This window comes from Ricinus communis, chromosome 5 (genome assembly GCF_019578655.1).
Source record: "Ricinus communis isolate WT05 ecotype wild-type chromosome 5, ASM1957865v1, whole genome shotgun sequence".
Taxonomy (NCBI): Eukaryota; Viridiplantae; Streptophyta; class Magnoliopsida; order Malpighiales; family Euphorbiaceae; genus Ricinus; species Ricinus communis.
In genome coordinates this window covers 27,153,866-27,397,658 of record NC_063260.1, presented here as the reverse complement: position 1 = coordinate 27,397,658, position 243,793 = coordinate 27,153,866, and the positions used below count along the sequence as shown (strand labels likewise).

General features: G+C 34.3%; 42 protein-coding genes, 1 long non-coding RNA gene, 1 other non-coding gene and 2 pseudogenes across 74 annotated transcripts; 24 read left to right on the top strand and 22 right to left on the bottom strand.

Annotated features, from left to right (window-relative positions):
* Nucleotides 1-1,378: 1,378 nt before the first annotated feature.
* On the top strand, nt 1,379-4,357 carry LOC8278503 (plastoglobulin-1, chloroplastic). The gene is made up of 3 exons (XM_002518929.4): nt 1,379-2,105; nt 2,991-3,186; nt 3,642-4,357. Exons 1-3 carry the CDS (start codon nt 1,507-1,509, stop codon nt 3,948-3,950), a joined length of 1,104 nt encoding a protein of 367 aa, XP_002518975.1. The 5' UTR covers nt 1,379-1,506; the 3' UTR covers nt 3,951-4,357.
* A 789-nt stretch (nt 4,358-5,146) lies between these two features.
* LOC8278502 lies at nt 5,147-7,960 on the top strand. The gene is made up of 2 exons (XM_002518928.4): nt 5,147-5,622; nt 7,311-7,960. The coding sequence occupies exons 1-2, from the start codon at nt 5,492-5,494 to the stop codon at nt 7,774-7,776; spliced, it is 597 nt and encodes a 198-aa protein (XP_002518974.1). The 5' UTR covers nt 5,147-5,491; the 3' UTR covers nt 7,777-7,960.
* A 7,451-nt stretch (nt 7,961-15,411) lies between these two features.
* On the top strand, nt 15,412-17,605 carry LOC125370104 (annotated as a pseudogene).
* Nucleotides 17,606-18,450: 845 nt separating this feature from the next.
* LOC8278501 (probable aquaporin NIP5-1) lies at nt 18,451-24,468 on the bottom strand. Its single transcript, XM_002518927.4, has 4 exons — nt 23,483-24,468; nt 19,704-20,123; nt 19,556-19,617; nt 18,451-18,964 (listed from the first exon to the last, which is right to left on the bottom strand). The coding sequence occupies exons 1-4, from the start codon at nt 23,699-23,701 to the stop codon at nt 18,769-18,771; spliced, it is 897 nt and encodes a 298-aa protein (XP_002518973.1). The 5' UTR covers nt 23,702-24,468; the 3' UTR covers nt 18,451-18,768.
* A 5,481-nt stretch (nt 24,469-29,949) lies between these two features.
* LOC8278499 (protein FATTY ACID EXPORT 4, chloroplastic) lies at nt 29,950-31,448 on the bottom strand. The gene is made up of 5 exons (XM_025157289.1): nt 31,187-31,448; nt 31,030-31,094; nt 30,768-30,809; nt 30,542-30,629; nt 29,950-30,059 (listed from the first exon to the last, which is right to left on the bottom strand). The coding sequence occupies exons 1-5, from the start codon at nt 31,446-31,448 to the stop codon at nt 29,950-29,952; spliced, it is 567 nt and encodes a 188-aa protein (XP_025013057.1).
* A 354-nt stretch (nt 31,449-31,802) lies between these two features.
* On the bottom strand, nt 31,803-33,284 carry LOC107261229 (probable receptor-like protein kinase At4g10390). Its single transcript, XM_015719024.3, has 2 exons — nt 32,912-33,284; nt 31,803-32,804 (listed from the first exon to the last, which is right to left on the bottom strand). Exons 1-2 carry the CDS (start codon nt 33,282-33,284, stop codon nt 32,125-32,127), a joined length of 1,053 nt encoding a protein of 350 aa, XP_015574510.1. The 3' UTR covers nt 31,803-32,124.
* Nucleotides 32,973-33,746, top strand: LOC125370117. The gene is made up of 2 exons (XR_007215978.1): nt 32,973-33,111; nt 33,206-33,746. It is a non-coding gene; the product is annotated as an uncharacterized LOC125370117 (long non-coding RNA).
* Nucleotides 33,747-38,369: 4,623 nt separating this feature from the next.
* Nucleotides 38,370-41,346, top strand: LOC8278497. Its single transcript, XM_002518923.4, has 3 exons — nt 38,370-39,991; nt 40,185-40,736; nt 40,876-41,346. Exons 1-3 carry the CDS (start codon nt 39,038-39,040, stop codon nt 40,984-40,986), a joined length of 1,617 nt encoding a protein of 538 aa, XP_002518969.1. The 5' UTR covers nt 38,370-39,037; the 3' UTR covers nt 40,987-41,346.
* A 6,455-nt stretch (nt 41,347-47,801) lies between these two features.
* LOC8278496 (trihelix transcription factor GTL1) lies at nt 47,802-52,115 on the top strand. 2 transcript variants are annotated; one of them, XM_015718976.3, is made up of 3 exons: nt 47,802-48,856; nt 49,251-50,829; nt 50,992-51,169. In XM_015718976.3, the coding sequence occupies exons 1-3, from the start codon at nt 48,510-48,512 to the stop codon at nt 51,001-51,003; spliced, it is 1,938 nt and encodes a 645-aa protein (XP_015574462.1). In that variant the 5' UTR covers nt 47,802-48,509; the 3' UTR covers nt 51,004-51,169. The 2 variants fall into 2 exon arrangements, with proteins under 2 accessions (XP_015574462.1, XP_002518968.1); XM_002518922.4 differs by having other exon boundaries at nt 47,824-48,856; nt 50,988-52,115.
* A 3,491-nt stretch (nt 52,116-55,606) lies between these two features.
* Nucleotides 55,607-59,908, bottom strand: LOC8278495 (transmembrane protein 120 homolog). Its single transcript, XM_002518921.4, has 8 exons — nt 59,250-59,908; nt 59,086-59,164; nt 58,707-58,986; nt 57,256-57,346; nt 57,066-57,173; nt 56,836-56,922; nt 56,019-56,087; nt 55,607-55,886 (listed from the first exon to the last, which is right to left on the bottom strand). Exons 1-8 carry the CDS (start codon nt 59,484-59,486, stop codon nt 55,755-55,757), a joined length of 1,083 nt encoding a protein of 360 aa, XP_002518967.1. The 5' UTR covers nt 59,487-59,908; the 3' UTR covers nt 55,607-55,754.
* An 866-nt stretch (nt 59,909-60,774) lies between these two features.
* On the bottom strand, nt 60,775-64,781 carry LOC8278494 (probable methyltransferase PMT18). The gene is made up of 6 exons (XM_002518920.4): nt 64,128-64,781; nt 62,654-63,360; nt 62,305-62,515; nt 61,903-62,200; nt 61,290-61,757; nt 60,775-61,209 (listed from the first exon to the last, which is right to left on the bottom strand). The coding sequence occupies exons 2-6, from the start codon at nt 63,338-63,340 to the stop codon at nt 60,981-60,983; spliced, it is 1,893 nt and encodes a 630-aa protein (XP_002518966.1). The 5' UTR covers nt 63,341-63,360; nt 64,128-64,781; the 3' UTR covers nt 60,775-60,980.
* A 2,522-nt stretch (nt 64,782-67,303) lies between these two features.
* Nucleotides 67,304-78,708, bottom strand: LOC8278493 (HEAT repeat-containing protein 6). Of its 4 annotated transcripts, XM_015719019.3 has the most exons (28): nt 78,105-78,689; nt 77,923-78,018; nt 77,692-77,843; nt 77,330-77,600; nt 77,182-77,249; nt 76,979-77,048; nt 76,497-76,862; nt 76,095-76,174; nt 75,931-75,982; nt 75,464-75,617; nt 75,249-75,336; nt 74,463-74,565; nt 74,251-74,341; nt 73,807-73,904; nt 72,679-72,861; nt 71,786-72,034; nt 71,334-71,429; nt 71,116-71,210; nt 70,946-71,009; nt 70,765-70,852; nt 70,597-70,670; nt 69,827-69,896; nt 69,642-69,709; nt 69,453-69,526; nt 68,898-69,004; nt 68,561-68,679; nt 68,199-68,276; nt 67,304-67,997 (listed from the first exon to the last, which is right to left on the bottom strand). In XM_015719019.3, the coding sequence occupies exons 1-28, from the start codon at nt 78,303-78,305 to the stop codon at nt 67,797-67,799; spliced, it is 3,456 nt and encodes a 1,151-aa protein (XP_015574505.1). In that variant the 5' UTR covers nt 78,306-78,689; the 3' UTR covers nt 67,304-67,796. The 4 variants fall into 4 exon arrangements, 2 of the variants coding, with proteins under 2 accessions (XP_015574505.1, XP_048230064.1); XM_048374107.1 differs by having other exon boundaries at nt 69,642-69,896; nt 78,105-78,695; XR_007215875.1 differs by lacking the exons at nt 67,304-67,997; nt 68,199-68,276 and having other exon boundaries at nt 68,652-68,679; nt 69,448-69,526; nt 78,105-78,708.
* Nucleotides 78,709-78,993: 285 nt separating this feature from the next.
* On the bottom strand, nt 78,994-84,411 carry LOC112534819 (annotated as a pseudogene).
* LOC8278492 (RING-H2 finger protein ATL79) lies at nt 80,332-81,035 on the top strand. The gene has a single exon (XM_002518918.4). The coding sequence runs from the start codon at nt 80,332-80,334 to the stop codon at nt 80,965-80,967; it is 636 nt and encodes a 211-aa protein (XP_002518964.2). The 3' UTR covers nt 80,968-81,035.
* Nucleotides 84,401-85,981, top strand: LOC8278490. Its single transcript, XM_002518916.3, has 2 exons — nt 84,401-84,732; nt 85,315-85,981. The coding sequence occupies exons 1-2, from the start codon at nt 84,526-84,528 to the stop codon at nt 85,534-85,536; spliced, it is 429 nt and encodes a 142-aa protein (XP_002518962.1). The 5' UTR covers nt 84,401-84,525; the 3' UTR covers nt 85,537-85,981.
* A 3,400-nt stretch (nt 85,982-89,381) lies between these two features.
* Nucleotides 89,382-89,488, bottom strand: LOC112534820. Its single transcript, XR_003079071.1, has one exon. It is a non-coding gene; the product is annotated as a small nucleolar RNA R71 (small nucleolar RNA).
* Nucleotides 89,489-97,193: 7,705 nt separating this feature from the next.
* On the top strand, nt 97,194-100,928 carry LOC8278489 (probable cinnamyl alcohol dehydrogenase 1). Its single transcript, XM_002518915.4, has 7 exons — nt 97,194-97,699; nt 98,201-98,302; nt 98,982-99,095; nt 99,171-99,401; nt 99,684-99,969; nt 100,072-100,222; nt 100,331-100,928. Exons 2-7 carry the CDS (start codon nt 98,214-98,216, stop codon nt 100,534-100,536), a joined length of 1,077 nt encoding a protein of 358 aa, XP_002518961.1. The 5' UTR covers nt 97,194-97,699; nt 98,201-98,213; the 3' UTR covers nt 100,537-100,928.
* Nucleotides 100,929-101,372: 444 nt separating this feature from the next.
* Nucleotides 101,373-102,930, bottom strand: LOC8278488 (60S ribosomal protein L9). Its single transcript, XM_002518914.4, has 3 exons — nt 102,555-102,930; nt 101,757-101,879; nt 101,373-101,608 (listed from the first exon to the last, which is right to left on the bottom strand). Exons 1-3 carry the CDS (start codon nt 102,927-102,929, stop codon nt 101,522-101,524), a joined length of 585 nt encoding a protein of 194 aa, XP_002518960.1. The 5' UTR covers nt 102,930; the 3' UTR covers nt 101,373-101,521.
* On the bottom strand, nt 102,877-106,083 carry LOC8278487 (WAT1-related protein At1g43650). 4 transcript variants are annotated; one of them, XR_007215896.1, is made up of 7 exons: nt 105,160-106,083; nt 104,807-104,986; nt 104,464-104,719; nt 104,218-104,376; nt 103,915-104,066; nt 103,559-103,821; nt 102,877-103,059 (listed from the first exon to the last, which is right to left on the bottom strand). XR_007215896.1 is itself a non-coding variant. In XM_002518913.4 (6 exons), the coding sequence occupies exons 1-6, from the start codon at nt 105,330-105,332 to the stop codon at nt 103,623-103,625; spliced, it is 1,119 nt and encodes a 372-aa protein (XP_002518959.1). In that variant the 5' UTR covers nt 105,333-106,083; the 3' UTR covers nt 103,411-103,622. The 4 variants fall into 4 exon arrangements, 3 of the variants coding, with proteins under 3 accessions (XP_002518959.1, XP_015574461.1, XP_048230083.1); XM_002518913.4 differs by lacking the exon at nt 102,877-103,059 and having other exon boundaries at nt 103,411-103,821; XM_015718975.3 differs by lacking the exon at nt 102,877-103,059 and having other exon boundaries at nt 103,411-103,821; nt 103,915-104,030.
* Nucleotides 106,084-106,240: 157 nt separating this feature from the next.
* LOC8278486 (60S ribosomal protein L9-1) lies at nt 106,241-107,536 on the bottom strand. Its single transcript, XM_002518912.4, has 3 exons — nt 107,048-107,536; nt 106,663-106,785; nt 106,241-106,512 (listed from the first exon to the last, which is right to left on the bottom strand). Exons 1-3 carry the CDS (start codon nt 107,420-107,422, stop codon nt 106,426-106,428), a joined length of 585 nt encoding a protein of 194 aa, XP_002518958.1. The 5' UTR covers nt 107,423-107,536; the 3' UTR covers nt 106,241-106,425.
* A 616-nt stretch (nt 107,537-108,152) lies between these two features.
* On the bottom strand, nt 108,153-115,514 carry LOC8278485 (nuclear pore complex protein NUP98A). 3 transcript variants are annotated; one of them, XM_015718991.3, is made up of 13 exons: nt 115,272-115,514; nt 114,790-114,840; nt 114,003-114,350; nt 112,553-113,185; nt 112,193-112,414; nt 111,497-112,086; nt 111,099-111,183; nt 110,943-111,003; nt 110,534-110,672; nt 110,103-110,219; nt 109,791-109,968; nt 109,648-109,704; nt 108,153-108,998 (listed from the first exon to the last, which is right to left on the bottom strand). In XM_015718991.3, the coding sequence occupies exons 2-13, from the start codon at nt 114,803-114,805 to the stop codon at nt 108,292-108,294; spliced, it is 3,153 nt and encodes a 1,050-aa protein (XP_015574477.1). In that variant the 5' UTR covers nt 114,806-114,840; nt 115,272-115,514; the 3' UTR covers nt 108,153-108,291. The 3 variants fall into 3 exon arrangements, with proteins under 3 accessions (XP_015574477.1, XP_015574478.1, XP_015574479.1); XM_015718992.3 differs by having other exon boundaries at nt 111,099-111,174; nt 115,272-115,504; XM_015718993.3 differs by having other exon boundaries at nt 111,099-111,141; nt 115,272-115,504.
* Nucleotides 115,515-121,099: 5,585 nt separating this feature from the next.
* LOC8278484 lies at nt 121,100-122,528 on the top strand. Its single transcript, XM_002518910.4, has one exon. The coding sequence runs from the start codon at nt 121,191-121,193 to the stop codon at nt 122,280-122,282; it is 1,092 nt and encodes a 363-aa protein (XP_002518956.3). The 5' UTR covers nt 121,100-121,190; the 3' UTR covers nt 122,283-122,528.
* Nucleotides 122,529-124,023: 1,495 nt separating this feature from the next.
* On the top strand, nt 124,024-127,199 carry LOC8278483 (WAT1-related protein At3g30340). Its single transcript, XM_002518909.4, has 6 exons — nt 124,024-125,433; nt 125,674-125,736; nt 125,864-125,980; nt 126,073-126,487; nt 126,567-126,718; nt 126,819-127,199. The coding sequence occupies exons 1-6, from the start codon at nt 125,240-125,242 to the stop codon at nt 126,985-126,987; spliced, it is 1,110 nt and encodes a 369-aa protein (XP_002518955.1). The 5' UTR covers nt 124,024-125,239; the 3' UTR covers nt 126,988-127,199.
* Nucleotides 127,200-128,736: 1,537 nt separating this feature from the next.
* LOC8278482 lies at nt 128,737-129,605 on the bottom strand. The gene has a single exon (XM_002518908.4). The coding sequence runs from the start codon at nt 129,489-129,491 to the stop codon at nt 128,994-128,996; it is 498 nt and encodes a 165-aa protein (XP_002518954.1). The 5' UTR covers nt 129,492-129,605; the 3' UTR covers nt 128,737-128,993.
* A 918-nt stretch (nt 129,606-130,523) lies between these two features.
* Nucleotides 130,524-136,666, top strand: LOC8278481. Of its 7 annotated transcripts, none has more exons than XR_007215856.1 (10): nt 130,524-130,833; nt 130,943-131,205; nt 131,699-131,833; nt 131,918-131,960; nt 132,437-132,493; nt 132,597-132,711; nt 133,570-133,700; nt 134,005-134,074; nt 134,178-134,255; nt 134,438-135,017. XR_007215856.1 is itself a non-coding variant. In XM_048374010.1 (8 exons), the coding sequence occupies exons 2-7, from the start codon at nt 130,943-130,945 to the stop codon at nt 133,698-133,700; spliced, it is 744 nt and encodes a 247-aa protein (XP_048229967.1). In that variant the 5' UTR covers nt 130,524-130,833; the 3' UTR covers nt 136,442-136,666. The 7 variants fall into 7 exon arrangements, 4 of the variants coding, with proteins under 4 accessions (XP_048229967.1, XP_015574538.1, XP_002518953.1 ...); XR_003079069.2 differs by having other exon boundaries at nt 134,404-135,017; XR_007215857.1 differs by lacking the exon at nt 134,005-134,074 and having other exon boundaries at nt 134,404-135,017.
* Nucleotides 135,623-139,520, top strand: LOC8278480 (protein NTM1-like 9). Its single transcript, XM_048374007.1, has 6 exons — nt 135,623-136,085; nt 136,442-136,734; nt 137,338-137,646; nt 137,770-138,153; nt 138,424-138,831; nt 138,923-139,520. Exons 1-6 carry the CDS (start codon nt 135,920-135,922, stop codon nt 139,232-139,234), a joined length of 1,872 nt encoding a protein of 623 aa, XP_048229964.1. The 5' UTR covers nt 135,623-135,919; the 3' UTR covers nt 139,235-139,520.
* Nucleotides 139,521-140,279: 759 nt separating this feature from the next.
* Nucleotides 140,280-140,796, top strand: LOC107261227. The gene has a single exon (XM_015718974.3). It carries the CDS (start codon nt 140,453-140,455, stop codon nt 140,627-140,629), a length of 177 nt encoding a protein of 58 aa, XP_015574460.1. The 5' UTR covers nt 140,280-140,452; the 3' UTR covers nt 140,630-140,796.
* Nucleotides 140,797-144,579: 3,783 nt separating this feature from the next.
* On the top strand, nt 144,580-146,369 carry LOC8288883 (heavy metal-associated isoprenylated plant protein 30). Its single transcript, XM_002518904.4, has 3 exons — nt 144,580-144,930; nt 145,718-145,793; nt 145,923-146,369. Exons 1-3 carry the CDS (start codon nt 144,793-144,795, stop codon nt 146,243-146,245), a joined length of 537 nt encoding a protein of 178 aa, XP_002518950.1. The 5' UTR covers nt 144,580-144,792; the 3' UTR covers nt 146,246-146,369.
* Nucleotides 146,370-146,509: 140 nt separating this feature from the next.
* On the top strand, nt 146,510-151,073 carry LOC8288882. 6 transcript variants are annotated; one of them, XM_015719008.3, is made up of 4 exons: nt 146,510-147,615; nt 148,580-149,110; nt 149,204-150,087; nt 150,517-151,073. In XM_015719008.3, exons 1-4 carry the CDS (start codon nt 147,429-147,431, stop codon nt 150,637-150,639), a joined length of 1,725 nt encoding a protein of 574 aa, XP_015574494.1. In that variant the 5' UTR covers nt 146,510-147,428; the 3' UTR covers nt 150,640-151,073. The 6 variants fall into 6 exon arrangements, with proteins under 6 accessions (XP_015574494.1, XP_015574500.1, XP_015574493.1 ...); XM_048374008.1 differs by having other exon boundaries at nt 147,486-147,615; nt 148,561-148,769; nt 148,859-150,087; XM_015719014.3 differs by having other exon boundaries at nt 148,886-150,087.
* An 8,400-nt stretch (nt 151,074-159,473) lies between these two features.
* LOC8288881 (B3 domain-containing transcription factor NGA1) lies at nt 159,474-163,729 on the bottom strand. Of its 5 annotated transcripts, XR_007216086.1 has the most exons (5): nt 162,058-163,728; nt 161,167-161,239; nt 160,855-161,018; nt 160,251-160,299; nt 159,474-159,953 (listed from the first exon to the last, which is right to left on the bottom strand). XR_007216086.1 is itself a non-coding variant. In XM_025157300.2 (3 exons), the coding sequence occupies exons 1-2, from the start codon at nt 163,241-163,243 to the stop codon at nt 161,169-161,171; spliced, it is 1,257 nt and encodes a 418-aa protein (XP_025013068.1). In that variant the 5' UTR covers nt 163,244-163,728; the 3' UTR covers nt 160,756-161,018; nt 161,167-161,168. The 5 variants fall into 5 exon arrangements, 2 of the variants coding, with proteins under 2 accessions (XP_025013068.1, XP_002518948.1); XR_007216087.1 differs by lacking the exon at nt 160,251-160,299 and having other exon boundaries at nt 160,855-161,083; nt 162,058-163,729; XR_003079070.2 differs by lacking the exon at nt 160,251-160,299.
* Nucleotides 163,730-171,374: 7,645 nt separating this feature from the next.
* On the top strand, nt 171,375-172,532 carry LOC8288880 (mitochondrial import inner membrane translocase subunit Tim13). Its single transcript, XM_002518901.4, has 2 exons — nt 171,375-171,611; nt 172,193-172,532. The coding sequence occupies exons 1-2, from the start codon at nt 171,495-171,497 to the stop codon at nt 172,340-172,342; spliced, it is 267 nt and encodes an 88-aa protein (XP_002518947.1). The 5' UTR covers nt 171,375-171,494; the 3' UTR covers nt 172,343-172,532.
* Nucleotides 172,533-172,820: 288 nt separating this feature from the next.
* Nucleotides 172,821-173,945, bottom strand: LOC8288879 (probable F-box protein At2g36090). Its single transcript, XM_002518900.2, has one exon. It carries the CDS (start codon nt 173,943-173,945, stop codon nt 172,821-172,823), a length of 1,125 nt encoding a protein of 374 aa, XP_002518946.2.
* Nucleotides 173,946-177,141: 3,196 nt separating this feature from the next.
* LOC8288878 (protein DMR6-LIKE OXYGENASE 2) lies at nt 177,142-178,789 on the top strand. Its single transcript, XM_002518899.4, has 3 exons — nt 177,142-177,446; nt 177,554-177,801; nt 177,887-178,789. The coding sequence occupies exons 1-3, from the start codon at nt 177,228-177,230 to the stop codon at nt 178,458-178,460; spliced, it is 1,041 nt and encodes a 346-aa protein (XP_002518945.1). The 5' UTR covers nt 177,142-177,227; the 3' UTR covers nt 178,461-178,789.
* Nucleotides 178,790-179,102: 313 nt separating this feature from the next.
* LOC8288877 (caffeic acid 3-O-methyltransferase 1) lies at nt 179,103-180,954 on the top strand. The gene is given in 5 exon segments (XM_015718970.3): nt 179,103-179,554; nt 179,557-179,686; nt 179,780-180,090; nt 180,301-180,365; nt 180,444-180,954. Coding segments are annotated over 5 exon segments (1,083 nt in total). The 5' UTR covers nt 179,103-179,280; the 3' UTR covers nt 180,747-180,954.
* A 293-nt stretch (nt 180,955-181,247) lies between these two features.
* On the bottom strand, nt 181,248-183,812 carry LOC8288876 (metal tolerance protein 1). Its single transcript, XM_048374185.1, has 2 exons — nt 183,624-183,812; nt 181,248-182,640 (listed from the first exon to the last, which is right to left on the bottom strand). Exon 2 carries the CDS (start codon nt 182,638-182,640, stop codon nt 181,408-181,410), a length of 1,233 nt encoding a protein of 410 aa, XP_048230142.1. The 5' UTR covers nt 183,624-183,812; the 3' UTR covers nt 181,248-181,407.
* Nucleotides 183,813-185,169: 1,357 nt separating this feature from the next.
* Nucleotides 185,170-188,131, bottom strand: LOC8288875 (50S ribosomal protein L11, chloroplastic). Its single transcript, XM_002518896.4, has 4 exons — nt 187,842-188,131; nt 187,592-187,764; nt 187,444-187,507; nt 185,170-185,563 (listed from the first exon to the last, which is right to left on the bottom strand). Exons 1-4 carry the CDS (start codon nt 188,059-188,061, stop codon nt 185,355-185,357), a joined length of 666 nt encoding a protein of 221 aa, XP_002518942.1. The 5' UTR covers nt 188,062-188,131; the 3' UTR covers nt 185,170-185,354.
* A 6,985-nt stretch (nt 188,132-195,116) lies between these two features.
* On the top strand, nt 195,117-195,964 carry LOC8288874 (RING-H2 finger protein ATL54). The gene is made up of 2 exons (XM_048374869.1): nt 195,117-195,720; nt 195,841-195,964. Exons 1-2 carry the CDS (start codon nt 195,201-195,203, stop codon nt 195,867-195,869), a joined length of 549 nt encoding a protein of 182 aa, XP_048230826.1. The 5' UTR covers nt 195,117-195,200; the 3' UTR covers nt 195,870-195,964.
* Nucleotides 195,965-198,510: 2,546 nt separating this feature from the next.
* Nucleotides 198,511-199,161, bottom strand: LOC8288873 (histone H4). The gene has a single exon (XM_002518894.4). It carries the CDS (start codon nt 199,107-199,109, stop codon nt 198,798-198,800), a length of 312 nt encoding a protein of 103 aa, XP_002518940.1. The 5' UTR covers nt 199,110-199,161; the 3' UTR covers nt 198,511-198,797.
* Nucleotides 199,162-201,350: 2,189 nt separating this feature from the next.
* Nucleotides 201,351-202,156, top strand: LOC125370039. Its single transcript, XM_048373616.1, has 2 exons — nt 201,351-201,862; nt 202,144-202,156. The coding sequence occupies exons 1-2, from the start codon at nt 201,351-201,353 to the stop codon at nt 202,154-202,156; spliced, it is 525 nt and encodes a 174-aa protein (XP_048229573.1).
* Nucleotides 202,157-202,564: 408 nt separating this feature from the next.
* On the bottom strand, nt 202,565-208,111 carry LOC8288872 (subtilisin-like protease SBT3.8). 3 transcript variants are annotated; one of them, XM_048374138.1, is made up of 13 exons: nt 207,959-208,111; nt 207,613-207,850; nt 207,415-207,520; nt 207,004-207,318; nt 205,672-205,763; nt 205,483-205,580; nt 205,244-205,399; nt 204,503-205,173; nt 204,334-204,425; nt 203,986-204,228; nt 203,770-203,884; nt 203,324-203,516; nt 202,565-203,227 (listed from the first exon to the last, which is right to left on the bottom strand). In XM_048374138.1, the coding sequence occupies exons 5-13, from the start codon at nt 205,746-205,748 to the stop codon at nt 202,653-202,655; spliced, it is 2,220 nt and encodes a 739-aa protein (XP_048230095.1). In that variant the 5' UTR covers nt 205,749-205,763; nt 207,004-207,318; nt 207,415-207,520; nt 207,613-207,850; nt 207,959-208,111; the 3' UTR covers nt 202,565-202,652. The 3 variants fall into 3 exon arrangements, with proteins under 3 accessions (XP_048230095.1, XP_048230094.1, XP_002518939.2); XM_048374137.1 differs by having other exon boundaries at nt 207,004-207,850; XM_002518893.4 differs by lacking the exons at nt 207,004-207,318; nt 207,415-207,520; nt 207,613-207,850; nt 207,959-208,111 and adding an exon at nt 205,836-206,121.
* Nucleotides 207,211-208,528, bottom strand: LOC8288871 (subtilisin-like protease SBT3.5). The gene is made up of 4 exons (XM_015718968.1): nt 208,405-208,528; nt 207,613-207,814; nt 207,415-207,520; nt 207,211-207,318 (listed from the first exon to the last, which is right to left on the bottom strand). The coding sequence occupies exons 1-4, from the start codon at nt 208,526-208,528 to the stop codon at nt 207,211-207,213; spliced, it is 540 nt and encodes a 179-aa protein (XP_015574454.1).
* A 660-nt stretch (nt 208,529-209,188) lies between these two features.
* On the bottom strand, nt 209,189-213,065 carry LOC8288870 (subtilisin-like protease SBT3.5). The gene is made up of 11 exons (XM_002518891.4): nt 212,739-213,065; nt 212,324-212,448; nt 212,123-212,214; nt 211,933-212,030; nt 211,682-211,837; nt 210,920-211,593; nt 210,716-210,801; nt 210,387-210,632; nt 210,179-210,293; nt 209,892-210,084; nt 209,189-209,786 (listed from the first exon to the last, which is right to left on the bottom strand). The coding sequence occupies exons 2-11, from the start codon at nt 212,426-212,428 to the stop codon at nt 209,215-209,217; spliced, it is 2,337 nt and encodes a 778-aa protein (XP_002518937.1). The 5' UTR covers nt 212,429-212,448; nt 212,739-213,065; the 3' UTR covers nt 209,189-209,214.
* Nucleotides 213,066-214,698: 1,633 nt separating this feature from the next.
* Nucleotides 214,699-219,014, bottom strand: LOC8288869 (ankyrin repeat and KH domain-containing protein 1). Of its 5 annotated transcripts, none has more exons than XM_015718988.3 (5): nt 218,726-219,014; nt 217,822-218,147; nt 216,933-217,208; nt 216,712-216,849; nt 214,699-216,510 (listed from the first exon to the last, which is right to left on the bottom strand). In XM_015718988.3, exons 2-5 carry the CDS (start codon nt 218,131-218,133, stop codon nt 214,966-214,968), a joined length of 2,271 nt encoding a protein of 756 aa, XP_015574474.1. In that variant the 5' UTR covers nt 218,134-218,147; nt 218,726-219,014; the 3' UTR covers nt 214,699-214,965. The 5 variants fall into 5 exon arrangements, with proteins under 5 accessions (XP_015574474.1, XP_015574475.1, XP_048230097.1 ...); XM_015718989.3 differs by lacking the exon at nt 218,726-219,014 and adding an exon at nt 218,519-218,666; XM_048374140.1 differs by lacking the exon at nt 217,822-218,147.
* Nucleotides 219,015-221,532: 2,518 nt separating this feature from the next.
* Nucleotides 221,533-226,507, top strand: LOC8288868 (beta-1,6-galactosyltransferase GALT31A). The gene is made up of 11 exons (XM_002518889.4): nt 221,533-221,963; nt 223,733-223,835; nt 223,920-223,981; nt 224,126-224,337; nt 224,418-224,481; nt 224,568-224,640; nt 225,059-225,179; nt 225,271-225,358; nt 225,456-225,581; nt 225,658-225,767; nt 226,121-226,507. The coding sequence occupies exons 1-11, from the start codon at nt 221,860-221,862 to the stop codon at nt 226,267-226,269; spliced, it is 1,212 nt and encodes a 403-aa protein (XP_002518935.1). The 5' UTR covers nt 221,533-221,859; the 3' UTR covers nt 226,270-226,507.
* A 4,186-nt stretch (nt 226,508-230,693) lies between these two features.
* LOC8288867 lies at nt 230,694-233,571 on the top strand. The gene is made up of 6 exons (XM_002518888.3): nt 230,694-231,448; nt 231,662-231,824; nt 231,931-232,107; nt 232,197-232,280; nt 232,648-232,729; nt 232,844-233,571. Exons 1-6 carry the CDS (start codon nt 231,108-231,110, stop codon nt 233,281-233,283), a joined length of 1,287 nt encoding a protein of 428 aa, XP_002518934.1. The 5' UTR covers nt 230,694-231,107; the 3' UTR covers nt 233,284-233,571.
* Nucleotides 233,572-240,131: 6,560 nt separating this feature from the next.
* On the top strand, nt 240,132-240,990 carry LOC8288865. Its single transcript, XM_002518886.4, has 2 exons — nt 240,132-240,366; nt 240,616-240,990. The coding sequence occupies exons 1-2, from the start codon at nt 240,265-240,267 to the stop codon at nt 240,745-240,747; spliced, it is 234 nt and encodes a 77-aa protein (XP_002518932.1). The 5' UTR covers nt 240,132-240,264; the 3' UTR covers nt 240,748-240,990.
* The last annotated feature ends 2,803 nt before the right edge of the window (nt 240,991-243,793 follow it).

Genomic DNA, 243,793 nt, shown 5'->3' with positions numbered 1-243,793 from the left:
TTATGTTAAATTTCAAATTGCTCAAAGTTAACAAAATTGAGTAATAAGTAATGTATTTTATAATTTACATATTACTTAAGATAATAAGTGGATAGGTGGCTCAATGCTATCTCTACCCATAGTCAAATTATTTATTTTATCTATATATATGAATTTCTGAAATTTAAAATTTTTTTAACACGTTAATTTTAAATTCTTTTAACACGTTGAATTTTTATTTTGATATGTGTACTATTTTTGACATATATGATAATTTTATAGTTTTTTTTATTAATTTATTGATTAATAAGTTACATATCTAATTAAAACACATATTATAATCCTAAAAGATAATATATTTATTATATTTAAATATTATGTTAACTAATAAATAGTTTCAAATCAGATAATGATACTAATCATATTCTAAAAAATAGTATATTAATTATATTTTAATATTATATTAACTAATAAATTAAATTTAATTAGATAATAATTCTAATTTTAAAAAGTAATATTTCTCATAATAAATTAAATTTTCAATCCTAAAAATACTAATATTAATTATATTATTAAGTTATATAATATTAAAATTAATTAATAAATATTTTTAAAAATAAATTATATATTATTACAGTAATAAAATTTTAAATTTTTTAAAAATAAAGATATTTGAAAATAATTAATTCTTTATTATTTAAAATATATAAATTAATATTTTTATTAAATTGTATTTATTAATTTAATTTTATAATTAAAATAATAATAATAGTAAACTGCTAATTCTATATTAGTTGTTGGATGGAAAAGTGAAATTTCATTAAGCAAAAGCAATGTCGTTAATTACAGAAGGGTGAATGAACATATAGTGGAACAGCAGGATGCTCTAAAAGGAGAGAGCCCATTTTGCAATGGAATGAGCCACTCGATTAGCTACTCGAACGAGCCCATCCTGCAAGAGAGAGCCCAAATTCAGACGACCTCATATATAATATTGATTCTGTTTACAAAATGGCCATGATAATGCATTTGCTGGCAATCTAAAGCCAATCGGAATCTTTATAATTTCTTGTTCAAACTGCAACAAAATTTGATTTTAATTGACGCCTAGGAAGTAGGGGGTTAGCATTTTGATGTTTTAGAGGTAAATAGTAGTTTCGTATTATATTTATCTATAAATTTAAGAATATATGATGTGTGGAGGGAGTGAATATTATTATAATATTTTATGTTAATAAGCCAAAGCACTTTTTAAGGAAGAAATGAGACCAGTAAATACTTGTTTGTATTACTTGTGGTTGTGGAGTCTTAATAGTAACATAATTCTTAAAATGTGAGATTAGTTTGTGATAATTTGTGTTGGCAAAGCCATAAAATCCCAAAATGCAGGGAGCTGCACTTGCGACACTTATTTTCTAGTTTTCTTTTGTTTTATTCTTTTCGATTTTTCTTAAATTTCCACGAGTATAAAAGATCTTTCAAAGTTGGAAAGAACACAAGAGGGAAACTGGTGCACTAGTTTACAGGATGGCCCTCCTCCTCTCGTCATACTCAAACTCATCTCTCTTCTCCGAAAAGCTCACCAGCCCACCTTCTCTTCTCCCCTCTTCTAATATCCCAACATCTGTCTCCTTCTTCTTCAACAAACCTTCTAGAACTCTTCTTCTCGCTTCCACGAATCTGAATTTTCAAAGTCCCACATTCCCCTCCTTAATCCCATGCTCTTCCCTTTCAGAACCCACACCCGAACCCGAACCCGATCCTAACCCCAACCCACCTCCACTCACCATAACTGACGAATGGGGAGAACAAGTAGAACCCGAAACCCAACCCGAGTACCCGAAAGGTACGGACGAGGATCCTCCAAAGGACGACGACGAGTGGGGGGCGGAGTATGAGTCGGGTGGAAATGGTAGCGCTGGAGGTTTGGTAGTGGAAAAAGATGATAGAATAGAGGATTTAAAGAGGTGTTTGGTGGATACGGTTTATGGAACTAAATTCGGGTTTCAGGCCAGCCCCGAAATTAGGGGAGAGGTTTTGGAGTTAGTTAATCAGTTGGAGGCTCTGAACCCAACTCCAGCACCCGTGGATTCTTCTCAGATACTGGATGGAACCTGGATTCTGCTGTAAGTTCATTGGGCACATTATTATTGTTGTTATTATTACTATTGTACAGAATATTATGTGTTTATGGTAACGCCCAAGCAAAGCGAAACTTTAATTACGAAATAAAGAGTTTGTTTGTGTGATAGTTGTGGCAATTAGAAGTTAGAAGTTCCAATTGTTGTCGCAATTCAGTTGATATTGCCTTTGGATAGCCAATGGAATGAAAAGAGGGTAACAAAGGCTTCTACTTTTGAAAAAGTAACGAAGGATCTATGGTAATTGTTAAGTCTTGATTCAACTGAAGTAGTTGACATAGTTTCTATTGAAAATGGCTTTTGACCATTTCTATATGATTTCAGTTTTATCTCATCTCTATTCAAGTTGCGTGGATGGATGCTGTTGGACGATAACCCAATGTGGAGTGCCTATTTCATAATGCATACAGTCAAATGTTTAAATCCTTGCTTCCCCCTCTCCTCTCTCAAAGTTGTGTTGGTTGATAGTGTTTAGACAGCATCGTTCACTTTACATCTCCAACAAGTATTCTGTATTAACAGTTTATTCATGCAACTAGGAATTAGGGCCAGTAATGGAACCAATTGGAGGGATGAACTGTATGACCAATTGCAGTATAAGGAAATATCAGTATAAGGATCATCTTTGTTTCTCTATTGTTGGTGCATATTACATCAAATCTACAGGAGTAGGAATTGCTAAACTATATTGTTCTAGACAATATTGTGGACAAACATATAATTTTTTGCTGTGAATTTTATTTTATCTATAGATGGTTGGAGAACAAAATGGCAATCACAATTGACAAAAGCTGTGTTATATTTATCAATGGTGTTGAAATAGAGCTTGATCATAATTCCACTATTGTTGTTTGTGTTTATAACTGATAGGTACACTGCATTTTCTGAGTTATTGCCACTACTGGCAGTGGGTTCAGTACCTTTGCTGAAAGTTGAAAAGATATCCCAAGAAGTTGATACCAGCAACCTCTCCATTGTGAACTCTACTACATTGTCCAGCCCTTTTGCCACTTTCTCTTTTAGTGCGTCTGCCTCATTTGAAGTTCGAAGTTCTTCAAGAATACAGGTACTCCTTAGAAGTATGGTAACAAGGTGATCTCTGGTGTTGAAAAACATGGAGAAAACCAGCAACAGAAAATAAGGATAAAAGGAACTCTAAATCTGAGCAGACTGATGTATGTCTTAATAAACTTTATCGTTTGACCTTTGAGGTGCTACCATTTTCTTAAAATATAAGTAGTTGATAAACATAGTAGTACTAGTAGTTTCCTGAAAGATATGGAAGAACAATCATATAATGACGAAGTTTATTTTGGTTGAGCTTTCATCCCCTACTGTCAGCATTGGTTTTTGAAAATTTTCATGCCTATGAGAATTCTAAGTTCATGAAAAAGTCTTCTCTCTTTGAAACTTCATTTGAAACATTTACTGCAACTCTGGAAATAACTCTTTGGCTATATTTACTCTACCATTGGATGATTGAATTCGTGAACCTTACTGCTTTACCTTCAATTTTTCCAGGTCGAATTTAGGGAAGGCAGCCTGCAACCTCCAGAGATAAATTCCAAAATTGATCTCCCAGTAAATGTAGATGTTTTTGGTCAGAATATCAATTTGTCGCCTTTGCAGCAGTCTCTCAATCCTCTGCAGGAGTTGGTGGCAAATATTTCAAGAACCATATCTGGTCAGCCACCACTTAAGGTTCCTATTCCAGGTGATCGATCAAGGTCCTGGCTTCTAATAACGTACCTTGATGAGGATCTACGAATCTCTAGAGGAGATGGCGGTCTTTTTGTTCTAGTTAAAGAAGGAAGTCCACTTCTAGATTAGTAAGCCAGGTACAATCTGCAGGGGACTGTTCTATTTGTAAAGCACATAAAAGGTATTCTTGCCATTTTACCTCTTATAGAACACAAAATAGTTTAAAAGGTAAAGAAGATGCCTCTATTTCTGCTTGTTGGGAAGCTGGTTAAAAGATCACAAACTTGAACTGAAACAATTACAATCTAGTAAAAATATTTGTGTGTTCTGCCTTGTTGGAAGGTTCAGGCTAACGTCATATCTGTTAAAGGAAAGGAACTTCCTTGAACTGTTTGAAGATTTTGTTTGGACTGAATTCTCTTTCTGAGCCCTGTGATAAATCCTGCAATAAATTGTAGTATCAGTTCTTAACAATGTATAAGTATACTACTAATCTATATATATATATTAATTTTTGAAATTTAAATTTTTTTTGACATGTGTGTTTAATTTTTGATACATAAATTTTTTATTTTGACATGTGTACTATTTTTGACATGTAGGATTTAAGCTTATATAAATTTTTTAGTTTTTTTTATTAATTTATTGATTAATTAATTACATTTCTAATTAAACATCGATTCTAATTCTAAAAATTAAAATTTAAAAAAAATTTAGGGACATTTAAACATAATTAGTTTGTTATTATTTTTTAAAATATTATAGGTTAATATTAAATACTAAAAAATATTAAGTTGTATTTATCAATTTAATTTTGTAATTGAAATAATAGTAGTACACGCACAATGTACAAATATACTGCTAGTTATATATTAAGGTGTAAGACATATATTATACTTAATTTTATTATTTTATATTGTGTAACTATTAGTTTGAAAAGCTAAGCAATCCTAGTTTTAATTTGCGCAAGTTGTAGACATGTTAACAGATTTGAGCACCCGTCTGATTCAAATAAAATAAATCAGATTTAAATAAAGATGGTTCGATTTTGGTCCAAATATATAATTTATACATATAATATGGTTTTATTTACCAAACATATATTTTTATTTAAAAAAATATTAATTTTGGTATTTCAATATATATTTTAAATATATATGTTTAATAGTGATGGGTCGAATCCTTTTGGTTCAATTGACTCGACCCTAAATCCTCAAGGCCCGACCACCGATTGTCGTTTAGGAAAGGCACCTATTATTCTCTATTTAAAGATGTTGGTCAATATCTGATGTCTCTTTTTCCTTTCTAAAAAAACACCTTGTATTCCTTTTGTTCTCATGGAAGGAAAATTTTAATCCCCAATATTAAAGATTTTTTTTTTTTTTTTTTATAGGTTATGGATGTTGAACATTTCAACGAGGCCCAAGGCCCAAATACAGAATAAGGCTAAGAAAGTAAGTCCCGGCTGAATTCTCTAACAAAAGGATCGAGAATCAAGACCGAAACAAGTGTTAAAGACACGAAATCAAACGGTGGGCGATGGTGAGAAATTTCTGGCGGCTCCATAACAAAGAATTAATTTCTTGCCTGGGACGAAATATTTATTTTATTTTAAATTCGACATCCAATTGAATACTGAAAACAATCAAACGAAAGACAGAAAGTGAAAGATGGTGCTATGGGAGATCACGTTGGGAACTGCCTATTTCTTAGGCCTCAAACGCACTTACAGACTCGCCTTGAGGATTCAACGTAGGCTTGTTTCTCCTAATCGCCCTAAGGTCCGCAACTTTCTTCAGAGGTACTATCTCTTTGTTTTCTTTACATTGCCATTGATGGTCCGATCACTGATTTTTGCCATTTCTTGAATCTGTTTCAGATAAGAGGGTTTTTTTCTTAATGCTCTCTTATCTGAGATCCAATTTTGTTTCCAATTATTCATGCAAAATGGTCGTAATTGTTTTTATCCTTGATGTAATTGCAATACATGCCATTTCAAGTCACTATATTATTTACCAAAATTCTATTTGTATTTGGTGAATTAAGCTTGTAAAGTGTGGTGCCTTCGTTCCTTTTAAGGTCTTATCTGCATCATTGTAGCTGCTTAATGAAATTCACAATTTTTTTAGTACTGTTCCAACTATGTTAGGTTGCTATACCCTTTATGTTGGTAGTCAATGGTAACATTTAGATTAGGCATTTAGCAACTTTGAGGACAGGACATAATAGACTTATCCAACACCTTGTTTTTTCCCCATTCATTGGGAGGCTAACTGCCCCATGAGCCGAGCGCTGCAGAATATACTGGTGGACGGCGATAGGATACCAACCAGACTAGGCCTGATTGGCCAATAGCCCCTTTTATCATACTACTGAGGACACCACAAATGTATAACAGAATAATTTGAAGCTCCAAATTAGCTACATGAAGCCCCTGAACCAAGCATGGGTTCCTTGTTAATTGAGAGGAGAACTGCAGAAGCTAGCTGTTAACCTTTAAGCTATGAGCACACCCTGACTTAATGAAATTCCTTATAATTATAAAATTTTAAAGTATAACAGCCTTCTTTTTTACTTGCGTGATTTACCTTGCCTTGAATTTAAGGATGCATCTGGAAGCATATCTAAACTTATGGTCATACTGATTTCTCTTCAGATAGAAGGATTAAAATATTATTTCATAATCTTCTGGGGCATTTCTTATGATTTTCCTTTTCATTTTATCATTGGCATTGTATATTGGTTATCTTAACACAATACTAGAGACAATTTATCTTTTCCTAATTCAGAATTTGGATCCAAAGTGTTTGGCTACTTCAAAACGCTTGATATGCTAAAATCAGGATATTTGAGGAATTTCTGGAAAATAGTTAGACTAACAGGCTTCATTGTCTCTTGTAGTCCAGAAAATTATTTGGTAGTGCAAAGATATCCATGCATGTGTAGAGGAGCTCCTTTCCATTATCTGAGGAGAATTCTGTGGAAGTTCCTTTAGTATTTGTAGTCTTTTATCTGACAAAAGCTTAATTTTCATGGATAATATCTTAAACGTGGCAGGCCATACAGTAGCTAGACTCTAGACAACTAACACTGAACACTGGAGAGCTATATGATTATTTGATGTCCTAGAAACTGTTTGGATGACTTCACAACTTTAAAGATTTGTTGCACAAATTTTATGCTAATTAAAACATATTTGTATGTATAAGTGGTTTGTGAAGCTCTCTTGGTTACCTGAAGGCCAGGGTAATCCCAAATTTCCAATTATTGTTACTTCTTGAGCTTCCTTGCTTGCCACAGTCTAGTGCAGTCCTGTGGTAAATTATCAGCTAGCATCACCATTCACCATTACTTTTGTGGGTTATTTGGGGCTGGCAGTGTGGGCTATTAATGCTCTAGATACTGTGTTTCATTATGCTTACTGTATGAGATGTACTTTAGTTGCTGCAGTCAAGGCTTAACATCTTTTTCTTCTTTCCAACATTATAGACGAACACGTGCTGCTTTTGATGTAGCACTCAGGGTTCATCAGAATATACAACAGAGAGACTTAGAGGTTGGTAGGAATCTTGGCAACTGGATCCTACGTTGGCTGGACCGGATGAAACCTTCTGCTCAGATCCGTGGTACCTCGCCACTGAAACCACCAAGCTCAAATGTGAAAATGACAAAGCAGACAAGCAGCTCTTCCCAACTGAAAACTCCTGGGAGCATCCAGTCCAGGAACCAGGATTCTGGCAGGCATCTGTTCACTGGATCAAGAAATACGTGGTCTAAGCCTTTTCCTACAATTGCAATGATCATGCGGCCACCAAGACCTGCTGGGACAATTACCCAATACAGACACTTGTTCATCAGGGGACCTGAAATGGCAAGTACAAGCTACATTGGTGGAGCAAGGGGGTTTGAGGGAGTTATTAGGAAAGACATAATGCAGTACATGCTGCAACACTGACAAGCAAATATTTCTGTTTTGGCTTTCATGTGGAGGGTGTTCGAGTTTTGAGATCAATCCTTGCAAGAAATTGGCTGAGGTGTTATTTCGAGAGGAGATACGTTTTGCCAAGACCATTGGCTAAAACCTTCTTTTGTTTCTTCATCGAATTTTGATAATAATCTCTCTTTCTGGTTTTTGTAAATTCTATTCTCTCACGCACACGCCCTTTCACTCTCTCATTTGCAATAACTTGAGAAAATAATTAATTTTGATCTTAATAAGAAATGTCTTTCTTTTTTGAAATGGACCGGTTAATTTAACCAGTAGAATTGGAAGGAGAGAATTAAAAACGTTTCGGTAGAAATTCAACATTTGTCTATATTAACCATTTGCAATTTAGTAAAATTAATTAGCATGTGATTATATAAGGAGGATTGTCAGACAGAAGGGTCCTAAAAAGACAACTGATGCTGAGAGTTCTGTCTCCAAGCAGAATGAGGCTTTAGGTGGGAATAATGTTGTGGAGTGTTAAACACTGTAGAGGTTTATTGTAAGGGTAGTATAGTCTTTTCCATGATTAGAGTATAAATAGTCATTAGAATAGTCATTTAGGTTAAGCTTTCTTTGCAATGAACATTATGTAATTACTTCATTTTGTATCATGGTATCAGAGCCTAAATTGATTGAGTCTTACTGCGGAGTCTTGCTGGGTCTTAATCGTTGCTAAGTCTGCTGGTGCGTCTTCTTGCTGCCAGTCGTGATCGTGTGTTGCGTCGATTGCGCTATGCGGTTGCGTCGTCTGTTGTGAAATGAGCTGCGTCTTCTTCCGCATTTCTTAAGTCTCTGGTCTGCTTGGTGCGTCTTCTTCTTTGTTGTGTGTCATTGCTGCGTCGATCGCTACGTCTCTTCTGGTCTGCTGGTTCTTTGTGTGCGTCTGTTGTAGAGCGTGAGTCTTCTTCTTCTTGATGCGTGTGTTGCTGTGTGCGTTGCACACCACCTGCTCGACAAAATTCTTTAAGTTTCTGGTCTGAATCTGCGTGAGTTATTTACTCCACTTTGCTTTGCTGTTTGCTTTCCTCCTGTTGATTTTCTTGCTGTTTGCTTTGTACGAGCCATTGCACTAAAAGAAAATTGGTGGAAAATTATGCATTGTGGTTTTATATTGATAAATGGTTATGGCACATAAGCCCCTTCTTTAGAGTAATTGATTGTTGTTGATTTCTGTTGAGTTTTCCCTTCGTTTGTCTGTTCCGTATGGCTGAAGCTAGAGATGATTCGCTTCAAGCAGTTAGTGTTCAGTTGGATGGTAAGAATTATGCATATTGGAGCTACGTTATGAAAAATTTCTTGAAAGGGAAACAAAAGTGGGGATATATTTCGGGTGCTTATATTAACCCTCAAGATGATGTGGCATTATTGGATAAATGGGAAGTTGATAATTCAAAAATTATTACTTGGATCAATAATTCTGTTAAGCATTCGATAGGCACCCAATTAGCAAAATATGAGACGGCTAAGGAGGTTTGGGATCACTAGCTCGGTACATACGGTCTAATTTTGCAAAGCAATACCGGTTGGAGTCCGACATTCGTGCTCTTGACAGGAAAAGTATGAGTATTCAAGAATTCTACGATGCTATAATGATTTGTGGGATCAGTTGGCTCTCACATAACTTTCTTTGAATTCACGAGCCTTTGGGCCTTATATTGTCACGAAGAGAGGAGCGAGAGATTGGTACAGTTTTAATGGCCCTTCGTGATGAGTTTGAGGGACTTCGTGGGTCTATTCTGCATCGTCATCCACTGCCTTCTGTTGATTCTATTGTTAGTGAACTTTTGGCTGAAGAAATTCGTTTGAAGTCCTCGGCTGTAAAAGAGGTTTCTCCAGCTTCTACTCCATCTGTTTTTGCCATGCCTCCTCGATCAAATTCTAAATCTCAGTTCAGGCTATATGGATCTGTTGCTCGTGATGAATGCGGGTTTTGCAAGCAAAATGGTCATTGAAAATCTCAGTGTCCGAAATTGGGCAGAGGAAAACAGCAACAGTTTCATCAAAGAATGACAGGCTCACCAATGGTCGACGACGATGGACCTCCTCTTCTACCTCGTCCTCACAATGCCTTGTCAACCTCCTCCTTAGACCCATCACTGATTGAGCAGTTTCAGCAGTTCCTTGCTTCTCAGCCTCATGCCATGTCTGCTTCCTCTCAAGTAGGTCTGTCATCTAGTCCTTGGTATATCCCCTTCCTCCTGGATTTTAGATTCGGTGCTTCCAAACCATATGTCACCTAATTTATCATCATTTACTTCTAACCCCAAGTTTCGGTTCACATGAGTGCTAGTGGTACACCTATGCCATTGCAAGGTGTTGGTTGATTATTCGCCTTCTCTATCTTTATCTAATGTCTATCACATTCCTAGTCTTGCTTTGAATCTTGCCTTACATTGGTCGGGATTTGTGATACTGGATGCTCAGTCTCATTTTCTTCTTTCGCTTGTTTTGTTCAGGATCCACAGTCTCAGAAAGTGATTGGGATCGGCCATAGAGAAGGAGGACTTTATGTATTGGATCAACTCAAAACCCTTCACAAATTTTGTTGTTCTGGTGTGAATTTGTCATCCTTTCGTTTGAATCCCTCTTCATCTATGTTTTATTTGTGGCACTCTCGCCTTGGTCATGTCTCTGTGTCTCATTTAAAATTTTTAGTTTCTATAGGATCTTTAGGAAATTTGAAAACTCATGATATTTCTGATTGTAGTGGTTGTAAACTAGCCAAGTTTAATGCATTGCCTTTTCCTAAAAGCACTACTATATCTGTCTCTCCTTTTGATCTTATTCATTCCGATGTATGGGGACCCTCTCACATTTCTACAAAGGGGTTCTCGCTATTATGTATCTTTTATTGATGATTGCACTCGTTATTGTTGGGTTTATCTTATGAAACGTCGTTCAGACTTTTTTGGCATATATAATGAGTTCCGATCTCTTGTAAAAACCCAACATTCAGCTGTTATCAAATGCTTTAGATGTGATTTGGGGGGAGAGTATATTTCTCATACTTTTAAGGATCTACTTACTTTAGATGGTATAATTTACTAAACTTCTTGCACTGATACTCCTGAAAAAAATGGAGTTGCTGTGAGAAAACATAGACACATTCTAGAGACTGCATGATCACTCTTGTTGTCCGCTAGTGTTCCTAGTGAATTTTTGGGGGAAGGAGTTCTTACTTCTATTCATTTAATTAACAGAATTCCTATTTCTTATAATTCTGGCTTGTCTCCCTATGAAAGATTGTATGGTCGTCCGCCAGATTATACTTCTCTTCGTGTTTTTGGTTCTACATGTTTTGTTCTTCTTCCTCATGTTGAACGCAGTAAGCTATCATTTCGATCTACTATATGTGTCTTTCTTGGTTATGGTGCAGGTCAAAAAGGGTATCGTTGTTTCGATCCAGTCAATCATAAATTATATGTTTCTCGTCATGTTATTTTTCTTGAAATATTCCTTATTTTACAATTCTTGACCGTCCTCACCATATATCTATATCTGATCTTATCCATATTGACCCTTTTACTACTGATGTTGATGAGCTATCCTCTGCTGACATTCCTGACACCTCTATTGTCTCCTCTACTACACTCACTTCCAATCATCTTTCGGGCCGCGGATACTATCGTACCTCGCTATCCTGTATGCAATCGTAAGTCCACTAAACAACCTGACTTTGATTATTCTTGTTATTTGAGTTCATTTGTTTTCTTTCTCGCTTCTATTCATCGTCTTTCTGAACCTTCATCTTTCAAAGAAGCCATTCTTGATCCTCTTTGGCAGCGTGCCATGGCTGAGGAGTTAACTGCTCTTCACCAAACCCATACTTGGGATTTAGTTTTCCTTCCTGCAGGTAAACGTGCTATTGGTTCTCGTTGGGTCTACAAGATTAAAACTAAGTCTGATGGTTCTATTGAAAGGTATAAAGCTCGTTTAGTGGCTAAAGGTTATTCTCAAGAATATGGTATGGATTATGAAGAGACTTTTTCTCCCGTTGCTAAAATGACTACAGTTCGAACTCTTATTGTTGTTGCTTCCGTTCGCCGTTGGGATATAACTCAAATGGATGTCAAAAATGCCTTTTTGAATGGCGATCTTCATGAAGAAGTTTATATGGTCCCTCCTCTTGGTCTTGATCATCATCCTGGTGAAGTCTGCAGACTTAGGAAGGCTCTTTATGGTCTCAAACAGGCTCCTCGCGCTTGGTTTGAGAAGTTCTCTGCTGTAATTACTTCACTTGGTTTTCATCCTAGCCATCATGACTCTGCATTGTTTATCAAATGTACTTCGGCTGGTCGAATTTTGCTCTCTCTATATGTTGATGATATGATTATTACAGGTGATGATGTTGTCGGAATTAGTCTGTTAAAGTCCGAACTGACTCGTTGTTTTGCTATGAAGGACTTGGGTTCCCTTCGTTACTTCTTGGGTATTGAAGTTGCTTCTTCTCCAAAAGGGTATCTTCTTTCTCAATCTAAGTACATTTCTGATATTTTTGAGCGTGCTCGCCTTTCTGACAATAAGACTGTTGCTACTCCAATTGAGCTCAACGCTCGTTACTCTGCTTCTGATGGTTCTCTACTGCCGGATCCGAGTTTATATCGGACTGTTGTTGGAAGTTTAGTTTATCTTACTATCACTCGCCCTGATATTGCATATGTTGTTCATATAGTCAGTCAGTTTGTTACTTCTCCTACTACAGTTCATTGGGCTGCTGTTCTTCGCATTTTGAGATACCTCCGCGGGACTCAGTTTCAGACTCTTCTATTTTCATCTGCTTCATCTTTAGAGTTATGTGCTTACTCTGATGCTGATTGGGCTGGTGATCCCACTGACCGCAAATCAACTATTGGATTTTGTATCTTTTTAGGTGATTCCCTTATCTCTTGGAAAAGTAAGAAGCAGGACGTCATTTCTCGATCCTCAACGGAGGCTGAATATCGCGCTATGGCTTCTACTACTTGTGAAATAGTTTGGTTGCGATGGTTGCTTGCTGATATGGGTGTCTTTCTGCGGCAACCAACTCCTTTACATTGTGATAATAAGAGCGCTATTCAGATTGCACACAATTCAGTCTTTCACGAACGGACCAAGCATATCGAAATCGATTGTTATATTACCCGTTATCATCTTCAGAATGGCACCTTGACTTTGCCTTTTGTTTTTTCTTCCTTACAGCTTGCGGACTTATTTACAAAATGTCTAACTGCTTCACGTTTTCATTTTTTATCTGACAAACTCTCGATGCTTGTTGCTATCGCATCGTGAGCTTGAGGGGGAATGTTAAACACTGTAAAGGTTTATTGTAAGGGTAGTATAGTCTTTTCCATTATTAGAGTATAAATAGTTATTAGAATAGTCATTTAGGTTAAGCTTTCTTTGCAATGAACATTATGTAATTACCTCATTTTGTATCAATGAAAGATCTGAGATTTCTAGCGAGCTGAATGAATCTTGTGCTGATCCTTCTAGATTTAAAACTTTTGTGAGGAAGAAAGTTATGAAAAAAGGTTCCAGTGGGAAAAATTACTCAAAATAAGGATAAGGAATTGCAGCTTGAGCTGAGGTTAAAGCAGCGATCTCCACTGAACAGGCAGATAATATGGCACAAAATCTGGAGAAAGAAAGAACAAATGGAGAAAACCAGGCGAGTGAGGTGTAGAAAAATTAGAATGTGATTATTACAAAATTAGTGATAACTTTTATGAATTCCTTTATATGGAAACCAGAGGCCGAGGGTCCATTCCTTTGACTCGTACTGATGAGAATTTGACTACACGAGAGATTGAGCAAAAGGTAGCGGAATTGGCCTATTTTTTGCGTGTACCAATTGAAATATTTTTAAATGAGCTGAAGAATGAACATTTTCTTAACAAGAGCGAAAAATCCAAGAGTCTTTTTTTTTTTTATATAGTTATAGCATAATTTAACTGAAATTTCACAATACAATATTGATGAACCAAAGAAGACACGGATATATATGAAACAATTCTAAAATAAAATTACATTTTTTTATGCGTATCAAAATTCAATTTCAATATTCAATAAATTTAGTAACAAAACAAGTAATAAATGAAATAATAGACCCATTTCATAGTTCAAAATAAAGCATTTCGGAATAAAATATAGAATAAAGAAATTCTCTTTTAATTTTAAATTTTCATATTTGAATCAATATTTAAAATTGATACATTAGATATGGATAGATTGTATCTTGTAAATTATCTTTCCTTTCTCGACGTTTCTTGTTATCTTTCTTTTTGTCCTCCTTAATGAACAAAGGGCTGGACCATCTAGAATGATAACTTTTCTGTCTTATTTTGCTTTTGCCACTCATTTTTTATTATCACATCACAATATTCTTCAGAAATCTTTCTAAATTATTCCTGTGGAATATGGATAAGTTGGCCATTTTTTTTTCGAAATATTTGTTTTGTTGATAGAACGGAATTCTTTCATCTAGAAATCTGAATTTGAGTAATTAAGATACTTATAAATAATTTTTTTTTTGTATTCTTTCAAAATTTAAAGACTAACCGCTGACTCATAATAGAAATAAATTCATAAGTTCAAAGCCTCATAATAGAACTTATGCTTAGTAAAAATATTAGATCATATGGAGGTGGGTTCATTAAAAATTCATAGACGAAAAAATGAAAAAAAAAATATTCATTCCCCTTCTATATCTTACAGCTATAGTTTTTTTGGCCTGGTGGATCTCTTTTTTATTTAATAAAAGTTTGGAATCTTGGGTTATTAATTGGTGTAATACTAGTAAATCCGAAACTTTTGTAAATGATATTCAAGAAAAAATTATTCTAGAAAAGTTCATAAAATTAGAGGAACTCGTTCGCTTGGACGAAATGATAAAGGAATATCCGGAAACACATCTACAAAAGTTTCGTATCGGAATTCACAAAGAAACAATCCAATTGATCAAGATGCACAATGAAGATTATATCCATACGATTTTGCACTTCTCGACAAATATAATCTGTTTCGTTATTTTAAGTGGTTATTCTATTTTAAGTAATGAAGAACTTATTATTCTTAATTCTTGGGTTCAAGAATTTCTATATAATTTAAGCGACACAATAAAAGCTTTTTTCATTCTTTTATTAACCGATTTATGTATAGGATTCTATTCACCCCATGGTTGGGAACTAATGATTGGCTTGGTCTACAAATATTTTGGGTTTGGTCATAATGATCAAATTATATCTGGCCTTGTTTCCACTTTTCCAGTCATCCTCGATACAATTTTTAAATATTGGATTTTCCGTTATTTAAATCGCGTATTTCCGTCACTTGTAGTGATTTATCATTCAATGAATGATTGAAAAATGATCCATGAATCCAATTAGAATGTTTGTTATTTTGTACAAAATACAAAAGCAAAACATTCAAAATCTTACTATCAAACAAAATCTTACTCTATTTAATATATATATATTTCTCTTTTCTATACATCCAAGGGATTCTCTTCCTATATTTTCTATTTTAGTAAAAAAAATTCAGTAAATAGCAGTATCGTGGATAAGGAACTATACTAGCGACCTATCTAATTTTATTGTAGAAATTTTTAGGACCAATGATTAGACCATGCAAACTAGAAAGACCTTTTCTTGGATAAAGCAAGAGATTACTCGTTCCATTTCCGTATCGCTCATGATATATATATAATAACTTGGGCATCCATTTCAAATGCATATCCCATTTTTGCACAACAGGGTTATGAAAATCCACGCGAAGCAACTGGCCGTATTGTATGTTCCAATTGTCATTTAGCTAATAAACCCGTGGATATTGAAGTTCCATAAGCGGTACTTCCTGATACTGTATTTGAAGCAGTCGTTCGAATTCCTTATGATATGCAACTGAAACAAGTTCTTGCTAATGGTAAAAAAAAGGGCTTTGAATGTGGGGGTTGTTCTTATTTTACCTGAGGGGTTTGAATTAGCCCCTCCTAATCGTATTTCGCCAGAAATATAGTGAAATTACCTTTCCTGTTTCTGGTCAGAAATATAGTGAAATTACCTTTCCTATCCTTTCTTTGGACCACGCCACTAATAAAGATGTTCACTTTTTAAAATATCCCATATATGTAGGCGGAAACAAGGAAAGGGGTTAGATTTATCCCGACGGGAGTAAGAGTAACAATACGGTTTATAATGCTACAGTAGCAGGTATAGTAAGCAAAATCATACGAAAAGAAAAGGGGGGATACGAAATAACCATAACGGATGCGTCAGAGGAACGTCAAGTGATTGATATTATACCTCTAGGACCAGAACTTCTTATTTCGGAAGGTGAATCCATCAAACTTGATCAACCATTAACGAGTACTCCTAATGTGGGTGGATTTGGTCAGGGGGATTTAGAAATAGTACTTCAAGACTCATTACGTGCCCAAGGCCTTTTGTTCTTCTTGGCGTCGGTTATTTTGGCACAAATCTTTTTGGTTCTTAAAAAGAAACAGTTTGAGAAGGTTCAATTGTCCGAAATGAATTTCTAGATCTGTAAATTTATCAACATCAAGTTCGTAAAACGAATAACAGTTGGTAATTATATATGATAAAAAAAAATTAAAAGCTCTTTGCTTTTTAAAAATTTTAAATTTTTTTATACCAGATTTTTTGAATTATTTGTATCGCATTTCTAGTCATAATATGTATATTGGTAAGAAGACTATTTGACTTTATCCCCTTTTTTGTATTTTTTTAATCTAATTTTTTGAATCTAAATAAAACGGAAGCGGTGTGATTATCTTATTATTGTCAGATTTAACTGTCATAGCGTGCATCAATAGCTTTTTTCTATTCTAATAGAATCCCATTTGACTAGATACTAAGCATAAGATAAGTAAGTGGAAAAGTAAAGGCTAAATGAGGGAGAACAAAGGATTCTAGGAAGTATTATTTATTTATTTTTATTTTTCTTCCTAGTCTTCGACACAAGAAAAGGAATTTTCCACATCCCTTTCTTGTGTCAAAATAATAACGATTTTTGATCCCATTCCTCAAAGATTACTATTCTTAGCTTCTGTTTTTTCTAGGTTTATCATAACTTCCTTTTCCATTTTATACATATAAATTCGATTTTTTACGTAAAAAACAAGTAGCGGACAAACAAGAAAAGAAAGGGGAATTTTTTGAGCAAATAGAACTTCTTTGATGAACTTAAAAAAAAAAAAAGAAAACAATTTCAACTTTTTGAGATACTCAAATAAATAGAATAAGGTTCTATTAATATAGAAAAATTGGTATGATATGGGATCGACAAAAATATAGAAAATATATATTATGCCGTCTAGAAAAAAGAAATCTAAAAATTCCTCGTATAACTTTGAAAGTATCGATAGATACTATCGAGGAACAAATGTTCTAAACCAATTAATGGAGTTACTTTTTCAAAAACACGATAAAAAAAAGTGTAATAGAATTTTTTGAAATATTTGAAATATAAGAAAAAAAAAAAAGGCAATCTATTTTGTCACTTATACAAATAAAGTAATATGATTATTATGGACCCCCTCGGCCTCGAATCAGACAGAGAAAGGAGGGGGTCCATTGAGTTCTTACGCTTTCATGTCTACAAATCAGTTCACCCGATTACTTACTACTTATAAGGATGAACCCAATCCGGAATATGAACCATAAAAGAAAATGCTTATTAAACCGATCACAAGAATACCAGTTACAGTACCTATTATCCAAAGGGGAATTCTTCCAGTAGTATCGGCCATTTATCCCACTTCCCTCCACATTTAATTAAGTGGTCGTGCTAGAGACATAAACAGTCATAGATAATTATTAGATGATATCCTTCCAATGGAATAAGAGAATTCCTATTCTTATTTATTATTCTGCTATTTTATTTTCTTCTATTAATTGAAGAAATAATTATAAAATAAAACAGCAAGTACAAAAATGAGTAATAACCCCAGTAGAAACTGGTACGATTCAATTCAACATTTTGTTCGTTCGGATTTGATTGTGTCATATTTTTATAATTAATTGGAATTAGATTTATCGTTGGATGAACTGTATTGCTGATATTGACCTCAAAAAAAAAAAAAAATAGTAGGTACAGCTAGTCCGTGAATAGTCAACCATCGTACTGTAAAAATTGGATAGGTTCGATCTATGGTCATTGGGTCTCATAAAAAGATTTATTAAATTCATCGAGTTGTTCCAAAGGATCAAAACGGCCAGTTATTAATGGAATTTCCTGTCGGCTCTTTGTAAAATATTCATTTGGATGAGGGCTCCCAAATACATCATAAGCTAAACTCATGCTAACGAATAACCAACCCGCAATGAATAGGGAAGGTATAGTAATGCTATGAATGACCCAATATCGAATACTAGTAATAATATCAACAATTTCTCTTATGCTAGCATGTAATTTGTTATAAATTTTTTTAAAATTTTCATAATGCAATATTTATCAATAAATTATTTAATTAAACTTAGCTATTGTAATTATAATGGAGTATAAAATAAAATAACAATAATAATAATTTACTAGTAGTATGTAATATAATAAAGATAAGATAATGTCGGTAAATTTAATAACATGTCAGAGGCAAATCCATCATATTATGTCATCCAATAACATGTTAAAGGCAAATGCATCATATTAAACTAAATATAAGCCACAATTTATTGAATGTTATCAAAGTACTTCACACAAACGAGAAAACAACAGCACCACCAACAACGACAAAGTAAACCAAAAAGGTTCATAATGTAACATCACAATCAGGAAAGATGCATTGACCGGAGAGAAGACGAGCATCACTCCTTTTGCAGCATTATTTCAAACACACTGTAGGCGTGGACTTACAGTCACATCGGCAATTTTATTTCAACACCTTTAGAAGATAGATATCATCATGTCCTGTCCTTCCCCATGACATGGATACATGTGTTTCTTATTTGTAATATATATGTTGCTCTAGCGACGGAAGCTTCTGACTGGGCGAGGTGGATCCACTTCCTCCTCTCGGAGCTTCACAGCCGAGTACGTACCTGCACCAGCTATGGCCCCAAGTGTGGGTGCCACCAAATATATCCACAGCGCTCGATAATTCCCTGCAGCTACTGCGGGTCCTAGTGTCCTCACAGGATTCATTGAACCCCCACTTGATGGCCTGCAGCCTCCAAATTAAATTCAAACTTTATGATAATTAAAATCTTCCTTCCTTTATAAAATAATTAAATCTTCAAATTGTCATACAAGAATATTTCTGGCTTAAACCATAATGTCGTCTTAGTTATACAGCTAATACATGCAGAGTTTAGGTATTGCATTATTCATGTACAATACTAGAATCATTATCATTTTTGTTTTCTTTTAATTATGTAAGGTGTAATTTTGAGCTTATAGATGCTCTAATATCGTACTAAAAATAGGTATTCTAATATTAATGATAATGGACGGATATATACATTAAAATAAATATATCTATGCATATGCCCTTCCTAATCAGGTTCCTCTGAGCCAATTATTGTGAAATCAAGCTATATTTATTATTTTAATAGAATTAATAATATATATATATATATGTACGTATGTACCAGCCAAACAGAATATTTTTGTTATATATCAGTATTTGCATTATCTTTCTAGTCACAATTCATGCTATAACCATCAACGGGTTTCCTTGAGATACTTCTTTATGAGGGGAGAATTATATATGTTTGAAATAATAATTATGAAAGAGAAAGTATTTATGGCTCACCCAGCAACAAGAATGTTGAGCATAACAGTAGCTCCAACTGCTATTCCCGCCAGCTCTCCTACCTGTGTGGGAGAAGAATAAAGTAAGGATTCCTGCTCGTGCGATACATATATAAAACTTGACTTGTTAAAACGAAGAAGAGGCTTACAGCACGGGTATCAGTGGCAACAGCAGTGACAACAAACAGGAGATTGAAAGTGATGAGAAACTCGAGCGCGAAAGCTTGGCCGGTGCTTACAGATGGAACAGTGACACCTCCGGACATAAAAGGATGGAACACTCCCTTGAGAGCAAAAGATGCGCAAATGGAGGCTGATACTTGGGCAGCTATGTAGGCGGGGACTTGCACCCAGGGAAAGTGACGGAGGGCTGCAAAGGCAATAGTCAGGGATGGGTTCAGGTGAGCTCCAGATATATGTCCCGTTGATAGAATTATAATCATCACTGCTAGCCCGGCACATGCTGCGTTCCCTATCAGTGTCTCCACCCCATTGTACTTCTGATTCACAATGGGTCCTGCTGTTGCTGCAAATATCAAGATGAATGTTCCCACGAATTCTGCTCCAAGCTTCATCCCACAACAAAGTTTATTATTTAACGATCAATCTTAAAAATCTAGTAAATAGTATGTTTGCTCTCATGACCTTATTAAAGCTTATGTCTCAAGTTTACTCGAGTTAGTTTTGAGTTTAAAAAATAAATTTATTTATCTTTTATTCTTTAACATTTGGACTCTTTAATTATTACATTTATTTTAGCTAAATAATCCTCTAATTGCATTATACATATGATTAGTAATAATTATAAAATTTCCAAATATCTATCATTTACATGATAGAAAATAATTAATTTATAAAATATAAACAGAATCTAAAATTTAACTCGTAATTGAAAGTTTCAGTTACATATAACAGGATTAGATTATTATATATATATATATATATACATATCTATTTTTAACCTATTGGATAATGCATAACTCAAGCTCGATTCCATTAATCTCGAATATTTTATTAGCTGATTCCTTAGATTTCCATTCTTACGCAGAGAGAGAAATAGAAAGAGAGGGTGCCGGAAACAGAAATATTATCTTCTAACAGAAATACAAAATGTCGTAAGCCTAACAAATTGATGAATAGGTTAGATATAGTGTTTGTTTTTTTTCTTTTGAAAATAAACTGTTTATTCTTTTCTGTACACTTTTTTCCTCATATTTTAATGTTTGCTTTTCAATTTACTTAAATAGCCTTTACCGGGATGACGATTCAGTTTTCTTTTTATATAATACTTTATCCTTATACCTTATATATATATATATATATATGTTAATTTCTAAATTTTATTTTTTTAATATATTTGATTAATTTTTAACATATAGAATTATCATGTTGACATGTATACTTTTAACACATGGAGTTCAAGTTTATGTATAATTTTATATTTTTTATTAATTTATTTATTAATAAAATACATTTCTAATTAAACAGAAATTCAAATCTTAAAAGATATATTAATTAATAAATGATTCTCTAATTAGATAATAATATTAATTCTATTCTAAAAAATAATAGCACATTATTATATTTTAGTATTATATTAACTAATAAATATTTTTCTATTCAGATAATTATATTAAATCTATTTTAAAAGATAGTATATTAATTATATTTTAATATTATATTGACTAGTAAATGAGTTTTGTAATTAGATAATAATTCAAATATAGAAAATAACATTTTAAATTATATTTCTAAATATTATATTTAATAATAAATTATATTTTTAATTATATAAATTTTTAACTAAAAAATAATGTTATTAATTATACTGATATGTTAATTTATAATATTAAAATTAAAATAAATAATTTTTATATTATTATATTAATAAAATTTTAAATTTTTAAAAATAAGAGAATTTAAAAATAACTAGTTTGTTATTATTTTTTAAAATTTTATAAAATAATGGTAAATACTAAAATTTTTATTATATTGTATCCATCAACTTAATTTTATAATCAAGATAATAATAACAGTTATACAATTCATGGGTAAACAACTAGTTATTTTTAAAAGCACAATAATTGAACTCTTGCTCATATCAAAAAGACTATTCAAAATTATGTGAGATCTAATTTAAACCATCAAAGTATTTATTTAAAAGAAATAAAGGCTTTCAATTTAAATCTTTATTTCTTTGTGAATTATTATTTTTATGATGAGTGTAAAGAATGTCTAGTCTCTGTTATATAGCTCAATTGAGTCTTCTATATAAAAAAAAAAAAAAAAAGAGAAATTTCACAAAAATATCTGAAAATAAAAAATTATTTTTATTGTATAAACTTTATTTTTTTTATAGTTTTTTTATCCAAAAACAACCAAAAGAAAATAAATAATTTTGAGAAAAAAGAGTTAAATAACCGTGTTTTTAATAGCTTGACACAATAAAAATGAAAAATATATAAAAAAAAAAGTATCTTAAATTTGATAAAAAGACATAAATATTTATAATATTTTTTCTTAAAAATTGAACAGGTAATTAGAATTATCTTAAAAATAGGAAAAAGGTTTTAAGTTGAAGCTAAAGATGAACAATTTAAGAAAAGAATGGCATGTCTATTTATGAAACTCACTTCTCATAGCCAATGCCAAGAAAACAAAAGATAAATAAGCTCTAAGCTATCCTTACACTTCAGCAGCTCAAATATCAGTTCAATGACTAACTCATTTTGCCATTTTCAAATCTTTTATATATGTATGTTTCACAAAATGAGTTGCGATTACAACACAAACTAGAAATATAAATTCATAAATATTGTTTTATTAGTTTTCCAACTGAAGGTCCAATGTAGTTTTTCAAAGTAGACGAACAATATATTGTAAATGACGCAAAATCTGGAAATTCTATCAACCAACCGCTTCTCTCTAATTGATCAATACTTTCTCTTAAAGTTTGATTTCATCATGTGGCTTTCAATTAATATAAATTTTTCTTTAAAGAGGATTTCTGCCTGTTATATTATATAGTCGACAATTACATTTTTCTTTTATAATAATGAAAAGGCCAAAAGAATTAAAATAAGCTAATCGAATGAAGTTTAATCATGGGGCTCCACATTTCAGTCATAGACATCATGATGCATGTATGCAAAACAAATTTAAAGTAAGAAAATAAAGATTCTCCAATATCTCAACTCAATTATTTTGTTTTCTTCTATTAAAGAAACTGGGTAGCTCAAAGGAAGAACAGTTCCACATATTCCATTTTGTCTAGTTAACTAGTGGGGCAGTTCAACGGAAGAAGAAGTGTTCCATAAAAAGAAAAAAGAGATTTTCCTTATAGTCAACCATTAAATGTGAGTGGTAATGAAATCTCCAATGTTTTTACTTTTAATGACTTTAGAATTGCTTTGTCTGTGATTATTTTTCTTTTTGATTTGTTTGTAAAGTATCTACCATTTGATATCACGCAAAGTCCAAATTTGGGGGGGCTACTGTGTACAACAAGTCAAACCAATTTAGTACATCTTTCAGAAATCATAGCTGTAATTTCATAAATAAAGTTTAATTAGATATTCAAATGTATAGCTAGAAACTACTTGTTAGATGTCTTAAATTGAGTAGAGCATTATTTCAAGTACGGTTGCTCAACTGGAATGAATGGTTCATTATATAATTTCTCAATTAATCATATTTGGGAATAATTACATAAAAAATAAAAAGAACCTTTAATGTTGAAGGGATTGAAACCTATAAAATAACTAGTTAATGAATTTATAAGATGAATTAAGTAAAATTTATTATACATATGATGTATATATTTTATAATTAAATTATTAGTATAGAAGTTATGTCATCTAATATATGTATCGCCTGAATTTGTGTAAAAGAAAATAAGAAATGGAATGCGGAAGGGAGAGAGGGATACCTTGCGGGTAAGAGAGATGTCGGGTGCGGGGAAGTCAGTAAAGCACGTGTGGGGTGGACCGAAGGTTGGTGCATTTACGGGAAAGCACTTGCATCTTGGCATCGACTTGCGATCATAGGACAACGAGTCTATCCTCAGCGCTGAAAACAGTGGCCCCCCCGGCGTCCCTGGCGTATTCGGCGCTGACACTGTTGGTGTCCCCGCCTCCGACTCCGGCATTCTTCTTCTTCTTCTTCACAAAAGATGAAGCAAACTTTTTTTTTTCGTTTTTTTTTTTTTTCTAATTAGAAGATACAGCTAGAAATGGGCAGTATTACATGATCTGACGGTTTTTTTGATAGTCTATTTACACGATGATCTTGTTCTTCTCCAGACCGCTAAGGCTTTAGGACTACAGTAGACCTCTAAGAACACATAATTGAATTCTGTTTTTTTTTTTTTTTTTTTTTGAGATTTGGTCTGCGAATCAGATGAAAATAAAAGGACAAAGTTACATGCTTTCTAGACTTTTATAAAAGTGGTTCTAAGGAACAGAAGAAACGAAACAAGCCAGTTTATTCACTCCTAAAGCAAGGAAGATCCAACTCTTTGCATAGAAAATGGACAGTCTCTTTTTTTTTTTTTTTCTTTTGGGGGATAGAGGAAAAGATTGAAGATGGGAGAATTACATAATTGAAATTTTTTTTTAGTGGTGTGATTAAGGAAGATTGATAACGGACTGATCCAGCGTTAAGAAAACCAAACAAATACCCTAAGCGACAGTAGACAGATGCATCTGAGTGGGATTTGAAAGCGGAAAAGGAGAAAAAAGTACTGAATTGAATCTAGTTGAAGAACGAAGCAAAGGAAGAAGAAGAAGCAGAAGAGATGGAAGTTGAGAAGGGAGGGAGTGAAAGAAGAGAAGTGGTTACTAGGGAAGAGAGTTGATTTACTACGAGGAAAGGCAGGTGAGCAAATGCATGATGCATCGAACGGTGTTTATATACATAAAAACGAGGTCCTTAACTTCATTATCATGTCATCTTCTCAGAAAAGAAAGTCAATGCCCATCCCATCATCTAAAGAGGAATAACCCCTTTTTTTTTGAAGTTGTGAAATATGAGGTTGATAGAGTTACCTTGCACCTGCCTCAAGGCGGCCTATCTGCCGTGTGATCTCAGCATGAGCACATGATCCCTCAACAAAAGGTAAGTAACAGCCCTGTCACGCCATCTTATTAAGTCTTACTTGTAAAATAAATGAATTCCCAGAGAGGGCAGGCCCAATCATGTATTAAAATTTAATAGAAAAGCATCCTCTTCCTCAATAATGAATCATAAAAATACGAAAGTAGCATTATTTAAATGAACTTTAGGAAGGCAGCATCTGGTTATTATAATGTATTATTACATATGAAGGGATGTTGCGATGTGCCCTCGGCCTTGACCTTGGGCCTTGTGCTCCTCCACTTTTTTTACTTTCTCAGCCACGAGCCCTGAACCACAAACTCATCAATTTCTTCGACATTTTGCAATTTTATTATATTATAAAGCAAAGTACTTTTAACCATTTTGTTTAATCTCAGTTGAAGAATCTCTTTTGTGTTTGCAGCAACCTTAGAACCCTTTCCAACACTTCCAGGACATGTTTGATTAGATGTTGGTAGTCTAGTCGTCGCTGCAGCTTTCTCCAATTATTATTATTTATTTTTTTTCTATATGCACAATGATTTTCCTTTTCTCCAAATATATTCTGGTTAATTTAAGAAAATTGGCCCACCATGCCAACTAAACCTACAATATCAGAAGCTCGCTTAATATATGTATATCAACTTTTGAATGACTTATTAGCTATACAAGGGCAATTTTGAATATGATTGCACAGTGGGCCTTCAACACATTGTCCAATACGTACACCAATTAAGCTTATTTTGAAGACTCCAATATAATGCACATAAAAACGTTTCGATTTTTCTGATTTTTCTGGTGACCCCAAATTGCAATAGAACGTTCTATTTTTTAATATTTGGTTATCCCTAAGTTGACTTCCACTATGATTTAACCTCTGCCTTTCTTCTTTCTCTATCATGGCCTTCATTTGTCCTGTGATTATTGTTTGATATATTATTTCACTCCAAATTTACGAGACTTTTCACACTCTTCTTTAGTCTGCTGCAACCATTTAAGTGTACCCTGATACATAAGATACTTGAGTTATTTCTTCTTGCTATTAAATGGATTGGTGTTAGTTATACTGTGGGGTTTAATCAAAATATCTAATTGACAAGAAATTTAATGAATTTGGAAGCCGTAATAAGACAGCTCCAATTTGGCACTTTTCCTGTTACATCCAGTTTTCGCACGTTAGCAAAGGTTAGATTGTAACAAAAAAAGAAGAAAGAAACTGGGTTAATTAGCAAAAAGTTTTCAAAAGTGCAGCTTATTGCATTTATGTACATGTGATTCGGGGGAAAGAAAAGCCATGAATATGTACAAAGATTCAATTTCATGTTATCTTTTTCATTTGCTTTTTTCTTTTACAGCTATATAAGTCTTTTTTAAAAATTAAAATAAAAATATAGATTTTCACAACAATCCAAATTAACTCAAATATATTTGAAATTTGTTGGTTGATTTATTATTATTAAAATTTATTCAGTATAAATATAATAATTAATAAATAACAATAAATATTAATTTATAATTGATTTGATTAACAGATTTGGATCATCCTAATGGTATTTTTAATTTTAAAGAGTATAATTTTTATAATAAGGAGCATCTTAAAAAATATTTAAATATAAAGAGTAAATTTTTTTTATTCGTTTAAAGATTTTTCTTTTCGGTGGCAAAGGCATTTGAGCCGAGGCTTGCCCCTGGGAACGAGTGACCCGCGAAGGCAAATCCTCAAGTCCAATAAACTCTTTATACTTTATTTTTTTATCTTACTTTTATTTTCATAATATTAATAGTTTTAATTTTTTTTTAAATTTTTACCAATAAAAAAATAAAAATAATAAATATTAATTAAGTCAAATGTATAAAAATTTGTAATGCATTTATTAAATATAAAATAGAGAATGAAGTTTAGCTCTCCATGCGTAGAAATGCTCTTAATGCAATGATAATGTGTGTGCCAAGATAGCAAGAGTAGTGATTAAGGTTTGCAGATTTTGCGATGAGCGAGGGATATGTTCATTATGTGAAGCACAAACTTGGTACCGAGTGATCCATCATGTGCGGTAAACTTCCGTCCACATCCAAGACTGCAGATACTACACTACAGCACGAAGACAAAAAAAGGAGAAAGATTTGTATTAATTAAATATTATGCTTTACAAAGCGCTAATTTCTTTTTAAGAATGATTAGATGGCATCAACAAGGCATCGCTTTCTCATGAGATCTCAGTGGAGTTAGTGACGCACTTTTAATGTGTTACCTACAGTTCTGTATCACTCCAAAGATTCCCCTACACCGTTCAAGATGTACTGTTCTATTTTACCTTTGGCACAATTAATCACAGAATACTTGGCCGCCAAGTTCACAGGCACATTCTCAGATTTCTTGATTATTGAGCCTTGCTGACTTGAACATATCAAGCAAGGGTCTCCTCCGTGTCTATACCTTCATTTGTCAGACAAAAAAAAAAAGGGTAGGATAATCGATATTATCACTAGACTGACGATGGTGGTTCACTAACCCTGAAAGAGCTGTTTACACCATTAACACTAGTAAATCTCTAAGAGGTCTGTAACATGATCCCAAGTGGATGTCTCATTACACATGGCTTGTGGACGACAAAATATTAGTGGGAATGCTTTTCGGGAAGCTCCAATGATGAAAGTTGAAAATCAATGAAGTCCCAGCATCTCCTTTTCCATCGTGATTTGTTGTTTAGTCATAGTTTGAAATGGTGCCGTATTTATTACAAGAAACAGACAAAACTAGACTTCCCCTCCCTCCCATTACAATATTAATAAAGGGTCAATGAGAAAAAGCATTTTCGCATAATCCTCCACATTCTCTCTTAATACTCCAAACTTATTACCTTTTTCTTTATTTGACATCCTTGAGATCGGGAATGGCCAAGCCCGAAATTTCCTGTATGTTCTACTTTGATGATTGCATGTGGGAACTCAAGAGTGCTTGGCCATCGAGTACTCAATTCTTTCAAGCAAGCTTTAATGGAATTTTCTGTGGCAGGAATTTTAGGACTGTGATTTGAGTGGAAGATACGCATCATCATTCTCTGTAAGAAGGGTCCGCTCTTCTTTTCCATTCCCTTTTTCTCTTACTTTCTGAGGAGGCAGTGGACACTGCCCTATCAACTTTATATGCAATGCCAACTATAATCATGAACCAAGCAATAACAACAGTACGTGACTAGAAGATTCTTGTCTACTTCATTCCAACGGATATAACTTTCACAAAGACATTATCACAGCCTTTGAAAGAGACCTGTTTTCCTGCTTGCTTGTTCTCATACCTTAGCATACTCGAGCCTTTAACCATTTCTTTTAAGGACAAGTTTACAGTAACTTTATTTTTCACAAATTATAACCACACAGTTGAAAGATTGAGTGAACTTTCTTATAACCACCACTAGGATATGGAGTACAGTTTCATCATATAGAGATAAAAAAGAAAGTGAAAACAAAGTATAACAAACATGAAATAACCATAAAAAGACACCTTGTTTTGTAATAACCAAAAAATGCCTACCAGTTAATGACAACATATATTTCTTTCCATGTTTTTTTATCACTAAGCCATCGGCAATCTGTCGCTAGTTATTAAAAAATAATTTTTTTATTCCGTCGCTGATTCATCACTATTCTATAACAAAGAATAGAAAAAGATTCAATCCATCACTATTTAGTTATTTTTTTTACTAATCAATACTCTCTCCATTCCATTATAATTGTCCTTTTTTAGTAATTTCACTCGGATTAACAAAACATTTAATAGGTACATTACACTAATTCACTCTTCTATAAATACTTCAAAATTTATCACACATATTTCAACATAAGGATAAAATAGAAAAGAAAAAATTAATATTGTATTGAATATATAAAAGTGTTAGAAAATTAAAAAAATCTTGATTTGAAAAACCAATTATAATGGAATGAAGAAAGTACATAATAATAATTAAAATGTTGGGTCGCCAAATTCACTCTCTAGAGTATACAATTTTTTTCTTTTCCTTTTTTTTTTTTCTTAAAAAAAAAAAGTCAAATTAAACCTATTCAAAAAGTTAAAAAAACTAAATTGTTGCTAGAACTTATTACTTACTTTGTAAATACCTATATATAAATATAGAATTACCACCATAATAAAGTCGATTGTTAGGCCTGGATTATTGTTCTCTTTTGAATTAAAATAAATAAAAATAAAAACGTGTACACGGATGCACTGAAACAATTGAGCTCCGAAATCGTCCGTATTATATCGAGAGGTTTTGTGCTTAATCGCAAGAACAAAATAAGAAGCAAAATTCTCCGAAAACAAAAAGAATAATTCATCAAAAGAATTAGCATGTCTCCCGACTGAGCTAATGCGCGTCTGTGTGGAAAGGAAGAGGAAGAAAGACGGGCAAGAGTTGATATGCAGTGCCAAAACTCATTATTAACTATCTCAATTTTTCAGTATTATTCTATTTTATTGTATTGAACTCTTATACTTTTATATTTAGTTTTATTAATTTGTTCTATTAAGCCATTGCATTTTTTCTTTTTTTACTTTAATTAAAGGCTATTAGGTTCTCAAGAACACTAAAAACAAAAATACAAATAGGTTCTCAATAAGACTAAAATTAAAAATAAAAAGGCTTAATAGAATAAAATAAAAATTAAAAAATTCAATGAAATAAAACTAGAAAATTTAAGAGCTTAAAAATATATTTTTTGTCAAATTCTTTTTGAAGATGGGTAGCGACTGATCATGGAGGCCCGAAATATTGGATTACGTGTATCGCTGACTCAATTTTTTTGCTTTTGAAGGATAAGGAATTGAAGGACTCACCACGCAATTTGATGAATATAGTATTTCAGGAACAAGGAATTACATGGGTTGACTCGATCGCTTTTGAAATTAGAGCCCATTTAGTTTTATCCCACAGCCGACTCCAATGAATATGTTGAAGCACAGGCTGATGCGACAAGCTTTACAAAAATAATATTTCGAAAGAATCTGGGATTTTAAGTTTATGAAGATCAATTAAGTTTTTACAAAATTTGAAATATTTTAGGTTTATTTATTGTCATTACAATGCCCTTGATTTTTATCAGGAGGGCTTGCGAATCCGTCACTTGAAGATTCAAAAACACTGAGGTGAAAAATATCCCTTAGGATAGTGTTCCTCAAGCTATTGTTTTTCTTAACTATTTTTTGTTTTGCAAGTCACAAGGATATACTAACAATTAATCCACACAACAGAGCAAGTATCAAATAATACTATGGAGTAGTCAGATTGACAAGATTAACAGTCAGAGACTATCTTGAAAGTAGGACGACATAAACACAGCCAAGGCACAGATAGATAAACCTAACAAAGGACCTGCAGGAATCAGCTTTCGACTACCCACCAATCGTATACCTAACAAAATTTTAGCAAGCAAAAAAAAAATATGAGAAGCATGGTGTATACCATCAGACAAACAGGGATTCATCGCAAGGCATAGCTATCCAATAGAAAGAGATTTTGTTTCCTGCATAAATTCTTCTATTATGCTCTTCTTCCCTGCACTATATACTCTAGAAGACTTAAACCCTCTGCATCATCCATCTGAATTGTACTTGCCAACCAACCATGAAAACGAGCTCATTGTTTTACTCCATTCAAGTGTTTTTCTTTGCAAAATTGGAATTCACTTTACTGCTCTTTTAGGTCTTTTCCATTTACAATTATTGCTGAAGTTTATGAATCTCCTTTATTTACAGATCCTTTTAAGGTCATTTTAGAAAAATCTATGGGTAGTAGGCATTGGAACTTCAAAGTGAATATGTAAAAGCCATGTAAATTATCTTTTGTAATACTATCTTGCTCATACATACAAAACAAGTATGAGAAAAACATACCAAATACAGAAGAGAAGAGGAAAGCGGATCCAAAGCCAAGGGCATCACCAACAGCTTTTGTTTCTTCTCGTTGCATCAAAAAGTAAGCCTGCATGTGGAGAAACATATTTGTCAATATATTGAGCTGGAAGAAAACAAGTTTAGTTTCAGACTGAAAAGAAAGATTTATTTTAAGAAAAGAGCCAAACATTCAGATTATTGTTTAAGGCTGCAGAAAAAAGCCTACCTGCATTTGAAAACCATTACCACCAACACAAAGAAAAACAGACTGCAGCACCATTTGATGAAAAACAAACAAGTACAAATAATTCACGATATAAGATAGTTTATCTTAATCCCAACAATTTATTTCACCAAAGAATAAAAAAAAACAAACACTTTCCAACTACTTCAGTTTGACTTCGAGTTTGAGCCTTCTTTCTGTTCTGTTTTTGAAGACGGATAAAATGCTTTAATACTTAATAATACAATTTATTAAGAAATGTTACCGCAGCCATAAGTGTAGCTCCTGTCAATCCCCCAAACAGCGAGCCCTTGCTTCTTGACTTGTTAACTGCCGGGGGCACAAAATTGCAAATTAAATTAGCAGTTGGACTTTGTATGACAATAGACAAAGCCGAAAGCGATGAGTGAAAAATATATTACAGGCGAAGAGACCGCCGGCGAGGAGCAGGGCCCCGTAGGTAGCAGAGGTTGCAGGGGCGAGATCTATCAGCTGACATTTGCAGGAACCACTTGGTGACTGGGTTTTTATATTGGATCTATTTCCATTCCTTTCCCTTGGAAAAGGATATCTTCCGCCGTACAAACTTACATCCTTCCTTCTTCTGACCAGCTCATACTCGTTCACTGCCGTCAATTTTGCTCCTGGAAATGGAATCACCAACAAACAACATGCCGTGGCCATCCTCAAGCTCAGTCTCACTACCAGCCCCCCCACTGCAGTGACTCGGTGAGCATTGCCTACTGGGCTACTACATATAAATACCCACTGGGTATTTGTAATTGGATATGGATTAAACCCAAGTTTGGGTCATTTTATTTTGGACTCTGCCTCCCACTCGGAATAATTTTCATTTTAAATGGGCCAATCAGCACACCCTCTCTGAGGCAGAAAGCCCGATTGCCAATCCGTGACAAAAAAGAAAATTATTTTTAATTTTATAAACTACTGTTACTATATATTTATCCAACTACTATTGTGTGTGTAATTTTATTTTATGCTAGCAGCATATACATTACATGACATGTCTCTCATCCATCAATAAATAAGGATATATGCTTATATTAGGTAAAAAAATCTTTTTACACTTGGAGTAGCTAAAAAGATTCTATTCTCTTCCTTTTTAGATAAATTCTCATTACAATGTGGATGGATATCAAATGTAAATTCTTTTAATGGCAATTTCTGACTCCTGCGCTTAAGGTGCACGTAACATAGGCACATGAATGAAATTTATGGTACTTGCAGAAATGTATGTGTTCTTTTTAGTAAAAAAAAGGTGTATGCAATTTAATTACAGTTTTACACAATAATTATTGCCTAGAAAACAACACAAGTTCTGGTAATCTGGTTGCTTGAATTAATTCTGAAATTCCGAAGGAGGAAAACATGGAAGTCGTACATTCTGCCTAATTTCTTGTAAGATTTGGGCAGCTGAAGGCCTTAGAACTGGGGACTGCCCAAGGCAAAGCGCGGAGAGGGAAAGCATGGCCCTCGCTTCCTTTAGGTCAAAGTCACCTGCTAATCTTGGATCCACCATTTCTGCCATCTTCGTCGCTTCACAGTCACGGGCATTCCTTAGCATGGGTCCCATCATGGATGTCAATAGCTGGCCCCTCTCTTCACAGAATGCCTCCATTCCCGTCACCAGTTCCAAAATGATGACTCCGTAGCTGTAAATATCGTTCTTCTTTGATGCCATTCCTGTCCTCAGATAGTGGGGATCAGTGTAACCAGGAGAACCCATCATCACTTGCTTCGTTCTCGAGGAAGGCATTACCATAGAAGAAAATCCCATCTTTGCAGAACCAAAATCGCAAAGCTTACAGTTGAGATGCTCGTCCAGTAAGATGTTGGAAGCTTTAATGTCTCCATGTACTATTTGCAGGGTGCATTTGTCATGTAGATACTCTAGAGCCTGGGCAAGCTGAAAGGCTATGGCCATCCGCCTCTTCCATGAAAGAATTTCAGTTGCTGCACCATGGAGCTTATCCTGCAAACTTCCGTTGGGAACATACTCCAACACGAGGGCGCCTCTGTCTGAAAGTTTTAAGATAATAAACATTAGTTTCGACTTTCGGGGTTATATATCATATAGGTTTAGAAAGAACTAAATAAACCAAAATTTAATTGTAACCATCACACACCTTGATCGTCGCAGTGGCCTAGAAGCTTCACAATGTTGTCATGGCGAAGTTGGAGTAGGATGTCTAGTTCCTGCTTAAAGAGTCGATTGAGATGGTCGCTATTTCCGTGGATCTTGACTGCTCCGAGAGTCAAACTGGGCAAGCGAGCCAAAAACACTGTGCTAAACCCTCCTGATCCGACCACCCGAGCGAAATTCATGGTCAGTCTCTCTATATCGTTCCAGCTGTATTTCTTTTCACAACAATCATCATCAAAATCCTTTTCCTTTACATGAAATCCAATATCATCTCTAGCGGCAACGACGACACCAACTTGGCTGATGGGTCTACGCGTGATCGGTTTGAGTCTGAAGAACCTGGGTAGGCAGCCCATGACAAGCAGCAGAGCGATGGGATGAATTGATAAATTCTACTGTCAAAATGGGAATAAATCGGATATTTAAAGGAGCATGTTTGGGTGGATTGTTGTTAGGTTCTTCAGTAGCAGTACTAGTAGTACTAGAGGGGATGTAAATGGTGGGTGTGGGCTGCAGGGAAGGCACAGAGAAGGTGAGTTGAGAAGATCGAGAGAATAAGAAAATGGAAGGAATGGGCCAACATCACCTACACCAGCAGACAAATAAGCCGGTGGTTGGACCTAGTCTGAGACTCAGACACAGAAAACATACATATATCCCGCTTCCTGCAGAAGGCATAAATCCGACAGCCTACGGATCCAATCCCACCGAAATCTTTATGAATATGAATCTGAAATAATAAGGTGATCAATTTATGTCTTTTTTGTTTTCTGTATATGTCAATCGATACACCAACAATGGAAAGCACAGTTTTCTCATTTTCCTCATTTATTAATAGTGAAGCATAAACATGAGAAGAGAAACTTTTTAGATGGTGGCGTGCTAACAGCAACACGGAACTATTCTCATTATATTTTCACCTTTATTATTCAAATTGGAAAAGAAAATTAATTAATTAAATTCTTTATAGCTGCCGGAATCTATTATAAAATCTGCAAGTCAAATTTCGATTGCTCACTGCTTTTTTCGCTTTCACTTAACGCGTCTATCCTATGACCCACTCCACTTATCAATCAAAACCAGTTGCCATTTACGTTTAGACCTTTTTCCACAGTATGGCTATCAGGAACCAAACCTAATTCCGCTTCAATATTTATATCAAAGTAATAGGCTTATGCTCCGATTTGGACCCTAAATTATTTTTCCTTTTTTCTTTTCTTTTTCTCCTTATATGAAATTTGGGTATAATTTAGGGTTCAAATTAGGCCATAAACCATATGAAAATAAGTAAAACTATAGATTATAGTATCAATAATTACTTTATACTTTTTAATTATTTCTATACATTTGAGTAATTCAATTAAATTTTAAAATTTGATAAATGAAGTATAATTAACTAAAAAATCTAAAGTAGTTTTATTGAATATTTCATTATAACTATTAAATTATAAATATAAATATTTAAATGGACGAAATAGCCAAAATCATATTTCAAGCTTTGGTTCTGAACTCACATTTTTACTCTTTCCATCGGATCGAAATGGATCATAAATGAAACTCCTTCTATTGTACCTAAGTGGATACTTGGCATAACAGTTAAAATAGCTGGTAACTTTTTAATTCCTAATAATCACTGTGTTTATTTTATAGTGATTATTTACACCAATTGTTTTATTTTATTTATAAATAGGCTACTTTATCCTTTAATATTTATCCTTTTAAGTATAATCAACCTCATTAATAAGAGTCCTAAAAAAAACTAAAGCAAATTAAATACAAATAACTTAGTGAAGAAACTTTCAGTACAAATGAAGTTAAAAATTATAACCATTTTTACAATAACAACATAGTTTAATAACGCATAAATAATATCTTATTAGCTCTCGCATTTTTAAGATGTAATTGATCTTCTCTTTCTTTAATATATATATATATATTGTTTTAAATTAAGAAGATTTAGAAAATAGCTAAAAAGAAATTTTAATTCAGAGTAATATAAAAAAATGTATGTATATTACTAAATCGAGATAAGAATAAAGTGAAACGCATTAAAGACATTAATTTATTAACCAACATTTGTCGCTCAATATATTAAAACTAAATAATTAAACACTTGAAAATAGTAATCTACAATTACCAAACGAGGTTTTAATTTAATTAAAACAATTGTTCTATTCTTATCCATTTTGCATGCCTCTCACAATGGCATCTTAAATTTTGATAAATATTTTTATATTGAGACTTCCTTTTACTTAAATTTGTATTCTTTTTATTTTCCTAGATAACGATTCTTCAAAAATTCACAGGAACCACAGTCAAAACACTGGAGAAGGCAAGGGCAGCCGCTTCAATTGTTTAGTTAGTAGCAGACGCAGTTGATAGAAAAAAGAATAGGCTCAACCCATATTATAGGTTGTATTTAGTCCCTGTTCATTTATTGCGTCCTAATTAATCCCTGTATTTTTAACTTTATATTCAATTAGCCCCTGCATTAAGAGACATGACGTGCATCGTTATTAGCATATACAATCACTTCGCAATTTACCAATAAATACTGAATAGAATATATATATATATAATGTTAGAAGATAAAACACTATATAATTTTTAAAATAAGAAGAGCATCTCGTTTTAATAAGCTTAATTTGGCTCCAACCCTCAATTGATTTCTCAGCTTTTATTTTTTTGTCACTTTATTCTTTTAGCGGCATTTAAATATAATAATAAGAAGAGAAAAGAAAAAGAAGAAGAGTTTGAAAGTGAAACAGGGGTAAGAATGTAGTTATGCTCTTTCATTTCTCGCTAATAAAGGTTTTATTGCCTACAATCAGTCTCCTCAGATCCTGAGTTGATAAGACAACTAACCGTTGGATGCTTCTTTTTTTTTTTCTGAACGATTTAGGTGTCTCTTATCTGATCTCACTCTTGTAATTTTATATCGTGTGGTTCGATTACAACATTTAATATTAATTTGGGGGGTTTCTTAAGCAAAGCCAGGTTCGGATGGGGTCGCAGTCTTAGACTTTATCCAGTCCTTAGCCTGTATTAGACTTTAAACCGTACCTTTTGAGACACGTGGTTGACTATTAGACTGAAATGCGGTTAGCTTCTACATCAAATATTTAATTAATTAGTTATTTGTGTAACACTTTACGACGTAATTGAGTTTTCTGTGGTAAGTTTCATATTGGGGCTCGGAAATGCAAGGTTTTTGTCTTATTCCCCATTTTAGCGCTGTTAATTTTATCTTGATATTTTTGCTATATAAATTAAAGTGTAATTTCGCATTGGAGGAAAGGCAAATATGATCATAGTAATGCTGATAGCATAGGTATTACCGTTTAGAATTAATTGGTACTAGTTATTTATCCGCATAACAATATTAATAGGTTAATATAACATTAATTAAAATCTGAGGTGGATAAAATAGATATTTATTAATTATAATTTATATATATATTATTTTCTAAGATTTAATTTTTTTATATATATACTTAATTCTAAAAACATTAAATTTTTTATTTTGACAAGTGTATTTACTTTTAATACATAAATTTTAAATTTATATATAATTTTATAATTTTTTATTAATTTATAAAACAATTTCTAATTAAACACTAATTTTAATAGTAAAAAATAGTATATTAATTAATAAATAATTTTATAATTAAATAAAATAGTACTTCTATCATAAAAATAGTACATTAATTATATTTTAATATTATATTAATTAATAAATTAATTTAATAATAATTTTAATTTAAAAAAATAATATTCTAAATTATATTTTGATCATTATATTAAATAATAAATTAATTTTTTAAATATATAATAAAATTTTAATTTTTTAAAAATATTAATTTTAATTATATTGGTAATATTAATATATATAATATTAATGTATTAATAATTTTAAAAGGATTAAAAATATTTAAAAATAATTAATTTACTGTCATTTTTAAAATATTATAAATTAATATTAAAATTTTAAAATTTTATTAAATTATATCTATCAATTTAATTTTATAATTAAAATAATAATAACTAGTGATATATAATTGAGTAAGAATTTATTTAGAGAAAAATTTATATACCTATGTAGATGTTTAGTTGATAAAATAAAAAAAAAATATTTATTTATAAGGATGCATAATTGGTGTCAAAAAGAGCAATAATGGAGGGAAAAATGAAAGGGGAAAGAGAAAAGGAAAAGTTATTTTTTATGTTACTAGTAGAAAGTGAAATGCTATATTTGCAGGGAAAATATAAAATATATTAAATTAATGAGATAACCCGTGAGAATTTAATGATGCGGCACCAACTTAGATATGCTAAGTTACCACATCAAATGCATGACATTGCTTGCATTTTCTTTTAAACAAAGTCCGCAAACAGTCGAGCACACCTCATCTTCTTAACCAAATGAAAACGGACAGTATTCAAATTGAATTATGGATCTTATAAAAAATGAATCAATACATAAGTTTTCCAAGACCCTCATGAACGTATATGGTTATTGTCCAAATAAAAAATAATTCGATTTAAGCCAATTGATTTGACATAACTCAATAAATTATGATATTTAAAAAATTATTCCAAAAGTTAAATTAGTATTTGAGATAAGTAAAATGATATAATTGTATTATCTTTTATTTATTATGTATTACTTAGTTAAAAAGAATAGTATTTTAGTTATGGTATATTTCCTTTTTTTTTACAGGAGATAAAGTTTATCATATGCGTCCTTAACAGAGCCAATAGCAATAGTGAGAGGTTCAACTCCATAAGAGATAGTAAGCCATGTCCTACAAAACGTCTATCACTAAAAGGTCTCAACTCATCATACCGAAACTAGGCGAGCTCATATCACTTGATCAGGGAGTAATTTATATAGAATATAAAATGATTTTAGCTGTTTAAATTATTCAGATTCAACTTATTCTTTAATTTATTTAAATTTTTTCAGAAAAATATAATAATTTAAATTTAACTTAATTTTTGAATTTATTAAAGATTTGAATCAAATATGATATAATATTTTTTTTTCTTTTAATATTGCTATGCATATACTTAATTTGGTATATTTATAAATTTTTAAATTCATTATTTTTAATAATGAGGTAGTATGTATTTATATATAAATTCTACTTATTAGTAATAAAAATAAAAATAAATAATTTTTTTATTTTTAATATTCAAATATAAAAACACTTATTCTGATTTTCAATAGAGTAAAATATTTTTATTTAGTTATTATAGAAAATTTTTATTCTGTATTTTTCATAATTAGTTTAATATTAATAAAAGCTATTTATCTTTTATATTTATTATGTTTGTATAATAAAAGTAACTAAAAGAATTAATTTTAATATCCTAGATGATTAGAGCTTCATTTATTCAAGCTCGTTAAACCGTGTCAGTCATGATATAATTTCATTAAGCACAGACTGAGCCGTACTGTTCGGATAGAGTGGCTTAGCTTTCACGCTTACATCTACACAAATCCAACTTTATAATCTAAATCTTAAAATCGAAACCTAAAATATGCTGACTAGTATTATTAAGTAATTGAGGTAACAAAAGCCGGCCGAACGGCGAAGAAGGAAATCAAACAAACATATATGTTTGAGAGAGAAATGTTGGAAATCCAGTTGACGGGCTCGGAGACAACAACCAACAGACAGCGGAAAGAGCTGCACATCCGGTTTAAAGAAGCCCATAAAATCGTAACGTCTATCTTCGATTGGTTGGGATTTTATTTTTTTTTAAAACGATTTTATATTTGATTTTCAAAACAGACGGTCACTTTCAAAAGCAAAACAAAATCATTAGAATTTTAAAAGAAAAGGTTGAAAAGAAAAGAAAAAATAAAAAAATTTGAAAATCAAATTGCGCTAAAACCAAAGAGTGGGGAGTGCTTTGTGGTTTGCAGAGTTAGAAAGTGAATGGTAGAGTCTGGATTGTCTTATTGGTTAAACATAATAATAGAGGAAATTTATAAGTCAATTAGAGTGATCTGTTTTGTTTGGATCTATTCTGTTATAAAAAAAATTAAAATTTTCCGTCTTCTTCACGGAAATGATTAAGGCTATTGGGGGTGACTGTTTTGATGGTGATCATGGACTCCTCCCCGAAGAATTCATGCCGATCGCCCCTTTCACTTTCTCGAACCCGCAGCCGTAGATGGCGCCACAGTCGCACCGGCACTGCTGTCGTTGTAGTGGCAGCACTGCTCGTTTCTACCACCGCCTGGCTATCTCTCATATTTTCCGGAACTACAGCCCGTTGTTGGCACCGGTTTCGAAAATGGGAAGGCAGCCCAAGCACCCTCTCCTGGCATTCCGATCATCATCTATCTGCGGTGCTGCCGCTGCCGCCGCCGCCGCCGCCGCCCCCTCGTCCTTCTTCACTCCAATTGAGCCGCAATCGCAGCCTCTCGGAGGAAAATTATAAGGGAAGTAGTGAACTGACACTGAAACATATCATGTTTGGCATAGCGGGATCCTCGCAGCTCTGGAAACAGCGCAGAGAGTTCGTGCGGCTGTGGTGGCGGCCTAACAATATGAGAGGGCACGTGTGGCTTGAAGAAGAGGTGTCTAAAGAGGATTGGGACGATTCCTTGCCCCAAATAATGATCTCCGAGGATACCTCCCGCTTCCGCTACACTAATCCCACGGGGCACCCTTCGGGACTCCGGATCTCCCGCATTGTCTTGGAGAGTTTTCGGCTTGGACTGCCTGATGTCAGGTGGTTCGTTCTCGGAGACGATGACACCATTTTCAATGCGGACAATCTGGTTGGTGTTCTAAGCAAGTACGATTCCTCTGAGATGGTCTACGTAGGTGCTCCTTCTGAAAGCCACTCTGCCAACACCTATTTCAGTCATTCTATGGCCTACGGAGGTGGTGGAATTGCCATAAGTTATCCCCTCGCCGAGGCTCTTTCCAACATTTTAGACGATTGTCTTGAGCGGTATCATAAACTTTATGGAAGTGATGATCGCCTCCACGCCTGCATTTCTGAGCTTGGTATTCCTTTGACCAGAGAACAAGGCTTCCACCAGGTCTGCTTTATTATAATTATTATTATTTTTTATCACCAATTTTTTTAATATATTTTATAGCTATATATGATTGACTATAGAGTGGAGCGAATTTCTGCTTATGCACTGCTTAGATTTAATGTCATCCCTATATAACATAGGAAAAAAGAAAAGAGCACAAGTTTTTTAATTGCTGGCTGGTTTCTTCTGGCAGTGGGATGTTAGAGGTAATGCGCATGGTCTTCTATCCTCGCACCCTATTGCACCCTTTGTATCCATTCATCACATCGAGGCTGTTGATCCTTTCTACCCTGGCTTAAGCTCTTTGGATAGCCTGAAGCTCTTCACTAGAGCTATGACTGCTGACCCCTTGAGCTTTTTGCAGAGGTCAATCTGTTACGACCATGCACACCACCTTTCTTTTTCTATCTCACTGGGCTATGTCATTCAAGTCTTCCCAAACATTGTGCTTCCCCGCATACTTGAGCGCTCAGAAAGTACTTACTCTGCTTGGAACAAGATCAGGGATCGTAGCGAATTTGATTTGGATACCAGAGATCCTCATAAATCTATTTGTAAAAGGCCCATCCTCTTTTTTTTGAAAGACATAGCAAGACAAGGAAACGCTACACTTGGTTCATATTCGCGGGCTAGAATGAAAGATGATTTTAGACGAAAAGTTTTCTGTTTCCCACGTTCTCCTCCTCTGCCTTACGTGGAGAATATTCAGGTGCTTGGGTTCTCTGCGTCAAAGAAGTGGCACTGGGTGAGTTCCTTGCTCACAATTCTTTCCAGCACTATATAATGCTACCATCTATTGTGTGATTTTAATTCATTTTCTGTACTTGTTTTTTTTTTTTTTTTGGGGGTTGAATGCTGTTTCCAATAATTGGGATTTTGAACAGGTACCACGTCGTCAATGTTGCAAACTGAATAGAACAAGTGATGAACTGCTTACAATATCAGTTGGGCAGTGCGAGAAGGGATCTTCTGGTTCTTTTATGGATTCTGTTTGAGTGAGGGTGGCCAGCGCATCTCATTTTACTTACTATTATTTTGTTGGAGGAATATGCGCTTGAAGAAAGGCCGTCACAGGTCTTCAGTTTTGTATCATTTGGCATCATTGACTCACAGCTGGTTATTGACTGACATCCAGCATTTTGGATACTATGCTAACAAATTGCAGATATGAGTCCTTTCTTGTACACAATTTAAGATCAGCTTGCAAACCTCTCTCCTCGTAGCTTACATTCTTTGCCTTCCTTTTTTATCAGAAGGTAAATTATTATAAACCGTATCAAATTTTGGAAATTGCCAACATACTGTGAGAATGTTTTAGTTAGTTTACTTGTGAAATGCTAAAATCATTTTTCTTACATTTCGGTGTATATTATTGTTACATATTTCTGGTCATTATCCTCTTTTGCACTTATTGTTTGTGAAAAGTTTCTTCATAAAGCATGTTTTGCCAGTAGATTAGAAGTTCGGATTATATTTCTCAACTCTTATTCAACTTCCCAGTTCCACATATCTGCTAGAAAGAGGAAGTGATTAGAGGAGGTGCCACGGGTGTCCTTGGTGTGCCTTATCTAATAGTTAAGACAATAGCTGATAGAGAAAAATGGACAGTAAATAGGAGAGAAAATGTCTTTTTCACAAGGCGTCTGAAATTTAAAAGGAAACCCTTCTAGAAAATGGCACATATCAACAAAGGAAAATGTTTCTGGAATGAGTGAGAATATCAGAATAAGCATGCAAATAAGTAAAAATGTAAAGGAATTATACACTGGCATTCTGTGGATCAATATATTATCAATACATTTAGTAATAAAAGCTGATAGCATATAATAAATTGATGAAAAAGAAAATGATCCCTGAGATTTCTCTTGCCAGCACTGGAAACTTATAAATCTTGATAAACTTATCATTAATGATAATAACAACAGTGCACCTGCTTGTTTAGGAACCTCAAATTGGTTAAACTAGAAGACGAGCTAAATTTTCTTTTAATTAATTTTCTTCCTTTTTTTTTTTTTTCCTTTAATTGCATGAATATGCTCTCTGGATAAATAAATAAGCCCTTGGATTCAAGGATGTTTAAGGTTTAGACAAGATCTAGCCTTGTTACCGTGTTCCGTCCTGTGTCAGTTGGTATTAGAACAGGTCTTTTCTGGTTATGATGGGATACTGTGAAATCCCAAGAGTCTCCTTTATTAGTAAAGACAGCAAAAGGAAAACTCTTTCAAAAGTATTATTTTATTTCAGATATGGAAGAAACTGTGCTAGATTGCTTGCTTGTATCAATTTATGATGTCTATTCATTTATACTATTTTGCAACTTGGCAAACTCCCCGATTAAGTCAATTCTTACTTCTCAGATTTTCATGAGATTGAACTTTGAGGAGCCTTTTCTCTTCTCATGTATGGTCGTCATGTGAATGTCTGACCTTTTACATCGTGCAAATCTTTTATGCTGTGAGCTTCAATGTGTAGAAACGGTTGTTTTATGCCTCACGCTTGAATTTAGTTTATTTACGATTTTGCATCATTTACCTATTGTTGAGATGTGCATGGCTATTTAGTTGGTTTCCTGGCTGTGTTGTACATTTTATGGGCGAGAACTGTGATTTTCTGGAGAGGCCCTTTTCTTTCTTTTACTGTTACTATCTTGGTCCTGAAAGGAAATGGTTATGTAAAGATAGCCACACTGGATTTACCATTTGGATTTCTATTGTCCTTTCCTGAAAGCCTCGATGATTGTTAATTCTTTGGGTTTTGTTTTAGTTCACATTCATGTACAAAAACAATTGCTTTAGGAGCATCAAGCCTTCAAAATTTTGCATTTAGTGAGGTTGGTTGCCGTATCCTATTATATAATTATGAGATACTCTAGTGGGGAGGTCAATCAGGTTACCTGATATAAATAGTTGCAGATTGGGTATTATGGAATTTTCTTTTTTGGTCGATGTATTGTGGAATTTCTACGCCAGCAGCCAAACATTTTAACCAGGATGCATTTACTAGGCTCATAGCCTTGAATCCTTGAACAACTAGTTTATAGTCAGGTTATTAATTGCATTTTATTTTTTATTTTTTTTCAAAAGAACACTGAAGGTCATTGACTAATCAACACAAGCAAACCGAGAATCATACAACCCAGATTCAGAATAGCTGGAAACAAAACAGGATTGCACAAGGACTTTGCTTGCCAATTCTTGGGCAGCCCAATTAAGAGACCCACTAACATAAACAAAAGACAAGCTACTAAAACTGTGTACATATGCATTTGCAAGTTTTATTGATTTATTTATTTTTTTGGCAAAAGATAGGATTGCTTGGTTTGTTAGTTAGAAAACATGGAGTCATTACAATTTGCCCGCCACAAAAGTTGGGCCTGGCCATTAGCAGGTAACTGCTCATCATAGAGGGCTTGACTTGGGAACACATGGGCAGGCCCTCTCTGGATACACACATAAAGAAAAGATCTTTGCTAGTTCTAAACAGTCATCCACTGCGGTCTGGACATCAGAATCAGAAGGTGCTGTGCCTCTGACCGAGGCCGCCCCAGTTATCCCCCTGGCGTCACCTTCTATAATGACATTATGCTTTGAGAGTGCTAAGATTGCATGAGGCTAAGATGCAGCTTCATGGATGATAAGCTTTTGGAAGGCATTCCAGTAACGGAGTGTCAGGACTCAGAAGGGCTATACTCTTTTTGGCATTTCAGTCCTCTTATGATCACTCAGTTTCTTGATTCCTTAACTTTTATATTCTATTTCTTTCAGCAACAATCAGACATAGATGGTTGAGGTGATAATGTAGTAAGAACGCCGAGATCTTTGAAATAATCAATTGATTTTAGAAAATCTGAAGCAGAAAGATACAGAAAAAAAGATCTGAAGTAGGAAATCAATGATATCTAATTATAGGGATTTGAATTTGATTTTTTAGGTTTTCACGGTTTATTTATATTATTACTTTCTTGTTTGGTTAGCGGTGGGAGTTATTTCTTTGTAGCCGGTACTCATATAATGTGCCAGGAGATGGCAGCTTGGGCAGCTCCTGAATATTTTGATATGATGGTGTGGATCGATTTGTTCCTCGTTTGATGCTACATGCTGAAATTAAAATCTATTAAAGTGCCAATCTAGAAATTTATGATTTTCTTCTCTCTGCGAATCTTTCTGACCTGATTTTTCAGATGCGTCTGCTGAGTTCTTAACAAGAGTCCTCGGTGCACCCCGTTTCAAGAGTTGGCGCCTGGCAGTTGTAAAACTTTTGGGCTTCTACTTGATTTTGTTATAAAGCCCTCTATTAGATTTATTTTTGTTTGCGAGTCTAAGGGAAGAAAAATGTAATTTTTTAAAAATATACTGAAATTAATAATTTGTTGTATAATTTTTTTAAAAAATAATTAATACAACTCGACATAAAAAGATCGTCCCACTAGCCTATATCAACTAATCCCTCTGAATCTTATATTAAAATAGCCGAATCTCCATAGCACACTTGGTCGTGCCCACGATTGCCACTTCCTCGTTGAATATAGGAGCTCATTCTCTCTATCATCGGAGCACCACCATCAGGTGATAAAACTCTCTGCATTCCACCTTATAAATATGAGAGGAAAGGCGTGAGCAAGATATGACAATTTGAACCCTTTAAACATCTTTCTATAAACCTTCAGCTAAATACTAACTTGATCGTTAGAGTAGTTTTCCGAGTTGACATGCTTGTGACTCTTCACCTGGCTATTATTCTGTAGGTTCCATACCGTGATCAGTTCACCCATTTGAAGATCGGTGTATAGATCGAAATTTCTAGTTTTAATTTCAGTTATTTTTATTGTTTTTAATTTTTTTAAATTTTTCTTCAATTATTTGTAGTTATTTTCAGTTTTTATTTTATATTTTTATCTAAAAACAATTAAAAAAACTTAAAACCATAAATTTAAAAAGAAAAGCTTAACAAATTGTATTTTTTATATCTTAATACTGTTAAGAAATAAACAATATAAATTTAATAAAAATAAAAGAAATAAATATTTCTGATTTTTTTTTAAAAGAGAATAAAGTGCATAAAATTATAACTATCACAAAACCTTCAATAACTAAATATTCGTATTTTAATTCTGATTTGTATAATGTAAAAGATTCTTGCTTAGAAACTAAAAGATATAGTTGGTGTCTTTTAGATCAGATAGAAGTCCGTTACTTCTACTATTTTTCAATAAAGGGGGCGACGGTTCATGGTTCCACCTTAAAAATTAATGGTTCGCGGCTCAATCTTTGGAACCATATAAGTCTTTGAACGGGTCTGAAACCGACAGGTGGCTACCCTTACTTTGAAGAGTATAGCTGCTTCAATTTGTAAGCATGGTGCACCCACCTATCGCTAATGTGGGAATAGGTCTTTTCAGTTTTTACACGGTTAAACTCTGTATATATACATAGCATATTATATCAATTTTAAATTATTTTTCAAAATATTAAAAATTTTATAAATATTATATTACAATTTTAACATTTTAATTATAGTATATTTATTTCTTTGATCTTTTTATAACTTTTACTTTATATAATTTTTAAAAATATTTTATTGTAATATAAAATAATTTAATTATAAATCTTAACTATTTATAATATTTTTCTTAAATTATTTTTTATAATTTTAATTTTTGATTATTTTTTAAACTTTAATTTTTATAATATAATAATTATTTTATTAATTAAAAAATTATTTTTTACTCGTCGTATTTGTACCCTTCATTTATTTTTTATTATATTTTATATATACTTTATTGAAATTATTTTGACAGAGTTTAATTTCAAATAAAAAATTTTATTAATAAAATTAATTTTTATATTAATAAATAAAATATTTTTAATGTATTTATCAAACAAAATTTAAATTAAATTTTATATGTAATTTAATAAATCTATATCTATCTATATTTATTAAAATAATATTTTAATATTATTTATTTTCATCCTATATGGTATTATATAATTTATAAACTATTTTTTTTTATTTTAAATATTTTCTACTATTTTAAAAAGTATTATGTTACAACTTCTAATACTTTATATTCTTATACCTTTTTGGATTCTTATTTATAACTTTCACTTTAAGTAATTTTCTTTCTAAATATTGTATTACAATATACAACACCTTAATTATAAATTTTAAATATTTAGTAGTCATTTTTAAAAAAATTTATATTCTTACAATTGAATAAATATTTAATAAATTAAAAAATTATTTTTTAATTATGATATTTATATTTATTTATACCTTTTATCTCTAATTGTATTCTATCTTAAATATATTATAATAAAATTATTTTTTATATAGTTTGAAATTTAGTTAATTAAAAATTAATCTTTAGATTAAATTTAGTAAATTAAGAAAATAAATATAAAATATTTTTATTTATATATTATAAAATAAGAAAATATTACTAAATTATATACTTAAAATATATAAAATACTAAATCAGCAAAAATATTAGAAATAAATAAAATAATTTAATTTGATTTATATTCATAATATATTTATTTTATTTAACTTTATGAGATATCTCTATTTATTTATTTTCATATAAAGAGTAAAAAATTATAGAGTTTAAATTATAGAAAATTATTGAATCATGTAAAAAAGACTTAATAAATGAGTTTGTCATCAAAAGTGATAAGTATTTAAAATAAGTAAAAAGATAAAATGTAATCAAATTTAAAATTAAACAAATGAATGATATTATTTTAATTAGTTATTTCTCTAAAATGCTTTATTAATATTTTTATAAGAAGTTATAATTACGAAATACCAAATATGATGCTAAATTAATAATTAGAAAAGAAAAGTAAAAAGTAAAATAAAAGAATTGACGAAAAAGAAAGAAAGAAAAAAGAGGGTAATATGTGTGGTAATATTAGGGTAATCTAATTAGGTAAGAACGTTGTTAAGAGTGGTTAGAGATAATATGAATATGAATATGAATATGAGAAGGAAGCAAGGGGCATGTGCACCGATATGTGTGGCAGTTGGGAGGGTTTCACAAAACCGGGAGAAACGCCACGCACGTTCTAACACCTCACAAATATGGGGCCCTTTTACAGCTGTTCCAATCTGTTCTGTCCCTCCTTTCCCTTTTTATGCCCCCTTTAATTTTCTTTCTTTTACCTCTTTGAAGATCAAATACGCATTATTTATTATTTTAGATTTATCTTTTTATTAATAAAAAAAATCATAAGATATTATAAATATTTACTACATAGTGTTTCATCTTAATTCACTGAACTCAAAGATTATTATATTATAATATAAGAAAAAAAAAAAGGAAAATATGAAAAAGTGTTAAAAAGAAAATAAATTATTTTTTGAGTGGTTTTAACCAAAGGACCCAATCACATGCAACTTATTAAGTTTTAGTCAGACAACTTTGCTTTAACTAAAGTTATCTCCCCTCTTTGCTATCTTCACTTCAACTATATCTCTATTTTTCCTTATTTACTTGAAATGAAAAAACTAATTTAATTTTTTTAAAGAAATGATTAAACTAAGATATTGCGCAGATCTCCCCGGCCTCTGTTTCCCATCACCTGTGCTGTGAGGCGCCACGTCAGTGCATTATTAAAATTGGTAAAATGGGAATTGGGTGCACTGGATTGTATCTCAGGAATGAGGTGATGTGTGTGTACTTGTGGGTGACTGATTGTGTGCTGATCTCTGAGGTTTCTTTTTTCTCGTTCTTTTCTTATACCTCATTTTATTATAATATACTTTGGCATATTTAAATAAACTACATAAATAAAATCGATAAATAAAGGATTTTTTTTTTTTTTTAACAATTATTAGCTGCAAAGTGAGAGTCGCTGACAACAAAGCATCTACTTTGTTTAATCATTTTACACATCTCTCTCTCTCTATCTCTTAATCATCATCATCATCATCCTCATAATTCGTCATCTCCATTCATTTCTGTCTCTCTCTCTCTCTCTCTCTCTCAGACTTTTGCAGAAGAGCAGTGCAGTTGATGATGCTGATGAATATGATTATGCCGTCCTGCTAATCCTCCTTTTTCTTCTTTACTGCTGTCTTCTTATTCTTGTTATTAAATTTATTTCCTTCTTTTTCTTTGTTCCTCTGGGGGTAAAAAAAGAAAAAAGAAAATCCAATCACAAAAGGGCAGGCTAGCACTAACTCGTAGGAATTCTCTCTTTCTGCCCTTAATCATTTCCAGTTCTCTACTCCCTCTTGCTCTTTTTCCTTCTTTTAACATCCCTCCATCTTTCGCCCAACTTCCCTTGCTCTCTCTCCCTATCTTACATCTACAGCGCATCTATCGTTTCAATTGCTCTCATTCCCCTCCAAAAGTCATAACTAGTGATTGGGTGAGCAAGAAGGAGAGGCAGGAACTGAGGGAGAAAACAGGGCACTTTCATTGTCATATAGATGAAGAAGGAACTTCTCCAACAGACATCGCTGGCTCTGAAAGTCTATATACTTGCTGGACTCTGATTCTAGCCAGGCTAAAACGATGCAGCAAGGAGGAGGGGATCCCACTCAATCCCCATATGGACTCCCATCTGTTACAATGACCACTCACATGCTGGTCTCAGCCGCAGTCGACCAACAGCAGCAGCAGCTAGTAGAAGAGGCCTCACCCATTAGCAGCCGACCTCCCGCGACCACCGGCGGGAATTTGGATGACTTTATGAGGCTATCAGGGAGCGCAGCCGACGAGGATGAATTAGCAGATCGAGCTACAAGCGGTAACAGATGGCCTCGTCAAGAAACAATTGCTCTTCTCCAAATTAGGTCTGATATGGATGCCGCCTTTCGCGATGCCACCGTCAAGGGTCCTCTTTGGGAAGATGTCTCCAGGTTATATATACACTCCTACATTCCGTATGAAATCCCCACTTTCATATATCAACTGCATGAATTCTAGCCAATCCCCTTTTTCCTTTTCTTTTATTCACTTCAACGGGAAAATTGAAAATCCCAAGACCAATAGGAATTGCCGTTTCTTTTTTTTTTTTCCTCGATCGAGTTATTGCATTATTAGATTAGGTTTATTGGAATAGGACACGCACACCACAGACACAAGAAGTGAGTGGGCCTGGAGCTAAGAAAGGCCTCATTCTATTCTTTATTTTCCTTATTCCGGTGGACAAAATTGTACTAATATATTAAGAAGGATAATATTTGTACAGCGGGTAGTTAGGAAAAGGGCCTGAGTATCATCAATTTGCTAAGCAATAATGTTTTATCGCAGGAAGCTAAATGAGCTAGGCTACAAGAGAAGCGCAAAAAAATGTAAGGAAAAATTTGAGAATGTGCACAAATATTACAAACGCACAAAGGAAGGGCGAGGGGGTCGCCAAGATGGGAAAACCTATAGGTTTTTCACCCAGCTAGAGGCTCTCCACAACACTACCGGCGCAACTATCAACATAGTCTCACCCTCTCAGCCAATATCCACTGCCGCCACCACAGCCACAACCACCTTAGATGTCTCTCCTGTTTCTATTGGAATCCCTATGCCTGCAGTCTCCTCCGTTAGAAATTATCCACCTTCAACTGTTGGCATCTCCACAATATTTCCTGCTGTTACTGCACCGCTGCCGCCTCCACCTCCACCTCCACGTGCAGGTATTAGCTTCTCGTCAACTTCAAATGGTTCTTCTTCTTCCCCAAGCTTCCAAGATGATGATGATGATGATGATGATGATGATGAACCATCCAACATTGCTGCTGGTTCCAGCCGCAAACGTAAAAGGCATTCTTCTGAAGGAGGCACCCGCCGGATGATGGACTTTTTTGAGGGGCTTATGAAACATGTTATGCAAAAGCAAGAGGCCATGCAACAGAGGTTCTTGGACGCCATAGAAAAAAGAGAAAATGACCGGGTGGTCAGAGAAGAAGCCTGGAAAAGGCAAGAGATGGCCAGATTGAGCCGCGAGCATGAGCTTATGGCTCAGGAGAGGGCCATTTCTGCTTCCAGAGATGCTGCCATAGTTTCCTTTATACAAAAGATTACTGGCCAAACCATCCAATTGCCTTCTCCTGTAACTATTCCAGCAGTCCTACAGCCACCACCCGCGCCCCAATCGAAACCTGTGCCATTGGCACCCATAGTCACTGTCTCAATCCAACAGCCACCACTCCCGCAACCACCATCAGCTGCAGCTCCACCACCACCTCAACAACAAGACAAGCATCAAGTTCATCGTCATCATGATCGCCAATCATCTATTTCCTCCGAATTGGCAATTGGTGTCGCAGAGGGAATGCCGCAAGAGATTGGCAGTAGTAGGAGCCTTGAACCAAGCTCTTCAAGATGGCCGAAAGCAGAAGTACTAGCACTTATAAAATTGAGGAGTGGGCTTGAGTTCAGATACCAGGAGGCGGGGCCCAAGGGCCCACTTTGGGAAGAAATCTCAGCGGGGATGCAGCGGATGGGCTACAAGAGGAGTGCCAAGAGATGTAAGGAGAAATGGGAAAACATCAACAAGTACTTCAAGAAGGTCAAAGAAAGTAACAAGAAACGTCCTGAAGATGCCAAGACCTGTCCCTATTTTCACGAACTAGATGCGCTTTATAGGAAAAAGGTACTTGTCACAACCGCTGGAGGTGGAACCATTAGCACTAGTGGATTTGCCAACCAAATCACTAGGCCGGAACAGCAGCAGCAGCAGGAGAGTACAAAGCCAGATGATAGGACTGAGGCCTCGGCAACATTACTCCCGGCACAATCTTCTCAATCACAAGCCAAAGGTGGAAGTGGTGCTGATGCTAATACTGGTTTGCCTGGTAATCTCTTTGGAGAAGGAAATGCAGGAGCAGGAAACAAGGTAATATTTTACTTTATTTTTTCCCCAAAACTCTACTCGATAATGATACTAATCATGTAAGAAAAGATACGTATATATTATCTTTGTAGTTTGTACTTTAGGCGGTGAAGCAATATTCACATATTTGATGTGCATTGATTCTTGCTTTCATATTGAAGCCAGAAGACATCGTGAAGGAGCTTATACAACCGCAGGGGCCGCAAAAGCAACAAGAATCACAGTTTACGGTGCATGACTATGAGAAAATGGAGGAAGATGATGACAGTGACATAGATCATGAGAATGATGAAGATGATGTCGAAGAATTGGATCTTGAGGACGACGAAGAAGAAGATGACGATGAAGTACAAGAAGAAGAGAGGAAGATGGCCTACAAAATAGAATATCAGAGGCCGAACACGAGCGCCTCTAATGGGGGAGGGAATGGGGCGCCCTCCATTTTGGCCATGGTCCAGTAACAGTCCGAGTCACATCCTCAAATGTAAAGTATGTACTTACGATGGTTACGGTCAACAACAATGGTAGATCTAATTCTCTAAAGTGTTGAGATCACAACTGGAGAATGTCAGAGAGGCACCACATGCTGTTTTTGGCCACCCTCAACTCTGTTTAGAACTTGGGTTCGAGCCCTTGAGCTAGCACCGGTTGACTTACTGACCATTGATTGAATCTTTCTGATTCGTCATCCATCAGATTAAAAGCTCAAACAAGATATCTAACACTATTCACGATCAAAGCCTAACAATCTCCATTCTTTCACTTTTATTTATTTATTTATTTCTATTTTTTAAACTTATACCTTTTCCTTTCATTTTCTATCATCCTTAAAAAATTCATCGTCATTATTCTTCTGCTATCCCTATTTATTCTACTTCACCAGGGCATATTATTAAGATGGAAAGTCTATCGCATGCATGGCAGTTCACACCTTGTATCACTTGTTCAATTTATTGATTATTTTTTTTGTTGAATAAAAGGACCGTTTCAAGGAAAAACGGGGAGGATTGATTTGATGAAGACCCAATAAGCTTGCCAAGCCGTAGTAAGAAGCCAAGCAGGAAGAGGGTGAATTAAAAATGACTCGTTCAATCTGGTAGCTCTAGCATCTACTCACAATCAGATGTTAGTACGTGTTTGATTATTATGTCTTGCTTGAATAGAAAATAATAGTGCAGAATCTACGTTTCTCTTTATAGAAATTGTAATCAAGCCCTCCATCTTCACATGCATTCTTTCTTTATTACATTTTTTTATATTCATAATGACAATTACGGTTTTTCCTGTTACTGATAAGTTTTCATGTTATGTTATATGCTTCTTCTAAAGGGAGGAATGCAAATGATTTGAAATTGTTAAGGTTTACAATTCATCCGTATATGAATATCATACTTGGACCTTTTCATGCCCGCTCGCTTCATTTCTTAAAGGAAATGGTTAATATTCATAATACAGAAATACTGCTTCAAAATTGTTGATGCAGCTGTATATTCAAGAGCTTAAAAAAAAAGACTTATCAATTTATTTGCATTTGTGAGTTGGATATTCTTATACATTTATAGCTAACCCCAGATAAATTTATTGGTTCTTGACTCTAGAGACAAGGGAAACACATAGTAATTAATCCTAAAACCTCATTTTACTGTTAAGCAAATCAAGATAGTAATTAATTGTTGAAAATGAATCCAAAAAGTGTTCCATTTAGATAAATTGAAAGGATTACCTATTTCAGTCTTTCGATTGACATCTTTATATATAAAAAGATACGATGATCTGAGAAACAAAATTTTAGTTAGTGTTTGAAATAGTCGTTGAAGAGTAGCTTTTCTATCTAGAAATAACTAAGTCAAAGTATTCATTTAGTTAAGCCTTTAAAGTAGTGTTATTTGCAAGGTCTCCAATTTAAGCGTTTTACTAACATCTAAACTTTTATAAATGTTTTTATTGTAACTAAATATAATTATTTATTATAACAAGTGTAATAATAATAAAAATAAGAATATATTTTTTACCTAATTTCTCTGAGTTACACTAAATTGATACTCATACTAGTCATTCAACAATAATGAGTAACAATCTAAGTTGTGTTAGGTTAGCATAGGGGTAAGAGAGGATGGAGGGCAATCTTTTTTAGTTTTGAAAAAGAAGAAGAAAAATAAAAAACTAGAGAAGTGTAGGAGCATCCAGCAATGTAATAATGGGATGTGGATTTTGACAAATAGAAACAATATGGGGAGGCATATACAGATGCTATCCCATAATTCCCACTTATTTTGCCAACTAGCAAACATGGGTTTCTATCTCCCTTTCTTATTTATCCACCACTAACATAAATGTGTCCTACCCATGTGCCTCTTCTCTTTTTTTTCTCCTCTTTGATTCATTACTTTCTTTTATCTTTATCCAGCCCTTTTATCATTCATGTGTACATGTATTTGTCTGTTTGGGTTGTGTATTAATTATCCGGTGATTATTTTATTGTGATCAGGAGCTCCATAACATAATACATACATATATTTAATTGTGCCTTAGATTCTAAATGTATATTTTGATCAGCACATACAGAGGTGTACACACATATAGCTCCCTCCCCTTTTGTCTTGCTGACATGATTTATATATAATTAACGATGCTCCAACCTGGACTCTTTATATTTACATCAAGCAATTTTGCCGTACAACTTAGGGGAACGGGAAAGGAAGAGAATGCGAATTGCTTTGCTTGGGCATGAAAAATACTTTGGACCCAATAATGGCATCCCTAATTTAATTAATAACTGATAAAGGCAGCTATTAGCAGCAAGAGAACAGGCTTTGCTTGTAAGCTGAAAGTCACATAGATATTACAATCTCTATGGAGCTGGCTAATCCCTTTAGCAGATTGCACATTTTCCTTTTACTATAATTTGAATGCGTTCAAATACTAATCAATTTAATAAACTATTCAGGCTCAGTGCAAGACTAATATGTAAATGGATCTGGCTAAAAAAAATAATAATAATTTGATCAACAACCACTCGTTCCCTTGAAAAGAGATGGTTTTGCAGATTTGCAGTGACCCAAGAAAGGATTTTGACGAGATTGAATTGAGATGCTTGCATTTTCAACTTAGACATACTACGTTATGTTTGTAATTTCCACTTCTAATTTTAGTTAAATGCTTAAAATTTTATTGAAAATTTAAAGTTTAAATTGTTATTTACTAACTAATAAATCTCAATCATAAATTTTAAACTTAATCAAACATCCTTAGTTCGATGGTCAATAGACTTCATCTGTGCACTAATGATTTTATTAACTTAATTGATCAAGTCATGTAATTATCTTGGAAATCAATACATTTCTCTCTCTAACACTATGCATGTCAATAAAGAGGAGGGAAGGGGAGAAGAGGAGAAGGTATTTTAAAGGAAAGAAAAGGGCCTTGAAGGAAGAGGAAGAAAAAAATGTTACCTGCTTATATTTGATTACATACAAATATCATTAAAGATAAAAACAAAAATTTATTAAGAGTTGAAACTTTTTATACCCTAACTTCTATAAGGAGAATAGAGGATAATCATCTCTTTTTTTTTAATAATTAAATATGAATAGAGTTAATTCTCCTTTTATTATTTTTCCTTCTTTTTCTGTTAATAACTAAACACGGTTAGAGTTAATTCTTCTTCTATTGTCTTCCCTTCCCTTTCGGTTACCCTCTATACCTATGCATATTGTAACTGTTTTTCTCAGGTACTTCTCTCTCGTCTTATCTATCACTTTCTATTTTGGTGCCTTTAAAAAGACTGTTATGTTTATAACCTAAAATAACTCAAGTGATAACAGATCTAAAGTTTTAGGGTTTAGTGGCCTTTAAGAGGAAAATAGGGGCCTATATGCCCCTTGGAGCAGCAGAAATATGTTTCTTTTCTCCTCAGCAATCCTTTTTGTTCAAAATAGGAAACTCAAAGCTATATGTTGATTGCGAAATCTAATAACAAGAAGAATGCAAAAATTGCTTAAGCATTGGCTGTTCTACTTGCTCTCTTGGAGGAAGGAATGAGTTGCCAATTTGTGAAGCTATCAAGCCATCATTTTTAGCTTCCCAGAAATTGGAAACAGTCTTTGAGCACAACCATCACCTTAGCTTCCCTAATTTATTAAGATTCAGAAACTGAGCGTGTTGATTGTTGAAAACTAAGCGTGCTAACGTCAAACTTCCCAGACAAAACAAGTTTCAAGCATCCAACTCTTAAGTTAACAATCTCAAATAACCGACTAACCAACATTCAGAGAGCGACAAACATTAGAATTCCCCTGAAAAATAAAAACAAGTTTATAAAAGAAGGAAACTTTAAAAAAAGAATTGGAGAATAGGAAGCCCGCATGCAAGAAATTTAAGTCATCTTTGCCAGGTTTGAGAAAACACTGCAGACATAAAAACAAGAATCAATCCCATCACTATCTCGGGACTGAATCCATATGTAATTACCAACAAGAATATATTTCTCGACTGATTTTGAAAATAAAAAGTCACACAGCATGAATCTGTCTCCACTTTTAGAAAGCCAAAGCATTTTGTATGACAGAATTGACAAGGCTGCTAATGACTGACACGATTTAATCCAGTTGAAATAAGTGTCTTTGCCTCAAATCATGCCTGAACATATCAGAATATTAACACAAGGGACAAGTAACGTCCACAAGTGGAGTCTACTGAACCCACATAGCATTTTTTGCGTCCAAGTCTGTGCTTTGCCAAGCAACAACATTGTCAGACCATGAGGATGGGACGTGAGAAATGAAAATCATAATGATCAATTTTTTTTCATTGCATCAAATTTCAACAAAACATGTTTCAGACCCAACAAAATTTTATAAAATAAATCCAAAATTGCGATCCTATAGAGCTACAGGAAGAGTGTGTGATCCTAAACAATAGGAATTGCCTCAATCTAATTCCTGCTTGCTCTTGCTTCTTTTCATTTTTGCCTTAAACCTTGACTTTACCATGAGTGTTTGAACTGTGTTGAAGAAGTTCCCAACCGCCATGAAAACCAAAAGCATCCCACAGAATATTACCTGCCAGAATAGATTTACTCATAAATTGCATTCTGCTAGATAGTACCTAATTACCTATATTTCAATCAAAGTATACGGGGAAAAAAGATGGAAAACAAATTTCTGAAACACACAAGAAATACAGTGTATTACCTGCCATTCAGAGACAACTCTTACAAATGCAGTCCTGAGCAACTGTAGTCCAACATATGCCTCAAAACCCTAGTAAAAAGTGAAGAAGGGTGCCAAAAATAATCAGGGTTAGAATTGTGCCAGCGTCACTAAAACCAGAAAGTAATCAACCTCCAGAACTTTGCAAGATCAACTCCAAAACAAGACATCATTAATTAGCCCGCGCATGTTTAATTCGAAAAAAGAAACTCATTTTCTTGGATACCTTCTGCAGTTTAACTGCAGCAATAAATCTGCTGGAAACTAACATCTGTTTTTGGGCTTTTCATTTTCAAATATAAACAATGGAAGAACGTGGTGCTCAATTACAACCTATGGCGGCAAGTACTGGCTGAAGAAGTACATATGTCGTGCGGATCTCTTGTGGATTCCTTTACCTTTAATTATTTTATAGAGAATCCTGCGAAGTGCCTTCATGTTATGAAACAAAACTTTTATAAAATGGTATAGATTTCCTCTTTGGCCAAGAAAATATTATTGACCAATTTTCACTTATGCCCCAAATACAGAAAAGCATGAAAACCAAGTAGCCTATTCTCAAACCAGTTTTCACATGAATCCACTATTGTAATCAGATTAAAAAAATTGATGTCATAAAGCATTTGCTTCTTCATTATTCAAAGTTTGAATGGTGGCATGTCATACAACGTGGCAAATTATTGTAGAAAAGAAATGTCATTGAAATCAATCTGCATATTTAGGCTTAATAAAATCATGCAAACAGCAAGGCAGTTTTCATCTATTAATCTTAGCAGCAGTAAGTGAAAATATGAATCACCTGCAAAATGAAGAGAATAGGGCACAAAAGCCACAATTGGCCATCCACACCAGCTGTTTCACCCCAGACAACATCCATCCTCTTTGCCTATGATAACAATACAATAAAGATTAGACGAGGCATTTCCGCTATACCAGATAAAATGGGTCAAAAAGAACAAAAAATTAAACAAATCAAATCCTAAGTAGAGCATCCAATGGAAATAAAAATACGATAGTCCAAAATGAAACCTTTCCCAAGGCGATACGAGTATAAAGTCTTTGGCGTTGATATCTGTTCTGTAGAAGCATGGCTACACCTTGCATCATAGCCCATTGCAAGAAAAGTTGAACCCCTCTCTACACAGCTTTTAAGTTGTCAGTAATCATATAAAGAGGCATATGCCAAATAACGTTAGCAGACAGAGGAAAAGAAAGTAACCTGTTTCTGGGCACAATTTGGTTGTCCTTTAATCTCCCACGTAAGACTAACAAGGGCCATAACCATAGCACAATAATGATGGTATATCCACCTGCAGAATCATACTGTATCTTAATACTGATAAAAAGAAAAAATCAAAGTACAGAAATGCCTATGCTTTTCTGATGGAAACATCATATTTTTGTTAATCAGGCTTCATTGAGCAAATTAGACTAATAATGGAAACAGGACTGACAACCCCACCAAACCCAAAAAGATAAAATAAAATAAAACAAAGTAAAAGAAAGGAGAGATAGGCATATGGATAAAGAGTTAACCACACTAGGCTACATCTCACTAAAGCCAGACATGTACACAGTTAGAACGTTGAGCTGTATTAAGAAAAACCCATTTCCATATCAAGAAAACCCACTGAATGAAAAAATCTGAATTTCCTCCAACACTTCTTCTGCACTACGTATATACATGCATGCCTGGGCACCTACTGAAACACATAAAATGACAAGAAAAGAGATTCCAATACTTAAAATCATGTTTTTATACCAAAATCATAAATGGAATTGTTTAGCATTGTAAGTAGTATCCCCATTTATATCAGGCAGTGAATAACCAGTAAAGCAACTGGATTGAATGAAGAGCGACAGTGAAGGGAAAGAAAAACTTTAAAGGAAAAAAAAAGAAGAGGAAGCTAGACCCTGCTCATGGTAGATCAGAACTTTAAGAATTTCCCCATTGGAAATAGAAAAAATGCATTCTCTTCCAAACCTTGAGAAAACTACAAGAATTTGTAGTAGAAATTCCTCAAATAACTATTTCCAAATGTGTACTTATAGAAGTCAACAGTGAGGATATCACTAATCATATTTTATGATAGTAATACACACCACTCGTATAGAAACTGAATTCATAGAAACTGAATTAAGTTTTGAATCCGTTGTGAATATGAATGTCTCCAATTCTCTCTTAAGTAAAGGGTGCTACATTGTTGCGAGCAATTTTCTAACTAATAGAACAGTACTGTTGTGATAACTAATTAACCTCAAAGAAAACATGTAATGACATGCTTAAGGTCTTGGTTGCTCCAAAAAAGCTAAACAGCAGGGAAGACATTTTTAAAATTTCCTGTTAGTTATACTGACCACTGTTCTACATATTTGGCATAGGAAAATGTTACCCTTATATAATCATAACAGACTGCTAATACTGTAATATCAATAAATTCTAGTATCTCCTGTCAAATAAAATTTTCCACAGGAAGAATGATTATTTTCCTAGTAGTAATAGTAGTAGTAGTAGTGAAGTAGCAACAGCAGCTATGTTTTCTGAATTGATTATTACAGTATGTGGACAAATAGAAAGGCAGTAGTTGAAAGGAGTGACGGAGAGTTACTTTAAACGTTCCATGTAATCACGGTTAGATAGAAGAGGGGTAAAAGGGGAGAGAGAATTACCAAGGACGAATATCACTTCCATTGGATCTGAGAATATTTTCACGCAAAGCCAAGCCTGTATAGAGGAACAAAAGCCAAGCCTGGTAGAGTTGAACAGGAAAAGCGGGCAAACATCCATCCCAGAGCCAAGATCTTAGAATCAGAAGAAGTGATGGAAAAAGAAGAAAGAGAAGGGCAGTTCTATCCCTATAACTGTTGTACTCCTCTTTAACCTTCAATTGAACGTCTTTGCGAGAGGCACGGACATTAATTGGTCCCAGGAACATTTTAAGAAACCCGCCTGTATCATGCATATATACATATATTACAAGGATTAATCTACGGATCAGAATTTCTTTTTTTTTTCAAAAAGAAAAAGAGAAAAGGATAGATATAAAACCCTGAGCTTTGGAAGGAAGAAAAGCAGCGGCATCACCATCAACCATCATACATCTGGCTCTTTGTAAATCTTCATCCAGCTGCATCAGAATTCAATTTTAATTTGCAATTGACATTGAATCGAATCATGCAAAAGAAAAATGAAAAATGAAAAAAAAAAATTGCCTTATCAGCAAGCTTGGGATGGATGAGGTTGCGGGAGAGGAGAGAGTCGAAAAGGGAACGGCAACGGCGAATGGAAGATTCGAGCGAAAGAGCACGCTGGCGGAGGGACTGCTCATCGTTAGTAGACCTTGATATAAGAGACGCCGCTGCTTCTTGTACTTGTTTTGCCTGCTCCACCACTCTTTCCACCTCTTCCTCTATCTTGTTAGCTGAATCCTCCAACGTCGATGACTCCATAACTCCACTTCACTCAATCACTGACTCTGATGATCGATTTGATACGAATAGGATAATCTCTCTCTTTTTGTTTTTAATTTTGGTTTGATCTAAATGGAAGATCCTCTAAACAATTGGGAACCAAAGCAATCAGCCACCTCAAGCTATCTCGTCGGTCATGCTCTCTCTCTCTCTTCCTGTTTTTTTTACATAATATATAAATATGTAATTAATAAGTTTGGGAGCTATCCATTCGTATGCAGGTTCTGTATGTGTCTTTAATCTCACAACAGCGCTTTCCTTGTTTTTTCGATAACACAGCCTCTCTCTCTCCCTCTGCGGCGGACGCACTATTTTATGTGGACTCTAATCTCTTTTTCATTTTTTCTATTTATTTTTTCGTTGATTTAAATAATTACTATTTTTCTTTTCATAAATTTCATTTCTTTTTTCTTTTATACAGTTGCTATGAAAAATCCCATTTATACAAATATTGGTATTTATTCCCCCAACGGAATGAGATATTGAGAAACAAGAAAAAAAAAAGAAAAAAAGATTTTGTTCCTTGTTTATTTGAATTTTTTTAAGCAATAATCAGATTCCATTTTCAAGAATTGAGAAGGAAGTCTTCTTTATTTTGGTGGGTTACCTTTTTATTCCAATAAATAATAGTCTTGAAAAGTAAAATATTAGAGTTGCTTCTGGATCATCTTTTTACAACGACTTTCAGTCTAAACTATTAGTGGGCGCTATCTAAACCACACGACTATATGTTCCTCGTTGGAGAAAGCAAATAAGTAAAGGACGATTGATTTGCATTACCAACTATAGTCATTACTCTTGTTTGTTTCTTGTATTTGTCAAGGTTTTCTCTAGCTTCATTACTCATATTATCTTATTTTACTTTACACCTTATCTTGTTAGATGAGAGTGCATTTGGATTTCTATTCCGGATAGCTTCATTACTCTCTCGTCTCTTCTTTCCTTTCTTTTCTTTTTCTTTGGTTAAAAGAACATTATACCGTCTAGTTTACTGAAATTTAAGTGTGTATTAAATTTTTTGGAGTTTGGGTTGGTTTTCCCAATTCTGATTAGGTGAGCTGCAATAGAAATTGCTGAAATACCCAGTTACTGGAGGATTTTTTTATTTATTTTTTTTAAATAAAGACAGAGGGGAGCATACACTAGTTCAAGTTTCTGACCTACCCTTTCAAGTCCACCGCTTGCTCTTAAACTGTCTAGTACCATGACATGAAGATAATTTAACGTTGTATGCATAGAAAATCAGTGCATACAGCTGCTACCAAGGTGACCATCGATCGATGAATTACGAACAAATAGAGGACATACATTTTTGCTTGGCTCATTCCGGTGTATATGCCATTTCAATGTAAGTAAATGAGTTTTAGCAAACCTATTCTTTTGCCCTTCTCAATAGGAAAATTACATATTCTCGAACAAAATCTGATTGAACCAAATGATTCCCAGAAAAGAAAAAATTACACTAACCCTCTACTAGTGTTCTTTCTGAGAAGCTTGACCAGTCCAATAAGTTTTGACGGCAACAAGGATTTTCTCTGGATTAAATGGTCCACTTTCATGGTCCATAATCTGACTCTTCCATCTCATCCCATTTGTTATGCTCTGTATCTTAACGAGGACCTCTACTGTGTCCCTGAAAATAACCGTCCCTTCTGGCCTCAGAATTCTATCCATCTCTAGCAGGATGTACGTGATGTCACACCTTGAATTTACAATCACAAATCACACGTTCAACAATGTCATTATGCAAAATATAAACTTTCCAACAATTCTAGGTCTTACCTGTCCTGATATATACTGAACACTCCACCGGCATGGATGAGGTCATATGTTCTTGGGTATGTCGAGAATGCCTCGCACCAATCCTGATATGCCCCGATAAACCCTCGTTCAAAGATCACACCAAGTGTGTCGTGGTCTGAATTGGCAGGCACCACATTCATAACCCACACTGGATACTTCAACAGGGCAGCAGCAAATCCACCAAGGTAGGCATTCATGTCCATCACATTCCGATATCGCCCTTGCGTCAGGGGGCTAATTATGTGCTTATAATGTGATACTCTGTCCTTCCACAGTTCGGTATCCTCCTTGAATTTCTTAGCATTGATGCCTGGTATTGAACCACTAAGAACTCTGGGAGGAATCGCAAATGCACGCTCTGGCCATTTCTCCACTGCACCACCAGCAACTTCATCTGAGCTGCTTACCTCTGGCAATGGGGTTATGCAAGCTTCCATGTCTTTGTACCTTTTGTTTTTATTTTTTTTATATGCAATGCCAAAAGGTATTAAATGTTAAAGCAAGGATTTTTTTTTTTTTTTTTGAGAAAAAAGAATTCCAAATTAGGATCACGACGGTGTGTATTGTGAGAAAGAGAGAGTGAGTACCATACCATGAAGCATCTGGGTTGTCTGACTTGCAAATGTGTGGAGTTTTATAGATCTTCCTGCTTCTAACACATTCCATGTGGTTGATAGGCTTTTGCCAAACGGAAAGATCATTCTTTTCAACCACTTTCTTCCAGCACAGGCGCTTGGCTACATCCTCAATCGAGTCCTGCTCTTGCTTCAAATCTTCTTGGGTTCTTTCCCAACCTCTCCAGTATTTTTTCCAATTAATAGGAGGACCAGAGAGAATCCAATAACCACCAGGCCTCAAGACTCTGTCCACTTCAATTAGATATAGACCATCTGTAAAATGTTGAGACCAGAGGAAACCACATAGTTATTCTTTCCCAACCACATAGTTTGTTTTTGTTTCTGAAAAATGTAAGTCAAATTAAGACCTTAATTACCATAGTTATTCCAAGGTATCAAGCAACGGGAACAATGAGCCATGTCAAAAGCCCTGGCTGGATAAGGAAGTCTTTGCGAAGCCATGATGCCAATCATAGCAGGAACTCCCCTCTCCAATGCAAACTGGACCTGTGCTTCATGTGTGTCCCGTGGTGCAAAAGACATGGCTAGGATATCCCGCTTCAATAGATAGGCACCCCAACTTGCAACCTTGATTCCCACATCAATGAAATGAGAACAGAGCACATGTTAGTCTCGGAATGTCTTACATTCTTTTTGGGAACACAGGTAGCTTGAGGAATTAAAACATTAAGGCCAAAATATACCAGACTATTTTGATCTACTTACTCCGCAGCCTGTGTCAATTGCAGTTCTGATGGCTCCGCCAGTAAGAGGTACAAGCTCATTTATATCATCTATGTAAGCGTCAGCTCCACGAGGGAACATGGTGCCTCCCCCAGGGAATCTGAAACGATCACCCTCTAATTGAATCCAGTTCTGCACAGCCTTCTCAATGCTGAGTTCTCTGTGAGGAATATTGTCATACCAGGCATAATCACGGCTCTGAGGCCATTTGAAAGGGGTTTTATATTTTGGAGGGGCAGGTATTAGGCAAAGGAGCAATTCTTCCTTTGTTGGGCAATGCCTTTCTCTGTATTTCAACATGTTCCTATCAAATTTCCTTCCTCTCTCTGGATGTTGGCAAGGAGTATACTCACTGTAGGACATATCACATGGTGGAAACTCGGCAACTGCATCAGTAGTGTTGATTTCAATCTGATGATGGCTATTGAAGTCCAGGAGTGCCGATGATGATGATGATGATGGATTAGCATTGGCTGCTGTAGGGGTTGCAACGTCACAACCAACTTTATTGTAGACCTCAGCGCGATTGGTGGGAGGACTGGTACTCTGCCAAGCTCCCAAAACGTAAAACAATATGCAAAGGCCACTGACCCCAAAGATCCAAGTTAAACGCTTCCTTTTGGATTCAAGCTGATGATGTTTGGGTGATCCACTGTACTCCTTTGCCATTCTCGTCTGTGACTGAACTTCTGCAAATATATGAACACAAAAGAAATAGTCATATAAGAGAACATATTCATCATTTTCTAAAAGCTAGCTGTCAACGTGCTCAAAACAAGCATCAAACCCAAAGGTTACAACTTCTATACTACCATTCATTCTTTGTCAAAAAGGGAAAGAAATTGCTGTCAATCTGACAGAGAAGGATGCCCACAAAGTCGTTGAGAGACTAACCGATGCATGATCTCAATTACCAACAGACATTATGAAGAACACATTCCAAATTAGTGATTCCCTTCTTTATGAAGCAATTTTACTTGTCTTACCAAATATAGGAAAGGAAGCAGAGACAGTACAGTACAATAATTAAAGTCTATCCAAATTTCGACTGAAAGATAAGAAATTGAACAAGTGTAAATAAACAAAAAGGAAAAAAAGATTTAATTAGAATTTGCACATGACCAAACTCAGATAGAATGCTCAAGAACAAGCTGCACTAGCTGGAAAGTTAAATCAAACACAAAACAGAAGATAGCAGAAACTAAAGTAAAGAAGGAGAGAAGAAGTAACTTTTTTTAAAACATTGCTTCACATAAACAGAGTTATTTTTGTCATTTAGACAACGGAATAGAAACCCCAGACAAAAACAAATTACTTTCCGGCTCCTGAGGAAATATGAATCTAGCGAACGAGTACTAGCAAATTTAACATGTGTTCAAGCATAAACAAACTTCTTTTTTCTTTTTTTGCTGTTAAGAAGGAAAAAGTAAAAAAAGAAAAAAGAAAAGTGGCGTACCTGAAGAAGGTGACTCTGAGCTAAGACCAGCCCTTCACTCTCCCAAGAGAACGATCATGTAAAGCTACAAGCGAAGTGATTATACTTATACTACTAGTTACTAGAATGAGTACATAATAAAGAAAAATGGAAAAGAAAAATGAAAGAAGAAGAAGAAGAAGAAGAGCTAAAAAAGGGACATGGAAGCAAATGGAAAGAAGGTTCAAGGATATAAAAATGGGTAAAAAGAAAAAGGAACGTGGAAGGTCTCCGCCATTACAGGAAGAACAGGGTGGTGGTGAATATGAAATATATGTTAATAAATAAAAATGAAAGAGAAGAGGAGAGGTTGTGGTTGGGTTGGGTTGCAATGGATATTTTTAATTATTTTTTGGGTGGTTCAATTCCAAAAATGGAGGGGGAGTGTGGATTGATTTGGTCTTAATAAAAAAGGACAAGGTGGTGGCAGTTTCTGAGAATATGCAGCATACTGACCAGCCTCAATTCACTCTCCTCCATCTCTGTTTTCCTATTTTAATTTTACTCTCTGCTTTTCAACATTTTCCTGCTTTTTAGGTTCCTTTTTTCTGTTTTCTTTTGCTTTCTTCTTCGGTTGCTACTTTATTTTTGCTTTCTTTTTCCTAAATCCTAATCCAACATCATCGTCATAATAACAATCTCAAAGCTTATGCTTTTGTTTTTCGATCCCTTATAACGTGACTATATAATTTATAAAAGTAATATTATTTTAATTTCAATAAATAATATAATTAAATATTTATAAATATTTTATAAAAAATATTATTATTTTACCTTTAATAAATTATTAATATAATTAAATGTTTACAACTTTATTAAAAATATTTTATTATTATTTTGATTAATAATTTATTAATTTAATTTAATATTAAATTGATCAATTATATATATTACTTATTGATTAATTAATTAAATGTTATTATTTTTATTTATTTTTTAAATTTAATTAACTTTACAATTTATCTATATAATAATTTAATATTTATATAAATATTAATTTCAAAAATTTATCGTATATAATAATCATAAATTAAATATTACTAATTTAAATTAATAATTAAATATTATTGTTGATATCAATAGTAGATAAATTTGGTTTTCATTATATATCAAACACAAAACATATATAAAATATAATTGCTTCTATTATCATAATTTCCCATCCTCACTCATATTTTTATTTTTGACCTTAAATTAAAAGGATTTAAAAAATTAAAATTAATAATATAATAATAATATCTATAATAAAAAAAATAACTAACTAACATATATGTTCTTAAGTGCAAAATAATTTGATAAATTCAACATAAAAATAAATTTTTTAATAATATAAGTTTTATTTTCTTTTAGTAAAAAGGAAAATAAAAAAAATTATACTCTTCTAAAATCTAATATCTGTAAAACAAAAAAGTTGGAAAAATGTTGAGTGCTAGGTGGGACCACAATAAGTATCACAATATTTGCAAATCACTCTTTTTGTACTTCTTTATTGCTAATAGTCATTTTATAAAATAAACTTTTAATATTTTTTATTTTTTTTTGAATACAAAAGTAAAAATTGGATTGATTTTTCATATTTAAAAAGTGAAATTTAATTTTAATTTTAATTTTAATAAATGCATGAAAAGCTTTATACACTTTATTAATAGATATTTGTAATTTTATTTTTTATTAATAAGAAAAGGAAAAAGGCTAAAATTACTAACATTGAAGAAAATGTACAATATAATAAGTTTATTGGACTTAAAAGTAAAACATTGACACCTTATATTTAATATTTATTTAAATACTTTTCATTGCTCTTTAAGGAGATGCTTGCATAAGCATCTTCAATGCATTATATATTATAAAGAATATCATATAAAATAACATGCTAGTGTGTTGTTTATTCTATGGAAATATATAATAAAGAGTTGGTTTGTTTTCTATATTTTACTCTTTGTTTAGATTTAAATTTGTAGACATTTTACGAATTGATATTGTTAAGTTGATTTAATCTATTTGCAAGAGTTAAAAAAGAAAAAATAAAATAAAACTTTTATACTTATAAGAATTAACATAAAAGATATCCTTGGAAATGCTTTTTGAAATAAAAATTACCATTAAAGATCAACAGTGACAACTCCACTTACTTGAGCAATTGTCCGGGATCCTATGCCAAAGCTCAAACATGCCTTCCTCTCTATCTCTCTTTCAATAACTCGTCAATTATACAATGCAATTCTATTTTATAAAGGTAAATTCTACTCATAATAATAAAATGATGTATTTGAAATAAAATCTAAAGTGATATACTTTAATTAAATTCTATACTTGAAAATAAATGAAACTATTTTATTTTATTCTTAATTTTTGTATCATCTTCATTTGGAGTTGGCAAGTGAAGTGAATGACATTATCGTTTTAATTGAAATTTAGAGAAATCATATTGCTATTGATACAAGTTTGGCAATCGTAAAGATGAGAAATAGCCCATATTGAATTAGATTTTCCAACCACAGGGCAATAGATAACTAACCATGGCTGCGCAGTGTTGTACCAATAAAGATGTACTTTTTGTATCTAACCATAACCATATACGGGTTGAGGACAAGGCCCCTTCTTGCTCGGCAGCTCCAGTAAAAACAGAGGAAGAAGTAAGAAGCAAGCCCTAGCATTACCACTAGCATTATGAACCCATTTATTTGTACATTAATTGGAAGTTGGAAGTTGGTGGTCTCGCCTTTAGTTAAAAAAGATTTGCATTTTTGTCCTTATTCATTCAACTCATCAATTGTCAGGTCTCAGTATTTGTACATTAATGATTATTATGTACGAACCAATGGTATGCGTGAATATATTCATTATTTTATTAGCTACTGCCCACTGGACCTTCATCATGAGTAACCCTTAGGACTTCATTATAAGGAAAAAGGAAAACCTTTGACTTGAAAGAATAATCCGTGTCTCTCAACCGTGCAATTTAAGTGGTAAGAAGCACTGTTCCCTTATAAGTAGTAACAAAAGAAGCTTTGTTGTTGTAATGGCAACGTCATCCAAAGGCCCAGATTGCGTTATTCCCTTTTCAACTTCAACCGCTACTGGATATGATATACCAACACTCCCTAGCATTTTGCACATTCCACAAATGTCCATTCAAATATAATGAAAACTATAAATTAAAGAACATTGGTTCTTTCTTTTTATGATAATATCAAATCTTGTTATGTACAAATCAGCAATCCACCACGTTTTTCGTCATTAGGTGATTATAAAAAAATGACTCTCAACTCGTTCACAACTCAAATTCCAGTCGAATTTTGCATGAAAATACCATGTCACCTACAAACTTATGAGGTAAGTGGTAGAGGGCGGGACTTTGATTATGGCATGCTCCAATCCCAATGGAATTTCATGTGCGGGGGACGTTAGAGAAATTGAAATGGATACTCACCTGTAAAAACTTGGAACCTTTTCAGTTGAGTGATTGCTCCACAGTATTCACTCTCCTCCATCTCCATTAGAGGAATCATGTACCTTACAAGGACTGACTTTCTACTTGCACTATAGAACGATATTGGGAGTAAAACACCAGTTCCATATATGCAGCCAAATCATTTAATCCAACAATGTCAGAACATGCACAAACCAAGTGATTAATGATTTTCTCATTCACTGTATGCTCTCCTCCAGTTTCTCAAATTTCTGTGCAATTGCATGATGATTCTTGCTCTCAAACACTTTTATGAGAGAATTTATTGCCTCGGATATCACCTGTTTCTTTGCAATAGAATTTCCAACCTCGGGCTTCCCACTTGTCTCCCCAAGTGAGAAGCAGAGAACCTTTAACCACTCCTCCAGAAATGGCGCTTTCTGTAAGGGACACAGGAAGATGACTATGAGCTTGAGCTGGATCTTAAAAAATTTCACTAAGGAGAAAAGTACTGCAGTAGAGAATAGTAAATGCACTATCCCCACCCTTCCTTTCTAATTATGGGCAGAAAGCATGATTTCCCAGAAAGGATAAATTTTTATAGCATTTTTCCCCAGTAATTGCATAAATAAAACGCTTACCTTCACAAGAAAATCTTTCAGGAGTTGGTTATCAGAGCTAGAAGCAAGGCTAACAACATGCAACAGGGTTGATGTTACCTGCGACAAAGTAAAACACGTGGAAAGAGAAGTATGAAGTCAGGTGATGTGGAAGAGACTTGATCTACAACTCAGGAATAAAGGGATATACATTAGGACTATGCATCAGACTATCCATCATCAGTTCAATGCATTAAGCAAGAAAGAAAACCAAAGCATTTTCTGACAGAACAAAAAACTACAAAAATTAAACACCACCAGAATCTCTTAAGTAGTCAATATCTTTTACATTCTAGAGAACAGATGATTCAGAATGCTGTAAGAAGAAATAATAGGAGCTTGACCTGCTTATCAAGCGCAACCCTGTATTTGAAACTTGATGGTGTTGATATCTTGTCTGAACCTAGATTTTCAGCTACATGCTCCAGGCCTTGAACAATATCCGAAAAGGATTCGCCATAGTCTGCATTAAATAAACAGCATATAGTCACCTAATAAATTATTACAGCATCTTTAAGAAGCATCATCGCATCAAATGCTATAAATAATTATGATAATTGGGTCACTGGGAAGTTCTACCAGCAGTGAAAGCTCAAAAAGGAATCTTTATGTGCTAAAGTAAACAAAATCATATTCATCTTGATCATAACAGTAGAACAACGTATAAGGTTGACTACCCACCAAGCACTGAGGCTGGCACAGCCAAAGCAGCTGCAGCTTGTATCCTGATCTTGAAGTTTGAAGAATCACGTAGTAATAGTAGAAGAATACTAAACACAGAGGGAGCCCTGCCACATACATGTGTGAAAAATATTATATTTAGAATTTAAGATTACAAATGCAATTAACATAAGGAGAATGATTTCCAAAAGGCACGCATGTATTTTAAAAACACACCATCTTCCTCTCTTTCTTTTGGTACATTGTAAAAATAAAACACCAGCTCTCTGCTGAGTAGATAAACTATATGAGAACTATTTGACTAAAAATATCATTAAGAGATCTAGAATTTGTTCCAGCATATTAGAGAGGTAAAGAGATACAATTTGCATCATCAATTCATCCATAAATGAAATAGCACAAGAGAACAAAACAAAGGAGCATTTCCAGTCAAAATTAGTTCACGCAATTACACACGAAGAGAGGAAAAATTAATGAAGATAACATGCACTAGATTTTTCTATTGAACTATGCGGACCCAGGAATTTGGAAGTAAAGTGCAAAATATCACCTTACCAATCCATATCTTGCAGTCTTAATGTTTCATTTAAAAATAGGTTGCTCAGTGCATGACAAACATTCCACTGGACCTGTTACATTAATGCTTCATTAAGAGACCACTATGTAACTGGAAATACAATGTCTGTTCTGCCAAAGTCCAGTTAAATATTATTTCCAATAAAGGGAACGATGAGTAACTAATACCTTGACATTCCCAGTTGTAACACAAGAAAGGAATGCCTGAACCATTCTCTCTAGAAGACGTGGATCTCCTGATGAAGTTTGATAATTAAAATTTGATATATCCTTTACCACATTGCAGATTACTGCCTGCTGGCTGATGCATTTTTTTTTTTTTTTGTATAAATTTAGAGAATTTACAGGCTTACCGTGTTTACCAGAAGTGTATCTGATTAATCTTGATAGATTCCCAAGAGCCCTTACAGCATTTGATTTGACCTAATGATAAGGAAAAGGTGAAACTAAAAATTAAAACAAATATAAATCTATGAGAATTGATGAAAGAATTCGAAACCCTTATGACAAAAATGAGCCACAAGGAAAACACCAGATTGAACTTCAAAATTTTAAGGTAAAGATGATAGGGCAAGGAATTGCTGTAAAAGCAATCATATAGTGAATGTTTCTGAGTGATGAATATCATGAAAACATCATGGTAATCTCTCAAAAGAAATTTGCATCAGACATGAAAGCTAATGTATATTTAATCTATCGCATAAGAAAGCTAATGAAATTTACCATCCACAATTTCACAGATGCTTTCACATGCACAGACAAAAGGTATAATCCTAGCTCACTACTGAGAATAGAATTAACTAAGATGGCTATGATTAGTCTATTTTTATTAGTTACTCCATGTTCTGTATCAGCTCAGGTCCATAAGTGATGGACATCTTGCACCACCCTCTTCATCCATTTATATTATATTTGCAATTGAAAAGGAAAAGAAAAAGAAAAAGAAATCTCACACATTGTGAAATAATGTATATTGACTATAATGCAAATTGTTACATATCCCTAGCCGATCATAAACATACAAATTCTATGTTACAAATGATTATGATTTATACCATCATTATTGAATGCAAAAAGTGTAAACATGAGAAACTGACACAAATAACCTCATTTTCAATCATACCTTGTCACCATCTTTTGTTAGATGGAAAGCACACTCAGCTAAGAATTCCATTACTTGAGGTTTGGCATTGGTATCTACAGAAGATGCGGGGAAAGAATTGAAAATCAAAACTAATGATATTTGCAATACATAGTACTAATATACCAGTCAGGTACCCCAAAAGCCCACCTGCAGACTTTTCCAAAGGAAAATCATCTAGACAGTGCCGCAGAGATTCACATATATTTGCCAAAGCCCAAGAGGCTGTTATTCGCACCTGCAATTAGTAGTATTCAGCTGAGATTTTTACCTCATTAAGAAATGAAGATTTTAAAATATTAAAGAGGAAATCAAAGGCATGATCAGATACCGAAATCAAAGGATCACGAGTGTTGATCTCAATGACATAGATAAACTTGGCAAGAATCTCTGCACTGAATGATGTAAATTCATGAATTTTCTAACTGCAATCTTACACATGAATGAGCTGGCAAAAGATAATACAAATTTATTTTAATCATTCAAAAACATTTTCATCACCTGTGAGACATTCGTGGAAAACAAGATATTACACCAATAGCTCGACAAGCAGCTGACCTAACTGGAGGAACCTCATTATGTCCACCAGCATTGATCTACAAAGATTCTCAAGGTATAATGCATAATCTTGAATAAGAACTTAATGAGAGCAATCATATCCCATATGCTATCATTAATAGCAAATATGGTTACAAGTAGAATTTGCAGAAAACACTTACCAATGAAGAGACAACAAACTCTTGACTCTCTTTTGTGAGGGAGATAAATACAGTAGAAGTAATGCCCGCAAAACAAGTCACTGATGCAGTTCTCACCTGTCAGAGGCAAAAGGACATGGGAAAAACATTCAAAACACAGTTTAGCTATATATGTTGGGAAATGTCTTAATATCAAGCACATATTCTCAAAGGTGATTTGCTCTTCCGATAGCTAGCATACTTTCACCATATCTAACAAGATTCATGTTCAATCTTCTTCCCCTAAACAAAGCACAAAGATAACTCAACTTTCTAACATAGATGAATCTCAATTGTTTAAAAATATATGTGCAGATAAGTGAAGAACAGAAAGGATTCAGAAAAGAAGAGATTTACGCTCATGACAAGGTACTTAAAATTGCCCATAACAAATATAAGTAAATAAGATCAGAAACAAACTAAATTCAACCAACCATGGAAGAGGTATGCCGTAGCAACGCAGGTATGTGCTTTTCTATTGTCTCAGACCAACACTCACTTCCTAGCTCAAAGACTTTTAGTTCCTGCTCAGTATCTACTGTACTCTCTCGTTCATATGATGGAGCTGATGATACTTTCTTTGTCCTGATGCAATCAGAAGTAAATGGGGTATCTGATAATTTATCATCTGGATCTTCAGTTCCCTTAAATCCAGATGTTGCACGAAGACATTCATCTAAAACCTGCAAAAGAAAAAAAGAAAAAAAGGAGTAAACATCTTCTTGACCATAGAGCATTGGGACCAGGCTAACAAAAGAACATTAAGTAGACCAACAGTTGATTTTTCCTTTAAAGATAAGCAATAGCAGTTGCTCATGAAAAGAGAAAAGCTAATAATTTATCTTGTTCTTTTTCTAATAATTTGATACAAATATGGGTTGTACTATATGAATGCCCATCTGCCTGTGGCCAATTGGAGTATGCACTCATAACAAACTTGTAATAGCCATCAACAGTTAATAGACATTTCATTCTTGTATTGAGTATGGAAACATTTTAGAAGTTGGGAGAAGTAAAGGATCTCTACAGCCTACCCTGGTAACTACTGTTGTGATTTCTCCCATTAAACCCAAGAAATAATATGGTAGTAGTTACTCACTAAAAGAAAGGGAAAAACAGTCTTTAATTTTTCTCTACTAACAAAATCGTTAATAATGTAAGTCTGGGCTTGTAATATAGCTGTATGCATGTCTATCTACTTGTGGCTAATTATAGTACACATCCAAAACGAAACTTACATTAAGCAAGAAAAAGAATAACTAGAAGTATTCAGTCGTATTATGCAGAAGGAAATTGACTGGAATTTGTAATATTAAAGGATGTCTACCTTGATAGCTGCTGTTATGACCTTTTCCCCAGTAAACCCAACATTGTCTCCCATATGTCCTTTCCATGCTCGTATAGGAGTTTCTAAAGTGGCAACCCTCAAAATGTTGGAGAAAATGGATGAAACTCGTCCCCAACATGCAAATGCTATGTTCGGGTAATTATGTATGGCAGCTCTAAGGGCCTGCAACACAAAAACCTGTAATGTAATTGATGGAGAATGATGAAAGACTAGCCAAATATTTAGGATGCGATTCTTTCACTTACCTACATATCAAGATTGTATTCCTTAAATGCGAATATTCAGTGATAATTAAGACTTTGGTAGATATTTGATATCAGTGTTTGGATATTTTGACATAAGAATTTAATTTACCTATTTCTATCTTTTGGTTGGCTATAAGAGCCCTGTGAAATGAACACCCTAATATGTTATCAGGAGAATCGAGAGTTATAACAGTAATGAGTTCTCTCCTACATTTTCTTTCTTGTTCTCTTCAATTCTTGTCTACTATTGGTGTTCTAAATTCTCCTCTTGTTCTTTCTATCCCTGCCTGGTTCTTCACAACCTCTGTTTTCTTCTACGTCAGTAATTACTACTAAAGCAATAATAATACTACTTATGAGTACCTGTTCTCAGATTGCCTTTAGAGTGATTCTGAAGAAAGTTTTAAGTAGATCAAACAATGGCCAATATATCTGCAATGCTATAAGCAAAGCTAATCACATGGAGATGGCAGTGGCACCCCAAGCTTACAGGAGGATTGATTGGCCCAGTCAAGCAGCCACATGGAAAGCTATGTATGCAGCCAGCAATAACAACATCAAAGTCACTCAGAAATAATATCAACTCTTTTCTTCAAATACTGCAGTCATTTTCAATAATATTGATTTTCTAGTCCAGTCTCATGTGAGGTTAAACTTCCTCTTCTTCTCCTATAGACTAAAGAGCATTCACTTACAGTGGAAACTTGATAAAGCATATTTATCTATTACTTGTCTGGAAAATGCAAGCAATTAAAATCAAACAGAGTTCAAATGATCCCTGCTGGTTCACTCACACTACTAATAATTCTTTAATAAATTCATTATTATGTATCAAATGCATCTATCTTAATTACAACATTACCTGGAGAGCTTCAAAACATATTGTTGAATTCATTGGGTGTTCAGAATATTGAAATAGTGTAGAAAGAACACCCGACCTCTTTTCAGCCTCAGTAACACCTGGAAAAAAGCTTCAAATAAATTTCCAAGGTCAAATTAGAAAAAGCACAAAAGCAGTCAACAAATGATTATATGAAATTCTCCAACATTCGCATAAAAAATTCAAGCTTCAAGAAGCATCATTTTTATTTGAATTCAATCATAGCTGGATGCCAACACCATGTTATATTTTCAACTTCCAATGAAGCAACACATAGACAGCATTATATATGATTATAAGGAGCAAAGAAAGAACATTTTTCAGTTCCTTGACGATAGGAAGCAAGGATGACTGCATGATTCTTGACCATGTGATAAAGAGCTCATATTGGTGCAAGACTTAGAAAGCATACCATAATAAACTAACCTGTTGATATCTCATCTAATAGCATTTGTTTGACATGTGGTGATGGAGGTGTTGTAGATAGTGCTGCCGAAAAGCAATTAACAGCAGTAGCCTGCAGAATGGTGTAGGCGTCTCATTGAAGTAAGAACATGCTTGAAGACTACTCCTAGCTTTCTCAAAAGGCAAAAGGAAAACCGAAAAATTTCCTAATATCACATAAAAGCAACACCAACCAGCAAACCAGTTTGATCACTTCTGAAAGGGAACCCCTTTTCATTCCTTGATAATAGAGATGTAATTACAGTGGGCAACAATTCTCCAGGCATTCTTGCATATCTGTATTATGGTCACAGATCACCCCCGTAAAACAACAATAACATAAGGATCTAGACATAGTTTTTCCAAAAAGAAGAATGCAGGAAAAGCTATTAAATGTAGAAATACAAAGTCGGAGTAGACTTGAGCCCAACAGTTCTTGTTAATGAAAATTAATATCATTCAAAAAAATCCATTTAAAACAAAATCCACGTACAAAGTAACAGATCTCAATAATGGCTAGCCTGCATTGGCTACAATGAGTAATATAGGGCATGATGCCCCAACACAAAAATAAAACGAGAAAAACAACAGGGTTAGTAAGACCTTTTGTAGCCTGTATCATAGTTATTTGACTAACCAAAAGAAAAGTTATTTATCAATTTAAAGCTAATTGGATTGACATGGTCCATCATCCCAAACAATATAAATTATGCAAAACAAATAATTGACTATAAGGAAACAGGAACTATTTTCACCAAATATACTAGCAATTTCTTCTAAATATATGTTGGAGAAACATCTGTGCATGCAAAGACTAAAATATATAGATCGGAATTGCAGACAAAAGCCAACATCCCACAAGGTATGTAGGTCAAATAATAGTTTCAGGTATAGCACCATGATTTAATCTGAAAGTTGAGCAACATTAACTGAGCATCAAAACTTTGCAAACCATGAGATAACTCTGAGGAGGAACTTACGGTGTAGATGATAACAAGAGAATGAGAATTTTGAATAATGATGGAAGCATTCTACTGTATGTTTCATGCTGGATCAGGTACAGGATACCTACAGCACAAGGCATAGGAGCACATGCAGTACACCAACTCGTAAATACTAAACCAGAAGCATTATGTAAAGGTCAAGAACAAGCATCAAGATAACTAAAATACATAGCATAATTGCTTTCAAGTACCGGTATGAAGTTGCATTAGTATTCGCCCAAGGGAACTTGAAAGTGCCATAAAAGATCCCCATCTAGTAGTTTCCTTGTACTCTGCTACCTGCAGAAAAACAGACGAAGGCCCATCCAGCATTACTGCCAGAGCAGAGGCAGACGCAATCCGCACCTGGACACCACAAGCAAAATAAATCAGAATCACCAATGAGATAAACAAGTGGAAATATATTCCTAGTGTCAAGAAAAAGGTTGAAATGGAAGAAAAGATTATTGGAAGGCAGTTTCCATCCTAATTGTTAATAATCAAATAGGAAATATAAAGACAGATGAAATCTTAAAGGCCCCAAAGAATTGAAGCATTCTTTCTTATTTCTCCTCACCATTAACTTTCAGACTGGACAGGGTAAAGGACAATTCTTTCTCACCCTTTTCCCAAGAAAAACAAATTAAAAATGTATGAACGAAAAATGTAAAACCAGTACCCTTAAATAAGGATCAAATAGCAAGCATGTCATTAAAGTTGCCTCAGACTTCCTGCAAACAAGAAAATGAGGAAAAATGTGACAATGGATGAGAGAATTTAATAAGAAATAACAAAAGAAACAAAAGAAAGTATCAAAAGCCAAATTGAATAGGTAAGAAATACCTTGGTTGCAGCACATCATTGGTCGGCAAAAGCATTGTCCACTGGGAAGTAAATGATTTGGGATCAGCTTGACAAAGATCCTTATCAACAGAGTGAAAAGATAAAATGATGTCAACATTAGAAATGATCCTTGTACATTATTTATCATTAATACAGATTTGGTACAAGCTACTTAGATATAAGAACATGTTATATTTGTAAACCAAAGGGAGAATTTAGCAAAAGAGGGCAGCTCTCCCAACATATTCACATCAAAATATGGTGAAGTATATGAAGATGCAGATTTTAAAATCTATCTCACTAGTAAAAGAAGAAGCAGTAATTCGGATGTTGAAAGCCAATTCACTAACAGAAAGTGCTCAAAAAGCTCATAATGGTATCAGAATAACTTGGGAAGCTTACCTGTATGCAGACAATTGCAGAGACTCTAACCTTAGAGCTTTGAATACTATCAATTTCTTTTCCTGCTCCATCACTGTCACTACAATCTGAATCTGATGATATGAAATCAGCACTAGAAGATTCATGATCAGAGAAACCCAATGAATCCTGAGCTTTCGGCTGTTTCATATGCATGCTTTCCTTTTTGCGCAGGTGCGGAGGCCTATATGGAGCATGATCTTTTCTTTTAGGTTCTTCTAATGTTAACTTAAGGCACATTGCACTAAATTCCTTTTCCTTGAGATGGTTGGCTGGGATTTTAAATAGTGTTCTACCGGCCAGCCCATAAATAAAGAACATGCGAAGTGTTGCCACAAAACCAGAGACCTGTAAAAGGAAAAGATGTGCATGTAAATAAAGTTAAAAGATCATAAAATGAAAGAAATGGACACATATAGCAATATCTTGTTATTAACATCATAAAACAAATGGAACTAACTTACATGGTCAAGAAGGGAACCTTTAGGATTAGTAAGAACCAAGTGTAGACAATTAAGAAGAGATGCATAAAACCTGCAGGTAAAAGTACTACCAGAATCTAGGGTCAAAGGTTTCTACTAAAAAGAATTCATTAGATTGCATAGATGTTGGTGGCGTGCTTGTGTTTGCATAATTTTAGGGGTTGAGGATGTGAAAATAATGGTACCTGGACATAACAACATCTTCAAAAAGCAAGCTTTTAGATGCCAAGGGATCCATAACTTTTCTAAGTACCTAGTAAGCAATTAGCAAAAAGTAGTTACTTAATCTTGTGGAAACCATCACCTTAAGAAAGGGAAAAATAGTATGCATACCTCAATTATAGATTGCCAAACGTCAGCAGGAAAAGAAGACCCAACCCTGACGAATGCATCGCCTAACATTGTAAAGACAACAGTCTGAACCTCCCATAAAGTAGTATACTTGGATAAGCGCTTTCCAGTTGAGGCAGCAGATTGGTCGGCACTTGTATAAGATGAGTGTACCAACTTTACATACGAGAATTCAGCTACGCGAATGAGAAAGTTCACTAAATGAATATCATCCGAGAGAGAGAATTTGTGGTGAAGCAGGTTGACAAGATGCCTGGAGATGGTTTTAAAGAAAAAAAAAAGGATATTAAAAAAAAGAGCGAAGATTGTATAATATGGATATCAGTAAAAAGAAAGAAACTAACCTTACGGTGTATATGGATTCCATGGCGGGTTTAAGGGTAGCAGCATTGCAGAGAAAGAAATGGAGAATGGTGGAGAAGGAGTTGAGAAAAAGATGCCAAGAAGAAGAAGTGATTTGAAGAGAAACACGTTGAGATAGACATATCTCGTGCATCTGGTGGACATATAGTGAAAATGAAATAAATAAGCAAGAAAGATGGGAGAGAGAGAGAGAGAGAGAGAGATGGCAGTACCAATAGAGAAATGTTAGTAAAAACAGAGTCCAAATCTTGATGTTGAAGAGAAGAATTAGCAGCTAAGTCCAACAGGAACAACAAATCGGAGGTAACCTTGAAAAAAGCAAAAAACAAAATGCTGTAGTAATAAGTAGAAAGCATAACAAAGAAAGAAGTAGCTAGGAAGTGAAGTGGAGTACCTCGTGAGGAGGAAGTTGAGGAGCAGCAGAGATTAGAGAGTGGGATTGAGAAAAGATGAGATTGTGGAGAAGTTCTGCTACCGACTTTTTTGATTCTGATTTTGGGCTGCTCGTTAGGGTTTCGTCCCTCAGCGTCAGAAATGCCGTCCTCCATGGCCTGATTATTATCATTGATGATGATGATGATGATGATACCGCCATTTCACCATTCAAAACTCAAAACAAATAAGAAATAACCAAGGATTCAAGCTTTACAATTTAGAAAATTCTCCAATCCATTACGCTTGCACAAGCTGGCACTTAACTCGCTTACTGCTCAGACAAGTATTACGATTGCACTCTCAAAATCAAATATTAATGTTCAGCATTATTGGCATTGCCAAGAGAAGAGCAGCTATGGAAGTCCTAAGATGTGTAATAGCAGAAGCCTGAAAGGACTGTTGGTTTAGAGCCAGAGGCCTAGTCTGAGAGCCCACCCAGGGTCCGTTTGGCTGAGCTGGGCTTTTCTCCAATTGAAAGCTCTAAACATTGTTAGTCATTTTCTTTTTTCTTGTAAATCTAATTTGATGCACCGGCCAAGCTACGTTTTTTAATCAGATTTGCTCCCTCGTTAGACTTAGCCCCTCTTCAATCATGTCATGCAATTGAAATTTACTGGTCCGCATTAATTATTTGCACACGAATCTAAATCATACTTTTGATTATACCAGGTGTGCATATATACCAATGATTTAGAAGATCTTCTTATATTCTAATTTTGAGTAATTTTCGACCTGATAAGAAATCATCCTGCTCAAATGCTTTTTAACGAATCCATGCCTGGTTGCTCAAGTTGCAGTCACGAATGCACATGTTCTAGCTGAAAACGTGGCAGTTTCATGCGCAATCATTGGATAAAAACGATAACCCATTCATTATTCAACTAAAATTATACATCCAGGCAAATTAATTTAAGCAGCCAACACCCAACACATTAGTTACAGTATGGGCACGGAGTGGTCCTCAACACAACCAATTGTCTTTTACTCCACCACGGTACTGTATATAAGATTATAGAATGACATACAGAATTACACTTTGGATGCACTGTTCACTTGCCTGTATCGCAAGGCACTTTCAAATTCTACTCTTCTTCTTATTCTTCTTCTTCTCTTCCCAATTAAATTGCTTAGGTGAAGAAACTTCTAGTACTCTTATTGGGTGGGGCAGCACTCACAAGATCTTCGAGTGGCTGATGTTCCACCGAGTCATTTCAGTAGGGACGACCCTCTGCACTGCACTATCCATTTACTTACGTGGACCTATATAATTTCGAATTCTCCTTTGCTATAGAAAGATGGACGATTAGACATCATTAGATTAGAGATGGGGCCTGTAGGAAGTGTCCACATCCATCTCAAATCTCTTTTCTCTTCCGATACGTCCAACAAAACCCCAATCAGCAAATTCTTGTATGCGTTAAGCTGTAACGTGTTCAGAGCCCTTTTAACAGCCTCTCCTTATCCACACCACACACACCCTTTTTACTTTACTTTTTGAAACGACAAAATGTCTTGCCCACCTGGGTACAAATCATCACAACTATTACCAGTTGTTAAAATCTGAATTGATGTCTAGATTGATAGATAAGATACAATCATCCCAATTCACCACATGCAACAGAACCATAAGCAAAAGGAGTATTCAAGAAGCTATATAGAATTTCTTTCTACGGAGGCTGTGTCGTTTCCCTTATCACGAGGACTCATTGATAAATTAGTACCCACAGTACAGCTTCATTCAACACCTTGTAATTATTATAGCGAGTAGTGACATTTTGTTTGGAAGCGGCTTCAATTGTTTCCGGTAATGTAAACTTTCACATTCTGCAGAATTTTTATGAACAGTTAATGATTCGTTTATTTTGGAATGAGGAACAAACAAAAACAATTGAAGGTAAAGCCGGAGAGACCCCACATAAATAGAACCATTTATTTTGCCTTAATATCGGGTAAAGTAATTGTAAGACCTCCGGCTGCACGTATGCATTGCTTAATTGCTTCCTGATACCTATAAAATCATCCATGCCTGCACTAGCACGCAATCTTCTCTCTCTCTCAGCTAATTAACTATCTCATCTTACGAACACCGAAAAGCTACAAGAAGGAAAAGGCATCCCCTTAAATTTGGCAGGAAATAAGAAGCCCAGCCAAATATTGATCGAGACTTGAAGAGCATAGCCAACCAAATGCGGCCACTACCAGAAATGGCAGCAGCGTCTGCAAACTTGATCCATCTTTCTCCACCACCCCCCCACGCAGCAACCTCATGTAATCCTCACGCTCATGGATGCAGGTGGTGGCCTTACTCCAAGTCTAATGATTTTGGAGCCAACACGGCTATGATCCTCATTATCCTACTCTGTGCACTCATATGCGCTCTTGTTCTCAACACAGCCATTCGCTGCTTCTTACGTAGTGCCGCTCACCCGCCAGACCGCCTTCCGCAAACTCAACGAGAACTTGACGATCACAGGAAACCTAACACTGAGGCAAGCGCGTCACCGTTGGTGGTGGCTCCAACAGTGGTATATTCAGCCGGGATGAAGCTGGGTGGAGCAGAGGCTGACTGTGCCATTTGCTTATCGGAGTTCGTGGAGGGAGAAGGAATTCGGGTTCTGGGGTCTTGTAAGCACGGCTTCCATGTTCACTGTATCGAACAGTGGTTGTCTTGTCATCCCTCTTGTCCCACTTGTCGCCGCAGTTGTCTTGCGCCAGGTACTTCTGTCTGTTGGCCAGAAAATGACCTCAACAACGCTTCCCAACCGCCACCGAACCAGATAGCTCAAGACCATAACACGAATACTTCTACAAGAACCGTGTAACCTGTTACTTGAGCAATGTTCTTCCCTTTCTCTTGTTTAAATCATTAAATGTAGTTCAAGTTCTCTTCCCTGCATCTACCTACAAGCTACAGAGCAGCTATGCCTCTATTTGCAACTTAAATTTGAAGAATTCCATTTGAAGTTTAAATTTGAAGCATTCCAATCCCTACAAATGCAACACCCAGGTAACAGCATTCCAAGAATCTCAAGCACTAGGAATTAACTCCTTGTTTGACACTAGAAAGAAAATGAATTTAATTGATCAAACAATTATTGCTGTGAAATCCAAATCCTTAACTGAAAACAAAAGGTGTATAGCTCATTTCAGCTAATGACATGTGAAAAGATTGGGGCTTCTTTTTTTTCCTTTTCCCCGTTTTTCCACAAAAAGGTGCATAGCGTTGAATTTCTGCTAGAATAGAATTTTTTATATTTCTCAGCATATCTTTCTCCCATAGCTTTGCGTGGCAATTACAATCAGTGTCCTATTCGTATTGAATCTTTGTTTGCGGAGAATATATGCTAGATCTTCATTCCAACTCAAAATTCTTTCTTTTCAATACCGAACTCCTAAGCAGCTATTCCATTCTGTAGCTTGCTTGATCTTGGAAAGCCTTAATCCGTAGTAGTTTTATCCCAATTACATGGCTACCAGTATGCAGCCAGAATGGAAAAATGAAGCCTTGGAGGTTCATTTCACGGGACATGTTTGAATCTCAGAGAAACTTTAATCTGCATTCAAAACTAATTTTAATTATGCATTCTTCGTGCACATTGACATACTAATAACTGTAGGAAATCTCTCCCTCTGTAAGAGGTTCCACATTGTGTTCCAAGGCGCAAGTGGTCAAAGATATTCACCACTGTTTTAATAATTTCGAATAAGTACCTTGCAAACAAATACTGAAAGATTTTTGTGACGGAGCGTCATGCGATAATGAGAAGCAACCTGCAGAAGAAATAAAGGCAATCGATGCATATCGACAAGTGCATATGTCATATAAGTGTATGTGTATACTAAGAGTGAGAGAGGAGAATAAAACCACAGATGAAAACCAGGCCTGCAACCAAAAAATAAAAAAGCATCCACATTTATAGAAGCAACTCCTTTGACAATGGAGGGCCCTGTTGCATCATACTGCCTCCTGGATATCCACATCTGCGTCCAACAAAAACCAATCAGAGAATTACGATATAAAAATGAGATGTGCCCAAATGCGTTTGCTGTTGCTCTTGTTTTCTCTGGGATATAAGAGGACTAATCAATGTAAATTTTTAGAGTAAAGTTCAAGATAAAGGTACTACAGCTATATAACAGCTGAATGTACTTAGGGAAGCTATTACGGATCCTCCACTCGAAAAGCTATTCTTTCAAGAGGTGCAACCACCTTATAAATTACTACGATGCTTGGAGCTACGGCTGTAATCAGCTTGCTCATGGTTTATAGGTTGTTTCATGAATTCCAGGTGCTTCTGTTCTAATAATTTGAAATGGTTAAAATAGGATCTCAGGGCCACGGAAACGCTCTGTTCCAGTAGTGATCACCTGCTCATCAGGTAGCTCATAATTCTTCTCAATTCATGAGCAGCTTTGAGCAGTCTCAAACGCTTGTTCATACTCAAGGGCCACAAAAGCAAGTTGTTCCGCAATATCATGTACACTTTCCATTTCTGCAATTGTGGTCAATCCCTCCCAGATAGATCAAGCCTAAGGAAGGCACGGGGAAGTGCATAACATTCAGATAATGGAACTGCGTGGCTTTCCAAACCTTCATAGATTGGAACTGCATGGCTGACGCCATCGCCAGAATCCAGCACAATGCCTGGGAAGTATACCATCAAAATGAAAGCTATGCACATTGAAGAGCCAAAAGTATCAATTATTTTTTTCCTAATAACTAGACTTAAAGGTGAATTAATAATGAAAGAATATGAAAAAGAAAATGGTTCTAGAAAATGAGGATACCTATACGCCTGTTGTACGACCACCAGAATAGAGCGAGATCACTGCTTGGACTGCAACATGTGTAGTAGGGACATTCGTAAAATGAGGAACACAGTATAAAAATACAGGAACAATGACAATTTCCATCTGATCATAACATGCGAAACATGGGAAATATATGTGAAGCAAAATTAGAAACAGTAACTGACATTGTCAACGTCATTAATGAAAGAAGAGAGCAGGAAAAGAAAGTTGGATGCTTTAATCAAACGATTTTAAATTAAAAAAAAATAAAAGGTAAATAAAAAAGTGAAGGCAGAGGTGGTGGGGAATAGAATTAAAATTAGAAAGAGGTCGAGAAGTGAAATGAAGAGGACCACCTCCACTAACAGTAACACCCACAGCAAAGTTAGAGAGAGCTGTAGAATTTGGAAATGGAGAAAGGTCTCTTCATTTTCTTTCTTCAGCAAGAACAGGTTATACGCGGTGAGCACAAAAAGGAGAGGGGAAAAAAGAGTAAATTATAACATGGATCAGGTTATCTAATGCATATATACACGTGTGTCAGACGTTGACCCTGTTAAATCCTGGCGCAATACGTCTTATATTTTATACGTAAACAATAAATATTACAGTAATAAATATTAATACTAAAGTTGATAAATAATATATAAAATAAAATAAATATTAAATTTATAAATAATAATTTAAATGTAAAGAAAATTAATTATTATGTAATATTATTATCTAATGGAATGGAAAATAAAAATTTTAGTATACGTAAATAAACATATATATATATATATATATATATATATATATGATTTTTATTTTGACACATATATTTATTATTAACACCTAGAATCAAAATTTATATGTAATTTTATAATTTTTTATTAATTTATTAATAATTTTTATATATTATTATATTAATAAAATATTAAATATAAAAAACTAATAAAGACATTAAAAATATTTAATTTGTTATTATTTTTAAATTTATCAAAATCTATTCAATTATATATATAAATTCGATTTATATTATTACTTATAATTAAAATAATTACGGTCGTCGTGACAACAAAGGATAAACGATTAGCTTCTATAAATATATAAAAAATTATTTTAATATAATATTAATTCAAATTCATTTTATCTTAATTTTAAAAAATAAAAATTATATGTGTTAAAAATAAATATATGTATTAAAATAAAATAATTTAAAATAGTAACATTAAAATAATTACAACAGTCGTATAATACACTAATAAATAATTAAATTTTATAAATATATAAAAATTTATTTAATATATAGTCTTTAATATAATATTAATTTTATGAATATATTTTATTATAATTTAAAAAGATAAAGAAAAAAGACCTATTTTACTTTACTTTTGTTTTCCTGTCAATTAATTAGTTGGGCTTACCGCTACACTTGGGCCTGGTCTCAATTTGAAATAATGGTGTGAAAAGACTCTTCTCAGTCCGTAGTCCATGTAATACAAGCTTGGCTCCTGCTTCACTTAGCTGAGTCTCTGCTAGTGAAAGAGAACAGGCTAAAACCCTAATTAATTAGCATTGAGGAAAATTTGATAAATCCGGGCGGGAGGATGAATTGGATTGGCGGTGGTGGTGGAAATGTTGGATTAATAAAGAATTCGATGCTGAGATATTTCTCGCGGCAACGTGCAGTAAATGTGAGGAAGATAAACCCTAAGGTTCCGTTCCCTGAAGCTGCTTTGATTTCCCAATCTCTATACAATATCATCAAGGAGCGTGGCCCTCTGTCCATTGCCAACACCTGGAATTACGCCAAGGTTCTTTCTTTCTCTCTTTTTCTCATTTTGATGTTGCCGTCTACTCTATTTACTTTTCTTTAATGTTTCTGATACGCATATTTTATCGAATTCTTCTTAATAAACCTCGTTTTTCACTTATGACTTGTCTGCACACTTTCTTTTCATATTAGTTGCCTCCGACCTACTGCTCTTCCTTGATCTGATCTGAATTTATAGTGCCTTCGATGTTGCTACTTACTAAAGCTAAGCTTCTCTGCTATCCCTGCATATTCAAACCAATTGTTCTTTTTCTTTGTTTACCTCTGCTCCTATTACCTTACTTGCATTTTGGCTTCCACTGTTTTTAAAACTAAGTAAATGCCTTATTAATCAATTTCAAATTTCTATGATCTATAGGGTTTTTTTTTTAATCCGTTAAAGATAACTTTGTGTCTTGTAAAAATAACGCATAGAAACTGTTTCTCGGGTACGTCTGTGCTTATCTACAGAGGGCTGCCATTTTCTATAAGAAACAGACAAGCAAAAGACACTAATTAAGAAATTGATATTTTTGCTGCTTCTATTTACATCTGATCTTTTTGTTGTTTACTTTAATAACAGGAGGCTAATATTAGTGGATTGAATAGCAAAACCCACATGAAGATAATGCTTAAATGGATGAGAGGGAGGAAGATGCTTAAGTTTTTCTGCAACCATGTTGGTTCCAGCAAGAAGTTTTTGCATAGCACTTTGCCTGAAGAACCACGATCTGACCAATCAAAAGTTTTGTCGGAGCCAAATCTGCAGACTGAGAAGCCTTCAAGAAAGAGGAAACAGAAATAAGATGCACTAGAACCACTGCTGGACTGGGGAACATTTCATAGTCAGTCCTCTCAAATCTCAAGTCTTAATTTAGTGCTTGATTTGATATGCATAGATGTTCAACAATTTCTCTGCTGTCGATGTCCTTGACCATTTTGCGAATGGATTAGATCTCTATGTACTGCATCTTTGTCCTGTTTTGAAGCTTTAGCCATCTCTTAATTTTCTGGAACGTACTAATAAAGAAAAATTTGTGGAGTGCGTCTCTAGTTATACTTTCTTACGGGCGGCATATGTAATGGACATGAAGATGTCATTGTGAAGAAATGTGTTGTGTAAGATCTTATAATGTGAGTGAACAATTCGAGGCACAGTTCTTGGTGCAGTACTTTCTTTTTTTTGACTAATATGCTTGTGAACCAGATGATGAAATAAGCTCAAATGAAATGCATTTGATTAGTGATTAGTTGGTGTCTGTCTTCAGGACTTTTATTTGTTCTATTCTTTTGACAATATGTTTTTCCTTTACTTGGATGTCACCGTCGAGTCTTACTTAAGGTGCATGGCTTGGCTATTAAGTGGACGGGTGCCACCAGGCTTGCTTTTACCTTTCAAGCAATGTTGGTATGATTTGTGTAGGGAACTTAAGATTCTGTTATCAGATGTTTATTGGAGTACACCAGGATCTTTTATATATATATATATATATATATATATATATATATATATATATATATATATATATATATATATGAAAGCAAGGTGGTATGCTTTTTCTCTCTCTTCGTAAGAATTTTTGTATGATTTTTAAGTTATTTATCTAAATTGTTGTGAGTTTAAGAATTTATACGAAAAAAAATTATTTTAAAATAATAATTATATGAGCATTAAAAAAGGACATTAATTATTCTAGAATGATATATATTAATTAGTATTAAAAGTGTTATAATTCTATACTTAACCATTTAATTATTTTAGATTATTTTTCTCACTCTATCATCATAAAAATTATTTTAAAATTTTCTAGTCAACTTCTTAAATTATAAATTTAATTTATTTTTTGGAAAAGGATTTTTATAATTTTTTCTCATTTATTTAATTACTTTGAAAATTTTTTCTTACTTACTTTCATAAAAATTATATTAAAATTTTTAATATATTTTTAATTTAATTTTTATATGTTTTTTGTTCAATTTCATAAAAAGAATTTCTAATTTTATATTTTAATGTAAAGATTTGTATATGTACCTAAATAACTTATGATTAATAAAACAATATAACTATATTAATTTCTAGTTTATATAAATACTTTATGGCTAAATATATAAATGGATTTTTGAACTTGTTCTATTTTTGCAATTGGCCATCCGAACTCAATTCTGATTTAATTGGACTTTTCAACTTTAGGACTTGTTATCTTTAATCCCTATACTTATGGTAGTAATAAAAAATTAATATTCTCACTAATAATGTTACTTATAATAGGTAAAGTAAATGATTGAACTTGTTTTATTTTCATAATTGGTCTCCTAAACTCAATTTTGATTCAATTGAGTTGTTATATTTAAATCCTTCATAGATGGAAGTTAAGCGTTTTGGATTAACCTCTTGTAAAAAATGTGTTCTATTAATTCTAATATATTTTTTATTGTATATTTTTTCTAAAAGACTAAATAAATTGTTTTTAATTTTTTTATCATCAAGTTCTTCTTTTTATTCTCATAGGCTATGCCCACACCAGTAACCACAACAAATGAAATATTTAACAGATATTAAAAAACGACAAGTTTTGTTTGAGAACTAAAACTCATTGTTTTACTTTAAAAAAAAATATTTACTTATTTTATATTTTAAATATTGATAAGTCACAAACAGTTATATTTATCGTGTTAAATTTCCTTGCAATTTGGTTGAATAATGTACTTAATTATGGAAATTATGTTTATTCTGACTTAGGTGATGCAATATCAAGGATGGAGCAAAATCCAGCCTAAAGACATGTTTTAAGTCATAATTTATCAGAAACCAAGTCTTTTGGAGGAAGCGCAGAAATCACTGCCGAAGTGACCATGCCTTGACCCATAAGCTTCGCTGCGAAATCATCGTGGCGTGACCACGCCTTGCACCCCATGCTAAAAGATGCTAAGGAGAGCTTCGAAATTTTCAGAGTTTTCATTGTGGTGGACCTATCCCAAGTTAATCTCCTCTATTTTTGGAAGTGTTGGATTAATAGAACTTTCTTCCATATATTTAGGGTTTTAATTTATTTAGATCACTTTTAATCTTATCCTTTCTTGTAGGGATAAGATTAAATAGGAAGCTTATTTCTTTTTTATAAGGATTCTATTAGGGTTTAGGGTTTTACTTCCTATATAAGGACGACTAGATTCAGATTCAGATTCAGATTGATATTCATATTCTTATTTCTTCTTCTACTCTCTACAATTCTTGTGAATTCTTACTCTACCATGAGTGGCTAAGTTTTTTTAGTTTCTAATTCAAAAGTGAATAAATTCCAATTGTGATTTTGTGAGGCTTTGAGCTTAACAGAATTCTTCTTTAATTTAAATATTCTTTATTTCTTGTTCTTATTATTTATGAATTATTGATATTGATTGAACTGACGACTCAACTTTGATATTGATTTTTCTATTGCTAAACTTTGAGTTTGTGATCCGTAATTGTCATGAACGATTGACACAAGTAGCAAGGAGCTGGCTCATGTGTGTGTGATTACGGCTTATTCGAATTACATAGCTTGCATGATAGGCTCTAGGGAAATAAAGGAACAAGGTTATTTCAATTGCAGTTATCTCAATTAAATTAATGTTGGTTTAGTCATTCTCATTATTCTTAATGCTATCATTAAGTTGATATGGAACGCTATCGTGCCCAGTTGACTAATGGTAAGTTTTGATTTGGATGTTGGGTTCGAGTCAATTATATTAGGAGAATTACACTTGTTGCGGCTTTTTCGAATAAGTAGACTAAGTACTTGAATAGAAGAATTAATATTTTAGCCTATGATCATGATTACAATTGGATGGAATTAGCACTCTTGAATTGGAAATTTGTTAAGATTGATTTTTATTTACTATTCAGCCTTCATTATTTTCTGCTTATTTATAATTTTGATTCAAACATTCAAAAACCCCCCTTTTATTTTACCTTGAGAAGCTATCCACATTGGTTCCCTTGGGATTCGACCTGGTTTCACTATTTCTACAAGTTAGTTTAGGAAAATCAGTAATTTATTTTGAAGGGCTTCGACAACCCGTTCAAATCTGGCGCCGTTGCCGGGGATCCTATTTTAGTTTCTCATTGATTAATTTATTTGTTTATGACTCGTTCTTCTCAAGATATTGATTTGCAGTTTAATCATGAAATTGAGAAGACGGCGCGCCAATTAAGAAAGGAGACTAAGCAAAGAAAAAAATTGGCTCATAGAGGAAATAGATATAGCTATTGGCGACACATCTATTTTTCAAAAAGTTACAGAAAACATGGCGAACAGAACTCTCAAAGAGCTAGCTGCACCGGATTTAAATCAACAACCTTTATGCATTACATTTTCTAATATTGCAGTTGATTTTGAATTAAAATCTGGTTTAATTCACTTACTCCCTTCTTTTCGTGGATGTGCAGGTGAAGATCCTCATAAACACTTGAAAGAATTCCATATTGTATGCTCCGAAATGAAACCACATGGTGTGACCGAAGAGCAAATAAATCTTAGAGCTTTCCCCTTTTCTTTGAAGGATAAAGCAAAGGATTGACTCTATTATCTACCTTCCGGTTCAATAACAACATGGAACGAGATGAAAAGATTGTTCCTCGACAAGTTTTTCCCTGCAACAAGAGCTGCCAACATCAGAAAAGAAATTTGTGGCATAACACAGTTCACTGGAGAAACGTTTTATGAATATTGGGAAAGGTTCAAGCAACTGTGTGCTAAATGCCCACATCATCAAATCTCTCCGCAACTCCTAATCCAATATTTCTATGAAGGATTATTGCCAATGGATAGGAGTATGATTGATGCAGCAAGTGGTGGAGCTTTGGTAGATAAAATGCCTGAAGAAGCCAAGCAATTAATTTCAAACATGGCCGAAAATTCTCAGCAATTTGGTACAAGGGCTGATGGAGCTACAAGGCGAGTTAATGAGGTAAGTACTAAAAATCTTGAAAATCAAATTTCTGATTTAACTGCTTTAGTTCGTCAAATGGCTGTAGGGCAATTGTAAATGGCAAAAGTCTATGGAATATGTTCACTGCAAGGACATCCCACCGATATGTGTCCTATATTGCAACAAGACTCCATACAAGAAGCTAATGCTCTAGGCGGATTTGCTGGTCAACCTCAAAGGAAGTATGACCCCTTTTCCAATCATTACAATCCTGGATGGAGAGATCACCTGTCACGACCCACTTTGGGGGCCCGTGACCGGCACTAGGGAATGGGTAGGCTTAAGGCCACCGAAACCCGTAGTAAGCCTTACCAACCCGCAAATCCATATATACAATTAACCAAATATAAAGTAGTCATAATTGTCTTGCATAATAAATCATCATACTACCAACAGGAGTCAGAATAGTTATATAAATTTTAAAATTTCCTACTGCGGATACTCTAGAGTAAAAATGACAAGTATAGAAGTACAAGATAATTACAAAAGTCCAGAAGAAGAAGAAGTCGATGTCGAATGTGCGATGGTGAAGGTCTTTAACTATCACCTGAAAAATTACAACGACCAGTCTAGAGTGAGTCAAAATCAAATAATCTAAGGACTATTGCAACCTTCACATGATATATTAGTTATTCAGAACAATATACCAATTTCTGAATATAATTGCAATCATAATATATAATCATACACCATAGTAATAAAATGATAAAAGAAGAGAGTGTAAATAAATAAAGACATTTTTACTTTCACGGGACGTGTGGCTAAGTAGAACCCTAACCCCAAATTCTACTTGACCATTTTGGCTCTCTTAATCCAAATAAGACTGGCGCCCGAGAGCAATGCTCGACCAGGGACCTTACCTCCAGTCTGGTCACTTAAGTATCCAAATAAGAAATCTAGTAGCCATTCGGCTCTCTTAATCCAATAAGACTGGCGCCCCGAGAGCAATGCTCGACTAGGGACCTTACCTCCGGTCACTTAAGTATCCAAATAAGCCGGCGCCCCGAGAGCAATGCTCGACCAGGGACCTTACCTCCTGCAATTTACACAAATCAGCCCAGAGAGCCATGCTCGACCAGGGCAAACCCATAAATATCTTATTACATGTCCATGATCATTCTACAAGCCACATTTCCCAATTCGCAATCATCACATATAATAAATATCATTATCTGATGAACTCATCCAACACATATCGAAATAAAGATTAAAAATTTAAGATAAAACAACGTGCAATTTGTGAGGGGAAAAATAATAACGTTTGTCTTATTATAACATACTAATAATAATATTTATATAATTTCAAATATTAATAATCAAGTGAAATCATTTATTTTGCGATACTAATAATCATATTAAAATCAGACTAGCAATAGCGCAAAGATTAAATGACTTTAACTCACAGATTTGATGCGTTCCACAGTCCGCTCCTACGCCTCGGGTGGAGCTGGCGGGAAGGCTGAATTATCTAATAACAAAAGACATACAATTAATAGACGTTCGAAAATTCTTCCTAAACTTAGACCCTAAGGTCGACTGCCTAGAATCTGTAGAAAGTTTGACAGAACCTCCCCTAAATTTCGGATATTTACCCCCCGTAAAACGGGTCCAGGACCTGCCAAAAATATATCAAACATGTTGGAATTTAATAACAGGAGCCGGGCCACAAGAACTGCATTAATATTTTCCCGACTCCAAAACACCACAATCCAAACAATTTAATTTGATTTATTTTTAAACTACCCAACACAAGCAATTAATAGCCACAATAACTTTCTAATATTATAACAAAACTTTCAGAGTCTAAAATAAAATTATACCGAGTTAAAAATTAAAATATTTCACGCGTCCGGAAAACACTGGGATCCGAAAGCCGGTCGAATCCGGGCGCTACGAAGCTCAAGTTGCGACGAGTCCGTGCAAGAGTTTTGACCGGAAAGTGGCCGGAAGGGCGGATCGGGCCGGAAAGTCGCTGCTCACGCGACACTTCCCATGGTCACGGCAAGGATTTTCCGACGAAGGAGGGTGGCTTCCGGGGTTTTCGGGGGTGGGGAGTCCGATCCGGCATCGATCGCCGAAAACAAGCCAAGAGGCCGAACCAAGCGATGCGGTGGCATCTTGGCGGCTCGCAGGCGACGGAAACGTGAGGCAATGGTGGCTGCCGGAGGGAGAAGGAAAAAGAAGAGAAGGAGAGGGGAAGGGAAGGGAAAAGAGAGAGAGGGAGGAGAAAAACGATTTTTGTATATATAAATATTTAGTAAGGGTGTTACATCACCCGAATTTGAGCTATGGGAATCAAGGAGGACAACAGAAATATCCTCCACAGAATTTCAATAGACAACCCGTTCAACCAAATTCAGGTATGTCTTTGGAAGATATTGTTAAAAATTTTGCTAACAATAATCTTTAATTTCAACAGGAAACAAGGTCGAGCATTCAAAATTTAGGCAATCAAATAACTCAATTGGCTACGTCAGTTAGTAAATTGGAAACCCAAAATTCTGGAAAACTACCTTCGCAACCAGAAATAAATCCAAATGAGAACGTTAGTGCAATTTCTCTAAGAAGTGGAAAAGAGATTCCTTCAGGCTCGATTCCACCTAAAGAAAGTGAACTAAGTAAGGAAAATGAAGAAGAAGTTTCCTTTAAAGCATCACGTGGGGTAAAATTCGATCCTCCTCTATCTCTTTCATCTCACACTCCATTACCTCCTTTTCCTAGCAGATTAGCTAAGCCAAAATAAGATGAGCAAGAAAAGGAGATCCTAGATACATTTAGGAAGGTGGAGATAAATATCCCATTATTGGATGTTATCAAGAAAATTTCTAAATATGCAAAGTTCTTGAAGGAATTATGCACAAACAAAAGAAGGATGAAGGAAAAGGAGAAAGTGGTGGTAAGTAAGAATGTGTCAGCCATCTTGCAAAAGAATATGCCTGAAAAATGCAATGATCCAGGTATGTTTTCATTACCTTGTGTTATTGGTGAAATTGCTTTATGTTCCATTAGTTTTCCTTTGGATCACCTCACTTATTTGGATGACTCAAATATTTTATCATTCCGTCGAGCATAACGACGTTAAACAATTGCGCTATTGGGAGGCAACCCAAATACTTGCTTTATTTTTTTTATTATTATTATTTTTTCTTTCACTTAGTTTATTTTGTTTTTAGTTTTTAGTTTTTAATTTCTTTTATAAAAAAAATAAATTTTTCTTTTTTTTTTTTCTGGCAGGAGACTAATTTCTATAAGGCGTGACCACGCCTTCTTCCCAAACATCTCCTGTTCTCTAAAAAAAAAAAAAAAAACATCAAAAATTAGGCTTTACAAGGCGTGACCACGCCTTGTTCCAAGCCTTCGCTTTGTTTTGAAAACTGCACCAAAAATTACGGAAGCTCGCTTCTTATAAGGCGTGACCACGCCTTACTTCAAATCACTCTTTTTTTTTTGTTTTTTTTTATTATTATTATTTTTTTGTTTTTGTTTATTATTATTTTTTTTATTTAATTTATACTTTTTATTACTATTTATAATTTATAATTTTTATTATTATTATTTATTTTTGTGCTAAAAAAAAAAGAGAGAGAGAAAAGAAAAGAGAACGTTTTATTTTGCCATAACCACCAACGTATTATTTTCTTATGCAGCAGCCATCACCAAAACTTTCTATTTTCACTGGGCGGTTCTACCTCCTTTCCCACCATCACCACTCACTATTCAGTCTGAATTGCTCGCAAATCAGGAGAGTTTCATATCTCTTTTCATTTCTTTTGTGAGCCATTTTCTTTTTTATACATTGAGGACAATGTATAGTTTAGGTGTAGGGGAGGAATATGATAATTACATGATTTTCTTTTCTTCTTGAAAATATTTTTTTTTTATGCTTATAATTAGGTATGCTTTAATTCATATATGCTACTTTTTCTTTTGCAACCTTGAGTTTTATTTTGATAACTTGGAATACCATGTAAGTTAGAAATACATTTTTGGTTTGAATTTCAATGCATGAAAAGGGATAAGCATGATTAGTGTTTCTTTAAAACTATCCGAAGGTATCTCATTAGTTTATTGATTGAAAACTGCACAAGACTTGATACAAATGTAAACATTCAAGTGAGCTTTTGAGCCAAAGAGCAGTTCATTATGTTTTGCTCTAATTATTTTTGATATTGAGTGTTATCAAACTAGTATGATTATTCTAGAACTTGCTTCTGAATTCATATTGAGACCACATTTTTTGGATTGATGCTTTAATATGATAAGGGCAATTAGGATTAACCTACTCTTAGACTCTTAAAATACCTACCGTGTTGATTTCCTTTTTAGTTAGCCACCTTGAGCCTATTTTCCATTTTCTTTGTTATTTTTAACACATGTTGTTTAACCCAAGACCTTTCGTTTGCTACCTCTATTTTTCTACCCTTGTCAAGGCAAAAAGGGAAGTGTTGCATGGTACAAATGAAACAACAACAAAAAAAAAAAGAGAGAAAGAAAAGAAAAAAATGGGGGAAGGAAGTTGATATTATTCCTTTCATGAAAGAGGATAATTGGAGAAGTATTCATCAAATGTATTGAATTGAATTATTACATGTTATTTCTCCAAGATTTTTAGTGCTAATATAAAATGTGGGAATAAATCTCAAAGTTTTTGTAATATGTTTCGTGGATGTGGCATAAGTTACCATGCAAGAATCTAATCTTTTTGTCTTAATTATGAAACATCTCAGCTCTTCCTTTATCACACCCTTTCCTAAGCCCTATTACAACCTTTGTAAAGTCCCTTTGATTTTTGCATCTAATTCATGTGTAGTGGTGGAGACTTGATTCATTAGCAAGCTTATGGTAATAACATGCTTTGTTTTGATTCCGAGAGTAAATGCACCCTAAACACTTTGAGAGTATTGAGTGAAACCATGTAAGGGTGTTAAGTCTCGTTGCTTTGATTTTGATGAATTATTGAGATACTTGTTCTTTTTACAAAATTTATCCTATGAATGCTAATCTCTTGATTGTCATTATTATTCAGCTCATTAATGTATGTTTAATTTATTTGGTATTTGAGGAGATTGAAAGAGATGAAAGGAAGGTTAAAAGGAGAATTGGTATGTTGAATTGAGGTATGCTTGAGGACAAGCATAAATTAAGTGTGGGGGAATTTGATAAGTCACAAATAGTTATATTTATCGTGTTAAATTTCCTTGCAATTTGGTTGAATAATGTACTTAATTATGGAAATTATGTTTATTCTGACTTAGGTGATGCAATATCAAGGATGGAGCAAAATCCAGCCTAAAGACATGTTTTAAGTCATAATTTATCAGAAACCAAGTCTTTTGGAGGAAGCGAAATCGCACGGAAGATCAGCGACAAGGCGTGACCACGCCCCATAAGCTCCGCATGCGAAGCAAGGCATGACCACGCCTTGCACCCCATGAGCTAATGATGCTAAGGAGAGCTTCAAATTTCGGAGTTTTCATTGTGGTGGACCTATCCCTAGTTAATCTCCTCTATTTTTGGAAGTGTTGGATTAATAGAACTTTCTTCCATATATTTAGGGTTTTAATTTATTTAGATCACTTTTAATCTTATCCTTTCTTGTAGGGATAAGATTAAATAGGAAGCTTATTTCTTTTTAATAAGGATTCTATTAGGGTTTAGGGTTTTACTTCCTATATAAGGATGGCTAGATTCAGATTCAGATTCAGATTGATATTCATATTCTTATTTCTTCTTCTACTATCTACAATTCTTGTGAATTCTTACTCCACCATGAGTGGCTAAGTTTTTTTAGTTTCTAATTCAAGAGTGAATAAATTCCAATTGTGATTTTGTGAGGCTTTGAGCTTAACAGAATTCTTCTTTAATTTAAATATTCTTTATTTCTTGTTCTTATTATTTATGAATTATTGATATTGATTGAACTGACGACTCAACTTTGATATTGATTTTTCTATTGCTAAACTTTGAGTTTGTGATCCGTAATTGTTATGAACGATTGACACAAGTAGCAAGGAGTTGGCTCATGTATGTGTGATTACGGCTTATTCGAATTACATAGCTTGCATGATAGGCTCTAGGAAAATAAAGGAACAAGGTTATTTCAATTGCAGTTATCTCAATTAAATTAATGTTGGTTTAGTCATTCTCATTATTCTTAATGCTATCATTAAGTTGATATGGAACGCTATCGTGCCCAGTTGACTAATGGTAAGTTTTGATTTGGATGTTGGGTTCGAGTCAATTATATTAGGAGAATTACACTTGTTGCGGCTTTTTCGAATAAGTAGACTAAGTACTTGAATAGAAGAATTAATATTTTAGCCTATGATCATGATTACAATTGGATGGAATTAACACTCTTGAATTGGAAATTTGTTAAGATTGATTTTTATTTACTACTCAGCCTTCATTATTTTCTGCTTATTTATAATTTTGATTCAAACATTCAAAAACCCCCCTTTTATTTTACTTTGAGAAGCTATCCACATTGGTTCCCTTGGGATTCGACCTGGTTTCACTATTTCTACAAGTTAGTTTAGAAAAATCAGTAATTTATTTTGAAGGGCTTCGACAACCCGTTCAAATATATTATTATTTTATTCAAATTTACGTGTTTTTTTAGATAGCGTAAAACACGCACCCTTAATGTTTGTGATTGAAAGTTTTAAAAATATTAATTAGTAAAAGTTGAGAGATTCAATTGAATCAATGTTGAGTTCAAGGGTCAATTGCAAAAATGAGACAAGTTTAGAGAGTTATTTATTTATTTAGCCATTATTTTATTTTAAAAATATTATCTTTTTATTTAAACTTGCACGTATTTAGATGACATAAAATATACGTGCATAATATATATAATCGAAGGGTTTAAAACTAATCAATAAAATTGAGAAGTCTAATTGAATTAAAGTTGAGATCGTGAGACTAATTATAAAAATGAGACAAGTGCATCCATTTATGTATTTAATATATTTATTCATATAAAATGACTCCGGCCCAAAACACAGGTACTAGACTATTTTATTTCTGTAATTAATTTATGAATTACTATTTTTTATTCATGCATTATACTTCCATCTTCAAATATAATTAAAGTACAAGTAATAAAGTTTAAAAAAAATATATTTCTAAAATTGTATTACAAAATTTATAATTTTTAAATAATAAGAGTTATAATTTATAGAATAATTCATTATCATTTATTTATTCCGATTAAAAATTTAATATTTTTTTATATATTAAAAAGTTCAATTTTATATTTTTATATAAATTTATATTTATATTTAAATAATTTATTTTTAATAATACTTAAACGTTCATATTAATTTTATTTCATATAAATATTTTATTGATGTAAATGACTTCTATCCTTTTATTTTAATTTATATAGATATTATATTTATGTAAAATGTTTTCCGTCGAAAGGATGGGTATTTGGGTAGTCATGTCTGAAAACAAGCATCGGGTGATTTTATGGGGTTACTGAGTGTTATTCTCCAAGAAGTGAATTAAGACTTAAAATAGAGGAGCGCTAAAGAAGCAAAACTATAGCCCAAAATCACACAGCAGGATTGGTTGGGCTGCGTAATGTTTCCAACCAAATCGGAGTTGAGGTAAGATGATACGTCAGATATTTTGGGTTGGACCCGCCGGCACAAATGTCTAGGCCAATGCAGAATTGGCAAACGGGAAATCCACAAATCTCAAGAAATTCATTCCAATGAAAGCCACAGGACAATTAGCTGACGTATATCTGGAGCAAAATTTGAGAGTGCTGCCAGCCAAGGCCTTTCTTACATTAAAACAATTGGCTAACGTTAAAGAGTCTTCTATGACAGAAGAAGGCTGAGAAATCCTACTCATATGAAGTCTCCTTCAACAAAATAATTAGCAAGTTTAGCTCCTCCTCCGCTGCTTCTTTCTTGGTTAATTGCGCAAAAACAGAATACTTAAATACTCCAATCCGTTTCAATCAGCATCTCTGCTCACTGTCAGCGGTAAGCACAATAGTCCACTTCTTTTCTTTTGTTTTATTTTTATTTTTTTAAAATCTGTGTCTCCCTGTCCTTGGCTAATCTTAATTTTGGTATTTACTTTTATCTGTTTGGATTTGTCTACATCAGATCTTTTTACTGGCTTTATCTCTTATCTAAGATCTTACTCGCTAGCTCGATTGGCGAATGTGAACATATCACTTTACAAACGTTACTTCCATTCCATAATCCAAATTATAAATTGTAAATTCCATTGTTAGATCAAGTGGAAAAAAAGCCTTCTATGTGTCAAGTGAGCCTACTGTTTTGGTTTAAATTTAGAGCAGGAATTTGATTTCCTTATTCATCTAATTCATACCTATTTCAGTTTTTCATCTAAATGCTGTAGGCCTCAGTTCTTTCTTGTTTTCATATACCAAATAAGACTTTATTAAACTTGTGTGAAGAAGACAAATTTCTTTTGCAAGTCTGAATTTAATTTGTGTATTCTTTATGCTGGAACAGTTGGCACTTAACCATGAGTTCACAGAGTGTAAAAGAGGACTGCCTTGCATGGGCAGCTAGAGATCCATCTGGAGTTTTATCACCTTACAAGTTTAGCCGCAGGTACAGCTTTTGTATCTCTCCTCTTTTTTGAATGCTTATTTACACAATGGGTCTTTTCTTGCTGAGCTGTTTTTTCTCTTTTTTTAATTAAGTCGTGCCTATGCTCTGTTTTACACACGTAGGTTTCAATTCACAAATAACATAATCTAACTTATTTGCATTTTCTTGGCACTTTATGATGCTAAAAAAGAAAAATCTGAATCTTGTTATGTTTTCAATGGCATGTTAGTTTGTGATAGGCGTTATAAGAGCATAGGAGGTTTCGGAAATTTGTTTATGGTCAAAACTGCTGATGATATATAAAGCTTGACAAGTAATGTCCCCAATTGTCTTCACAGAAGAAGACTACTTTTTGTTTTTATCTAAGTGTTCTGATGTAAAACGGGATCAGGTTTATTTATTTAGTTATTTAGTTACTCTATGTATTCCTTATCCATTACCAGCCATAAAAGATGCAAGGAAAGTTAAACTGTTTTTCTTGATCTATCAATACATTCTGAGTTTATGACTCCTATTGAGACTAAGCATCAGGTGTTCAAAACGGCAGCGAATGATATCCAAAAATTCATCAACTGCATAGGATTTATTAGAGATTGTGCCAGAGTTATTTCTCAAATTTCGCTCGCCTTACATATTTTACATGGATGCATTATCAACTTATCTGGGGAAGTCTTTTCAGGGCTGTCGGCGAAGATGATATTTCACTAAAGATTACACATTGTGGAATCTGCTATGCAGACTTTATTTGGACTAGGAATAAGCATGGAGATTCAAAGTATCCCTTAGTGCCAGGGTATGTGGCCTATTTTATAATTTCATTAATTTGATCATTTCCTTTAACTAATGAAATATGATTGGCTGCATGCAGACATGAGATTGTCGGAGTTGTAAAAGAGGTTGGTTCCAGCGTTACCCGCTTCAAGGCTGGTGACCGTGTTGGTGTTGGCACTTATGTTAACTCATGCAAGGATTGTGATTATTGTAATGACAGGCAAGAAGTTTATTGTGTAAAAGGGTCAGTTTTAACTTTTAATGCCATTGATATGGATGGTACAGTTACAAAAGGAGGATATTCTAGTCACCTTGTTGTCCATGAAAGGTAAACACTCCAGGATCTATCCTTTCCTTTTTCTTCTCTTGAAAAGCTTTTAAGTCCTCTACAATGCTTCTTCTGCAATTAGATTATTTTCCACACTAGGATGTGTAATTGCTCTAGATAGTTTACGCGAGGCCTTACACATGCACATATTGGATTTATAGGATGATTTTATTTCAGTGCATATGTGATCAGGGAGTTAACAAAGTGACTAAAATGCAATTGCACAACGAGTAAAACAGCCTCTACGCTACTAAAATGTTAGTTTTGGTGTTAAATCTGCAGGTACTGCTTTAGGATACCCAATGATTATCCTTCAGCTTTAGCAGCACCTTTGCTTTGTGCTGGAATCACTGTATACAATCCCATGATGCGGCATGGGATGAACCAACCGGGTAAAGCTCTAGGAGTAATTGGTCTAGGTGGCCTTGGTCACATGGCAGTGAAGTTTGGGAAGGCGTTTGGACTGAAAGTTACAGTTTTTAGCACAAGCATATCCAAGAAAGAAGAAGCCTTGAGTGTGCTTGACGCAGACAATTTTGTTGTCTCATCTGACCAAGAACAGATGAAGGTAAAATCACATGTGCTTCTTAAGACCATATTTGTTCTCAATGGCTGGCAAGAAAAGCTATAATCCAGTCTCTACTGAAGATAACTGAGATCTTTTCTGCAGGCCTTCTCTAATTCACTAGATTTTATAGTGGACACGGCATCTGGTGATCACCCATTTGATCCATACATGTCCCTCTTGAAGACTGCTGGGGTTCTTGTCCTTGTGGGATTCCCAAGTGAAGTGAAATTCAGTCCTGCGAGTCTCAATCTCGGTAACTCTTTAACAATTTGCAGAGATCTTGTTTATCCTTGTTAGTGCTGGTTGCTTTGCTGGTCAAATAACTTGCAAGAACTAAAATGCTTACGGTAAATCTTTGCAGGTATGAAAACTGTATCTGGCAGCATTACAGGCGGTACCCAAGTGACACAGGAAATGCTGGACTTCTGTGCTGCTCATAAAATCTACCCCAAGATAGAATTAGTTCCTATTGACTATGCAAATGCTGCTCTTGAAAGGTTAGTAAAGAGAGATGTGAAGTACAGGTTTGTGATAGACATAGAGAACTCCTTGAGTGATACTGTATAAGCAGAACGGAGGATCTCTGCTATAGCGTAGAAGGGCAATTGGTTGGAAATACTTCACAGATCTGAAGAAAGGATTTTAGTATTGGTCCTGCATCTCATATAACAACTGAACGATGAATGAACTTGATCAAGATGAGCGTCAAATCCCACTATTTCTCAAATAGTAGGCAACTGAATAAATTTCAAAAGATCTGATGGACTTTTGGATGCCATGTATTCTTGTCTGTTGATAGACTTCTGTATCTGTACCTTAGAACAATATAGAGTTTGACTCTCAAATTACCTTTTTCATCTAGTTTCTAACCCAGTTGGAAAATCTTGCTGTTGAATCTGAAACTCTCTCCTGTTCTTATCTTAGTTGTCATCAATATTTTCAGGTGCTACATCTCTTAATTCGGATTTTTTTTATGCCATTTAAGCTTATTTCTGTGCATTTGTATTTTCACTTGAATGGCGCCGGTCTTGGCTGTTTAATGCACCTTACTCTTCAATGGTTAACTGAAGCAACAATACCAACCCAAGCCTTTACTCATTTTCCAAAGGATGTGCAACCCCTATTCAGTGGCAGGAAAAAGAAATAATTTTATATAGCCAATCATAATCAACTCAGGGTTGAACGTTAGCTGAGTTGAGTTTGAACAGATTGAAGTTAAATTCATGGATATGATTAATGATTTTAAAAATCAATTAAAAGGAAACCTAATCAACTACTGTACAAAGCTAATTTGATGGACTGTTATTAGTGGTAACATTTAAACATGCACAGGAATATTAATATGCATGTCTTTCAAGAGGATTTCGCAGAGGTTTTATTTTAGTTTATACTGTGCTAGAATATGCAAAAGAAATGTCAATTTAATTCAATTGAGCTCAGCCAAGCCATATAGAAGATATCCAAAACTTTATAATCGAAATTTTTTCTAAAACAACAAGACATCCTCATAACCAGGGTAACAAAGCCAAGAAAATATAATGCGACTAGAATATCACTCTTGTTCGGCAACAGTGCCTTTCTCGCTGACATAGATACCATCAAGGAATTTCCTGATATCTTTGTTCTTAACATGGCATTTCTGTCCAAAAGAAAAGTAGAGCAGTTAAAACATGAAAGCAAATGGTGTGCAAATGGGATGCCCCATATACATAAAAACAAGGAGCTAATGTGCTTGTGAGTGTTCACAATATACATAAAGACAGAAAGGATTAAGCAAGCGAATAGACCTGATTGATCAGGGCAGCTGACCGTGACACCAATTCAATGTCATTGCCATCCAGTACAAGCTCATCTTTAACTTTTTCAGATCGAACAACAGTTACACCTTCCAACATATCAACTTTCCTGACCTGAAGCAACCAAGCATAGTAAATATCCAAGCACTCGTGCCAAAAAAATTTCCAGTAGTATTGCTGAGTTTAAAGGCCACATTATCTGAACCCTGCTAAATTGCTTGTGCATCAAAGTAATATTGAATGTTGAGTTAAAATTGCATATTTAAGAAACTGAAAATATAATATGCAAATTCCTATTAGTTAATATATGGTAATTGAAAAAGAAGAGCCTTGGATTTTAAAACATTTAATATAAAATTATTTTAAGACTTGAATGGTAACTTGGAATTCAATTGACTACGAAGATACACAGCATAGATAGAAACATATAGAATACTAATATTCTAAAAAGCAGCATGACATAGAAAAATGAAATGACATTAGGTGAAATGTGAACGTACTATGAGATTAGCTGTATGTGTATAACAACATCTCAGTGTACAAGACCAAAAGTACCAAATAATTTTCCTAACATGAAGCAAGCAAACAAAAACAGCATACCTCAAACCATATACAAAACAACAACTGTAAAGACAGCATTATTTTAATTAAATTAAATGGCTAAAAGATCTAAACCCCTATCTGATATATCAAGTAAGGCTTCTTTAGCTATAAGAAACTGGGGCCTGCAATGTTGATAGTAATGGAAATAAAAAGAAAAAGAAAAAAGGAAACAGACTGGCATGGTACCTTCTTCTCGCCAAGAAAGTTGCGGATTTCAATGGCAGAGTTGGAGTTGGTGATGGAGGCATTGATAGGAAAGTGAGCATACACAAATCGCATCTTGTAGCGATATCCCTTTGTGACACCTGTTATCAAATTCTCGACGTGGCTGAGGGCGGTGCGGATGGCAGCGCTGGTCTTCCTGGAACCGAACCACGCTTCTATTTTGAGTTTGCGCTTGCCAGTCTCCTCGTCCTTAATCAGCTGGAAATCGAGATTCAGGTGCTTGAAGTTGCGGGTGAGCTTCCCTCGAGGTCCCTCAACCTCAATAATCTTGGCGTTTACTTTGATTTTAACCCCATCGGGTATGTCCATCGTCTCCGATGACAATATTGTCTTCATTTTCCTTCTTCCTTCTCAAACACGCTGCGTCGTGCTGTGCTCTGAATATGCTCAAAAAACCCTAATCTCCCGTTCTTGCATCTTCATAATATACGCCCGCTTCCCCCTTTTCCCTAAACCCTTAAAAGGCCTAAACTTTATTCAGTCAGGCCCATTTAACTACTTTCAATGGGTATTTCAATGACGCTTTTGCTTGGACTCTTTATATTCTAATTTAGTGTGCATATGCAAACTATGCAAGTGAAGATGTTTGAGTTATGTCAGCCACACAAAGACCTGTCTGCTTTTCCCAAAAATAAAAATTGAATAAAAAGAACATTTAAAAATAATTAACTCGTTATTTTTTCTAAATATTATAAATTAATATTAAATATTAAAATTTTTATTAATTGACTAGTTATATAATATCATATATCAATTCAGTAAAAAGGACGATACTTGGAGAAATTATTATCAGTTGCTTCTTACGCTACAACCATCATCAACTAAACTTGTGCTGCTTTTTCTCTTAAAAGGATTTCGTTTGTTCTTCCAATAAATGAATATAATAAAACTGGTGCCCCTTTCCTTGGTGGCCACAATGCTAAAACCTTCCAAAAGAAATCCTAGTTTATTAACCTAGGCACAACCTTGCCTGAATTAAAAGTTGTGTCTTCAGCCTTTTTGGATGGATTGCTCTTCATCAGCCACTCCTTATGGATTTTCAGTTTCATTTCCTTTGTGAGCTTGTTTAGCACTTGTTAATGCATTATGATTTATGGGAATCTCTACGGGGTTTCCATCACCAACACTGCCTTTTCCTTCCTCTGGCGATTCGGCAGTACTGTCCTCTTGCCTTTTGCCCCACAGCACGCAGTATAGGCCCAATATTATGAGAACTGCTCCTGTCAAACTAGGAAATGCCAAAATACATGCACCATATGACCTTAAGCTTTCAAACAAACAATCTGTTGCTTAATTTAGAAAGAAGAACAGAGAGATTCACCTGCCGACGTGGAGTCTCTCCGCGAAAGCGATGGCTGAGAATATTCCCACAATAATCAGAAGCAGTGGACTAAACATGGCTGCAAAAACAGGCCCCTTCTTGCTAATACACCATGTCTGTAGGTAATATACTAACGCTGAAATCACAACTCCCTATGTAATAATTAACTTATTATCAGACGTGAGTGCCAAATTTCTTGCAGCAACAGTCTTGTAAGATATATATTCAAAGAATGCATGAATAGTATTGATCGAATTCAGATTCAGTGGCAACCACAGATATGTCAATGAGGAATTGACTCACACAGTAAATGATGGTCAGCAGCTGCACATTCCAATCCAGCTTCCAGAGTGTAGGATTTCTTCCGAAAAACAAGGCAAGCACAGAAGATTGAATTGATGCGAAAAAGCATATCAAAGTGGTCAGTGATAAGCGAGCCGGGTACACTTTGTAAACCACAGCCTGAATGAATATGCCCAGAATTATCATATAATACAGTAAGCATTCTTTTACTTGGATAACTTGAATTTTAAAATAAATAGAAGCTACCTGCAGAATTAGCCAAGCGCTCCATGCGATGTGGCTGGTCAGAATAAGAGCAGAACCTTTGATCCAGTTCTCCTTAGCATGCCTCAACTCATTATGTCCTCTGCTGCTATAAATGCTTATGAGCGGCCTCTCCTCAAGGCTTTTATAAAGATATCCTCCTTTCCAAAAGGTGAAGACGAGAGACCCACCTATGCAAATGACGGTGCCAAATACCTTAGCCCATCCTCTAGCACTTGAAATCTTCAGCTTCTCCATCCTGTTATCAGTAGAAGTAAAATAAGAAGATTATAAAGAATTTGGTAAACTCGAAGCTAGTGAAGGTAAAGGGGTTTGAACAAAATACCCCAATAGAACTGCCATGACGAACGTCAAACTTGGGATGACATTACTCAATGCACTTGCAACTGTTGCAGAAGTATACGCTAGTCCAGCATAATAAACATTAAGATGGATGGTAGTTCCTAGGGAAGCAAGCACAAAAATCTTCGTTATCACTGGAAGCGAAAGTGGAGGCCTCTGCTTCCTGCTTTGCAAATATACAGAAATGACTACTTTTCTTATTTTCATAATCTTTCCATGTCAATTTTACAGTCACAAATTTTTAAGTAAGATCACTGATCTAGTTTCCTGCTTCAGACTCGAGCACTGGTATACGAAAAACATAAAACATGAACAGTAATCAAAAGGATTCTTTACCTTTCAAGAACATAAGCAAACGGCCCTACCAAAATCATGGCAATCAAATGCCGGTAAACCACAAAGACAAGTTGGTTGAGTCCTTTCTCAAGGGCTATTTTCATGAGGATATTTGATCCTCCATAAGCCAATTGAACGAGTATCATTGCCGCATAAGACGTGCAGGTTGCCATGGGGTACGTATAGAGATGCAATGACAGAGAACTTCACTTAAATAGTAATAAAGGAGAAGTCTTAGCCACATATTAATTTAGTATTTCTTTTCTGTTCTATAAGTAGGCAAGAATAGGATGGCATTCCTTTAACTAGTGGAAATTATCATCTGTGCAGCAGTATGCTACAGAAGTAGGATGCCCCACTTCTTTTCTTTTCAAAGTAACATTATTAATTGAGCACAAGCCAGCCAACTGATTTACTTCTTATTTATCCTAGTCACAGTCACATTTCTTTCGTAATCCTCCGATCGCCTAGTTTTATTTTCCGTCCAATTCAATTCTCTTGTACCTTTTAAAATTTTTCTCTCTTATTCTTTCATGAGGCCACTTTATTCGCCAAGGTACTCACTGGCTGTTGATGATAGCTAGTGTTTGCTTGGAGAAGGCACTGCAACAACCAAACACTGTAGAATCTGTTCGTGCCACGAAGTTCAATGTTAAATGGCTTAAAATGCAAATCAGGCTCCAACTAACCTTTTATCTTTTTGGCCACCAGTTCAAAGCAAACTTCATATTTTTTTTCTGCCACTCCTTAAGAATATAGCGCGAGAGAAGTTCCAATGTTAGTGGTTTAAAATATGCATGTTTACTGTTTGGCACTTACTAGAGACTGCAGTATCAGTTTTGCTTCACTTGGAAGATAATGTCTACAATTTCAAAGATTATTTGCTGCTACACGAGAACTGTGAAAGAGTAATTTACACAACTATAATTCTCAGTTTATTAGTATATTACAATCCAAAGGAGAATGCTCATTAGTCCAAATCAAGTCCTTAATCAAAACCATCAACTTCTCGATGCCCTATTGACTTGGTAACAGTTAAGTTAGGTGCAGGTTCTTATAAACAACAATAAACAATATAATATGATCAGACCGGGCAATTATTTTTTGTGAATGCATACGAAGAAGAAAGCTTTGACAAACCATAAAAGGTGACAAAAGACCCAAAAATTTCGGAGAACTGAAACTACAGATGTTAGACCAGGGTACAAGCACGGAAGTATGAACTCCTTGATAGTAAAAAAAAAAGAAGGTAAAAATAGCGCAATCTCAATCTTCTTCAACTATGGTGCACTTCTCACTGACGTAGATACCATCGAGAAATTTTCTGATATCTTTGTTCTTAACATGGCATTTCTGTTCAAAGGAAAAGAAAGAGATATATTTATTACTCCTACAGAAAGAATAACAAGGGTTTTGTTTCTCAAATGAGAATCATTGAGACAAAAAGATCAAATATTAGACCAATTTTAGAAAAAAAAAAGAAGCATAGGTGGGAAGAGATACCTGGTTAATTAGGGCAGCAGAACGAGAGACGAGTTCAATGTCATTCCCGTCCAAAATCAGCTCATCCTTAACCTTCTCAGACCGGACAACAGTCACACCTTCAAGCATTTCAACTTTCCGAACCTGAATTAGCCAAATACAACAAAGTGAGGATTAAGTAATGTTCAAAAATAATAATTCCACTGATGAAAAATCAAGAAATCACAAGCCAAAATATTCTAATATATGAAATTTTCCAAGACAGTGGCATACATCGATATTGGCCGATATCAATTTTTATAATTGAAATTATCTATTAAAAACAAAAAACATAACAAAAATAGTAGTCATGTTAATAAGAGCATAAAGAGATATAGTGGAGTGAAAGAAAAAAAAGTTTAGGAACCTTCTTCTCGCCAAGGAAATTGCGGATCTCAATGCAAGAGTTAGAGTTGGAAATGGAGGCGTTGATAGGGAAGTGAGCGTAAACGAACCGCATCTTGTACCGATATCCCTTTGTCACACCTGTGATCAAATTCTCAACGTGGCTCAGGGCCGTACGGATGGAAGCGCTGGTCTTTCTAGAACCGAACCATGCTTCTATCTTCAATTTGCGTTCTCCGGTTTCCTCGTCCATAATCAGCTGGAAATCAAGGTTAAGGTGCTTGAAATTGCGGGTGAGCTTGCCACGAGGTCCCTCTACCTCAATGATCTTGGCGTTCACTTTGATCTTAACCCCATCGGGTATGTCCATCGTCTCCGATGACAATATTGTCTTCATGCTGCCGCCGTGTTTATCTAACCTACCTACCTTATAATTTCCTTTCCAATTTCTGCAAGTAGGTCTAGCAGCTAGCAGCAGCACCTCCCTTAAATCTCTTTCTTTCTTCTTATATGTATCATCGCATCTATTTAGGAAGAAGCCCTAAATTTTGCTTTCTCTCAGCCCAACTAACAAAGCCCAACAATTCTTCCTCTTTTTTTCAACCTTATAATATTATTATTATTCACTGTAAATCAAACTCTCATATATAATATATATAAGAATTTTTAGCGAAAAATTTTACAGAATACATAGATTTTATTAAAATTATATGAATAATCTATAAAATTTACCCTTCAGTCGACTCTCAGAAATTCTAAGAATCCATTCCACTCAACTTTCAAAACGATTGATTCTAAAATTCATACAAAGCGATGAGATAGAACGACAAAAAACAGGAAACAGGTTACCAAACGAACCCTTTCAGTTTGACATTCCGAATTAAAGTTTAAGAGCAATATTAATGTGCTTTATATGGTGCTTTATATGGTAGAACTTATGCAATTACTTTCTTTCCAAACAATTTATACTTGAGCGTCGTAAATGGATCCGACGGTAGGCTGAAAAAAGAAATCTCATCTTCCAAAATGTGAAATGAGCAAACTCGAAGCCCCTTTTAGTTCTAAACGCAAAAATCAGAAAACATCATCATAAAATAAATGTTAAAAGAAAGAAAAAGGATAAAGAATGAGAGAGAGAAGTAAAGCTTAGAGAACCAACTACAAAGAACATTTGATACACAGGCACACCATTCAGACTCACGATTTGACAAAATCCTATACAGATCCCCGCATGAAACAAGCCCTCCTCCAAAAACTACATTTTTATTAGCAATCTCTGGCAGATAGCACAATCCAGTCTTCTTCTTCTTCTTCTTCTTCTTCTTCTTCTTCCCCCATACCGTACTTGCTGAAATGGTTGACCCTGAACTTCCATTCTCCTTTTACAGGATCGTACGACACAAATTCGGCACCTTGCTCCTCAGCCTTTCTTTTCAGCATCTCCTTGTATTTCTCAATTTTTGCGCCTTCGGTATACTGCCGCCCAGTCTTTTTGTCAAAGCATTTGATGTTAAGAAGTGTTACCTCTGCAGGTTTGTTGAGACCCTGTCCAACAGGTGGCTTCTTGCTGTCATCTGTGTATACTATCACCTCCCGGTTGTTAAACTGCACAAGGGACTCTAGATCAAGCCGGCGCACATCTGTCTCACCCAAAAACTTAATGCTGCCATAACCATGACGTCCAACCACAAAGTCCTTAACATGGCGGCAGAACCCTGGTTCAGCCCTTTCCTTGGCAGCCAATTCTTGGATTCGCGGCTCTGTGTAGTAGTCAGATCTCCGTAGTTTTGGCATTAGTGCCTCAATGTCAGCCCCATGCTCATAAACAATTGCAGCTTCACCAGCTCTGTGACCGCTAAGCGTCATATACAACTCCTCTTTCTGAACAGAATTATCCTCGTGAACTCCATTAGGTTTCTGGTTGAGTTTCAAATGCACTCGCTCCTTACTAAGGCCATCTTCACTCATATTCTCTGGAAAATTAACAAGTATTATTATGCACATAAATAGAAGAAAATAACAGAAGTTATGAGCACCACAACTTTGCTTTCAGTTAAGAGAATTTGATACTCAAGATTTTGATTTAGGATCTGAATTCAAATAATCGAAATAACAGTTTTGACTCATACAAGACCCGGAAAATATGCTTCAATCAAATCTTATCTGAGTGTAATTTATTTTTTTTTGGATTGAAACCTCAGTATACTTGAAATAACATAAAAATGTACAAGTGTAAAGATCATCAAGTAATTTAAACTATGAAATAGAAGATGAAAGAACCCCAATGGCATAGCGTTCTTCCTTTCTCAATAAACTTTCTTCCAATATAGAACTACAGTGGGATGTAGCCGCTCAAGAAGCTAGGTGGATCAGACAACAGCTTTGTAGAGTTTGAATGATGCTAATTGACCTCCTAAAGTACACAAATTTTTATGACTTCTATTCTCATTCTCAAACAAAAAGAAATTGGTTTAAATATCTAATTTCTCATAAGTAACAAATAGATTCACAATATCATTCTTGTAATTTTTACATCTTTAAAATAACGGCACCGAGTTTCAGCACAAACAGAAGAAGAAAATACATATAAAAGAACCATTACAGCGAGAGATGAAAACTTACTATCTTTAGCACTAGAACCACTTGAAGAAGGAACATCCACAGCTTCTAAAATTTTGCCTAAATAAAATGAAACACAGTAGTATAATTCCTTAGTGGGGAGAAAATTCTATAAGCCTTTAGGCTACATTCATTCAAAAACTTACCATTCTCATACACAGGAGTAGATGCATCCTTCAATGGAGGAGCTTTTTCTGCACTGGATCTCAAGGGCCACTGCTCTGTTGGACGAATGACCAGAGCCCTTGGGTTTTCCCGAGGAATAAATAGAGCATCTGCCTTTGGTCTGCCAGTTGTTTCTTCTTCATCACAGAAAAATGGAACCTGAATGCAATAATCCAGCAATGGAAAAAATGCAAGTTAGATGCAAGCCTAAAAAGCAACTCTATGACTTCAGTTCTAGTGAAAGAAATAGTACTATTGTTGTTCTCAGGGACCATTTCAGCAATTTTACTCACCTTTGGACCATCATGCTTAGGATTATATTTCCTTGCTGGTAACCTGATCCGCCTTTGTGACAAGTGCCTAGAAGTCAACAAGGATGATATTCTAACAGGAGCAGGTTTATCAACAACCTGAAAGACAGCAGTGTAAAAACAAAGCTACATAAGTTATGCAAGCATATTGTAACAGGGATAAGAATCATAATCAACAACATACAAGAATATAGCAACAGCTCTAACATAATGTCTACAACAAACGAATTCCATAAACTTTTGTTCATTTCATTTATGACATTCCTAGATTATCGTGATTACAGTTGTACCATTACTATTCATTTGTTTTTCACATGGTGTATAAACTGATTCCAACCAAAACTGAGATAGTAAATTAGATCAGTACAACAACCTAGAATAAAATAGCAAGATTCAAAATAAAGGATACTTACAGGCAAGCTAGAGATCCCATATTGAACGGAAGGTGTAGTTCCAGCTCGACCAATAGACATTTGAGGCATTGCAGGGAGTGTCCCAAATGGATTTGTAACAGGTGCTGGCTGAACAGCAACAGAACTCTGTGTGGTAGATCTGCAAATAGAAAACATGAATAATAAATTGATGTAGTCAATGCCAAGAAGGAATTCAAATCTAGTTCATTGTTGCTATAGTGACAGACAAAGAAAGCAATTATGAATAATGAAATGAGTAGACATGCTTATACAACCAGGAAGCTGATCAAGATAGAGCATCATAAGGACTGTAGATAACAAACCAGTCAACGCATGCATACAATCAAGACAGAAGTATACATATGACAGCATGAATCTAGACAAGATATTTGCAGAAGAGAGGACTTACAATGGTCCAAACATGGACTGACCATAAATACTTGATGAACCAGCAAAACCACTTGTACCAGCTGTAAACACCGCGTAAGTAAAGTTGCAACATCGAGTAAAAAACTTAAGAATCATATAGTTGGATGAAAATAGGAAAGGATAAAGCGTAAAGCACCTGCTTGTGACTGACCGAAATTGCTGAAGTTAAGAGCACCAGGCTGAGAAGGTTGAGACAATTGAAAAGGCACAGACTGAGACAACTTCAAGTAAAGGGACTATTAGTAATCAAGAAAAGTCAAATTTAAACCACAAAAAAACCCCACCATGCAAAGAATAATAAGATATTAGCGAATTAATAAAGCATGCATCAAAATTCGGCGTAGATTCTCTCCATTTCTGACATTCCATCCATTTCAATTCACATTCCACAGATTCTGCCCAGCATAGACCTTCTAGGAATTGGTAGCGGATGATAACATTGGAAACAAATGGCTTCAGGAGAGATTAAATCCCAGTATCCATATCAAAACATAATGCTTTTTGGGATGCAAAAAGGATAAATTATTTACTTACAGATGGTTGGGGAAACACCCCTTGGTTAGTTGAAGGCATCAGAGATGTAGAGCTTGAGAATCCAAAACCAGTGGAAGGAGTACTGAACATGCTTGACTGGGTAAAAGAAGAGGCAGTACTCGGTGTAAAAGAAGTGGTCACTTGTCCAAATGGAGAACTTGTCTGTGTAAAGGCAGGTGTGGAGGATGGGAATGAGAGAGATGATTGAGTACTTGTAAAATTTCCAAAAGGTGAAGAATTTGTCTGCCCTATGCTAGAATTAAACAAGGATGGTGTTGAAGTAAAAGCAGATGAACTAGTTGTCCCAAAAGGTGATGGGGCTACACTGGATGTAAATGCAGAAGATGATGTCGATGCAAAAGCTGAGGTTGACTGAAAAGGGTTGGATGAAGTGTTAAAAGGTGAAGGAAATGTAGGATTACTTGTAGGTCCAAAAGGCTTTGAAGAAAACGGATTGGAAGAAACTGAAGAAGAAAAGGGACTAGCAGATGTCTGTGCAAATGTGTTTGATGGAGCAAAAGGATTCGACTGTGCAGTAGATGTAGCAAAGTTAATCCCGCTGGAGGATTGACCAGGAGCGACTGGTCCACCTGCAATCGAACATAATGATATAGAATAGTAGTAAACATCACTGTATTAGCAATGAAAATTTGAAAAAAAAAATCAGATTTTGAAAACATATTTACTTAGAACTACCTTTATCTCCGGATTGATAATCTTCCCACCTCAGTTCTTCATGGCTTTTATCTTTGTACACAGACATGGCTGATATAGACTCCAATTTTCCAGGCTGACCACTGCTGCTGTCTGTTTCAGCTGTTGCAGTGTAGGGCACTACTCTACTTCCCCCACGATTCCCTGCAAATGCTGGCTGCCCAAAACCAGTGTTCCCAAATGTTGGTGTTGTAGCTTGGGTTCCTACATACAAGTCGATAAAAGTACATAGCCTGTTTTAGTAACTGCTCAAAAAATAGCTGCAAAATAAAATTTTCAGTTCTTCAAATCCTGGAGCTTTCATAATAGCATCACAGCATATAACTAGTTAAAAGAACTCACCAAATGGAGAACTGGTTCCAAATGGACTATTTGCAAATGCAGAAGTTGATTGGCCAAAAGATGGACTTGATGCGAAGCTAAAGGATGGGGTAGCTGAAGTCCCAAAAGCAGGGGCACTTCCAAAGGAAGGAGTAGTCGTAGACCCAAAGGCAGGAGCACTAGTAGACACACCAAATCCAGGAGCGCTTGAATTAGTACCAAAAGCAGGACTGGAAGCACCAAAACCAGAGGAGCCTGATGTTCCAAAAACAGGTGCGCTTGAAGATCCAAAGCCAGCCCCAGATCCAAATACCGGGCTGCTGGACACTCCAAATGCTGATGCTGTTGAGCCAAATGTCGGGGTACTTGTAAAACCAAAGGACGGAGTGCTGTTAGCACCAAAACCCAAAGTGCTGTTTGCACCAAAGGAAGGAGCACTACTAGCACCAAAAGCAGGGGCACTTGTCGAACCAAATCCAGGATTACTAGCAGCACCAAAAGCAGGCTGACTTGATGTACCAAAAGGTGTTGTAGAACCAAACAAGCCACTACCAAATGCAGGCTGTGATTGCTGACTTGTACTTCCAAATGGACTAGTTTGAGTAGCAGAGCCAAAGGCTCCAAAAGCAGGCTTCTGGCCAAAAACGGAAGAACCTGCAAAAGATAAATAAAGTGAGATACTTGTCATCGTGTGCATTGAACAAAACACTTTCCTATATTTTTATTGAAAAATGTGTTGTGTATGTATCTATTTTTCTGAAATTATAATAAATGGTTAGAAGTCTATCTTACAAATGAATCTGTCATCCTAAAGTTATGAAGAAGAAATAAAAGCAAACGACTAACATGAAAACTAAGGATATTTAGAATTTGAAATTACAACTTATATATCATGACATTAAACTGCTAGTATCCTACATACATATTATGCCAAGAAACGATCTTCAATGCAGTTCCAGAAATTGGATCCCAGCAAAGACATCATCAGAACCTACACAAATTTATTTTACTAAAGAATGTATACTTTTCCTGATAACATATTTGTGCAGATCTGCTTAGTAAGTGACGATGATAAAGTACAAAATACTGGTAGGCATCATACAACAAATACGAACACCAAAAAAGAAAAAGGAAAGAGAGAATAGGATAATTTAAAAAGAAAAGTATTAACAAAATAAAAGAAAACCAACCTTATAACCAATTTCAGTCTAAAACCTATGTTCAGAAAATTTCAATAAGAACCCTCAATTCAAGAAAAATATAAAATCTCAAACCTCTGATTTATATCAATTATGCTATCTACCACAACTTCCAAAAGCATGAGTTACAGAAACATCTAATACAAATGGACAAAACTATGAGAATGTAAAGATATTTCAGTAGCATCAAGCATAATCAACAAACAGGGCAAAGGGTGAGCAAGGAGCAACCAAATAAATGGTATAACATTAAAATCTACAGCCATACTTACCACCAAATGACGATGAACTGCCAAAAGAAGGTGAAGAAGAAGCTCCGAATGCAGGAACTGACCCTCCAAAAGATGGGGAAGACGAAGCACCAAAGGTTGCTCCGGAAGAGAATGGTGAGGAAGTTTGAGGAGCACCAAACATTCCAGTTGAAGTGCCTCCAAAGATGGAACCCCCTGTTTGTGAACCAAAAGGGGTTGTAGTACCAAATGGTTTTGGAGCAAAAGGATTATTGGTTCCATTATTTGTCTGGCCGAAGACCGATTGGGACCCAAAAGCGCTACTAGATGACTGCCCAAAAGGGCTAGTAGAAGACTGCCCAAAAGGGCTACTAGATGACTGCCCAAAAGCTGTTAAGATGAAGTTCAGATTATTATCATGTATATGAAATGGAACAGAGGTACATACATGCACATGCAAATACAATCATAGTACAAACAACTACGACAATAGAATATCCATACTCCCATTCTACTAACATGTTTCAAAGTGTTTAGGGTCACATGCAGGTCCTATATACGCTTAAACAACTTAACCTACTACTGATGTTAACAGAAGAATGCCAGGCAATGAATGATCGCCAAGTCTAAGACATATTGAAATAAAAAAATCAACTAAGGAACTCCGTAAAAACCATGAGAAAGGTAATGGAATTGAGGAATATGCATATAAGAAAGCTTCTAGATGTAATTATATTTAAAGGATTCACCAGGAAGAGATTGGACCAATACAAAGCGACATGCCAAACTGAGAGAAAAAGGAACAACAAAAGTCTATTAGAACACATACGGTTAGAACCGAACATCGCTGCTCCCAAAATCAGGAAACAGTCTCTCTGTCCTGCACAGAGACAACATATACAATGTAATTATTATTCTCAAAGACGCAATCAACAAAAGAGAGAGAGTTAAACGTCAAAAGAAGAAAAAGAAAACTGATTGAATGGCATTAAGCATTATCATTATTACCAAAGATAGGAAAAGAAACTGAAGATAAAGATTGGGATCTTCTACTACATTACTATATAGTGCACAATGCAAGAGAAAAAAAATAACAATAAAAAATCGCCTGAATCAAACTGAAAAATGATGGCTAAGAAAAAAAAAGTCATGATTGAAGTTAAATTCTTCTACTAAACAAAGGAAATCGCGAATCCAATTACGAACAAAAAGCAACTATTGGAAAAGCCTTTCAGGATTAAAAGAAAGAAGAGAACATCAAAAGAAAAAAAAAATACAAATGAGAGGCTTAGGGTTTAATTAATTAAGTACCTGGAACAGGAAATGTGTAAATTAGATGTTTCAGCGAATCAAGGATGGATCTGAATCGTTCCAAGTTCAGAAGGGAGAGTGCAAATGTAATATGTAATGTATGAATTGAATGCAGAGAGTAAACGAGAGAGAAGGGTTCGCCTGCAAGTGCAAGTTGCCTTGCCTCTCTATTGAGTCTTGTCTTTACAAAGGACCCTTTTGTAGGAGCCAAATTCCCTGAGGAGTGAGCCGCGTTGCGTTGTTTTTAAGTCCGTACTGTTGGTATTTTCGTAAATTCACTCTACCCAATAACTAATCAGCTAACCTGGTAGCGTTGCTTTTAAGTCCTTAAACTTGGTTTTTCCGTAATTTCCCTTCTATGACTTTTGTCGCCCTGCCCTCACTCGCACCTCTAGCCGGCTAACTTTAGCCTTTCCTTCTTTTCCCTAATTAATTAATAAATATTTCTAATATAATTTTTATATTATTTGCTAATAAAATCATAAAATATCTTCAAAAAATTAACAGGGATATTTAAAAATAAGTATTAAATATTGAAAAATCTATTAATATTTATCTGTAAACTTGGTTTTGTAATTAAACTAATAATAATAGTCGTACAACGTACGAGTAGACAATTAATAGTTTTTAAAGAGAAAAATTCTTGAGTAAATTTGATGTCTGTACTACAATAAATAAAAAAATGACACATATTTTAAATATTTTATGCTTTGTGGTAGATGAGTGACACTAATTTTTAAATTTAATTAAGTTTATATATATCATTAAATAGAAAATATACATTATAATCAAACAAAAAAATCTCATTTTAGCTAAAATCTAATTGGCATTCTAACTTATAAATTCAAGTCACTTTATAGAAGGATTTTAAAAATTTAAATATAATTGATAACTTGTTAAAGTAGTGATCACATGGAATGCAAATACCTCAATCTATACACTATTTTAAAAATTAAGGAGGTATTTGGAGAAAATAAAATAAAACAAACTAATTTTTGATTGAAATGAGTCGTCGACTCCACTAAAATGAATATCTAAATATATAAAGTGAAAGCAGTATATTTCTTATATCATCTAATTTATAATTAGGCTGTGCAGCTATTTTGAAATAATTATGACTATGATGTGTTTGGTTTCCATACTAAATTTTATGGCATATATTTGCTAGAAGATTGATGAATGTAATAATTCTAGCGGTACATGACTTTACACGTATTAAAATATATTTTTTTTAGAATACATATTAAAGTTGTGTTTGGCATTTTCAAATCTTGATTTCTATTTTATATTATTTAAAAAAAAAATTAAAAATTATTTTTTATAGAATACGAGTTAATGATATTTAAAAAAAAAATTGAAAAGATAATTTATAAAAAATCAAATCTGTTTTTTTAAATGTTCAACAATAATCTCAAGCACACCATAAATCAATAATACATTTACAATAACTGAAACATATATTTTAAGGATCTTTTTTTGTCTATTTTGGCAATCTAAGACGAAAGCGCTATCTTTTTTCAAATTATACATTATGAGAATAAATACAATAAAAAAGTTAAATAAATCTAGAAATATAATATAACACCAGTAATAACGGAAAATCATATACTCGAAAAGGCAAGCATTTGAGCATATTTAAAGTGTCCAAGACCGAATATGAGCTAATTGATTGTCAGATAAATCATATCAAAAGCTCTTGCATCTTTTATAAAATGAACAAGTGTGATTAAATCTTTTTAAATTTATTATCATAAATTAAAGATTATTACTATTAAAAACTTGTAGCAAATGGGTGAGCGGAGCCAAGAGACATATAAATTTAGTTATTGTCACCATTAATGCAGCAGTTGAAATCATTAAAGATAGTGATTAGAAAAAAATATTAAAAAGATCAACCAAAAAGTTTTAAATCAAATATATATTTTAATATTAAATAATTAATACATATTTTATTATTTAAAATTAATAAATATATATATCAATTATTTATAAATTTAGTACATAGGTGATGACATATAGCAAATCTAAATAATATTATTTAAAAAAAAAAAGATCTCTCTTGAACTGGTAACAAACTCATATTTATTTAATACCACATAAAACTCGCTGGTAAAAATAAGGAAAAAGAAGAGCAAAGTAAAAAAATCAATAGATGGAGGATAGTTTCCAACTAAAAATTACTAAAACCATCCCCTACAATGGCCGGTGGAAAGTTACTTTTTATTGGAAAGTAATATTTCAAAAGGTAATAACATCTTTTTTCTTAGAAAAATATGAATATTTTGTTTATGAGAATTAATAAGTACATCTTGATATAAAAATAAACATCAAGTATCAAAAAATATATCTAAATAAATCTACTTATAACAATTATCAATCCTGTTTATGAAGCAGTAAATTACAATTCTACAAGAAGAACGCTCCATTTGATGGCACTAAGCCACATATTGACTTTATAAATGTCTTGAGCCTAATTGTTTAAATGTCGGATTTGATTTCTTTTTTTCTTTTCACTAATTCTATAAATAGAGAACTTAATACTCTTGTAACGGAGGATTATAAAAAATTTATAAAAAGAGCATTAAGAACTCTGATAATGAATGACCATAAAACTCCTTAAAAAGTACTAAAAATTATTGATTAAAACTATTTAATAAAAAAAAAAGAAAAAAATGTGACATCGTCAATTCAAAAGTACCCAGCAATAGGCCGATATAAAAGTATCTGGCGGTGGGCTAAAATAAAAAAGAAAAAAGAGAGATGGTTATGTTTTTTTTTTTAATTTATTGTGATTACTTTTTAAGATAAAGACAATAACATCTCAACATCATTATAAGAGTAAATTCTGAATAATGATTAACAAATTATGAGCTAAAACACCTTTAAAATGTTTTCACTTAATTATAGTTTTGAAATGGAAAACAAAGTAAATAATTTTAAGGCGTTTCAAGAAGGGAAAAAAAAAAGAAACTAAATTCAAACTTTTAAACAAAATATTATTGGTAGGAAACTAATATATATAATGTCACCTTTCTATAGTAATATGTTGTACAGTTTTTATACAATTATTGGAGTATATATGTATATTGTTTTTCGAAAGGTCAGGGATTCATTCAAACAACTAACTAATACAATATACGAACTTCATAAGCCACTGAAATTGGGGTTGAGAATTCGAGCTAAACTGCTCATCTGGAAGGGTTTTCTTAGCCATCAAATGGGTCACACTATTACATGTATGATAAATAAAATCAAAAGATATATATTCTAAATTATAATTATATATTATATATATAAATTATCTTACTCGTCCAATCTCCTATCTCTTCGAACAACAGTAAAGCCATCTCTATTATTTAATTTTAACACCACAGCGTCAAAGTTTGACTTTTGATGGAATGCATGGGACGAGGAAACCGTACAGCCATTGATTCTAAGGCTGGAGGGACAGATGAGCGGTAATGGGGATTGGTGTTGCAGGATTTGATAAGCTCCTAGTGTCAGTATGCTCATAGGAGTCCAATCTTCATTATTGAAATAAAATACCTGATCATATAAATAAGCTATTCATTGTAATAAAAAAGATTATTATTTTTTATATTTTATACTATTTACTCTTTAATATTTAAATATGTACTTTTTATTATTTTTTAATATTTTATATTAAAAAATTAATATATCTGAATTTTTATTAAATACCTTCTGATTTTTGGTTGAATGCATGTATCTATATTTTGTTTATTGTAATAAAAGCTCTCTTACATTTTGATAGAACTAGTTATTATAATCTCATGTCCAAAGCTAATATAGACAACGAATTAAATTAATCAAAAAATTATCATTAATTCTTAAACTTTTATTAATTATTAACTTCATTCAAAATTAATTATTTTAGTCAATCATTCAAAATTTTTTATTTTTATATAATGTAATTATAGTGTCTAATAAGAATTTATAAAAAAACTTTAACTAAAACATTAATTTTATTTTAGTAAATATGAATCTTACAACAATTTAATGATGTTGCTATGTTTAAATTTTTCTAGAACTAAATTTATTAAAAGCTAAAATAAATAAAAAATATTAATCAATTATTCTTGTTAAGTATTATTTTTTACTATATTAAACATAGTAAAAATGATATTTTCTTGTTGATTTTAGGATATTTCTGAAAATATTTTTAAAAAATATGATATACTCTTTTCTAGAAATAACAACAACTCAAAATTCGTTTAAAACATGATTATCCGAATCCATTTTAAACCCATTTAAAAATTTAATTTCATTGTGCATACTTAATAAGTATTAATTGTATATTATCTAAACTCGCTTAAGAAATAATAGATGTATTAATTCAAGATAACTTATTAATTTTCATTAATAGAATATAAATATTTATTCTCAAAAAAATTCGCTTAAACTCAATTATGTTTTATATTATAAAATATTATTTTATAAATATTTTAACTGAGTAGTATGTATTTTAAATAATGAAAGGGGTAATCCTATTTACCTCTGTATTTTTTCATATTATACTAATTACCTATAATATTTGAAAAATATATTTTTTCATCATTCTATTTTGTAATTTTATACTAAAAACTACCTCTATCAAAAATTATGTTAGAGAATCGTTAATTATGTTTAATTTTATACTATTTGCCCTCTGATTATTTTTGTAATATACAAATTGCCTCGTATATTTTATTTATTGCACTAAAATCCCTTTGCATTTTAAAAGTCAATGCAATTAAAGAACTAAATTGATAAAAAAATTTAATTTAATCCTCAAACTTCTTATAAAAGTTATAATTCTATTGAAATAAAATTAATAATAAAAATAATATCTATTTTATTTTAACAATTAAAGTTAAATTATATAAATTTTTAATATTTTAATTAATATAAATACTTTTAAAATATTTAAATTTTATTAGAATTTAATTATGCTAAAATTTAGAGTAATTAAAAAACTCACTACAAACATATTTAATTATGCTAAAATTCATTTTACTATTATTTCACTTGACCAACTCATTTAAATAAAAATATTGATAAAATAAAAATAAAGATTAAATTAATAAATAAACTTATTATAATGAAATATTATTATCAATTAAATATAAATTTATCAGATAAACTTAAAAATACAATTAAAAAATATTAATATCAAACATGTACTTTTTAATGTGAATATAAAATCTAATTTCTATATAAATCCATAACGTATATAAAATATTAAATTTAAAGTCGCCTAAATCTAATTCTGTACTTTCTGAATCTGTCCTATTAAAATTGAATAGAATCAGATACTTGAAAATATGCAAGCTGTTGCAATCCCTACTCTCCCCATCCCGCAGTTGCAAAACCTCTTCTTTCAGGATGCCGGGGAACAACTTCTAGGGATCAAATGTTGGAACCTCATGGGTATGGATAAGGTAATGGACGTATTGTTGCAATGCTAACAAGATACTAGCTTTTCTACGGAATTCGTACATCCAAAGTTACAAGTTGTATCTTCAACTACATAAGAAGAAAAAGATAAGAAACCATTGGAATGGAAAGAAATCATTCATCACAATACGTGCAGTTATGTCATTCTAATAAACCGGAGTCCATCCACCTGCAATTCAATCAAGAGTTATAGCTGAAAAGAAAAGTCTATATTAAATTCAAAATGATGGTACAGAATTTGGTGCAACACATGATGAACGTAGCATCATCCTAATCACACCCGATAATGCTGTTGTAAAATATAGTAAAAAAATTGGTTAGAAGTGAATCATTTCAAAATAATACGAGTATAATACAATTATTTTAATCCCATGTCGATATAAACAACACGGCCTGCAACAGCGACATCCTTTTTAGTCCAATTTATTAACAAGCTCAAATAGTCATTTCGTTGCTTGTCCGTACATGAAATCTGCAGATACCGTTTCAGGGGAGCACCAGTATAAGAAAACCAGACCCTTTACACTGGTACGGTTCGATTTAGTCGCAGGAGGTAGCATGGGAGCACCAACTGATGGTTTGCGAGGAAGAAGGAAGTCATCATCAAGAGGACACCACAGGTTTGTCGGAATCAGACAGAGACCATCCGGCAGATGGGTTGCAGAGATCAAGGACTCCTTGCAGAAGGTTAGGCTTTGGCTTGGAACTTTTGACACTGCAGAAGAAGCAGCTCGCGCTTATGATGATGCAGCCCGGGCCTTGCGCGGTGATAATGCGCGCACCAACTTTGAATTGCCTCAGTCAACATCAAATTCTGGTGGTGCCCGTGCAGGTCTTGCGGATAACATTGAGCCCTTCTCCTTTGAGGATGTTTGTGGAACGGGGACTGAAGCGGAGGGGATTCTTGGTGCACTCAAGGCCAAGCTGCTCGATGGAAAGGGACTGCGGGTGCTACCGCCAGCTAATTGTGATCCAGCTGTGCAACCTGGTGCTGGTGCTGTTGCAAGTACAACTCACAACAATAGTGTTAGGAGGGAGCTGGCATCAGCAAGTGATCATATTGTTTGGCATGGGATTGGAACTCTGAACCCTCTTCAGGTTTCCAGCAATCCAGGGTATTGTAAGGCTGACCTTCTTATTGATCATGGTAACATGGTGACAGGCCATGTTCCAGCTCAACTACATCTAAAAACTGCTGGTAGAACAAATTTGGTGTGGTCTAATGTACCAGCGTATGAAGGGGCCTGGCCTACACAAGTGAATCATATTCCTGAGAGTGCGCCCTTTGTCTCTGGTGCTACTACTACTACTACTGGTACATGGCAACTTGCTGGGGCAACTGAACCAACTACTGATATGGGATACTGTACTGTACAAATGCCAACAAGCAGTATTCCTAAAATGGATGCAACGAGCATGCGTATGCCGCACATGGATGGAGCAGAAGAAGTTGTCTGGTCAGCGGAGCAACAACTGATGCACTGTGAGAACAGCGGATGGACCGGTGCTAATGCCTCTTGGGATCCTTTCCTCTATGTATCCTCAGTGCTAGGGTGACACCAACTGATCACTCGCCATCATTGTCTTTACTTTTTGTCTTTTATTTTGCGTGACTTTGGACAAGCAACATATTTAGCTAGCTACTCATTCTTTTCCTTCTTCCCCATAAACTCCCGCTTAGTGCTCAACTTCGATTTTGGTTCCCGGGGGAGTTTTCAGTATGTGTATTCTATTATATTTACCTGATATGCTAGATTTTCGATATTGTTAATAATTGAAGGAGCTGTACTGCCTTTCCTACAATTTTATTCTCCATTTTTCCATATGCTTGCTCCCTCTGAACAACAACAAAAACAATATATAGTACTATCCGGTACGTATTCCATGGTACTAAGCAGAGTGATCAGAACATGAAAATACTGACGAAACAAAAGATAAGCAGACCCAGATCAATTATAAAAGATCGAAATTCAACCTAACTTAGATCAGTTTGACTTAGTCTGCGACATTGATGCTATCATAAACTATGAATGAGAGAATAAATTATTAATTATATTCTGCTATAGTCCAAAAAGATTACAGCTTTTTCCCGTCTCTCTGTTGCTCTGGGCTAAGATGATTACTTTAATTATGGAGACCCAATTCAACATCGATATTGTCAAATTATATGTAAAGTATTGTTTAGGTGAATGCTAAATTTATATATGATCAGTCATCACATATTAAAAAAGTGCAACTCTGAAATATATCAAAGGGAAGAAGGAACCAAGGAATTTGTAAATAAACAGATCAAATAATGAAAACCCACTCCGTCAAGCCTGAGTATCCACTAATTTGTTCCTTGAAAGGAAATAAAAAAGGAAGGAGGGGGGGTGTCAAAAACTCCAAGGACTACTCAGGGACTAACCTGGGATATATCATACCAAGGTAATCATGTTATAACCACGTTCCTAGGAGTGTTTGATGATATTGCTGCTCTAACTAATAACTACAACTGCTACTAATCACCACAGGTACTTTTCATAATTAAGAACCTGCCATGGAATAGCTGACAACCGTGGAATATATGGCAGTACCGTTTAAAAGAAAATCCTTATGTTTAACATGCACTGAGACAAAAATGAAAATGCTCTTTGGAAAAAGTAAACTGGTTTAATATTCCAATGAGATTTGCCCAATTATGTACTTTCAGCTATGTGTTTTCAAGAATACTACTTTTCAATCTTATATTTGTGGTCTGTCGGCTAAAATTCTCATTCTAATAAGGTGTAGAGTACTTTATAGTAGGCATTATTAGAAATTACTTATTATGTAAAATAGAAAGTTAAAAGGATTAATGGAAAGATATTATGTTTTCTTTTTGTCATTTTATGTTTTGGCAATGGACATATCAATAATATATAGTTTAAGTTAGATGATAAAGATAAAAATTTTAAAAATACAGAGACGAAAGTGTAAGTAATATTTGTAATTATCCTTCTTTGGTTGGTTTCAGTATAATTTTGGAATGCAACCAAATGAAATGCCCATAGTTGGTGATCCTAAATGATCAACTACTTAATAATTTCCTGGCTAAATCAATTGAAGTTGGTATAGCTTCCTGTCCTTTATGTTGATTCTAGTTTTATTAAAAGTGCATTCCAATTGACCACTGGGCTTAGTTTCCTGAAAGAAAGCAGGTGGGGGCCAGTTGAAGGATAAATAGTACGGCTGTATACAAGATGTTAAATGAATGGATGGAGGTGGCTGTTCCAAAAAGTTGAACTTTGGAATATAGAATCGCGCACAGCTTGTGAATGCTGTATAATTATTGAAGAAAAAGGCGCCGCAGAAGGGGTGAGGGGCTCCTCCTAAAAGCATCATCTTCTTCTACACATTCCTGCTTCTAAAGATTGCGAATCTGCAGTACATTATCCCATATATGCATATAATATGCATGGCCTGCTCACTAGCAGCCTATTCCATTGCTTTTCAAATACTCCGCAAGCCCTATAATTTTGGCTTCGAAACGTGTCGATGGCTTAATTTTGGAGGGTATTTATGCACTTCCATAAGAGAATAAGATATTAGAAAAGGCACAAAAGAGCATTTTCTTTGGATTTTATTTTAATCCAATACTCATTGCCAGGCTGCGTGTATTTCTAGAAAAGAATCAAGTACTGAGCAACCAAAAGATGGACTGGTTGATTGGCATGGAGTTCCGTCACTTAATGGAACTGATTAAGGAATACTGATAAACTTGGATTACAAGATTGTGGAAACAAAAGAGTCAGACATGAAGAACTGGGATCGTTGAAATGGGGACTGCTGCCTATGATTTTTCTGTTAGTTGATACGTGAAAGCGTTTGGTATTTTTTTTAAAGTTATTTTCACCATCATTTCATCTGAATCACAAGAAGATTTGACATATTATTCTTGCTTTCCAGATTATAAGTGCATGTAAGAATGCTGCTCATTCTGTTTCGAAGATGAAGTATTAGATGCTATGTACAGGGTCCTGAGAAGAGTATCAAATTTACTTCCACTCAAAAGATGCCGATGAGCTATATATGGCAAGAGTAATGATCAATAAAAAGAAGGGGAAAAAGAAAGGCGAGCTTAACTGACATAATAAACATCAAACAGATAAAGCCTGTAAGGAAATTAATGGGCGTGAAAGGATTACACTTCTCTTAGAGATGAGATCACGCATTGATGCTTCACTGTTTAGTGTCAACCTGGCAAATGATTCCCATAATCTCCCATTTGTTAAAAAGGATCAGTCAAAACAAAGGGAAAAAAATAAAATAAAAGAGAATACATATATTAAACTATTGTCAAAGTTGGTTGCTTAAAGCATTGATGTGATCTGAAGAATTTGATCTTGCTTTATTCCTACTTATTCCAGAGCTCACCGTCTATTTAGAGCACCAGATGACTGGCTGAGATGTATCGATGTGCTATAGTTGATAGCAGAAATTCTTTTTGACAGGTCTTACTGCTCCTTCTCCTCCTTCAAAGAGTGCTGAATTAAATGGCCGATGATATAAAGAGCTGCAATAAGTGGAAACCTTTCATTGTGATGTTAGCAGTTGATTTTGCCTTTGCCGTTGTGAATATTCTTCTTAAGAAAGTCCTTGATGAGGGGATTAATCATTTGGTTCTTATCACATACCGCCTTTTAATTTCTGCTGGTTTCTTAGGCCCCATAGGCTACTTCTGTGAAAGGTAGGATCTTTTCGCCCTCCCCATTTTCCACTCATTTCTGCTTGTAGAACTTGCCTGGAGCTGGCGAAGCTCTATATTAGCAACTTATATATTGGTCTTGGTTGGCTGTAGAAGTTCTATGCCCATCCAGTAAGAACTTGATTAATTAAGTGAATAAGAGGACTCTGGTTTTCTACTTTTCTCCTGTCATTGTTATCTTATAGATTATATACATATATATGTGCCATGATTTGCTTGCAGGAATAGCAGAACAAAGCTCACATTTCGCATCACATGTTACCTCTTCGTGAGTGCAATTATTGGGTATGTAGTATTTTAATCTTAGCACATGGTCAAAATAGAATTCCACTTGTTAGTGCATTTTCATATTTTTCCATACAGTAGCTAACAAAACCACAGGGAAAAACCAACGGATACTTTTGTTTTGTAGGGCATCACTAACGCAATTTGTCTTCCTTCTTGGTATCCAATATACATCTGCTACATTTGCGTGTGCCTTCATCAACATAGTGCCTGTAGTCACATTTATAGTGGCATTGCCTTTTGGGTATGCATCAATGATTAGCACCTAAGTTTTATTGTTCAGGAAATGGTAGCTTAGTCTCTTTCTGCTGTCATTCAATTATGCTGATATTGCAGGATGGAGAATGTAAATATAAAATCGAATAGCGGAAGAGCTAAAGTAGTGGGGACTTTGGTATGTGTTGGAGGTGCCATGCTGTTGACTCTTTATAGAGGAATGCCTTTATTCAGCCATCCACAATCACGGAGTATACATCAAGCCATTCAACATGGTATCAACCCGAATTACACTAAAAGAGCAGAAAGATGGACAATTGGGTGTGTGGCATTGATTGTAGGAGTTCTTCTGTGGTCTTCATGGTTTATACTTCAATCAAATGTTAGCAAGAGATTTCCCTACCAATACTCTAGCACTGCCATTATGACCTTCTTCGGAGCCATCCAGTCTGCGGTGTTATGCTTTTCCACAGAAAGGAATCTCTCTATCTGGATTCTCAAGGGAAAAATAGAAATCCTAACTGTCCTGTACGCTGTAAGTAGCAAAGCCTTGGGAAGTAAAGTTCACTAGAATTATAAACAAATAAAAAGCCTTATTTGCTGGTTTATATCAGGGAATGGTGGGATCAGGCCTGTGCTATGTAGCGATGTCATGGTGTGTAAAGAAAAGGGGCCCTGTCTTCACTTCAGCATTCAGTCCCCTGGTTCAGATAATGGCAGCCATGATTGATATCCCTATCTTGCATGAGGAACTCCACCTGGGCAGGTGCTCCTTATCCTCTTAAATATAACCTCCTACATACTAGCATATATTTATCTTAATTATTGCCCATTTTTGCTTTGGCATTGGGGCATTGAACAAGCAGCTTGCTAGGATCCATCATTGTGATAATTGGACTCTACATTCTGCTGTGGGGTAAGAATAGAGAGATGCAAAATCATGCAACAAAAGTCGCTCAAGAAGCTGAAGAGATTAAAGAACAAGAGCCGCAATCACAAGTGATTACTGTCCCCTGTGATGCAAGGTGTTCTTAGCGGACAAATTATCTGATGTTCTCTTGCAATTAATCGTGCTCCACCGACTCTTCTCTGGTGTTGGGACTCTTCTCTGGTGCTGTATTTCAGAGTTTATCAATAAAATTTGCTTGCGGTATTTTCTAACTCAATATAAGGCTTCAGGATTAGTGTTCTAGAACTTGACATTGTTAAAGTTACCAATCTTACTACTACTCTAGTTGAGATTCTAATTTTGAAATTTTAAATTTAAATTTTATATAAAGATGTTTGGCTGTAAGACTTAACTTTTCCATCTACAAGCACTTTTCATGAATTTCACATTACTCCTTTTTTGTTGAATAATATACCTTCAAAATGTATATCCGTTACTCCCTTTTAGTTAAAGAATATAATTCTAGAAGAAAGGAATTTTTTTTTTTTCATAAAGTGGTAGAGAATAAATCGCCACATTTGAAAAAGAAAAATTTCGAACTCAAAATCTCGACTTCAAACACTAAGTATCTAGCCACCGGACTAAAATATGATGATTGTTTGTAATAAATTCAAGAATTATTGTACTATTGTTTATATAATTTATAAGTTTAGTGATGCTGTATTCTTTAAAAAAATATATATATTTACATATTCACACAATAAATGATGTTATATATAAAAAATTAAATAAAAAACTAACATTGTTTAGCCCAAAATTGAAATTAGACTAATCCAAACCCAGTGAAACCAATATCTTATGTGCATAGCTTTTAGCCCCCATAACTTTTGTTTAAGGTTTTTATTTTAAATTATATAATTTTTATAATAAAGAGTATTTACATATAAAAAGTAAAATATTTTATTTAAATTTAATAAATTTTCTATATTTTATTTTATTTTTATAAATATTAATAGTATTAATTTATTTATTTGTTATTTTAATTTCTATCAATAAAAAAATAACAATTACAAATATCAATTAAGTCAAACGTACAGAAATATATAGTGTATTTATTAAATATAGAATAAAGAATAAATTTGACTTTTTATACGTAAAGAGATAAATTAATTCTCTATTTATATTTAAAAAATAAAGAGTACATTTAACATGTTTTAATAGAATGATGGAAATGAAAGTTTAAAATTGTGAAAAGTTACACATAGAGAGAACTCTGGGAGAGTTGCGAATTCGGACAACTGTGCACATTATACGAAGACAGTTATATTTGGAGTTAACCCCCAATTGTCCGACGACACTGTACTATAAACTCTAATAAAACTTGTTAAGCCTTGTTATTTTAATTTCAAGGTCTTCTGCCTTTTGTGCTCTTCTTTCTTCTTTACAAAAATTCCACCAAATTCTCTTTCTATTCTCCAAAATTTAGTTTAACCAAGTCTTTAAATTCTGAATTTGTTTAAGCACGATCTTAATTAGCATTTGTAATAGAAATAGCTGACTGCATAAGCAAAGGGCTGAGGCTTTTGCAAGGAGAAGGGTTGAAGAGGGAGCTTTCCTAGCAGAACCATCAATTCAAGTAGCAATCCTTGGGAGAGGGGGCCTGTAGTTTATTTTATATATATATATATTTGGTTAAATACTTCCATTAGGGGTTTATATTTGCCCCCACCACTGATCAAAAGTTTTGGATCTGAGTCACTGCCAACATAGCCTTGGCCTCTTGAAAATGGTCTATGGATATGCAAGCAATCTTTATTAATTAGATGATGAAATAAAGCATGTAGACTTAAATATATTACTAAGACCACTGCCAAATGGAAAAAGAATCAAGAAAATTCAAAACGGTAACGTAGAGTAATAATACTTTGTAGCCAATACTTGGAGATTACACATAATGAAGCACCGAACACACATGGTTTTCTGTGGGACTTTTATTCACACTCGCAAACATACTGGAACATACAATACAAACAAGCTGCAACAATATGCAGATCACTGATAGTATTAATTAAAGTAATTTAGTTATTAGCGTGTAATTTATATATAGTAATTAAAAGACCAAGTGGATATGCCTGCAACCTCCAACAAGTCTTCAATCGGAGTGTTCAGTTTGTTGGTCTGATTTGAAAGCTTCCGTTTCCTTTTTCTTGCCTTTCCTTGCATGCCTGTCTGGTTTATGGCCATGGGGTTGCTCAAAAAAGTCAGAGATGTCCAAATGAACACCGGGGTCATTGGTGCTGTAGCTGCTGCCAAACATTATAGAGTTGTTCACAGCTTGGAAATTGCTGTTGACATAGGTACCCAATGCTTCAGGCTGGTCATCGCCTGAAACCCCTTGAGGAGTAGTGCCTTTCTCATCCAGCTCGCTCCGCATTGTTGCTCCAGTGTTCGTTCCAGCAAGCGTGATGATTCTTATGCCGTGTTCATCCTCCTCTGTCTGGCGGTGGTGATGGGATGCACCAGGCTTGTGTAAATCCCCAACACGAGATGTAATTGCATTGACCATGTCCCTCACTTCACGATCAAATGGTTTATGCTTGTTTGCATCGGAGGATGATTGGGTTGTCTTATTAGTTGTTTCAGAAAGCATGGTTACTGGTATTGTTTGGAGGATTTGGGCAGCACTGGCATTGGCATTGGCGATTTAAGAGGAGACGGTTCTTACTTCTTAGGGAAAGGGAAGGGAATAACTTAGATGACAATGCAAGGATTTTGGCTTTATTTTATTCTCCGGACTCTGAAACGAATGAAAGGATTATATTTGCTTGGCCTTTTGATCTTTTGTGAAACCTACGCTCAATCTTTTTTGCTATTTTATTTTTCATATATGTAGTTTCTGGCAGGTACAATATATATGAAGTACAGAAAGCAAACAAATAAGACCCCTTTTTGCTTATTTCTTCTTCTTCAGGCTCCATCAGTTTCACCCTTTTAAGTTAAAACAACTTACGTATTCTTAAAACAAAGCATACGCAGGAGGGTCATGTGTCTATCCAGCATTAGGAAGCATAGCTTAGATAGAGCTCCTTTTGGGAATCTTTTATTTTGCATTTTCACATTAGATGTGCTTCTTTTCCTATATCTTTTGTCTCAATAATTCTTCACCTATAATAAAATATTTATAGTATATATATATACACATGCATATTTTAAAAATATTATTTCACATATACCGTCTTATCAATATAAATTACATTAGTTATTTTACTCAATAAAATAGGTAATAAAATAAAATAGCTCTTGAAGTTTATGAAAGATTTGATGTAGTTGGCTGGTGAATTTTATTTTATTTTTTTAATTTTAATTTGTTAGAGATTATAAGCCATACAATTTTCTTATAACTGTCATTTAAAGGTTATTACGTCTTGATTAATAGTTTTTATAATATAAAAAATTGTAGAATGATATTGTATTTAAAAAATAAACTCAATTTTTATAAATAAGATGTTAAAATATATAATTTTATTAGTGATACCGACTAAGTGAAAATTATATACACGTATACATAATATATAGAATAAAGCAATTGGAATTGTAAATAAAAAAAATAAAGAATTTTATGGAAATTCATAAATAATCTTGGTAATTTAAAACAGGAAAATTATGGAGATATATCTAAAGAAAAAAAATAAAATAATGGGATAGGGGAATGCAAGAATTTTGCGTGATAAGTGAGTGAGTGGCACAGCAGAAATTGACAATAGAGCGGATAACAGCTGACACATAATTGTTTTTGTTCTTGTTCTTGTTCTTACAACTTCCCAAATCTGATGAGTTTTTTGTTATTATCCCTATTGGATAAATCATAAGTTTCCATTAAAAGTAGTACCTAAACCTAGTACTCTCCTAATCTCTGTAGCTGCTGTATTCTTCGTTTCCGTTCTCACCGTTACCAGAGATAAACCTCAATTAGCATTATCACTCCAGCCCAGGTATGCAATCTCCTTTCACTCTGTTCTTGTGTCATGTTTTTATTTGCTTGCCTTTTGAAATTTCATTCTTTGATTCAAGACTTCAATTCATTTTTAAACTTTGGATCAGATGCAGCATAATGATGCCTCCAATTTTGCTACTTACGACAAGTGTGGTAATTTACCTTCAACTCCCACTGACCTCGACCTTAATTCCCAATTGGCGTCACAAGATGTCAGGGACCCTGCCCCTGAACCTAACCCCTCAGTCCTCACCGTTAACGCCGACTCTCATGTCATTCAAATTGCCCCCTCTAAGGAGGACTTGCCCCCCGGCGATTCTCCCAAAAAGGGTTCTTTGACTAGGAACGAAAGTTCTCATGATCAATGCAGGTATGCCCTTTTCAATCATAGTCTATCTTCCCTCTTGCTTGACTCAATATGAAATTGATCCCTCTTATCCATCATGGACTTGTAATTTTTGTTTTTCTGCCTGATAGTTTCCATTATGCGCGTTACATGCTTTGCTTTTGCAGTCCAAATGCTACTTTAGTGCAGTATTCTTTAAAATGTTAGATAAAGAAATTAGCTTAGGAGCTCCTCATTTTTGCTCTTTCCACACCAGCAGATTGGTCGCCCGCAACATTTTGAACACAGTCAATAAGGTCACCCCAGACTGTTTCTGTAGTTCAATAATCAAAAGCTTTTAATTCTCATTTGACTGCATTTATTGAACTTGATTTCATATCAGATAAACAGGTCTAGAGCCATTATATTGGCAATATCTAATATTATAATTTGAATTCAGAACCATGATTTAGGCATTTTAAAGAATTGAATTTAAACCTGAGCAACAACCTAGATTACCTTGTATGCAATGCTTCAGAGTTTGTCAGCAGGAAAAGGAAGAAATACTCATAAATCTTGGATGCAAATGTAAAGGTGGTCTTGCAAAAGCCCACCGCTCCTGTATAGACACTTGGTTCCATACAAGAGGATCAAACAAATGCGAAATTTGTCAGTAAGTGATTCACCATGTTTTTTCGTACTTTATAGTTGGCACAGGTCTGAAGAATGCCTCAATATGATTTAACTCTTTATGCAGAGAGGTAGCTGTAAATGTGTCGCCTCCAGAATCTCAGCCAAGTGTAGGTATTCTGTGTCTGAGTGTGCAATTTGTTATGAACTTGGAAAAGTGCCCTTGGAACCTTCCACCATTTTGGTCTACTCTAAATTTGGATGTATTTTTAAGGTTTTGTGTTTTGATGTGCTCATATTATCATTATGGATTTCCCTTCAATTAAAACATTGGCTTACGAAATCATGATGTCATTGTCAATTTAGTTGCAAAAATAACTAAATATTGAGCATGAAGCTAAGTGGCTTTTTACAAAAATGGGAACAATAAAATTTCTAGTATGTATCCCTGTGGGAATGCCTTGCTTACAGAAATTGGCCGGATTATGGTCCATGAGCCCATTGTTCAGTTTGGCTTCTGCTAAAGTTAAGGGAGTAGTCATTCTCATAAATATTTGACAATAAAAGAAGTCCAGTGGTAGTAACACTACTTTTTGGTTTTGTTTTGATCTGCTGTTTTGTAATCTGACTTGTGTTTGTGGGGCAGACAAACTACTGGGTTTGGAGGGTTGATCCAACCTTTAGACCACGAGATCCTGAAAGGGTAAGGAGATTAATGCAGTAATCTGCCACTGTCATGTTCATACTTATCTTTTGAGGAGAAAATATTTGTTGTGATGACTTTGAAACCCTTGTATATGAAGCAGGGTTGTTTTAGTCCACTTTGGGTGGCATTCTCAATCCTTATTGGTGGTCTCCTGTTGGATGTGCTGATATCCATTACTCTTGGTGTTTCTGCCCTGCCTGTTAACATTATTATTGGTAAGCAACACTTACACTTGATGGTGCTAATCCAATTCTTCTGCAATATGGGTCGTGATTGATAAAGCTGAAAATAAGATTTTGTACCATTGATGTGTTGTGGGGGGTGGAGAGATTCCCTGTAATAGTGAACCTTTATGTTCCCTTGTCGAACAAGGTGAGAACTATTGAGGAATTTAACTTGCCCTCATTTTTTGGCCGAGTTACCATGTAAACTTGCCGTCATACAAAGAATTTAAATTTGCCTCAATAAGTAGTTTTTGATCCCATTGTCCATAATGTGTAAGGAAGCTTAAAAGATACCATGTAAAATTAAAAAAATTCATGTTCTGCATATCAAAACATTTAAATCTGACTATAGTAAGACGAAGGGAAAAAAAAAGAATTTCAATAAAATGATGTTATTGTTCAACACGATTTCAATTTTATCTTCTCTATTTTGTCTTGTATCTGTCTTATGTGACGCATGCTAAATTCTATTCTATATGTTAGTTATTTTTATTCCAAATTTCATTGTTCTGCCAAAATCATTTAAATAAGAAATGTTATGGATCAGTTTGAATGAATTTAATCATGTGGGTTCTACTGCATAGGTACCTGTTTTTACCAAATAAATTTGATGAATTTTGTGCATTATTCTGTATAATGGATGATCTATGATAATTCAAAATAGCTGGATTGCAACTGTTCTATGTAAATTATCATGCGCATACTTAAGATAAACAGTTTACTAGATTTACTTAAATAAGAACATCACCAAGAAAAAGGTTCATAATACTGTATACGTATGAGGATCTTATAGTTAAATAAGATCATTCCATTCACTCACAATTCTATCTTTATATTTGCTTTTCACAGGCGTTATTGTTGTGCTTGGACTTGGAACAGCACTTCGGTTAGCCCTGGAATTCTGCCATGAGTGGAGTTTTCGTAGAGTAGTGCAAAGGGTGGATTCCAATGTGCCTCTTGGGTATCATGCAGCTTTGTAGGTAAATCTGTACAGAACTCCTTATCTATAGTATATAGTATACAGAACACCGTACAGTTTGTTTTGTTGGTACTAGTGTTGATTGATGCTTACTGGTTCACATTTTGATTTCCCAATTTGTTGGGAACTTCATTTTCCATTTTCTCATTTGGATGAATAGATATTTTGTTCAGTTGAATTATAAGTAGATTCTATTTGGATTAGCTACCTTATGACGTTTCCCAGCTGCTTAATTGGTCATTTTTGTTGATAGTTTGAAACAATAGTCTGCTGTTTTAAATACCAGTTTGCTCTGCTACTTGCAGCGTCGGATGTTTTAGCAAATAGTTCAGTTAGCCAAAGTGGGATTTTGGTTTCCGATATGCCTAGTCTTGGGTAATTTAGTGGCTTCCTGTTCTTGTTGAATTATATATTTGGACTTCCTTTTGTTGTTTTCAGAGTTCTGTATCTTAGTGACCTGTATTTGTTGTACCTGTAGATCTTGTTGAATGGATGAGATTTTAATTGTTAAAAAGAAAAAGATACATTCGGTGGAAGAAGGATTCTTGCACAAAAGGTAGAATTATAAAAGAAATAGCAGCGTAGTCAGCAACCGCAAGAAAAATGTGCATGTTAATACTTTGTTAGCGCCTAAACTTATTGGTGCTTTACCCTTTTCTTCTTTAATTTTGTTTTGATGAAAATGGAAATGTCATAATTTGCAGATATATGGAGTTACTGGATGCCTAATCATTGCAGGTATTGGATTTATGGCACTTGCCGCAAAGAAACCAGATGGCTTAAATCAATGGTGCTGAATATCTGTGTTTCTTTCCCATACAAACCTCTGCATGACATTTGGTGTGTAGTTCGTTGGGGCATTTTTGATATGATGCAGGCCAAAGCTTCTAATAAAAACATGAAATAAATTAATAAAACAACTTGAATGGCAATCAGAGAAAAAAAGAAAGGAATTTGTAGTTCTTCTTAGTTGGTAATTTTACTAGTTTTATATATAGAGGGTTCATTTTTGTATGGGAAAGATCCAGCTTTTTAAAAGCAGAAATTAGGGAAAGAAAAATTGTTGGGAGTGGTAATGGCACGTGAACAAATTTTAATAAACATCAAGCTGCAGACGAAAAAGGGGCAAAAGTGAAAAGGAAAAGAATAATGGGTTGCGGTCGAAGCTAGAGAGAGAGAGAGAGAGAGCCTTATGTTCATACGCCAAACATTGCCATAAAAGAGTATTTAATTATATAAACAGGTGGAAATATCTTGTATAATTTGGTAATGAAACAGCGCCAGGATAAACCGAGTATTTAAGACCAGGCGGTGTCAATCAGTAAGGTTTTATCTTTTTCTTCTTCTTTTTTTACCTTAATGTGGTTAGACTCCAATGAAACTTGCAAGTCATTGGTTCATAAGTGAATCACAGTGTTGAAAATGAAAAATTAACTGCTGATCTATATATCAATTTGTAAGATTCAAATTTGTTCAATAATATATATTTAATTTTTAACACAAATTTTTTTATTTTAATATTTTAACAAATATGTAATTTTATAATTTTTTGTATTAAATTATTAATTTATTTGTATTTTTAATTAAATATTAATATTAATATTAAAATTTAGTATTTTAATTATATTTTGATATTATATTATTCAATAGATAATTCTCTAATAAGATAATAACACTAATTTTATTTTAAAAATAATATATTAATTATAAATTATTTTTATAATTAAATAGTAATTTTAATTTTAAAAGATAATATCTAGAATTACTTTTAAAATAATTATTGATTTTAGAAATAATAATATCAATTATATTGAATTTTTAATTTATATAATATTAAAATTAGTTAATAAATATATTTTTTAAATTTTTTTTATATAATATAATTTTAAAATTTTAAAAACTAAATACATTTAAAAATAATTAGTTTGTTATTATCCTAATCCAACCAACCAATCGCACGACATGATATTGTGTTTGTGATGTTGTCGTGTCGTCCTCCGATAGGCTAGCCATAAAATAGCGGTATGAATGGGAAAAAGAGAACACCATGTCATATTTGTATGACGGCGAACAACACAAAATTCAAAAGTTTACAAATTGCAATAAAAACTGTGCAGTTGCTTCTTCACTCCCACTTTTCCATTATTTTCTTTATCTTAGCGCATAAGCCAGCGACCACACCATATTTCCCGTAGCATCTGAATCAGCACAGGAAAAGAAATGGCGGTGTTGCACATGGAATCCCTGCCACTGGGTTTTAGATTCAGGCCGACGGACGAAGAGCTGATAAATCACTACCTCAGGCTGAAGATCAACGGCCGTGATTCTGAAGTGGACGTCATCTCTGAAGTCGATGTTTGCAAATGGGAGCCCTGGGATTTACCTGGTTCAGTTTCCTACAAAATAAAAAACTCCTTTCTTTTTTCTTTTCTTTTGATATTTGCCGAATATTAAAATAAAAGTAATAAATTTAATTAGGAAGGAACAATTCTTATGAATCTTGGATCAATTTCTTTTCCGTTACAGCACTATGAATAATTCTTCTTTTGCATATCTGTCGGTTCCTTAATCTTTAAGATTTCCCTCTCTATTAAAAACTCTTCCTAATTCTCAATTTGAGGTTTCTCTACTAGAATTTCCAATATCTCTACAGTAGTAGCTTTTTTCTTTCTTTCTTTTTTTTTTTTTAAAGAAAATTACAAATGCTTTGCTTTGAACTTCTAGTATTCTTATCGGTGTCAGGTCTATCAGTAATAAAGACAGATGATCCCGAATGGTTCTTCTTCTGCCCGCGTGACCGCAAGTATCCCAACGGTCAGCGTTCCAACAGGGCCACCGATGCTGGCTACTGGAAAGCAACAGGCAAGGACCGCACCATCAGAGCTCGAAAGTCAGGGTCCAATCCTATCTGTATTGGCATGAAAAAGACTTTGGTTTTCTATAGGGGGCGTGCTCCAAAGGGGGAGCGCACCAATTGGATTATGCACGAGTATCGCCCTACTCTTAAAGATCTTGATGGTTCTGCCCCTGGCCAGGTTACTTTCTTTTCCCTTACCTTACCTTTTTTTTGACCTGCATCTTCCAGTAATTCTGTCTACTTTCTATGTGTTATGCGATAAAAAGAACTGTTTAAATTTCCAACATTCTTTGTACTGGCCTTAAGCATTGTATTTTCTCTTATGCGATTATATACACATTTCTTTTGTCAAATGTTGCCCATTCTTGGCGAAACATGGAAGCATTTGTCCCTTTTATTGAAGACCTCCTCGGATGCTAAGTTTTTCTAGTTCTTAGTTTTTCTCAGGCTCTTTGCTTGACTTCACTGATTTTGTGTTATAGTGTTCCTTAGGTATTGCTGTTCTCGCATTTTCCGTATAGAGTTTTGTGGTATCTTCTGTTGACTTGTTACTGTTCTAAAATGCACATACTGATGGAATATTGATGAAAAAGTGGTGAATGAATATTGGCATTTAAAGTCTTGAGAGTTTCTCTTTTAAACTCAATTTGTGAGTTTACCTATTGTTCTTCTCTAGCTTTTTCCATATATTTTATATCTTTCCTGGGTAGATATATTTCTTCTAGTTTGATGCTATTTATACTAGTAAATTAATCAGTTCCTCCCTCATCTGGTTACATAGGGTGTTTTTGTCCTCTGTCGCTTATTCCGGAAACCAGAAGAGAAGTCTGATATTGTAAAATATGATGAAGTAGAGCAAACTGGATACTCCCCTACCACTTCGAAGTCCTCACCTGATGACACCTCATCAGATATAGTTCAAGAAACAGAAACATCTGTCATGCAAGTAGGGAAACAATCTGAAGGGATAACAAGTTGGACGGTAGATGATTCAGATAACATGATCTCTAGTGCTTCATTACATGTGGATAGCTGTTGCAATAGTCACTCGGAAGTCGAAGATCATGCAGCAGAAGCGACAGCTTTGGGAGTGAGCACCAGATTGTATTGCTATTGGAATTCTATAGGCCACTGCATACGAGTTTATCTTCATGAAAGTCTGCATGTTCTTAGTGCTTTGTTTAATAACTTCCGTATTTTTGGCCTTTTATAGGTATATCCACCACTGGAGGAAGATTCTAATTTATTTGAGCCCATGACTGGTGAAATTGATTGCAAAGTTTTCTCCCCAATGCCATATGATACTCATGCGGGCCTAGCGCATTACATGGATTCCCCTTATGCATGTGATTTTGGCAATGATGATAATGGTTTCAATTTTATGGATGGCACTAGTGAACCTGATGTCTCCCTAACGGAGTTGTTGGGTGAGGTATTTAATAACAACGATGACTATTCTGGTGAAAGGTTAACCACTCTAAAGAACTCGATTGTTGGAAGTGAGACTCAGTTGCCTGCTCGTATACCATGGCAAAACTTCCATATCAAGGATAATGGCGCATACAATGAAACCAACAAGGGAATGGCTCAGGTCCAGGTAAATTGCTTACTGCTGATATCTGTTCACCACTATTTTGCACCACTCTGAACCTTTCCGTGTTTAGCTTTATGGCTGTGAAAATGTTAAATTCCATGTAGTAATCTTATTTCCCTTATATAGCAAGATTTGATCGCTCAGATTTTGTCCCCATAGCTAATAATGAAATTTAAGACATTTGTAAATCAATTAGTTGTCTTTTGCATGTATTATTAGAATGACTAGGTGATGGGAGCCTCATTATGTTTTTATAACATGGAAATATTGCAGATGCAAGCATCATACGGATATTGGAGAACTCAAACATCATCCTTTGATGAAGAACTTGGAAGAAGTAATATTTGTGACCTTGGCCATGAGTCTGTTAAGCAGGATGCTCCATCTGCTCTTTCTGCAGTGGGACCATCCTTCAATTTATTCAATGACATGGAAGAATCAATCAAGGAATTGAGTCCTGGAAACCAACGCAGTGCTGTCGGTGGAACTGGGATTAAGATTAGAACCCGCCAGCCTCAGGTGCGCTCTCATGCAGATAACTTTGCAAGTCAGGGCACTGCTCCAAGAAGACTCCGTTTGCAGATGAAAATTGCTACAGTGCCTGCTGGAAAGGGAGTGGAAAGAGACGCAAGTCACAGAAGCCTAGGAGATGAAGATGAAGTTCAATCGGGTGCAACAGAGGTAAGTGTCATCAGGTGTTGGTGCAATGTATGAATCCTTGTAGAGCGGACCTATTTTTGATTGACCTGGTATAATTTGTCACTTGATGCAGGCAGCAAATGCTGAAGATCATAATCCTGCCTTTGATGAACTGCAGAAGGAAAGGCAGCTAGACAATTCAAAGGAGAGCGAAAAGATTACCAAGGAATCTTCTTTGAATTTAAGGTTGAGGGTGAAACAGAATGGTAAATCTGGCAGCAGTGAGATAGAGTCGTCGGCATTACCTGATTTAGCTCCAGTAAAACGGGGCCGCAGTTCATCATCAGTTTATATAGTTGGGATTCTGTTAGTCCTTGTCCTTTTCCTAGTTCTTGTTGGAATGTGGATAAAGATTACTTGTATTATGAAGTCGGTCAGACTATAGAATGGTTATAGGCGTAGTTTGTCCTTGAGGAGGATGGTGTAGTCTTATAATTATAATGGTGCATGCGTAGGTCGAGGGAGCAGCAATGTGCAGTACTGGGTGATGTTTATCTCTGATGTGCAGTCGTTGGTTAGGTAAAAAAAAGTGGAATTATGGCTTTACTCATGAACTGGGTATAAACATTACATTTTTTATTTCTCCCCCGGTGGTTGATTTGGCTTTGTTACACATTGGCGGTGTATTTAACCAAATTTGAATCCCAAAAAAATAGTCTTTTTATGTTTTATCTTTCTATATTGTAGGTTCCTTTTCAATTATTAGTTTAGTATAAGGAAATTTATTAAATTTATCGCATTTAATACAAATATATTAAAAAATAATTTTAATTAAAAAAAGTTATATTTTTTAATTCGCAGGATAAATATTTTTGGGGAGAAAAGGAGTAGCATTCTAGCAGTCTGATTTTAAGCTGGAGTAGTTTAGGAAAATTTACGGTTCTTACTTTTTACCTTGAATTTTAAACCCAAAGGTGGATGTATAACATTAAAATGGCGGGAATAGTTATCTAAATATTCTAGCTTAGCTCTTACACGTAAGACACCCAAAACCCTAATAGAAAATATTGCTGCTTTAAGAATAATAAGATATTGTCGGGTCGAGAGGAGATTAATTTAACAATTCTGAAGTTTATCTAAACTGATAAAAGTTAAGAATAATAAAATGATACAAAAGTGGTGCCAACTGGTGTAGGACTAATCTTTAAATAGAACTATTAGGATGAGTGATGACTTAACTATAGCAATGATGTATGGTGGAAGGAGAGGATAAGGATAAAAAACAATAGAATAGACAAAAAAAACAAAGGAAAAAATGGTATCATAGTCTTATTCCTGAGGAAGGCCACGTGGTGGGTAAGTACAGCAGGGCAGGGCAGCACACTGGAAAAGCAAAGTGCTATCTTCTGCTAATTGATGGCGCCGTGGTAATTGCCATTGAAACGCAAAACTAACACAATCCACCGAATCCCAAAATCTAGACGGATTTCATCTATTTCGTCTAGTCTGCTAAAGAGAAGAGAGATAACCAGAACCCAAAGTGGCTGTTGACAAGAGAAAAATAAAATAAAAGAGGAAATATCCTATAAAAGGAAATCCAATCTTCAAAGTCTCTTATCGAGCAGAGGTGGGACTTGAATTTTATAAAAAGAAAGAGAGAAAGATGATACTGGTAGCAATAGTTGCAGAGCTGATGGAGGAGTACACAGCGCTGCTGGGAAGGGTGCTGGAGCACATATTTCATGATGCCCCTTTCCCAAGGCGAGTTCGTTTTCTCATTCTCCGCAGTCTTCCTTTCGCTTCCTCTTCTCATCCCCTTTTACTTCCAGCACCTGCTTAATTTTAGTCTTTTTCCACAGGACTCTGCATTGTACATTCTTTCTATCTTGTGTAGAGAATTATGAGGTAGCAAAATTTCAGTTTTTTTTTCTTTTTTCTTTTCTGTGCGTGTTTGAATCGGTCGAGTATCTGCTAATTTTACATGATATGATATGATTGATTATGCTAGAAGGTGTTTTATTTTGTTTCCAATCCTTGCCGTCGCCTGGAATCCATCAATGTGCGGCTTTCCAGACAGTGATCAGGATAGAGATGAGATTAGTTATTTGATTATTAGTTTTTCTTATTTCGGACATGATAGAGTAGCATTGCATCAGACAGGGACAGGTGGCCTTGTTAGAAGTGTGTAGAAGAAGGGTACATTATTTTATTTGATCGGAGGCATGATCTTAAGAACAGCAGGGACCCAATCTAGTACGCTAATATGTCAATGCAGCGAGTGAGAAGTTTGGAGAGGGTGGGCCAACCTCCATTTTCTGCCTTACTTCTAGAAATGAATAGTTGGACTGAGATACAAAAAATAGATTTTAAATTTTTTAACTTTAAATATTAGTCTTAAAATTATTTACAAACTGTTATTCGTTTTTGATAAAATTATAAATTCATAAAAGGATAATTTTTGGAATTTATAAAACAATCTAAAATTAAAATTGAGATATTCCAATCCCAAAAGCTAAACGCACTTTACATATTAATGCCCGAACCCAATACCTGAAATTCCTATTCTAAGAGAAATTATTATGTAGTGAAGGAATATTCTAAGAATCGACATTTTTGTTTTAAGAAAATAAATTGGGTCCGGCAGTTGCTGCCTTCTTCATAACGTGCCTACTACAAGTAAAATATAGCGAGATAATTTAATTGATAAAATGTAGATTTTATTAACAAAAATTTGGTGCGTTAAGAATTGAGTTTCATTCTGCATAAATCCAACTAAATAACCAGAACCAGAACTAACTGAGAGGTTAGAATTATATATAAATATTTAGAGTTTTAATAATATTAATTTTTATATATAATATGATAAAAATATATATTTTTACTTCATTTAAATTTAATTGTCTATTTTCATATAATATTAACAAAAAGAAAAAAAATATAGAGTTAAATACTTAAAAAAAAAACTTAATTGGATGTGTTTTTGTCAAAATCTAAAATTAAGATGCATAGATTACTATTTGCAAGGCCTAGCAAAAAAATTACGAGCTCCAAGGGACATTTTACAATTATTATTATTTATATTAAAAGTTATTTATGAGATAGTATTTAGTAGAGATAATGATACTTATACTTTTATCTACCAAATAGACTTATATTTATATACTTATCTCTAGAGATACTTACTTAGAGAATGACTCTTCTTTATATATATTTCTACAAACCTAGTTCTAGAAGAGGATTAGAGCTCTCTCTTATTTGTTTTCTATATATGTTCACTATTATTTTTTCTATAATTCTTTCATAAATACTTTAGTTTATAAGATTTAATGAGCTTTTCAAGAAGTGGAGAGTGATGACCAATTATCTTCATACTTGAAAAAATTCTAAATCTAGAGGAAGCTTTTACTTTATTATTTTATGTTTTTCTATTTAATACTATGATCATTAGATTAAATATGTTATACTAGTTTTCATAAATATTTAGTTTAACCTTTTTACTTATATATGAATTTTGTTATTTATTTATTTAATGAGTGATTTTTTTACCTCTATATATTTATTAGTTTCAGTTATTATTGTTAGTTAAACATTATTTATGTTGAATGTATTAGAGCGATCTTTTTAATCTATGTTGGTAAAAGAAATTTTAGTTGCATCATTAGCTTGAGTAATTGAAAGAAAAAGCACATTACCATTTCATTTATTAGATATATGATTAAAGTAAAATAAAGAAATTACTAAGTAAATGGCTAGGCTAAATACTGTATTTAGTATATAGTTTTTATACATCACATCATTGCATATTTATTTTATTATTTATTTAATTTATTTAATGAATAATTTTATTATTTTCTATTAATAATTAATCTTTATAATAAGTGACCTAATAATTTCTTGAGAGATCGATCTCGTGTTAAACTTACACTTACTATAGGAACTTGTGAGTACTAACTTAGACACGTTACTAACTATTTGAATAATTTTAATTGACTTATTAATTTCTATAAACTCATGTAAGATTTTGGAAATAAACTAATATGTGAATTCCGTGAAATACTGTTTACGTGTTGAAAGGTAAATTGTAGCAAATGAGCTGAGCTAATTACAATCATGTAGCTTAGAGGTTAGCATTCTTTTTCGGTTAGATATTAAACTGAACTATCTACATTGAATAAACTAACTTATATATAAACTTAAAACTGAATCAAACCAAATAAATTAAGTTATATATAAATTCAAACTAAATTAAACCCAATAAAGAATTATTCTAAAGTAAATCAAATCGAATAAATAAATATTTTATAAAAATAAATTGTATAGAACTAAGCTGTAAATAAGGCCAAACTAAATTAATAAAACTTATTCTAAAAAATTGACATAATGAAATTGTTGTACAAATAACAAAATTTGGGCAGTTGGGTCAATGCAGCTAAACCCATTTTTTTAATCTAAAGATTGCATTGAAGCGAAATAATTAACTTTGCCTACTGAGATCTCATACCTGAGCAGCTCCCATTTTTTATATTTGATAAAGTCCGCTTGAAAGTTCATATCGGTTGAAAGGAATAAAAAGAAAAGAAAAAAATAAAATGATGGAAGAACTTCTGCAGAGGAATGTTAGAGAGGTGCAATGGCATGGAGGCAGAGCAAACACACAGGCTATGTCGTACAGGATTTCATATGTTCGGGTTATGTTGCACACATGCTACTATCGGATTCACATATATAGATACACTCTCTTAAGTTAACAAAGGGAATATTACATCTTCTTGTTGCTGGCATCACATCATTCCTGCACTCCTCAAGAGGATAATTTCGAACAAGAATCTCACCAATTGCCTTTCTTTTTTCTAAAATGAAAAACATTGTGCGAAGTTCGCTGCCTATTAGGAATGCAAGTGGACTAAGTCTGAGAGGTAGAATCTTTTATAATAAACAAATGTATGTTAAGAAATTAAAATGAGAGAGACGAACTTGGGAGGCATATAAGCGTATGTTCTATCACGAATTGTTAGGTAAAGCTAATAATTATACGCTTTAAATACTAATTTTTTACTTTATTTCCGTGTCTTCTGTGGGAATGGCATCAATGCAATATTGACATTAAATATGTCAAGGTGTTATATACTACAATATCTTAAACAGTAATGCTTTCGGTGGACAGACTATGATCAATTGATTAAGTTAATCGACAACTGAGCAAAATGTTTCAATATGAAGCGACTAATTGAAATATACTTTAAGAATTAACTGCTTCTTCATGATGAATATATAATATTGATATATCATCAACTTGCTGTCTAATTTACAGTAAATACATGTTGATACTTTATGCACTTGTCTAAAGGTAGGCGTATTATGTTCACATATAAAAGAGTCCAAAAGATTCTTTTTAGTTTACCATCAAGAACAGCTGGTAAAAAGAAAAAATGGAAAATCTTAAGCAGGTTTCCACCAGCAATAATGAAGTGGGAATATAGCTTTGTAAGGCCTTATGGATAGATGGCGCCTGTTGTTTTAGTAGTGAATTTTTCAAAGATATTGGAAAAAAAAGAAAGAAAGAAAGAAAGAAAGATTTAAAAGAATATATTTTTGTTAACTTTGCATCAAAATCTATCTGTCTTTCCTAATTCCCTTAAGCTAGACTATCTATGGCCACGAGGGAATGATATTCCCCTCTTCCTCGTGGGTGTCAGCAGCCATTTATGCTAGCTTGACCCAAGCATTAATTTTTGAAGGTTTAGATACCATTCCCTTTTTGCCTCCTCTGGATAGAGTTAATTAATTGTTTAGCTAATTGATATATGTAGCGAGTTAATTTAAGCAGAAGAAAACTGTTCATTTGGAGTAGGATTGAGACAACAAATTGGAATATTATTACCAAATGGAATAGAACCTCAGAAGGAAGAGATGCCTGATGCCACCCAAGAATATCTTCTGGGACTGGACTTGGCTTAATTCCTTTTTAACTGCTTTATATATTGAAGGGAACATAAAACTGCCATGGCTACCATCTTACAGAGAGCATTTAAGTCTATCATATCTGCCATTGCTTATTGTTACTTTCACTTTCGGGACGACCACACAGGCATCAGAAATATCAGATACAACATGCCAAGAGGGCGACCACTTTCTTTGCAGGTTTCGCTTTCAACCCTTGTTTTTCTTTTCTTTCTTTCTTTCTTTCCCCCTCTTTTATGCATCTGCTTTTGATTGAGACTTTCACCCTTAAGGTTTTGTTCCAGCTTGCCAAGGGAAAAATAGCAGGGGTTTCCCTTCTTTAAGGAGTTCATGCTCATGCAGACTTTTCTTTGACTTGTAAAATACAGTCAAGAATGGATCAATCTCTCCTCCTTAATCATGTTTGTGTCCCTGGTTGAAGGAACATGCAATAGTTTAATTAGTACATACATATATTTATACTTAGGTTGCGTGGTTTTACACAAAAATAACGATGCAAAGATATGGAAATATAATAATTATTGTTTATTTCTAAAAGTCAATAAATCGGTATTATTAATGAAATCATTAACAAAAAAATCAATCCAATTCAAATTCTTATTAGAGCGAGGTCAGAAAATTTTCAGTTAGTATATATATATATATTTGTTTTTTGTTTTTTGTTTTTTGAATCATGTCTATTGTGTGTATTTTTCTTTAATTCCTGAAAAAGAAACAGAAAAAGATAGGTTTCCTAGCCTTAGTGAAGATAAGGATATCCTGAATCACGAGTTGGATTAATGCAAAGCAACATGTCTTTTGTTAATCCCTTTGGTTTCCCTAGCATAACCGTCTTAACCACATAGGAAAGGCAAAAAGAAGGAACAAAACAAGTGATCCAAGGAATAAACAAAAAGTTAAAATTTGGAAACTTTTCTGAAATCAGAATCTCTCCTGATTAAACCACATACATATGCTGTCTTTACAGACTGTGGAGCTCAAAGTGAGGATGTGTTGCACTGGCTGCGAAAGAGTTGTGAAAAATGCCATTCACAAGCTTAAGGGTACATATATATCTATATCTTGCAAAATATAGTAGTAATACTAATAGCTAGCTCGCTAGTCAGTGATTAAAGAGTGTTTAGCTTATACAGAATAATTGACTAACCTGATTTGATTGAGAATATAAATAGGTGTGGATTCAGTAGAGGTGAACCTAAACATGGAAAAGGTGACGGTGGTGGGGTATGTAGATAGAAATAAGGTGCTGAAGGCAGTAAGGAGAGCTGGAAAGAGGGCAGAGTTCTGGCCGTATCCAGATATACCCTTGTACTTCACATCTGCGAGCAACTATTTCAAAGATACAACAAATGAATTCAAAGAGAGCTACAACTATTACAGGCATGGTTACAATGTTGGAGAAAGGCATGGCAACATCCCTGTCACTCACCGTGGAGACGACAAAGTCAGCAACATGTTCAACGACGACAACGTTAACGCCTGCTGTCTTATGTAGTTAAAATCATACACACATGTTTCTCTTGTAAAATACATGCATATGCTGTGTGCTGATCAGTTTGTGTAGCCATTTTCATATGTTCAAATTAACTAATGAACTAGTGTCGAGGGGTTGTTTTATACATATAAATTTATAATTCCTGATGCATAACTTGAAATGTATTTCATAGAGGATACCAAGAAATATATCTTCTGATGAATACAGTTGATAATTAGCAACTGAGATTATGATATACAAATATATAATCCAAGGAATGGCTTATTAATAACGTTGATAATTAATTAATGATGAAGAATAAGCACTGTGGGATCAATGACTAATGTGTATGTGAATGGAAGCACAGAGCTTTGCGCATAAGATATATTAACGTTCTTTTATTTTTCCATTTGGATATTTTCTTTCGGAGACAGGTTTCCTTCGCTTGGAAGGTTAAGCATATGCGTGTAGTGTTAGACGACAAGGACACGGGAAAGTCAGTGGTGGGGTTGGCTTTTTCTTTTGGAAATATGGTTCTACGCGTTTGTAAATAATATTCACTTTTTCTTTTAATATAAATAAATAATCACTTGTTTTTCAGTCTGTTTTACATTCCTTTGACCCTATCCTATTTCTCAGTTATTCCAAATTCTTTTTTTTTTAGTTCTTGTTTTTTGTGATTTAATTTTAATGTGAAAATACTGCTAACTGAAATTACAATAATTTATGAGTTGTTCAATTCAGATGCAGTTCGAATCAATTAATTAACATAATTTATGAGTTGTTAAAGGCTTCAAATTTAAGATTTTGTGAAACTATGAAAAATTTAAATAAAAGGAAATTCAGTGCAGAATCTTGAAACGAGTATCAATGCAAAATAGTAGTAAAAGATAACGACGCAATGCATTAGTTTGGAGGAGAAAACATAAGAGTACATTAAAAAATATAAATAAAAAGCCACAAATTTAGAAACAGAGAGTGGACGGTACTGGTTCCCCCTCTCTCAGAAGTTAAGAGAGAAGAAGAAAGGAAACCCACTGACACTTTCCAATGAGTAAAAAAATATCAGTAGTTTCGTCTTGTTGCTTTGTAAATAACATGTGACTTCTTCGTTGAATTTTCCTTCCCTTCTCTTTTGGGTTGGATTGAAGTTAGAAATCCTGTTTCCTCTTTGATCATCTCATAGTGTTCCTCAAAATTAAAGATGAGCTGTAGCGACCCTATCAACCGAGGTTCTTCGTCTCGTTTGTCACCGTATGCTCGGCCTTTTACTGTTAACCAATCTTCAATCTCTAATCATCCTCAATACCCACCACCGAGGATTGATGATCATCGCTGCGAGGACAAAGATAGTGCCTTCTTTATCCCTTATCGTTTCTCTTCCACACAAGGTATCTCTCGTGGCTCATGTTTTTTTCAATTCTTCTTTCTGTTTATTTTGTATATTGCGAATTTGGGAAATGTCAAAATGGGTTCCTTTCTAATGCCGCAAATCGCTTGATATCAGCTTTACTCTTTCGTTTGTCTGATTCTCATTGCATTGGGTAGACTGGTAGGCAAAGCATGATAAGTTGTCTTACTTCATTACCTAAAATTTGTTGCTTCTCTTGCTTGCCCTACTATTTTGTTTTTTTTAGAATTCGCTGAGCCCCAACCCAAGCAAACACAATCCCTTTCTCATAAGTTCTAAATTTGTATTCAAAGAAATATCATATGGTTTGTCCACCCTACAGGGTTTACTACCAAACCTTGAAAGATTAACCCTCCTCGAAACTATTTAGGCATTGAGTTCATACTTATTCTTCGCTCTGGATGCCTTAAATATACTTGTTTTATGTACATTCCTAACATCTAAAACATATGGCTTAAAAACTGAGGGAAGAATAATAAATCGAAAAATCTTTCTATCCAAATGACAAGAAACACGAGAGTTGCCTTAAGTTAGTCTTCGTCCAATTCTTGCATAAGGTTGCCAATCTAATAGTATGAACGGGGTTAACTGTTCATACATATATGGTTCATAAGGCTTTAATATTAAGGAGAGCATTGGCTGACATTTAGCAAGATAAATGTGTCCTGTGTAGCAGTTAATTATTAGCACCACATGCAATGAAGCAAAAATGATTCTTATTTTTTAATCAAAAGGATGGGTTATCGCTTTTAGTATGTTTATGCTCCCTTGTCACATGATGTTTCCATGTTAATTTGTTAAGGTAACAGGAAGAAGAGGCAATATAGAGTATGGAGAAACATGTATTATTGAATTTTAGCTACTGCATCCCAGAAGGAATAGAAATAAAAATTATTGCTGTTGGGAGAGCTAAGTTATTTTTTAGTTCTCATACTTCTTTGTAGGAAAGCTTCCTGCTGAAGGATTGAAGCCATGTGTTCTAAGATCTGGTAGTTTGTATGAAAATTTCATTGGCACCTCAGGTATAGACAGTGAAAATAGTTCAAAAACTACCAACCAGATTGAGTGGTGTGTCCCTTTCCCAGACACATCAGAACTGTGTTCCACCTCAATACATGGAGATACTCAGAGTGGGTTAGCATACCAAATCACTTGCAGCTCTAGTGATTCAAACATCAGTTTTTATGATAGATACTTTTCACAACCACTTGATTCTCATGCAGCAACACTGAAACTTTCCTGTGTATCAGAACATTCTTCTCCAGTTCAAGTCTCTGGACCATCAGGCACCGGTGCAGGTTATTTACCTCTTAATCTTCTTTTGCATCACAGTATGCAATCTGATGGGTATGGTGCATTCAGCAATACTAGTTGTAATCCAGTCATAATAGAAGATCGCTGTACCCTGTTGAATACCACTAATAAGGACACCTTGCGTGAAATCCTGTTAGAGAAAAGCCAGGATGCGGAGAATGGTAAATCTAAAACTAACGAGGTCATTGATTCCTTAACCATGCCACAGGTCCCATATTCTAGTGTTCCTCATGAGTTGACTGTAAAACTGCAAGGTGCTGAAGAAGGGAATTCAGATTTGGATTCACCTTGCTGGAAAGGAACCCTGGCTGCTAATCAGTCAATACTTGAAGACTCTGGACCTGTGAACGGACAACAACTCAGGAGTGGACAAGAAGAACTAAATAGTTTAAGTCTTCTTGCATCCGAGCTGTTTGCTAGCAGTGATAAACAAAATTGTTACCGTGTAAATGAATGTGATGAGGACAGTTCCTCATTTTTCCATAAGACTGCATCTTCAGCAGTTCCTTTGCAGCCTGTGGAACAGAGATCAGCCAATTCTGTTACAACAGGATCAGCTTTTTCAGAATTGACTAATGTTATTTGGTCTTGTTGCACTAATGATGTCTGTCTTCCAGATAAGGAAGATGCCATACTCAAGAACTCAAATAATAGCTCTATGCTCAAATCTTGCATCCTTGAACCTTCATCTGTGGAAGATCACTGCTATTCAAATAGCCAGCTTGTGACTGGGCCAAATATTGCAGGCACTTTGAGAGGGATCAGAGAATCTGTACAGCATGGTTCAAGTCGAATTTCATTTGAAAACAAAAATGTTATTAGTTCCTCTTCCTGTAGAATCCATATTCCTTCTGATTTTACTGAAACATGTCAGGGTGCAAGTAGATCTTTTTCTTGCCCTCCGAGATTACATATTCAAAAAGTGGTTAATACAATGAATGAACTGTCAGAATTACTTCTGCACAACTGTTCAAATGATTTAGATTCTTTGAATGAGCATGAACATGATATAATTGAGCATATTATCAATAATCTTACTGCTTGTATCAGAAATAGGAATGGGAGAAGAACTCTGATGCCTGAAGCAACTCATCCATGCACTTCATACTGTCATAGGAAGTCAGCTGATATCCTCAAGGTATGTTATTTTTGGTAATGATCTGCAAGTAGTGGGTCTGATTTGAAGAGATGAAAGTAATTGACTTTCTGTTGCATGACGTTTCTTAACTTTATATTTGCATTCTCCTGTATGCTAGTGGTTTTAAAACTTCAAGAGTATGAATGGAAGGTTGCGGTTGTCCTATCTAACCATGAATTTTTTTTTTAATAAATTCTTTTTTATGTTTGCGCATGGTTTGTCTTATTACTTATACTTTATAAGCTTATTGTTTCACACTTCCAATTTATTTAAAGCCTCCATTTGTCATCCCTGGTATGATTGTTATCCAAATTTTGGCTGATTAGATCAGTTGATTTTTTTCCTCCAACAAAAGACTGATTTATTGACTTACAGCTTAAAAATATATGCGTCCGCATATTCTTAAAACATTTATATTCTCTATGCTAGACACAGATCATTGAGAAGGATATGGCAAAAGATCATGAAATCAAAGATGTGAACCCTCGAGTTATGTTGTACAAGAATCTATTACTGGAGACTCGAGCAGCACGGCGTTTCATTGAAGCCTAAAGAATATGTTGAGTTTGAAAGCCATAGTTGATAGATGCCAACGACTAATCATAGGCTAATTATTTGAGGTCCCCTGAAAGTTGTCCATTTATATGTTAATGTTTATATTTTGTTGTCTGCTGTCAGGGAGGCCACTTTATTTAGAGCTGTTTTTTTGTCTGCATTGGAGTACAAAATGATAATGCACCAAAATGGAACTTGCATAGTAACGCTTTGGGGATGCATAGCAGATGCTGTCTCTCAGGTGCATGCTGTATCCAGTGAAAGTTTCAAAGTTCATCCTTGCAGTAGTGCTGTAGCTTTTTAGTTTCTTCTGCCTATAGACTGGAGGGTTATCAATGAGATTGTGGGGCTTTTTGTGTCTGTGTCCTCTTGTAAGAAATGACATGGCATTTTGGACTTGTGGGTTTTAATCTAAATTTTTTTTTGTCAAATGCTATTATTATCCTATGAAGTTTAGTGCTAATTTATCACAGCTTTTCGATGAATGGGTTTAGATTTTTTTCTTTTAATCTTTTTATAAACCGTAGTTTGAGAGGTTACATTTTGTAGCTTTATCAATCTGGTATTCGCAAAGCTAACTTCTGAAATAATATAATAAAATAAAAGAAATCGAAACAATTGATTTCGAAAAACTGGTTTAATATCAGTCCTTGAAGTCCTTAAATCTTCACTTTCTGAATCAATCAATTTATTTTGTTACTTTCTTTTTTAGGGTCCTTTTGTTTTGTTTGATGAAATCGAATGATAGGAAATTTTCTTCAATATTGTTTTTACGTTGGATTGGTTTTGGAAATAGAGAGAGGCAACCGAATATCTGAAATGTGATCATACAATTGTCAACTTGTATTCAATCAGGTAAAAAAGACAATTTTGATTGTAATGAGTGGAAGCCCATGGGCCTGTAGGACACCTAATCTAGTTTTTGTTTCATGGGCTTTGCATTCTTCATTCTTGCCCAACCCTTCAAAGAAACATCCAACAGGCAAAAAAATCTAAAGTCTAAAATCTTGTAAAACCCTAAATGGCAAATTGGCAATGGCAACATTGAACAACATACAAGTAGAAAAAGAAAAGCTGAATTGGTAATTGCTGATTACAAGTCAGTATTTGGCATCTACTTTATGAAAGATAAAAGAAGGGTTGAAATAGTATGGGCAGCAAAAAAGGCCATTTATCCCACATTTACTGAGTGGTACCACATGGAAACATTTCAGGCTGATGTTTTAAATGCCCAGTTGGAAGTACAGAGACAAGCCATGAAGCTACTCACCCACAAGGACAAAATGTGACTACTCATCTAGTGGGGACCTCTAATACCATTTACTCCCTACTATTTGCAACTTCATCTACTACTAATTTGTTCTTATTAGATACAAATGCATATAGAAAGAGAAGCTTTGACAACCACAAAATATTTTTATAAATTACCCACTCACATATGGTCCATATGATTCACATGGTCCAAGTTATTTAATCAATTATCAAAACAATCCAAAAATGCTAATGGTTGCATTATAAGATGAGTAGACTAGTACAACTTAGAAAAGAAAAGACAAAAGTTTGGGCGAAAGAAGAAAAGGAAATGATGGAGGGGAATGGGGATGAAATGAGGTGTGGGAAGTGGAAACTCATAAATTGGAATAGAACCTTTAGAGCAATAATCTGGATTATCCTGCATTGAATGAGAGAGAGCAAACCCTAACCCTATCCCAGTATTATCCCAGGTGAGTCAGAGATTTCTCTGAGGAAATATTTTGCCAGTCAGCCCCACATCCAATCCCATCCCCACTCTCTCACTCCCTTTCTTCCTTTTCTTCTATTTCTAATTTATATATAACATACATAAATACATAAGGATTAGACAATTTACCGTAAACTTCTTATCAATCAATTTGGTTATTGAATTAAACAATATTAATTAATATCTTGGATATTTTAAGGAGTTTTAGAAACAATTATAGTACCTAAATTTTACAAATTCGTGTGTTGTGTTATTTTATTTTAATTGGACTATAGACCAAAAAGATAGAAATTTATAAATATCCAACAAAGTTAAAAAAAAAATAAGTTACATAGTGTTTGGTCGAAATCTATAAAATTTATGAAATTTATTTATAAATCTAAAATTTATATACTTTAAATATAGTAAAAATTAATTTAGTATTCTATATAATCAAATTTGTGTAGAATTGATTATAGCTAAATTAAATTCTAATAAAATAAAATAAAATTTTTAAATAAATTTTATATGAGAAAAGTTAAGATATTTCATAACACTAAAATATCTCTTTTAACTTTATTATTTTTATTTTATTTTATATTTCATTTAAAGAAATAAAATGAATTCCTTTATGAATTTCCAAAACATAACATTAATATTTATTATCAAACTAAATTTGAAAGGGAAAAAAGGTTCTCTAAATTCGTATGCCTATTCGATTACATGGTTCTATATTTTTATTCAGCTATATTTTTTCTATTAAGATTAGATTAACTTGGTCTTTACAAGCATAAATAGGTATCATATTTATTAGTTAAATTGTATTTAAAGATGTAGGGTTTTTTTTCATAAATGCCACACACATAAAATAATTATAAAAATATCTGAAAAGTTATTGACAAAAAATATATTTTAAAATAAAATTTTATTAATAAAAATACCTTCAAGCAGAGTTTTATTTACAGAAATATCCGATTTGGTTTTTTCAGATAAAAATATATATGCTGGATATATTTTGAAAAAAATATATTTATTCAGTATATTTTTTATAATAAATCTAAAATACATCAATTTTTATAAGATATTGTTGTATTTTGTTTAATTTTGTAATATTAATGATGAATAAATAAATAAATCTAAAAGATATTTTTTTAATTTAAAGATTTTGAGATGTGTTGAGAATATCATATTTGAAAAATTAGATAAAATGCTATAAGATAAAAAAAAGAAGATATATGTTTAATATATATTAAAAAAGGAAATATATTGCCTGATATATTTTTTACGTAAATAACAGTAAAATATATATATTAAATATACGTTAGATATACCAATATTTTTCAAATAAAATAAAATAGACTCAAAAAAAATTGAACGATAAAATGAGGGGAGTAAAGTACTTCCTTAAATAAAAGGGGCCAAACTAGAAAATAACTAAAACATTCCGGATGTCAAGTAAGGATGCGTTCATTTGAGACTTGGGAAAGCCATGGCCTACACGTCACAAAGTAGTCGGATTTGGTTTAATTTTCTCTAAAATGTCCGTTGAATTCAGGAACTTAATTACACGAATTTTAAATTCACGAATGGACAAGTCAATAAATTTAAAATTTTTACTGTTTGAATGAATATAAAATCTATAAAAAATAATTGAAATATCCATCTTTTTATCAAATTTATAATTTTTTATTTTTACTATATTAAAATATTAAAAATATAATTTTTTAATTTTTTTAGATTATAATTTTGATTTTTTTTTAGTTGTTTTTAAGTAAAACAACCAAAAAATGACAGGAAAATAACTAAAAAATAAATATATAATAAATTTGAGAAATTTTTTTAAAAATCAGTAGTTTATAAAAAAATTACACAATAAAAATAATATTTTTCACTGATTTTAGGTTATTTTTGAAAAAAATTTAAAAATTATAAATTGATATAGATAATTTGAATAAGACAATATTATAATAAATTTAGTTAAAATTCCTTAATTTAAGCGGTGCCTAAAGGTATAATCTTCATCAATTGAATTTGAAATCACTATTTGTTCAATAGAAATCTGTTATGTCATGGTTGTTTAGAATGAAGCATAATTTGTTATACAAAAAGTTCCAAAGCAATTCGTTCAAAAAACATATGGTTATATTGTATAAACAGCATGTTCCTTCTTCTTTTTCTTTTCCTTTTAATACCATTACAACATAGAGATAAATTTGTTAAGGATATTGGTAGATTTTACATTGTTAAGAATATCATACGATATGATTTTCATCTGTGTTGCCATATTGCAGAAATTATAGTATGATTTGGTTGTCATGTCAATTTAGGATGGGAATTAGAATGGTAGCTTCATAATATAAATTTTCCATCATGCGACCCACTTTAATATAATTCTATTGTCTATATTGCTGATGCTGATCAACTAGGCAGCTCTTTTTTGTTTTCATTCTTTGATTTATTATGGTTATATAAGTATAGAAGTGAGCAACTATGGAGAATAATGATATACTAGGCAGCCTATTTTAGCTTTATTTTTAATTATTTTTATATGTGATGTTTATAAAACATGTTTTTGCATTATAATTAATATAAAAATTATAAATATGTATTAGGGTATTTACACTTTAATATTAGATGATTGACACATACAATATCATTTAAAAGTAAAAAACATATAATTTTTACACTTAAACTCGATATACACATTACAGCTAATAAAAATATAAAATATGTATATAAATATTTTCCATTTTGAGTTAGATTATTGATACATATTTCATTATTTAAAATTATTATATATTTATCAATTATCTATCTATTTAAATATAAATAAAAATTTATAATAAATCGAAATAATTTTTTTAAAATATATATCAAATTTAATATATTGTAAGGAAGGATTTGGTGGTGCTGTCGATTGATATGGTATACACACACATGGAGACGCACAAAGGCATGGCCTCTTTACGGCTGATGTGAAGGGAAGGGAGGGTTTTCAGCTTCTGTGATGAGATGTTATGTTACTATCAGCCCCTTCTATTTCTCTTTAATTTGCATTGCAGTTGGTTTTTTCGGATCGGCTGCCTGCCACTCTTTTGCGCTGTCATTGTTTAATGCTGTGTCTTAATTATATGAAAGCCGTATATATATATAGCTGTGATGCTGATTACTGAATTCTCTCTACCAGCTTTTTCTTTCTTTCTTCTTTTTGTAGTACTGCTACTGCTAGCTGAATGCTTTCTTTCTTCTTCTTCTTCGTCTTTTTCTTTTCCTTTTTCCAATTGTTTCTGCATGGATATATTATACATACAGTAAAAGCTTACTATATATATATATATATATATATATTATTTCATGACCCTTCTTTCTTTGATGGGTTTTAATGGAAAAACCACCCCACATCATGTAGTGGAGCATCGAGAGATTAATAAAAAGAAAAATTATAAAATCAAATTCAGTTAGAAACTAACTATATTCGGATTATATTACGTTGTATAAAAATCATTCTAAGAAAGAAATTAAAAACATGTATGTATATATTCAACAGTATCCTAAATAATGTCAATTCAAAATAATTAAGTAAACAAAAAAGAGGGAATTGCTAATGTGAGATATTGGTAAGAAAAAACAAAAGAGAGAAAGGAAAGAAGAAAACAGGGGACGTGGTCCATGCAATTCTGGGGAGTGGGAGTAGACTGCACGCTTCCTCTCAGCTGGTGCAAAAGTATTAAGACGACAAATATGATCATATATATCAGAAAACTACTTTTCTCAATTTCTCTCCTTCTTTTATTGTCCTCATTCATTACGCCTATTAGCCCTAACCTACATAGCAATAGCATCCCTCTCTCTCTCTCTAGAGTAGGGACCTCTCTCTCTCTTGAATTCAGGTTTTTAATTTATATGCTTGGAATCTCTTATCATCCTCTGGTTTGGTTCATTTCTTTATTGTCCTCTCCTCTATTGGTGGGCTGGCACTTTATTAGTCGGTCTTTCTTTAATTCCTTTGCTCTGTGAATCGTCTGTACTATATATGCTTACATACTGATATATAATAATGCTGAATTTGGTTTACAGTGCTGAAGTGAGTTGTGATTTTTGCTGTTCCATTTTGAAACAAGCCAAACTTACTTCTGCTTCCACTTCCCCACCTATACATATTAAACAAACCAAGTATAGACTTAGCTCAGCTAGTCTTAGCAAGAAGCCACAGTGATGGTATTCTGATTATAGTAAATATTGGTAAGGATATAAATGGGTAATGGGTAATTCTTTTCTAGGATCTGTACATATCATTGCCAATATTAACCATCACATCACCATCACTTGGCTTTAAAGTAAAGTTACGTCATCTGTTCAAATCCATATCATACCATGTGACTGTAAAACGTAAAAAGGGGCTGAGAAAATGCAGTTAGGTATCAGAGTGCAGTTTCTAATTTCATCAACTATCCCATTACATATCGTTAGGGTTGATGTACCCACCAAAACAAAAAAATAAATAAATAAATAAAAAAGAAAGAGATATCGTTAGGGTTGTCTCTTGTTCATCTGCTGCCCTCAGTCCATTAGCCAGCCCTAGCACACTATATTCTAAGCATTATCCATTGATGGGTCATTTTCTTTCTGAATGGATTGCCACTACCATTTACATATGTTTATATTAATATATATAAAAATTCATCAGCTGGCTGGATACTATAAATATATGATCATCATTCACCAGGGACGGCGCCCTATCTTTTGTACATGAGGCCACATCTTGTATACTTATATGCAGTGTTTTGTCTCTGTAAAGGATGACAATCTAACAACAACACTAGTGTATGATAGTGAAAAAAGGACACAGTCCCAACTCCATTACTGACACATTCCAATTAGGTTCTGATTCTTTTTCTAGTTTCTACTAGCTAGCTGTTCATAGTCTACAGATCAAACTGCACTACTTCTTCTCTGTCCACTTCAATTTAATTACTTCCCAACCTCTATACCTTTTATAATAATGTCTAACTTTTTCCTTCAAATTTTATCCTCGTTTTCTTTGAAGTTAAGCAAAAAAGTTTACTGTTTCCAATTAATTTGGACATGTGATGTATATTTATCCCTACTTTAGATGTTTTCCTTAGATTACTGCTAATATATATTTTGCTGGCCAACTCCTTGTCTACCTCTTGCTCATGTTGAAATACCATTTGCTACAGACTAAGCTTATCCCTCTAAAACTTTTGCCAAAAAGTAATATACATGTGCTCCTGCTAAATTACAAACATGCATTGCACTTGCTTAATTGGCTTTGGATCTGAAGGACACATTATTACACGTCTTCAGTTTCAACCAAAACATTATTGCTTACTTGAAGAAATCCATCTTAACACATGCCAACAATAAACACTACTTTTCTTTTTCTCCTTTTTTTTGTAGGTTAGCATGAAAATGCAGAAACATCTGATTATTCCTGATACTTAGATCCTGAGTTCAATAAGCAAATCATTTCCCTATTGGCTTCGATGGATACCAAGAGCTTTATTGAATATTATATTAAGTCTCTTCTTCAATATTTGTTGGAATACAACAATTTCATATTAGCTTTTTAGTTAATTGACTTTGAAAATAACCACATTCCATGATTAATTGGTCCTTCACTACCAGTCAATCTATGACCTGGTACAAAATCATCGATATGCTACTGTGCCTTAATGATCCATAAATTTGTCATTCCATGAGTAAACTAATTTTGCAATTACTAGAAAAACGCACATATTTCTGAATGAATTTACATGACAACGTCCCTGAAGATGACAAATGTGTTCCATTACCAAAGTGATTGTTTTTGCTATTTTCTTACCTTGTGTGACTCTCTTCCTCAGCAATCCATGAATCAATCACGGACATGTTTTTCTCCTTTATGGTTAGCAAATTTTCATACTGTCCTGGAGTACTACTGTTAATCAATTTTTAATAATATACTAGCATGTTCTTATTACTACTTGGTACTATAGACTTTATTTAAATAATCGTTGTTGTTTTTTTAAAAAATATTTTTCCTTCTAATAATCAAATTTATAATAATATACTAACATGTTTATATTACTATTTGGTACTATAAAATTTATTTAAATCACTGTTGTTGTTTTTTTAATATTTTTCTTTTTAAACTTATAGCATGCAATTCTTGTTTTTAATTAAACTCTATGCATTTAAAACATAGGCCATGAACGACATTTCAAATTTCTTAAATTTGTACGTAAAAATAACTAGTTGAAATTATAAATGTATATGATAATTTTAAGAGATACTCTTCTTTATATGTTCCTTTTGTGATTGGTATATTATTTATTGAAAAAATATGTGTCAATTATCATTTTAAATTAATAAAAATATGTTAATTATCTATTATTTGGTATACAAATAAGAATTGACCAAATTTCAAGTCTATACAAATATACATTATGCTTGTTAGTGTTATCCACACGGAATGTAGATTATACATCATCTTAATTAACTAAGGGATCAAAATAAAGTGAATTCTTTATTTAGTCCACTCATATGTCGAGAAACTCACACGTCCATATTGTGCAAAATGCAAATCACAATCTAATGAAATAAACGGGATCTTTGAATTTTGCACTTCGATTCTATCCCAAAACTTTAAACTAATTTATTTTTAATTAAATTTCAATTTAATCACTTTTATAAATAAAAAATTCACATATTATAAAATTTACGATTGTGTAAAAGTTAATTAATATTTAGAAATGCGATCTGCCAATTCCGCATTACTGAAATGACTAAAGTATAATAAAAATTAAAGTTGAATAATTAAAATGAAACAAACTAAAATTTCATGACCAAACATAAGATTAATTAGAAATTTTATTATTATTTATATCATTATCTTGAATATTCTATTAAGAAAAACTAAAAACTAGACTCAGTGAAGCATAGATGAGAGGATACGGATCTATTCTAGCTTAACTAAGATCTTGAGTTTGAACTTTGAGAATGCGGCTGCGTTAAAACTATTAAGAAAATATTTTGCCACTCGTAAAAGTCCTACCCGCCACAGTATAGATTAACTCAAAGTATATATTTATAATTTAAAAAAAAAAAAAACTGGAACAAAACCACATTTAATCAAGAACTAGCAGCAGATTTGTTCTTCACATAAACACTCGCATATTAACATTATGTTACGGTTGGATCTCGGGCTAAGTTTAATGGAAGAAAAGCTTACCGCACAATCAAAACTCAGACCTCATCTGTTTAACAATCGAGGAAAGAGGAGAACGTAGAAACATTTTTTTATATTTATTTTTCATGAAGAAAGGTTTATTTGTGGCTCACGAAAACTAGGACACTTTCTTCTGGCCACTTGAATTGGGGAAAGGTCCATGGACAATAATTTAAATATCAAATAATGGGATAGCTAGTTATGCGACTTCATCTGTTGCGAACTATCCCTATACTATACAGCTCCACTAGCTAACTTTCTGGCGTCGTACCGATGCTATTGAAAAAGAAGTGACAAAGATGATGATGCACAGCCTACTTATAAGCCCTAAGCAAATGATAGTAATTGTTGGCGATCATCCTGTAAAGAACATAAATTTAGTGCAGTATGTTAAGTAGTTTTCAGTCAATACTAACTCTAACTTACTTATCACATCTTCAAAATCACTCCAGGATAAGCCTGTCTACAAGAAAACACTCTTCTATAAAGGGAAATCTGATAAAAAAAAATTGACAGTGTTTATAGGTATTATGCATAAGATAGTATGTCTAAATATCAAGGAACCTTATACATGAAAATGTCATGTTGGCTGAAGATGCAAAGCCAAATGAGATACTTAAGTTTTGATAATGATAAAAATTAAATTACTATATATACCTTGAGAGAAGTTCCTAAAATTTTGATTTCCAGGAGTTAAGCTTCATCTCTACAAGAGAAAAGGTGTGCGGCACTTTAAACTACTTTACAAATTCCTAATAGAGTTTGATGACTCAAAGGACACCTTCAAATGACTCATTTAAGCAAGCTTTTACAAATTTTATCCCCAAAACAAAGGAAGGGCATATCCATTGTCCTGATGATAGTATAGAATATACTACCAATTAATCGGTTAAATTAGATGAAAGAGAAAAGGTGTAAACTGCATTTATTGAGACAGTACTTCTAAATTACTCTTTTGACTATTTGATTCTTAACAGTTTCAGTTAGTCGTATTTTGGTGGATTATTGGAGGCCTAATTTTGCTAATTAATCGCTGGAAATTTGGATACTGTTTATAGCGGCCGCCAGTAAAACAATAACACAGAAGATGAGAGACTCAGAGAAGTTTACTTAAGGTTGAGAAATGTAATTAAGAAAAAAAATTATAGGAATTGCAAATTAATGATATAAAACACTAGAGATTTAATTGATGATATATATTTAGGATCATGATGATGATGATCAGACGAAGTAAAGTTGTACTTAACAAACAAATGCATACCTTGGTCGGTTAATTTCACCTCTTGGGACTAGTCCATGGTAATTAAGTCGTGCAGCCAATGAAAAGCAATGAGATGGACGAAGAAGAAAGAAGAAACCTCGCGAATAAAGATAGGCCTTTAATCTAGGGCATCCTTTTGTAGATTAGAGTAATCGGTAATGAGGCTGTGGCGAAATTATGATGAGAAGTTGCGGGAGAAGAATAAGAATTAAGAGGGGAAGAAGGAAAACTGAACAAATTTAGGAAGCAAGAATTGAAGTAAAGAAGAAAGAAAGAAAGAAAGAAAATAAATAAAAGAAAAAAAGTTGATACCATTAAAAGCTCTGCAACAATCTCTGCAAAACCTGGCGAGCCTGCCCAAGGAAGCAGCGACAAGAACAACAACCTACCAAAGTTAAAACAAAAGGAGAGAGAAAAGATAAACTTACAAATCACATAATGTTGCTATAACATTACGCTCAGTAACTTAGGGTCAGGAAAGGTTGTTAGTCTCTTAAACAACAGTGGTAAGAAAGAAAGAAACACGAGATTATATATATATATATATATATATATATATAAGAGCTGTTATATAGAGACCAATATCAGTGAGCAAACCATGTCATTGATACATATTGGGGAAAACCAGTCCCTACAAAAAGAAGAAAGACTTCTTCAAATCTTGGGCAACATGGATATATATCTAATATATATAAATAGGCTATCTTTTTCTTCTTCTTTTTTCTTCTTTCCCAAATGTATTATACATAAATATTTATACAGAATTTGTAAAGAAAAGAAAAGAGAAAAGGAAAAGGGGAGAAATGGTGCTAGCACTGTGGAAAAGTCCTTTGAACTAAATAATCCATTGAAACCTTTAACCTTCAAACCCCAAGTTTGCTGATAAGATGTGTAGTAGTGTGAGAAATCACATTAGTTTCCTTCTTCTGGTCCCCGGCTCATTATTCAGCAACTAATCACTTTGAAGAAGCAGCATTTGAATTTAATTCTGGGCCTTGGTGTGTGCAGCGAAGAAATGGACTTTAAAAAGAAGAAATGAAGAATTTTAAAAAGAAAAGGCAGGGCAATCAATTAGCTGTCTAAGCTGCTATATGTGAATCTTCTTCTTGCTGCTGCTGCTGCTGCTGCTGATGGTAGGTGTCTAATATGAAATTAACAAAGTAAATTATCAAATATCCAAATCTAAGGACATAGATGACTTGCCTTTGTGAAGGAATTGCGGGGAAGGCAAAGGCGTGCCATTGTACAGCCTTAATTGAAGCGGATGATGAGAGGGCTGCTGTAATGCTGCTGCCATAGCAGGTATAGGTGTGGAAGTGGATAATTTGTCACATTCATGATCAGAATCAGATATGGGGCAATCCATGTTAACACCAAAGAGCCTCAATCTCTTAGCAGCGGCTTTCCCTTGGACCACCGGCACCGACTCAAACACCATTGGCTCCATAAAGCCACCACTGCTTGCAGCTGCTTGCTGCCATTGCACCATTCCAGCCTGTTGTGGGGATCTCATGTATATTATTGTCCCTGAATTAGATGAACCAACATTGCTATTGTAATTATAGTTATTGCTGCTATTGTAACCATAACCGAAACCGTAAGCAGATGCACCTCCACCTCCACCACTACTGTTGTAATAATTGGGATTGGACAAATGAAAGTGGTCCCTAGGCACTGGTGGCGGCCGCATCAGTAGAGGGCTCCAAGGTATAGACGATAAATGGTGCTGCTGATGACGGTGAGTAGGTTGGTGATGAGGACCATCAGGACGGCGTCTCCAATCAATGTAGAGACGATCTTTAGCAGCCTCACCTACCCCTCTCTGAAAGGAGACAATATCACCGGCGTCAAGCTTCTTATCCTTAACAAAACGACTCCAACCTTTGGTCATAACATAGCTTTGGCTGCTATTCCAGTAAGAGTAGCGAAATCTCCAAGCTTTACCAGTTTTATCCTCGAAATTCAAAAGAAGACCCTTGTCATTGGTTGATGAATCTAATGGAAAGTACTTTTCTGCATGCTGCTTTGGGATCACTAACCGATTCAGCTTTCCCACATCACTCGGGGTGACCACCTTATCAAACATATGTTCCTTTTGTATCACAACACCGCACTCTCCTTCGCCACTGCCTTCCTCTTCTTCGAAGATGCCTGCAGCACTTCCGGCATCTTCCTGCTCAGGGTCGTACTTGCTTCCCAGCCAAGAACCCACTTGAGGATGGTGGTTCTTATCATAGATTTGAGAGAGAGCAAGCAGATGATGGGGCTTGTGCTGAGAGGAAGAAGAAGATGGAGACGAAGACGATGAGTATGAGAAAGGGAGATGTTTACCTTTACTCATCTGCTCTTCTTCAGTACTAATAATACCAGCTGCGGATCCAATTTCCATGTGATCTATTTATATTTACAATGATTTGAGATCTATGAGACCAGCAGTAGTACTCCAGGGAAAGAAAAAGAAGAAAAAGAAGAAGAAAATCAAAGGAGAAACAATGGAAAGTCGTTTGCATAAAAACAAAAACAACGAGTAGACAAGTCTCTAGGGTTAGAGAAGATTAATTGTGGAAAATGTAATACAACAATGAACAACGGTGCTTTCTTTTTTGACCAACAACATGCAGTGTTAGACAACAGCTGCCTGCCTCCCTCCGTTTCAAAGAGCAGTGCAAGTTCCTCTTCTTATTATTGTTATTATTATTATTGACCTTTAATAATGTACCAAAATTCATCTAAAGAAAAGGGGTATTACAAAACTAAAACAAGGGTGCCTCCCTCGAAACTTCTCAATCTCAAGTTAGGCGATTTCTTTCTTTCTTTCTTTCTTTCTTTTCTCTTTTCTTGGGTTTGGGCTTTGTTTGAGGTCTCGTGAATAAATTGTTTTGTGAATAAATTGTTTTTGTCTAATTGAGAGACTTGATAGATCAAAGTTTATACGTGGGGACCTCATGTATTATCTGGTTGGGCTCATGTGAGCTTGTCATTGTCACAATCCTGCCCGCTATTTCTTCCTTCTTCTGTATATTGTTTCTCTTCTACGGTCCTTATATGGCCAGCTGTTTTTTTTTTTTTTTGAGAGCACGACCCTTTTCTTTAAAAAAAAAAAAAAAGATTTCATTTTTCTTTCAACTTGGATTATTTTAAGAACCCCTCCTTCCCTTTTCTTTTTTTTTAATAAGTTATCTTCACTTCCTATATTATTAATTATTCTCTTTACGTCTTCTACATTATTGTATAGATACCCACATATATATAATATATATATATATATATAAATCAAAGAAAAAAAGATGGGAAAGATGAGAAGGGAAGGAATCTAAGGGAAGGTTGGGGTTTTGACTTGCTTTCAATTAAATCCGTACGGACCACACCAGGAGGACTGGAGAGGATATATTAGTAAAAAGTTGGAACAGTGCTGTTGCAGGGCCGCATGCAGTCACATGAGGCTCACTTAGGCCCACCTTTCCCATACTTTTTTATTTTATTTTATTATTCTCTTTACTTAATATTTTTAAATAATAAATATATATATATATATTTTTTATCTAATCCACCTGCTGTCAAATAGGATAGTGCCTCCTTCAATCAAGTTTCTCAGTTCTTATAAAAATTGTAAACGTGGCATTCTCCCATTGCTGTAATATAATGTTTCTTCTTTAATCTATTCAAATCCTGCGCTGTACTGTCAACAATGATTGGTATCGGTTTTATCCGCACCCAACTCCTGATTACTCCTAACCCTTTTTCCGTGTCTCTGCGATGCAAACTGGGTGAAAGAGCTTATTGCCCCTCCTCCGCACTTGGTTGTTTTTTAATCAAATTTCAAGCATTAGGAGGAGGACAAGGTACAACGTTATATTTAACATGATTAAGCCAATTCATGTTTTATTATGTTCATTATAATAATAATATCAATATGTTAATCACGTCTAGTAAAAGAAATCATAACTAATATAGTAAGGAAATGGAGAACCCATGACCATTGAGGAGTGGGGTAATATATGTAAGAAAATGCAACTAATTGATGAACAATACCTACTCAGGTAGAACAGATATATGTAAATAGATGGAGATGCCCACATCCACATGTGATGGTTGGGGCTTCTTTGCATTCTGCATCCTCCACCTGCATGCATGCATCCTATATTTTTCAATTGTTTTCTTTAATTTTTTTGAATTAAAGATTTCTTTTTGCCTCAAGCGTCTGATTTTTTGTGGACTCCCATCAAACACAAACGCAGGAAAAATAATTGATTATTTTCATTTTATTAATATCTAACTCTTACTTTTCAAGTTCAAATAAACAACTTGAACTTGATACATAAAACAAAGTCTATCAGCCTCCTTTTTTTCCCACTTCTTTCTCACTTCTTTTTTCAATATATTTTTCTTTTTATTTTAACCCACAACTTTCTTTTAGACTCATCGTGGCTTTTTTTTTTTTTTTTTTTTTATCACTTTTCTATTAATCTTTTCTTCATAAACACCATAAAGACGATAAACAGAGTGCTATGTCAAGTTAAAATTTATAATAATTTTATCAATAAAATAAAAGAATTTAGAGGAAGTTATCATCATACAAATGAGATTATAATCTTACGTTTTCAAAATTAATTGAAAAAATATTTTCAGAAAGAAATATTTAATTGATGCTTATTTTTAAAATAAGATTTTATAAAGTAAAACTGTCTATAAAAAAATTAGAATATAGTCTATTTTAATTTGGAAAAAATAAACTTTTCCTTATCACCAAACAACAATCTCAAATATAAAAATGCCACCTGATTAATGTTTATATAGACATAAAATAATTGTTTTTATGTTAATGAGAAATAAAATCAAAGTGCACGACGGCCCTCTCAAAGAAACGAAAAGAAAATTCGTGACTTCAATGTGAAATAAAAATATTAAAAATAAAATAAAAATAATTTCTATGATATAAATATATTATTTAGAAATAAAATATGCAATTAAAAATGAGTATAAATATCATATAATTTTATTTTAAAAAAATATACATCAATTTCATTAAGACCGTAATATGTATATACGTTTTTTTTTTTAAATATTAATAAGGGTAAGGTAGCACAAATTACAACAACTAGTATTTAGAGGTTATAACTCCAAAGCTTTAAGAATTAAATTTCATTAAATCATGTAAAGAGAGGAAAAATAAGGTGGAAAATTACTTTTTTTAAGAAAATAAATATTAGAGGAAAACGTGACATAAATGATTAAAATAATTTTTTTTAATTTTTATTTAGTACTACTAATTTTTTATTTGTATCAATTTCATCCCTGCAGCATTATATAAAACTCGTACTAGTGAAAGAGACAATGTAGATTTATTTGGCATTGTAATGCTAACATGTCTGTCTTTGTACTCGATTTATCCATTAATTAATTAATCTATTGATTAGTACTCCAAGTAATAGTTAATTTAATTAAATATGTATGTGAATGTGCAAGAGGGTAGCTTTCGTCATCTCCCTAAACCAGGGTGACGTGTCGTTTATATTAATCTAATCACTAATGATTAAAGTAATAATTAATGGTAACAAGCTGTCGTGTTTTGACTTAATAAACAAATAAAAGCCCTTAACTTTAGTCCCCAACTCCCGATTACAACCTTTTCCTTGGCTCGCATCTCTAAACACGTTCAACCAGTCTACCGTTTTTTATCCTCTTCTTTAGTAATAGTATCAATTAATCCCAACTCCTATCAGCTAAGATTTTCTGATTAATTATTATATTACATTTAACGTGTTGTTTTTTTTTAAAAAAGAAATATAAATAAATACTGATGTTTGTTAATAGCAAAAGATTATTAATAATTTATATTGATTTTTTAATAGGCACTTGATGACAAAAAATTGTTATAATAATTTAACATTTTATAAACCTGATAGATACAGTAATCTTGAATGTATCACTCTTCACGAGACTTTAAAAAAGGTTGGTTGTAGGTTTAGAACTAAAATATACGGTCAAACTCAAGTGTTACTCAAAGAACCTAAAAGAAAAAATCAAATCAAGTAGCCAATTTAGAAAATTGATAATATAATAGCCATACAATTCGTAACTTGCAGGCTGAATTTATGGTACGTAACTAAGATGATATAGTAAACATTTACAACTTGACCTCCTTATCTCATAGCAGTGAGGTGTTGAGGTAGCTAATCGTCACTTGCTTTTAATTAATTGGGTGAACATTCAATGAGATTGTGGGGAAAAATATGTATCTATAAGCTTCACAATCCATACAATGAACACAAGGCAATGCCAAAATCGTGCTAGGCTTGAATTTGATTATTTCGTATCTGATTAATTTGGGAATATTAAAGATTAATAATTTCTGATGAAGATAGAGCACATGACTCGTATTTGACAAACTTTACTTTTCTTTTTCTTTTTCTTAAGAAAGCGCCTTATGTATTCAATACTATTTACATGCAATTGAAAGTGCATATGTTCACACACTAATCAAGCTGGGAATTTGCTGAACTAATGAATTGCATGTCCACCTGTCTTTATATAACCAATGACAGAAGGTAAATAACACATCCTCGAAAATGGTATAAGTAAGATCGTAATTAATTTTATAAATTTAATTATATGAAATTTCTAAATGAACTTTAATTTTAACCAAATACTTAAACTTTAAACTAAGATTTTATAAAGTTTTATCTAAACCATATACAATATCAAAGTAATTTCTTATTAGAATCATTCAAATAAAATTTCAGCAACACTAGGTCAGACATCTTTAGTTGTCAAATAATGTAATACTGATTTATACCTAATTAAATCCTAAGTAAAATAAATCAAGTGGCAAAACTATATAGATAGCTTAGCTGGTGTTCTAGCTGTAGCACAATCTTCTACTTATCAATGTCAATATCATATGTAACAAATATTTGTTTAGTTAACCAGTTAAGAAGCTGCTAAATGGGAATTTAAAAGGTATTTATTCCTATAGTTAAATAGATAATTCTAGGATTCTTCCATTATATGTAAAGTGTATATTATATAAATTTTGATTTCAACTTTAGCAGTTATAGTATGAGTAAATTTTACATTATAACAAGTTATAATTTTTTTAGATTCTACATAGAAATAAATATATGTATATTTTAAAAATTATTAAGCTATATTACATTAAAAATTTAAGATAAAATAAATTATTTATGTAAAATAAGTTATTCTCTAAAGTTATTACCACATCGTTGAACTTACATGCACCTAACTTCTTAATATGAACACTTCATTATTAGAGTCAAAATACTTTTAAGATTATGTTTGTCTCTTTTCTCAATATATTTATATATACTTAGTTTTTACGCAACTAGTTAACTCTACTAAAGTAGTACATATTTTACTTCTATACCACTTCTGCATAAAACTAATTGAATTAAAAAAAAAAAAACTTATTGCAATAAAATTAGTTTGGTTCGAAGAGTGTGACTTGGAAATATGTATGATATAAGAAGTCAATCTGTTGGCCAACTAAAATAGATCTATTCAATTAGAAATACAAATAATTAGTTAGAAGAGTCCTTTTTAGCTACTCAAGTGCTATAGGCAGAATAAATGATAAATAAGTTATTATATAATTTGAATTTCTTTTATTGATTTAGAATAAAAATATAACTTATTTAATAATTGGTGCATTATATAAAAATAGTTAAAAACATATAGATGGTATAGCGGATAGTCATACATGGCAGTAATTAATTTTTGAAACCCCTAACATAAAAATTGACAAGCGACAACCCAAAATAAATGGATGTTGAAAATTGGGTTCAAATTCAAAGAATGGACCCAACAAAAAGAAAAGAAACGTTAAAAACAAAAAAAAAAAAAGGAAAAAAAAAATATCTGAAAGTATAGCACCAGCTAGCATCCATAAATCAAGTAATGTGCAGAAAGGATGGGAAGAATGGAGAATGGTGTCTCACCTGTTGGAGTTATTAATGGGAATGGACCCCTTTTTTCTTTGTTCACAAAGTGCATTGACACGCAAAACCTTTTTTACTTGTAAAAGCTCATGCCATCCCTTATTTAAACTTACTCAACGACGTGGAGTGTATATATATATATATGTACTTACACCTGCTTTCCTTTGTTCTTTTCCCCCCTTCTTCTTATGCTTCTTCTTCTTCTTCTTCTTCTTCTTCTTCTTCTTCCCTTTCCCTACTATAGGTTGCTTTAGGTTGGGGTCCTGTTCCTATAGGGTTCCCTCTTATTATGAAAGAAATTCATCAGTAAGGGTTTCATTATAAAAGATCGTCTTCACTTTCTCTTCTACTTCCAACGTAACTATATGGCTATGTTAAACTTTATGGGGGACCTCTCTCTCCCCCCGTCCTTTCTTTAAAGGGAATCCAACAAGAAAGAGTGCAATACCAACTGCACTATATACCACTTGTAATAAGCTGTAAATGAGGATATGGACCATTTACATATTTCCTTTATGATCATATCGATCGATTGGAATTAGAAACGAGGCTCTAAAATTGGATTTACTTAAGTTGAATCATAATTAAACGATAGCTCCTGATATATACTACTAAATTATGTATATATCATAACATCTCATAGCAGAAGACTTTATAACAATGTATTATTAAATAAAATCAAGCATCCATGACAAACGGAAGGAAACAAAATCCAGTGGTGCATTTTGTTGCAGGGAGATAGGTTTATACATGTACAAGATATACAGAGAGAGATAGAGAAAGGACCACTCCCTTGTTCCAAAACTCTACATCTACAACTGCAGTGCTGGACCACCAATCATACTCTACGGTCCAGTTGGCGGCTATCTTGTTTTTTCTACGCAGTGTCGGCCTCTGTCTCTCTGTTAGCAAGTGTTGAATATTAAGGGCTATAGTTTGATTTGAATGTTAAATCTTTTGAAATAGTAGCTAGCTAACTAAGGGTGACGAATAATTCATATATGTTATAGTTGCTCTAATAAAAAACGCAATCAATAAAGTCACTGATTTGGTCGCTCCAGTATGTAACTGCATAAACACCTTTAACCATATATATGTTTATCCTTATTGAGTGTTAGCAGATAGAAATCGTATATATAGGAAGCAAAACAAAGAAGAAATGAAGCAAGAAATATGTGCACGAAATGAAAAAAAATTAACAAGTTGCAGCGCTTAAAAGTCCAGTCAGTTCCATTTGAGTGGCTCAATGCATGCGAAAGCAGCAAGTTGGTGTGTTTACGTGGATGAAGAAAATAGAAAAGGATGCCCTTTTTTTCCACAATACAAGCAGATTGTAAGGTCTCTGTTCTCCAGGGTGACCAGCCCCGGTATTTGCTTTCCCTAGTTTTTATCTGACCCTGTGTGTTGAAGATTCAATTGATCGATTCCCCTTCATGTGAGTGAAGTCGTTATTTAGAATAGTTAGACTTGACCAAAAAGGGCCGAAAGACTAGGTCAAGGAAGAGCAGCTAGCGGAGCATATGGAGTCTCTTCTCTTTTTATTTTCTTTTTCACTTTCTGGGCCTAAGCAGGCGTGCAATCCAAACTAAAGGGGAATGCAGCGTAATTTCTCGAGTTGACTTTTAGGATCATGTCTTATTTTTCCTTTTTCAAGGACATATCCATCCATTGATTCACGAAGAAGCTACCTGTGGACTAAATTAGGTTACCGTTTTTGTATCATATAGCTGTTTATAAAGTTTCTATACTATAATAGTTTCAATATAATATTTTAGTATGACAAATATGTTAGCAAAATCATTATAGTGACTATACGTATATCTCTGCCCAGCAGTCAGGATATTATCTACCAATTACACTGTTCAAACCCTTAATTGATTTCTATTGAGTTGTGGTCGACGATAAGCTCATTTCTCATTACTTTTCTTTTGCTTTTTCTTCTCTCTTTTTTTTTTTTTTTCTTTTCTCTCTTTTTGTGGGAGTGTTTAGTATTTGAGAGGTATTTGTTACGGAAAAATTCATTCATGTCATATATTTTGACAAATTATTCTTTAAGTCAGATTTAATAGCTAGTTCTTGTCACATTATAGTACCCATGAAATATTCAAAAGAGATGCAAAGATAATAAAAGAAATATGAACAAAATTGAGTTTTGATAATCTCTTAGCCAAAATGTCGTTATCAATCCTATTGATGATTAATTTGTATGTTAGTATTCTATTTTGTAGATGACATGAATGAAAAAAAAAAGATCTCTTTACTTCCTAAAAGAAATTATAATATTTAATCTCTAAAATGAATTAGAAAATTAAAACTGAAAAAATCCCGTTGATTTTGGAGCAATTTAAGAATGGAAGATGGCATTGAACTATTAAACCCTAACTTAAAATCCCTCAAAATTAAACTCGATCACCTTGCATGACACTAATGCAGTGTAATTGAAGAGACTATAATCGTGTGGGCCAGCCGTAAGCCCAAACCCATGTTGAGAATGAGACATAGGGGTAAGATAATATGGGCCATAAAGCAGCGGATTTGGGCCCAGAGGGTTTAAGAATTACGAGTCAACAACATCTGATGTATCATTGAGGGCAATTGTAATTCTAGGGTTTATCATCTCCTCTAAGCTCTACCTCTCACATAGAAGAAACGAGTCACATAGAGAGAGAGCGAGAGAGAGAGAGAATGGATACGTTTTCATCACCATCATCAATTGGAACAGGATCTCAAGTGTCAACTTCAGATCTTATGGACCAGGTCAAGACACAGCTCGCCCAGGCTTATGCTCAGGAGTTCCTTGAGGTTTTTGCTATTTTAGTCATTTGATTCTTTAGTATGCATATTTTAGACGCTTGCTAGATTTCAATTTATCAATTCATTTCTTTGTCAAACTATAGATTTGTACACTTCATGTTGTATTCTAGATTCATTATACCACAAATAAATTAACATAGCTTCTTTTTGGTTTTTTTGTATGATTTTGAGCAAAGTTGAAGGTTGTGTGAAACTTTAATGTATCTTCAATACATTAATTGCATATAAAGCTATATGTTCCTGGTATCTTTAACCATTGGCAACTAGCTTGCTTTTGAACAATGAAGGTGTCGTGGGGATTTTGGCTCACATATCTTGCTTATATCAGTTGCCATTGGACCTCAGAGATGTGAATGCTCAAGTGATTAGTTTTGGTGGATTTGATTTTGTTTCATTCGTTTTCTCAGCCACCAATGCTTTATGATTTTGACCTCAATGACTATATGGTGCTTCTCCTACATATTTCTTGCTCGGGAAGCTCGAACGGATGCTTTGCAGATGATAAGCATTTTGTATGCATATTATTAGTCTACTAAACTTAAAGTTTTTTTTTTTTTATTTCATTGCAGACTGTTCGGGGTAAATGTTTCGATAAGTGTATCACAAAACCAGGGTCAAGCCTTAGTGGGAGCGAAAGTAGCTGCATCTCCAGGTGTGTGGATCGCTACATAGAGGCCACTGGCATTGTTAGCAGAGCTCTTTTCAATGCTCCACACTGAATTACGATTTGGAAAGTTTTGGAGAAGAATGTCCCGCAACTCTTAGTAATAGAGAGACATTTCTTTTCATACTTGTATGCTGGCCACTTTAACAATGGGCACAGATGTTTTCTTCATATTGAACACTAACTTTTGCAGTTATTGATTCTTTTCAATAATTAAAAAATATATATTCTCAGTTTGATTATAATGATAATTATGAGTATATGTGAACGTATAACATAAAGTTTTACTCGGATGTCTTTCTCATTTGTCTATGACTTCTATAAGGTAAGGAGTTCTGGCCCTCTTAAGTCTTATGTGCTTATCAAGGGAGCTGGAAAATGCATGACATACGGTGACATATAGATCACACATACTCTGCACAAGACTTATTACCATTTTTTTCTATCACCTCTTGTGTTACTATATTAACAGATTGAGGTGTATATATTTACACGGTGTAAAGAATCTTCATTGCAACTATGTGTTGATTTTGCTAAAACAATCGAGTTAAAGCATGACAAGAAACTGCAAACATTGCAATTTCAATTGATATATAAAGCCAATTAGTTAGTTTCTCTCTCTTTTCTCGTCTCTTAGCCATCTCTTTCTTGTGCTTTTCATATTGATTGAGGCCATTTTCCACCTTAAGCTGATTTGTACTTCGTGGGCTGTATAGTGCCTTATTCAGAATCATCAAACTCTTCCTCCCATTAACGGTGGCACCTGACACACCCTCAATGCTCATGCTGATATCCCTCCATCGGGAATACCCTTGCCTTTCTGTCACCTTAAATTTAGTTGTTATTTTGCACCTGACCAGCTTGCCAGGCAGTAGAGTCTCTTCCACTGGTATAACGCTCCCAAAATGCATCACATGGTTCCCCTGATGGGGCCAAATACTCTGTACAGAAAATGGCTTCCAGCTCGAGAGATTAACTGCCCTACCTGCCTTTGTGTCTAAAAGTATCCTACTCAACCTGAGGTCTCGCGTCAACTCCTTGCAGTGGTCTTGTGTCTTTTGGTCTGCTGGTGATAAGGGCAGAGGAGTTGATCTTTCATCATTGTTAGTATCACCAAGATTACCATTCGACAAGTCGAGATCATCCTCATCATAATCTGCGGTATCCAGGATTTGCAGTTTAAAAGGACAATTGAGAAACCATTGCTGACGTTCTCCGGAAATCGTGTCCCAGTTGGCATCTGTGAATTTAGTTTGGAATGCATCTACAGTTTCAGGTATGCCCTCGAGAGATTTGGAAAGGACGCATTGATTCTTGTAATATACATCGACTAGAGACACAAAATCACAAGATGAAGTGGTGGTTTCTAATTCACAAGAATTATCATTAGCCATATCATCATAGAGAATCAAGGGATAGGCGTCAGCAAATAAATTATCGAAACGGTGGATGATAGAAGGTGAAAGGAGACGATAAGCAGTAGAAGGCCATGTAGAGTGGCACAAATGTTTCCAGGACGTGTGGTGTCGAACAATGCGTCGGAAGTAAGTAGAGGTGGAAGCAAGGGAGGCCAAGGCTAGACCATCAAGACGGTGCATGATATCTGCAAGAAGGTCCTCGTTGACGCCCTGAAGATGGCAGATCATCGGATGCTCCATTCGGTTGAATTGGGGATTGGAAGTGAGAGTGAGGGCGATGCAGTTTATGTGTATATATATATATGTCCGCAATTCACAGTTGGGTTAAAAGAATTGTCTATAGCAACCGCGTGCCGTGTGCAATTCCTGGAGAAGATGTTCTGCGGCGTCATATGGATATATGTTAAGGGTCAATATCTGTACATTGTTTGACCACTGCGATCGGTCACTTAATGATCAGCTGCCACGTAGGAGCAGAGGATAAAATTCATCAGCACACGGATATTTGGGCAAGGCAAAGAAAAAATGGCACTGGTGTGAACTTTAATTACTAATCCGGTCCATCGAAGTGTAGTTAAGAAGTGAGAAGGCCGACGTGGGACAATAAACTTAGGCCAGGACATATGCTATCATTCCTGTATGACTATGAGAGATGGGCCTTACTGAAAGAGCGTTTCGTTTTCAAGTGTCGCACTGAGTAATCTGTTGTTACAGGCCCACTCAATTTCTATTTTGGAGGCAACTCCAAGTATTCTAAGGCTTAGCCCATTCTTACGTTGGGACCGAGTTTTCAGCAGTCTATTTCGCATCCCTTTATATAAAGAATAAAAAGTTTCTGATATATGCCTTAATAAATTTGATACATAAGTACAAATTATTTTGACAAATAAATATAGTACTGATATGTAATTTATTAACTAATAATTAAATAAATTTAGATAAAACCATTTTAGTTATATTTTTTACTACTATATTAACTACGAAGTTATTTTTTAATTATATTATATTATAATTTTATTTTAATATAATCATAAATAAATTAATAGCATTTTAAACATTTTTTTATATAAGAAAACAATAAATTTTAAATTCTAGAATTCCGTATAGCTAAAAGCCTAGGCATATTCTGTAAGGCCACGGCGTAATCTATTTTTAAAATTAAGGGCCATATATGTGCCCTTCAACCTTAAAATTAAATGTCAATCCTTCATCTTGTCTATGGCCCATAATGTGGTCTATTAATGGCACACTATAGATGTTTTATTTTTGTCGAATGAAAAGTAGATAGCAAACGGTCCACTTGTGATTATTTATTTACAACATTTCATATTTTGACGGATGTAATATTTAATCATTACTTTCTTTCTTACCCTCACAATATGCTGCCAGCCAGAATCTCTTTTTTGATCTTTGAAACATGAGAAAGGAGAAAAAACAGGTAAGCTCTTTTTTGATCTTTGAATCGATATAAATAATTTTTTAATTATTTATATCGATTCTCTTCCTCACAAGACGGGGGCTAATGGTTAATTTTCTTACAATTTAAATAGTTTGTCAAATGCAGATCCAAAAGGCGAGAGCCTATAATATTTGGTCAAATATTCACTGTAAAACCAAATGAAAAAGTGGAGGGGGTCTTTACCAATTCAACTGGACGAGGCAATTCCTAATCACTTCCTCTGTCCTGCACTTGATTACAACTGAACTATTCCGGTATAAACAACAGTATAAATAAGCAGTTGCTCTTAGTTGCAATCAGAAGCACGACCTAACACAATTTTGTAGCCTATGCAAATCGTGAAGAAAGACACATTCCTTGTATATACAAATTAACATCTGATTCTGAATTAAAAAGTTGAGTGGGCTTCATGTTTTAAACAGATATCGCAGGTGTGGGAATAATATAATAACTGGAAGAGGAATTAACCCCTCGCCCTCAGAATGAAACACACTTTGCTCTATGACTAACCAACAAATCCTGGAATCCATACATCATGTTGGTCGTCTGCTTGGTATGATATTGTGACGTATGAACCATGACATCCGCAAGTGATTTGTCAGTGTATCAAATTATTTGGTTGGCTTATTTTTCTAATTTCTTTTGAGCAGTTAGATAGTTTGGTAGGCTTACACCTAACCAAACAAAATAAACAAAGACTTTGCTGTGTATTTATCGCTTCCACATCATACCACTTGAACCACTTACACTTTTCCCCTAAATTATATCACCATAAGATTATAAATACTTTTATAATATGTATTTTTATATTTTATATTTATCCGGTTATATATATATTTATATGTGAAATAAAATTTAATCTTTTACAAAAATTAAATAAAAAATTAATTAACTGATTATCTTTTAAAATACTGTTAACATCTTTCTTCAAGTTTAAAATAATCTGTAATGGACCATATATATTGATATTAACTTTTTATTTTTATAAATGTCTTTTATCTATACAAACATAATTTCAAGCTCTTAGAAATATATTTTTTAAAATATATATTTCAATTAAAATTTTTAATTATTAATCAGCTGGTTAAATTAACTTCTTCTTTTTTTTTTTTTATAAATTTTCTCAATTACTCGGTAGTGATTTACTAACTGTTTTTCCAGTTAATGAATTAATGATTTTTTAAAATTAAATCTTTTCATGTTTAAAATGAACATGACTTATTATGAGTGTAATCTTTACCTTCTATTTTAAATTGAATGATAGTGATTTTATTAAAAATTTAAATTTAGTTTTTAAAAGTGGGTAACAAATCTTATTTTTTTAATGGAGAAATTAAAACCAAATTAGCGTGATGAATTTTGTTTATTTTTCTTTTCTTATTATTTATCCAACTGATGAGAGAAGAGCTTACATTTGGAAAGTGAAAGGAATGACGTACTTCATAATGATGTCATGAAACTTATGTCATTGTCTGATTGAGTTGATGGACCAAACCAAGTTCTAACCATTTTTATGTCATCGATGCGGTTCCTTTTCTCTTTTTGTTTTATCTCTTTTTAATAAATTAAAGATGAACTTTGCCTTTTCAAAAATAAAATAAAATAAAAAAATGAAAAACAATTTTCCTGGCACTCGCGTGGATTTCTGCTACAGCAGCAATACCTGACTTAGACAATGTTGTTTGAAGATCTTTTTGCAAGAAAAGATCTCACCAACAGAAACCCTTCTGATGCATTTATTTACACATGATTTGTGCAGCATTCATGGGGAGTATAGAAAGAAGGGTATCATGTATCACATGGCTAATTATATTCTTCTGGCATTTTGTTAGTTAATAAATCAAGAACCGAGTAGTATTATGGTTATTATTAAACAAAAAATAAATAAAAATAATAATCAATACTTACTATTGTAATTCTAGATTGACTTTATAAACATAATATATTCACAACTTGTTCAATTCCAAACATTGTTATAAAGAGGCATGCATTTGCTCTTCTAATCACTCATTCAGGAAAAACAAAATCACTCATCCATTAGATTTCCTTTTATTTTAGGATCAATGGCTTCCACTAAGCTACTATTGGCTGATCTTGCCTCAGGTGTAAGACATGTACCTTCCAAATATATCCGTCCTGTCTCCGACCGTCCAAATCTCTCCGACGTTCACAAATCCGACGGTTCCATTCGTCTCATCGACCTCAAGGGCCTTCGGAGTCCTAATCGCGCTCTTGTAATCAAGCAGATTGGACAAGCCTGCCAAACTGATGGTTTCTTTCAGGTGCTAAATGAAACTAATCATGTCATCGCGGTTGCACTCATTGAGTATATATAGTATATCCTGCTCTCTTTAACAATTAAAATGCTGTCATGCTACTGTATTTTCAGGTAAAGAATCACGGACTGCCCGATGAAATGATCAACAGCATAATGCGTACTGCTAGAGAATTCTTTAAATTACCTGAAAGTGAGAGATTGAAATGTTATTCCAATGACCCTACCAAAACCACAAGGCTCTCTACAAGTTTTAATGTCAAGACAGAAAAGGTCTCTAACTGGAGAGACTTCCTCAGGCTCCATTGTTACCCTCTGGCGGATTATATCCAAGAATGGCCTTGCAATCCTCCATTGTTCAGGTACTTTGATATGATATGCATATATCTCACCAGTAGACATTGTGCATTTAATTCACATTTAATCAATTAGTTTGTTAACTGGCAGGAAAAATGTGTCTGAATATTCCACAAGTGTTCGAAGGCTAGTGCTGACATTGCTTGAAGCCATATCGGAAAGCTTGGGCCTTAAAAGAGACTACATAGAGAAGACATTAAGCAAGCAAGGACAGCACATGGCCATGAATTATTATCCTCCATGTCCGCAGCCAGAGCTCACATATGGATTGCCTGGACATACTGACCCCAATTTGATCACTATTCTTCTGCAAGACCATGTCCCTGGATTGCAGGTTCTCAGAAATGGAAAGTGGATTGCTATTAATCCCATTCCCAGTACATTCATTGTCAATATTGGTGACCAAATGCAGGTAATAAGCAATGATCGATACAAGAGTGTGCTCCACAGAGCAGTTGTTAACTCTTACGAGGAGAGAATATCAATCCCCACATTCTATTGTCCTTCACCTGATGCTGTGATAGGGCCTGCAAAGGATTTGATTGACCCTGACCATCCAGCAGCCTATAGGGAATTTACTTATGCCGAATACTATGAGAAGTTTTGGGACAGAGGACTTGCAAAAGAATGCTGCTTGGACCTGTTCAAAACTTCTACTGCTTGACACATCTCGTATTACACCAGTCCAATAGATCCTCTCTTTGTCAAGGCTTGAGCTTGCTGATCTCAGTTAACACAATAGGCATATCTTTTGAAGTGTATAATTATCAATCTGTCAATACGGGTAGAGTATAGATGTTTAATTTATAACTCGATCATCTTTAGCAAGTGGATATTTTGAAGTTCAGTTGTATTGTAAGACTGTTAGTTGGTAAGCTGTTGGCGATGATGACCGAGTGGTAAGTTGCAGGACAATTTCACTGTTACGAGCCATCTTCGCCTTAAGTTTAAGCATATCAATGACAAGATTCAAGCAAAAAAAATTTCATTCAAGAATTCCACTATATTGCAGTCATGGCACGGGTTTGAGACATGTTAGTGAGGAAGTAGTAGTTTTCTGAAGCTATCAAACTTATAAAAACTAACAACTTGAAACAATAGTCAAGCCATCACAGTAGAAATATGAGTCAGATTTTGAAGCCTACAGAACTTTTCATACGAGCCGTCATAGTTTAAAAACCATCCTCATTTTCTCGTGTGGTCATGATATTCATTTATTTATTTATTCATATTTATAATAAAGTAACTGAATGCAAGGACAAAAAGGAAAATATATATTATATACATATAGATAGGCCAAATAAATAAAATGTCATCACCTGAGCATAAAAGTCATAGGCGTGATAAATTGTACAACCACAGAGCAATTGCATGGTTACAAGTGGAGCAAAATGAGCAGTTGTTCTATTAGATTTTTTTTTCATTGTGATCATCGAATTTCTGTGTTCAAAACAAAAACCTAATTGTACTGCAAGGAAAACCAAATGGCAACCTCTCCCTCTAACAGCATGGAAGAAGAAGAAGAATACCAGCAGAAATATGCCATGCAACTTGTGACTGCATCAGTACTGCCTATGGCCTTGAGAGCGTCGATAGAGCTAGGAGTGTTCGAGATCATAGAGAAAGCTGGCCAGGGGGCCCTGCTCTCCCCTTCATAAATTGCCTTGCAAATTGCTACTCTGGATAACCCAGAGGCACCCTTTGTGCTAGATCGAATCCTCAGCCTTCTCGCTAGCCATTGTATTCTCACTTGCTCTATAGTCAGGGTGGTCAGTTTCATAGGCTATATGGTTTAGCACCTGTGGCCAAATACTTCATTAAGAACCAAGATGGAGGATGGTTGACTCCCTTTCTGATGATGATTCAGGATAAATTCATCATGGATATTTGGTATGATATTTGTGATCCATGGACATCCTTGTCTTTATAGTTGATTAAATTCTCTAGTACAACAGTTGATCCTTTACTGGTATATAACAACAGGTACCATTTAAAAGATGCAGTCGTCGAAGGGGGGATTCCTTTTGACAGGGCACATGGGATAAACGCTATGGAATACATGGGAAAGGATGCAAGATTTTCCCAAATATTCAAGGCTTCCATGAGGGACTTCGACCCTCTACTTATGCAGACAATTCTTGATAAATATGATGGTTTTGTAGGTCTAAAATCCTTGGTGGATGTGGGCGGGGGAGATGGTTCTATCCTTAACATGATCCTTTCCAAGTATCCTTCCATTAAGGGTATCAACTATGATTTGCCTCAGATTATAGAAAAGTCGCCCTCTTATCCAGGTATTAGTTCCAGTTCAGCATCTTGGTGACTTACCTAAATCATAGAATTGATTTTAGTAAACAGAAAACTACTGCACCTCAAATCGTTTATTACAGTTTAAAGGACATGAAGACTATATTCGAACCGGTAAACATTTTAATCAAAATGGTTTTCCTGCTGTTACTCTTAATTCGAGAAAGCGTTTAAATAAATGACAAGACTTTTTTCAGGTATCGAGCATGTTGCAGGAGATATGTTCATGAGCATCCCAAAAGGAGAGGCTATTTTCATGAAGGTTATGTTTGATACAACTGGTGGTTTATTGCTATTGAAAATACACTTATTACTAACCATGTAAATTTGAATGAAGCAGTGGATACTCCATGGCTGGGATGACCTAGACTGCTTAAAACTTTTAAAGAATTGCTATGAAACATTGCCAAGTAACGGGAAAGTGATAGCAGTGGACTTGGTCGTCCCAGCAGCTCCTGGAACTAGTGCTGCGGCGAGGTCCTTGTTACAGTCATATTTATACATGACAAGCATGAACCCGAAGGGACAAGAAAGGACAGAGATGCAATTCCAAAGTCTGGCTAAACAGGCAGGGTTTTCACATGTTCAAGTTGCATGTTATGCTTATACTTTTTCAGTCGTAGAGTTCCATAAAATCATATGACTTTCATATATTCAAGCCCCTCCTAAACAGTAAATGAAACAATTATCTGAATTCCATAGTATAGTTTGAGGAAGCACCTTTAGTGCATTCCTTGTTGTAAGGAGTTGATTACATCCGGACTTCAAAAATGCGATTGTTGAATGCATTGCAAATTCAACAGTTCGAATTTATGTAATATATACCAGACAACTCCCCTGCAATTATTGGACATTCCACTTTTTCCCGTGGCCCCTTTTTCAGCCATCTCTAAGCCCAGTTTGCTCAACACATGACTAATGACTAATAATCAAAGCAGCAAGCACACTCATTCCATCAATTTCATAAACCATGCTGGCAAGTAGCAAGTAGTTTATTTCTCACAGAACCCCATGGAGGCAGGAAAGCTATCTAGCTTTTTGAGGACACCTACGGATCTTATATAATCCACAACGGCTGCCTTGTAATAGAAAATGTCGACAGACAAGGATGAACAAGGTGAACCTTGTGAAAAGACGAGGAGCATTGACAAGAACAAATTTAATGACAATTGATAAGAAAAAGAATCAGACAGTGAAAATTGCTAATACGATTTTTGATAAAATAAAAAGAACTACAAACTAAGTTGTCGTGAAAACTGCAACTCACGTTGAACACATAAAAGTGCAATTTGCAACTGTTCTGCTTATTGGCGCTCTATCTGAATGGTCACATGACTGATGTTGTATTCTCTCCTAATGTAGTCTATTACCTTGTCTAGTACCAAATCAGCATCAGCCTCAGGCTTGATCTTAACATGGCAAGCCAATAAAACCTTCCCAACAGTTATGGCCCAAATGTGCAGTTCATGGATGGCAACCACTTCATCCATCTCACAGAGACCCTTCTCAAGCCTAGTAGCATCAATTTCCCTTGGCGTACTCTCCATCAGAACCTCCAGAATATTTCGCAACATCCTGATTGTTGTGCCTAAGACAATTACTGAGAATACAAGAGTGCATATCAAATCAATAATCTTCCACTCTGGTTTATACCAAATTATTGCCCCACCAATCATCACCCCAACACTCTGTATGGAATCCCCCAATACATGAAGATAAGCCCCTTGTACATTGATGTTCAGATGTTTCTTTTGCTTAGATCCACCTTTCACTGCTTCATCATTTGAGTTCCTAAGCAGAGGCTCAGAATAGTCTGAATCATGTGTATGATGATGCTCATCATTGTGCTCAGAGCTTCCCTCGGGATGATGATGATGCGTAGCTATGGTTATCCCATGGTTATGTGCATGACCATGATCCTCATGACTGTGGCTGTGACCATCACCACCATGGCCATGATCGTGATCATGGCCATGTCCATGTCCATGTCCATGTCCATGACCATGATCATGACCCAATAAGATTGCCATGGCAATATTCACCACTAATCCAAATGCAGAAACAACAAACATAAGAAAACCCTGAACTTCACCTGTTTCATTGATAAGTCTAGCAATGGCTTCATACACCAGGATCCCAGCAAGAAGCCATATCATTTGAATGGAAATCAGTGCGCCAAGTATCTCAATCCTGAAAAACCCATAAGACTGACGTGGAGTTGCCTCCCATCCTGAGGCCCAGAGAGAGAACAAGGAGATTGCAAATGCTGCAACATCTGATAATAGATGAGCTGCATCAGTCAAAATTGCAAGACTGTTGGCTTTGATGCCTCCAGCAACTTCTACACTCATGAAAATAATACAAAGCAGAACTGCAATCAAAAGCTTCCGCATGGAATCTGATCGTTCCTTTGCATCTGTTGAACTGGTTTTAGCATCTGAAAATCCACAAGCTGCTCCCCCACAAATCTTACTTCCACCCAGGCTCTCTCCATGGATTTCAATTATATGACCAGATTCAGAATGTTGCACTTCCATCTGAATTTAAACAACAAAACCTTACATTAGTTTAGTCAAAATCTCACACAAATAGACTACTGTAAGCAGGTCAAATGTAAATTGACCAGGATTATCACATAAGAACCAAGATTCTGAACCTTCCTATATCACTACCAAAAGCTCTAGCCATTCATGTGTACGCTTAAAATTGTTGTAGGTATTTTAAAATATTTAAACTTCTAAGGGATATCTTGTACGAATATCCCGAACAATAAATCAAAGATGGGTTCCAAAATTTGGGCATTCATTTGGCTTAGACTCTAAATCTTCTAAGCATCATTCACCATACAAATTCTTTTGATCAAATACGGCGAGGCACAGTAACAGATGTCACTATGATTAATAAGTTTGGAAACAAATCATTAAAAGTGTTATACAATCATCTCAAGATTTTGTAATGGCTTTCAGAGCGCAGATAATTGTTTCTGACACACTGAAATTCCACAAAGGAAAAAAATATATATTAGAAAGCAATCTAAGCCTAATATTGAATTTACTATCCAGGAAGCAATATCACACGTTTCCTTAAAAGGAAAAAAGGACATCACAAAAAAAGTAAAGCATGCAGGAATTTTCCTAAGCCACAACAGCAAGGAATAAATTGAAAACACTCTCTTGAAAATTCATAACCAGCATTCAGTCATAAACCATAAAACCAAATCCATCACTCAAGGAGACAAACCAGATACCCACAAATACATTCGATGGTAACAAAAAAAAAAAACATAAAGAAATACAAAAAAGAATAAACAAAGATTAAAGATGAGCCACAAGCCGAAACCACCTAAAACACAAAGAAAAGACGTGAAAGAAAAGCTAAAAAAGCAATAAACTTTAGTAAAAGATGCTGACACACCCCAATAAATATCAAAGTTAGAATCCTTATTAGGGATCTCTGGAAAGGTGAAAGAATCCTCAAGTAGATCTAACAACAAAATTAGAAAAAAAAAAAAAAAACGCACCTTGTCATAAAAATCGGATGGATAACAAGGAGAATTATAGCGGTCTATAAATATGCTGCGTTCGTTTGAGGTTCTTTAAAAGACTGTTAATGGATTTCGGTTGTCTCTGATTTTATGCGAGAAATAAAAAAAAATTCGATTTTACATAAAACATACAGATGCAGACAGCTGAAGTCTTATTTGGATTTGCCTTCTTTATTGCCCTCGTTTTATTGATTTTGGTTTTTGTTTGTTAGTTAATTATTGCCATTTTTCATTTTTGCTTTTTACCTCACTAACCCTCTTGGCAGACAGTGATCATTGCAAAATTAAAAAGCGTCAAATGTTTTTAATTATAATCATTTGTTGGGCGTACGAAGAAGAACCAGCATTATTATTTTTGTGTCAATTGGCCCGTTACTAAATTCTACATTAAAATAATCATCATTATTAAAGTTTAATTAAAACTATTTTAAAATTTATCTAAATATAGTTTAATCAGTTTTTTAATGTTTTTATACAAATATTAATAGCTTTATCTTTCAAAATGTTATCAGTACAAAAATTAAAACTAAAATATTAATATTACATAAATACTCGTACTGGAAGTTAATCTAAGAATGAAACGTAGCTTTCTAAATATAAAAAATTAAAGTAATTTTTCATATTATATTTTATCAATAAAAAGCCCACTATATTTGTAGTTTTAGAAAATACTATGATTACTGATTTCATTATAAAAATCGAAACAATTTTCATTCATTAACTTAGATTGCACTGTCTATTAAGTTTTCCATAAATGCAAAAAGAATATTTTTCTTTTGAGAAGAAACGAATGAGAATTAAAATTGCTTATGAAATCAATAAAAATATTATATATATATATATATATATATATATATAATAAAAAAAAGCAAAGGAAGCTTAGCCACAGTAATACGGTCAGATGGGAAAATGTAACGTGGCCTCCACCTTTGATTTTGACCTCTAAACTATTTCCTAAGGTCTGATTCGGTTCGTGATCATTCTTAATCCAGCGTACAACGCTTTATTTTTATTTAATTCGCTTTAATTTCGACCAACTATTTCTCATTCTATTAAAACAAGAGTTTTCTAAAGGTAGCAAAACTATTTCTTATTTTTGCAGAAGAAAATTTCAAAAGATAATCGGTCTCTTATTCAATATTTAAACAATTAGCAGATAAAAATCAATTCTTCATTTATCAATTTCATACCGATACTTTAATTAAAAATAATATATTTATACAAATTAGATAAAAATATAAATAATATTTCACGAACCTCTAGACTTTAAATTCCATTATGTGAGAACTAACTTTTTTTGGAATTTCTTTTTGACCAAGAAAGAAAATGACAAATTTTAACCAAAAAAGTAGTGAGAAGTGAGAAGAAATGCGCATTATCATCAAAGCACATTCTTCAACTTTCTCCAAACCTTATCTCTATTGTTTCTTTCTGGTTTTCCTGCCTAGTTATTATCATCAGCACTGAAGATGAACCAGACAAGACGTCATCATCATATACCAGGCCTCTGATCATCACAAAATAAGGATCAATACTTGGCAGATTGTTTTCCTTTTCCCTTCTTTCCCAATAAAGCTCTAGTCATGAATCACATTATAATCTATATACTCAAGATGACAACTTCGCAGGCAATGAACATCAAAACAAGTCTTCCACTACTATAAAACACTCAAATAGCAAAATCAAAACAACAAAGAATTGACAGGATCACAAGACTTCCTTCTTTTTTGGTTCAAGAACAGGGGGTTCAACATCAATTCCCATGTTAGCAGCAGTACCTGCTATAATTCTCATTGCTGACTCAATTGAGGTGCAATTCAAGTCTGGTAGCTTTTCAGCAGCTATTGCACGCAATTGCTCAATTGTGACTTTACCCACTTTCTCTATTTGTGGATCTTTAGAACCTTTCTCCACTCCTGTTAACAGCATAACAAATAACCATATCAAAATTGAATAGTGATCACTGTAGAGATTCCACATTATTCCAAAAATAAAAAATATAAACTGAAAAGTGCTATAATTTAACCAACTAAGTGTCCAATTCTAATCGTTTTGATTATGGTTGGATCCAAGTCTAATAAAGCTCGATGTTATCACTGCCCATTAATGGGCTCTACACTCTATCCATCATATTCCACATTTCAATTCAATTAATTCAAATTTTCAGTGGTTCGAACCACCTTCTTTATCAATTAATTCAGATAATCAACTGCTCGATCCAGTGTCACAGCCGTGTTAAATAAACTCTAAGTTTCAGGAGGAGAATGTTAAATTTTAATTGACAACTGAGTATTAAAGTCAAGTCTCAGTTACACTTGAGAGAAGTGTTAGAGATCCCATATTGCTAAGTTATTATATATACATGTATAAATACTAAGATCTAACCCACCAATTGACTAGTTGTAGTCATTTCAGTTATGGTCAGATCCCATTACTCTTTGTCATGGAATGTTTACCAAAACTAAGTGCACCAACATGAATGTTAGAAAATCACCAAATAATACAGCAATTGGATTAGGCAGGGTTCAAAACAAAAACAAACTAATAAAAGAAACCTACTTGCATAATGAAGCAGTAATGTAATTTCACAGTAAAAGCAAGATATGTTTGATCCATTTCATGCCCACACTGGGAATAAGTTTCAGACTATAAACTGAGTGCAATCCGCATGATAAGTCACAAGAAGCTAGGATGCATCCCTCCCAGTCCTAAGCATTATTTGGTTGATACATGCTTTAACAGGTTGCAGCTTAGCAAGCATGCATGTTTTCAGATGAATAAACATACAACTAGAGGCAAAAGAATGAATGGGACTATGAAATTCCATATATCTATTCCTCATCGGTGGAGAAGTTGAAAATCACATGTTATGAATCACCAAAATGGAAAAAATTGCGAGGGAAATAATTAATAGATTATCCTTCCACTATGTGCTTCAGCAATAATCTCTTAATATCTTGACCTCAAATTCTGAAATGCACCAGCCTTCATACATCTAACTAAGGGATGTGATTGAAAGCTACTCAAGCACAACACTCCAAAACAAGGAAGAGTCTGGGGCTGCTAGTGGTAAAATCTAACAAAACTTTAAAAGGACCTAACCAAGCTTGTTATACTACCTAATAATAAATAACTAATATATTTTGTATATCTACTATATAAATCCCCTAAAATTCACACATACCACCAGTGCAACATTTTCTCTCAAAAAAGTTACATAAATGCCAGAAGTGATTTTGGATTACAATATTCAATTCAAGCATATTTTGCAAATCAGCTGCATTGCCACAAAATTGGAACTATAAGATCAAGATGGTGCTAGGGAATAGAAACTTAAATGATTTAAGAAGTTTCAGTTGTCCTAGAGACATTCTTGATTATTGATTATTTGCTGTGGGTAAGTGGAAGTAGGCATGAGCATTCATGCAGAGTATCTGAAGAACTTCAGTAGTTGCATCCTTTTAACTATTGGGGTGCCACCTTTCCATGCATATGAAACTTATACAGACAATGGAAACCTAAATATTTAGCAATGACAGGTACGTAGAATACTCCAATATAAAAAAGAATGCAGGAAGAATTTAGTAATAGAGGTGATTATGAGATAGGCAAAGTACACAAGGTTATAGTGCTTTCTAGGTTCTAGCTGTGTTGTCAATTAGTGAACTTGACTAATATAAAGGATAAATCAGAGTAGTACGGCATTCCCAAACAAGTATCAAAACGAATGAATTCTACAGGATGCGAAAATAAATCAAAAAGAGAAGTAGAAAATATGTTACAAAATGAAGAGTACCTGCAGCCTTAAGCAAGAGCACAGAGGCAGGTGGTGTCTTCAAAATGAAAGTGAAGCTTCTATCCTAGGAACACCATAAGAAAGTTATAATAAAAGCAGAAATAAATTATTATTATTTTATTTAAAAAGAGAGAGAGAGAGAACAGACATCATAGACGGTAATTTCAACAGGAATGATATAACCGGCTTTATCAGCAGTTTTAGCATTGTAATCCTTACAGAATGCCATAATGTTTACACCTTTGGCACCAAGTGCTGGCCCCACCGGAGGAGCAGGCGTTGCCTTCCCCGCCTCCAGAGCCAGCTTTATCAATCCTACCGCTGCACCCATTCATACTTTATCAACAATATAATTTAGAAATGGATTTGAAATAAATTCACTTGAAAAAGGAATTTACCTTTCTTTGCCTTGCCAGCTGGCTTAGGAGGAGCCATTGCGATAACTGAGAGACGACGGCGCGGAGTTTGGGAAGTTTTATGGTGAAAGAATTGAAGAGAAGACAAGCTAATTGGGGAAGCTAAAAACGAAGAGGACATCTTAGACTTGTCGTTATTATTGTTAGTATTCCATAAAGAAGAGCTGAGATGACAACATGTCGAGAGAGAAGAGGACGCCATCGTCACAGAGAGAGTGAGAGGGAGAGAGAGCAGATGGAGAAGAAGTAATTTGTGTTCTGGATAAAAATAAAAATAAATATCCAGTCTATCTTCTTTCCAATTTGTTCTGTATAAAGGCCGGGCCTTTATTCACTCTAAAGCCCAAATGTCCGGAAAGGGCATACATTGTTTCTCGCTATTTTCAATAAATAAAACGACACTTCTGGATCTTTCTTGTGCTGCAAAACGATGCCTCGTTTACCAGTTTGAAGTTGTGGCTGAGGGTTAAAAAAATAAATTCAGAATTTATTTTTTTATTTAATTTTAAAAAAAGATCTTATTTCTAAAAGTAATCCTACAATTTGAAAATATATAATATTGCCGCCTCAATACAAAACTGAACCATCCTAATAGCAACAAATTCTGGACCCACGGTTTTGTCTGCCACAGCTCATAATTGAACACACTATTTTATAAATCCCTCCATTATTTTTTCATTAACAACAATATATTGGAGTTGGAAGTCGCGCTCAAGTCATAAAATAATAACCTTCTAAAAACAAACACCGAATTGCATAAATCACCAGAGTGAAATCTCTTCTGGAGATAAAACGAGTCATTCTAAATATACTTCTGTATACTAAAATCTTTTAATTTTAGCCGTTAGATTAAGCAAAATTAACATTTTTATTCATTAAAAATCTGTAGCCAGTTTATACGTCAAATGCAACTGTGTGCTTCTATTGTTGTAAATGGACGTTTTTGAAAAGTATACTAATAAAGACAGTTGGAGGAGGAAGATAAACTTGTAACGCAAAGACCCCCACCATCCTACAGTAATTTGCTGGACCTGTTTTTGTAGCACGCCAGCATAGATTCCCGTCTAAGCCAACCAAAATGGATCATGCAAAAAAAGTAAAAAACAAAAGGTTTAGCTTCTAGAAAAGCGCTTTTTCATTGTATGGAATAAACTTCAATTATACCCTTGAATTTATTGCTCCATCCGAATTTCATCCTTCCTAACCTTTTTGCTATTTAAACCAAATATCTATCGTATAATTTGTCATTCAAACCCATTCTTACGCCCGTTAATGTGTTGCATATTGAAGAAGCTGTTAAAGAAGCCCCAATACCTGTTGAAGATACACCAAAACCATATAGCAACAATGTTCACCAAAGATCGATTGGATATGGCCTCAGAACTCTAGATCATCACAGGTCTATTAGGGAAAAGGGAGCAACAACTCTCTCCTAAGGGAAAAGGTTACTTCTACCTTCCCCTAAGCTAGATTTGAACGTTGGAGTGCAACAAACAACAAGAAATAGCAATAGGACCATTGCATTCAAAACATGTATATAACTAGGATCCTCATGTCTCATGTAATCTCAGAATACACATTTTTTGTAAATGTTCATCATTGATCATAGAAATATAAACACAATTTCTACATGGTATCAGAGCAGGTTTAACCTGTCATCATCTACCTCAACCACAGAAAATCAAAATGGCTCACAATGATATTTCAAAAATAACCAGCATTGTGCTAAAAGGCAACCATAACTACTTTGAGTGGTTTAGGTCAGTATACATCAGTTTGAGCGCAGGAAGAATTTAGGGTTCATCACAGGAACCAAAAACAGACCAACACCCATCAATCCAGGGCAACCAACTAAAGAAGAAACAAAGAAGATTGAGGAATGGCAAATAGCCGATCACATGGTTATGTCTCTCCTCACAAACACAATGGAACCACAGATCTCACGACTGTGCATATTACTAGAATCCTCACAAGCAATTTGGGGAAAAATGAAAAGCCTATACGGCAACGAGAAGAATTATGCTCATATTTTCAATCTAAAGCAAGAGCTTTCACAGATTAAACAAGGAACAAAATCAAACACAAGCTACGCTACAAAAGTTCTAACCAGGTGAGAGGAGTTGCAAAACTACCTCCCACTCACCACAGATCCCGAAGAAATCAGAAAGAGAGCCGAACAAGATTTGGTTTACACTTACCTGGGGGGCTTGGATCCCAGTTATGAAGCTCTACGCTTGCAAATCCTGTTGTCTAACTCCCTCTCGAAGATTGATGCCGTCATAGCCATCTTCCAGCAGGAAGAGACTCGACGCATCACTATGAATGCCTCCAGCCTCGACAACCCTGAAAATCACACTTTTTTCTCACGCCACCTTGACCCCCACGAAGGGCTGCGCATGAAGGGAGCGCCTGCGTCTGTCGACAGATACGACCACTGCCGAAGGCAGGGTCACACCCATGACAGATGCTGGCATCTTCACCCTCAACTGCAGCCTCTTCATGGTCGGGGTGAAGGGAGAAGGGGGGACGCACGCAATAGGGGCGGCGGCGGCGGAGAGCGAAGGGAGAAAGGGGGACGGTTTGGAGGCAGCTGCCTCAGAAACTGGGAAGAAGAAAGAAACACTAGAGGAGACACAAGTCAAGGAAATGGGCAAGTGGGCGACATATGCCCTATAACCGGGTCGGGTCCAACAAAAAGATCCGAGCCCAGTAACTCCTCTCAGTCCGGCCCAAACAGTTGGCCCAGGCCCAAGCCCAACCGACCCGTCGGCCCACTAACGACCCGGCCCAGAAAGCTAGCTCACCACAGATCCAACCCGTTTTGCAGCATCAACCCGACCCAATCATGCTGAAAATTTGCACCTTTCCCAGCTCATTTCTCAGCTCCAATCACTCAAATCGCCAGCCCCACGGGTCAGTTCAGTTTAACTCTCAAAATTATTCTAATTTATTTCACTCTAAAGATTGGATTATTGATTCAGGTGCTACTAACCACATGACATAGGATGCAACAAAACTACAAAATTTTATTCCCATTGAATCTCAACACGTGATCATCGCAAATGGTGACCAAGCCCAAATTTCTGGCTGTGGCACCTCCACCAACTTCCGCAAAAATATTCATGACATATTAGTGTTACCTGATTTTAATTCAAATTTATTATCTGTTAGAAAAATTACCCGTCATTTAAATTGTAATGCTATTTTCTCACCAACTTCAGTAATGTTTCAGGATCGCATCACCGGGAAGATGATTGGTGAGGAATATTTTAAAAATGGCCTTTACTACCTTAGAGACTCCACTACCCATTATCTTGCGTCAACAAGTCCGGTCAATCAAGGGATGTTGATGCATCGGCGATTTGGGCACCCCTCCGATCACATCCTAAACAAACTTTTTTCTTACCACTTAAATTCTGGTTGTTGCGATATTTGTAAATTTTTCAAAACATACCAGATTACCGTTTCCTGTGTCCTCCACTACTTCCACAAATATGTTTGATTTAATTCATTCCGATGTTTGGGGACCTGCCCCCTGTACTTCCTACAATCATTTTCGTTATTTTGTCACATTTATTGATGATTTCTCCCGTCTCACTTAGATATACTTACTAAAAGGCAAAAATGAAGTTTTTTCCTGTTTTAAGAATTTCTTCCATTTCATTCAAACTCAATACAATACCAAAATTAAAATTTTTCGATCCAATAATGGCACTGAATACATTAATAAAAACTTCTCTGATTTCTTCTCCACACAAGGCATTTTACATCAAACCACCTATATTTATACTCCTGAACAGAATGACATTTCTGAATGAAAAAACCGTCATCTTCTTGAAGTTACAAGATCACTTCTTTTTCAAAACAATGTTCCTCATATTTTTTGGTCGGATGCCCTCCTCACAGCTGCCTACCTTATTAACAGATTACCTACTCCCATTTTTAAAAACCTCAGTCCTCTAGAAATTCTTAAGGGCCACAAAATAGAATTGGGTCACATTCGAGTTTTTGGTTGCATTGCCTTTGTTCATATTAGACGATCCCATAAACTTGACAAAAGTTCTGTTAAAACCGTTTTCCTAGGATACTCCTTTGACAAAAGGGGGTACAAGTGCTATGATCCCTCAACTCACAAATCTTATATTTCCCGAGATGTGTCTTTTGATGAAAGTACAACCTACTTCCCCACTAATTCTCACCCCTCGTCTCCCTTATTTCCCGATAACTTTTCCTTTTTTGACAGATCAGATCCCTCTCTCTCAGCCGAAGTGGAGACTCTGAGGGTCCCCTCTGTGGCTACTCCTTCAGGGGGAGGTCGGCCTGTTCCCGCGGCAACTGCTTCAGGGGGGAGAAAATGAACCACAAGTAGAAGAAACAATTGCCCTGCGGAGATCATCTCGACCATCTAAACCTCCTGCTAAACTAAGGGACTATGTGTCCCACTCGGTATTATATCCTATCCATCGCTTTATTAATTATAATTCAGTCTCGAACTCTTATAGGGCATATCTCAACACTCTTTCTTCTCACACTGAACCAAATTCTTTCTATGATGCTAATATCAACCCTAATTAGTGTAAAGCCATGAAAGAAAAACTCCAGGCTCTAGAGAAAAATAAAACCTGGAAGCTTATCACTCTACCACCAAACAAAAGACCAGTTGGTTATAAATTGATGTATAAAATCAAATACAAGCATGATGGTTCAATTGAGAGGTATAAAGCTAAGCTAGTAGCAAAAGGCTTCACTTAGACCTATGGTTGTGATTACCAGGAAACCTTTGCTCCGGTAGCAAAAATGAGCACTGTTCGTATTTTACTATCTGTTGCTACTAACTCAGGCTGGGGATTATTTCAGATGGACGTTAAGAACGTATTTCTGCAAGGATCTCTGGAAGAAGAGGTGTACATGTCTCTCCCTCCAGGTCATAAATTTGCCTTTGACTCCTCCCTGGTATGTAAGTTACAAAAGGCAATCTACGGGTTGAAGCAATCTCCTAGAGCATGGTATCCTAAGCTAAGTCATTTTTTATTAAAAATTGATTTCAACAAATGTACCTCAGATTCGTCCATGTTCGTTAAACACACACACACATACACGATCATTATCTTAGTTTATGTGGATGACATTATTGTAACAGGGAACAATAATGAGAAAATTGAGAAAGTAAAGTAAAAATTAAAAGAGGAATTTAACATTAAGGATCTTGGTTAATTAACTTATTTTCTCGGAATAGAAATGTCAAAATCTCATAAAGGTCTATTTCTGTCTCAAAGAAAGTATGTTCTAGATCTCTTAAAAGAAATAGAAAAAATAGGAGCTAAGCCTATAGATACCCTTATGGAGACCAAAACTAGACTTAACTTAGAGGATGGTGACCCTCTAAGTGACATAGGTCATTACCAGCGCCTAGTAGGAAAATTAATTTACTTAACCGTTACCAGACCTGACATTAGTTATGCTGTGAGTATGATTAGCCAATTTATGCATGCTCCACGTACTCCTCATTTAGATGCGATTGATAGGATCCTAAGATATCTCAAAGGTACTCCAGGACAAGGTATCTGGATGAAAAATAACAATAATGCTATCATTATTATTGGTTTCTCTGATGCAGATTGGGTAGGAAGTTGTGACAGAAAATCGACTTCAGGATTCTGCACATTTGTAGGAGGGAACCTAGTGACATGGAAAAGCAAAAAATAATCAGTAACCGCAAGGTCTAGTGCCGAAGCCGAGTATCTTGCCATGGCATCGACGGCTGGTGAACTCATTTGGATAAAGCAAGTATTGGTTGATATGGGGGTAAAACATGAAGGCTTGATGGAGATGTACTGTGATAACCAAGCAACCAGACACATCGCATCAAACCCAGTCTTTCACGAAAGGACTAAACATATTGAAATTGATTGCCACTTCATAAGAGAGAAAGTCCAATCAGGAGAAATCACAACTCTGTTCATCCAAAGCCACGAACAACTGGCAGACATCTTCACCAAAGCCCTAGACAAAGCCAGTCATGGAAGGCTCCTCAGCAAGATGGGTTCTATCAACTTATTTGAACCCACCTTGAGGGGGAGTATTGAAGAAGCTATTAAATAAGCCCCAATACCTGTTGAAGATACACCAAAACCATATAGCAAAGAATGTTCAACTGGCCAAAGATCGACAGAATAACCAACAGCTGATCGCTGGATATGGCCCTCGAACTCTAGATCATCACAGGCCTATTAGGGAAAAGGGAACAACACCTCTCCCTAAGGGAAAATGCTACTTCTACCTTCTCCTAAGCTAGATTTGAACGTTGGAGTGCAACAACAAATAAGAAATAGCAATAGGACCGTTGCATTCAAAACATGTATATAACTAGGATCCTCATGTCTCATGTAATCTTAGAATACACATTTTTTTGTAAATGTTCATCATTGATCATAGAAATATAAACACAATTTCTACATTGCAGCATGAGGATACCGTCTGCTTCTGGAAGATATAGAAATAAGAGAATAATATAAATGGATGAATTTATTAATCAAGGATTATAAATGAAAAGTTACATAATTAAATTTTTGATATTACTCTATTACAAATTCTTAATTTATTTATTTTTTCTGACTAAGAGATTGGAATTGTGTAATTGTTTTATATATGAATTTGTAGAGATCTATTTTTTAATAAAAAATCATACATCATAATTATAATTATTGAGCAAATATTTTATCTATAAACATAATAATTTTAATTTTTAGATATTCTACTAAATGTCTGAAGTATTAAATTTTATGTAAAAAGACTATAAATTAGGCTATAAATTTATTTTGTTATATTCCTAATTCATCTTTATTTTCTTACTTGCACTTGGCTAATAAAAATCTTTAGTAGCACCAATAATATTATTTGGTCATTAAGTACATAAAAAATAAAAAATAAATCCAATTGCAAAACTTATGGACAAAAAGTAGAAATAAATGATTGTAAAACCATGAAAATAAAGAAGAAACGTGATGCTATTTGAAAAAGAAGTTTTAGAGAATCAGAGATGGGAAGAGTGATTTAAGGAAAAACTTCTGACTCTTTATCCTACAAAAGTATTCCTTTTTTATGATTTTTAATTCATCTTTTGGAAATAACTGAAAATATGGAGATTATTGGGCTAATGCGACAAAAAGGTCAAAAAGGGTTAAATTGGACCCAGAAATAAGTTAAAGGGTCAAATACTACCTTGTTCTCCACTATAAACTCCCAGCTCCTCTTTTCACTTCTTCAAACCCTTTAAGCATCTCTCTCTCTCTCTCTCTCTCTCTCTCTCTCTCTCTCTTACACGATCACAACCAGAGATTAATGGGCTTTCTCTCTGTCTCCGTGAAGATGCCATGCTTTGGCATCAAGTTCTTGGTAGCCTCTATATATTACTTCAAGACTGTGTTCATTGTGGCCCTCACTCATCTGCGTCTGCTCAAGCCACCTCAACAAGCTTATACTAGGGAGGAGGAGGCCAACGATTATGTTCTTGTAATCAATAGGCTGTGCCCCATACCAGTTTCAGTCCCTATTGATGTTCTAACAGCCCTTGTTAAGAAGAGACTTGTAGTCAGAAAATTTAGCAGTATCCTCTCAAGACTGGGGAAGGATGAAGATGAAGTGTGCATGTGCCCTGTCTGCTTAGATTCCATAAACAAAACCCATGAAATCAGAGAGCTTTGCAACTGTGCTCATGTGTTTCATAAAGAGTGCCTGGATACTTGGGTAGATGAGGGACAGGTTACCTGCCCCTTGTGTAGATCCATGCTCTTTCCTGATAACATTTTGACTGCCACGGCTGAAGATCCATGGATTACGCAGAGGAATGCTCTATTTTCTGGTACTGATTCTGATTCTGCAATAGGAGAAAATTGATTACAAATTATATGCATCCGATCCATGTCGGATGGAGAGAAATGCTTTCTTTTTTCTTACTTTTTGGGTGATGATTCTTGATAAGATGACTCTGCCATCTCTTCCACCAAGTAGAAGCATAGGACTGATGTGGTAGCAACTCGGAATCATCTCCACCTCTAATGTAAATAATTTTTTCTTGGATCTAAATATATTTGCCTTAATAGCCATGCATAGTGTAACATTATTCTCTCATTCTCTCTTTACGTGATGACAACTCAACAAAACCTCCCTTGAACTGACATGTCTGGAAAGCATGAAAACGGAAGATTCTAGAGATAGAAAGAGAAACAAACTGATGAAATTCCTGTTGTCATTCCAATTCCAATGCTCGGTGGTGTGCTCCCCCTGATGGAATTATCAAATTCAACTCAGATGCAGCATTCTCTGCAAAGTCGGGGAAAGCGAAGCTTGCTTGTTGGCAGAAACTACAATGGATCTCCTGTGGACGCCGCTGTAAGAAGTTGCACTGTGCTTCTCCTCTCATGGCAGAGGCGTTAGCTCTCAGGGATGCAGTCAGTCGCGCAAAATACCTCAAGTTCCCAAAGATAGTTTGTGAATCTGACTCCTTGGTGGTGATTGATTGTCTTAACCACGATAAGGATATCCCATGGGATATCAATTCTATTATGCAGGATATCAGGAGTTTAGCTAAGAATTGTGTTCTCTGTTTCTTTTAATTTTGTCCCTAGAAATTGTAGTAGTGTTGCGGATTGGCTCTCTAAGTATGGAGAAACTGGTGCCAATTATTTTTTGTCTTGTATTCCAAATGATCTGGATAAGCTCCTCCTGATGGATGTCTCTGTTTCTTTGCAAGGAATATATTCATTCTTGGCAAAAAAAAGTGACTTATGCTGCCTTCCAGGACGAATTCAGTTTTGATAATCAGGAACTAAGTAAATACTTTGGTAGTCTGATTATTAACATAACACATCTGGAAAATTGATAATGTTTATAGAGTGCCTACAAAGTCCAAGTAAAATTACTAAGTACGGAATCTTCAGCTCAATATTTCAAGGTTTGTGGTACAGGATAAAAGTAAACTGCAAAAACAATATATTTTGAGCAGTTGGTAGAAACGAGATTAAGGGAATTTACAGAGTGCCAATCAGTAGTTAGAAACGAGATTAAGGGAATTTTTACAGCAATTATAAATTGTTATCAAGTAGCTCTTACCTTGGTAAAATTTTCTACCCCTGTTCTAAATCTGGTTTAGTGATCTCCATGCTAACTAGAGCTCTTGTATAATGTACATTTCCCTCTACGTAATGCAAATTGCAGACAGCTCCTTTTCTGGGTTACAAGAGCAAACCTTTTTTCCTTTATTGCATAATGCTGGCTAGGTTAGTAAGAATTGGCTCCTAAATTCTAAAAATTGCGACACGGAAGCTTATAAAAATGTCAGGAAGTCTCGTAAGTAAGACAACTGTCCGTAAAGACGTGGCGATTAACATGATGGCAAGTGAATATATAGATCAGAATGATTCGAGGAAAGGGTAACAAAAATGACAGACAATAAGAAACAAAAATCATTGAAACACATGTCTATGTAAATTTCATTGTATGGGTTTTTCCTTTTAATGAATATGGCAATGACAGTTCAACTATGTACAAAGTTATTTAGCAGGGCTAGCCAACAAATGGCCTCCTCCTGTTACGCCGTCCAAACAAGGTCCGGAATCGAGTATAAGACAGTCAGGCATCGACACTAATTGTTTATTTATTCATATACCTACGGAGACATACTGTTTTTGGATGTTTCCTGCCCTAACAATTTTCCATTCTGTATTGTCTGACCACCAAAATGCTCAACAATCTCTTTTTTATTTTCTTTTCCAGTTTCTTTAATTTTTGGAACTGTTGGCAATTAATTGCTGAAAAATTCAGCCATCAACCTGTCATAATTCTGTTAAACATGGACATAGAGTAATGAAATTACCAAGTCCCCAAGATCAATAACCCAAGTCTACCATATCAAGGCTGCTTCATACAAAATCTTTGAATAAAAATTTCTTAATGGAATGACCGTATTTTGTTGTTTAGTCAATTCCCAGTGCCAGTTCAATTTTATTAGACCTGTTGTATTGTATTAATATAAAAATCAAGATAAATGATTTAATATGCAAGATTGAGAATACATCCATGACCAGAGCAGTTTTTTGGGAATATGAATTCACTCCTTTGACCCGCTGTCAAGATGTCATCTTCTTTTTGCATAATCCTTTAAGAAAGTGGAAAGAACGTTTTCCCTAGCTAATAAGAAATGTGTAATTGAAAATTAAAATTAGCATCCTAAATACTTTGACTATAATAACAACACTTGTTATCTGACCTTATCAAAATCCTAATACAAAAAAAATATCCAATATAAAAAAATTGATAATGAAGCTTTCATGACAGCTTCTCAAACTATATAATTACCAAATTTTATGTTTATTAAACAAAAAAAATGTCAAACTGTCCTAACAAAACCCTCATCAATAATTGAGATTAAAATATAAAGAACAGAAATGCAGAGGAAAAGAAAGAAATAAATAGAGAAAAAGAAAAAGAGCCAGTAAATTGCAAAGAGCTTACTGGTTTACGGCTTTTACTATGCAAAAACTAATGTAAATGCATTTTGCTTGAATTACAGTTTGTAGAAATGACGGCCACAGAATAAAACCTACATAGGAAATAAATGAATGTAGGCCAACAATTAATCGACACAACAGAATGGACTTGCTCTGGGTGTTTTTTTCCCCCAGCAAAAGGCAAAAAGAGCACTAGGATACCAGCAATAATTAGAATACATGGCTTCATTACAATTGGTCAAGAATTCCAAATCTAACTGCTAACATTTGAAACAGATAGAGAGTAGTTTTAAGAAAACTAAAAGGTCTAATTCATATATTAACTTAATAAACATGTGGAAGATTTCAAAAATGGAATCAACCAAAAAATTTAGTACAAATGACCCTACCCTTCAAACTTGGGGAAAACAAAAAAGAAGAAAGAAACAAATCAACCACCAAAACCATAAAGAGTGCGGCCCTGTCTCTTAAGAGCGTAAACAACGTCCATAGCAGTAACAGTTTTTCTACGAGCATGTTCAGTGTATGTAACAGCATCGCGGATAACATTTTCAAGAAAGATCTTGAGGACGCCTCTGGTCTCCTCATAAATGAGGCCACTAATACGCTTGACTCCACCCCTACGGGCCAGCCTGCGGATGGCTGGTTTTGTGATCCCTTGAATATTATCTCTCAGCACCTTCCTGTGCCTCTTCGCTCCCCCCTTTCCCAGCCCTTTCCCTCCCTTTCCTCTCCCTGACATTTTTTTCTATTTTGTTTGCTATCAGTGTCAACTTCGATGTTCGGATGGATGGTTATGAAATGAGAAAGATGGATTTATATAGGAGCATCTTCAGAATTTCAGTTTCTAATTTTTAAAAATTTTCGAGCGCCATAAAAGTACCGCCTAATACTCTACACATTATTGGCTGTTAGATGTAGACTTATCGACGGATTAGAAGTTCGATCCGCGTGAATGTTAAACTTTTAATTTTATCCGTTGATTAAGTTTCATCCACGGATATCTTTGATCCGCAAACGGATGTGGAGTGCGATTAATATTGGAATACGGGAATGTTGTCGTTTTACACTGATATACCCATCAGGCATGCGACTGTGGGTTTTTAACTTGGAATAAGGTTCAATTCACCCCCTAAACTTATAGAAAAAGATCAAATCCACCTTTTTGACCTTTTTGGATCAATTTAGTACATGACTTGTCGGTTTGGCTCAAATAACCTTTATTTTAGACAATTAAAAGAGAGTGTTTTACAATCTCCACAGAAAGTGCATGAGTTGTGCAAAATAATAATTACTACTATTAAGTCCCATTTCTTTTCATCTTCTTTTTCGTCCTCTAATTCACAATTCTCACACAATCCAACAATCTTCATTTTAAAAAACCAACAAATCAACAATCTTCCATTCAAACACATCCTTACTTCTGCAAATCTAAATGAAAAATAATTCAATTCAAACTCATTCTTATTTTTAAAAATTTAAACAAAATTTTAAATCAATTTAAAGTTGCAGTTGTTTAATTAAAATAAAACCTGATTTTACTAAAATATTTCAATCCTAAATCAAACTCAAATATGAAATTTTAAATCACTCTAGTAAAGAATGGGAAAAAGAAAAAAGAGGAGAAAGAGAAAATATCGTTTGAACTGATAGCAAATTGCCATCTCTATGCACTTGAAGAAAGCATAAATCTAATATAGCTTTTACTTTCGTCATTGATGTTGCGATTGGAGATGAAGATTAATGGCGGTGGAGATGTTTTGTGACATTTGAGGAAATATAATTTAGGAGAAAAATAAAAATAAAAGAATGATTATCATTTTTTGGTTTAATGTTTGATATTATTGGTGGGTTATTCTTGTTGTTGATGTTGCTTCAAATGTTAAGAAACGTGTTAGGTGTTGATGGTAAGGGAAGCACAACTAGTAGGTATTAATGGTGAGGGAATCGCAGCTGGTGATGGTGGGGTTTTGTTTTTAATATTATTGTATTTCTTTACTAACTAAATGAGAAAAATAATATTTTATTATTATTTAAATTATTTAAATGACAGTGATTTACACGAACACGTATATGGAAAAAAAAGGTTAAGTGATCTAATTTGGTAAAGTTCTAGGTTAATTTAAACAAAAAATGTCAAAATGGAGTAATTTGATCTTTTTTGAAAAGTCTGAGGGGCAAATTGAACCTTATTCCTTTTAACTTCAACAATTGGCACACGGTACTAAAACAACAGATAGTATCATCCAAATTCATATAAATCTTTTTAACTTGTTTTTATGTTAATAACAATTAGGGTTACATGTAGCCACCATACAAGTTAATGTGGTAATTAATACCAAGTAATGGCTATCAATGTGGGTAGTGGTTATTAAGAGTCACCATATACAAGTTAATGGGGTAATTAATACCAAGTAATGGCTATTAGTGTGGATAGTGGTTATTAAGGCCATTTAAGAGTAAAAGTAATCTTATGTGTGTGAGTCTATTTTAGTAGTGTGTTGTTCAAAGAACATTGAGTTTACAAAATAAATATGATGTCCATAGGGAGCAAAGGAAAAATTTGTTTCATACTCATTGTTTGATTTCTAACAAGTTGTGCAACATGATTGTGGATAGTGGAAGTTGTACCAATGTAGCAAGCACTCTGCTAGTGGAGAAATTGAAGTTGCCTACTACCAAGCACCCAAGACCATACAAGTTGCAATGGCTTAATGAAAGTGGAGTTGTAAAGCTAAATAAGCAAGTTTTAGTTTCTTTTCAAATTGGTAAATATAAGGATGAGGTGTTGTGTGATGTGTTGTCAATGTTGGCCGGACATATGTTGTTGGGGAGACCTTGGCAATATGATAGAAGGGCTAGTCATGATGGATTTAAAAATATGTATACTTTGACTATGGATGGAAAAAGGTTTAACCTTGGACCATTAACTCCAAAACAGATTTTTGAAGACCAAATGCGCATCAAGCAACAATATGAAGAAATGGGTTCTTCATTGCGAAATTCTTTGGGAAGGGAAACCTTTGAGAGTAAAGAAAAAGGTGAGATAAGTGAACCTAAAAATTCCAATTCTCTTGACCAAAATGGGAAATACATGGTGAGAGAAAACAAAGAAGGTTCAAATGAAAGAAAAATGAGTGTTTATGCAAAAATGAGCGATGTGAAAGAAGCTATGCTTTTGAGACAACACATGCTTGTACTTATGTACAAGGAGATTTTGCATATTTCTAACGAAATAACCAATTGTTTGCCTAGTGTTGTTGTTGATCTTTTGCAGGTTTATGAAGATTTATTTCCGGAAGAAATCCCAAATGGTTTGCCACCTAAAAGAGGCATTGAGCACCAAATTGATTTCATACTTGGAGCAAGTATTCCAAATAGACCAGCATATAGATGTAATCCGGAGGAGACTAAGGAAATCGAAAAGCAAGTGAGTGAGCTTATGGAGAAGGGTTATGTTCGTGAAAGCATGAGTCCATGTGCCGTACCCGTCTTGTTAGTGCCTAAGAAAGATGGAACTTGGAGGATGTGTGTTGATTGTTGTGTCATCAACAAAATCACGGTGAAGTATAGACATCCCATTCCTAGGCTAGATGATATGTTGGATGAATTGCATAGTTCATATTTATTTTCAAAAATTGATTTGAAATCTGGTTATCATCAAATTAGAATGAGAGAAGGTGATGAATGGAAAACAGGTTTTAAAACTAAACATGGTTTATATGAGTGGTTAGTAATGCCTTTTGGTTTAACTAATACACCAAGCACTTTTATAGGATTGATGAATGATAATCTTTGTTTGCTCTTTGTGAGTATTTTTGCTTAAGTTCTTGCATGAACTTTGAACTTATCAAACTATTTTTAGTTTGTGGCGTTCTCTAACCAAAATCTTGTGTTTGATTCTTACTTATCAAATCATACTTGGTTTGTGGCGTTTAGAGTTGAATTCAAGTACTAGTTTCATTGTTGGAACTAGTTTTTCCTAACTTCACTTGAGGAGATCCTTGGGTTTTGAAATCATCTTGATTGGAGGGTGCTTTCTTGCATTCCATATGTATCATAACTCATTAGTTATTGGGGTGTGTGGTTGCTAAGATGATGATTTCCTATCATTCCCATCAAATCTAATTGCAGTTCTCCTTCGCGGTGTCCACAAATTAGAGATTACAGAATTTAAGAATTTCTAAACACTGAATATAGTGTTTGAATGAAGCAATCATCCAGTATCAAATGCTCCAATCTAATTCTGAATTGTTTTATTGCATTATTTATATCTCATTGAATACTATATTATGTCTGCATATGATTCAATTTCTCTTACTGCTATTGGACTCCTAACAAAATGCTGGCCGTCGCTCCATGTCAAGCTCCCAAATCTGTAATCACCCTCCACTTTGTCACTTGAAAAGAATGTCACTTTGAAGGATAGGTTTTTGGTGGTGGAGTTAAAAATCAGAACTTTAGGTTCTAATCTTATTCTTATACCAAATGGAGGTTCTACTTTTGCTTTATACACTGACTTTATATGTCCAACATTGGTTACCTTTCTTGTCACTGTTACTTTTCTTTTCAGATTTGGAATAGTCATAGAAGGCAGGTTTAAGTTCAGTTTGAAGTTGCTGCTGTTTTTCTTGCAGAATATGGTGGCCTTGGCCTTGGTTAAGCTGCTAATCGACGAACTGCTATATCCCATGGAGCAGAGGAACTGGACATAATCCTCTTTGCTAATATCATAAACTAGCCCTGGATTCACTGCTTTCTCAGGAGTCACATGTCCTCCACCTATGTCGAATGGGTCTGCTGGCTTGCTAGTTGGGCCTTCCGAGTATATATTCATTCCATCTGTTCCGATTTGGGAAGCTGCATTTTGCATTCATTCCATCTTTTTTCAGAATCTAAAAATTGGAATGGTGTTCTCGTGAAGGTAAATTAGATATGGTTTTGAATTTAATTGACCTGTAGTAACAAGAGCGGATCTTATGGCTGCAGGAGACCAATTTGGATGCACGGATTTTATGAGAGCTGCTATTCCTGCCACATGAGGACAAGCCATTGATGTTCCTGATAGCAATGTATATGTGTTGCGATTTTCATTGTCCGCTGGTCTATACGCAGCTAAGATGTCAACACCTGGTGCAGCTATGTCAGGCTACCTCCATCAATCGAAAAATCGGAGTAGGAGTTATGCACATAATAGAAGATAAAAATATAACAATAATAAACATAAAGTGATGTCCAAGAGAAAGTGTGTGGGACATAATCGATGTGTTCTCTCTCTTGAATAATTGTTGCAGAACCCTGTCATCAATCATATTCATAACTATTATACATAACAATGCTAATCCTGGTTAAATGAAAGGAATGGATGTCTATTATAAAAGATATAGATTCCTATCCAATACCTTTAGCACCAATGGAGAAATTGAACTTGGTCCTCTGGATGAGAACGATGCTACCCTTGGAGATGCCTGATTACCGATAACAGTCTTGGGGAAACTTAGCTTTGCAATTGGATACCTTCAGGTATAGGCGAAGTTAGTTTATGGTCTATGCTTTTCTCTGTGTCTGTGTGTGCGTGTTTGCACCCCTTTTCAAGGAGGGGGTTTACGTTTCCTCACCTTGTTTTTCTAATGTAAGAAAGTATGAATGTCCCTACTTCATAATCTACTTTGATACATGGAATCAATTTACAGCTGTCAAGCCCATCATTGTGAAACTGTGCAAATATGAGTGCAATCCCTCCTGCTTGGAACACTGAGTTTGATGCAGATACTATATTCTGTGTATCTGTTTTTGAGAAACAAAGTATGACTTTTCCTGCTGCTAACGTTGTATTTAGACTTCCAAGTTGACAGTCCTTACTGTGGATATGGAATATTGTGGCACAAGGAGTGTAAAAGGAGAAGGGGCAAAAGATCATATAAAAGTGGAATAGAAAAATGAAGGCAAGAAGAGAGAAATCTCACGCCGAATCATCCAGGGAGTCAACAGCTATGCGTTCAGAGTATGTAAGGCCAAGAAAACCGTGATGATTTCTACCTTTATCAATAGATTTGCCCTGCAACAGACTAGGTCATTAAAAATAAACTTATAACACAACTGTTTGCACATTTGCTTTCAGGATTATTGCCTTACCCATAGTGTGCTGTTGTTTCCAAGAGTGATTGCTGTCGGAAAAGCCCTGTCGATCGTAGTTGCTGCAACAGTGATGAGCCAGGGCGCGGTGTTCACAATTGTTTGCGAGGTTGGGCCATCGTTTCCTGCTGAACAGATCACAGGGATCCCACTTGCAGTTGCATGGAAGGAACCAATTGCAATTGCGTCACGCTGATCAGCATAGGAGAATAAAGGAATTTCATTGCCAATTGAAACTGATAGTATATCCACTCCATCTTGTATAGCTTTATCAAATGCTTTTAGAAGATCAGCATCTGTGCATCCTCCAACATCAATGCCCCAACAAACCTTGTAAACTGCCAAATGAGCAAGAGGTGCTCCTCCTCTGGCCAAACCTGTAGCTAGTCCTTTATAGCTCGCATTCTCCACAAAGTAGCCAGCTGCTGTTGAAGCTGTATGAGTGCCGTGGCCGTCTCCGTCCCGTGGTGATAGAAACTCCGTACTGTTAGTTGTGTTAACTGGCTTTTCTATCTCTTCTCTGAATCCTTTTATGAACCAACGAGCCCCAATGAGTTTTCTGTTGCAGTTGGAATAGTTAAAGCATTCTCCCTCTTGGCATATTCCTTTCCAATGAGATGGAACAGGACCCATTCCTCGATCATTAAAGCTTTTGGACTCTGGCCAAATTCCTGCTTACCATTCTCTTCCAAATTTAATTCCTTATCTAAATACACGAAAATTTATTAGGAGAGATAATACCTGAATCTATGACACCAATGATGGTTCCTTCCCCCATGTTGCTTTGTGCTAACAGATTCTTTGAGGAATGGTGATTCAGCCCGATAAATTCCCAGCTTCTTGTTGTGTGGAGCTTGTGAATGCGATTTGGAATTACTTGGATGACACCAGGAAACTCTGCAGTATAAGGGCAACAATCATTAAAATCTCGGGGATAATATACCTTACATTAGAGTTTTGAGCTGAGCAAATCAGAGTGCCTGCAATTTTTACTGCCTGAGCCTCTGTCAGCCTTGCTGCAAATCCAGAAAAGCCATGCTTATAGCTGTAAAGAATGGAACTCTTTGCTGCTTCTTTGCTTCATCAGCAAAACAATAACGTTAGATGGTTTTCTATTTGAAATAAGGCGATGTCGATATTGGAATTTTACAGTAAGCAGTGTAGATTACCTCCCTAGCAAGGTTGACAACATTTGATGGTGAGACTTTTTGGTAGTTGCTGGATCTTCATACTTCTTCTCTCCCATGTACACAATATGCACCTGGAAAATATCCATTTAGAATTGTATATGAAGAAATTCTGACACTGAACCTAGTTAAATGCATATACTCACTTTCATTGTAGCCTCAACATACATTACAGAAATTTGAAGATAGTGTAAAAGTAAAAAGAGAGGTAAAATCATAATCAAGTTGTTTTTTCTTGTTCCTCTCGAGCTTCTCAATTTGGTATCCATCAAACAATCATTCAAAAGAGTTTCGACTTTATGAATTTGTGGTTATAGAGTTTAATTATGAGGTAGTTCTTGTAGCAAAGTTATACTAGAACTTGATGGATATATTAAGAGGAAAGTGGTCTTTCTCTTTTGTTGCACTTTTTTCTTTTTGCTCAATTGACAAAAAGCAACTGTATGGTTTATTGGTTGGCATTGTTGGAAAGATGCTAAGTGCGAATTTCATTTATGATATTGGGAATTATCTAACCATGTGAGGCATGACTTTTGTAAAGGAATGCATAAATTTGGAAGTCAATGCCTCTATTTACCTTTCCCTGTCTATTTTATTCGGTAAGCTTTTGCAATAAGCCACAAATGCTTGTTAAGACGCATATCTGCTAACACATAAGAATGATTTTCAAGTACTTTAAAAACATAGGATTGATCCTTTCTTGGGATAAGATGATTATGTCTACATTTTTCTTCTACTTGACAGTGATTTTTTGTGCAAGCATTTGCAAGGAAGTATGATGTCTGTTGTTGTGAACTGGTTGATGCTAATGTCGTTACTGTTACTGAAGGATTAGGTTATTATTCATTGTTTATGTTCTCTACTTCTCTACTAGGTTGATGATGTGTCTTCTGATGGTCAAAATGGACGATGGGAATGTAAGCCTCCTACTTATGGTCATAGTACTCTCCTTTATCTGAAGCCCGGCCGTAAAGAGATTCCTTTTTCTTATTCTCCAAGTTGCTCTTTTGCTTTAGTTTTTGCAAGTGGAGTGGTGCTTTTGCAGGCATGGCTAGAGGGAAGGTGACAGTGATACAGACAGTGAACACCAACATTATAATGCTAGCAAAAAGCTGGCCGAAAAGATGACAACATGCACAAAGATGAATGAGTGCTATGAAAAATGATACTCCTGCCAAAGTAGAACTTCTGGAGGAACAACACTTAATGACTAGCTTGCTCAAAGAGAATTTGCCTAAAGCACAAAGCAGATTGAAATAATATGCAGATGCCCATATAAGTGAAAGAACATTTGATATTGGAGATTTTGTATACCTCAAGTTTCAACCTTGCAGATAGACTTGTTTAGCTCTAAGGAAATAATTGACGCTCAAAGCTAGATTTATGGGCCTTCTCAAATTATTGAAAAGACTGGTTCCGTTGCCCACAAGTTGAAGCTGCCTGATTCCTGCTCTATCCGTCCTGTCTTTCATGTTAGCTTACTAAAGAAAATGGTGGATACTCATCATGTTACACAGCCTTCTATTCCTCCAATTGGTCCACACGATCACCACCACAGGTTGTGACATACTTATCCATGGTCACTACCGCAGGTTGTGGCATACTTGCTCGAATTGCAGCTATATCTGTCTGTGATAATACAGATATAGCTCTTGAAATTGTAGGCTACTGTATCCATGCCATAGTTCAAAAGGTTTAAAGAGAACTGAGCTTTCAATTTCATACCTTCAAAATGGCTGGAGAAACTCCTCTAGATGAGAAGTATACAACCCTGGTCGCCACAGGATTCCCTACAAGTGTTCTAGAGAGGCTTGTTTTCACCGAGAGAGATCTGTTCATCCACACAATTAATGTGTCATATGTTAGAAATCAAAACGCTGATGCTGGTGATATGATAATACTAAATGATGTTAATTCAAATACTTGCTAGAACAGATGTAGAGCAGTTTCTGGGTGCCAAGCTCATAGTTTACTGCAATGCAGGAAAAGTCATCGCTGCCTGGCCCAAGGGCATCACCTGGATCCTGAGCCACAATCACCCCCACACCACCAGCTGGTCTCACAGTAGATGCAGCACTTGATACTGCAGCTCGCCTAATGAAGCATAGTACCACTTTTCCATCCACTGAAGTGTTATTAAATGATAGAGATTTTGCAGGCGCTGCAATAATACTTTGTGATTTTAGAAACTATTTTTTTCTACTTCATCATCTGCTATGTGCCCAAATAATATCAAAGAGTATATGATAAATTAATATTTAAAGAGTACCAGCAATTGTTCTTGTTCTAATGGTTATTTTAGTAAGGAGGTAGAACTAGCAACTTTTATGATCTAAAACAACACCAAGGAGGACTGCATATACAGTTGCTATGACGATTATTTTAACCAATCAGAGGCTGAAATATAGTGATAATTTGACAGCAAACAATAATGAAGATCTTATGCCCTCTGAATAAATAATCAAGTGTTGAGACCTGAGTTCTAATTTTAGAAATTAATGTATTTTATGATCTTTTTTCCAATTCCTGTTTCGATCTGACCAATTTGTACAGTAGACTAGTCATACTGATGTTAGCATGTCATGATGACGGTCAGTTACGTTCTTGGGATAATTACCCATATAAACTATATGAACCTGCGGGATAGCTTCGGGATTTAATTAGATAAAATATTTCTTTTCTTAGGAGAGGAACTCTTTTGAAATATAATATTACTTGTTCTGCTCTTAGCATTCACTGATACTGTTAAGTTGCTCCAGCCATTGAGAACAGTAGAATAGATACTATCATACAGACCGAAATTATATTTCTCCTTCTTCCCCAGGAGAATAGAGCCCATTACCTCTATAATGAAGATGAAGTGATAAATGTGCTTGATCGTCAGAGATTTATTAAGTCAAATGCTCGGTGCAAGGTGCATACTCTTACATCTAAGTTTCAGTTGTCCAGATGATGGTTTTGCAGATAAAATTTGACTTTTAGCATCTGTCCCTCCTTTTTTTGTTCTTTCATATATGCATTGCCTTAAAGTAGCTTTCTTGCAATGTAATCCCTTGCCATACTAAGGATGAGTCAATATCATTGTTAAATTGGCTGGGAGATTTTCCTCCTAAAAAAGGATGAATTTTGCAAGTCCTGTGATTTCTTCTTGTTAATATGAAGCGTGTTTTAAACTCCCCCACAGAAAATAGCTCAAAGGAGTGTAAATAAAAAAGAGCCATATTACAAAACAAATTTTGTGCAGATGAGAATGAGTATATTAGAATAAAGATTTTGAAATAGGCAGCTTGCTGAATTTTCAGAAGAACTTCTCTTACTTAAACAAAATGGGAAAGAAAAGAGGATAGTATAATGATCTAATGTCAGGAGCCTTGACTTTTGGATGCATAATAATGTATTATGATCTGCCCCTTCAAATATGGGTGAGATTTATAGAGGAGTACATTTAAGAAAATAAAAAACCTTTGACCGAAGCTGCAATTTAAATGGTAGAAATGTATAAACAATAAATATTTGCTGCATTTCTTAGTTTTCATCAACATGAGGTTGTAAAATATCTGTTCTAACCGACATGGGACTTGCTACAGTATGCACACCATTAGTCCATGATAGGCTTCCAAAATAGTACCCTGTGTTCACCTGGTTGGCTGCAGTAACTGTGACAGTGAAGGTGATTTTCTTAGTTTTTCTGCTGAAAACCAAACTATCTGGTTTTACAGAGATATAAGTGCCAAATGGTGGCTCAATCACTACTCTGTAAATGGAGTTAAGGGCTCCTACATTTGTTACTGTTCTGGTTAGTGTAACTGACTTTCTAAGATTCGGTATAGTTATAGAAGGAAGGTTAATGTCTAAAATGGATGTTTCATTTTTAGGACATACTACAGGTTGTCCTGTGAGACTAGAGATAGCAGTGTGGTTGTAGCCCATAGCACAGAGATAATGCACGTAATCAGGTGTGCCCATGTCATATACTAGACCAGGGTTTGCTGCTCCATTTGGGTTTGCAATGCCTCCTCCAATGTCGAATGGGTTAGCCAGCTTCTGAGAAGATCCCTCCGCAAATATTGGATAGCCTGAAGGATGATTTCTCCATGCTACATTCATAATTATGAAATGTAGTCAGTGAAAAACTGGGTATGATCCTTTTAATTGTAAGATAGTGCAACCTGTATAGAAATGAAGATGACAGAAAGCCATACCAGTTGTGACAAGTGCAGATTTAATGGCTGCTGGAGACCAATCAGGATGCAATGCTTTGAGAAGAGCCACTATGCCTGAGATATGAGGTGCTGACATTGATGTTCCTGAGTGCATGGTATATCCATTATCCTCAAATGGATCAAGAGGTGAAGTAGCAGCTAGTATGTTCACTCCTGGTGCAGTTATATCAGGCTGTTTCCATAAATAGAAATTAAAAACATTCACAAGTTATTGAACCGGCAACACTGTGTATTCGTATCAAGTTATATTCAACTTGAGAATGTACCTTAAGAATCGCTGGAGCAATTGAGTTAGGCCCTCTAGATGAGAAATATGCAACTTTTGCCAGTAAAGGCCTTCCCACAATTGTTTTTGAAGGCCTCAACTTCACTTGAGGGAACCTGTGTATAACCAATCCAAATAAGTCACAAAAATGGAATTAGAGATGGTGATAATCAACTGAAGGTAATAAGGTAGCAGGAAATGAATATTACCTGGTAGAACGGATGTAAAAGAGAATCCGAGTCCCAATTTCAAAGTCCACTTCAATGCATGGGAAGTTGTCATTGCAGGGATACAGTGCATCACTAGGATTCTTGGCAACAATTAACCCAACTCCACCTGCTTCCTTGACAACTTCTGCAGCACTTGTTACTGAAGACCTACGAGCTGTTGAGGTGAAGCAGAGCACCACCTTTCCAGCAACTAATGTAGCATTAAGTGATAGGGACTGACAGGCACTGCAATCAAACAACACAGAGTTTCAGAAAATAAATTCTCTTTCAGCGCATGTGCTAAACAAGTGGAAGTTTTTGTAGTCTACCCTGCAGCATTGGGGTCAAGCCCTGAGGCCTGTGGATAAAACAATCCTCTAAAACCAATCTCTTTTCCAGTAAATGTGGCTTGGCCCTGCAATTTTTATACCAAAATTCAAAAAACTACTTATTATTGGGCTGCAAAGAATGGTGGAAAGAGACTCATCATTCTACGATTTAAATTCCAAAGAAGCTGATAAGTAAAATGATACCAGGAATGTTCTGTTGTTCCCAAGTATTATCGGTGTCGGAAACGCTCGATCCATGGTGCTTGCTGCAACAGTCAAAATCCAAGGTGCTGTGTTCTGCACAGTCTGAGCTGAAGGTCCATCATTTGCAGCTGCACAAACGACAGTGATGCCCCTAGCAACAGCATGGAAGGAACCAGTAGCTATGCCGTCGCGTTCATCAATATCTGAAAATAGAGGAATTGAAGAACCAATTGACAGCGACATCACATCAACTCCATCATGTATTGCTTCATCAATAGCCTTCAAAATGTCAGCAGATGAGCATTGTCCTCCAAGGACATCCCAACAAACCTTGTAAATAGCCAACCGAGCACGAGGAGCTCCACCTCTTATAATCCCAGGAGCAAGACCTTTGTAGCTAACATTGCTAACAAAAGCACCAGCTGCAGTGCTAGCTGTGTGAGTCCCATGTCCATTTGCATCCCTTGCGGATAAAAATTCAAGGTCGCCGGATGTGTTTATGGGCTTTCCATACTCAGCCAGAAATCCATCAATGTACCAACGGGCTCCAATTATTTTCTTGTTACAGTGAAGGGTGGGATTAAACCGCCCCCCGGATATACAAACACCTTTCCAGTGGGATGGGATGGGTCCAAGTCCTTCATCGCTGAAAGCTTTAGACTCGGGCCATATTCCTGTTCCATCAGGTTGCTTCTTATTCAGAATTCTTTACAGTAATGTGTGTGTGCGAAAGAGAGAGAGAGAGAGAGAGAGAGAGATAACCTGTGTCGAAAACACCTATGATGACTCCGTCGCCCATGCTGCTATTATGAAGTGCATTAGTAGGAGAATGGGAAGAAAGGCCTAGGAAGTTCCAACTCCTAGTTGTTTGTAGCTTGTGAAGACTATTTGGTATAACTCGAACTACTCCTGGCAATTCTAATGTGTGGCAAAACAATCAGTTGAAAAATTTATGTCTTGCTAGTATTTAAACATGATCATGCCCTATGGACAAGCAAGCGATAAAGAAATACCAGAAAGCTTTTGAGCCTGAGACTCTGTCAGCTTGGCTGCAAACCCTGAGAAGCCATGTTTGTAGCTGTACACCATCAATTCGGAGGCTAGTTCCTTGCTGCAGCATGAAAATTGACAAGAAGCAGTTTAAGATTATATATTCGCGATAAAATTGTTTCTCCTCTTTGACAATAATATTTATTTCTTTACCTCCCAACAATATTGGCAAGCATATCATGATGTGAATCTGTGATGAGCTTGAGATCATCATGCTGCTTCTCTCCCAGATAAACAATATGAACCTGTTGTTTAACATAAAAAATTCATGGACATTTTACTCTCCTCTTTTTTGCTAATCATAATATATAGTTATTGAGAATAACAGAGGTGCTTTCTTGAAAATGTACGTACGTTGCTAGTGGCCTCCACCTTTGTCACCAAAACGCCTTGGCCACAAAGAAGGACAAGAAGATTAACCAAAAATGCACAAACTGGTACTGATATTGATTTGATCATTTCCTTTTCTGTCTATGTCTCTGGAATAGAGAAAAAGAGGGAGATGCAAAAGATCAAAGATCAACCAACTTGAAACTGGAAATCTCTTGGACTCATAAGCTATACCAAGCATGAATGATTTGCAGGCACTAAAGATCCATGAGGCTTAGGAACTAAAAGAAATCGAAGGTCAAAGTTTGAGACGTTTAACATATAAACCAGTCATTTGGATTTGTAGCAGACCATAAATAAACAGAAAGTGGAAATCTTCGTAAAAATGAGTAAACAGATGTAAACTTGCTCATCTTGGAGCACGTTAAAAATCACTTACCGTGCACGCCGTGTTCCTTGAAGATCAATAAGCTTTCTATGCTGTTGTGGCTTCAGGGAGTGCAAACCATGCTTTTCTTAACTTGATTTTATCACTTGTTTACAGATTTGTGGATATGGGGGACAGTAATTACTTAAAGCATTAACCTATCTTGCGCACCAAGAGAAACTCTTCTTAACAACAACCAAATGTCATTTTCCGTGCACCAAGACTTTAAGGTATGAACAAGGAAATTTCCCTTATTCTGCAAGTATCACTTTCTCATGAATACATGATGGGTTGACATGGGTTGATTTAAGAAAATAAGAATTGGTGCGGATATATGTGTATTTGCCTAAAGTTGACTATCATACGTTGAGAATTGCTGTCATAAGGCTTAAAAGAAAGCATGGAATTAGTCAATTTAAAAAATCTCTTTATTTATGTATTACAACTAATTGGTTAATTGGCATAAAGCTAAAGACTAAACAGTGGGCGGCTGAGTGCTGAGCTTACAATTTTCTTGCTTTCATCAGAAAAGGGATGGAGTAAAGGCGCATAAAAAAGCTTCCTCGAAGTGAATCATATTTGTTTAAGATTTTCACCATGCTTTTCTAACATTCTTTCCTCTTTCTTTATTTGTACTTCTATCTTTTTTTCTGTTTCCTTCTTTAGTAGAAGTGGACGTTCTTAACTCATTTGACAAGCTTGTGTGCTTCTTAACACAATATAAAAAGAAAACATATATATCCATCCGATTGAATGAGCCTTCATTGCTAGCCACTGCCACAAGGAAGTAGAATCTCTTTTCTTCCAGAAACACCTTTTTTTCCTCTCTCAATCTCAAATGGATCCCTGATTAATTTCATAAAATGAATGTTACGCCAATCTTCAAAAAGTTGGTGATGATGTTTTCACATAGTCGCCATCTTCTGGAACCCGTCAATGAATCATTTCCGTCTAGAATCCTTCCAAGTACAGAAAGGTCAAAAGATGATAGGAGATCTCTAGATCAGGCTTCATATTATATTCCTCGTGCAGTTTCCGACTTTCCATCATACGAAGGTTGTAATCTTTCACAAGCAACTAACAACGTCAAACTGCTCAGTTTCCTTACATCCACCAAGTCCAGAAGTGGAGAATCTGATTGGCAATACAACCTGAAAATAAAAAAGAAAATGTAGGACAAGGCCATTTTTTTGCTGATATCTTCAGACTTCAATAATAAAGTTTTTTAAAAGTCAGGAAATTGCTACGCCTCGTAACCAATCTAACCAGACGGGTATTCCATTAACCCCGTAATTATGCGGTCACTTTAGTGTTATGGGCCAGAGTATGCAAAAGCTGGGCTGGCGTCTGATTGTAAATGAGTAGTTAATTTCGTGTTCCATTCAGCACTAGCATTGGTACACGCTCAAAAATCCACCATCTCTTTAACAGAAAGGAAAAGAAAAATCCACTATATCCTGTAACCAGTCGGCCCCAATAACCAATTGGAACCATTAAAGGAATTCCAGAAGTATTAAGTTCAACACGCTGGGACAAGGTAAAAAAGATTCAAAAAGTGAATACTTCTATTTCCCTTTACAAAGGCTTTTGTAGCCACCGAGAATGAAGACAAAAATGCAATTTTATACCTTGTATTGGTTCTTTGGAAATAGCAAGCAAATAGGTGCTGGAGTTTAAAGCACGGTTTCCTGACCGCTTTCCACTAGCATTTGCGAAAATAACATATTTGCAGCACTAATCGTTTGGGCACCTGCAGGATTAACATGATTAAGATACTAGCCAAAACGATCTTTAGAATTATACAATGAAAAGGTGAGCTTACTGAACACTGAATCAAACTTGGAAGAAACGATTACCTGAAAATGGGGAAGAGGGTTTCAAATTGAGCAGCAGTAAGCAAAAGAAGATAAGGGGAAATTCCATTTTGGATAGATGGAAAGGGAGCATAGAAAAAGCATAATGACCAATCAATTATCACTTAAAAACACGGGCCACCCACGGCCATTCACCAAATATTAACCCAATGCAGCAAAGTGCTTATATTTCTTTTGCATCTAATTGACAACTATTAATTTATAGTCAACTTTAAAGAACAGAAATCATAAGATACCATACAGGCTTCTGTTCACAAACATAGAAAACGAAAATTTAGTAAACCTGGTTATAGTGTTCACATTTATACTTCATTGCTATATTCACATTTATACTTCATACTTTACTCTTGTTTAACAAGTTCTGGTCACCTAACACCCGAAGTAACTTCACTTATGATGAGGTTAATACCATGAACCCAAAGTTCCAAATTTGCAGCAGAGCTTGCCTCAAAGTGAACTTCCCTATGTGTCTCAGTTATCACCCTAAAAACGATCCTGTTTCTGTCCTCAATATCCTTTTTTCTATTCTTTAGAAAGTTCTCACTTGGCCCTGCCACTGCTTTGCACACCACGTTTCTTCGACTTGACTTTCCCCATGTTATCGTGCCAGATTTGAGCATCTGAACTACTTTTCTGTGTGGTGATCCTCTCCCCTCACGGGTGTGCTTCCACAGATCCTCCCCTGACAGCACATGAGAACGAGCTAGATGATCAAATATCACCCTTTCTGCAGCCTTACATTTATTGCTTTTGCCAGCAAAAGATAATGCTGTCTCTCCTGTAAAATTGGCAATCCCACAATCAGCACCTCGTTGCAGCAAGAGCTTGCAGGCGTCTGCATGGCCTTCCTTGGCTGCAACCATAAGAGGTGAAAGCCCACTGTCATCCACATAATTTATGGGGAACCCCATATCCAGAAGTTGAACCATGGCAGGCAAGTTGCCACTCCTTGCTGCAAAGTGCAGAGCTCCGAACTCAGAGTGACCAGTCAATCTACGACCAAGCACAGCATCAAGCAAAATCTCTTCAAACCGAGTCCTAAGACCAGCATAGGCATGATGCTGCAACATAGTAACCACTCCCTGTCCATCTCTGCTCTTCATACTCATGTCAGCTCCAGCATCAATCAGGAATCTGAAGGCCTCAGTATGGCCAGCTCTTACAGAAACCATAGTGGGTGTCAAACCTAAACCATCATGCTTATTTATATCTTCTTTCAAATACTGGAGGATCAACTGCAAAAGCTCTGTGTTTCCAAGTCCAGCAACAAAGTGCAGCAAAGAGAACACCTCGAGATTGGTGGAGCAGACCCTTCTTCCAGTTATAATAACCTGCCAGAAAAGATTGGCCAAAGATGATCCAAATGCACTTCTTTTTGCCAATTGTATTGCAGTGTCTCCGCTATTATTTAATAGACCCAAATCAGCACCTGAAATAATAAGTTCAAGAAAGCAATCGGGGTGATCAGCTTTAGCAGCCAACATCAGGGCTGTGTCACCAGTTTCTGTCCTTGAATTGACTTGGCAACCATGCAAGATTAACTGTTTTAAGATGGGAAGACATCCCACTCTAGCAGCTAAATGAAGAGGGCGAGATTCATGACCTCTTTTGGTCCTTATCCGGAACTCAACATCAGCGCCAGCAGTAAGGAGCACAGCGACAGCATCAGGATTCTGACAAAGGATTGCGTGGCAAAGAAGGGTTCTGCCTTGTTCTTGATGTTCTAGACAAGAAATTTGGTGCTGAAGCAAACAGTTTAAGATTTGGCCACTTGCTTCATAATACTCAACTGCACACCAAACTCCATCATATGGCTCTCCTAAGCATGCACCAACCCTCAACTCTTCACCTGAGAAGACGTCCCATGACCAAGCTCCCAGCCTAGCAAGGCAATTTGTTCTTGCACCTGCCTAAATATATATGCATAAGCTTGATGCTTAAAAACCAGAACCACAGCCGTAAATAGGACAAGTTTTTTCCTTAAAACATTTGAAAACTAGAGGTGATAAGTAAGAAGGCAAATGTGAAAGTACAATGCCTTGTACATCGCTACTATACTTCAAAGCAGCCAGGGACAAGAACTGTATCAACTATGAAGTGTATGGATTTACCTCCAACAAATACTTAACCATCGAAACTTGCCGGCTTACAACAGCAGCCACCAAAGCTGTGCAGCTAACATTAGCATGCAATGCAGGCTTGAACGAGCGCAAGAGAACTCTATGTGTGCAATTTATGTCTGCTCCATTCTGTGAAAGAAAAAGCTAATTGTGATGTCATATAGTCAGATATTTCCACTTGAAAAATTAGATCAACAGCAATACCCTGTCACCTTGATTAAGGTTGTTGCAACATCAACAAATCCTCTGCAGCTAGCAGATATCAGTGCATGTTTCACCACATCAGGTCCAATCATATCTGACTGTATCAACAGCTCAGCAGTTTTAGCCCGCCCACAGAGGCAAGCCTCAAGTAAAGCATCTTCACAAGCTGATTGAGATGTGCCCGCCTTGAGAAGCATGTCGAGAAGGGTACAATGGCCTTCACGAGCAGCAGCTGTGGCTGCAAAGCCCCGAAACAACTCCTGGTTTACATCAGCTCCGGCAGACTGTAAACTTGGAAGAATACAGTGACTGACATTAGTAATTGATCATATATCTCATTAGAGGCAACCTAAACTATTTAGTGATAGTGCAGGCTGGCAAATTATGACATTAAGCTAGATATACAAAGTCATGCATTTAGTAATTGAAATTTGTACAATTAATTGGATGAGGAAGCTGGTAGATAACAGCTATGAGAGGCTAAATCATAATGCAACAGAAACAAAAAAACAAGCAAAGTGTCATATGTTGAATGGCTAAACAACAAAAAAAAAAAAATCAGTCCATTGCAATTGAATTCATTCGTAATAAGACCCAGTGCTAAGAAACACAAAACTAAATAACATACAAGAAAAGGGTATTAGGAAAGTTCCAAGTTAACTACAACTCCAATATGCCAATAATTTGATTTACTTGGCAACAATAGTAAATAATGCGACATGATCACAGTAACGGGTGCACAGGGTGTATACACCCAACAAACAAGTGTTAATTAACACGTACCCGCAGTATATTGAAGATTGGGCAATGATCAGACACTTAGCTTAATTGTCTATGGAAGGTTAGGTGTATAGACAACGACATACTTCACAATAACAAATGGAACAGAATCCATACCAGCAGTCTCCTGGCAATGTCAACGTGACCTGAATGAGCAGCCGCAAAAAGCGGAGTGACATCAGTCACAAAATCTCTGTATTCGATCTCAAGCTCATCAGCCTCTTCTTCCCTCATTACAGTCTCAATGCACTTCACTCTCAAGCTCACCGTCCCTATGCAATTAACATCTACTGTTTCTAACTTTAAACTCTCTGTCACACATTCTACATCTCCAATCAGAGAAGCCTCTATGAGTCTTTGGGATGGAGTTGCTAGCTCCTCCCTATCTCTCCGGCCGAGATAACTGTACCTTGCCGCCGTTGCAACCATTGACTAAATAAATTCTGATAAAGAAAAAACCACAAAAACTTTTGAGGCCAAATCTTGATAAACATAGAATCAGAGTAATAGTAAAGGGAAGGCAATAATTAAGCGCGAACAGCATCCAAAAGGGAATAATGAATATTTATAATACTTTGAGAATAAGCCAAATTAATTCGTATCGTAGTATTATTAAATTAGCAGAATAAGCTTCATCATCAAGTGAGACTAATAATTGAGGACAAACAAAGATAACGATGTCAACAATTATAGGAGAAGAAAAGACAAGGGCTTGTTAATTTGTAGTGACATAAAAGAGGTGACTGAAATGAAAGCTAAGAAACTAAATCAATGTTAAAACAGACAGGGGACCGCAGCTACAAGTGTTGTTCACCATTGTTAAATGACTTATGAGCGGATATTAATATAACGTAGTGTCTCTCGGCTACTATCAACGCTGTAAGAAAATGGTGAATGCGGAAAGGGACAAACTTCATGAAACAAATGTAATACTCAAGAAACAGACAATTGACATGAATGGAAAAGGTTGTATGAAATAAAAAGCAAACCCAAATAAGGAAATAACAACAGTGAGCATAACCTGAAGTTGACTTTAGAGAGAGACAGACAGGCGTCAGGCGTACGTAGCCTTCCTCCATACCAAACAACAAATAGCATGGAACCAACTTCAAGCTCAACTAACTCGAGCCCATGGCCTAGTCCATCAAAATAATTGGTATTTTTAGGTCTACTCGTATAATAATTGACATCATATTCCAAGCAGGAGAGGCTCAAGGGGGAGAAAGAAAATTCATATATCTCTCGGGCATGTGGCTATGGGTGAGCGGGCATGGTATGCCCGGCCTGCGACCCGGCCTATACCTGTCTTATAAAACTAAGTTCTTCATTGAGGTTTTGGATCCTGAGACTTTTCCTTTAAGTTATAAATGAGAGGAATACTCTATCTCAAAATTTTATACATTATTTATCTTGACATGAGTTGAGAACTTATCAATATATATATATCTAGATCACTTATATATTCGACATATGGACTATCATTTCACAATCAATTTATATTATTTAAAAAATTAGAATTTATATTTTTCTTAATTTTTAAAACCGCTCCAAACATGAATATAACTAACACTACTGCTATGAATATCCATCTAAAATATCAGTAAAAAATAATGTCGATATAGTTCTAAAATATTATTTTTTAAGGTCTTCTTTGAAATAAACCATATTATTATTACATTATATTTGTAGTGGCATTTAAATAAAATTGAAATAAATATTTAGCATCGGGTTAAGCTTCCGATGGCTTGTTAGTTTAGATAGATTGTACGTATTGAAACTAATAATTTAAAATTTTGTGTTAATGTATAGGTCTAGCATAAAATTAATAAAATTTAAATCGATATATTATAAGAATGTCAAATTTTAATGAAAATTTAATTATTATAAATAAGCTAAATATAAATGTTTACTTATATATAAGACATAATTTTATTTTAAACACATTAAATCTTACAATAAAGATCATATAAAAAATGATGAACCTTATGCTGTACCCAACCAGTTAAGGTTAAGTACATCTTATTAAATTATATAATAATATAAATACTAAAATATGAGAAAGAAAAAGTGATAAAGTAAATATTTGAAAACAATTATTTTGAATAGATATTTCGCGACTTTCTTTTCAGAAAAGGCTAACAACAGGTCGGGGCCCATTTTAGGACGAAAGTAATTCGGGTTGGAGTATGGGGGCATCAAAAGAAAATGGAAAGACAAAATAGGAATATGAAATTAAAAGGCAGAAGAAGAGAAGCAGAAAGGGTGAGAAGGGAAAAATGAAAGAGTGGTCTGTGGTAGTGCTGCATTTCATCACATCCTCTTTTGGTCATGTCGTGTAATATTATACTCTACACCGTCCCTCCTTTTTCACAATAGTGGACTGCACATCCTGATCCTGTCCTCTCTTTGGACCATTTTACCCTCCAACTTCTCCTTCAAAATTTTGAATTTTTTTTGACATCTACGACCCCCACTGCCCTTTTTCTATGGACCAAATCTCTCTCTCTAACAAGCCCTTTTCTTTTTGCCTAGAACCCAAAGAAAACAATTTCGTCCTTCCTTTTGGGTTCTCCTACCTATATTTAAATGAAATTAATTTTATGAAAATTTCAAATCCAAACTCATTTTCTTTTTCTTTTTTTCCTTTTCTGAGTATTCCTTCAAAGAGATAGATAAGTTTCAAAGCTGTCACGTATTGTTATTATTGTATTTATTTATGAGTATCCATATTGAAAGTAGTGTTTCAGCAAACAAATATTAATACACCAAAGAAACTGTCATTTCATACGTAAGTATTTTAACTTGTTACATACTCAACACCAATTTGTTAGACAATTGTAATACTATATACTATCTATTTATAACTTCTATACACTTAACAAGTTAGCCTCGAATATAATAATGTTATCTTGTACAGTTAATGTATAAAAGTCATTGAGCCCCTAAAATTGGGACATATATACAGACAGTCTTGAAGCTGCGTGATGGGTTAGCCAAAGAAAATTAATTAATTAATTAATTTTAGATAGCTTAATATAATAACCAATGATTTAATCAGTTTAAATATGTACATGGAAGCATATGTTTTAGTAATTGGGGAGGATGATTGAAGTTAGCAAAGCACCACCTAACTGCAACTCAACTCAAAAACACACATAAGCTGAGTTATCAAAACGTGACATTCTCTTTATCCATTATCAACTAATTATCACTTACCAGTATTTTGTTAATTTTATAGCAGATAGATGTCTCTAAAATTGCAATATCATTTTCTGCTCTATAACCCAACTATTTAATTACTTTTCTTAATTATAGGAATCCACTGGAATATAATAACTATTTCTTTTGGTTTACAGGATATATAATCATTAGCATGATAGTAATTAAAAACATCTTTTTGGTCTGAATAAAATATAAATATTTTAATATTTCACTAATAATTATTATTATCATCAAGCATTTCTACTTAAACCTTTTAATTTTCGTCATCATTTCAACTTTTAATGATAATTTAAACGTAGATGGCCAGTTATAAAAGATGTTAATAAAAAAAGCTTAAACCGACATGAATTACTAGTAGTTTCATTTTAAGATAGGAAGAAATGGATTTATTTTTTGGACAGAAGAGGTATTTAAATGTATTTGCAAAAGAGGAACAAAGCAATTGTTCTTTAATTTGAATTTTTGCTTTTCAAAAGGGAAGTGGTCCAAAAGAAATCAAATTGAAAAAACAGAACAAGTAAGAAGCAGAGGGATCAGGAGGCAGGCATATAAGACAATGGCCATTGCAAGAAGTACATAGGGGCATTATTGGTACTTAATAAGCTGTCGTGACCTCTGTCACTGCATTATTTTTTTGTTTTTCCTTTTTTCTGTGACAAAACAATGAAAGCAAACATAATTACAGCCTGCCTATTCTCCTTGTGATGATTTATTGGATTTAAAAAGCTTAAAGCTGCAAGAAAAGCAACATTATTTTCATTTTCCCATCCTTCCTTTCCTATTTAGACAACGATCAGCTACTGGCTTTTATTTTTTCGTTCTTTTCTTTCTCTAAAGCGCAATGGGGTCTTTTGTTTTCTCATTGTAGCACCAAAAAAGTTTTCCTGCAAGAAGGAAGCTTTCTTATAGCTGAAGCTCTTTTGTTTCAAATTAATGGGTTTGAGCAGACCTCAAAAACCCACTAATGGAGTCTCTACCAGATGGGTTTCTATCTTCTGCATTGCTAGCTTCTTCTTGGGTGTTCTTGTTGTCAACAGGTAATGTTTCTTACCTTCACATCTTTCTCCCCATTGTGAAATGCTCAAGATCTTGCCTTGGGAGTGATCATCTTGTCAGATTTGCACTTCCTGTTAGTAAAGATTTAAAAGCTTTAACTTTTATTTTAGTACTCTTTGCTGCTATTGTTCCCTGTATGGGATGGATAATTTTGGATGCTCTCTCACAAAATCATTTGCAGAATATTAAGTAAAAAGATTTTGGTTTTAGCTCATGGATTTAAGCTCTTTTTCTTGGAAGCCATGTGGAAAATTGTGAGTTTCACCTTTATGTGTGTAGAATTAAGTTATTGATGGGCTGTTGGGGCTACACCTGTGATCTTGTTACCAGGATGAATGGATTGATTTGCATGCTGTTAGAATCTATTACTAGAATTAGAGAAATGATGAGTTTATTGATCTATTAGCTCTTTACTAGCAAATTTGGTAGATTAATTTTTGGTCTGGACAGGAATGATATTCGCAGGTCTCACTGGTTGCATTCCTCAACATGAAGAATTTGTTTAATTTATATTTAGAAGGCGAAGTTATACGTTGTTACAAAGTTTATAGGCTTCCCGGGGCTTTTCAAGGGGTCTTGTAAACTCTAGGCTCGTGGTTTCCGAAAAGAAGGTCACTTAGTAGTGAATTGAGTAATGCAGTAGCTGGAAAGGTTCGTTTGGAGATTAATGGTGGAGAAATCTTAGAAAACACCTCCTGCATCTCTAATGCCTTTGATATATTTTAATCAATTAACACCTGTAGAAAATTGGGTTCCAACTGCGTCTTGCATGATTAGTGCTAATAGATTTTTATAAATTGTTCATAGAAGCCACTATCACTTGCAAGGACGAGTTCTACATTTAAATGGTTTAGGACTTCACCAGGTCTTCTGGTAATAATTATTAGGTAAGTCCACTTCTTAGAGAAATCGACCTGATATTACGCAGGGCTTATATATTGGCCACATCTCAGTTCCGCAAGTATTGGTTGTTAAATTTCTCAAATTCTCTTGACGTTAAGCTCCTTCTGAGTGTTGAAGATCATAAATTGCCTTCTGAAATCAAGTTGGTATCAAATGACAGTAACCTTTTTCTCTTTGTTGCTCGTGTGACATTGGACACATGGTCTATTTTTAATCAACATGGAAAAATAATGATTCTTATCACCTTAGAAAATATTATTTCAACCATCAAAATTATTTGTGGCTAATCATAATATTATAATGGTTGTTATTGATGGTAATGGGCATTATCAGCATTATACATCTAAATAGCTTTGCTGTTTCTCAGAGTATATATCGATTGCATGGATGAGGAGCAGTGGTTAAGCTTTAAAAGTGTATCCATCTTTTTAGTGAAAGGACGTAAAAGTTTATTCTTCCTGGGATAAAATGAGCAAAATGATTGTGCTTCCAATGAACTGATGAAAACTGTTGTTTATTTCTGGCTCTTCTTCAACATATAATATTTGGGAGCACACACATATATGAAGGAAAAATAAAACACGAGGAAGCAGCAACTTGTAGCTTTGATTGGTGTTTTGCATCGCTTGCACATTTCCTTGCTTGTGAACTGGTGCTGTTTTTCCCTGACCAAAAGACAACCTCCTTCTGAATGCTGATCTCAACCTTTCTTTTGGAACTGATAAACTCAACCAGCCTAATTTCTTTGTTAACCCAGTTTCACATTTCATTGAACTACTTTGCTCATCTTTGTTCGTATTGTACTACACTAGTGGGCTGAATGTCTAATGTGTATTATATCTGTTAGGTTTTGGACCATTCCAGATCCAGCCAAAGTAGATGAGGAGGCTTCATCTGTGAATGAGTATCAATCAAAATTGTCTCATCCTGTACTTAATTGTGAAAAGAAGGCAAGTCAAGGCGATAGAATATCGTTGATCTATACTCCATTTCTGCAGACAGGCATGCTAATGACATTATTTATGTTATTATAGGAGACTTCTGTCCAGGCAGGGGACATCCTTTCTCAAGTTTCACAGACTCACAATGTAATTATGTAAGGTTCTTTAGCTGGCTGATTTGCTTCAAATTCATTGGTTTTTGCACTTTGAGTTGTAACCTTTAAGCAGGATACTGGAGCTTGTATTGATTATTTATGTAACTTATGTTTCATGTGACAAAAGTATGACAATATTTGCAGGACACTAGACAAAACAATCTCCTCATTGGAAATGCAGCTGGCTGCTGCAAGAGCTGTTAAAGGTGACAGTGAAGAAGGATCTCCAATGGGTACCAAATCTGGAACAGATCCCTTGAAGGAGCGGCAAAAGGTTTTCTTTGTTATGGGCATAATTACTGCATTTAGTAGCAGAAAACGAAGGGACTCAATTAGAGAAACTTGGTTGCCCAAAGGTTCATCATTTTCTTGACTATATACCATTGAAAGTTGTTAAAAACTAATTGCTGACACTTTTTGGTGCTTGTTACGGTAGGAGAGGAATTAAAGAAGTTGGAAACAGAGAAGGGTATCATAATTCGATTTGTAATAGGACACAGGTGATTTTGTCAAATTTCCAAATGATTAACATTCAATCTCATATGATAGTTTGATATGGCATGTGCTTTAATTTTGTGGTTGACAGTGCATCACCAGGGGGTGTTTTGGATCGTGCTATTGATGCAGAAGAGGAGCAGCACAAGGATTTCCTGCGGCTGGTATGTCGTGTTTAAATATTCTTCGATCTGGTTGACCAATAATCTTCATTTAGAGAATCACCAGGTGCAATGCAGGATGCCTAGCATCACTAAGTAAAGGCTGTAGAACTTTTCAAAAATTCATTCATGGGTTCTTCTGGTTCTTAAACTTGCTATACTATTATGACTCAATTAGAGATGAAATTTCAGTACCTGTTGAAGAAAATGATACTGTCAAAGGGCCAAAGTTGTCCAATAATTTGGTGGATTTGCATTTTATTATGGTTCAAGTAAATAGTGGTGACCTAACACTAAAGCCAAAGTTACTGGGTTGGGGGTAGTTTCCAAAAGTATTTGGAAAGCTTTATATAGTGGTTACAACAGGCCGTCATATGACTTCTGCAAAGCTTATAGCTAGTCACAATTGTTCATGTTGCAGAATCATATTGAAGGATATCATGAATTGTCATCGAAAACACAGATATACTTCTCAACCGCAGTTTCTAGGTGGGATGCTGACTTCTATATTAAAGTTGATGACGATGTACACATAAATCTTGGTTAGTTTATCTGTATATCAATTCATCACTGAAGAAAGAGGCACAAAGTCTAGTGATTCCATTGTACTGAAATTATTTAACCATCTGGCAGGAATGATTGGATCTACTCTGGCCCGCCATAGATCAAAACCCCGTGTTTATATTGGTTGTATGAAATCTGGACCTGTCCTATCACAGAAGTAAGGAGTGAATTCAATCACACAAATAATCTGATTACGTTAAGTTCAGATTATGCATCTTTGGCTACTATTACTTACATATGCCTTGTATATGCAGAGGTGTTAAGTACCACGAGCCAGAATATTGGAAATTCGGTGAGGAAGGAAACAAGTATTTTAGGCATGCGACAGGGCAAATATATGCAATTTCCAAGAATTTGGCCACCTACATCTCAGTAAATCGGTAAGCCCTTATTGGCATCATTATTCTATTTGGATTATAGACTTAATACAGTTGATGGTTTACATGCAATCTCCAGGCACATACTTCATAGATATGCAAATGAAGATGTTTCCATGGGATCTTGGTTTATTGGTCTTGATGTTGAGCATATTGATGACAGAAGCCTCTGCTGTGGAACTCCACCTGGTAAGGCATATGTGGATGTTTTATTATTATTTCTTTGCTATAGGAATTACATTTCTAATAACAAGACGATGGCTGGATTTTAGATGCCAAAAGTGAAGCAATGTCTACTGAACAATTATATAAATATTGTTAGGTTAGTAATAGGATCTTGTGCCTGGAGGCGGGACTAAATGAGATCTCTTTTACTTGATACCTTCCATAATCACTATTCTTGTACATGCTCTCCACAACCTATCTGTTGTATAGGACAACATATTACACAAATCGTGTATTCCTAGAGTTGGAAAAAAAAAAATGTATATATATATATATTAGATAGATATTTTGCTAATGATGTCAAAGATTTGTAACAGATTGCGAGTGGAAGGCTCAAGCAGGAAATCCTTGCGCTGCATCATTTGACTGGACTTGCAGTGGCATTTGCAAGTCAGTGGAAAGAATGGAGGAGGTACATCAGCGTTGTGGAGAAGGCGATGGGGCAATCTGGCATACGAGTTTCTGAAAAAAATTTCACTCCTTAGTGATTGTAAAGATAGTTTGTGTGTGTGTGTGATGTAGAACTGTGGTCGGAGAGCACCATATGCCCGATTTTTGCCATTTGATGCCTCGGACATTTGGTGCATGATTAAATTAATTACTGCACATACAGATTGTCAATCAAAGCCAAGGAAACGAAAAGAAAAAGTTGTATCTCTTCTCTTAGCTACGGCTTAGAAAACATTACAATTCTTTGTTGATAATCCAAAAGATCAAACAATTTGACAGCCAAAATTATAAGGATGTAAAATGTAGCTATACCCATTATTTTCCCAAATTTCTTTGTGGTCGTTCAAAACGGATATGTAAATGGGTTAATAATAAGGATAGGACGAGAATGGTGCGAGTAAATTAAATTCAAATTAATTGTATTGTAACTGCCCTATGTGGGGTAAGCTATAATGCAGGTAATCCTTCAAGGTAATTTGTGTTCTTTTTTTCTTCCGCTGTCTGTCCCTAACAAACCAAACAGACTAAAATACAGAAACAGCAAACAGAAAGTAGCTGGATATTCTGTATTAAATATAGTATGTGAACTGTTGAATGAGTTGTTAGAGCATATGACCATGTGGAGGAAGGAAGGAATGAATAGTAAATGCAATCAGCTGTACAGAATCCTGAGTGTTGTTGTGCGTACCAAGGAGAGGGGTTATTGCAGAAGTAACAGGAGCTGGCTGGTGCGTTTGATTGTGCTGCTTCTTTTTTATTTATTAAAGACAGCGACACCCACCATTGAACTTGGTCGGTTAGGAGAGATGCCTCTATCAGAGGCTGTCCTATCAAAAGCTTGAAACATATGTCTGATGTAAACCCTTCATAAACAATCTTAATTCCAGATTAAACTTCTAGAAACCTTGTCCTTTCCAATTCTTTATTTAATCCATAAGCTGATTTGGATGCAAATTGTCAATTCTTTCTTTTGCTTACTAACATTCATTTAGAACTTAGAAAAAACAAAAAGAAAAGAAATACGAATTGTAAATAACAAAACTAAAACTAAATAAATGCCAATAATAAACAACTCAATCGTGTTACCCAATTGTCTTCTCATGCGCAGGGAAAACTTTCAAGATAGACTGGAAGTCTGAAACAGTTGTTCTCAACTAAAACTAAGGTCGCCACCGCTTACACTTGCATTTACATACATATATAAGCCCACGTGCTGGATAGGATATATTTAGATATAGAGAATGCAAGAGTGGGCAATTTTAGGTCCGTCTTTGCTGCAGGTGTGTAGAAATTCCTTATAAAAATATCTTCAACAATCATTCAAGCGTATCTTGGTGAAATTGGATACAAAAGCCTCCTACTTTCAAGTGCGGCTATGCATCTATCACCTACCTGGACCATTATTGATCTGATATATTTATGTAATTATTAGGTCTAAAACTCAAGACATGTCAATGCGCAGTTCCCAACTCAGATGCTGCTCATCGGAAAACATCATAACTGCAGTTACATGCAAATCCCGAAAATATGATCTTTCGGAATAATCATCAGAACAGGAAATTGAAATTGATCTGTACGTACAAAAACCTTTGTTTCATTCTGTCCCTCCCTTAGTTTTTAAAGTTAATTTGTGTTATCAAGAATCCTGGGAATAATCGAAACAGGACGCATCCAAGAAGAAGAGACATTAGATTACGTTGCCATCTTCACGTTTTGTAATTGAGGGTGTGGGACAGGCGGATCCACAATACAGCAAAAGAAATCTCACTCATAATCATCCAAATACATAAAATTAGTTTGTGCATCTTTTCATCCATTAAATAAAATGGGTGGTCCTTCATCGACTATGATCACCGTCATTTTAAACAGTTAAGTCTTGATTCGTGATTGAAAATCTTGAATGGATCGGAATGAAGTTGAAGTTGTAGAGCTATTCACACCAACTTCAACTTCAACTTCAACTTCGATTCTTTTACGTATCAATGGCCCCATTTTCTTATTAACTGGGTCCCAATTTCCATTACTAATGCTACAAGAAGAGGACACTGCTAATACCATAGTGCAATACGTGACTTGTACCACATCAAAATCCAAAACTCATTGGTGCTTTTTTTTGGGCAACTAACTCTTCGGTCTTATTACTAAGGTATCATACAAATAGATATGCCTGTAATTTTACGCTTGCTTTAATTTAAAAAATGCATATTGTTTAAACAAATAATAATATAATATGTACGATTTAGATTATTAATTTTCAATATCTCTAACCAGTAACAATTTCGATCGAAACTGGAAAAACAGAAATCAAGATTGAAGTTTTTTCTTCTTTCCATTTATCCCAAAATATTAAGTTGTCAAACACATGAGCTGAGAGCGAACCGTGTGGCTCTTGTTCTAGGTGCTGCTAATAGAGGTAAAATCATATATTAAGAGTCAAAAAGTAGTTGCGTCCCTCAATCTTTATGATGTAGCTAGCACTACTGTATAGGGTCACTCAACAAAAAACATATATGAAACATGGTACATGACCAAAACATTTATCTATTCTCAATTATTATAGTCGGTGAACATTTTTGTGTTTCATTTTATCAAATTATGATCCGACTTACTGTTACCAATTAAGCACCTCCGGCCAGTTTAGCAATTAGTTTAAGGATAAAAGATCAATTTAGCCCCTGAATTTAGAGTCAACGGGCAATTCACCCAAATTTTTATCTTTTTAACTAATTTGTCCATGAACTTGCCAAATACACTCGTCTTTCATTCACTATTATTAATGGACTCTTAACTCCTTTTAGATTATATATAAACACAGTCTCAGTGCAACTGTTGGAGTCATCAATCACCCTCAAGGGACACAGTAATTTCTTCAAATTTATCCCACATGATACAGAAGAGGTTCTTGCATAAGAACGTGACCCTTGTCATAAGAAAGCTAGACAACAATACATATGAGTAACTCTGGATCTTATGCATTAACTGGCAAAACCCAAAAATCTTCTTCAAAATTCCAAAACAGGTAGCCTATTTATTTTTTTGGTGGATTTCGGATAGGATAGTAATAAAGAACTAACAAACAAGAAAAACCTCCGCATGTGTTGCTTATTCTATAGTCACTAGTATTTCAGATATGATGATTACACTGCATATGAATAGTGTGATTATTATATTCGCATCAAGAAATAGGTGGGAATGTGTGAGTTAATGGAAGACTTGCTTGTAATTAAAACATAATCAACTTATGTAATACTCGCAATTAAGCTGTTTCTTTAGTGTCCAATTATAAAACACCAACCAGTTCATATGTATATAGAGAGAGAGACGCACACTACATACCAACATATAATAATTAATGACAAATATGTTTTGAATCTCTTTTTTCAGGTCAAAATGTTGAACAGTAGCTTAAAGTAGACTTCAGAGGAAAACAATTCCTCCAAGATGACCATACTAACCTCGTGATTTACAAGTGCATTTTAGTTCAATTGAATATTCCAACTACTACAAACGAGGCTTTCGAAATGTCAAATTCAAAGTACAAAATAGTCAGTTAAATACGTGTAAAATTGATCGGTTCACAAGCACTGAACTCAATCTCAGCATATCTGAAAAATCCAATCTAACCATTTCAGATTTCAAAAACTTCAACTTAAATAACTTACACTCTGATTCTCATTCAAGTCAATTCATTTGAAATATTTAACCTCTATATTACTTAAATGTAATTAACCATATTCTAAATACTAAAATTATCTTCAATTCAAATAAATGCTATTAAACTTTATAAATTTATTGTTTGTAAATACAATAGAAATTAAAACTTATTTAAAAGTTTATATTATTAAATTTATAAAACTAATTATTAATTAAATTAATTTTAATAAAATCACATATTATGATTTGATTTTTTCTATTTATAATTTTTGCTTCTTTCTATCGCTATTTCCAACACAATATACATTTCATTTGAAATGAATTAATTTTATTAAATATTAAAATTTGTCTACTAAATTTGATCTAAAATCCATTACGAACTTTTTAATAAAGACATAGTGCTGGTCTTCATCTTCAATGGACTAAGAGAAATATAAAAAGTGGAAATCCAAATAAAAGATTTTGCAAATGAGGAGTGAGAGAAGCAGAAAGCAAACGTGAAAAATGAGAACGCGGTGACCACAGTCCACAGAAATCTCATACACTTGGCACTATAAAATAGACAGACGTTAGGCCATTTTATGTGATATGATACTACAGTCGGTCCATTTAAACTCAAACTTTTCTATAAAAACATCCTAAATATTTCAAGCAACATAATCAACCGCATTCCTTTGCCAATTGCCGTCTCTCTCTCTCTCCCTCCCTCCCTCCCTCCAATTGCTGCCTTTCGATTAAGCTTCAAACGGCACCGTTACCTGGAACTTTATTTATGCACCTAACATTAACAAAAGGCTGACAAAAACAAAAGAAAAAAATCAAGTGGCCCTACGGTAATCTATACACCACGTCTCTCTACCGCTTATCTCACAAATCCTTATCCGTAGCATCAAACCCTTCACTTTTGTCTTCTTCTTTTTTCTTCTTCTTCTCTGCTATCTTTTTTATTCCTCCTATTTTCCTCACCCCTCTCTTTCTCCTCCTCCTTTTTCTCTCTATTTTCATTTTGAGTTGCCGTTTTGTTTTAGGGGTTTTCCTCTCTTTGAAACCCTCGACTGGTCGCTGCGCTTAACGCGTTTTATCATTTCGATTGAATCGAGGGTTTTCTTTTTCTTAGGTTTAATTTTGTTTGGGTTGTGTTTGGATTTCTGGGAATCCCCTGTTTTGAGCTTCTATTCTATTTGGAAAAAAAAAGAACACATGGCTTTGTTGACTATTTTATTGGAGATATTAAAAAGACCTAGTGTTTGGGATGTCCTGACCGAGCTAGCCATGTTTACGGTTCCTTTATGGACTGCTGTTATAGTTGGAGTTCTAGTAGGATGGGCATGGAAACCCAAATGGGCCAATTTGGGTATCTCTTCTGTCTGTAACGACTCTGCAAACAAAGTAGCATCACCAGTGGCGGTCGAATCTTCGTCGTCCATTACAACCTTCAAATCAATGAGATTTCAGTTGCCTAGTTGCATGTCTTGGGTTGCCGACAATCATATTCAAATCGATTCTGCTTCTGCACCGCCTTCCCTTAGTTCTGATTGCAGGTTTGTGGGTTTTCTTAATTAACTTAAAAGGCCACTCTTTTCTTTTTCTTTTTTACTATATAAATTAAGGAATTTTAATTAACAATTCCCGCGGCACAAAGTGGTCTTTGGGTAAATAAATTGTTTAAAACTAATCAACTCAAAACTTGATTGGAAATGAATTTTGAATTAGGTATGTGGGTATTATATTTTCACTAATATGCTTCACTTCAGTTCGTCACAGCTTGAAAAGGAAACATCAAGTATAGTGAATGATGATGACCTAGAGCATTTGTGTAAGATTGTGGATGAGAAAGATGGTGGTCCTGCTTGGATTCAGATGATGGATCGTTCTACTCCAACTATGACTTATCAAGCTTGGCGCAGAGATCCTGAGGTTGCTTTCCTTTTGTCAAATTGCACTTATTTTCTACTTTGGAATTTTCAGTGCTAGAATTCTGCTATTCATTTGATTAATTGGAATATCGAATCGTATTTGCTAGACTGGCCCTCCACAATATCGCAGCAGAACTGTTTTTGAGGATGCCACTCCTGAATTTGTAAGGGACTTTTTCTGGGATGATGAATTTCGGTTGAAATGGGACGACATGATGTTACATGCTGCAACTTTGGAGGAGTGCCCGACAACAGGAACCATGATCGTCCAGTGGGTACGCAAGGTATAGAGATTGCTTTCTCACATCTCTTTTGTTGCATCAAATGCTTAATTCTGGTGTCTTTTATGCTGAATCTATTGTATTTGGCACAGTTTCCCTTCTTCTGTAGCGACAGAGAATACATCATAGGTCGTCGAATTTGGGAATCAGGTCGACTGTACTACTGTGTTACAAAGGTATGAATTGGCTCTACAATCCCTAACCGCCATCCATCTTCTATTGGTTCTTCCCTATTAGGATGGGGAGTTATGATGCTATCTCATATTCTATGGATTAAGATTCATATTTGGGATGTAATGTGAATGCTATGCTTTCTTAGCTAGAATAAGACTTGTGAATTTTTTTCATTCTGTTGATATGTCATTTGAGTATATGTTTCCTGGAGCCGCATCAGTAGCTTAATAGTGGTAGGACTGTGTTAGTTGATACCCAGTTAACTAGTTGTGTTGGTATCAGTTGGAATTTAATTTAATCTCATTTTTGTAAGGGGTCCAAATTTTTCAATCAGCAAGTAATTTATTGAGTCTGTTCTTTATGTTTCAGGGAGTTCCTTGCTCCTCTGTGCCAAGACGTAATAAACCTAGACGTGTTGATTTGTACTATTCAAGCTGGTGCATTCGCGCAGGTAACTGCTATATAAATTTTCTGAATTATGAATTCTCTTTTGTTTTATGCTGGAGAACAGCTGAGTATTTGCTCCTATAACTGACTAAGGCGTCTATCTGTTGGTTTTGAACAGTTGAATCTAAAAGGGGGGATGGCCAGCTAAGTGCATGTGAGGTGCTACTCTTCCATCACGAAGACATGGGTATTCCTTGGGAAATTGCAAAACTTGGAATTAGGCAGGGTATGTGGGGAGCGGTGAAGAAGATTGACCCTGGTTTGCGTGCATATCAGAAGCATAGAGCTGCTGGAGGCCCACTTTCACGATGTGCTTTCATGGCTCAGATCAACACCAAAGTGAGTTCAGACTACCTGAGATCTCTTGAAAGCAATGCTAGTTATTCATCAGAGGTTGAAAGCGATGATTCATCCAAGAAACCGGGGGGAAACATACCTAGGCTGCTTGTGGTTGGTGGGGCTATTGCTTTGGCTTGTACTCTTGACCGGGGATTATTAACTAAGGCAGTTATATTTGGTGTAGCCAGAAGATTTGCGAAAATTGGAAGGAGGTTGTGATTTGGGTTGTTTTTCTTCTTTTTTGCGTCATTACCTTTTACAGTCAAAGTTCAATTGCAGTTTGCAGCAAACTGAGAAATGGTTTAATGAGGAATCTCCTAACCTGCCCCTTTTCAAATGGATAGAAGCTTTGTATTCAATTTTTTTTTATCCTTCTTCTCGAGTTATAATGCAGCTCCAGATCCGAGAAAAGAGAGATCATATAGCTGTATTTATGAAATTTAGCAGATCTCATTAAAGAATCTCAGGCTGCTCGAATAACAAAATATTCAAGTTCTTTTATTTTCATTTATGTTAGTAATTCCTTTTTCATTTTTCCCTTTTGGCGCCATAATTCGAGGTAACAAAAGGGCAGAATGTTGCACGACTACTCAGTTTTATCTGGGAATAGGAAGTATGAAATTAAGCTGGTGGTATTAAGTTAAAATAACGATTTTCTGTTGGGAAAAGTAGAATGATTTAGTTACTTAACCTGAGAAAAGGAATTATGGTGTTAGAAGAATTAGACAAAAGCTAAAATAAAAAATATTGAAAATTCTTTTATTAATGATTTATGTTTTATCAATTTTAAGAGTTTTAGAATTTACTTTTAAATTTTGAGATGAAATTAAAAATTCATGATATTATTGGCTTCGGTCTTTCCCAAAAAAAAATTAGAGTTACATATAAAATGTATATTATTGTTATTATGTATTATGAGAAAATCTAACTGAAGCCTTCTTGGATTAAATTACGTAGACTGGGAAGCATAATAAAGTTGGGGATGCAATGGTTAAGGGTTGGTCAAAATGAGAATTAAAGGCCGTCAAACTCATATGGGTTCTTGCTTTGAATTGGCCATACAAACGATGAAAACAAAGTTGGCTTCCATGTTCATATCCCTTTATTTTGCATTCTGCCGTGAATGTTGCAACAATTTTACCATTTTGGAGATGCCTTTTGTTGTCTCATGTCAAATTTTCTTCCGCCTCGTTATTATTATTATTTTCTTTTGGTTCTGCAGCCTTCGTTTCTGACGTTTTCCACTGCCATTGCATTATTTAACTACTGAAGTCATATACAGAGCCGGATTCTTTGAAATTCAACGTAAGAAGGTGGTGTTGCAATTCCTGAGGTCAGATCTAACAAATAGTATGATATTATGCGCCACTGCCATGCTTTGATGACCTCATGCTCAAACTCTTTTTGTGCGAGTATCGCCGGAAGAGTCTTCATACATCACCTCATTAAAATATTTAACTAATATATGTTAATTTTGTTTTAAAATTATTAAACCATTTAAAAAAATTAACAACACAGTTATTCTTAAAATAAATATTAATATAAAATTATTTTATTTTGATGATTAGCAAATTAAATTTATATAATAATTCCTCGAGTATCTGGATAGGGTGCTAAAATCTAGACAGGAGCAGTAATTTCGAATCCCCAAATCTTTAACCTTCTTCACTTACATCATCGAGGGCCATTCTCAAAAAGGACTTGAAGACATCTCTCCCGTATTGTCATATTTGCTTTTAGGCTTTAGCTCAAGTTCGTCACTTCGCTCTCAAATTGTATTTATAAGGCCACTAGTGAATCCTTCTTAATCAACTTTTATAAACCTCTTAAAAACAAAACAATAATGAGCACACATCTTATCTTAATGAAGGCTGTGGATAAATGCTTTTGCCTACATTATGTGCTTTCCACTGTATATATCTGGTCCGTCTTCATTTATAATTTGTAATCAAAATGTAATAGGAGAAGTTGTTGAGCGTCTACCCTTCTCGACACACAGAGAGGAATGAAGGCCTCTTGTACTTTTTAAGACTTTTGAATGGAAAGTCTATCAGAAATCAATGAGGAGCTGTTTCGTAGGCGCGTGACAAAGCAGTGAATCATGGTATGTTTGATTTTGAAAGTCACCTAGTAGGAAAGCTTTGCCTTGCTAAGTAAACGGGAAAGAGATCATAGTAAGGCGGAGAAATATATGGTTTTTGAATCATAAAAATGTGCCTGCAGTTGCACTATCAGATTTATTTATTTTCAGCAGTGTCGTGTTCATGGATGATTTAAACTATTAATTTACAACCTTTTCTAAAAAGAGCAATTTGTTCACAACCATATAACTTCTTTTTTCTTTTTCTCCCACTGATTGTTTTAATTCACAGGTATGCAGCCTAATTTGCTTTCTTCTTGCGAAAGCAGAATCATTATTGGTTGAGAAACTAAGCCATCCATACAAAAGAAAAACAAAAGTGTTTCAAGAACGTATCATTAGATTAAGCGCTACTGTATAAAAGAGAACCACCTTTAACAAACAAATGAAAGAATTCCCAACGCCAGATTCTAAATCCTGTGACCAACATATGGAAATATCCTAAATTTATACATGACTATCTCAGCGATCGAACAAATTCAAAAGTTAACGAGCGTCTCGAAACAGTTAAGCCCATCAAGCTCCGGGGCAAACCTCTGGGCCTTCTTGGGTGGCTGCTGTTGTTTGGCAACTCCCTCGGGGGACGGGGAAGGTGAAGCAGCCTTGGGTTTTCCGATCAAATTATGATGAGGAGTAGTTGCAGAAGCAAAAGGGGACCTTATAGTTTGGCCCAAGAATTCACCGCAGAGTACATCGAAGGAGCTAAACATGGAATTCATGGTTGGATTGTTTTGGTATTGAAACAGAGAGAAAAAAGAGAGAGAATTTAATTACTAGTTAAACTTTGAATGTGGGGTGTGGAATTAATCTGTGTTTGTTGGATGGACAGTAGTAATGTAAGGAAAGCCTTTATATTATATGTGTGTATGGGGTTTGAGTGGAAGGTGGTGGAGAATTGGGTTTCCAAGTTAGTGCAGTGTTTACTTGGTCAAGAGGGATTTGGGATCAAAAGCGTGTTTTGACAGCTTTCGCAATGGAAGAACGACGCCGCCTCCACCAGACACGTCAAGTAGTATTTTACTATTAAGGGGTGCAAGCTGGTTTACTTTGGGAATGAAGATTCCATGCATTCTCCTAACTTATTGACTACACTTGCATGTGAACGCATTAGCCCTCAAATTCTGCTCAACGACGAGCCCAATGGGCCCCTGAGTTTATGTTTGGAAAGTTTTGTTTTGAGAAAAGAAAATAAAGAGAGTTTTTATTATTTTCAAATAAATCATATAAATATTTTTCCACATTCCAGGCATAGGTTGATGGCCTCGGGATTATCTTGCAAGCAAAAACATCTGTGTCAGTGTCACGATAAGGTGCCATAAGGGATAGCTGAATGACGTATTGGGTAGATCCATCATTTCCTTTTTTAACTCATCTTAATAATTTAAGGGTGACTTAAAAGACCATTTTTTTGTTTTTTGTTTTTGTTAAAGCCATTTTACGTTTTGCCTCAATTCCTTCACTTTCACTTTAATGTTATGCTTGTAAATTTTATTGAGAAAACTAAACTTTATACGTTTTTCTTAAATAATTATAAAAAAATCTATGATTTTAGTTCTTTATATACTTACATTTTTATACTTTTTTTTACATACCACCACCAAACACCTACGTATCTCAATTAATTACCCATAAATTCTTATTACTATCCAAAATCTTCATACCCACATCACGTCATCCCAACCAATTATCAACTGCAGTGATGTGGTGTGTCATCTAAGAGACACAATTTACAGAGGAATTTTAAAACTTTTAATTTACATTTAAAAAAAAAAAAATTCATATGAAAACTTTTGCTTTTTATCCTGCCTTCTTTCTAACTTTCAGCCCCTAAAATAAGGTTCACAAATTACATTTTTTATCTTTGATTTTTTGAAGGTATTATGGGACTAACATCCACTACCTCCATCGTCACCTTCTTTTATATTTTATTACTTTTTCATATATATTAAAAATAATTAACAAAATAAAATATATTAAGAATTAAATATTTATTACTACCTAAATAAATATTAAAATATTATTTAAGGATTATTATTAAATTAGATTAAAATTTTTAGATATTATATTAGTTGAATAATATTTTATAAATAATTATATCAATTGGAACTTAACTTTACACTAAATTTTAATTTGGTCAATATATTATTTTTATTTTATTACAGTTATTTAGCTTTAAGTTGGATAATTAATCTAAAATCAAACACAACTTTAAATTTAAAAAATCTTCGTGATAATGAATATTGGCTATAATTTTTTCATTATCTTTTCATTTTATATTTTTATTATCATTATAATAATATTTTTTCAATTTAATTAATTAATATTTAATTATTTCTTATTTTTATCAAAATATTATTTTTAAAGTAAAAATATATAAAATAATAATAGTAGTTATAAAAGAAAAAAAAGTGTAAAATAAAAAATAAAAGAATGTCCAACTACTAAACTAGCAATATTTTTACATTTATTTATATTTAAACTGTCATTTTTTAAATATTTTTTATATGTCTATATATCTATTTAAAAATTTACGATTAAATCTTATTTAAATATAAACGTTAAATGTAAAATAGCGAATATGCATAACTTTTTTGTTTAGGTAAAAAGGTTATTGATTTGGTAAGAAAGGGGCCAATTTTATTTTAACTTATAGGGAGGAGAAATCAGGTTATCGCACATCTTTAATTGGGGAATTTCACTGCAGTAGCAATGCTCCATAAAAGGTTCAGCCCAGCCCTTTTATTACTAGTTACAAATACATATGTAATTTACAAGCATATTTGGTAAATGCAAGCTAAATTTGAGTTTGTATGCGAATCTGAATTCGATTTAAATTTAAACTTAAAAACGAATTTGAATTCGAACTTATAACCAAATCTACTACAAGCTGATTTCGAACTGAACTTGAATTTGAAATAATTAAAATGAGTTAAAATCGAGCTAAAATATATAAAAAGTAATCGAGCTCAAGCTCAATTTAAACGAGTTTTGAGCCGAACATGAACATTTAAAAGTTGGGCGCAACTCGACTCGATTGAGCCCCTACTCATTATCACCAAAGCATGCCATTTGAATCATTTTCTTATTACATTGATACAAATTTTGTTAGGCATAATTTATAGTCTCATCTTTAGATTTTATTAATTTAATTTTTGACATTTTTCAATTATTTTTTTATCTATAACACCTTTCAAGTTTATTGTTATACAATTTTTGTTCTCTTTTTTTAATTTTTTTATATTTTTATTTAAAGTACATGGAAAATAAATAAAAGTGAATATAATTAAAAAATTATATATACAAAAATGAAAGAGGTTAAAAATCATTAGTTAAAAAGCTACTTGAAGGAATGTAATTTTTTGATAAAATATGAATAAAAATCACTTAATTTAGAGGTTGGATCTCTGCTAGCTCAACTATTTCGAAATGCCTACTTCAGTAAGGGATGTCCCTTATATCAGAAATTCTTTTTATCAAAGATAAAACTCCTATTTAAAAGTTCAAGTATAATATTTTTTAAAAAAATAATATGAAAATTTTACAAAAAAAAAAACATAAAACCTTAATATATACAAAGTATAGTTTCTTTACTAATAAAGATAAATAACCATTTTATTATGATATAATAATATGCATAAGAGTTGGATCTTCAAAATTCGGTATTCAATCGGATAGTTTATTTCGTTTTTATTTTATAAATTCTATTAACCAATAATCCTCCAACTCTCTTAGCTCTCTCTCTTGCCGGATCCTTCAGTTTTGATATTTTCTTTTAATCGGATAGAGAAGTGTATGAGAATGGAAGGGTTTAAGAGAGAAGACCACCACCCTCCACTCTGCCTTGAAATGGATAAAGGAAAGACCGCTCAGCTTGAGCTTGTAATAATGAATGTGGCACCGCTTCTTTTAAATTTCAAGCGGAGGTGAAGGAATTCATATGGATTTTACCTTGCACTGTATCAAAGGTTAAACTAGATTTACCTGGGTCCTACTTATAGGGCTTAAAAAGTAATTGTCCGTGGAAAATAGAAACTCAGTCTTGTAGAAAACAAAAAAAAAAAAAAAAAAAGTAATGATTTCAATTAATATGTCTTTTTTATTGTTTGTTTCGAACTATTTTGCTCTTTCAATTGAGAGCCATGGGAAGGTGAGAGGATTCATGAAAATTGTAAAAATGATAAAATCACCCTTATTGTTCTGGGCTGGGCTCCATATCCGCAGAATCTCCCAATTAACAGAAGTTTGTCTGCCTGCCTTGCGTTAAAAGAATTGAGGAAAAAAGGAGGAAGGGTTTCCATTTCCATGAACCCCCAATTTCTGAATTGAAAAGAATTAAATTTTCTGAACAAACACTTTTTAATGTCCACTGCTTGAGAGTCATATCTGAGTATTTTTTCCTATAAAATAATTTAATGCTTAGGGCTAGCCTAACAGCAGGCCCTAATAAAGATAAAAGAAATAATAAAAGAAACCTCGAGAATCGGACTTGATATTTTATTTATATTTTTTTGTTGACAGACAGCAGAGAGTCATAGACTGAAACGGCATCCAGCTTACGCAAAACGCAGCAGACAATTTCTGAAATGAGAGCCCGTACACGAAGAAAAATCTCCTATCAGAAATTCACGGACGCATGGCATCGAGCCTTTCTCTCCAATCAAAGCAACCTACCTTCCTTTTATTTTATTTTATTCTCAACTCTGAAAAATACTAACAAACAAACAAACAGACAGAAAAAAATATACATCAATTCATCACTTAACTTTGATCGCCTTTGGTTCAACTCCAACCCCAACCAAACTAACTCACGAGTACACGTGGCCATTATTTATTAGAGAAAACGAATGGCCCAAAATCTACGTGGAACGGAATTAAAAATTAAGTTAAATCCCGTTAAATCAGGATGCACCGAAATATAAATGCCACACCACATGTCACAGTGATTCAAATACCAAAAGACGCAATTGCAGCCCTGGTCGAGATCCGGCGAGCTTCGTCGGGTTTCGTCCATTTCTCATCGGAGCTTTCTCATCTTCAATTTAATTTTTTAGCCAAATAATATGAAGGGAACTTGCACTCTTGTGGCTTCTGTCCTGGCAGCCTCCACCGTGGCTTTCTCTGCCGGTGACAGCGACGTGGCTTTTCATCCTTCCTCCAATCAGGTATTTTCTTTTCTGTCTTTTTTTTCTAAAAAATGTCCCTTTTCTTTTTTGATGGGTTATGGTTTTTGTTTGTGTTAGTTTCTTTTCTTTAAAAAGAAGGCCTTCGATTTTGAGAGAAATCTCCCTGTATATTGTATGGAAACATTTAATTTTGGCGACGCTTGTCAATTAGAGATGATTAAATTCCTGGAAAGATTTTATTTTATTTTATTGTTTCTTGGTCTCATTATAATAATATGTTATTAACAGGGATCATCTAGTTCTGTAATGGGGAAGCTTGGCGCATCAAATGCTTGTGCACCGTCCTCAGACAAGGAGAAATTCGCGCCACGATTTGATGGTTTGAGGTTCATTGAAACCCTAATTACGGCTCATCGGTGAAGTAATACTGTTGTCTATCTTTTATTTTTCCCATTTAATCTTCTGTTTTTGTAGAATTTGTTGAGGCAAACCCAATTGGTTAAGATGTGATTAAAGAGAAAGAGAGCATTTTGTTGTTAATTTTTTGTGTCATTATTATTGTAGTTCGGCTTTTCCGTGTTCATACATTTTGGTGGGTTGTAAGTTGTAACCAAAAACAGTTTCTTTGTTATTATTTTTTTTAAATAATAATAATTTTGTCAATATGCTGTTGGTGCTTTGCGAGTTCTTGGCATTGGTATCTTAATTGTTAGTTAAGCTATTCAAATTGCTTTAAAGGCTGTTTGCATAAGTAATTAGTTGTGAATTTGGTTTTCTGTGGCTGGATGAGCTGTATGAGTTGATATTCAGCCGGCACCGTTTGTTAGTTGTAATTCAAATGAGTTGGATCGCACGTTTTATTAAAATGGCAATTAGAGTTGCAATTTACCTAACTTAAGTCGAATTAGTTTGGATTTTTAACACGTTTATCAGTTGGGGTTGATTTCATTAAATTCTCTTTTATGTCTTATGAGCTTAAACATGTTTATTAACTATAAACAAAAAATTAAATTACTAAATTCTTTACTAGAAAATTATAAATATTTAATATAAGTTTTAAGTGATTTTCTTTTCCTTAAAAAAAGATGGGCCAAATATATATTTAGTTATTAGAATTTGGATCATCTCATCAATTTAACGTTCTAATTTTTGATATAATTCAATAAATGTTTCAATTTATATTTTTTTATATCAAATTATTAATATTTTGCAACTAAATTAACTTTAAATAATGAAAAATTCTAGAAAGGAGTGGGGGCTATCCCACATTAGCTCTCTCTCGTTGCTCAAGAGTGCGAATGAGCCAGCTCACAATATTGACTTTTAAGGAATCAGTTTTCTCTTTTTTCAGTTTAAAATGTACCTCGTTAAATGAGTTTAGACAAATTAGTATAAAGTTGAAATCCGATGTGCTCACTTAATTATCTTCTGAATCAATACGATTTGTATTTACCCATTTTTTGCTATTTTGAATCTCTAAATGCCTTTAACATATAAAGCTAAGATTGGTTGAATTGTTAAGAAAAGAAAAGATTAGTGGACGAATTAATTCAAAAAGTTATGAGATGAAATGAAATTGAAATAGTACCTAATTAGAAAGGAATAAATAAAAGGCTTTTGTAATGAAGGATATCCGAGGGAATATTCTAATTAAGTTTTACGTGGAGTAACCATTGGTTTATTGGCTGCTTTATGTTCTATTTTGCCTCAAGCAAAGTCCCAAAAAAGCTTTCAGTGGTGTGCTACTCAAGTCATAAGCTGGTAGATATTTTGTGACTGGCGGTCTATGGTTGCCACTCAGGGTGTTGACAACTACTATTGCTCTTTGGTGAAAACCAGTCTAATCCATTTTTTACCTTTTTTTTTTTTCTTTTTTTCTTTTTAGGAACATAATGAGTGTCTTTTATCTTGATGTAAGCATTTTTCAACCCTTTTTTCAATTTTCTTTTAATACATTGGCCTAATTATTAATTAATTTTATATTTTATATTTTTTAATAACTTTATTCACTATTTTAAAATTTTAAAATAAATATTCATGCTTTTACTTTATTTTTAAAACACTTTTTGAAAATAAATTTTATAATTTTATAATAAAAAATTTACAAATTAATTCTGTTTACTAAAAAAAAATTAGTGAATTGAAATAAAAATATGATATAAGATAAACCATATTATTAAGTTTTGGATAAACTTTTTTGCTGATTCACAATTGTTATTATTTTAGTAAGCTCAATCAATCAATTTTCCATGCCATCGTTTTTATTATGAAATTTTAAAAATTATTATTAAAAAATATTTAAAAATAAATCAAACGTATAATTATTTTAAAATTTTGAAACAATCAAATAAAAATATTAAAAAATTTAAAATTTAAATTTGAATTAGCGTTTAGGCCTAATACATTCTTATATTTAAGTTCAAATTAATTAGAAAAAAACTCTTTTTTTTTTTGTTGGTCTTTGAACATTCCATTCTCTCGACATTGAATCCTTAAAATTTGTTTATCTGAATTATTAACAATTGTTTATCAAGGACCTTTATATCTATTCTGAAGGACAAGCTAGGGTACATATATATTGCATGAGCTAAAAATAACTTTTATTTGAAAATTATGAAACAGAATAATTGAAAGAGAAGTTGAAAATACTAAATTTTTGATGAGATGAATTATTAAGAATATAGTTATGTTTTCTGTTCATAATAGATATAAATGTAAATGAATATATATATATATATATATATATATATATATATATATATATATATAAAATTAAAATTTTCTGCCCAAATTAGGTAAAAAAGATTTTTGATATCAAAAAAGAAAAAAATAAAATCAAAGAGATGAGTTTTTTCCACTTAATTATAAACGATGGATATTCTATGTATTTCTGTTTTCATATAAATATAGCAATTGATTTGATCTCAAGGGTTAATTTAAATTTAATAACCTCCAATATGATTTAGATTAGATCTCTAACAATTATTGCTTTCATCGGCTCAAAGGCCGGGATGAATATGAAACATTAGGGGAAAATAGAAAAATGCAGTCCAATGAAACTTAAGGTCTAAGATTATTTAAAGATGTGATCTGAAACTGATTGCGCATAGTTACATTAAAGATACACAATCTTTGCAAGGAAGATGATTATGACATGTTAAAAATCTTGAAGCTCAGATTTACTTAACAATGGTGTTGCATTTAAGCCTCAATCGCAGATATTGAGAATATGAAATGGTCCCACAAAGTTGGTATTTTCTCGTTGTGGCAAGCATCCATTTCCATGAAAAAGGCCTTACAATTCACATGAAGTGTAAGCATTTCTCAAGAAAGCGACTCCTGGCCACAAAATATAACCTTTCATTTGTTTCCCTTTGCCAAAAACTATCAAACCAGAGAAAGCAAAAACATATTTGATTGAACCTTTTACTTGACTGAGTTGCTTTCGTCGGTTCATTATAGTTGG

Coding starts and splice junctions, on each gene's coding strand:
- LOC8278503 (XM_002518929.4), top strand. CDS start 1,507: ATGGCCCTCCTCCTCTCGTCATACTCAAACTCATCTCTCTTCTCCGAA. Junction 2,106..2,990: donor GATGGAACCTGGATTCTGCT/GTAAGTTCATTG, acceptor TATAACTGATAG/GTACACTGCATTTTCTGAGT. Junction 3,187..3,641: donor GAAGTTCTTCAAGAATACAG/GTACTCCTTAGA, acceptor CAATTTTTCCAG/GTCGAATTTAGGGAAGGCAG.
- LOC8278502 (XM_002518928.4), top strand. CDS start 5,492: ATGGTGCTATGGGAGATCACGTTGGGAACTGCCTATTTCTTAGGCCTC. Junction 5,623..7,310: donor GTCCGCAACTTTCTTCAGAG/GTACTATCTCTT, acceptor CCAACATTATAG/ACGAACACGTGCTGCTTTTG.
- LOC8278501 (XM_002518927.4), bottom strand. CDS start 23,701: ATGCCGGAGTCGGAGGCGGGGACACCAACAGTGTCAGCGCCGAATACG. Junction 19,618..19,703: donor TTGCCACTGATACCCGTGCT/GTAAGCCTCTTC, acceptor TCTCCCACACAG/GTAGGAGAGCTGGCGGGAAT. Junction 18,965..19,555: donor CTCAACATTCTTGTTGCTGG/GTGAGCCATAAA, acceptor TGGAGGCTGCAG/GCCATCAAGTGGGGGTTCAA.
- LOC8278499 (XM_025157289.1), bottom strand. CDS start 31,448: ATGGCCACGGCATGTTGTTTGTTGGTGATTCCATTTCCAGGAGCAAAA. Junction 30,630..30,767: donor GTAATGGTTTTCAAATGCAG/GTAGGCTTTTTT, acceptor CTCCACATGCAG/GCTTACTTTTTGATGCAACG. Junction 30,060..30,541: donor CCTCTTCTCTTCTGTATTTG/GTATGTTTTTCT, acceptor AAATTTTGTTAG/GTATACGATTGGTGGGTAGT.
- LOC107261229 (XM_015719024.3), bottom strand. CDS start 33,284: ATGGGCTGCCTACCCAGGTTCTTCAGACTCAAACCGATCACGCGTAGA. Junction 32,805..32,911: donor AGGCCACTGCGACGATCAAG/GTGTGTGATGGT, acceptor TAAAACTTTCAG/ACAGAGGCGCCCTCGTGTTG.
- LOC8278497 (XM_002518923.4), top strand. CDS start 39,038: ATGGTGATCATGGACTCCTCCCCGAAGAATTCATGCCGATCGCCCCTT. Junction 39,992..40,184: donor GAGAACAAGGCTTCCACCAG/GTCTGCTTTATT, acceptor TTCTTCTGGCAG/TGGGATGTTAGAGGTAATGC. Junction 40,737..40,875: donor CGTCAAAGAAGTGGCACTGG/GTGAGTTCCTTG, acceptor GATTTTGAACAG/GTACCACGTCGTCAATGTTG.
- LOC8278496 (XM_002518922.4), top strand. CDS start 48,510: ATGCAGCAAGGAGGAGGGGATCCCACTCAATCCCCATATGGACTCCCA. Junction 48,857..49,250: donor CTTTGGGAAGATGTCTCCAG/GTTATATATACA, acceptor GTTTTATCGCAG/GAAGCTAAATGAGCTAGGCT. Junction 50,830..50,987: donor ATGCAGGAGCAGGAAACAAG/GTAATATTTTAC, acceptor TTCATATTGAAG/CCAGAAGACATCGTGAAGGA.
- LOC8278495 (XM_002518921.4), bottom strand. CDS start 59,486: ATGGAGTCATCGACGTTGGAGGATTCAGCTAACAAGATAGAGGAAGAG. Junction 57,174..57,255: donor CAAATTGTGCCCAGAAACAG/GTTACTTTCTTT, acceptor AAAGCTGTGTAG/AGAGGGGTTCAACTTTTCTT. Junction 56,923..57,065: donor CTCGTATCGCCTTGGGAAAG/GTTTCATTTTGG, acceptor TTGTTATCATAG/GCAAAGAGGATGGATGTTGT.
- LOC8278494 (XM_002518920.4), bottom strand. CDS start 63,340: ATGGCAAAGGAGTACAGTGGATCACCCAAACATCATCAGCTTGAATCC. Junction 62,201..62,304: donor GATACCTTGGAATAACTATG/GTAATTAAGGTC, acceptor AACATTTTACAG/ATGGTCTATATCTAATTGAA. Junction 61,210..61,289: donor TTCAGTATATATCAGGACAG/GTAAGACCTAGA, acceptor TGTAAATTCAAG/GTGTGACATCACGTACATCC.
- LOC8278493 (XM_048374107.1), bottom strand. CDS start 78,305: ATGGCGGTATCATCATCATCATCATCATCAATGATAATAATCAGGCCA. Junction 69,527..69,641: donor TTACAACTGGGAATGTCAAG/GTATTAGTTACT, acceptor TTAATGTAACAG/GTCCAGTGGAATGTTTGTCA. Junction 68,277..68,560: donor GGGTTGCGCTTGATAAGCAG/GTCAAGCTCCTA, acceptor ACTTTGTCGCAG/GTAACATCAACCCTGTTGCA.
- LOC8278492 (XM_002518918.4), top strand. CDS start 80,332: ATGCGGCCACTACCAGAAATGGCAGCAGCGTCTGCAAACTTGATCCAT.
- LOC8278490 (XM_002518916.3), top strand. CDS start 84,526: ATGAATTGGATTGGCGGTGGTGGTGGAAATGTTGGATTAATAAAGAAT. Junction 84,733..85,314: donor ACACCTGGAATTACGCCAAG/GTTCTTTCTTTC, acceptor CTTTAATAACAG/GAGGCTAATATTAGTGGATT.
- LOC8278489 (XM_002518915.4), top strand. CDS start 98,214: ATGAGTTCACAGAGTGTAAAAGAGGACTGCCTTGCATGGGCAGCTAGA. Junction 98,303..98,981: donor CCTTACAAGTTTAGCCGCAG/GTACAGCTTTTG, acceptor AAGTCTTTTCAG/GGCTGTCGGCGAAGATGATA. Junction 99,402..99,683: donor CACCTTGTTGTCCATGAAAG/GTAAACACTCCA, acceptor TTAAATCTGCAG/GTACTGCTTTAGGATACCCA.
- LOC8278488 (XM_002518914.4), bottom strand. CDS start 102,929: ATGAAGACAATATTGTCATCGGAGACGATGGACATACCCGATGGGGTT. Junction 101,880..102,554: donor ACTTTCTTGGCGAGAAGAAG/GTACCATGCCAG, acceptor TGGTTGCTTCAG/GTCAGGAAAGTTGATATGTT. Junction 101,609..101,756: donor CAGCTGCCCTGATCAATCAG/GTCTATTCGCTT, acceptor TCTTTTGGACAG/AAATGCCATGTTAAGAACAA.
- LOC8278487 (XM_002518913.4), bottom strand. CDS start 105,332: ATGGCAACCTGCACGTCTTATGCGGCAATGATACTCGTTCAATTGGCT. Junction 104,720..104,806: donor GTCATGGCAGTTCTATTGGG/GTATTTTGTTCA, acceptor TACTGATAACAG/GATGGAGAAGCTGAAGATTT. Junction 103,822..103,914: donor GAGAGACTCCACGTCGGCAG/GTGAATCTCTCT, acceptor GGCATTTCCTAG/TTTGACAGGAGCAGTTCTCA.
- LOC8278486 (XM_002518912.4), bottom strand. CDS start 107,422: ATGAAGACAATATTGTCATCGGAGACGATGGACATACCCGATGGGGTT. Junction 106,786..107,047: donor ATTTCCTTGGCGAGAAGAAG/GTTCCTAAACTT, acceptor TGGCTAATTCAG/GTTCGGAAAGTTGAAATGCT. Junction 106,513..106,662: donor CTGCTGCCCTAATTAACCAG/GTATCTCTTCCC, acceptor TCCTTTGAACAG/AAATGCCATGTTAAGAACAA.
- LOC8278485 (XM_015718991.3), bottom strand. Junction 113,186..114,002: donor CAGTTCATCGTCATTTGGTG/GTAAGTATGGCT, acceptor TATCTTTTGCAG/GTTCTTCCGTTTTTGGCCAG. Junction 111,184..111,496: donor GGGTGTTTCCCCAACCATCT/GTAAGTAAATAA, acceptor CTTTACTTGAAG/TTGTCTCAGTCTGTGCCTTT.
- LOC8278484 (XM_002518910.4), top strand. CDS start 121,191: ATGAAATCTGCAGATACCGTTTCAGGGGAGCACCAGTATAAGAAAACC.
- LOC8278483 (XM_002518909.4), top strand. CDS start 125,240: ATGGCCGATGATATAAAGAGCTGCAATAAGTGGAAACCTTTCATTGTG. Junction 125,434..125,673: donor ATAGGCTACTTCTGTGAAAG/GTAGGATCTTTT, acceptor ATTTGCTTGCAG/GAATAGCAGAACAAAGCTCA. Junction 126,719..126,818: donor GAGGAACTCCACCTGGGCAG/GTGCTCCTTATC, acceptor TTGAACAAGCAG/CTTGCTAGGATCCATCATTG.
- LOC8278482 (XM_002518908.4), bottom strand. CDS start 129,491: ATGCTTTCTGAAACAACTAATAAGACAACCCAATCATCCTCCGATGCA.
- LOC8278481 (XM_048374010.1), top strand. CDS start 130,943: ATGCAGCATAATGATGCCTCCAATTTTGCTACTTACGACAAGTGTGGT. Junction 131,206..131,698: donor AGTTCTCATGATCAATGCAG/GTATGCCCTTTT, acceptor GCAATGCTTCAG/AGTTTGTCAGCAGGAAAAGG. Junction 132,494..132,596: donor GACCACGAGATCCTGAAAGG/GTAAGGAGATTA, acceptor TATATGAAGCAG/GGTTGTTTTAGTCCACTTTG.
- LOC8278480 (XM_048374007.1), top strand. CDS start 135,920: ATGGCGGTGTTGCACATGGAATCCCTGCCACTGGGTTTTAGATTCAGG. Junction 136,735..137,337: donor ATGGTTCTGCCCCTGGCCAG/GTTACTTTCTTT, acceptor CTGGTTACATAG/GGTGTTTTTGTCCTCTGTCG. Junction 138,154..138,423: donor AGGGAATGGCTCAGGTCCAG/GTAAATTGCTTA, acceptor GAAATATTGCAG/ATGCAAGCATCATACGGATA.
- LOC107261227 (XM_015718974.3), top strand. CDS start 140,453: ATGATACTGGTAGCAATAGTTGCAGAGCTGATGGAGGAGTACACAGCG.
- LOC8288883 (XM_002518904.4), top strand. CDS start 144,793: ATGGCTACCATCTTACAGAGAGCATTTAAGTCTATCATATCTGCCATT. Junction 144,931..145,717: donor GGCGACCACTTTCTTTGCAG/GTTTCGCTTTCA, acceptor CTGTCTTTACAG/ACTGTGGAGCTCAAAGTGAG. Junction 145,794..145,922: donor TGCCATTCACAAGCTTAAGG/GTACATATATAT, acceptor GAATATAAATAG/GTGTGGATTCAGTAGAGGTG.
- LOC8288882 (XM_002518903.4), top strand. CDS start 147,429: ATGAGCTGTAGCGACCCTATCAACCGAGGTTCTTCGTCTCGTTTGTCA. Junction 147,616..148,579: donor TCGTTTCTCTTCCACACAAG/GTATCTCTCGTG, acceptor ACTTCTTTGTAG/GAAAGCTTCCTGCTGAAGGA. Junction 150,088..150,516: donor AGTCAGCTGATATCCTCAAG/GTATGTTATTTT, acceptor TCTCTATGCTAG/ACACAGATCATTGAGAAGGA.
- LOC8288881 (XM_025157300.2), bottom strand. CDS start 163,243: ATGGAAATTGGATCCGCAGCTGGTATTATTAGTACTGAAGAAGAGCAG. Junction 161,240..162,057: donor CCCGCAATTCCTTCACAAAG/GCAAGTCATCTA, acceptor TAACTTTGGTAG/GTTGTTGTTCTTGTCGCTGC.
- LOC8288880 (XM_002518901.4), top strand. CDS start 171,495: ATGGATACGTTTTCATCACCATCATCAATTGGAACAGGATCTCAAGTG. Junction 171,612..172,192: donor ATGCTCAGGAGTTCCTTGAG/GTTTTTGCTATT, acceptor ATTTCATTGCAG/ACTGTTCGGGGTAAATGTTT.
- LOC8288879 (XM_002518900.2), bottom strand. CDS start 173,945: ATGGAGCATCCGATGATCTGCCATCTTCAGGGCGTCAACGAGGACCTT.
- LOC8288878 (XM_002518899.4), top strand. CDS start 177,228: ATGGCTTCCACTAAGCTACTATTGGCTGATCTTGCCTCAGGTGTAAGA. Junction 177,447..177,553: donor AAACTGATGGTTTCTTTCAG/GTGCTAAATGAA, acceptor CTGTATTTTCAG/GTAAAGAATCACGGACTGCC. Junction 177,802..177,886: donor TGCAATCCTCCATTGTTCAG/GTACTTTGATAT, acceptor GTTAACTGGCAG/GAAAAATGTGTCTGAATATT.
- LOC8288876 (XM_048374185.1), bottom strand. CDS start 182,640: ATGGAAGTGCAACATTCTGAATCTGGTCATATAATTGAAATCCATGGA.
- LOC8288875 (XM_002518896.4), bottom strand. CDS start 188,061: ATGGCGTCCTCTTCTCTCTCGACATGTTGTCATCTCAGCTCTTCTTTA. Junction 187,765..187,841: donor AGCTGGCAAGGCAAAGAAAG/GTAAATTCCTTT, acceptor GAATGGGTGCAG/CGGTAGGATTGATAAAGCTG. Junction 187,508..187,591: donor TTGAAATTACCGTCTATGAT/GTCTGTTCTCTC, acceptor TGGTGTTCCTAG/GATAGAAGCTTCACTTTCAT.
- LOC8288874 (XM_048374869.1), top strand. CDS start 195,201: ATGGGCTTTCTCTCTGTCTCCGTGAAGATGCCATGCTTTGGCATCAAG. Junction 195,721..195,840: donor GAGGAATGCTCTATTTTCTG/GTACTGATTCTG, acceptor ATTCTTGATAAG/ATGACTCTGCCATCTCTTCC.
- LOC8288873 (XM_002518894.4), bottom strand. CDS start 199,109: ATGTCAGGGAGAGGAAAGGGAGGGAAAGGGCTGGGAAAGGGGGGAGCG.
- LOC125370039 (XM_048373616.1), top strand. CDS start 201,351: ATGGGTTCTTCATTGCGAAATTCTTTGGGAAGGGAAACCTTTGAGAGT.
- LOC8288872 (XM_002518893.4), bottom strand. CDS start 205,958: ATGGATACCAAATTGAGAAGCTCGAGAGGAACAAGAAAAAACAACTTG. Junction 205,174..205,243: donor CATTGGTGTCATAGATTCAG/GTATTATCTCTC, acceptor AATGGTAAGCAG/GAATTTGGCCAGAGTCCAAA. Junction 203,885..203,985: donor TCTTACATTAGAAAAACAAG/GTGAGGAAACGT, acceptor CTATACCTGAAG/GTATCCAATTGCAAAGCTAA.
- LOC8288871 (XM_015718968.1), bottom strand. CDS start 208,528: ATGGGCTCTATTCTCCTGGGGAAGAAGGAGAAATATAATTTCGGTCTG. Junction 207,815..208,404: donor GAATGCTAAGAGCAGAACAA/GTAATATTATAT, acceptor ATAACACTTCAG/TGGATGGAAAAGTGGTACTA. Junction 207,521..207,612: donor CTCTACATCTGTTCTAGCAA/GTATTTGAATTA, acceptor GTGGATGAACAG/ATCTCTCTCGGTGAAAACAA.
- LOC8288870 (XM_002518891.4), bottom strand. CDS start 212,428: ATGATCAAATCAATATCAGTACCAGTTTGTGCATTTTTGGTTAATCTT. Junction 212,215..212,323: donor AGGTGGAGGCCACTAGCAAC/GTACGTACATTT, acceptor GTTAAACAACAG/GTTCATATTGTTTATCTGGG. Junction 212,031..212,122: donor CTTGCCAATATTGTTGGGAG/GTAAAGAAATAA, acceptor TTCATGCTGCAG/CAAGGAACTAGCCTCCGAAT.
- LOC8288869 (XM_015718988.3), bottom strand. CDS start 218,133: ATGGTTGCAACGGCGGCAAGGTACAGTTATCTCGGCCGGAGAGATAGG. Junction 217,209..217,821: donor ACATTGCCAGGAGACTGCTG/GTATGGATTCTG, acceptor CCAAGTTTACAG/TCTGCCGGAGCTGATGTAAA. Junction 216,850..216,932: donor TTGCAACAACCTTAATCAAG/GTGACAGGGTAT, acceptor TTTCTTTCACAG/AATGGAGCAGACATAAATTG.
- LOC8288868 (XM_002518889.4), top strand. CDS start 221,860: ATGGGTTTGAGCAGACCTCAAAAACCCACTAATGGAGTCTCTACCAGA. Junction 221,964..223,732: donor GGTGTTCTTGTTGTCAACAG/GTAATGTTTCTT, acceptor TATATCTGTTAG/GTTTTGGACCATTCCAGATC. Junction 224,482..224,567: donor CGATTTGTAATAGGACACAG/GTGATTTTGTCA, acceptor TGTGGTTGACAG/TGCATCACCAGGGGGTGTTT.
- LOC8288867 (XM_002518888.3), top strand. CDS start 231,108: ATGGCTTTGTTGACTATTTTATTGGAGATATTAAAAAGACCTAGTGTT. Junction 231,449..231,661: donor TCCCTTAGTTCTGATTGCAG/GTTTGTGGGTTT, acceptor GCTTCACTTCAG/TTCGTCACAGCTTGAAAAGG. Junction 232,730..232,843: donor AAGCTGGTGCATTCGCGCAG/GTAACTGCTATA, acceptor GGTTTTGAACAG/TTGAATCTAAAAGGGGGGAT.
- LOC8288865 (XM_002518886.4), top strand. CDS start 240,265: ATGAAGGGAACTTGCACTCTTGTGGCTTCTGTCCTGGCAGCCTCCACC. Junction 240,367..240,615: donor TTCATCCTTCCTCCAATCAG/GTATTTTCTTTT, acceptor TGTTATTAACAG/GGATCATCTAGTTCTGTAAT.